The following is a 285,955-nucleotide window of genomic DNA, read 5'->3' on the forward strand; positions in this document are numbered from 1 at the left end:
TTTGATTATAAGAAAAAACAAACACAACAACAAAAACTAGCTCCTCAGTCCTACGTGCTTTTTTACTTTTATTTTTGTAGAGAACTATTTCAGATGATCAACAATGGCATTTCTGATGTAGAGTGTGTTTTTATGTAACAGGTTTTTGACGGATCCGCAGCACCTGCAGGATGCTGTACACATTGCCCACGTGGCAGCCTGCCTCCCAGCTGTGGAAATTCAACTGTGGTCCCTCTCACCATGACCTTACTGCTAATTCCTGTTGTGAGCTCTGCTTCAGTGTCGTGGGGGAGGAGGGGGAGAAAGAAAAAGCAGACCAGTGATCCGGAAATGAAACAGAAGAGGACAGGCACACAGCTTCCCCAGGGCCACATCTTAGACAGCAGCGGCAGGAAGTCTGAGCTTACCCAACCTGAGCCCCTGGCTGCTGCCTCCACTTCCAGAAGGCAGATCACTCCAGAGGTTCAGAAGTTCTGGCATCCCTGGCTTTTAAGGCAACACGGGATGACCAGGAAGTCTGTATTCTCAGCATTGCCATCTTGGGGAAACCTCCGGTCCTTCGCCAGCCCTGCTGAATGCCACCATGTGTCTGGGCTCTGGCATGGCACTGGGCCTTGTTTGTCTCCACATTGACTGTTCTGGGCCTGGAAAATTGAAGGCTCCAGAGAACAGCACAAGACCAGGTGCTAGACACAAGGAGTGTGACATGGGTCCTACTTGTGAGGATGCCCCAGACAGTCAAATAAGTGATTATCACCCCATCTGGGGCTGGGATATGACTTCTTAGTGATGTCACCTTCCCTCTCCCCTGGTACCTCAGGTCTCTTCTCCCTCTCTAAGCCCACCCAGCCTCTGGTCCCATAGACTAAACTAACAGTTTCTCCCTGAGGCTCCAATAGCTCACCAGAGTGTCACAGAGCTGCTCAGTAGACAAAAACATTCCTTGGAAAGGGGATAGGTGTGGGGGCTTGAGGGGAGAGGGGGGGGGGGGGGGAGAGAAATCTTGGGAGGAAGAAGAAAGAAGACCAGAGGAGAAGAGAGGAAGGAAGTCTCGCCATCATTGGTTAGGGGTAAGAGAAGCACATGGCCAGCGTGGATGGAGATTTGGCCCAGATGAAGAACATTAGTAAGTATGTAAGTATTTTGGGATTGTGGATGGGAGGTAGTTGATAGACATTATTAGAAGCAGATGGCATGGGATTGGAGCAGGGATCCCACACTTGCCCCACTCTGGGAGGTAGTTTAGAGGATTGATAATTGCCCTGCTCCAGGTTAACTAAGGCTATTTTGAAACATAACAAGTGCTTGTGTCTTGATTGATTGCTAGTGGGTTAGAATATACTGCTGTAATAATTTAAAAACAACAGTGGAGCCGAGCTTGGTGGTGCACGCCTTTAATCCCAGCACTCGGGAGGCAGAGGCAGGAGGATCGCTGTGAGTTCGAGGCCAGCCTGGTCTACAAAGTGAGTCCAGGACGGCCAAGGCTACACAGAGAGACCCTGTCTCGAGAAAAATAAAACAAGACAACAACAACAACAACAACAACAAAAACAACAGTGGGCCCCATGGCTCTTGCAGCTGGGTGTCTCTGCCTGGCACAGGCACTCAGAAGCATAGTCAGCCATCTTGAATTCTGGAGGGATCCCTCCCCCTCCCCCTCCCCCTCTCCCCCTCTCCCCTCCTCTCCCCCTCTCCCTCTCTCTCCTCTCTTGCTCCCTCCCTCTCTCTCTCTCCCTATCCCTCCCTTCCCCTCTCCCTCTCCCCTTCCCCCCTCTCCTTGTCCCTCTCTCTCCCTCCTTCCCTCCCTCCCTCTCCCTCTTTCTCCCTCCCTCTCCTCCCTCTCCCCCCTCTTCTCTTCCCTTCCCTTCCCTTCCCTCCACCCCAGCGTTTGCTCTCCCTCTCACCCCTCCCATGCTGCTTCCAATAAACCTGCATTTATATACTATAGCTCCGGTCGTTACAGTTCAGTCCGATGTTTAATCACCTTGCTTTCCACTCTCACAATGATGATGCACACACCTTCTCTAGTGGGCTTCTGTGTCCTTTGACCCCTCTCAGTGTCTTCCAGTTAAACCTCACCTAGGTTCTTCCTGTTAGGAGCTTCCCACTTCCTTCTCTGCTCCCCTACCCAGCCAGTGCCTGCCACATCCTTCCTAAAGACCAGCCATTCTACCCACTCATTAAAAGTGTGACATTTGCCCCCTCCAGCCCCGGAACCAGAGGTGAACTCATTGGTATCACCTAGTGTTGTGAACGGCTGGTTAATATGAACACTGACTCTGGGCACAGAATCTGTAGAGAACATCTCCTACAGCCCCCTGCCCTCCCCAAGACCACTGCTCTCTGGATTCAGATACTCTTGGGTTTACATTTTGACTCCAAGACACCCTAACAGTGTGACATTGTAAAGCCACCTCTCCAGACCTTGCTTTCATGGTCTATAAGACAGGCTTATTAACTAGCATCTGCCTCATACGGTTGGCATTTAAATGCAGTGATATAAATCTGATAGAATTGTTCTCTATAGTACAAGGCTCAAATTAAGCTGTCAGTAACCACCCAGTGCTTTTGTTCCTGTTTGTACTGTTATCATTATCATTATTTGGACCAGCATCTCCTGCCTCGGCCTGTTTAAAGCCTCCTACCTGGACACTTGTGGAGGGTGAGGACCAGGGATGGGGAGTGAAAGGCCACAGCAGCCACAGCAATGTGGAACCAGCTGCTCTAGGAACATCGGACCCATGAGAGCAGGTGATGCAGAAGAAGACACCAAGGCCCAGCACCCGCATACTCATCTGGGGACGCTGCCTAATGAGATCACTGCTCCCCACACAAACCGCCCCAGTGGGCTAGGCTGAAGGGCTCTTAATTCAATTTCTAGATTTTAACATGCCAAAACATGAAGGGTTTTTGTGGGGGGTGGGGGGTGAGGGATGGGGGAGGGACAAGGAGCAACTTTGTGATCAATTTAACCAGCATTTGTCTGGGCTCCTCTGTGTCTAGCTGTGTGCAGACAGCCTGTCACCATCTAGTGAGTGCTGCGATCCAATCTCAGGCTTTTCCTATGCATGGAGGATAGATAGGCTCTCTAAAAATAAAACTTGTACCTGTGTGTGTGTGTGTGTGTGAGAGAGAGAGAGAGGCGGGGGGGGGGGGGGGGAGGGGAGGCTGGGTGGGGGCAGGAGAATTCCATATTACTCAGTGGCCCTAACAATAAATACTTTCAACTCAAAGTACCGAATTTGAGCCACAGGGAACAGGGAAAACAAGGAGCCAGAAGACAGACAGCCCTTGCCCACATGCTAATAAGAGCACAGCCGTCCACGCCCATATCTGCTCTCTGAGTGGGAATGTCATCTGGTCTGTGTGCACAGGCAGCAGTGAAGAAGGCCCCAGCACACAGCTCCCCTCAGCTCCTGCACTCCTTAGGTTTCCTTTGGTTTCTTCGTGAAATCAGAACAGGGCCAGGGGAGCCGCTGATGGCAAACTGCCATTTTATAAAGTATGAAATGAAGGTTTAGGGGGGTGAAGTAATAAATCACAGTCTATACTGCACTTATTAGGAATCTCTTCATCTCTCTGCCATAACGGTGCAGCTTTTAAAAAAGATGCACATGGGCTGGAGCGCTGGCTCAGCGGTTATTTGTGCTTACTGCTCTTGCAGAGGACCCAGTTTGATTCCTAGCACACACACTGGGCTACTCACAACTGCCTGTGATCCCAGCTCCACCGGGTCTGACACCTTTGGCCTCCACAGGGACCTGCACACACATATATACATATCCACATGCACACACACATATCCACATAACTGAAAATAAATATTTTTTTAAAAAGAAGATATTTAAGTCTTATGAGTGTGTATGATGTGTCTTTATGTTTAATTGGAAAAGTTGCCCCCTCCCCCACTTTTTTCCTCCCTTTGATGGACCCTGGGACATCTGAGAATCTATTGAAAATAATTCCCTAGAGGTGAGACCGTGGTGGCAGGGACATCATTTTGCATATAATTATAAATGCTCATCTACGTAGTTTCTATTAGTTTTGGGAGAAGTACAGCTTTCAGTGTTAGCTGTGAGGTAAGAATGGTTCTGAGCGGGTTCCCAGGCTCAGTGCAGACCCCAAGCCTTTTCTCAAGAGCGGGCTGTCTGTAGCACACATGGAAAACAGCAGCAAAGCACTGCCTTTCAGTATTTGAATCAAAGCATAGAAATCGAATGTTTTTCAAATGCACTGGCAGATTAAAATTTAAAAGTATTTATTTATCAACCCAATATCCGTGGCCAGCTGATAGCTGTGTCTAGAGCTCCAACATGTTCTAGTAAATGCCCCCCCCCACACTGAAAACACCCAAAAGACACTGCTCAAGAATTGTCAGCCTCTCCTCTCTGCAGTTTTAGGGGACTTTTCATGCCTGGTACTATCTTCAAGCAATATGTATTCTTACAAGTTCAAGAAGACATAGAAAACATTGAGCCAATCAGACGTAATTACATTTGTAGTGTCCCATGGTATCTCTTCCCAGCTAAAGGAAAGGCCGTCTATTAACGGTAGTGGCTATGCTATTACGGTGAGACAATACAGCAGACATTACAATAACATGATTATCCCCAAACTTGCCTGTTCACTTAAAAGCCCATAAATGCGTCTTTTAACTCCGAAGTCCTAGGTTTCTGCTGGAAAATTGAGTCTCTGTCTGTCCAGCTCCCCTTCCTGGTGACCTCTGCACGCTCTGCAGGCTGGCCCTGCCTAGTCCACCTCAGGAGGTGGGGTGCCAAAGTTGGATGGTAATTTGAGCTAGCTTCTACCACAAATAGCAACAGGTCTGCCATGAGTGACAGTCCAAATATAGACCTGCCACAGCAGCCTTGCCACTTCTTACCACTCAAGTGTCACCAGGAGAGGTCACATGATGTGCTCCAAAGTATTTCACTTGCTGTGTGTGTTTCGGGGGTGCCTGAGACCCAGGACCCATTTGGCTAGCCACATGCAGGCCAGCTGTCAATGGCCACGTCAGATTGGAGATGCCCAATTATCTTGGGCTATGTGCCTTCCACCTGGGTTTTCTCAAAGTGTTTTGTGCAAACAGCTCTCAAGCAATCAAAGGCAACTTGTTTTCTCTCCCGTCATCCTTTGCAGTGTGGGAACTGTTGCCTTCTCTCTGAATGAAAATCCAGTGGACCTTGGATTTCTGTTCCTTCTTAGTTTGACATGCAGTGTTAGGTCTCTCAAAGTCAGCAGCTGAAGTCCAGTTCTACAGATTTATTCAAGGCCAAAGCTGGTTTGTGGCGCATCAGTGTCTTCTCTCTTCTGTAGCATGGTCCTCTTTAGCAGGATGCCTACCTCAAGAGAGAAAGCAAGGTAGGCCTCTTCTCCCCACGCTCTGAGAGCAGTGGGCTGGATATGAGAGTGATGCTGCCTGTTTGAGTGGCTGTCACAACCGGTGCTGAGACTGGGCTGTGGGGCACGTAACATTCTCAGATCTGAGTATTTAATGTCTAGAGAAACCCACTGTGAAGACCTCTTTCCTGATGTTTCCACAGCCAGGCAGCCTGCCCTTCTCTCCCCAAAAGTCTGTTTGTTGCCTGGTGTCCCACCATCAATGCAGCACTGTAAATGACTTCTCCTCCTTTGTGTAGGTGGCTGTTTTGTTTTGTTTTGTTTTTCAAGACAGGGTTTCCTCTGTGTAGCCTTGGCTGTTCTGGACTTGCTTTGTAGACCAGGCTGGCCTTGAACTCACAGAGATCTTCCAGCCTCTGCCTCACCAAGTGCTGGGATTAAAGGTGTGAGGCACCCTGCCTGGCCATAGGTGCCTTTTTGGAATAGGAACTCCTTTCTCCCTCCCCCCCGCTTTCCTGTTGGCTCCATCTTTGCTCCTGGCAAACTCTAAGGTGCAAGTGACCCCAGTGCATCTCCCTACTCCGACCAAAACAGCTCATCTTCTCATCTTGAGAGCAAAAGCAGCAAACACAGCTAGCTCTTTTAAGGGTCCTTCTAAGGACCCATCACTGGGCATGGGGTAGAGGGGGTACAGAGTGGAAGGACCATGGGGTAGAAGGGTCATTGGGTGAAGGGGCACATGGTAGAGGCATATGGGGGGCCATGGGGTGGGATGGAAGTAGGGTGGAAGAGCCATGGGGTGTAAGGGGCATGGCCTACCCTCTTCAACCTGACAACTTCCTCCAGAGAATGTGTGCCACTAGCTTCTATCCCATATAGAATCTTGTTGTTTTTTGTTTTTTGTTTTTTTTTAAATATTCAGATCTTAAATTTGTCCCCAATCATTTGAAAGGCCAAGAATTGTGTATTAGGTTCTAAACAATTTCCTTTGGGTAATATTAGGTGATGAGGAAGGGCAGTATGCAGGCAAAAGATACTTGAATTGTGAAAGAGGACATTAAGCTAATTGTTTTTCTAATTCTGCCACATTTTTCTTTGCGTGTGGTGTGTACGCATAAGTATGTAATTGGTAGCGAAAGGCTAAAGTGCTAAGTGGAGCTCCATGCCTCCAAGCATGTCCATTCTGACATTATAGATGTTTGCTGATGTGTTCAGAGTTTGGGACTAGGGAAAATGATTTCCTTTGAAAGTCTGTATGTGATTATCTGACTTGGGGATTTTGCATTTACTGTTTGGGTTATTCTATAATGCCATCACTTCATTGTATCCAAAAATATTAGAAACAAAATTTTAAAAAATTATCTGGACTCAATGGCCCATGGCACTTGTAATCCGGGCGCTTGGGAGACTGAGGCAGGAGGGGCGTGCTGGAGTTCAAGGCCAGCCAGAGCTATATAGAAAGACCCCCATCTCAAACAAATAAAACAAAACAAAAAGTTAAAAGAAAGAACACGTTGAGGAGGATGCACAAGAGGCTCGCCACTTTATACTGCTGTGGGTTGGGTTTGGGTGGGGCCGGGGGCTGGCCTAAGGCCTGAAGTATACTTAGCATATGTTATACCACTGAGCCACCTTTAGCCCCACATGGTATTGTTTAGACAGTGAGAAATTAGAAATGAATCTATTCAATCAATATGTGATCCATTAGATAACTGTGACACAGTCAACTCAATGTTTGCAAATATTAAAAACAATGATGTAGATGTTTTTTTGTTTTGGGAGACTGACCCCAGGGTCCATGCTAAGCATCTCAGCTTCATGCCTACATTTCTTTAATGTGGCTATGTCCATGATATATTTATAAATGGCAAGATATAAAATACCATCCCATGTCTTCCTACATGTGCACATGTGCACACATACATACATACATACATTGTATTAATGTCAAGGTTCTTTAGAGGAAGTAAACCAATAGGGTGTTTGTGCAATGGAGAGATTTAGTTTGAGGAATTGGCTCTTGTGAGTATGGAGGCTTCTGTAGACAGCAAACTAAAGGCCTAGGAGGGCTGATGGTGTGGTGAAGGCCACAGATCAGAAACAAGGAGGACAAAGATTTCAGTTTGTATAGGCATGTTATTTTTTAAACACTATTTCATTGGGATTCTTTTACCTCTACCTCCCTTTTAACCCTTATCCCTTCCAACACCAGTTAAGAGAGAAAGAAAGTTACTGGGGAGTGGGGGCGCAGTTCTCTTTAGCTACTCCCTGCTGGTTAGGGTCTTTGGGTTCCCTGGGGCAAGTCCAACCTTCCTATTAGTCAGGATCTCTCCAAGTTCTCATCAAACAACAACAGCGACCAGGAGCATCAGGGAGGAGCATCAGGGAGGAGCATCAGGGAGGAGCATCAGGGAGGAGCATCAGCCCTCTTCCTCAGAGCCCCCCTTGGCCCCCTTCCTCCCCCATCCCCCCACCTCCACTCCCACCCCACTGGCTTTGGCATTCATACCTTCTCAGAGTCCTCAGACAAAACTATCTGCAGCTGACAAAGATCATGCCCCTCTCCCAGCCTGAGCGAGACAAATAGTCTGCTGCTGTGCACAACCTAAAGCCGTCACACATCCTACACCTGGGATTAAAACAAAAACACGTTATCATAACTGAGTTTTTAAAGAAACCAAAACTCCCACTACAAGTTTGAAGTTGATGGAAACTCAAAACTTGGCAAAAAGGCTCCCAGCATAAAAGCTCTCTATAGAGCCCAAATGGACAAAGACTTCACCCCCATGAATAAATTTCACTTTAAAAAGAAATATGCATAACCAAGCAGTCTTGATCAAGGTATGGTTTAGTTGGCCCTGATCTCCAGGTCCTTCCTAACAGCTTGTGTTAACTCAGGGAGTTAATTACTCGTGCTCAAGGGTGCGGCTTCTTTGTCACACATAATTACCTCACTTGGGGTGTGTCTGACCCATTCCTCAAGGCTCTCTTATATTACAGGCTCATATTATGACAGTGCTTATGGATCTGTCTGCTGTTCTTGGAATCTAAGATGACTGCAGGTTTAGGTTTAGGGCAAAGTATCTTTTTGTTGTTGTTGTTTGTCTTGCTTGTTTGCTGTTTTTGTTCAGGAGGCAGGGTGTCTCTGTGTAGCCTTGGCTGTCCTGGACTCTCTTTGTAGACCAGGCTGGCCTCGAACTCACAGAGATCTACCTGCCTCTGCCTCCCCATGTGCTGGGATTACAGACATGCGCCACTATGTCCAGCTAGGACAAAGGCATCTTTAGGGGTCTTGTAGGTCCATGTGAGGATATGCTTTTTAGCAAAAGAACTTTCTCTTTTTAATTTTTATTTTTAATATTATGTTATGTGTATTGATGTGAGGATGTCAGATCCTCTGGAATTGAGGTTACAGACAATTGTGAGCTGCCATGTGAATGCTGGGAATTGAACACAGGTCCTCTGGAAGAGGAGCCAGTTCTCCTTAACCGCTGGGCCATTTCTCTAGCCCTACAAAAGCATTTTCTAAAGTTATAAAACCCCGTCAGGTATTGCTTAGCCCTAATATGTATATGTATTATAGATGAGTTCCCTTTCTAGATTTTAATTTCCTTGTTGTCAAGATGAAACCAGAATAGGTTATATTTAAGCATGTTGAGTTGCCAGCAAGATGTTTGGAAAACAAAAATATTTAAGTGTTCACCACCCCCCCCCCACTCAGTATACCGACAACACAGCAGACACTCAGTAAAAGCTTGATAAATTGTCAAAAATGTCTGCGACCCGGTTCTTGACACCTGGAGGCCCTCAGTAAATAACTACTGAACGCGAACAAAGGTTTGATCTTACCAGCATGTTTGTGGCAGGAGCCACATACTGAATTGATCCCGCTGAGGGAATAATTCTCCTTTTAGTGTAGGGAACTAAGACAGAGGCTGGAGAGACGAATCAGCGGTCAAGAGCAATTCCTGCCTGTGGAGAGGACCTTGAATTGGAGTTCCAGTTCCTACACTGGGCGGCTCACAGTTCTAGGGGATATGACGCCCTCTTCTGACACCTGTACTAAGGTGCAATGTCGCCCTGCCTATATGGACGTACGATTATAAATAAAATCTTTGCCGTGCGTGGTGGTATACGCCTTTAATGCCAGCACTCCGGAGACAGAGGCAAGGTGAGCTCTGTGAGTTCAAGGCCTGCCTGGTTTACTTAGTGGTTTCATGGTTAACTTGGGCTGAAACGGGAGACCCTTAATTAACCAATCCGGGACAGCCTCCCGCAGACAGCCAATCAGAGCGAGGGGGCGGGAGCTGCTGCGCCGCTGACTGACAGCAGTGACTCGCGGAAAATGTCGCGGCCGGGCCGGGCCTAAGGGTTGTGGGGAGGCCATGGACGGCGAGCAGCCGGACAGCCTGGAGGGCTGGGTGCCGCTGCGCGAGGACCTCTTCCGGGAGCCCGAACGACATCAGCTGCGCTTCCTGGTGGCCTGGAACGCCCGGGTGGGCCAGTTCGCCGTCACCTGTCACGACCGCACGGCGCAGCGGCGGCGCGGGCTACGGGAGGGCGGCGGCGGCGGTGCGGGGTGCAGCTGGGCCGGGCTGCTGTCGGCCGCCGGCTTCCGCGGCGCGCACCGGCAGCTGGCGGCGCTATGGCCGGCCCTGGAGCGCTGCTTCCCGCCGCTGCCGCCCGAGCTGGACGCGGCGGGCGGCGCGGGCTGGGGCCTGGGGCGCGGTTTGTGGGCGCTCGTGTGGCCGGCGCCCGCGGACCCCGGCGACGCGGCGATGCAGGAGCTGTGCCGACAGCTAGAGCGCTACCTGGGCCTGGCGGCGGACGGCTGCGGCGGCGCCACCGTGCGGGACGTGCTCTTCCCGGCCCCGGGCGACACCGCGGACTGCGAGGGCCTGCGCGAGTTCCGCGAGAGGACGCTGCGCGAGCGCCTGGACGGGGCGGCCGCACGGCTGCGCCAGGTACGCGGCGCCGGGCCGAGCCGAGGGCGGGTCCCCGGGACGCTCCGGGCGCTGGTCGAGCAGCGTAGCGCACCTGCGCCTCACGTGGGATGAAGTGGGGGCCCGAGAAATTGAAACTGAGTAGTTTTTTGTGTGTTTGCTTTCTGAGGCAGGGTCTCAGTTACCCGAGGCTGGCCTGAACTCCCTGTCCCTTAGCTTCTCCCTCCCAAGTGTTGTCATTATCGGGGAGCGTTCCCGCGCCACGCCCTGTCCTCATGTTTTTGAAACAGGGTCTCCTGCTGTGGTTCAGGCTGGCTTTGAACTCACGATAGTCCTCTGACCCAGCCTCTCCAGTCCTGGGATTACAGGCGGGAGCCACCATTCTGGTTTACCTAGAAGTTTACTTGCAGTTCTGAGCCAGGCTCCGCCCTTCAACTTTCCCCCAATTTTGGCCGAGCAAGATGGTGTAATGGGAAAGCCCAGAAATAGTGAAAGTAAAACTAAAAACAACGCATACCCGTAGGAAATAAAAACATAAGCTAAATGAAAGCAATCCTTCCTTTGGGGAAGATGAGGGATGGCTAAAAATGTTTTAGAGGATGAACAGCTTTTAAAAGATAGTTCTTTTTCTTCAAGCAATAAAGATCAAATGGAAAGCTCTGCAGGAAGGGAGGCTTTTTAAACCAGTTTTGGCAACAATAGGAGGTAATTTGCGACATACCAATTCATTATTTGTGTGGTAAACTTAAGAGATCCTAAAGGGAGGGGGTCTTGTTTTACCGTCCTGAAGCCAAGTTTCAGAGCTGGACTTTCCTGTTTGTGAGCCACTGTTGTAGTTAGTTTTCTGCTGCTTTGATAAACACCTTGACCAAAAGCAGGTGGGGCCTTTTTCCGAGACAGGGTTTCTCTGTGTAGCCTTGGCTGTCCCAGACTTGCTTTGTAGACCAGGCTGTTCTCGAACTCACAGCGATCCTCCTGCCTCTGCCTCCCAAGTGCTGGGATTTTATTTTATTTTTATTTTTGGTTTTTCGAGACGGTTTCTCTGTGTAGCCTTGACTGTCCTAGAGTTGCTTTTGTAGACCAGGCTGGCCTCGAACTCACAGAGATCCGCCTGCCCCTGCCTCCCAAGTGCTGGGATTAAAGGCGTGGGCTACTGTCATCTGGCTCAGTTGTTTTTCTTAGCCCCAGGACCACCTGACTCGCATGTGGAAACGACCTACATTTGCTAGGTCCTCTTCTACTAATTCAGCAACCCTGAAACACCCACATGCCAATCTGATGGAGACAGTTGCTCTATTGAGGTTCCCTTTCCCTGGTGTGTCTCTTTCCCAGGAAGTTAACTAGGAAGTCACTAAGCAGTGGTGTTGCTGTGTTTCTTTTGAGGAAGGGGAGGTATAAGAATTCAGCCACATAGCAAAACCTTGATTGTTGCTATAAAATGAGTTTTTTTTCTTTTTCTTTTCTTTTTTCTTTCTTTCTTTCTTTTTCTTTTTTCTTTTTCTTTTTTTTTTTAGAATGAGTCTTTTAAAGCTAAAATGGCTTTATAGAAGGATTCTATTAGTGGGGTCTTGTTTGTTTTCAGACAGGGTCTCACATAGTAGCCCAAGCTGTCCTGGAACTCACTGTGTAGTCCAGGCTGCTCTCAGAGTGTGGTGACCCTTCCTGCTTCAGCCTCTGGAGTGCTGGGATCATAGGCGTTTGCCACCACGCCTGGCTCAGTTGGGATCGCCTTATTCTGTGTAGTTCACACACCTGCTTCTCGTGGTGTTAACCTTACTTCATAATAGGAGGAAACTACAGGAGATTTTTCAGGCCAGCCAGCTCTTGATCCTTAACCTCATCATTTTATATCAGACTTGGCTATTTATTTAAATCTGTACTAGAGATGGGACCTTGAACCTTGCACGTGTTAGGCAAGCACTCTACTGCCGAGCCACCTCCCTGGCTTGTTACTTTCAGGTGGCATCTTGCTAAGCTGCCCAGGCTGGCCTTGAACTATCTGCAGCCCAGGCAGTCTTAGTCCCAGCCCACCACTCCTCTCATCCTAAAGTCCAGCCTTGAAAGCCTTGTAGTGTTTCTCTGATGTGCCTGCTGTGTCTCAGAAGCTTTTCTGCTCTGGGATTGAACCAGTTTCTGCCTCCTAAAGTAGTTGTAACGAAGGCCTGTAGGCCTAAGACACTTTCTGCCTTATCTTCCCAAAGTAGCCCAATCACAGGTGGGTTCCACCAGACCCAGCTCAAGATTGGTTCCTGATACTTTGTTTCTTATATTCTTTTTTTTTTTTTTTTAAAGTTATTATTTATACAGTATTCTGCCTGCATGTGAGCCAGTAGGGCAGAAGAGGGCACCAGATCTCATTATAGATGGTTGAGAACCACTATGTGGTTGCTGGGAATTGAAGAGGACTTTTGGAAGAGCTGTACTCTTAAGCTCTGAGCCATCCCTCCAGCCTCATTTTTTTATGTTCTTAACCATCCTCCCCCAATTTCTTTCCTTTTTTGTTTTTTTTGTTGTTGTTGTTTGTTTGTTTGTTTTGTTTTTTTGAGACACAGTTTCTCTGTGTAGCCATGGCTGTCCTGGACTCGCTTTGTAGACCAGGCTGGCCTCAAACTCATAGAGATCCACCTGCCTCTGTCTCCCCGAGTGCTGGGATTACAGCCATGCTCCATCCCGCCCAGCTATTGAGTTTCTTTTATTTATTTACTTTTATATGATTTTATAAATGTCCAGATTTAAGCTTTATTTACATTTTGCTCTCTAGGTTCTTCAAGATCATGGAAAAGCCACCACCATGGTAGCATTAATGGAAGTTTATCAAGAGGAAGATGAAGCCTATCAGGAATTAGTTACCAAGGCAACCATGTTCTTCCAATATTTACTGCAGCCATTTAGAGATATGAGAGAAGTTGCGACCTCATGTAAGCTTGATATTTTGGTATGTTTCCTGATATTTTTATTTCACTGCCCATCCTGTATTGTTATTTTAGTCACATAAAAGGTTCAGAAGGTCAGTCTGTATTTTCACTTTGAGTTCATCTTTATATTTAGATGATAAATAAAAATTATATATCTGTGTGTGTGTGTGTGTGTGTGTGTGTGTGTGTATGTATACTTAGAGACAGGGTCTTATGTAGCCTAGGCTTGCCTCAAATTTATAGTATAGCTGAGGCTAGCCTTGAAATCTTGATCCCTCTGCCTCCACCTTCTAAGTGCTGGATTATAGGCAGTGTTGTTTAGTGGTAGAGCTTGTGCCCAGCGTAGTCCAGGCCATGGACTTTATTTCAGCACTGATAAAACCACAGACAACAACAAAATCAGGCCTGGTGGCACAGACCTAGAAGTATAGCCATGCAGGAGTAGGCTCAAGGCCTGCCTGGGCAACAGAGAGCCAAGCCAGCCTGGGAAACTCAGTAAAACCCAATTTAAAAAAAAAAAAAGTAAGGAGAAGGGGCTGGAGAGATGGCTTAGTGCTTGAGAGCAGTGACTGCTCTTCTAGAGGACCCAAGTTCAATTCTCAGCACCCACATAGCAGCCCACACTGTCTGTAACTCCTCCAGGGCCTTCTGATACCCTCACATAGACTTATATGCAGGGAAAACACCAGTGCACATAAGTAATAAATAAATAAGTGAGGAAGGATGTGGAGCTGTGGGTCAGTGATAGGCTGCTTGCTGAGCATGTCCAAGCCTCCTCCTCCTCCAAAGAAGGGACATAATGGACTAAAAGTGAAGATAATGCTTTGTTTGTTTTCTCAGTGTCTTAAGAACGCTGTGGCTTTGGAAGCACTGGCACTGTTCCTGATGATAGACTGTTTTTGATGTCATGCATACTCCCTTTAGATGATTTTTTTTTACCTGTAAGAACACACGTAGATGTCTTAGAACTGGGAGGCAAGTTTAAATAGCAGAGCTGTGGATTGTAATCCTGTAATTTAAACATTAATAGTTGTTGCTCTGATTCCAGTGGTTCTCAGCCTTCCTAAATCTGTGAACCTTTAATACAGTTCTGTTTGCTATAGTGACCCTCCAACCATAAATTATTTTTGTTGCTACTTCATAACTGTAATTTTGATAGTTATATACTGTAAATATCTGTGTTTTCTGATGGTCTTAGGTGACCTCTGTGAAAGGGTCATTTTACCTTCCAAGGGGTCAAAGCCCTCAGCCTGAGAAGCAGTGCATTAGGGTGACCCTGTGTAGAAGAAGCATCCGGCATCAGGAGACATCAGAGAGATTTTTTGCTCTCTCCCTGCACTGGGCTGTCTTTCCACAATGTACTGTGCGTGCTTCTTTACTCCATGGATGGGGTTGTTCTCATCACTGTTGTGGAGGCGTATTTAGTCTTTACCTGTGTGCATTGTGTGTGTGTCTACGTGTGTGTGTTGTGTGTATGATCATTCAGGTATGACTCAGACCATACATCAGAAGTGTATAGTTCAGTTGTTTTAAATACATTCAGTTGTGTAACAATTACCAACTCTCTGATATTAGAACACTTTTTTCTTTAACATTTATTTAGCATAGCACCACATGTTGAGGTTAGAGGACAAACGTGTGGAAATAGATTTTTCTCCTTCCACCGTGTGGGTTCCAGGGATTGAACTCCAGTCGTCAGGCATGGAAAACCTGGTGTTTAACAGTTTGCTAGTATTTAGCTGGCTGTCCTGATGTGCCTTTATGTGGGAAAGACCAGAGAGACTTCGCCTTTTCATCTATTCTATAAGGGTATCCATACTAACACGAGGGGCGCATCCTCACGGCTAACACGAGGGCGCATCCTCACATCTAACATGAGGGCGCATCCTCACGGCTAACACGAGGGGGCATCCTCACGGCTAACACGAGGGCGCATCCTCACATCTAACACGAGGGCGCAACCTCACGGCTAACACGAGGGGGCATCCTCACGGCTAACACGAGGGCGCATCCTCACGGCTAACACGAGGGCGCATCCTCACGGCTAACACGAGGGCGCATCCTCACGGCTAACACGAGGGGGCGTCCTCACGGCTAACACGAGGGCGCGTCCTCACGGCTAACACGAGGGCGCATCCTCACGGCTAACACGAGGGCGCGTCCTCACGGCTAACACGAGGGCGCGTCCTCACGGCTAACACGAGGGTGCATCCTCACGGCTAACACGAGGGTGCATCCTCACGGCTAACACGAGGGGGCATCCTCACGGCTAACACGAGGACGCATCCTCACGGCTAACATGAGGGTGCATCCTCACGGCTAACACGAGGGTGCATCCTCACGGCTAACACGAGGGGCGCGTCCTCACGGCTAACACGAGGACGCATCCTCACGGCTAACACGAAGGGGCATCCTCACGGCTAACACGAGGACGCATCCTCATGCCTTCATACCTTCACATTGGGGACTTAGGCTTCAATATATAAATTTCTGGGCCCATGAGCATTGAGTTCTGAACACACAGCTGTGAATATCCTTTAGGCGACCATATTACATGCATTTAAGTATTAAGTATTCAAGGTTCCTGAAAGAAACTACAGCAGAAGCAGCCCTTGAGTGCTGAACAACGGACATCTCATCTGCACAACTGTGCATTGTCACCTAACAGCACCCTGGAAACGGCCTAGTGATGCAGTCAGTTTTCTCTCTACCCAGGGAACACCCTCGTTCCCAGTGGTGCCCAGCCCCAAGCCCATTGATGTAAGGTCATGAACTGACTAAGCAGTAGTAAAAAGAGCAGTTACAGTAGTCCATACAGCCACTTCAGAATTTCCTAATGCCACTTCATGACTCTTTTGTAGAAGTCCCTGGATGAGGATGAGCTGGGTCCTAAAAGGGTGGTTGCCCTGCAGAAGGACGCCGATGAATGGACCAAACGGGCCGAAGAAGCAGTGGTCTCTATCCAAGACATCACTGTGAATTACTTTAAGGAAACAGTAACGACACTAACAGGTGAAACTAAGGACTGCTGTACTAGGATATAAGTGACTTTCCTTCTGCTTGTAGAACATCTGCACGCCTCCTAGTGTCAGGTAGCATATTTGCTGGGTGCTGGGAATTCAGTGACAGGATGAGCATGGCCCATTTCTAGCCTGGCGAGCAGAGGGAAGTCTGTGTTATGTTTGTTCAACACACAGAAAATGGCAGGTGCAAAAAGCAATACTGAAGAAGAAAAACAAGGCCTGAAAGCAATTGGGTGTGACTGGGGTGTCATGAAGGGCCCCTGAGAGACACGCTTACTCCATACCTGAATAGTGCCTGGAGTGGAGAAAGCATTTACAAAGGCTCTGTGCTTTAAGAGGGCTTAGCAAATAGGAGAGCTTAAAGCAAGCCCGTGGGCTGGGTCCTGGAGAGCAGGAGAGCTTTTTATGAGTAGGAATGCTGGCCAGCCAGGCAGGGGTCACAGAGGTGAGGCCTGTGCACTGTCCATGCTGGCCCCAAATAGAAATCTCACATCTGTCAATCTACTTGTTGAGGCTATCCTATGGCTATATGATATGATATAACTATAAATATAAATACACACATGCACACATAAATCCTGACCTTTGATATCTTTAAGAATGAATGGTAGAAGTCCCAGTTGTCCTAGATTACCCTCTATTGCTGTGATAAATGCTATAATCAAAAACAACTTGGAGAGGAAAGGGTTTATTTCATCTTAAACTTCCAGGTAACAGTTTTTCACTGAGGGAAGCCAAGGCAGGATCCTGGAGGCAGGAACTGAATCCGAGAGTACTGGTAGGAGGAGTACCGCTAGGGGGGAGTACCGCTAGGGGGGAGTACCGCTAGGGGGGAGTACCGCTAGGGGGGAGTACTGTTTACTGACTTGCTTTTCACTGCTTGTTCTCCTTTCTTCCTCCCTTCTCCTTCCCTTCTCCTTCCCTTCTCCTTCCTTTCTCCTTCCCTTCTCCTTCCCTTCTCCTTCCTTTCTCCTTCCCTTCTCCTTCCCTCCCTTCCCTTCCCTTCCCCTCCTCCTCCCCTCCCCCTTTCCTTTTATTGAAAATAGATTTTCTTCTCACATAATATATCCTGATTATGGTTTCCTCTCCCTCTACTCCTTCCAGTTCCTCCCCACTTCGTCTGCTTTCTGTCTCTCATTAGAAAACAAATGGGCTTCTAAGGGATAGTAATGAAATAAAACATAATAAGACAAAACAAAAATTAACACATCGGAATTGCACAAAACAACAAACAGAAGGAAAAGAGCCTAAAGAGAAGACACAAGAAACAGAGACCCACAGTTCACACACTCAAGAATCCCATAAAAATACTAAAATGGAAGAATATATATATATATATACACGCAAAGGACCTGCAGGCCTGTGCATGCTGCCTCCGCCTGTGAGTTCATTGATCATGTTGATTTAGAGGGCTTTGTTCTCCTGGTGTCCTCCATCCCTTCTGGCTCTTACCCTGTCTCCTCTTCCACAGCATTCTCTGAGTCCTGAGGGGAGGGATTTGATGGAGACACCTATTTAGTAATGTAAATACTAAATAATTGGATTTTTATTTCCTCCTCTCCCTCAGCTGCTGGAATAATGACTCATGAGACTCAAGATAATTATTTACAAATACCTAGGCTGTATAGTTAGGCTCTTCTCTGACAAGCTCATAACTTAAAATAACCCATTATACTAATCTGCATTTTGCTACATGGCCTGTTTCCTGAGCTTAGGCCCCATGCAGCCATCTTCCTTACATCTTGCCCTCCGAATCTCCTGTTCCTGGCTCTACGCCAGAGTCCTTTCTGCCTGCTGGATGTCCCTGTTACAGTAATTTTTTAAAACTGTGTGTTTCTCAGTTTTTCTCCTAACCAGGCTATCACACAACTAATTGAGACTCTTTTATATTTACTAATAAGAGTCACTACACAATATTTGTTTTTTAAATTACATTTATTCTTTAAAATTTATTCACACTGGGCTTTGTGGCACATGCCTGTAATCCCAGCACTTGGGGAGACAGAGGCAGGTGGATCTCTGTGAGTTCAAGACCATCTGGTCTACAAAGCGAGTCCAGGACAGCCAAGGCTACACAGAAACCCTGTCTCAAAAAAAGAAAAATTACTCACTTTACATTTCTATTGCAGTCCCCTCCTTCATACCCTCCTGGTCCCTTTCTCCCTCCCTCCTCCTCCCTATCCCTCCCTTTTTTCTCCCCTTCTCCCTCCCCTAGTCCTCAGAAAGGGGGAACTCTCCTCCCCTACCAACTGACAACAACCTATCAGGTCTCATCAGGACTGCCCCATCCTCTTCCTGTGGGCTGGAAAGACTGCCCCACCAGGGGGAAGTGATCAAAGAGCAGGCAACAGAGTCCATGGCTGAGACAGCCCCTGCTCCCCTTACTAGGGTACCCACAAGGAGATTGAGATGCCCATAGGCTACATCTTAGCTGGGGGCCTAGGTCCTCTCCATGCGTGGTCCTCGGTTGGTGCTTTAGTTTCCACAGGCTCTCCTGGGCCCAGAATTTGTTGTCTCTGTTGATCTCCTTGTGGAGCTCCTGTCCTCTCCAGGTTCTATCCCCTCACTCTTCTGTAAGACTCCCTGCACTCTGCCCAAAGTTTGGCTGTGAGTCTCAGCATCATCTTTGATTTCCTGCTGGGTAAAGTCTTTCAGAGGACATCTATGGTAGGAATATCCTGTTCCCTCTCTTCAGCCGTTTCCCTGTATCTATTCTGTTTATCCCTCTGAGTGAGAAGTAAGCATCCTCCCTAGGGTCTTCCTTGTTACTAAGCCTCTTTAGTTCTGTGGGTTGTAGTTGGTTATCCTGGATTATGTGGTTAATTTCTGCTTATAAGTGAATATATACCATGTGTGTCCTTCTGGGTCTGGGTTACCTCTCTTGGGGTGATCTTTTCCAGATCCATCCATTTGCCTGCAAATTTCATGATGTCTTTCTTTGTTTGCTTGTTTTTAATAGCTGAATAGTAGTCTATTGTGTAAATGTACCACAATTTCTTTATCCATTTCGGTTGAGGGACATCTGGGTTGTTTTCAGTTTTTGGCTATTACGAGTGATGCCACTATGAACATAGTTGAGCAAATGCCCTTATTGTGTGGTGGAGTATCTTTTGGGTATATGCCTAGGAGTGATCTAGCTAGGTCTTGAGGTAGAACTGTTCCCAATTTTCTGAGAAAGCACCAGATTAGCACTAAATTGCAGACATTTCATACAAGCAACTTAATGGCACACCTGAAAGCCCTAGGGGGAAAATCCCCAAGAGGAGTAGATGGCTGGAAATAATCAAACTTAGGCGTGAAATCAATAACTTAGAAACAAAGAGAACAAACAATGAACAAACCAAGAGCTAGCTGCTTTTTTTTTTGTTTTGAGAAAATTAACAAATAGACAAACCCTTAGCCAAACTAACTAAAAGGCATAGATACTATCCAAGTCAACAAAATCAGAAATGAAAAGGGGACTGTATTATTTAGTGGAGAGTCGGGTATGACTTTCACATGAACTCTGGTGTCTCACATTTGACCATGTCCCCTGGAGGGGGAGACCTGGTGGCACTCAGAGGAAGGACAGCAGGTTACCAAGAAGAGACTTGATACCCTATGAGCATATACAGGGGGAGGAAATCCCCCTCAGGAACAGTCATAGGGGAGGGGAATAAGGGGAAAATGGGAGGGAGGGAAGAATGGGAGGATACAAGGGATGGGATAAACATTGAGATGTAACAAGAATAAATTAATTAAAAGTTAAAAAAAAAAGGGGGGGGGACTGTAACAACAGACACTGAAGAAACCCAAAGAATCATTATTTGGAGATTTTATTTATATCACCATGTAACGTGATGTATGTAATATTTTAGGAAGCTCCCACTGTATTATATATGTAAATATTTTATATGTATAAATTAGGAAGCTCCTACTGTGTTAGGATTACACAGTACCCCTCAGCTGGCCCTTCCTTTTAGCTGCATTGCCCTTATTCCCTTCCTCATCCCCTTCTCCCTCCCCACTTGATCCAGTCCAGCTCCCCTTCCCACCCATAACTATATATTCTATTTCCTTTTCTTAATGAGATCTATTTGCCTCTCCAATTTCCTTACTTTATAACTAACCTCTGGTACTATAGATTGTAGCTTGGTTATCAATGATTTAACAGCTAATGCCCACATATAAGCATTTACATACCATATTTGCCTTTCTGGTTTGGGGTACCTCATTCAGGATGACTTTTTCCTAGTTCTATCCATTTGCCTACAAATTTCATGATGCCATTTTTTAAAACAGTCAAATAATACTCCAGTGTGTAAATGTACCACATCTTCTTCATCCATTCCCCTGTTGAGAGACATCTAAGTTATTTCCAGTTTCTGGCTGTTGTGAATAGAGAGCAGCAGTGAACATGGCTGAGCAAGTGTCTCTGTGCTAGGATGAAGCATCCTTTGGGTATATGCCAAAGAGTGGGATAGCTGGGTCTTGAGCAAGATGCTTATTTCTATGGTGGTGAGACAAGTGTACAATTCCACCAGCAATGCATGAGCGTCCCCTCACTCTACATCCTCACCAGCATCCTCAGGTGTGAGATGAAATCTCAAAGTAGTTTTCATTTGCATTTCTCTGATGGGTAAGGATGTAAAACATTTTTTTTAAGTTTTTTTTTTTCTTTTAAGTTTTTCTCAGACATTTTTGAGATTCCTGTATTGAGAATTCTCTGTTCATTTCTCTACAGACCCTGGGAATTTGGGGGTGGGTAGGAGATGTTTAATTACTGCTTCTATTTCATTAGTGGCTATAGGTCTGTTTAAATTACTTGTCTAATCTAGATTTTACTTTGATAAGTAGTATGTATTGATAAAATTAATGATTTCTTTAAAATTTTCTAGTTTGGTGGAGTAGTTTTTAAAATTATGTCCTTAAAATTCTCTGAATTTTCTCAGTGTATGTTATGCCCCTCTTTCATTTCTAATTTTGTTAATTTGAATATTCTCTCTCTACCTTTTAATTAATTTAGATAAGGGTGTGTCAATCTTAGGAGTTTTCTCAAAGAACCAACTCTTTGTTTCATTGATTCTTTGTTAAATTTTTTATTTATTTTATTTTTTAGTTTTAATTGTTAACTTCACATTCTGATTGTAGCCTCCTCCCTTGTCCCCTCCCAGACCCCCTCCCCCTGTCATCCCCCTTACCCTCCCCCCATCATCCCCCTTACCCGTCCCCTCATCATCCCCTCTTACCCCTCCCCATCCCCTAGTCCTTAGAAAGGAAGAACCCTCCTCCCCTAACGTCTGACCTCAGCCTATCAAGTTTCATCTGGACTGCTTATATCCTCTTTCTCTGTGGCCTGTTAAGGCCTCCCCACCAGGGAGACGTGATCAACAAGTGAGCATCAGAGTCCATGTCAGAGGTAGTCCCTACTCCCCATACTATGAGACCCGTAAGGAGACTGTGCTGCCTGTTTACTACAACTGAGCAGAGGGTCTAGGTTCTTCCCCTGCATGGTTTTTGGTTGGTGCATAGTCTCTGCAGCACCCATTCTCCCCCCAGCTGGATTTGTTGGCTCCATTGGCCTCCTTGTGGAGCTCCTGTCCCCCAACTCTTTCACAGGACTCCCTGCGCTCCACCCTGATGTTTGGCTGTGAGTCTCAGCATCTGCTTTGATCCCCCATTGGATGGTGTCTTTCAGAGGATCTCTATGGTAGGCTCCCGTCCTGTTTCCTCTCTTCAACCACTTCGGTGTCTATTCTATGTGCCCTTCTGAATGAGAATTATGCATCCTCCCTAGGGTCCCTCCTGTTATTTAGCTTCTTTATATCTGTATTGTAGTGTGGTTATCCTGTGTTATGTGGCAAATATCCGCTTATAAGTGAGTATATGCCCTTTGTAGGGTTTGTTGTTATTGTTTCTATTTTATTGATTTCAACTCAGAGTTTATTCCCTTTTGGATGTGATTTCTTCTTTTTGTTCTAGAGCTTTCGGGTGTGCTGCTAAGTTATTAGTATGAGATCTCTCCAAGTTTTTTATGTTGGCATCTGGTGCTATGAACTTGCCTTTTAGAGCCACTTTCATTGTGTTCCATAAGTTTGAATATGTTGTCTGTTCATTTTCATTCAGTTTTTTTGTTTTTGTTTGTTTTTTTAGACAGGGTTTCTCTGTGGAGCCTTGGTTGTCTGGAGTTGGTTTGTTGACCAGGCTGGCCTCAAACTCACAGAGATCCACCTGTCTCTGCCTCTGAGTGCTGGGGAGGCAGAGAATTGCGATGTTGTTGGGCAGTGGTGGCACACACCTTTAATCCCAGACCTTGGGAGGCAGAAGCCAGGGGGATCTCTGAGTTTGAGGCCAGCCTTGTCTACAGAGCAAGTTCCACGGCAGCCAGGATCACACACAGAAACCCTGTCTCAAAACACACACACACACACACACACACACACAATTGCAGTGACCTCTTGGTGGATTTTCCTGTAGAGTATACAGTGTCCTTCCTTATCCCTTCTGATTAGTTTTGGCTTGATGTCTATTTTGTCAGATATTAAAGTGGCTACATGAGCTTGTTGTGTAGGTCCATCTTCCCGTACTTTTATGCTGAGGTGAGGTTTATCCTTGATGTTAAGGTATGTTCCTTGGGTGTAGCAAAAGGATGGGTCCTGTTTTCACAGCCAGTCTATTAGTTGGTGTCTTTTTACCGGGTGATTGAAACTACTAATGTTGAGAGGTATCAATGAGTGGTGTTTGTTGGTTCCTGTTATTTCGTTGTTGTTAGGGGTGTGCATGTGTACTTCCTCTCTTTAGATTTGCAGGTCTGGGATTATTTATTCTTTGTTTTCTTGGTGTTATGAATCTCTTTAGGTAGGAGTTGTCCTTCTAGCCTCTCCCGTGGGGCCATAGACATTGCTTACATTTGGGTTTATCGTGAAATGTCTTATTTTTTCCATCTATTATGATGGAAAGTTTTGCTGGGCGTAGTAGTCTGGGCTGGTGTCTGTGCTCTCTTAAGAGTCTGTAGACATTTGCATAGGTCCTTTTGGCTTCTAAGAGTCCATTGAGAAGTCAGGTGTTATTCTAATAGGTCTGCCTTTGTTACTTGGTCTTTGCTGTTCAGTAATTTTAGTGTTGTGATTATTATGTGCTAAGTGGACTTTATTTTTCTAGTTTGGTCTACTTGGTATTCTTGTGTGCTTCTTGGATCTTGATGGGCATCTGCTTCTTTAGGTAGGAATGTTTTCTTCTATGATTTTGTTGAAAACATATTCTGTGGCTTTGACTGGCATTTCTTCCCCTTTCTCTATTCCTGTTCTTAGATTTGGTCTTTTCATAGTGTTCTAGATTTCCTGAATGTTTTGTGCCAGAATTTTGTCTTTTAACTTTTTTTTTTTTTTTTTTTTGACTGAGGTGTCTATTTTTTCTAGCTTGTCTTCAGTGCCTGAGATCCTTTCTTCCATTTCTTGTATTCTGCTGGGGAGTCTTGCCTCTGAGGTGCCTCTTGGAGTTTCTAAATCTTTCATTTCCAGATTTCCCTCAGCTTTGGATTTCTTTATTGATTCTATTCCTACTTTCAGGTTTTGGTCTGTTTTATTAATTTTCTTTCTTCCACTGTTTGTTTTTTCATAGGTTTCTTTAAGGGGTTTCTCCTTAAGGACCTGTATCTTAGTCATAAAGGCTATTAAGGCCTTTGTCTTGTGCTGTGTTGCAGCGCTTTGGGCCTGTGGTGGCAGGGTTGCTGGGCTCCAGTTAGACATACTGCCCTGGTTGTTATTCTTTTATGCTGCTGTCTAGGCATCGGGTCTTGGGATGAGTGTAATTCTAGGAGCTGATGTGTTGTCTTGTCTTTGTTGGGTGAGTGTTTGGTCCCTTGGTTTCCTTTGCGCTCTCTGGTTCTTAGGAAAGCTTGGTGTCTATGTGTTGCCTGGTAGGAAATTCTTCTGAGATCCTGATAGGTGTGGCCACTGGGGATTCCATGTGTTTCTAAGTATTGGGAGCTGACACTTAGGAATAGGGATGGAAAAGGAGGGGGATGCTGAGGAGTTACTGATCAGAAGAAAACCTAGTACCTCTAGGATCCACGTAGTCCCCTGGAAATTGGGGCAGAGATGAGGGGAGGCCACAGCCGGTGTTCTGTTACAGAGCTGGAGATGAGACTGGGGGATTGCAATTGGAGGAGCTGAGGAAAAGGTGAAAATCTGCAGTTAGCCTACTTGCTTCCCTGGCTAGAGTGACCTGTTGGTCCCCAGGGAATGCTTGTTGGAGTTGGGGACTAGGATAAAGAAAGGGTCTGAGGAGGGGAGTTTGGAGAGGAAGGTCTGTATGAATTCCTGGAGGAGGGCATTGGGGGCATGGGAGTCTTCAAGTGGTCTGCTGCAGAGCTAGGGATAAGATTAGGGTATTGGGGCTGGAGAGATGCCTCAGAGGTTCAGAGCAGTGCCTGCTCATTCTGAGGTCCTGAGTTCAATTCCCAGCATGGTGGCTCACAACCATCTACAATGAGATCTGGTGCCCTTCTGGCCTGCAGGTGTACATGCAGGCAGAATACTGTATATATAATAATAAATAAACAAATCTTAAAAAAAAAAAAAAAGATTAGGGCATTGGTTTTGGAGGAGCTAAGGGAGAGATGAAGATCTTCAGTTAGCTTACCTGTTTCCCTGGCCTCTGGCCTGCAGGTTGTCAGGGAGTATCTGCTGGAGCTGGAGGGCTACTTCCCTGGCTGGAGTCAACAGCTTGCTTTCTTATACAATAGGGGACCACATGCCCAAGGGTTGCACCACCCACAGTAGGCTAGGCCTTCTTACGGCAGTCAACAGTCAAGAAAATGCCCCACAGACCTGCCCACAGGACAGTCTGATGGAGGCAACTGTACAATCGAGGCTCCTCTTCCCAGATGACTCTGGTTTGCATCAAGTTGATGAAAACTAACTGGTGCAGCAATATATTAGGATCTGAAATTAGATTGGAAATAGAGGAATGCCCTTAATGTGGGTCAGACTGCTTAACAGAGCCTGTCTAGCTATAGAAATAGTCTCCACCAAGATTTAAAGGCAGGTGTCTCAGTGAGGTGGATTGTGAGCTGTTATTGTCCTGCTTATAAACTAAATACCTGAAATTTTCTATCAACGATCATGTGCTACATTTTGTGATAAGTCTAGTAATAAGAGACAACAAAGAAACAACCCAGGGTCCACTAATGAGTTGCACTTTTGTTTTATTTTATTAATTATAAACTCAGGAATGCAGAAACAAATGGAGCAGGATCGGAAGAGATTTGGCCAGGCAACTTGGGCCACAGCCATGCCCAGGCTAGAGAGTCTCAAGCTCGCGTTAGCTCAGGAGACTTTGCAGCTTATGCGAGCAAAAGAGCTGTGTCTAAACCACAGGCGAGCTGAAGTCCAGGGAAAGGTAAGGCAAAACACAGCTTCCCTCTGATGCCACGCTTTCCTTTAGACTGCCCTTGTGTCCTAGGCCTTGGTAATGAGCTCTCTTTATTTTCACAACACACTTCCAGTAGCTGTGCTGTTAGTGAGGGTGGGCCATGGAGCTTTCCTTCCTGGCTCTCAAGATGTTTCTGAAATAGTCCAGGATTGGCTTTGTAGCACTGAGTTAGGATTGAAGTAGGAGACTCGCTTTAAAAATCAATCCAGCAGTATGTTCGGTATTGTCATGTACATACGCAAATCTATGTGTGCCTGGAATGTGACAGTGTCCTGGAGCTAGCACTTCTTTATTCAGAAGCTAAGTATGTTCTCCACCACTGAGCCTCAGCCCAGCATAACTTAGCATGCTCTCCATCGTATCTTAATCTAAGTGGCTCTTCTTCGTAGGAGCATAGTCAGTCTCTGTCTTAGTTCCAGCTGCTTGTGAAAAGATACCATACTTGGAGTGACTGCAGATGACATTTAGCTATCTCACAGCTCTGGACATTAGACGTCCAATATCTAGGTGCCCTCTGATTCAGTGTCTCTGGCTAGGGCTCTCTTCCTGCAGTGTGCTCTGCTGTGTCCATGGGAGGAAGCACCACCGAGAGCCTTCCCCACCACAAGGCTGCTCCTCCACCTCAGCAGACCTAACCCAGCACTGCCACTCTGGGGTTTGGAGGGCCAATTTCAAATTTGTGGTAACACTTTCCATCCACGACATAGTCTCGTTGCTGTTACGTTTCCAGACTATGGCGTGCTGCCATGTTTTAAGGGTAAGGTGGAGTATGTGAAGCGAATGCTGAATGGGTTCCAATTCGTCTCGGAGCTGAGTTTCTGCCTGTCTCCATTCTTACAGCTAGCACCATGGGGGAGAAGACGCCTGCCAGGATGCCCTGCAGTTCACGTTCACTGTGCTAATTAAATCTATTTCTTTCTCCATACAAACCAGATGGAAGGTCTTCCAGACCAAGGAAAGAATTTAGACATTGTGGATGAGCTAGAAATACAGTATTACGAGATTCAGCTGGAGTTATATGATATTAAGCTTGAGATACTGAGAAGTGAAGAGACGATTCTTGTCACACAGTTGGACTCTGTTAAGAGACTTATAAAAGGTAACATTTATGTTTATGTTAGAGAGAGATGTTGAATCAAATGTTTGAAGAAATGTAGACTAATTACCAATTTCTTCTTATAAATGGCCCATTGTGTCTATTGCATAATTTTATTTTCCCTTCAGTATTTTTAAAAAAATATTTATTTATTTGTATATAGTGCTCTGTTCACTCACATGTATGTCTTCATGACAGAAGAGGGCATCAGACAGGGCACTAGATCTCATTACAGATGGTTATGAGCCACCATATGGTTGCTGGGAATTGAGCTCAGGACCTTTGGAAGAGCAGACAGTGCTCTTAACTGCTGAGCCATCTCTCCAGCCCCTCCCATCAGTATTTTTATTATTCAACAGTATATTCAAACATGAGAAACAAAGAAAGCAAGCCTTTTGCCCATTATGTATAGGCACTTAGTAAAAGCAATTTGCTGATAACTTTGTAGGGCTTTTAAAATACACTACATATGTAAAACTGAATATAAAAAGATCAATATTTTAAATTTATATTTATTTATTTATTTATTTTGGTTTTTCGAGACAGGGTTTCTCTGTGTAGCCTTGGCTGTTGTAGACTCACTTTGTAGACCAGGATGGCTTCGAACTCACAGCGATCCACCTGCTTCTGCCTCCCAAGTGCTGGGATTAAAGGCATGTGCCACCACGCCCGGCAAGATCAATATTTTTAAAAAACCAAAACCAGATACTCTATCAAGTTACTTCATTTTTACCTAATACACAATAAACTCATAAGTAATAATAATAAATGGCCAAAGAATTTTAATGGCTGCATAGTATTCCATTTTACAGGCATACTGCAATTTCCGATTTCTTCCAGTCTTGAACATCAGTTCAGCAGAAAACTTTGCTTTGCATGTGTCCTTGTGTGCAGCACAGATTCCTGATAATTTATGGAATAAAACTTCTAAAGATGCAATGGTTGGATTAAGGGCAATGCTTTTATAACAGATAATATGTATCTGCCAAAATGGCACTACAACAGTCATGAAATACATTTTTCTCTTTTCACTATTATTTCTAAGTCCTGAATTACATAACAGCCCCCTAGAGAGGATACACAAAGGACACCCCATCAGTAGAAGGTGAGAAAGTATCTTACCGTATTTACATTCTTCTCTTTGAAGCTTCTGGATACTTGGTAGATAAATGACATCTTAAAGGTTTTGCTTATTTAATTACTATTGATGCTGAAAACAGTTTTATATACTTAATGACCATTTTTCTTTGAAATTTTTACTTTCTCTTTTTCCTTTTTTTCTTTCTTTCTTTTGTTTTTGTTTTTTTGTTTGTTTTTTTGAGACAGGGTTTCTCTGTGTAGCCTTGGCTGTCCTGGACTCGCTTCGTAGACCAGGCTGGCCTCAAACTCACAGAGATCTGCCTGCCTCTGCCTCCCGAGTGCTGGGATTAAAAGCGTGCACCTCCACACCTGGCTCTATTTTTATCTTATTTTTATACATACATATCATTGTGTTTTGCTCATATTTGCCACCCTCATCACCCTTGCTTGTCCTTACCTGCCCCATGACCCCTTCCTCTCTCAGTAACTCTTTCACTGTCATGTCTACACACACACACACACACACACACACACACACACACACACACACACACACACACACACACACACACACACACGTTACTGATTCTTTTTGGTTTTGTTTGTTTATTTTTGGAAACAAAGTCTCATGTTATTGGCCCAGCCTAGACTAAAATTGCTGTGTAGTCAATGATGCCTTAAATTCCTGATCTTTCTGCCCTCACTTCCCAAATGTTGGGATTACAGGTGTGCACTACCACAGCCTGCTATGTTGTTGTATTTGGATTCTGCACCGAGAAAGATCATGTCATATATATCTTCCATTTTAGAGTATTTTTCACATTAAGGATTTTATTCAGTTGTTAGTCATACTATGGTAAAAATCAAACTTTTCTTCCCAAATTGGTCTCCATCACTGATTTTAAACAATTGCCTCCTGCTGCTTTGAAGGCTTAGAGGCAGCACCAGTGGTGTGGCCTGAGTGTCCTCTTGCACTCTGTGAGGCCCCCCGCCCCCCAGTGTGGCTCCTTACTGCTCCCTACCTGTGAAACACATGTCAGCACCTTCCTGGTTAGCCTGCTTCTCCGTGTTCTCTGATTTTCTCACTTCTTTATTCTTCCAGATGAACTTTAGAATCACTTTGGCAACTTTTAAACAAAAACTCACTGGAATTTTGATTGAGATTGTGCTTAAAGTTAGAGCTTACTTGGGGAGAATTGTCGTCTTGCAATTTTGAGCCCTCCCTCCCAGATCATGGTAGGTCTCTCCATACCCTGACTCTGTTCCCGAGCCCCTCAAGTTTAACAGTTCCCACACAGGGCCTCAGCATTGTTTAATCCTGGTGTCCAAAACTTTGCAGCTCTTTTCACCTGTGAACGTTTTATACATTTAGGGGGAACTCTTATTTTTAAAAAGTTAATCTGGAAGGATGTTTTCCTTTGAGACTCAGGTTTGGGGAGGAGATATAGAAGACTTTATTCTGTGTGCTTTTGCAGGGTTTGGATTGTTACAAGCATGTGTTTTTAAAAATCAGTATGTAATCAAGAGTAAAGACTGGGGAGACAGTTGTGCTGCACTGGGAGCATCTTGGCAGGAGATGTAAAGAACCCTCAACGTTCATTTCATTTAGTAAGGAGGAAGTGAATGCGCGCGCACACGCGCGCGCGCGCGCGCACACACACACACACACACACACACACACACACACACACACACACACGCTTATCAGGAAATCGGAACATTGGGACATTCTGAGAATGCTTGAGCTAGTGAATACTATGTGGCCATTAAAATGCTATTTCTAGCACAAGGAACGTGTTCTGGGAGAACTGTCACTGTGTGCAGCTGTGTAAGAAGTATGTGTTTTCCCTACATGATGTAATTATAGCTGGTCTCTCTTTCCATTTAAAGACATTTTAAAAATTATTTCTCATAGTAAAATATGCCTAAGAAAATCATTAATCTTTATAGAGAAACAGGATGAAGTGGTGTACTATGACCCATGCGAAAGCCCCGAGGAGCTGAAGGGTCTTGCTCAAGACCTGGAGCTGCCCCTTGGTGAGAACGGACAGCTGAGAGCACTCAGACAGCAGTGCCAGCAGCTGGAGGCTCAGCGGGGCCGCATCTGCAGCAGGAGGGCCCGCCTCAGAAACAGAAAGGTACCATGCGTGCGCTGCCTTCCTCTATCTAGGCTTTCATTTATAAGAAAAGGTTAAAAGGTTTTTACACACATAGTGATTAATGTTCTATATGTTTATGATTTCTATGGCTAGAGATAAATATATTTAAAGTACTAAAAAATTATTTGTTTCTTTTGAGATTTAAGTGTTTACTGTAATTCATTCAGTAATTATGCATTGAATGCCTGTTATATATAACATACTACTGTATTATATACTATATATAACATAGTGCTATATTATAATACTATATTAATATTATATAGAGCCGGGCGTGGTGGCGCACGCCTTTAATCCCAGCACTCGGGAGGCAGAGGCAGGCGGATCGCTGTGAGTTCGAGGCCAGCCTGGTCTACAAAGTGAGCCCAGAACAGCCAAGGCTACACAGAGAGACCCTGTCTTGAAAAACCAAAAAAAAAAAAAAAAAAAAAAAAAGAAAGAAATCTATATAGTACTATATTATATGTAGTACTTTTGTTATCAAAATAAGAGTTGGGGCCATGAGATGCTCATCACATAACAGCGCGTGTGGCACAAGCCTGATAACTTTGCTTCAGGAAAGCACCAGCCCCTGAAGTTGTCCTCTGACCTCCGTATGCCCACGCATACTTATTAGATAAAAATAAACAAAATGGGAGCTGGGTGTGGTGCTGGTGGTTCAGACCTGTAATCCCAGCCACTTGAGAGGCTGGGGCACGTTGAAGGGCAGCCTGGAGAACTTTCCCAGACCTGCTTCTACTTTAAAAATTTAAGAATTTAAGAAATGGCTGAAGGTATAGTTGAACAGTAGAAACTTGACTGGTATCTATAGGGTTCTTAGTTCAGTCCCCCAGTGACAGACAGACAGACAGACACACACACACACATACACTATGTACAGCCAGAGCACAGTATATATAATAAATAAATAAATATTTTTAAAAAAGAGTTAAAAACCAGACTAGGGAGAAACTAGCAATCACCTGTACAGCATAACATTTTAGTCTAGGGAGCTGGAGAGATGGCTCAGCTGTTAAGAGCACTGTCTGTTCTTCCAGAGGTCCTGAGTTCAATTCCCAGCAACCACATGGTGGCTTATAACCATCTGTAATGTGATCTAATGCCCTCTTCTGGCATCCTGGTGTACATGCAAATAGAGCACCATATACAATGAATAAATAACATCTTTAAAAAAACATTTTAGTCTAAATTATGGATTATGGTAATGTGAGTCATGATGCAGTGTTCCTCTTACTTCAGACCTTATGTTTAGTGAAACAAAACAGATTTGTTTCCTTTTTATTGCAAAATTTTTATACAATATATATTGATCATGTTTTTCTTCTCCCCCAGCTTCTCCTGTATTCTCCCCACCTCCCTCCCCACCTCGCTACCCACCTCCCTCCCCACCAAAGTTTGTTCTTTTCTATCTCTTAAAAATCAAAACAAAAAAAAAAAAAAAAAAATGAAAATAAACAAGCAAAAGACCAATAAAGCAAAAATAAAATAAAATAAAAAGCAAAACCAAAGTAGAATGAAACACATTTGCTTTTGAATTCTAAAAACAGTATTATTACATAAAAACACAGAGAGGTAATTATCACAGTGGAAGAGAAAGTCCCTATGTTTTAAGAAGGCTTAATAGTTCCTTATGGGACTTTTCTTCCCACTTGCCTCACCTGTTTAGCCACCTGCCTGGCACCATCAGTCACTCACCAACATGCCTTCCCTCCACTAAAACAAACCAGAACAAAACAACCCAGTTGTCAAGTCTCTAGACCGGTGGTTCTCGACCTTCCTAATGCTATGCTATGACCCTTTAATACAGTTCCTCATGTCACGGCTACACCCAGCCATGAAGTTATTTTCATTGTTCGATCATAACTATAATTTTGCCACTGTTAGGAATGTAAATATCTGACATGCAGGGTATCTGATGTCCCTGTGAAAAGGTTGCTTGACCCCAAGGGGTTGAGACAGGTTGCTGACCTGCAGCCTGAGAACCACGGTCCTAGACTGAGTTGGAGCATTAACGTCACTCTCAGGTGGTTTCTTCTGCTCAGCCCAGCAGCTCTTCGCTGGGAGGACAGGGCAGGAGCTGAGGGCAGCTTTCAGATGCTACCTTGGGTTGAAATTGCAGCTTGGACACTTGTGACCCTACAAGGGCGAGCTGCCAGCTTTTCCAAGATTTATTTTAATTTATGTTTGTGTATGTGTGTTTACATACATGTGTATAAGTACACATAGATGCAGGTGCCTGCGGAGGCCAGATAAGGGATCATATCCCTAGAGTTGGAGTCGTAGGCCACTGTGAGCTGCCGAGTGTGGGGGCTGGGATGAACTCTGCTCTTCTGCAGGAGCAGCGAGCACTCACAGCTACTCAGCCATCTGCAGCCCTGCAAGTTCTCTTAAGCTAAGGTTTTCATCTGTCAGGAAGATATCCAGGATTGATACAACTCTCATGCTTACCATAGGAAGAACATGTCACTGTGGCTCAGGTTGAAAACAGCCAGGAACATTAGTATTCTCACCGCATTTCTCCTGTATGTGAAGGGTTAGAGTGGGTGGTGACGCATAGGAGAAAGAAGTGCAGTTTTTAACGTAACTTTCCAAGTCTTTCTAGGGGGGCTATGTTCTCACAGATGTGTTTGGAGATACAAATTGTATTTCTAACATGAGGACTTGGGTTTAAGCAATTGCATTAGATCGTGGGGCCTGTAAAGCAATCTGTGTTGAGCATGCCCACCTGAGTTCGAGCCCCAGGGCCCACAGGATAGAAGGAGAAAACTGACTCCAGCAAGCTTTCCTCTCACCTCCACCTGTGTGCTGTGCTGTGTGCATGCTCCCTTCCCCGCAAAACAAAAACCAAACCAAACAAAATAGATTGAGGAGACATTTTTATCTCTCAAAGCCCTCTGCTGGGAACAGATGAAATTGGAGGGCAGCCCTTGTCACATGACTGTGGAAGAGGACCTACCATTGACCCTCATTGGAAACTAAACACCTTACTTAGTCAAAATGCATTGCTTTCAACTCTACTCCAGCCCTTGTTCGATGGTCTCACTAAAACCATGTGTGTGACTTGTGTTTTCCCGCTAGGATCACTGCCAAGAAAGTCATCAGCTCAGACTGCGACAAGCCAGACAAAGCGTGAGCCATTTTCTCCAGCATCACGGCATTCAGATAGTGAGTACCTGAGAACAAATCACAGCCGCTGCGTGACAGTAGAAACCACACACTGGCACAGATGAGGGTGGGCCTCTCCTTGTGAATACATACATGACTGGAATTATGGGCATGTTACAAGGATGTGTTTGTTTACATATAGAAAAGAGACAAAATAGAAGAAGAAGAACAAAAGAAAAAAGAATGGATAAACCATGAACGCCAAAAAACACTTGCTCGACTAAGAGCATATAAGGAGGTAAGTTCTAGAAATAATCACTCACAGCCCTTCTCTGGGGAGATAAATGAGTCTCACCTACCCTAGAAAAGAGTGTGACATATAATGAACAGATGACATAGAGTGTAGAAATGCTGTTATTGATAAAGAACAAAAATGAGGAGCATCCTACTGTCAAATCCACAATTATAAAGCACTGCTGGCGTTTGTTTTGGTTGAGGCAGGCTCCTAAGATGTAGCCTAGTGTAGTTACTGTTCTGTTGCTGTGAAGAGACACCACAGCCAAGGTTACTAATAAAACAGCATTTACTGGGGTTTAGCCTACAGTTTCGGGGTTAGTCCATTGCCATTGTGTGAGAGCATGGCAGCAGGAGACAGTGTAGCACTGAGCAGTAACTGAGAGCTCACACGGCCCAGAGGCAGCGGGCAAAGAGTGAGAAACTGGGCTGGACTTGGACTTTTTGAAACTTCAAAGCCCACACTAGTGACACACTTCCTCCAGTAGGACCACACCTAATCCTTCCAAAACAGTGCCTTAGCTGGGGACCAAGCATTCAAAGCCTAGATGCCCACGGTAGCCTAGAACTCAGTCCTCTTGCATCCGCCCTGCTGCTGTATCAGTGTGTGCCCGGTTACAGCATGCTACTGCTGCCATCACAGCGTATTTGGGCTCCTGCTCTCCTTTCTGTGTGGCTCTTAGCTGCCTTTGGGGTTAGCTGGCTTCTCTTTATTTTTATTTTGTGTGTGTGTGTGTAAGCCTGTGGAGCTCAGAGGACAGCCTCAGGTGTCTTTTTTTGGGAGCTGTCCATCATGTTTTTTGAGACAAGGTCTCATTGGCCTGGACCTCAGCAAGTGGCCCGGGAGCTGCATGGCTCCACAGGCCCTGCCACCACACTTAGCTTTTGTGTGGGTTCTGGAGATTGAAGACAGGCTCTCCTCTTTGCATAAGTGCTTTACCTGAGCCATCTACCTGGCTCCTTTTTCCCTGTAATCTCTACAGTGGGAAGCACTGCATGTAGCCACAACCAGAGTGCCCTCTGCTGGAATGAAGGTTCCTATCTTCCTCTCTAAAACATGATGAGTATTTTCATCTGTATGCTTCCTTCTTCATTTTCATTTTACTACAGAGAAAGCATAGCCAGTTGGTCAAAGGAGTAGGCTCCGAGTCTTGGCAGGTTTAGGCCAGTTTTCCCCAAAGGCCAATATAAATGTGAGGGCTTTGTTTGTTTGTTTGTTTGTTTGGTTTTTGTTTTGAAAAAGATAGGGTTTCACTCTGGCCCAGGGTCGTCCCAAGCTCAAAGCAGCACTCCTGCTGCTACTTGGGCAGTGCTCCTTGGACTCATGAAAGCAGGCTCAGTAACCGGGGCTAGCTGGGGTCGTGTTGGTGGCCAGGAGGTGCTCATGGGTCAGGATGCCCCCTGGTCCAGGCAGTGTTGGTTTATAGGTTTGCCTGTGGAGTTGCACCATTTTGACGGTCTGCATTGTGGCCAATCTCTCACTGTTTTTATCCTCAGAAGTGTTCAGCTCCTCGGTCTGCACTAAAAACAACCTGCTCAGAATCAATGGTGCCAAAGCTGTCAGGTGGATGCTCTCAGAAGAGGTCCTCAACCGCTGGTCACAAGACAGCTCACCCTGTCTCCAGCAAAACTGGAAGTGTTACTCCCTTACTTGAAGCTAATATGAACCCCCCCGAGCATCAAGACTCCTGTGGCAGTGTCCCCAGCCAGGTTTTTGTTCCAGTTGGTGACCAGATACTCTCCAGATCCAGCGAAGATCTGTCACTACCACCGCAGCCAGCACCCCCACCTCCCCCTCCTCCTCCACCACCACTCCCTCTCCCTGCTCTGTCCTCTTTTCAAGTGACCACACATGAGAATTTAAGACTCAGGACTTCGGCCACAGAGGACCAGCCACTCCCTCTAGTGTGTGACGAGTCTGCTGAAAGAGCGTGTCATTTCCTGCAGGGTTTCCAACACCCAGGTAATCCTCTGTAGTTCTGCCCTCCCTCCCTGTGGGCTCTTGCGCTGGGGAAGAAGTCTCATTAGTTTTAACTCAAAGTCTTTTCCAGAATTCTCTAGTCTGAGAATATGCCACCATTTGTTGCCTTGTTAGTGCTCTTACTGTAATTAGTGTAGGTGCGACCGAGTGTGACAAGTGCCGACTCAGCCTGAGACACAGCTCTGCGTCTGCTGACCATGCGCTGTGCCTCAGAGCCTGTTGGTGAGCAGCCTGCTGCGGCATGCCCAAGCTCCAGCATGGATGTGAGCAGTGTTTCTCAATACGCTTTAAGTGGTGCTGTCACATGTCTGAGTCACCGCAGAACTGAAGTGCTGATTTTAATTGAGAATACTGGAAAAGTGGCCACCTTTTGTCTTCATACTGAATACACTCAAGTATTTGTTTAGTGAGGGTCACAGTTCTCCTGCATAAATTCTAATTATGGGGGTGAAACTGGCCTAAAGCTGCCAAGACTCAGAGCCTAGTGCTTTGGGGAGGATCATTTTAGCTAAACCCTAGGAAAATGCTGAGCTCTGGCTGAGGCTGCCACCTCGTACCACAGTTACGAGGACAGGAACGAGTGTGAAGCTATGGACAGTTAGTGCTGATTTGGGCTAACTGAACATTCTGCCTGTTCTGAGTTTGGGGTGTCATTGTGTCCAGAACAAGGTGAGGAGGAACATTCCTGCGTGCTCAGTGGCAACGGCCTTTCTGTAGGTTTTTTGCAACACTGTGAATGCAGAGTGGCCTCCAATCTGCCGAGATTAGGGTGTGGATACAGGCAGACCTTGGATCGGGGAGTATTCTCAGCTTAGGTCAGATGCTCTGTTCAACTCACACACTACTGTATAGCGCTGGAGAGTGAAAGTCTGAATTAGAACCCTTGACTGTAGAAGTTGCCTAATCCGTTCTCGTAGAGGACTGTAATTGGGCGAGAGTGTGAGCCCAGAACAGAATAGGCCTTGTCAGCCATAGCCCAGCTCTTCTGTCCCTAACTGGAAATGACTGTTCATGCTGGGGCCCACCTGACAGATGTTTAAGTTAGTGCCAGTACTCATGCCCCTGTGTCTGGCGGTGAGGAAAGGTTTTAACTCCTTGGGGTCTCAGGGAGCCAGGGTTTTGAAAAAACAGCTTCTCTCCAGTGTCGTGGGACTCTGAGCTAATTTGTATTCTGACAGTAGTCACACCCTCATAGAGCCCATAGCCGCCTCAGGTAAGCTGGGTGGAATTAAACACACTGACAGGAAATGCGCCAGAGCCTCCCCTCAGCCTACTGAGCAGCTCCCAAGTGTACCACTTCAAGCCCCTCTGTGTGTGGAAACCTACTTCCTGTTGTCACAGAGTGAGTCAACACTGACTAATCGCCAAGACTGGAGTAGAGGAACGCAGGGCACATGCTCAGGGTATTTGTAGGGAAAGGAAATGGAGGAGATATAGTTTAGAGGGCGCTAAGTCTCACCCTATGGGCCAGATTGTTCCTCTCAGGCACCCTTAACTCTTAAGGTGTCTAAATCAATTTCAACAGGAGATGGGTATGGCGGTGGCTTGAAGAAGTGGGTGGTAAATATGTGAAAACACAGCTGTCAAACTGTCCTGATTGGTACAGCATAGTGCTGCCGAGAGCTGCTGAGTGCACTGCCAGTGGCTCACTGCACATGCATGCTTGTTAAATCATGGCACAGACGGGTGGTTTCTGGAAGCCTGGATCTTTGTCATACTTGCTGTCTGCTCAGTTTCAGGCTCTATGAATGAAGTGTTGGCTTCTCTACGGCAGGGCAGGGCCTCTCTCCGCAAAGTAGACCTGCCCACCTTGCCCCTGCCCCCCACCTCTGTCAATGAACAAGTCCTGGCTGCCATCAGGCAGGGGGTGCGGCTGAAGAAGGTCCACCCAGGCCCAGGTGTGGATCCCAGCGAGAAGCGCAGCAGCGACCTGGAGAGGAGCATCAGGGCAGCCCTGGAGAGAATCAAGAGAGTGTCTGCTGACTCAGAGGAGGACAACGATGAGCACAGCCCTGGCGAGTGGGACCGCTAGGGTCTTCAGGCGACAAAGGCAGGCACATCCATGAGCCCTAGGTCAGCAAGGCTTCCCTGAGAGCCTGCTTGATGCTGTGGCCTTAAACTAGGAGGACGGTGGAGGCTTGTCACACAGCACTCACAGGTGGGTAGGCTGGAAGCAGGAACAGTGCTGTATCCACTCCAGAGTCACTGTCTGACCTAGGAGGGACAGCCCTGTGGTGTCCATTAGACAGTATGCTTCCATGTGTATAGACACTGGTTCCTCAGACTTTAAGGCTTAAATGTGAACATGATTTTAGCAATAATCAGAATAAATTGCATATATCCCAGAATTACTTTAAATATTTAAATAAATTTTATTTTGTGTATTGAGCACTATAGAAACTCCTATTAAATGTTATTTATAACACATCTGTGTTATGAGATCATGTTCTCTGACCTACTGTGAAAGCAAAGCTCTTCCTACCTGGATGCACTGGAAATTTCCCAAAATTTCAGCTCAGCATTCAATTGAGCAAGTGCTAAGGGCACTAACAGCACTGCTCACCTCAGGAGACGGTCTCCTTTGAGAACCTCTTCACTCATGTCAGGACTGGGGAGAGACCAGTACAGTCACTGCTCAGACTGCCCAGGTGTCCTTTAACCTCGTTACCCCAACTCTCAATCTTGGATTTCTACCAAACTAAATGAACCCACATTTTTTGTTTCTGGAGACGTTCAGTTTTTTCATCTGGCCAGTACCAACCTGGCATGGCTAGGAGGGCTCTGACCCCTTCAGCAGCTGTACCTAGGCCTCTGTGGCTACTGCTAGGCTGCCCACAGGTCTGCCATGCACCACGAAGCCCCAGAACTCACACTGGCTCTGCGCCTGCTCCCTCACAGGCTTAATGGTGACTGTGGTGGCCTGCTGAGCACAAGATGGCTTTGCCTCAGGCCTCCTTTCTCACCACAGGCCGAAATCTGTTCCTCTGGAATGAACTTGGTATTTGAAAAACTGGCAGAAAGACAACTTTGTAGGGCTTGCTTATCTGTTGGTTTGTTGTTTTCACTTTCTATTCCAATTCCAGAGCCGTATGGTGCTACGAAGCTACATCAGGCTTGGGTAGCACTCTGCTTTTGCCAAGGGTTTTGAGGAGCCTTCAAAAAAGTGACTTTTTAAAAAATGAGCTCTCCCAAAGTTGCAGATTCAGTTGTGTCATTGGTATTACAAAACTTAAGAACTTTATCTCATTTCCTCCTTACGTGCCCTTCTTTCATCTGAGCCCTAGGGTGAACCCATACTCTGACTCTTGGGATTCAGGACCATAGAGGGAGCCATGCACCCTCTGTAGTCTGACTCTGAACCTCCCGGTGCGCCCTCCAAAACTCTGCCAAACAACTTGCGCCCCTTGAAGTTTCTGCACAAGGTGAGGGCCAGCCCTGCAACTGGATACACCAATTCTCAGAGGACTGGCCGCTGTCCTCTGGGCAGCTCCCTTCCCTACTGCAGGTTTTAACCCAGAGTCCCCACACTGCTTGCCTCTGTCCCCCAAAGTCTTGCTCTGAAGCTTAAGTGACTAGAATTGCACACATACACACGCCCCATTTCTTCACTCGGGCAAACCCAGACATGCTATTCTGTCCAAACTCCATAGCCATCTCTCAGACTGTCTCTGCCCTGTCCCCTCCTGAGCCTTGTTCTGGACATGAGTGTCACTCTCTTGTCTACAGCACCTCAGGGTAAGCCCATGGCTGAGGACGTAGCTTAGTTGGTAGAGTGCTTGCCTAATACGCATGAAGCCCCGAATTCAATTCCGAGCATGGCATACAGCAGCTTAGTGGTGCACACCTGTAATTTTAGCACTTGGGAAAGGTCTGGAGTTCAACACCATCCCTGGCTACATTGTTAAGCCCTAGACAAGCCTAAGATACACAAAAGACCCAGGCTCAAAGATACTAAGTAAGTGAACAGTCTAGTGGGCCAGTGTTTCATGCCCAGCTGGTTGGACTGGGGATATGGGATCTGGTTCTGGCGTGGCCATACGCACTGGCAACATCTTCTGAATCCTGCTAGAGCAGATTGAGCTGTACCAATCGGAATGGATTGGTTCATTTGAATATTCATTTGCATCTGAAATCAAACAATTAGTGGCAGGAGCTAGAATGAAAAGGTTTTGATTAATCGACACATATCCCGCCAAACCATGCAGAATGGATTTGTTCTTTAAGCCTTAGATAACTTTGCATGACTGTCCAGGTTTCTGTTGCTGCCCTAACGAGCCACTCCAAATGCAGTGGCTTAAAACTACATGCTGTTTAGAATTACGACCTTGTGTAGCCCAGGCTGGCCTTGAGCTCACTATATAGCTGAGCTCACTATATAGCCCTCTAACCTTTGAGCTCCTACTGCTGCCTCCCATGTTCCGGGATTACAGATAGACTGGCACATGCCCTCATGCCTTAGTAGACACATTCTTGGCTCTGTGACAGGTCAGAAGTCCGACATGGCTCTTACAGGCTAAAATCAAGGTGTCAATAGAACTGTGCTTTCTGAAGGTTCCAAGGAAGAAGCTGTTCTGTCTCATTGCTGTGTTGCTGGAGTGTGTTCTTGAGCTTGTGGCTGCTTCCTGTCTCCAAAGCAGTGGTGTGTAGCATCCTGACCCTCCTATCACATCTCTGACAGCTGCTTGGAAGGAGATTCCACCTATAAGGACTCATGACAGGATCCACCCAGACAGTGCAAGCAACCTCCCATCTGAAGGTCCCTTTTGCCTTCTCTAAGAGTCACGGGCTCCTCTCTGGGGGCTGTTGTTCTAAGGAAGTCCACAGAGGCTGACGCCTAAAGAGCAGCTGCTCTGTGATCGCCCTTAGCAACACATCGATGGCAAAGGATGGCTCAGGGAGTAAGAGCTTGTTCCTGCAGACTGCATAGATCTGGTTCCCAGCACAGCTGTAAGTCTAGCTCCAGGGGATCTCACACGCTTTTCTGGCTTCCATGGGCCTCTGTATGCACATGATGCACAGAATTCACACACAGGCCCACAGGCAAACATACACATTAAGTATTCATCAGGCCAGGAGATGGCTCAATGGGTAAAGACACCATCTGAGTTCAGTCCTTGGAACCGCATGTGAGAGATCAAACAGAAGAATGTACCTTGCAGGTTAGGGGCTCTGTTTGCAGCTAAGACAGTTAAGAATAAGTTCTTGTTTGTCCTGTGCTGGTCAAGGTTTCTGTTTGTAGTTAAAAGGATAAGTGCCTGTGATAAGTCCTTGCAAGCTAAGGTTTCTATGTGAGATGGCTCAGAGGTGAATAGCTCTGGCTGCTCTTCTAAATGTCCTGAGTTCAATTCCCAGCACCCACATGTGGCTCACCACCATCTATAATGAGATCTGGTGCCCTCTGGTGTGCAGGCAGAATACTATATGAATAATAAATAAATAAATCTCTTAAAAAATATAACTTAATTCCTGTTTCTTAAATCCGGTATAAACCACATGTTTTCAACTTACACTAAACTTGCGACCCAATCCATTTGATGACTCTCCTTAATGTTGTTCCTCTCCTTTCATCCTACCTAACTGTGTAACAGCCAACTCTGGCCCCTGTGAACACTTTCTCTCACATACAAAAAGGGCATCAAGACACCAGCAGGGACTGCTTTCTCAAATTCTGATTTAGGTGAGACAGCCAGCTGGGAAGTCCCAAAATACATACCAAAATACAGCTTGCTTTAGTTGGACAACCATGGATTTGGTCTTTTTTCCTCACACATCTTGGGTTTAACACATGGCAGAAGGGAAGAACCAACTGCGGCAAGTTGTCCTCTGACCTCCACATGGGCTCCATGACGTGTGGTCCATCCCACAAAAAGATAAAAACAGAGAGAATTAATAATAAAAAACACGACCACCACCCACAAAAGTGAGATGACTGAAGTTAAGGCCAGGCTGGGATATTCAAAACTGTCAAAACAAAATCCTGTTATGTGCAGTAAGAATTAGAGTGGATTTTATGGGACTGTTAGCCTGGGCCTAAGAGGAGGAGAGGATTGGAACAGAACATTCCAGGATTCAGGAACAACCTGAATAAAGGACAGAGAAAATGCAACAGCCAGGCCTTTCCAGCATGAGCTTATGGTATGGAAGAGCCTTGAGAGCTAGGACTGGAAGCGGATCTACTTCAGGGTTTTGAGAGAAATCTTGGGCAGCTTTGTGTAAGAGCATCCAGGAAATGGAGGCGATCCTGGAGTGAGAGGACCAGGAGGAAGGCAGGGATGGTGTGGTCATGGCAGCAGTGAGAGAGGGGATGGCAAAGTGTTAAGTAGAGGACTGCACCTCACTGTGTAAGCTGTGTAAGGGATGCAGAGGATGCTAGCGGGGCCAGCCTTGGAGTGAAGGTAGTCAGTATATACAAGTGAGGTGGGGCACCTACCTCAATGTGCCAGGTGTAAGCAGCCATTGAAAATTGCCTGGGGAGATCTCCAGGTTGCTTGAGGAGGAAGAACCAAAGGGCAGTGAGCTAGGACAGAGCATCGGAGCCCCCAATAAAAATGAACCAGGAGAAAGCTAGAGAAAGAGTCAAAGAGGCCCTACAAGAACTGGGAAGGAAACCAGTGTCCATCAGCCGACTGTGAAGGCCTGCTGCTGTCTCTCCGCAGACATGGAGTTCTTCCCACGCCCCTCCCTGCAAACAACCCAGGGAAGACCTAAGCGCCCCCCCCCCCCCGCAAACCATGGAAGACTCACCTCAGGAGAAACACAGACCCAGCGAGCGTTGCATGAGCCCGGTGTAACAGGGCTTAAAATAGAAATTAAGTGAAGGCAGAACGGGTCGTATTTCTTCTATTCCTGAGCTGAGGGCTGGGATTCACACCTCCCACACATTTGGGGAAAGGTGGTTCTGTTCCTGGCACAGACTCTGCTGTGTGCAAGCCTGTTGAAATGCTTCTGGAAAGGTCTGCTCTAGCAGGATATGGCTCTGAGGCTGGCTTTTTCTCCTGTATCCAGGCAACCAGTGCCCATTCTCACTGCCTCACTCAGAAAGCTAGTCCCTGTGCATATGGGGGAGAAGGGCCATGGTGTGGCCCATACTGGCAGATGTGAGGTAGCCGTCCATCCCCTAAGCGCCCCTATGGACAAAGCTGGCCTCAAGCAGGAAGTGAAAATGTTTGCACGTTCAAAGGAACCTTCGTTGTGTTCTAAAGCTGGGGAGCCTTCCCCAACACTGGCCCCTTGGTCTGATCAGCTAGGACCTTAGCCTGCTGGAGGTCATCACACATTTCCAACACACTTCTCAAGGCACTAAGGCCTCCAAAATGTTTCTGTCAGCTTAAAAACACACACAGAGATTTTACTGAGCCGTGTATTTCTACAATAAACAGCTCTATTACAACAAAGCCAGATAAAACCAAGGGATACAAGTCCTTAAGAAAACAATTTTTCCCTTAAATATAAAAGGGTCATTTGTCTATGGCAAACTGAAACACACAAGCAGAAACTGTTAGGTACATAAGAGAAAAGGACAGACAGACAGTGGTAGTGGGAACAAGTCTTTCTTCAGTCTTTAACAAATCAAGAAAATAAAATTGGAAAAGTACATAATAGTATATTTAGTAAGGTCAAATCAATACACATAGATCAAATATTGTTGGTTTCAAAGAATATACCTTCTCCAACTTCCTGGGGATCTTATTAAAACTTAAAATTTATTAGTTTTCAACAAAATGTTAATGAACTCCAAAATGCACAAATTGTACAGGCCACACCCTCTTTGACAACAAAGTAATAAAGCAGAGGTCTATAAGAAATGTTAAAAGCAACAGCAACACATATCAAATGATCTGGAAATCTAAAAGTATAATTTAAAATAAATCCTCAAAGGTAAATGCAATCTGAAATGATAAATTATTTATAACAATCATATCATACATAAACATTTGTGGGATACAGATGTATTCAGAGGAAGGGACACAGGCCTACAATAGGAGTTACTGTGCCTTTCACTGAGCAAGAAATCAAGATGGCCTTTAACTTGAAAAAGTGAAGAAAAAAAAAAAAAAAAAAAAAAAAAAAAAAAACCCAACCAACACTCATAAAATGATAAGACTGGAAATTTACATATAAATTCCAAAGCTGGTCCTTTAAAAAGATAAATAGAAATTGACTAATTATTGAAAACACTAACCAGAATAAAAACAGAAACCACACACACAACATTAAGGCAAAAATAACCTAACCCCACGTTAACAGGCCCCAGGAATCCTACAGACAACCATAATTTGGGAAAACTTAACGTGTCAAAGAATCCTGAAGAATAAGAAACTTTGAAGAGACCAATGAGCATGGAAAAAGTTTTAAAATTATCAAAGGATTATTTCTTTAAAAGGCACTGGACTTGGACAGTTCTATACATGTTATAAAAACTTCAAAGATCAAGGAGTTCTGAATATTATTTGAACTATATATTCCAGGGCATAGAAAAAGATATACAAAGTGGCCCGATATATTTTAAAGGAAGTTCACATAAAAAACACCTGACAAAGACAGCAGGACAAAAACCCCTACAATTACGCATCTTATTAATAAGATATGAAATTCCAAAATAAAAGGAACCGATAAAATCAAGAAGAGCATTTTTCTCGTTGTAAAGCTCTTAATTTTACTATACAAGTAATAGGCAACTTTTGTAGAAAAACCTGAAAGCACAAATAAGACAAAGTAAAAATGTACCAAAGACCAACCAATCATGAGTAACCACTGTTAACCTGGACAGGAGATGTGTATTAAAAGAGTAACATACCGTGACAATATCAGGGTTTTGGGGAAACAAGGGAGGGCTGAATTGGTATTAGCAAACCCACTACACGGTGGTCATGATAGAGAAAAATCATTTGAACAGCTTGACAGAGGTTGAAACTTCATTCCTAAAATCTCAGTACCCCGTACTTGTAAAACTGCCAGCAAACTACAAACACGGGCATGACCTCAATACACAACACAGGGTCACATACATACTTCTGTAAAGACACTAAAAACGTCCCCACCAAGGGGAAGAAGGTGGGTGGAGAAGTGTGTCCAAGGCCAGCACAATCAGAGACAAATCTGTCACTGTCGTAGGGGCGCTGGTCCATGTGGGAGGGCAGGAAAGTGAAAAAACTTGGACATAATATTATCACCAATCAAAACCAACACCTACAAGGAAGGCAAATGAAATTCGGGACAAAAGCAAGAGAGTAAAAAGAATCAGTGACTGTCTGAATACAAATGAACTGAACTCGTTTGCCGACACACACTCTTCTCTGCAGATAAAAATGAGGTAGATCGATCGATGCTTCCTGATGGCCAAGATCTTCTGCCAAGAAAAGAATGCAAGTAGCAGAGGGCTGTACCAAACTGTCACATGACAAAACATGTGAGTGTGTGTGTGTGTGCACGTGTGTGCGCGCGTGTGTGTATGTGTTTGTGTGTATTACATAACTGTTGAGTATCTTAGATCAGAGGGACTTTAATTTTAGGAGACTTTGATTTTCTACAGTTTTTTTCATGTCTAAATTTACATAACTTTTATTTGGTCTCCTCAATTAGAAAACCAAAGGGAAGGATTTTCATTAACGAAGTAGTGCTATACCTACACAACAGTAAGCTGTTGGAAAAAGATTTCATTTATAACAGTAGCCACAGTGAAAACCGTTACCTTTATAAGAAAAAAATAGACCGAGGGACAGAAAACCGAACATTACAAATTTACTGAAAGAGGTTATAAAGATGTTACTTCTCCTACAATATAGAAACAGTATATAATCTAATTTCCAATTATTCCAAAATTTATAAAATGGTCCCTGAATTTCTTTTGGAAATATTAGTATATAAAATAGATTAGGAAATTTTAAAAAATCATTAGTGGGGATTTTAAACCTAAAGTTAGGGTTACCAAACTGTACAGTCCCAACACAAGAATATATAGGCAGGTAACTAAGTTTAGCATCCTTACAGCCAAAGCAAGTGTTGGTGCAATTTAGAAATACACTAGGAATAGAACAGAAAGGCAGTTTTTGTTTTGTTGTTTTAGTTTGTCTTGGAGACAGGGGCTCACTGTATAGCCCTGGCTGACCTGGGCTTTACTGTGTAGATCTCGGTGGCCTTAAACTCACAGACAGCTCCTGCCTGGTTCTTAAACTTGCTATGGAGCTCACCCGCCTGCCTCTACCTCCCAACTGTTGGGATTACAAGAATGCGCCACCATGCCTGGCTTAGATCCGAGACTCAACAGCTGAATAAGAGACAATGAATGTACAAGAATGATATACTAATGGATAGAATATGCTGGAATTAGAATCTGGAAAGCCTTCACCATCACGTCAGCAAAGGACTAACTATAAAAGAAAAGACAGATTTGACTAAAAACCTTTCTTTTTAATGTGCAAGCCTTTTCTTTTGCTTTCTTTTCTTTTCTTTTTTTCCAAGATATATAGAGTTTCTTTGTCTAACAGCCCTGGCTGTCCTGGACTCGCTTTTGTAGACCAAGCTGACTTGAATTCACAGAGATCCACCTGCCTCTGCTTTCTGAGTGTCTTTTTCTAAAAGCCATAATACACCTTTAACTTTTGTTGATTTTTTTTTTTTTTTAATGAAATCAATGTGGTATGTGGTGGAGCAAGCCTGTAATCTCAGCACTTGGAAGGCTGAGGCAGAAGGAGTGACACAAATTTAAGGCTAGTGTGGTCTATCCACATAAGAGGGTTGCAGGCTAGCCACAGTAAAGGAAAGGGGCTGGGTGCTGGAGAGAGGGCTCAGTGGTTAAGAGCACTGGCTGCTCTTTCAGGTGACCATGGGTTTGACTCCCAGCACCCACATGGCTGCTCACAACCACTAAAGACCTTGTAAGAAAGCAGGCCAGAAGCCAGGTGGTGGTACATACCTTTAATCTCAGCACTTGGGTGGGGCAGAGGCAGGCAGATCGCATTTGCTAATGAGAATCATATTTTAATTAAAAAAAAATGTAAGTTTGTTAGCTCCTGCCTCCATGTTAGTGACAATGCCACTGCGGCAGCAGGGTCGTTGGACACAATGCTGGTGGAGGCGTAGCTGGAGGGCAATATTCTGAAAGGCAATTTGAAGTGATATGTTTAGTATACTAAAAATGTGCATGCCCTTTTTCCTACTAGTTGAGATAGGGCTATGCTATGCTGTAGTAAAGCATCAGCCCTGAAATGCCCATGGTAAACTCCGTGAGGCCTGTCTCTATTCACGCCGCATGTCCGTGCAGATGGCGGGTAGGGTAGGGTGAAAGGAGCTGCCCCATACAGCCACTCAAGGACCCAGGCTGAGAGAAGCTATCAGAGATGCTGGAGTCAAGCGTGGGGCACTCTACAGTTCTGGCTCCGCCCGCTCATGTCTCATTGACCAGAATTACTCCCAGTGCCCTGAACAACCCACCACAAGGGGCCTAGTGAGTTGGAGTCTCTCACATGTCTGAAAGGGAAAGGAAAACGGGGTTTGGAGATCAGAAAAGCCGAAATTGGAAATGTATTCTAAGCAAATATTCTGAACAGTTTACAAAGATGTCAGAACAGTGTACAGAGATGCCTTGCCCTGATGACAAGAGTAGAAAACAGAAAGCAGCGCCACTATCCCAGGTCTGACCTATACAAGCTGTTAAAAAAGCAGTGGTCACATACTGACCGATAGAGAACTCCATTTGCCATACAGTGTTCAAAGGGGACAAGAGAGCGGTCACAAGAGTGTGCATGAAAGGAGGAGATTTCACGGGAAAGGAACAAAAACAGCTGTGTGGGGAAGGCCAAGGACCACGTGTGTTAACAGTGGTTACAATCAGACGGTGGAACAACAGGTGTTTTGTTTTGTTTTGTTTTGTTTTTTTTGTTCCTTTTATCTTTAGATTCTTTTTTTTTAAAAGTATCTATTACTTATATCCAAAAAAAGCATTTAAAAAGAAAAAAAAATGGTACTCATGAAGTAATTTGCTTATCCAATCCATACTTAGCATTATGTTCTTATGAAGACGTAAGAAACGTCCTCCTGCTGTCATACCGTGAGACATCACACAACGAACTGAGGAGTCAGGCGTTCCTATCAAAGGTGGTACAGGAGGTTGGTGACAGAAACGTGTCCCCAACACCTGAGAAGCATCAGTTTTGCCAATCTCCTGACAGAGTGGGCAAGCATGGACTCTGCTGTGGTCCACCTGGGTTTCTGCGGAGGTCCCTGGTGGCCCACAGGCCGCTCTGCGGCCAGTGTCATACTGTCAAAGAGAGTCGGGCGCAGTACAACTTCATACAACACTGAAGCCCCACAGAGTCTTGGGAGCAGATTCCAGAACATTCAGCATCAACCGCAGGAACATTCAGACTCCTCCTGGTTATGGTGTTGTGGTTGAACTCTTCCCAAACACTCCTGCGGCTTTCCCTGACGTGTCCTCCCCCAACACGCACAAGCACACACCCACACCCACACGCACACAAACACGAACATTTCACACAGCTCAAAACTCCTGCCAAAGTCGCCTTCTTTGCCAGGTTTGTTTTTAAAGAGGGATTTATAGTCTTCAGAAAGGTGTAGGGGAAAGACGTGTAAATAACTCACACTTCTATTTCGGACTCCGCTTCCATCCGTCACACCCACTTGTCCCCAGAACATAGTCTATTTCTTTGGGAGAGGCCATGTCCTCAGAAGTCACAGTCTATGTAAGTCATGGCTATCATTCAAGACAGATGTGGACGTTGATTTGAAAGCTTCTGGTTTGTGCTGCAAGTGCTTAAAAATCCAGTGATGTTCCCATGAATCAAAGGGTTGTAACTTCTATGACCCACCTTCAGTTATTAGCGAAGAGCTGAGGCTGGCGCTCCCTGAAGGGCAGCTTCCCTTGAGCTCATGTCAGGCTGCCCTGTTTCCAAGCACGCACTTTGCTACATGTGTGGTCCAGGTTGGGTCTCATCCAGAGTTGCCCCTGGGGTCTTGCCAATAGAAAGAGAGGTCCTGAACAATGGGCTTGGCTTTCGGGCTGCACGTGAACAGTAGCACATGCCACAGTTTAAAAGGCAGGGCATGCACCTGCTCATCACACTGCTGAAGGCTGGGGCTGTGAAACCTGCAGGCTGCAGAGCATGTGGATCCATGTGGACAGCCCGCCATGCATGCGAACGGCTCTAAGCACTGGGTGAGTCTGCACCCCCCCAGCTGTGTGTGGCTCTTCTAGACCGGGCCATCTCTGGGCCAGAACACTGTTTCTTCTGTCTCTGCCATCAAAGGCCTTCCCTCTCTTTAAAAAGATGGCCGAGCCTCCATTAAAGCCACCAGTAAAGAGCTTAAAGGCCTCTCTGAGCACAGAGATGACTGAGGAGAACCCTATAAAGCAGAACCAATCAGCAATGGACCTTGCCTTTTATGCTGCGCACAAGCATGGTTCTGCCTCAGCCCTCTGTCGGCTCTTCTTGCTATGGGCACACACTGAAATGCTATAGCAGCAACATGTTTTTAACAGGGCGTAAGAGTATCTATTTCTTTTTGCCATCTAAGGGACAGCAAGAGGAGAACAATATGGCTCAAGGTCCAGGAGACCCACGAGTCTATGCTGCTGGTTATAGCCAGGTTGGGTCGCCCTGCGCATGCCACTCTGCCTCCGCTGCCTTTGATACTCAGCCAAGTTCTCTCATCCAATTAAAGTCTAAAGTGACACCTCCTGGGGAGATGTAACTGAAGGAGGTGATGGGAGGTCTAGCGCAGGGCTCCCTTTTTCTCTCCTAATCCGCCCCCCTAATGCTTTGACATTCCCTAGGCATGAGAAAAACATCTCCTCTCCCCTACCACCCCCAAGTTAGAAACGCACCAGGGTGGTGGCTAAAGGCTTCTGAGTTTCACTTGGCCTCTTTCGGGACCTGTGTGGATGGCTGCAGAAAGCGAGCTAATAAGCAAGGTGCAGACTGCTAGTCTTGGAGATGCTAAGGCCAGGTGACCTCATGTGACACCGGGTTCTGCGGGCAGCACGCTGTGGCCAGAGCTGCTGGTAGGGTCCACCTACCCGCACAGGGTCTGAGGTCCTGACAAGAGTCTTAAGACTGGGCTGGCCGTCGTGATAAAGAAAGTAGCACTGTGAGTGGGCACTGAACAATTTCAGCGAGTCGTTTTGCTCTGTACAGTCTACCTTTTGCAGGGCCAGAGGCTGCAGACAAGGATAGCCTCGTGTTGACTGGCCGGTCAGGCTATTCCTGGGCCGCAATTGTTCTTTAAAAAGAAGCAAATGAAGAAATGCGAGGTCTTCAGAGGAAGCAGATCAAAGGGGAGTTCAGTTATAAGGTTCACGCTTTCACCGTGGAGCCTAAATCACCCTCCAGGGGGCGTCCCTTGGCTCTGAGGCTGCAGGGCTGTGGGGGAGGGGGCACCCCTTGGCTCTGAGGCTGCAGGGCTGTGGGGGAGGGGGCGTCACGAGGCTCTGAGGCTGCAGGGCTGTGGGGAAGGGGAGTCCCTGGGCTCTTAGGCTACAAGGTAGTGGTGGTTTGGGACTGCTTGAGTCCAACACCTAAAAATGTCTATTTTCCCCATCTACAGGTTACAAGAAGCTTGTCAAAGTCTTCAGTGGCTAACCAGCCCTCTATGGTAATGATTTTAGTCCATGGTGCTAGATCACACTCTAGCCAGCCAGCAGTGCTCCTTTCTATACAATGTTACCTGGAGAGAGAGGCCATCTGAAGACTGAGCTAGGGAGACCCCAGTATCCACTGCTCTTGTGAGCCATGTGCCCAGGCTGCTGATAGACAAAAGGGCCAGGATGGCCTAAGAAAGAGTCCCCAGTACCCCACGCTGGCTCACAGCCAACCCAGCCTCTGTTCTCTTGCTTGGCGCACCAGTAGGAGCTGCTGATGGCGGAGAACTATGCAGAGCTGTAGGGAATGCAGGGCCAGCAGTGCCTGGGCCGAGACACACCAGAGGGGCCACTCTGGTTACACAAGACACCTCAACTCGACGGGTCCCCCTAACATAGCTCAGCGTTCCGGGTCTCCACCCTCCTTCCCTTTCTTGTCCTAGTTGACTTTCTTGCTCAGCGTCTCCTCAGCTAATGCAAGGAAAGATGAGGCCTTGGAAGTCACCGTCGGGCCTGTGACTTGAACATGCCAGCCCCACCCAGCCCCTTCCTCGGGCTGTTTTCTCATTCACACAAGGTGAAGAGGAAGAATTTCTAAGCCCACGTGGACACAGATCTAGAGGGTTTCTAGAGGGGTAAGGAATACCAAAGTTTTCCTTGCCTCGGGCATTTAGAAGTGTTGGGGGTCTGGACTTAACACATTTTATCTCTACGTGCAGTCACTTTTAAGGAAAGATGCCTATGGCCCTGAATGCCCAGTGCCTCCACTAAGAAGGAGTGGAGAACTTTATAGCTGCAGACCCTCCCTTCAGGAACTAAGAAAGGAAAGGCAGACCCGGGCAGAGCTTCTGTCACTACTGCCAAGAGATACCGCCTGAGGGGCTCTCACCCTCATGGCATGTAGGATAGCTCAACTGTTCAAACCCATCGTAGGAGCCCAGCCTAGCTTCTGAGCCCAGGGTAGCTCTTATTCCATGAGCCCCCAGTATCCAAAAAGCCTCAGACTACAGGCCCTCTGCCTGAAAGAGAAGATGGCCCTGAAGGCCACACCCTCAGGGCATCCTGGCTGGGCTGCCTGCAGTGGGGCCTCTGAGCAGTCCTGGATGCACCCACTGCCACAGTCTGCGCCTCAGAGCCAACTCTGGGTGTGACTGCGGTAAACTGCATCCATTGCTCATCATCACTGCAGCACAACAAAGATGATGCAACAAAGGTCTGGACTCTGCTGAGGGGTTTGACTAAAACACTAAATTCTGTTTGTATATTTAATTGAATAAATGTTTATTAAACACCTATTATGCGCCCAGACTGTGCTAGATACCCTCCCTGCATACTGTTCCCACAGCATAAGCATCTGTTCTGAAGTTAAAAACAAAAAAAAAACCCCCAAACAAATAAACAAACAAACAAGGAACATAACAAATCAGGGGAGGATGGGATATGGTGGGTACAAGCAATCCCGTCAGTAAGCACACCCCAAAACACCTGCATTTTCTTCCCTCTGGATAAGTCTCCTCTACATGATTTGGTTTCTTTCAAGTCGGATGCCTGACCTACGGCCCCGGGGCCACACACAGCCGAGGGTACCGTAAATGTGCTCCAATACCAAATAGTAAATTTACTTTAAAAACATTGCTAAAGTTTTTGACGATTATTTCTTTTTGGGTAAGCCAATTGTGCAATCTTTGAGTGTGAACCGTGTGGACGATGATGTCATGTCACAAGGTCAAAAGGTTAGATACATCTGCTGACTCGACAAAATGCATGCTTGGAAAAGACGTGTGCTCCTTCCGTGTGCCAGTGGTCTAGAGTCTACTAGAGTCACACACTCTGAATGCTACTCAGTAGAAGGGCGCCCAATGGCCTGCTGTAAAGGACATCGCTACTTGGATTAGAAAATGCTCCCTATCCCCCCCCACCCCAGTTCATAGGGTTACAACAGCCCTTAAAGAAGGATATAAACACCCCTGCGCCGGCTGCGTAAACGGCTAAGGTAGACCAAGTTCTGGATTCCTGAGTCAGAAGCTTTCAGCTGTCCACAACCTCACAGGGCCAGAGAAGGGAGAGATTTCCTGTTCTGGAGGAGTGAGGGGACGGCGCACCTGGTCTGGAGACAGATGCACCTGCATTCACAGAAGCAATGCGAATGGAGGCTGCCCTACGTGTCTACTTCATCTCTCTCTCACACACACACACACTTGCAGCTCACAACCTAGGCTCCGCCCACTTTATCTCTCGCTCTCTCCCTCTCTCTCTCTCACACACACTTGCAGCTTACAACCTAGGCTCCTCCCACTTCATATCTCTCTCTCTCTCTCTCTCTCTCACACACACACACACACACACACACACACACACACACACACACACACACACACACACACACACACACACTCTTGCGGTTCACGACACTGGCCCCGCCTGGCCCTAGTTATCTGAGCCTAACTTGGAGAGTCCTCGGCGGAAGTCATGGAGGTCGTCGATCTTTCCGTCCAGCACCTCAAGGAAGCTCTTCAGCTCGCCCTTCAGGTGGCGCTGCCGGAATTTACTCTCCTCAATGTCTGTCTTTAGAGACCGCACTTTGTCTTCCAAGTTCTGATTGTCTCTTTCTGCGGCCTGACAAGACAAAAGGAAGAAAGGTCTAGAAGGCCATCACTGAAAACAGATGAACCCTGACCAGACATTTGCCACTGAGGTCAGAAAGGAGAACACCTTGTGGTCGCATTCCTCTCCTGAACACCCCAAGCGGCAACCAGAAATGCAGAAAGCGGAGGTTCCAACAGATGCTCTGAAACCCCAGATGCAGCCCTAGCAGAGACCTTTCATTTATACCCTCAAAGCCAGAGCAAAAGGGACAGTGAACACACTTGCTTCCTTGGCTTCTAGCTAACCTCTCTCTCGTCCTTCATGAGGGAAGCCTCAACGCCATATAAGAGCTTTATTCTCGAAAGTATGTCTAAAAACTGGCACCAATACAGTTCTAAGGTCGTATAATTCAATAAAGCGCTCCTTGTGTTGGCCAAGGGGACTGAAGTGAGGAGAACACTAGGGAAGAAGAAAATTCCTCATTTTCTAGATGTCAGTGAGGAAGGCCTGTCTAAAGTCAGCAACCGAAGCCGGGAGCTGGGAAGAGCCCAAGGTGGACTTGTCCTTAACCTTCCCTCCCCCACCCCACCCCCAGGCCACCCATGAGCCCCTTTCTTACTGGCTGTGGTTCTGCAAGGGGTTTTCTGTAGGTGATAGTTGTCACCTACACTCTGGTTGTGCACAAGGTCCTTTGTCTAAGTGGGACACCCCAAACCCAACACTGTTGAAGCATCCCCCAGGGGTGCTCACAAAAGGCCATTGCTAACATTCCATAGGCAGAACCCCCCTCCCCATTCCCCTCTCCCGTGACCAGCCTAGGTGTAAACATGAGAGGCAGAGGAGAAGTGAGGGGCATGCCAATCACCTTAGTATATCCCCAAACACGCGCTCTTACCTCCAACTTCTCAGAGACATATTCACACTCGGACATGAGCTGAGGTATGATTTCACTTTGCTTTCGGAGATCTTTCAACTCCTGGGGGAGACAGACATTTTATTTTATTTTATTATTTTTGTTGTTGTTGTTGTTTGGGACAGGGTTTCTCTGTGTAGCCTTGGCTGTCCAGGCTGGCCTCAAACTCACAGCGATCTGCCTGCCTTTGCCTGGGATTAAAGGTGTGTACCACCATGCCTGCCATGAGACAGACCTTTAAAAAAAAAAAGACACCACACACACACACACACAATCAGATTAAAAACATACTCTTGAAAATTGCTGCCTTGCACGTGCACCCGTGGGTGCTGCTCTCGGAACCTGCGTTGCTCACATGACACTAAGGGTGCAGTATATCAGACGAATCATCTCATGAAATCTGAGGCCCAGGGAGGTTTCACTGACTTGCCCATGGCCTAGTGTCCTGGGCTTAACTTTCTCCTGCCCAGAACGTAAACGTTGGTGATGAGGGCAGAACTCCTCTACGGCTGGCAGCTGACCTGTCAGACTGTCCAGGGCTTTTGGGAAGTCTCCTCTGTTTTTTTTTTTTTCCCCCAGATAGCATCTTACATATCCCAGGCTGGCCTCAATGAAGATGACCTTTGAACTTTTTTTTTTTGGTTTTTTTCGAGACAGGGTTTCTCTATGTAGCCTTGGCTGTCCTGGACTCGCTTTGTAGACCAGGCTGGCCTCGAACTCACAGCGTTCCGCCTGCCTCTGCCTCCCAAGTGCTGGGATTAAAGGTGTGCGCCACCACGCCCGGCTGACCTTTGAACTTCTTATCCTCCCGCCTCTACAGCCGAGCTCTGAGATTACAGGTGTGTGCCACCACGGTGAGTTTACATGGAACTGGGGACCAAACCCCAGCGCTTCATGAATGCTGGCCAAGCACTCCACCCACTGGGCTACATCCACCCTCCCTCAATTCACTCTAGGGTGTCATCAACACAGTGCTGCAAGGGGCACTGTGAGCTTTGGCTCCGGAGAAGCCAAACCGTGTGATGCAGAGTCCTGATTCTGTCCTGGAGTCCAGGCGGTTGCCAGGGCCACAGGTCGCGTGTCATATCTTTGAACAGAGGTCACCACACAAGGCCAGGAGGACCCATGGCCCTGCTCAGAAGTCTTTACTCACCGTCTCCTTTTCTCGGAGTTCTGACTCCAGATCCTCGATCCTCCTCTTGAGCTGCGTGTTGCTCTCTTTTTCCCTGTTTATCTCACTGCACTGCTCTTCCAGCTCCTCGATCTTAAGGAACACGGCCGTTAATGTTTTCTTTTCAAATAAGCCATAAACTGCCCCACTACTATATAACTCCCACAGATAGGCACCACGAGACTCCCATGTGCTGTTTGCCCCTGCTTGCCTGACCTTCCTTCCTTAATCCCAGCAGGGTCAGTAAGTCATGAAGGCTTCCCAGCCTACATGCCGGGCTTCTGGATTCCTTGTGTGGCCACGTGGGAGTAGGGTCTATCACAGGCCAGATGTCCCCTGAGTTGATCCGCTTTCCCCAAGAATGGCTTTTACATCGTTTTAATCACGTCCTGACTTATTTATTTTCATCTGAAGGGTTTAAGATGGCTGAAGTAGACATTTCAGCTGCGCTACTGGGCAGGAGCTACCACGTGCAAATCAAAGACAACAATGCGCAATCACCGAGTACCAAGATGACCACCACCCACAGACGCACACAGAGGGGGCCTGGCTGGGGAACAGTGTGAGTGGGGCACCATCTTGGAGGCTGACTGGCAGTGCATCCTTTGCTGGGTCTGAACCCACGACAGGGCTAACCAGGCAGAGTGAGAGTGCAGAGACCTCGCATACTGACGCTGTCTTCAGTTGCTCAGCATTTCTTGGAAGCCAAATGTGTGTGCAGCGTGGATGGCGTGAGTGGAGCCAATATGCTGTCCAGAAGCAGACACAGCGCACCGGCACACTCAGACAACGCCTGTCTTTGACATGAGGCCTCGGGTCCTAAACCATCCACAGGACGACAGGACTATCCCAGCTCTACCTCCGGCCTGGAACTGGAGCACACAGAGCTCCTCCTGCGGAGGTCCAGCCCTCCTGGGGAGCCTGCTCTGGTGATGCTCCGCTACCATGCTCAGACCAGAGGGAAGAATTCTGCTCTTTGTTTGAAAAGCAGCAGTCGATCCCTGCAGCAGGACTAGCCAGGGCTCAGATAGGAACGCGAAGTCAGCAACTGGCCCAGTGCCCTGACTGTCCCCACAATCATCACAGGATGGAAAATAAAAATAACACGGGGCAGCTCTGTGGGCAATTAGCACCTGAGGTGGTGAGGTGGGGCTCCGCTACAGAGGCTCTGCCCAGGCCAGGCAGGGCAAGTGATACAGAGCGGTCAAGGGACAGGTCCCCTGAGATCCTGCACTCACGGGGAGTGTTCTCCAAAGCCCCATGTGCTCAGACGTAGGGTTGATGGGCTCAGGCATAATATAGTCTAAACAGAAACCTGGGAACCTCTACCGGGGCGTCTCTGAGCACCCCACAGTACCATATCAATGCCGCAGACAACGGATGAGAGTAGGGCTGGTTACAGGTAAACTGAGTAAAACCTAACGCCCTGAATCATCAGAGTAGGGCAAGAGAGCGCACGGCACAGTGTTGGCAGCCACCTTTCTCCTTTCTAAACACTATTTCTCTTTTTGCGTCCAAGTTTACATTTTTAGAAGTATCGATTTGAATGGGAGCAGGGTTTCTGTGGAAACAGATGCCTCAGCAGTCCCTGGATCAATCTTTTCACTTATCCTTGGGTTCCGTCTCCTCCATTGGAGAGCCCAAGCCACAGAGGTGCCATGGGGACCCCACCTATGGCAGAAGGCCGGCCGGGGAGGAGAACAGAGGACCCTTGAGAGGGGGTTTCTGGTATACTTATCTATTCCTTCCCTACAGAACCTCAAAGTCAGTAAGATGGAAGTCCTAAAGAAAGCAGGAAGATGGACCATTCAAGGAAGAAATGAAGATGGCTTTGTGCCACCTGTGGAAGGAGGACAATGGCCTTCGGGGGCCCATCTCCTGCTGCCCGCTCCAGCTGGCCGGGCCCTCTGCCCACCTTGCCGCGGAGCCGGTCATTCTCATCGCGGCAGATGGAGAACTGCCTCTTCCACTGCTCGACGCTGGCCGCCGACTCCTGCAGAGCCGTGGTCAGCCGGGCGTTGCTCTCCCGCAGCGTCTGCAGCTCGACCTCCCACTTCTTCACATTGGCAGCGCTGTAGGGGTGGCAGGTGATGGCAGAGGTTAGGGGTGCTGTCTGCCACACTGCACCCCCCTCTGCTGGGCAGTAGGAACTCTGCCATTCCTCGGCCCACCCCAAAGGGAGGCTCAAACTCTGCCAGTCAGCTCACTCACGTCCGGTCTGTTTGCACCAACTGCCAAGAGGGACTGCAGTCTCTTTCTAGTGTGAACATGTCTGTCACCTTACTAGTTATTTTCTTCAAGAGTTGCCCTGGAGGAGGGGCAGGGATGGATAGCTCCTTTCCTAAGGGCGCCGGCTGCCTCCTGTCTCACCTTTGGTCTCTGTACTCAGTGAGGAAGACCTTCCAAACAAACAGGAAGCAGGTTCTCTTGGTCATCACTCCCTTTTGTCCCCCTTTTCTTAGAGTCAGACAGTAGCAGCACTGAACGTGATCTTAACTGTGAAACACAGCTGGACGGGACAAACCCATGGAAAATTCTCCTGACAGGTGGACTGATGGTTCGGTCTATAAAGGGCTTGTCACATGAGGACCTGAGTTTGATTTATAGCACCAATGTGAAAGTCCAGGGGCAACGATGCATGCCTGTAATCCCCATGCTGGGAGGCAGAGGCAGGTGGATCTCTGTACAGAGTGAGTTACAGGACAGCTAGGGATACAGGGAGACCCTATCTAATAAAAAACAAAACAAAACAAAACAAACAAAACAACGAAAATGGGGCAGAAAGATGGTTCACTGGATGAGAGTGGTTCTTGTGAAAGCAAAAGGGAGTTCAAATCCCCAGTATCCATGGAAAAGATGGGTGTGGCCACATGCACCTGTAACCCCATCTTTGAGGGGGAAGAGACAGACAGAGCACAGAAACTGGATGGAGAGCCAGCCCGGCCAAATGGTGAGCAAGAAACCTTGGCTCAAAAACATAAAGTGAGAAGTGATAAAGACATGAACATCTTCCTCTGGCTTCTGTATGTACATGGAGTTGCATGCAACCCCACACATGTACACATATACTACACAGGCAGACACACGCAGCAAGTCGGTCTCTGTCTCTCGAAGGTAGAGTCCTGAGGAACAACATGCAGAGTGGACTTTTGGCCTTCACATACACACGCGCACGCACACACGCACGCACACACACACACACACACCGCATACACAAACACACGCATACCACATACACACAAAGACACACACCACACACGCACACACATATTCATTCAAGTTCACTCACACTTGCACACACAGGAACATGCACACTCATACACAAAGAAAATTCCTACCCAGCTGAGGGGTGTCCTTTCACTAAAGACAAAGGAAGACATCTAAATACATACAACTATATCTGAACAATATGCTATCTTCCCACCCCACGAATCTATGATGTGATCGGAAAATGCGTGCTTGCAGTTTTAAATGCTTCATACGGAATGAGAAACCCGGTAAAATGTTTTTATCTGATGAATTTTAGAGGTGACGACTGAGGATTAAGGTGATTTAGGGAAGAGGGCTTCATGGCTGTTCCTCTGCCTCACTTTTCACTGAATCTGGATTTGAAAACATTTATTTTTAGGATTGAAATATTTTCATCGGGGTATCCCACTGTGACTTAAGCAGCCAAAAATAGCCCTCACAGTCACCTGGCAAGCAAAGAGACTGGTCAGTTTTTTTCTCTTTGAAGCATCTAAAAAAGACTCAGCATCCAGGCACAGGAGGTGGGGTCTCAAAGCCTGGGATTTCTAGGTCAGATCTTGGGAATTAAGTTCCATACAGCAGGCAGGCCGCTGAGCTGGGGCAGTGAATGGCTGCGCTTTGCGGGGCTCCAGGCTGAAGCCGTGGATCTGTATCCCAAAGAGACTGTATCCACAGAGATAAAGTGCAAACAGGGCAGTGCTGGGACACGGAGAGGATTGCTTTTAGTCATGTGACCTTGGGCAGGAGTCACTTCCCTAACTAGGCCTAGTTTCCTCACTAGTCCAATGGGGGAATTTAGATTGGATGGGCTGAAGGTGACACGGCTCCTATATGGCCAAAGCCCTCAGCCAGGGAACCCGGGGAATTCTGACAGAGCCGAGGGCCAGCCCTGAAGGCCCAGAAACACATAGGATAGCTGGTGTTGTCATTTAAAATGTGAGTCTTCTTGATATCAGGGTGGGGCCATGTTAACATACAGAACCTTAGAAGAGACTAAATCTTGCAGACCACCCTGGCTCTTTAGCACGTCTCAACTGAAGGCTGTGTGTGTGTGTGTGTGTGTGTGTGTGTGTGTATGAAGGATCCCTGATTCTGATCCAATCATCACATACCGTATTCATTAGATGCCACATTGCATGCGACAAATATGTAGAACTATGTGTGCACTATAAATATTTTTAAAGATTTGTGTGTGTGTGTGTGTGTGTGTGTGTGTGTGCTGGGTCCGCTGCAGCTGGAATTATAGGCAGGTATGAGCCGCCCACTGTGGGTTTGGCAATGACACAAATGTCCTCTGCTAGAGCAGCAAGGGCTCTTTTTTTTATTTTTAATTTTTTATTTTTGCAGCAAGGACTCTTAACTGGTGAGCCATCTCTCTAGTCTCCATAATTTTTCCCCCTCAAAAATAATTTAAAGGCAAAAAATAATATATTTATGTGTTAAGTTATTCACTTGCGACCCTCAAAAATCACGTTGGAGTAACACATGCTTATGATCCCAGCACTTGTGAAGCAGAAGCAGGAACAGCGAGCTCAGACTATCCCCAGGCGCAGAACGAGCTTACCGAAAGGCATTTTAACACAGATCTGAACCACAGTGCCTAAGAGGCACGGGACACACCTGAGAGCACAGCTGTGGGCTTCTCAAAGAGACAGCTGCCATTTCTGTGGCTTTTATATACTCGGATGTTTAAGACTCTTGTAAATGACAAGTGTTCCTCTTCAAAACCAAAACACAGCTAGAGACACAGCACAGACTCTCACACACATAGTCGCACACGACTGTATCCTCCATACACGCTTCCTCACACTCACACACTCACACACGCTGACTGCCACTGCCTGGCCTGACAGACAGGTGGTGGAGCCAGTGGTAAGCGGTGCTGCTCTGAGCAGGACAGTCTTCGCTTTGGGTTGCTGAAAGCCTGCCCAGCGGGAAAGGATTCCAGGAAAGGCGGAGGACAGAGCAGAGAGGGTGTGGGGTTTGAAGCGGCCTCACCTCTGCGTCAAAGCGATCTTCAGCTTGTCATTCTCGGACTTGAGGTGTGTGTCGGCTGGACTCGCATGTGAGGCCTTTTCGTCGTCCGTCCCGTTGACGCTGGATGCCTGAGTGGAAGATGGGGTGTCACACCCAGATTCCTGGCCAAAGTGAATTATCTCCACATGTTACTGCTTGTCCTTACATTGGCAGCAAATTAGGCATAATAAGAAAATATGTGTTTATGAGTCTGGACAAACCCACTCATTTAACCAGAGTGCAGTGTAGCGCAGTCAGCAGAATGGCTGACCAAGATAATCAATCACGCAGCCCAAGGGCCCTGAACCTCCACATAGAGTTCATAAAGTATGATTTGCTGACAAGATAATACCCGGGCCACCACTCACAGCTCTGCCATTCATCCTTTATATTCCTATTTTCTATGTTCAATTCCTGCCAAGCTTGGATACCACAGGACAGAAGTTACTATTGACAAAGGGACGGTTACAACAACAGAGACTGAGAGGCAGAGAATTCTTGAGGGCACAGAAAGTGCCAGAGACAGTGTCAACAGACAGGTCCGGGGGGCTGTGCGGAGTTAGAAAACGCAGGAACCAGATATGGCGTTTGCTAGCTTCAATACTGCTTAGCATTGTTATGAAAACCCTGGAGTGGTTTCTGTAAAAAGCCCAGTCACAAGGAGGAGAAACCTCATCCGGTCTTGAATAAGACTTTAGACCTTAGTTAGCCTCCAACAGGCATATAGGCAGTTTGAAGAGAATAATGTATAAATCTGACTAACTTAAATTTCTGCATTACAAAACAGAAGTCAGAAACGAAATTAAAATGCGAACAGAAGCCTGGGGAAAATACATGCAGCAGATATTAAAACCTTTTCCATGATTATAGTCTCGAGTCGATTTTTAAAACTAAAATAAGGATTTTATTTATATGTGGGGTGTGTGTGTGTGTGTGTGTGTGTGTGTGTGTGTGTGTGTGTACGCATGTGCACATGGACACGGACGCGTGCACGCACACACGCACACACACATGCACACACAAGCGTGTATGTGGAGATCAGAGAACAACTTTCAGGAGTCTAGTCTCTTCTTCCACTGCAGGCTCCCTGGACTGGACGTAAGTCACTGAGGTGATCAGGCTCACATGGAAGTTCTCTTACCCGCTGAGCCATCTCCTGGCTCAGGAGGCCTCACTTTTTTTTTGTTAGATCCCGAAATAGGTTTTGGATGGATTCAGATACCTTGTATTTCCTTTAAAGCATGGGCGCGGAAGTGGGGGCCACACTAAAACAACTAGTCACTGAGGCCCTTATACAGTACACACCTAAGATTTTCACATCTGTTAAAAAGTACGAGCCAGGTGTGGCGCTCGCCTTTAATCCCAGCACTCGGGAGGCAGAGGCAGGCAGATAACTGTGAACTTGAGGCCAGCCTGGTCTACAAAGCTAGTCCAGGACAGCCAAGGCTACACCGAGAAACCCTGTCTTGAAAAAAAAAAGTACAAAAAAAAACCAATAGCTGTGGTTGTCTAAACACGCTTTGCATACATGACCAAGCTTGTCAATATTCTAGCAAGGAAGAATCGGTTTTCTTTAAGGATGTGGCCTCACTCTGGTGGGCAGTCTTACATCCCAGAGTACAAGGGAAGCAAAAATTGGACTTGGTGTGTGGTTTTTGTCTTTTTGAAAAAAAGAAAGAACAAACTTTGAGAGGGGAGGTGGGGATGGATATGGGAGAAATTAAGGGGTGGATGTGATCAAAATATATTGTATGAAATTCTGAAAGAATAATAAAACTATTGTTTTTTAAAACCCTTAGAAATCAAAATATGAATACTTTAATTCTTTTAGAAAGGAAAGAAAGACTATTGATAATTACAAAAGAAGAACTGCATATAACCAATAAGCATAAAAATATTTAATATCACTAGAAGTGGAAAAGCCCAATGGAGATACACTTTCACCTGTGAAATTGACAAGTTTTCTTAGTGAGGTGTGGGAAGAAAAGGCCTTCCTCACTGCAGTGGGAGCTAGAATCGAGCATTGCTGTCAGCTAACAGCACGGAGCGCCTCAGTGCTTTAGAGGCCCACACCTCGACCCATGCAGAGAAGCGATCAAACGCTCCAGGGTCAGCAGGGACGCTCGTAACCATGGCACGTATGTGAGTGGGAAAAAACGGAAAAACCAGAGCTGTCCCAAATTATAAGAGGTCAAGGATGAGTCATGACAAAACTGGACATTAAAACAGTTCTGAAAGGGAATACTGGGAGCCAGGGGAAATGCTCATGACTTGCAGAGCCATTTATTAGAAGGCTAAAAAGACCAATAAAAAAATGTGCTGGAAAGGAGTAATAAACGCCACTGACCAGCTCCAGTGGTGATGCAGCACATGGTTTTGTGCTTGCTTTCCAGTGCTGGGGCTTGAACCCAGGGCTTGTGCTCATTAGGCAAAGAGTCTACCACTGAGCTACAGCCCGAGCCTAAGGGCAGGTGGGCTTCATTTCTTTCTTGACAGTAGGCTATGCTGTATTTCTTTCTTTTTAAAAATATTTATTTATTATTATGTAAACAGTGTTCTGCCTGCATGTACACCTGCAGGCCAGAAGAGGGCACTAGATTTCATTTGAGATGGCTGTGAGCCACCATGTGGTTGCTGGGAATTGAACTCAGGACCTATAGACAGTCAGTGATCTTAACCCCCAAGCTATCTCTCTAGCCCTGTATTTCTTTGATTAACACACACACACACACACACACACACACACACACACACACACACACACACACACACAGTAGTAATTCAGCTGTTTAAAATTTTAACTGCCTGGAAAACTTGGTCCGAGTGTTCATTCATTGAAAAGATTCAGCTGATTGCTCAGAAACGAAACATACAATCAAATATCAGCAAGGATAAATAAAAACTAGGGTTAAGAGACAAAACTCATTTCTACCCAATATCTATGAGGTACATTTATCCAACAAGATAATCTTTGGGGGTGGGGGAGGTGGCACTGCTTGTTTCATTTTTAAGACAGGGTTTCTCTGTGCATCCTTGGGTGTCCTGGATTTGCTCTGTAGACCAGGCTTTCTAAATAGATCACAGAGATCTGCCAGCCTCTGCCTCCCTGAGTGCTGAGATTATAGGTCCTGCCAAGAAGAATATATTATAACAAAACCTCTCTGATAAATGCAGATATTTAAGTATAAAGATACACTATAAAATGTGGTATTCAGAAAGTGCATTAGAAGTTTCTATACCAGGCATCATTTCTGTAAGTGGACCCTTTAAAAGTGCCCATGGGAGCCGGGCGTGGTGGCGCACGCCTTTAATCCCAGCACTCGGGAGGCAGAGGCAGGCGGATCGCTGTGAGTTCGAGGCCAGCCTGGTCTACAAAGTGAGTCCAGGATGGCCAAGGCTACACAGAGAAACTCTGTCTCGAAAAAACCAAAAAATAAATAAATAAATAAAAATAATAAATAAAAATGCCCATGGGGTGTGTGGGCCGGAGAGATGGATCAAGGATGGGAGTGCATATTTTAGCCAGGCAGTAGTGGCACACGCCTTTAATCCTGGCATACAGGAGAGAGCAGGCAGATCTCCGAATTGGAGGCCAGCCTGGTCTACAGAGCAAGTTCCAGGACAGCCAAGGCCACACAGAGAAGCCCTGTCCTAAAGACAAACAAAAAGAAAGAATAAAAACAACAAAAGGAGTACATAGTACTCTTGCAGAAGAGCAGGGTTCAATTTTCAGCATGCATATCAGGTGACATAACAGCCTACAACTCCAGCGCCAATGAGTCTGATGCTACTGGCCTCCTCTGGCACCACCCCCCAACACATGACACACAGACACACAGACACACATGATTAAATGTAAAAGCACCCTGAACATGTGACATAGACATATATACACACACACATGATTACATATAAAAGCACACCTAAACATGTGACATACAGACAGACACACACATACACACACACGATTAAGCATAAAACAGATTTAAAAAAAGAGAGAGACAGAGAAATGTCTGTAGTTTCTACCCACATTTCCTTTTAAAGAACTCAGTGCTTACTCAGTAATTACTATACTAAATCAAACTGTCATCTTGGATCATCGAGCACTATTTAGAAAGGTTCAGGGACATCCCCAGCCACCTGAAGCCTAGCACACACTCAATACATAACTCCTCCCGCAGTGTCTTTTCTGTGACGAGCCCAAAATGGATGTGTAACTCCAGACAGACCTTGGTTCTGCCTGTGCCAACCGTTCCAGCCACCAGTCTGCCGGCAGACGCAGGGCCTTGGGGCTCTCTGCTCCACCTCTGGCCCGTGATGCTGAGGGCTCTCACTCCTGACCTTCTCTTTCCCTTGCTTTCTAGGCATTGACCGCTATGCTTGGCTCACGGTCAAGTCCAGAGTGTTGAACGTGACTATTTCAGACGCCTTGTCCTCCTGGTTCTCTCCTTGGAGCTGTCCTCTTTCTGACTTGCACCACAGCTCCCAAGGCCAAGCTGTCCTTCCCCCCAGCAGCCTTGTGCTACACGGCAGGCCGCTGTCCTCAGAGCCTGCACATCTTCCTCATGTCAACTCCTCATCAATAGTCAGTCAGGTAACAACTCTGACAGCAACTGGCCACCGAGTTAATGAGACAGATGATAAATAATCAAGAATTCCGCATCTCATAGGAGCTCCAGGCTTCTCTCTGTACCTAATACACAGGTGTACAAGGCACCATCACTCTCCCAGTCCTGCCCCTGGAGTCTCTTTCCCTACCATACGATGATAGGTATGCCAGGCAAGCTGGAATTTTTTTATTTTTTAATCTCAAGTTAAAAGTGAGCTCTTTACAGCCATTATTGTCATGCTTTTAAACAGACAGACTACGTAAATCCTGGCACAAAGCCGGATCTCATCAGACGCAGGGGAGTACCATCTCCCACCTGCCTTTCACAAAGACAGAGAGAGGCTTGGAGCTCTCTGGTATCAAGCACTTTCCCTAAGGAGCAGGAGGTGCCTGCATTCACTGAAAAGCATCCTGCTGTGGACTTTGCGCTGCCTTACCACTGACATTTAAACACGGCCTGTCCTCAAGCTTGCTAGAGCTCAAGACAGCACAACACTGTCCTTGACCTAGCACTGTAGGCTTTGCGCACTGACCAAGCCCCGCCCCCTTTGCAATGCTGGGAACAAACCCTGGTCTTGAGTAAGCACTCTACCGTCAAGCTGCGTCCTGACCTTTAAACACAGTGACTGCAGAAGCTCTTCACGAGCTGCAAACAGGCAGCTCTGAGTGTATCAACAGTTTCCTGTCAAAAATACAGTACTGCACCTGAGACATTCCAAGGGCTCCTGGAAACATGTCACTTTCATCTCACTGACAGCAGGCTAATAGTTGAAATCCGCCTTCAGAATGTCCTGCTGCTAAAATTACCTATTTCTTGCCAGGAGTGACAAGGAATAAGGAGTCTCAATTACTGACACGCTCACATTTATTTCAGGGACAAATTACTTACTCGGGAATGATTACTGGAGGTCTCGGTTTTCTCCTGGGACTTGTCGTCTCTGGCGAGCCTGGCGGCCTCTTTTACCTCCAGGAACTTCTCTGCAAACTAACCATGCAGAACAGTTATTAGGGGCTTACTTTAATCTTACTCGTGGCCATTATCCAGCACCCACCTTTATTACTCTGCATCCATTTTAAGTGTATAAATTCTGTACAAACGGCAGAAAGTTTTCATCCGGTCATTGAAAGGAAACAGATAAGACACTTCTCTGTCCAATAAACATCATTGGCCACAGTCAGACTGGAACCAGCTTCAAAGTCCCTGATGCTACCTGGGGGCCAGTAACTAGGAGGAAGCCCAGGGGTAAAGTCCTCTGGCGGACAACATGAGAAACACAGCCCCTCCACACAAGTCCCACGGGGAAGTCCACAAGTGCCATCAAGGGGATTCAGGAACTTGTAAGTTAATGCCACGAACCAGGAAAACAAGGCTGGATGTGGTGATGCACACCTGTAGCCCCAGAACTTGGGAGGCTTTGGGGAGAGAATTGAAAGTTCAAAGCCAGCTCATGCCACATAAAGAGGTGGAGGACAGCCTGCTGCATAAACAATGAGATCCTGTCTTGCTGTGGCAGCAGCAGCAGCAGCAGCAGCAACAGTAACAACAACAAGAAAAAACAAACAAACAAAACCCAAACAAACAAAAACAACAACAAACCCCTAGAAACCTAAATTGTTAGGGGGAAATTTTAGGTTCAAAACAGTAAATTGCCTATGATCAGATCTTCAATTGTCATGTAATCTGCTTTTAGATGTTTCAGCAAGAAAGACAAATACGTTAACATGGTGATTAATCTTCACTGTCAGCTGGTCAATTTGTAGCCACCTTTGTATGTATGTGGGGGTGTCTCCCAAGAGGCTTAACTGAGGAAGGAAGACACACCCTGAACGTAGATCCTATGGCCTGGGATCTGGGGATACATAGAGGTGGGGTCGTGGTGGTGGTGAGAACCCACATGCACCTCTCTGCTTCCTGTCTGCAGATGCAATGGGACCAGCCAGCCGCTTCCAGTCTTCCCTAACCGACAGACTGTACCGTGAGAGCATGCGCCGCCGAAAGAAACCCTTCTTTAGGTGGCAATTAAAACTGAAATCTAGCTGATATGCAGAGTTTATTAGTCTATGCATATCCACCCGCAACTCCAGCTCCACTGGACCCAACAAAGACGCTCTTCTGCAGCCTCTGTGCACTGCACTCAAGCGCACAAACCACGTAGAGAATCTTAGAAAAAGATGCTGAAGCCACAGGGCGATCGACGGTGTCCGCACTGGCAGGCAAGGGAACTAAGCTTCCTTAGCAGTGTGCTAAGACCACAGGACGAATGAACTACAGATAACGCTGGTATTACAGATCTAGAAAGAAAGGGTAAAACAGCGACACTGAGGAACAGGAAAAGCCAGCAGACTGCCAGACCCCGAGGATTCTGGGTTTTGCTGAGTGTTCCTTTATGGCTGAGCACAGGCTCTCTCCTCTGAGCCCGCTTCAGGAACGCTGGCAAGCCCAGAGCCCCTGTGTGAGCAGAAAGAGCGTCCAGCCAGCGTCGCCCCCCCTGGCCCCCCCCCCCTTAACTCAGGCCCACTAAGCAAACTTCAGACTTGACCACTATAAAGCGCTCAGAGGAAAATCATTATCTGCTGTTTAAGCACTCGGGTCTCACTGGGAATGGATGGCTTAATACTACGCCCCCTTTAGGGAGAGGCCGTGTCTCTCCTTCTAGAAAACTGCCCCACCGTGCCCCAGGCAGAGAACGGGCACAGCTGTGTTAGGAGCTCATGTCTACTGAGAAAGTAAAAATCGCGTCAAAGACTCGATCCCTCTCCACAAAGGAACTCTTAAGTTTGAGCAGGATTTTGTTTACATTCAGACAGACACAAACTCAAAAGAAAATTTCAGCGGGTGGGGGGTGGGGGAGTTGTATACCAAAAAGGCTTTAAAGTAACAAAATAGGAGACTGGGGCAGAGAGATGGCTTAGCTGTTGAGAGCACTTATTGATTTTGCAGCGGGGCAGACTTTGGCTCCCAGCACCCACATGGCAGTTCACAACTTCCAGTCCCAAGGGTTTCTGACGCCCTCTTCTGGCCTCCTCAGGCACTGCATGCATATGGCACTCCTACATAATGTGCAGGCAAAACACTCATATGCATAAAATAATAAAAACACATATTTGTAGGCAGGAGAAGTCCTATCAGACTCTCATTTAAAATGTATTATAGGCTGAGCATGGTGGCTCATGCCACAACCTCAGCACTGAGGCAAGAGGATCACTCAGAGTTCAAAGCCACCTAGCCTTGCCTGCACAATGAATTCTAAGCCTGGACTATAATGGAAGACCCTAGCTCAAAAAAACAAAAGCAAATCCCCAAAGCAACAACGTCAAAAAACCCTAAGCAAACACATCTGTGGGCCACGAGTCGATACAGGAGAGAGGGGACGGAGCCGTGAAGACTGGACAAAAGTGAGCTTGTGGCTGAAGAGAGCAGTAGCTTAGTGAGGAAGCTGACTCAGCTATGGTGAGTGGGAGACAAGTGTGCTCAGCTCCCGATGAATTAAACGGCAGTTATGAAAAAGATCAACCTTAAAAAAAAAAAAGAAAGAAAGAAAGAAAGAAAAGGAAAAACCTGAGTGCAAACAGAATCGAACATTTATCAAACTGGTGCATGAGGGGTAGGACAGTAATTTTGTAAACTTGGAAGACATGAAAGAAAATCACAGAAGTGACAGGTTTGACTGTATAACAATGCAGAACTCTTGAATATAGAAAGAAAATAATAATAATAATAATAATAATAATAATAATAATAATAATAATAATAATAATAATAAACCCAAACCAAACCCAAAAAATCCCTACTAACTCAGAAAGGAAACAACAGCCAGGGGAAATGTCCTCGGCCAGGACGGGACAACATAAAAAAGGAGCATTACTTTTTGACAGATTTCATACAACATGAAAAGAAAAGTACAAAAATGCCAAAGGAAAAAAAATGGAGAAATTCCTGAGTAAAAATAAAGCGAATAAGCAATCTGTAAGGGGGATTGTTCAGCCTAGCTGGAAATCTGAGGCAAAATAATGAGGAGCCATTCTTTGCCTGTAAAATTAGCACACGCTAAATGCAACCCTCAGGCCGGTGCTGGCCAGAGCTTTCTGCTTTGGTGCGTGTTTTGGTACGGCCCCACTGAGAAGCAATTTGGAAGTACATATTGTGACTGACAAAAATATTCATACCTGCCGACGCAGTGGTATCGCTTCTGGGAAACCGCAGAGAAAATAATTGAGAATATGAAAAAAAGGGGCCTTCAATATAATGATCATAATCCTAGCATTATCTGCAATAATGAAAGACTGGAATCAGCCCAAGGCCCTGTGAGGATGGAGGGAGACGGCTTCCTTTCATAGCTCCCAACTATTGGGAGAGCAGAGGCAGGCATGGAAGACCTCAAAAGTTATCATCTGTGGAGCTCGCCTCTGGGTCTAAAGCTTTCTAATATTTTTCCCCTGTTATATTAAAAAGCACATAGGCTCGTGAGTTTAGAAAAATATTGTTTTAATTTTTTTTTTTTTTTTGTATTATTGTGTCTGCGGAGGCTGGAGAGTAGTCTGTGGAGTCAGCTCTCTCTTTGCACTTTCATGTCAGCAGCCCCAGCAAAGGATGTTTTCAAAGCCTGTGGCCTCATCACCTAGAGGTGAGCAGTAACCGTATAAGCCTCCGAGAGACTTCTTTGTGCACATAAGCATTCATCAATCTTCCTTAAAAAGGAAATGATACCGTATAATCTCATTTCATAACCACTTTTGAAATTAATGATGTGGCATTAATTCTTCTAAGCATTTATACGATCTTCTCCTACATTATTTTAACTGCTGCATGATATTAGCCTGAAGGACACAAAGGGCTATTTAATCAATTTCCTTTTTCCCCCCTTTTTTAAGATACAGGGTCTCATTATGTAGCCTTGGCTGGCCTGGAACTCACAGAGATCTGTCTGTCTCTGCCTCCTGAGTGCTGGGACTGAAGACATGCATCACCACACCCAGTTAACTAGTTTTCTTCTGTTGGAGTTTTAGTTTATCTGTTTATTTCTTTCTCTGATCCTGCAAGAAAATCCTGTATCTTGCCACCAATATTCCCTTACAGTTCCCTATAGTAAAACTCGTGGATCAAGGGGTATTTAAAACAGAGTTTTTTGAAATATATTGCCAAGTACATTTTTAAAAAAATTATGAAGTCAATTTTTGAAGTTTCTAAAGTTGCAATAATTTTAATAAAAATTTGTCATCACTTACGAAAAACTAGACTGCTGACCTCGTATATGGCTATTTTGGGTTGGGGTTGCTCTTGGAGACCTGAACCCTATTGCTTCTCTAAAAAAGAAATGACATTTTCGGGGCTGGAGAGATGCCTCAGAGGTTAAGAGCACTGACTGCTCCTCTGGAGGTCCTGAGTTCAATTCCCAGCAACCACACGGTGGCTCACAACCATCTATAATGTGATACCCTATTCTGGCCAGCAGATGTACATTCAGACAGAGCACTGTATACATAATAATAAATAAATAAATCTTTTTTTAAAATGACATTTTCTTTCCTATTAGCTTAAAAGAACCTCATAGCTGCCTGGAACAGTGACGAGGGATGAGAGCTGGTCTAGGTTGATCATGGCAACCGACTTTATCATTTAGTTGTTTAGTCTTGGAGTGATGGGCTGGGCACCACCCTCTGCTCCCTCCCATGAATGCAGGCGTGATAAGCACAGCTTGAGAAGGCAGACCAGGAAAAGGAAAAGCCAACACAGCAAAAGGCACCGAGCTCTTACAGCCGACAGTGTGGAGCTGCGCATCTCGGCCCCCGTTCTGCTGCTGTGAGGGAGCACCATGACCAAGGCAAGTCCTGTGAAAAAAGCATTGGGTCGAGCCCTCTTTTACAGTATGTCCTGAACCTGGTCAGTTTTGGACACTCCCACCGCTGTCCCGGTCTAAGCCACTGTTATCTCCAACCTGGGTTTGCACAATAGCTTCCTAACTTTTCGCACTTCCAGTCTTGACTACCCCACGATCTCTTCTCAATACTGCAGCCATAGCTAGGCATAGTGTTGGACACCTATAATCCTAGCACTCAGAAGGCAGAGGCAAGAGGATGACAAGTTTGAGCCCAGCCTGAGCTACATAGTGAGAACACACACACACACACACACACACACACACACACACACAGACAGTCTTAGTCATTGTTTATATTGCTGTGAAGAGGCACCATGACCAGGGCAACTCTTATAAAACCAAGCACTTAACTGGGGACTTGGTTAGTTTGGGAGGGTTAGTTCACTGTCAGCATGGTGGGGACCATGGTGGGATGTATGGTGCTGGAGTCGTAGCTGAGACCTAGATCCTACGGACGCTGAGCCTGCTGTGGGCTTAGGACACCTCAAAACCCACTCCCACTGACACCCTTCCTCCAGCAAGGCCACACCCCCTAATCTTTCTAACCCTTCTCAAATAGAGCCACCCTCTGAGGATTAAGCATTCAAATACATGAGCCTATGGGGCCTTTCTTATTCAAGTCAGCACACAGTGGCAGCAACAGCCTGCCTCTGGACTTTGCATAATAAGAATAATCCCATACGTTCAAGCGCTGTGGTTCTATTTCCTGTTACTTGGCAGCCAAAAGCACTCTAACTAAAACACATCAAAAGGAGGACTAACAGCCCCAAGTAGAAGAAGGTTGGCCCTTAAATCAGATGACCAAGAGGAGACAGAATTCTGGGTAATACTCTTACTATACCGAATAAATAAAGGAACTGGAAAAGGACATGTGGGTTATGGATTAATTTTTGTTATTTATTATTTATTTATTTATTTATTTATTTATTGTGTGTGTGTACACATACACCATGGCAAGCATGTGGCGGTCATTAGGCATGGAGGCAGACGCTTTTACCAACTGAGCCGCCAGCTCACTGGGCCCCTGCCCTAGTCTCATTTTTGTTGCTAAGGTTATATTCTGACAAAAAGCAGCTTATGGGAGAAAAGATTTATTTTAGCTCACATTTTCACGTTACAGTCTATCTCTGTGGGGAAGTCACAGCATCAGGGGCGTGAGGTAGCTGGTTCTATCCACAGTCACGAGCAGAAATGAATGCACACTCGCTCACTTGTTCGTGCTTGTTTCCTGACTCTCACACAGTATAGGAGTCGCCACCTAGGGAATGGTGCTGCCCACGGTGGACTGGGTCTTCCCACATCAATTATAATTAAGACGATCCCTTACTGACATACCCACGGGCCAACCCCATGTAGACAATTCCTCATTTCACCCTTCTCAGGTGATTCTACATTGTGTCACGTTGACAATTAAGGTAAGCACCACACCCCAGATTAAATTATTGAAGCTGAAAGCAAATGCCATATATGCATGGGGGTTGAGATGCATCTGCTGTGGAGCAGAGAAGATTCTATTCCGGGCCATTCCCCCTAATGAAGGAGCGTGTTTCCTCTGTCTGCAGCAGAGGAGAAGGTAGAAGACTCAGAACAGTGGGAATGTGATGCCAGAAAGACTTAACTTTAGTGACCGTCTCACTCTTCTACCTGGTTCTAGCGCCTCTATTCTTTCCAGAACCTCATCTTAGCAGAGCATGCCTGCTCCCAAAGTCCATTCCTCAGTAGGCTGAGGCACTGTGTCTTCTCCAGTGGGTGGACACATGGATCCCCATTCGGTTCCAGGAATATATAACTTGTATTATTTTTGGAAAGCCTGTCTAAAACGCAGAACGTTTCTGTGCGATATGTCCTGGGCTGTGGTTGTGGAGGGGTCTTCCCAATGAAGCTGCTAAGAGCAAGATGTCTATTGTCTTCCTGTGGTAGGGGAGGGCAGTTGGAGAGAGAAACACGTATAGAGTGTTCTTAAGTGAAGGCGTTCACACTGGTGTTTCATTCTCCAGCCCACAATGTCTGGTTACCAATCCTGTAGGCCTGTGGGTGGCTGCACTGAGAAATCAGGGATACTCACAGCTGCCCCTCAGCACACACGCCTTAGGAGCCTTCAGATCCAGGTTCCCTCTGTGCTAGCTAATTGCTCCCTGTCGAGGCTGCTAGCATCAATTCATGGCAATTTATCAGTGTATGCCTACTTGCCCCCTTCAAAGAGAAAGGAAAAGCTGATCTGAGATACACTGGAGAAAGGACCTAGTCGAGAGCTGGTTTCAGAAACCTCTGTGATGATGCAGGTCACAGTTGCAGGGCAGAGATGCTAGTGTGGTCCAGGACTCAGAAGGATGTGACACGCCTCCAAAATAATAGGACATTTTGAGAAACTGGAAGTAGCACAGATCAAGGTCTTTTCAATTCTCCAAGGCAGGAAGAACTGAACTTTCATAGTTTGTTCCAGTTTTTGTTTGCAGTTTTCCTTTGATTCTTTTCCACAGACAGCCTGCTTTGTGTGTTCTCACTAACCCCATTTCTCTACAGAATGAAAGGATTGTAACCAGGAAGCTATGAGTGGTTCTCTCAGGCCAGGAACATCTACCTTGGAGATGGGCCAAGACACGACCCATGCTTGCCCAGCACTCCGAGCGCAGCACCATTTATGCAATATGAAGAAGGTGTGGAGGGCACCGCTGGGTAAGATGGGGGCTCTTCAGCATCCCCTCTCCTGACCCAACAGCTATTGGGATTGGAAACCACACAAATGTCTGCTCCATTTCACACAGGGGTCCTGGCCTCATTCTCAGTCACCACAGCACTTCATGCTAGTGCTCTGTGTCACCACAGCACTGCATGCTAGTCCTCTGTCACCATCACACTGCATGCTAGTTCTCTGTGACAATAGCACTGCATGTTAGTCCTCTGTCACCATCACACTGTATGCTAGTCCTCTGTGTCATCACAGCACTGCATGCTAGTCCTCTGTGTCATCACAGCACTGCATGTTACTCCTCTGTCACCATCACACTGCATGCTAGTCCTCTGTGACAACAGCACTGCATGTTAGTGCTCTGTGTCATCAAAGAACTGCATGCTAGTCCTCTCTGTCACCACAGCACTACATGCTAGTCCTCTCTGTCACCACAGCACTGCATGCTAGTCCTCTGTGTCACCACAGCACTGCATGCTAGTCCTCTGTGTCATCACAGCACTGCATGCTAGTCCTCTGTGTCACCACAGCACTGCATGCTAGTCCTCTGTGTCATCACAGCACTGCATGCTAGTCCTCTGTGTCACCACAGCACTGCATGCTAGTCCTCTGTGTCACCACAGCACTGCATGCTAGTCCTCTGTGTCACCACAGCACTGCATGCTAGTCCTCTGTGTCACCACAGCACTGCATGCTAGTCCTCTGTGTCACCACAGCACTGCATGCTAGTCCTCTGTGTCATCACAGCACTGCATGCTAGTCCTCTGTGTCACCATAGCACTGCATGCTAGTCCTCTGTGTCACCACAGCACTGCATGCTAGTCCTCTGTGTCATCACAGCACTGCATGCTAGTCCTCTGTGTCATCACAGCACTGCATGCTAGTCCTCTGTGTCACACGCAATGCTGCTAGTCCTCTGTGTCACCACAGCACTGCATGCTAGTCCTCTGTGTCACCACAGCACTGCATGCTAGTCCTCTGTGTCACCACAGCACTGCATGCTAGTCCTCTGTGTTCACTCACAGACCTGCATGCTAGTCCTCTGTGTCATCAAGCACTGCATGCTAGTCCTCTGTGTCATCACAGCACTGCATGCTAGTCCTCTGTGTCACCATAGCACTGCATGCTAGTCCTCTGTGTCACCACAGCACTGCATGCTAGTCCTCTGTGTCATCACAGCACTGCATGCTAGTCCTCTGTGTCATCACAGCACTGCATGCTAGTCCTCTGTGTCATCACGGCACTGCATGCTAGTCTTCTGTGTCATCATAGCACTGCATGCTAGTCCTCTGTTTCACCACAGCACTACATGCTAGTCCTCTCTGTCACCACAGTACTGCATGCTAGTCCTCTGTCATCACAGCACTGCATGCTAGTCCTCTGTCATCACAGAGTCACCACAGCACTGCATGCTAGTCCTCTGTCACCACAGCACTGCATGCTAGTCCTCTGTCATCACAGCACTGCATGCTAGTCTTCTGTCATCACAGCACTGCATGATATTCCTCTGTCACCACATCACTACATGCCAGTCCTCTGTCATCACACCACTGCATGCTAGTCCTCTGTGTCACCAGAGCACTACATGCTAGTCCTCTGTGTCACCACAGCACTGCATGCTAGTCCTCTGTGTCAGCATAGCACTGCATGCTAGTCCTTTGTCACCACAGCAGTACATGCTAGTCCTCTGTGTCATCACAGCACTGCACACTAGTCCTTTCTTTCACCACAGCACTGCATGCTAGTCCTCTGTGTCATCACAGCACTGCATGCTAGTCCTCTGTGTCATCATGGCACTGCATGCTAGTCTTCTGTGTCATCATAGCACTGCATGCCAGTCCTCTGTGTCATCACAGCACTGCATGCTATTCCTCTGTCATCACAATACTGCATGCTAGTCCTCTCTGTCACCACAGCACTGCATGCTAGTCCTGTGTCATCACAGTACTGCATGCTAGTCCTCTGTGTCACCAGAGCACTGCATGCTAGTCCTCTCTGTCACCACAGCACTGCATGCTAGTCCTCTGTGTCATCACAGCACTGCATGCTAGTCCTCTGTGTCATCACAGCACTGCATGCTAGTCCTCTGTGTCATCACAGCACTGCATGCTAGTCCTCTGTGTCACCACAGCACTGCATGCTAGTCCTTTGTTCATCACAGCACTGCATTCCAGTCCTCTGTGTCACCACAGCACTGCATGCTAGTCCTTTCTGTCACCACAGCACTGCAGTCTAGTTCTCTGTGTCACCACAGCACTGCATGCTAGTCCCCTGTCACCACAGCACTGCATGCTATTCCTCTCTGTCACCACAGTACTGCATGCTAGTCCTCTGTTACCACAGCACTGCATGGTAGTTCTCTGTGTCACCACAGCACTGCATGGTAGTCCTCTGTGTCATCACAGCACTGCATGCTAGTCCTCTGTCACCACAGCACTGCATGCTAGTCCTCTGTGTCACCACAGCACTGCATGCTAGTCCTCTGTCACCACAGCACTGCATGCTAGTCCTCTCTGTCACCACAGCACTGCATGCTAGTCCTCTGTTTCATCACAGCACTACATGCTAGTCCTCTGTGTCACCACAGCACTGCCTGCTAGTCCTGTGTCATCACAGTACTGCATGCTAGTCCTCTGTGTCACCATAGCCCTGCATGCTAGTCCTCTGTTCATCACAACACTGCATTCTAGCCCTTGTGTCACCACAGCACTGCATGCTAGTCCTTTCTGTCACCACAGCACTGCAGTCTAGTTCTCTGTGTCACCACAGCACTGCATGCTATTCCTCTGTCACCACAGCACTGCATGCTATTCCTCTCTGTCACCACAGCACTGCATGCTATTCCTCTGTCACCACAGCACTGCATGGTAGTTCTCTGTGTCACCACAGCACTGCATGCTAGTCCTCTCTGTCATCACAGCACTGCATGGTAGTCCTCTGTGTCATCACAGCACTGCATGCTAGTCGTCTGTCATCACAGCACTGCATGCTAGTCCTCTGTGTCATCACAGCACTGCATGCTAGTCCTCTGTGTCACCACAGCACTGCATGCTAGTCCTCTGTGTCACCATAGCACTGCATGTTAGTCCTCTGTGGTATCACAGCACTGCATGCTAGTCCTCTATTTCATCACAGCACTACACGCTAGCCCTCTGTCACCATAGCACTGCATGCAAGTCCTCTGTGTCACCACAGCACTGCATTCTAGTCCTCTGTCACCACAGCACTGCATGCTAGTCCTCTCTGTCACCACAGCACTGCATGCTAGTCCTCTGTTATCACAGCACTGCATGCTAGTCCTCTGTGTCACCACAGCACTGCATGCTAGTCCTCTGTGTCACCACAGCACTGCATGCTAGTCCTCTGTGTCACCACAGCACTGCATGCTAGTCCTCTGTGTCATCACAGCACTGCATGCTAGTTCTCTGTGTTGTCATAGCACTGTACCTGTCCCCTTCCCCATTTCTGAAGCGGGTGTTGTCATCATCTACACACTGTCTTCCCAGGGTCTTGGTCTCCCTCATCCATCTAACAGAGTTCTGCCAATTTTTTAAAAAATTCTTAAAAATTCTTCATCTCTTCTTCAAATCTTCATCAGCTCTACCCTCAACTGAATCTGACTTGCTTCCATGGGAGAAACAACAACAACAACAACAACAACAACAACAACAACAACAACAACAACAAAAATCAACTTCTGAAATGCAAATCTGATGACTTTACTTTTGGGTTAAAAATCATCCTAACATCGCAAAGTAAAAATCAGAAGTCCCAGCCCTACAAGACCATCTGAACACTGGCTTCCAGCAGTCACACCAAATCCAGGAGGCCTTGGTGTCTTGTAGGAAGCTTCTCTCCACAGCACACAGCATGGTGCCAGCGCTGGAGGAGCTGTGATGCCACTGGAAGGACAGCAGGACCCCTGGAGTCACGGCTTGGAACACCCTACTGAGCCAAGTATACAAGAAAAGCGGCCTGGACTCAGATCTACAGTGGATCCCAGAAAACTGTCAAGGCCAGGGGTACATGGGAAGGGAAGAAACAGAATTGGGAACTAGCCGTATTACTGGGCTCAAGTTAACCAGACCCCAAAATAGTCATATTCCACATGAATGCTCCCCGGAAATCCCCACTCTTCAGACGGCAAGTCTTCTTGAGCCACGCAGCACGAAGGGCTGTGTGTGTGCCAGGCTGAAGCTCCATGGGATCAAAAGACCTATGGGTAAACTGGCCTTGGTACTGGGGAAAAAGTGCCTCGTGGTCTATGCAAGTCACATTCTTGCTCTCCACAGTCACCCTGACCTCTGACCCCACAAAGTATCCAGCTATTAATGGTACAGCGAACAACCACTGAGGAGCAGAGTTAACGGCTAGCTACTTAAGAGGAGCTGGTCACACTGGGCCCTTTCTCCAGAGATGCTCTAGCACTTGAACAGAGACTGTACTGTCTGAGACGGCCATATGCCTGCCAGCCCCACCACTCACACCTGGTGCCTCTCAACTTTCCTAATGCTTCAACCCCTAAATACAACTCTTCGTGTTAGGATGACCCTCCCCAACCACAAAATTATCTTTGTTGCTACTTAATAACTGTACTTTTGCTATGGTTATGAACTGATTTTTTTGTTTTTTAGAGATAGCACTTCTCTGTGTAGCATTGGCTGTCCTGGATTCCCTTTGTAGATCCGGCTGGCCTTGAACTCACAGCAATCCACCTGCCTCTGCCTTCCTGAGTGCTGGGATTAAAGGTGTGTGCCACTACACCTGGCCCATAATGTAATGTAACTATCTAATATGTAGATGGCCTTAGGTGACCCTGTGAAAGGGCCAGTTGTCCCCAAAGGGACCTTGATCCACAGGTTGAGTCTAGTTCCTTCTCTACACCATGCTGCTGCAGACCCAGGAAGGCTGTGGAGCCAGCAGCCTCTCTGAAGATGCCAACACTAGAGTCTGATGGCCAGAGGATTGTCAGGTGCCCCGAATGCTGTATCAAGCAGCACAGCAGACCCAGGCTGAGCTCTCCTAGGGTACCCCACCTTCCAGAGTCACAGCCCACAAGTCCAGCATAGGGACGGGGTGGAGGAGAGGCCCATCATGATAGCCAATGGCCTGGTAACTCAGGTACTCTTCCCTGCTGGGAACAAAACCTTCCAAAAACCAACTTAATGGAGGAAGGGTTTATAACTTAAGAAGGGCTCATCACCGTTGGGAAGGCACGGTGTAGGGCGGGGGTCAAAGGTGGCCGCACTGACAGTGGACAGGAAGTGAGGCCAAGCTACAAAAGCTCAAGGCTGGCTCCTCCAGGGAGGCCCCACATCTGAAGATTCCACAACCTCCCCAAACAGCATCAGCAGGACCAAAGACATGAGCCAGCAGGGACATTTCATATTCCAACTACACCTGACCCCAACCCGCCCTCACAACGGATGCTCAGAGAGTGCCCCAGGCCAGCCGAGCTTCTCAGGGCGTCTAATGAAACAGCATTTGTTGGACATGAACTTCCTCTCATCCACAGACTACTCAGCTTGTGAGGAGTCTGCTGTTTAAGGCAGGGCTTCCCCTCACCCGCAGGGCCACAGCTCCACACACAGCACAACAGTGCGGAAGGAAAGGGGCATCCCGTTCCACCACGAGAAGGAGCACATACCTTCGTGAGGTGCTGCTCAGTGGAGAAGCCCAGACCAAACACCGTGTTGGCTCTGCTGTCAGCCCACTGCCCGAACTTCTGTGAAGTTTTGGTGAAAGTCATATTCGGGGTGATGGTACTGTTTATGATCACCTGCAGGGGACAAGCCGGAGGGAGAGTGTTAACTCCGAGCAGAACCTTCCAAATGTCTCCTCCTGGCAAAGCCAGTGGCTACAGGGCACTTCCTCTGTCCTGCGGTCCTTGTTCGGGCACTGTTCTTACAGCGCAGACACACAATCACAAGACAAGAAAGGGCAATTCCAGACCCTTGGCAACAGAGGAGCCTAAAACAGGGTCTTTCATATCACCAATAGAAAAACAATGCTCCCAAGAAAAGAATAGTTTCCTAAACTGATGTTTTATTGCCCCAAAATACCAAGCATCAAAGCGCCCTTAAAGGCCATGTGTACCTTTCCAGGGGGACAAACTCCTCACCTCCCCCTACTTTTGAGATCCATGGCACTTTAATATCCAGCCAAAACCAGTAAATACTTCCACCAGCGGAAGGGCTTCCCAAGGGGAAGGAGAAGACATATTTTGATCTGGAGAGTAGAGAGAGGGTTAATTGATAGACTAGTCACACTGGTACTGGGAGACTGTAAGGATGGCACAGTAGCCTGGTGCTGGCTGATACCACCCATGCCTCAGAGGGAAAAAGTGGAGAGGCCATAAGCCCCGGGAGGAAGGATCATGTGCAACATGTGTTTTCTAATTTTGTATTTCTGGTTAGCAGAATTGCTGCCACAAAATAAATATCCCAAGTGAAAGAATGCACCATGTGCCAGATGGCCCTTGGGTCAGTAACATTCACACCCCAAAGGGTCCCTTGAATATTAGTAGAGAGAGGCTGACCAGAATGCAGCACATATCTCCCAGACTTGCCCCTAAAAGGTTATCCCAGAGGTAGTCACAGTGCAATAATAAGAGGGACACACTACTTCTTTCTTTCTTTCTTTTTTTTAAGATTTGTTTATTATTATGTATACAGTATTCTGCCTGCATGTACACTTGCAGGCCAGAAGAGGGCACCAGATCTCATTATAGATGGTTGTGAGCTACCATGTGATGTGGGTGCTGGGAATTGAATTCAAGACCTTTGGGAAAGCAGTCAGTGCCCTTAACCTCTGAGCCATCTCTCCAACTCCATATATATGGACACACACCAAACAATTTCTAATTTTTTCATAAGGTATTTTATCTAATCTTATCTTTAAAGAAGGGGAAACTGAGGCCCAACAAGGTCAAGTGACTTGTTCAAGGTCATAAACTAGCAAGAGGTTAAAAGGTTGTGTGTCGAACAGGGTCAAGAGAGTGATAAGTACGTGGTGAGCGATGCCTTCTGGGAACTGTGAGGAGGCTCCAGGAGAGAGAGGCAGAGGGCCTTGTACCTCAGGTGCATTTGTCCTCTGGACTGTCCCTGCACATGATTTCATGCCTCCTGTGTTAAACCCTTGACATTCCACAAGGATAAGTATGTCTTATAAATTGAAGGTAATTCATAAGACATGTTTATTCTTGATGAATGTCAGAACACAGCCATAGAGCCCAGTCTGGTCAGTGTCCCCTGACTCTGGCCTTCTGCCTCGCCTTCGTGCTTTACCAGATACAGTCTGTAGTAAGCACCAGACGACTGTGTTTAAGTTGGTCTGTCCTGAGAAAAGTTCTGGGGAAGGGATGCTCTGTCAACACTTAGTACTTGCTTATTGGCTGGCACTTCATTTACGTTTCTCTGAATTCAAACAGCCTTTGTTGGCTCATTCTTCCTTTGTTACATTTGTACATAGAAGTGCACTAGAACCGAAGCAAGGCTGCCTATAGCGTAGACTGCAGTCCGCCCATTCTTTCAGGTCCACAGACCCCAGGCCCAGCAGACAAGATCTGCACAGGTCAATGAAAGTGGACTAGTGACCTCAGGTAATTAATTTTATTCCTTCTCAAGTCTCTGATGAGGTTGGAGAACAGATAGTTTAGTTTTACAATTCAGCTTAGTTGTTTAGGCGGTAAGTCATTTTTAGGTTTACATAGATCTTTTAAGTTGATAGAGATGAGATGTGCTAGACATTGACTTACATTCAGAATTTTAGACTCACCAAGATAGGAAAGATGTTTTCATGATTGCCAAATACAAACAGCCAAAACACTGTGAATGTATCATTAATATAATTAATATAATTTTGTGGTTTTTCTTGCTATAGTTTGTTTTATATGTGTGTAATAATATAAATGTGTACATAAAAATATTTTTAAAAAGAACGTGGACCAGTGCTGGGTGTGGTGGCACACGCCTTTAATCCCAGCACTCGGGAGGCAGAGGCACGCTGATCGCTGTGAGTTCAAGGCCAGCCTAGTCTACAAAGCGAGTCCAGGACAGCCAAGGCTACACAGAGAAACCCTGTCTTGAAAAACAAAACAAAAAACAAACAAACAAAAAGTGGACCAGTGTGTATGGCAAATGTATTGCTTACAGAGCAATGGTTAATGTGCTTAATGTGCATGCATTGCTTACAAAGCAGTGGTTAATTGATTTCAAGAGCAAAGACCTAGCCATCCTGCTTGGGGGAGGGGTCACTTCAGCTTCCTTGACCTATGAGCTCCCCAACTTTGGAAAATCCTCAGGCATTCTTTCCACAGATAGCCCCTGTGTCATCTCTCCTGTTTGCTTCTCTTTCCTCAACATCACGTACACATACGCTAGAGCTTTTGAGTGTGTCTAACACGGTTTACGCTCATCAGTTTCCATCAACCTTCTCATGCTTGGTTCCCTCCGGTTGAATCTGGGCATTTTAAAAAGATTTATTTTTTATTTTTATTTATGTATATGTGTTGGGGAGAGTGTGAGTGTAGGTGCCTATGGAGGTTAAAGGTGTCAGGTGCACTGAGGCTGGGGATATAGGTGGTCGTGAGCCACCCAACACAGGTGCTGGAATTGGAATCAAGTCCTGAGGAAGAACACTATGTGTTTTTTGTTTTTTTGTTTTTTTTCAGTACATGTTCTTAAGCACTGAGCCATTCTCCAGTCCCCAGTCTGGGAGTTGTTTTTTGTTTTTTTGGTTTTTTGAGATGGATTTTCTCTGTGTAGCCTTGACTGCCCTGGACTTGCTTTGTAGATCAGGCTGGCCAGGAACTCACAGTGATTTGCCTGCCTCTGCCTCCCGAGTGCTGGGATTAAATGCCGGCGCGCAGCTTAGTCTTGGAGTTTTCAATTCATCTGCTTTCTAAGTTGACTGATCTTTGTGACTGACACAATCCATATGCTGTTCAATCTATCCACTCAGTGCACTGTGTGTATGCGGGGCGTGGGAGAGCAAAGACAGAGTTGTTTTGCTATGTGGCCCAGACCAGCCTTGAACACATGAGCTTCCTTCTTTAGCCTTCCCAGTCTGGGGCTCACCACCATTCCTGTCTCCACTGAGTTATTTCTTTTTAGAGTCTAGCATATTTGATATTTTAAAAATATACTGTAGGACCAGGAATGGTGGAACATACCCTTAAGTCCAGCAATTAGGAGGCAGAGGCAGACAGACCTCTGTGGGTTTGAGGCCAGCCTGGTTTAGAGAGAGTGCCAGGATAGTTAGGGTCTACTTAGTGAGACCTTGCCTCATGATTGATTGGTTGATCAATCAACCAGTCAATATTTGAAATCATGAAGATGGTCTTCCCTTTGCCTGTTTTGTTCATTTCCCCTCTATTTTTTTTTTTAATATATTGATTGTACTTACTGTAAAATCCTTGATGCAAATGCTAACATCTGGACCATCTCTGAATCTTTCATTATCTGGATTTTCCCCTCCTCACTCCAGGCATATGGTCTTGCCTTCTGCAGGCTGAGCCATTTTTTTGTTTTTGTTTTTTGTTTTGTTTTGTTTTTTAAATCTCATGCTGAAAAATGTAAAGATTCCATAGAATGTGGCCATCTGTCAGAGGACGCTCCCCTTCTTCTCAGGGCTGCCCTGGGCCAGGCTGGGGTTCAGCTCCTGTGAGAGACTAATCTACCTTGGTTCCCTCCTGGACTTGGGGGAGGCCCTTTAAGGAGGCCAACAGAGATATGGGCTGGTCTTCATGTCCCCACCCTCAAGGACTGTGGAGACTCAGGACTGCCCTTGAGAAGAATTCAGCTACTTTTATAACTCGTCACATCCACATGTCTTCGCTCCTTAGCTGACCTTGTACACTGGCTTCAGATCTGTAAGTGGCTGAGCGTGAACGTAAGCTCTTCATGCCTCTGCCTCTACTTACCACACTCTGGGACCACAGACATGTGCCACCACCCAACTAGCAAGGCCACGTGTTTGTGGTTCCTCGTCTCCCCTCACGCCATTTAAGCAATGAGGTCATCAAGATCTCCACTGGTTTCTCCACCGGTAGCTGCCTTTCTGCAGGTCCCACTCAGCTCTGTGTTCAGCCTTGAGCTGCCCCTACTCAGTAAATACCCAAGTGACAGAAAGCATAGGAGCCCAGTGTCCATCCCTAACTCTCTCTGGGGCTTTCATGCTTTTGTGTATTGTAGACTCTTGGCAGGGGTGTGGTTTCTATACACTGTAAATTAAGAAAATGTTGGGTTGGGGAGGAGAGAGTCGGCCATGTTGGAACTGTCCCATATTGAGTTTCATCTCTTTGGCCACCACTAAGTGCTCTGCTGATGCCCCTCCCCCAGCAGTATCTCTGCCAAGAGCCAAGCCCCAGCCTTCAGCCTGTAGGCAGAATTGGCAAGTATTTACAGCAGAGAGCCTGCCCATCTGGCCTCTGAGTAGTCCCTTCTCTCTGGAAGTTTGGTCTCTTTGGCCCTTATCATTTGATATCTCTTTGATGGCCCCTAAATCATATTTATGGGACCACGGATGCAGCTCAACAGGGCTTGCTTCACACGGGCAAGGTCCCAGGTTCAAGCCCTAAAGTTGCCCTCAAAGTCATAAATTACCTACTTGTAACCAGAGAGAACACTGACCCACTAGAAGCTATATACTGCGCTTAGAAGCAAAGTGCAGAATCAGCACAAATTCAGACACACATTTCACTATGTGCTTGGACAATATTCTGCAATGTTTATGGGAAATGTGCAGTCTCTCGTAAGGTTGCTGCTCATGTCAAATTAAGCAAAAAAGGTCTCAGGCATGCCAGGCTAGCTTGTTGGAATGGGATTGTGTTCAGCTGTTCTCCAAGCCCTGTATTCACTCAAAGCAGGGATTCCAGACCACTCACCGCCTGCTCATCTCTTTCCTCCTCCGTGTGGCAAGAGATGGTAAGTCGAGCAAGCAAGGAGCCGTCAAGACCACAGTGCATAACCCACAGACTCATCCTGCCTCCTTCCCTTCTGTCTCCCAAGGAAAGGGTCCAGCCACTCAGCCAGAACTAAGCTTGCCCTGCTGAGAAGGTCAAAGTCTGGTGTTTCTGTATAGCCAACTGAGCCCGGTCTATTACAATGGACTCCCTTTCTCAGTGGGGCTCTCTCTTCACTTGATCTCGGGAACCCCAGATTTTGTAAGGAGTGTCACATAGCCCTCAGGGAAGATTACAGGCTGGACACTTTCCTAATAGAACCATTACCTCCACCGTGACCATCTGAGACTAGATTTATTCTAGGGAAGAATCGCCACTGGACACCTAGGGCTTGACTGCCAGTGAAGGAAATGACAGTGGGACTGCCGTGGTAGCTGCTGGAACCTGGTCCGTTGCGGCTAGCTCAGTGGTGACAGCTCGGTGCTGACTGCTGATGACGCACTGGCCCTGGGTCTCACCAGACCCACTCGCTGGCTGGTTTTGAACATCTTATCTGCTTCCTCTGCTATGCTTAGCTTGGCAGCTAGACAAAGAACTGTGACACTTTGGTATCAGCACGGGCTTGTGGAACTCCCAAGTCTCCACTGCTGATACCAGCAATTTCATTCTAAAAGAGCCAAACTGTAACACCCGGTGGAAGACTCATTTTCCAGCTGCCCCCAGTAAGACAGGGAGCCTCGCCTAGCACACAGGCCTCACCCTAAAGCTATTTAGCCATTCCTGAGAGAAATGGGACCTTTGATTTGAGGTCCATTTGTTCTTGTCCAGAAGCAAGCAGCACCTGGAACGACCCACTGGAGCCCAGGCCACCTGCTGGACGCAGACCGACATTGCCCCAGTCTCCTGGGCCCTGTGCTTTGTTTCCAGCCTCAGGCCATTCCTCTCACCCATATAGTTGTGCTGTGTACTCCCCACCACGGGTAACAAAAACATTTGTTTGTCCTTGGGACACTGAGATGCTGACCTTGCAGCGCCCTCCGCATTCCTCACGGAAAGGTCTACTTTGTAGTTACCACTCCCTGTCATCAGCATCAAAGTGCAGGGCCCCTATCTACAACTGGACGTCAGCCAGGAGGGAGAAAAGTGAAAGCCACATTTGCCATGCTGCCCTTGTAATTCCTCACGCTGGCTCCCTGCAGGCTCCACACACATTGACTGGTTCCTAACAGCTCAGCAGCAGTTCTGTGACTTCCTAGATCCAGAAGGAAGGAAGAAAAGGGAGGAGAGAAAAAGAAATGGTGGCAAAGAAGGCTGCTGTTCAGCACCTCAGCATTCTTTTACCCTAACTACCCAAGGGAGTTACTGTATTTTTTTTTTCTTTTTTCTGGCGTATAAGACGATTGGGCATATAAGACGACCCCTAACTTTTCCAGTACAAATACAGAGTTTGGAATATATTCCCCATATAACACTACCCCTCCTCCAATGCACACCCTGTGCAGCAGACTCAGGCATGCGTCTATTTTCAGGCAGGGCACGGACAGCCAGGCGTTAAAAAGTTAAAACATCACAGCCAGATCTATGTAAGCAAGACAGCTGCTCATTGTCCTCACAAGAACAGCAAGAACACCTACAGTGAGCATGCTGTCAAAATATCCCAGCCCTGGAATCTTCTTCCCTCTCCAGTCTAACATGGGAACGGCCCCTATGCTATACCTGGCTTGCCCACTGAGACTAAGTCCTTCAGACAAGCTGGGCAGCAGCTAGTAAGGCCTGCTCCTCCCATGTCTGCCCCTCTCAGGCTCTGTCCGTCCCTCCCAACTAACTGTGTTTGCTCCAGGAAGGACTGTGTTTCTCCCAGAGACTCTAACTTAGACTTGGCTCACACTCTGCTCGGGCATGAAGGAAGGAAAGAAAGTGAACACATATTAAAAAGAGCTTTTTAAAAACAATGTTTCTAGTTTTTGAAAAAGTGCCTTGCTGTAGCCCAGGCTGGCTTTGATTTCAAGACCCTCCTGACTTAGCTCTCCCCAAGTGTTAGATTGTGGACATGCACCTGCAAACCCAGCTGGGAAGACCTTTTAATCTGCTGTGGTTCTGCAATGGGGAAGTGCCCTGTGCAGTTAAGTGGGCAGGAGGAACAGCATGAGGTTCAGGATAAAGAGATGATTAAGGGACTGAGGGAAGCTTAGTTCTGGGCAAGTGAATGGCCCACTCCTGGGAGGACTACAGAGCATGAGGTAGGGCAGGTTGATGGGCAGCACTTACCAGCTCAAGTTTTACTAGAAAAGTGGAAATGGCCTTATATACTGGTTACCACTATTGTAATGATTGCCACGTTCAAGATAAGGCAGATACCACCAAGGGTTTGGGCAGGAGTATGGCGCAATGGGAGCTACCACAGATCAGCAGAACTATTAAAAAAAAAAAAAAAAAAGTAATGTGGGCCGGGCAGTGGTGGCCCATGCCTTCAAACCCAGCACTCTTGGAAGGCAGAGACAGGCAGATCTCTGTGAGTTCAAGGCCAGCCTTGTCTACAAAGCAAGTTCCAAGACAGCCAGGGCTACACAGAGAAATCCTGTCTCAAAACAAACAAACAAAAAAAATATGGTTTCTCAACATTTAATAATTGCCCTTCTGAGCATGTGCCTATGAGATGTCATTGGATAGAGCATGGGAAACATTGTTTGGCAGTGACAGTGTTGAAAAGCAGTGCCTGACACCAGCAGAGCATGTAAGAAGGTGTAGCACACTCATAATAAAATACCCTCTGGCAGGAAAATTAACCAAGGTGGGGGCATTGGCATAGATGAGTCACAAAACATAGTATTAATATTTTTTTTAATAAAAAAAGAATATCATGAAAGAACATGTATGTTCTATTTTAAAAATAGTCTATTTTAAAAATAGTCAAAACTAGATAAAATAACATACGATTTGAGGCAGGGATCAACATATTATGACCCTCGGGCCAAGTCCAGCAGACAGCCTGCGTTGTTTTTTATCAAGCTTTGCTGCACTACAGCTGACGATTACATACAGTCTATAGGTCTATGACCATTTTCTTGACACAAAGGGAAAAACAGAAAAGCTGCAAGAGAATAAAAAATAAATTACCCCCTGGCTTGTTGAGAAGAAGCTTGCCAATCTCTGGCTTAGGGATTCTCAATCTCTCTCTCTCTGTCTCTCTCTCTCTCTCTGTCTCTCTCTCTGTCTCTCTCTCTCTCTCTGTCTCTCTCTCTTTGTCTCTCTCTCACACACACACACATACACACACACACACGCACACACATGCACACATACAAATGAATGGGAAAACTTCCAAGGAATGCCTGCTACAGTTCACACACACACGCACACGCACACATGCACACATGTACACACGTACACATACAAATGAATGGGAAAACTTCCAAGGAATGCCTGCTACAGTTCACACACACACACACACACACACACACACACACACACACACACACACGCACACACGCACACACGCACACATGTACACATACAAATGAATGGGAAAACTTCCAAGGAATGCCTGCTACAGTTTCAGGAGAAGAGAATCTTAGTGGATGGCTGGAAGGCCATGTAATTAGGGAGAGGCCCACACACACTCCTGGAATATGGGATACGACCACGGTGTGAAAGTGATTCATATTCATTAGAAATCGTGCTTCATGTTTTCATTTATTTCTTTTTTGCAGTGCTGTGTCTGAAACGCAGGGCATTGGCCTTGCAGTTGAGAGCTATAATACGGCCTTGAAACTTCCATCTTTCCCCAGCCGGGGTTACCCAATGCAGTCCTCTGCTAGACACAGCAGCAGTGTGCCACAGTAAGCCTTGTGGTCACCAGGGTGAGCGCCAGCACTGTGCAGCACCTTGTGTGGCTGAGCTGGGCTGGTCAGTGCGTTAATGAGCTCATTGAGCCATGGATTAGGGCCTTTGTACTAACGGACCTACTTCGACTGAGTAGGAGACACACGAGGGTTCAGTTTAGTAATACATTAAAAAATAACTGTTAGCCGGGTGTGGTGGTGCACACCTTTAATCCCAGCACTCAGGAGGCAGAGGCAGGCGGATCACTGTGACTTTGAAGCCAGCCTGGTCTACAAAGCTAATCCAGGACAGCCAAGGCTACACACAGAGAGACCCTGTCTTGAAAAAACAAAAGAAACCTGTTACACAGCCTCTCACAGAGTTGTTCTGGAGGCTCATCTTCAAGGTGAGAAGAGGCTATACCCTGAGACACTAGCAAGTCTCACTGGGGAAAGTGGAGGGGGCTGGACTTAAGAGTTTAACCTTAAGAGAAGACGTGGGTTGTTGTAGGGTTTTTGGTTTATGATATGTAAACATGTTTTTGTTTTAATCCCAGGTGTGGGATACGGGGGCTACACCAGTTTGTCCACAGCTGATAACAGCCTCGTGAGAGGGCATGTGATCTTTGTCAGCTGGGAAGTACCTTGCATAGGGGGGTGGTCCTTGCCAGTGGGGTTGAAGCAGACTGCGGGGCAAACAAGGAAGGGGTCACAGAAGCGGGGGGGGGGGGCTTCCAGAGGAAGGGAACAAGGAACTCGGGGAAGGAGACCACCACCAGGAAGCGAGCGAGGAAGAATGTGTGACAAGCACAGAGGCCGAGGTAGAGGCCTGGAGGAAGAATGAAGGGAGAGAGTGAGAGGACAAAGGGGTCATGCTGACAGAGCAGGGGAAGAAGAGACTGCGGGAGAAAGCAGAGCCCAGTGGGGAGAGGGTCTGCTTTGTAAAGCACCAGGCACAGATGTTAATGTGGACTGCCAACTCTTCCACACACAATCCCTGAATTCGCTCTGTAACGTCCACAGGAAAAGGTGTCCTGATAAAATCTAGTCCCTGTGGTCACCGGATGCACAAAACACGGTGACATTGCCTTGGGAGAAGGCCAGCGGGAAAGGACATTACCAAGGCTCAGGAGGCTGGAGCCTGGAGGCAGAACTTAGCAGTTTTCCACAAGAAGCTTTGAGGTCCAGCAGCCAGAAGATGGGCTGCCTGCTCCCAGGGCAGGTTAGCAAGATGCTCCCTCCCCAGCCCGTGTCTTCTCTGTGCCTCAGAAATGGAAGAAAAGAATCTGAGATTCATTGAAAACCTGCTGTGTGGAAGGAACATTCCAGAAACTCAATCTCTTAACAGAGGGGCTCTATATTTTTTTCAAAAGAGGAAATGACAATGGTGGATGGAAAATGTGGACTTGTGTTCTTTATATTTTTAAAATATTCCATTTATTTGTGGGGGGAAGGGGAAGGAGAGAGAAAGAGAGGAAGAGGGAGAGAGAGAGAGAATATGACACACACACACACACACACACACACACACACACACACACACACACACAGGAGTTGGTTCTTGCCTTCCAGGGACCCAGACTCAGACTCTGAATATTGGCAGCAAGCACCTTACCTGCTGAGCCACTTTACTGGCTCCTGGTTATGTTTCTGAAAGCAGCTTTGCACTCCTAGGAATACCCTAAGTGTTCCAAGGCTTCAGCTCCTTCTATCCTTTGAACCACCATGATCAGGCAGAACTCTAAGCACAGTGAGCACCGCTATATATTTGTAGAACAGTTGACCTCTCATGTCTCTGCTAAGGTAGGTTTTCTGTGATCCTATAAATAACCAAGAGCCAAGGGCAAGAGAGTCATCCAGAGCACCTGGGAGAAGCACCTGCTTCATGCAAGCCCCACCCACAGGCACAGGCAGCTTCCCATAAGGATGACAGTGATGAACTTGGTCCACAAAGAGTGCCAAAAGCATAGCAGAACCAAGGCTGCGATGGCTCAATTAGCAGATGCTCTGGAAACGGAGCTTCTTTATAACGGAGCTGGCCATTCTGTGCAAAGCTCCCCGCAAATCATGCGGCGGTGGCTGTTGTTATAGCCAACAGCTCACAGCAGCACTCTAAGAAGCTAGGAGTTGGGGCTAAACTTCCCCAGTCCCCATGCGTCCATCACCTGTGGACATCCTGGCTCACCCTTGGCACTGGCCCTGCCCCTGCCCACTCTCCTTCTGTGCACACAGTCTATCTGCTGCAACCCTGGAGAGGGGGCAGCCAGGCCTGACCTCATCAGAGCTTACTCCCACATCGTCACTTACTCTCCATCATGTCATGGTGCTACCCACTCTGGCTTGGCTCTGAGACAAGAAAACAAGCCAGGCGAACCTCTGCCCAACTCTGTATGTAAAGAGCTAGGTATCAGGGCAGTCCTGTTCACAGACAGGGGACCCACATCACCTCCTAAGGGCTTGGATAATGCGGAGGTGCCGGACAGCAGGGTTCTCTTCGGGCCTTTAGGCTGCAGGTGGAAGGGATATGCCATACTGTCTCTGAACAAAGGAAATATGTTCATGTTTCAAAAATAAAATAAAATAAAATAAAGAGCAGATTTCTCCAAGCAGCCTGTTTGCTGCCGGGTAGGTGAGGCCCTCTGTGCCCTTTTCCTCTAGGAGGACAAGACAGGGACGAGGTCCTTGCAGTGCCTGGCATGGGATGACAGCAGCTGAGCTCTGGCTCCAGCACCTCCCTCTGGGAGAGCCCGTGCTCTTCCAGCAGCTGAATTTACACAGCTGCTGCATCTGCTGTGGCCTTAGCTCAAAAAACGGCCTTTGAGTCTCTTCCATCTCAGCAACTTGTGACTGAAGCACACCTACTTTATCCCAGAGGGACAAGACAAGTTTGTTTTTCCAGAAAGCAGCACCCTGTGCTTTGGAGACACGGTCAGCCTCCAGATGCCAAGTGGAAGCCTGACGACGTAGGTTTGATGTGACCAGGCCAAGGAGAAGCAGCACGAAGGCCTGCCTCAGGTGATGAGGGGATAGCCATGAGCTGAGGCATGGGTCCCAGGTCAGATCAAAATTTACACCCAAAGGACTTAAAGAAAAAAAAAAGTGTCATTCTCATGTGGACAGCAAATACACCGGCCTGTTCTCCCCATACCTCGCCAACACTTCAGCCTTTTAACCCCTGCCGCTGCCCCAGTGTCAGCAGGAGGCAGTTATAGATGACTGATTTCTTCACCCCTTATCTGTGTATTATCAACAAAAGGCTGGAAAGGTGTGCTCCAGACAAACAGTCCAGGTTCTTCCAGTGTTCCTCGGTCTCTACCTTCTACAGGGCACGGCTGCCACAACCCGGCCGCTACCCTGAACTTTCCAAGGAGGAGCTTTTTCTCCCCTTCACCATATAATCTGGACATTTTGTTGCTCTTGTTTTGTTTGTTTTCTTCCTTCTCTCTCTCTTCCCCTCTGGCATGGCAGCCAAGAGCTGCTTCCGATGAACCTACATTTACATAATTTAACTTACCTAATTTCTTTTAATTACAGGAAAAGGGAGGAATGTTAGCATACCTGCCCCCCAGTCTGCCTAGCAACCTATGATGTCATCACCTGCCTGCTGCTAGGTCGGCCAGCTGCCCAGGATATAAAAAGGGCAAACTTACCGGTCTCCTTCTCTTCCTCTTCTGCTCTCTTCCTTTCTCTTTCTCTTCCACTCTTATCCCTCTCTTCCTCTTCCTCTCTCTTGTTCTCTCTGTATGTCTCTCTTACTCTCTCTGTCCCTCTCTCCCTTTCGGGTGCCCCTCCCTTTTCCATATAATATCTGTTGCCTGGCATCTCGGTTTTTTTTTTTTCCCCCTTTGGCATCTCGTTTTAATCATCACAGTGGAGACTACAGTGACTGACGGAGAGGTGACAAGGTAGCCATACTTGCCTGGTGCATGGGTGCAGCCACACTTGAGTGGTCAGCCCATAGGAAGGCATCTGGGGCTTGGTTGTAAGGCTTGAAGGATGTAAGACCTAAGTAAATATGACCCACAACAGACATTCAGAAACAAGGAGAAACAAGCCACACTGACTGTGCAGAGATGTTGATGGGAGAACACAGACTCTGCAGAACCCAGGAGTGGAGGCCTCATTCACCACAGGTGTCTAGCGATCAGCTCAGCACACTACACTTATTGTAGCCATAGGAAGGAAGGAAGGCAAGGAATCTGGAATATTCAGATGGGGCAGGAGTTGGGGTTTGAGACATCAAGACTTCAGTATCGGGCAAAGAAGGGCCACCTGGGTGGCAATAGCCACTGTGGTCTGAAGTCCTCTCTCCATGCCCCACTAACTATGATACTGGAAACATAAGGTCTACTAGAGTTGTTTCCTGTCCATCTTGCTTGCTGCTGTCAAGGCGGGTCCAGCAGGACTGTGGCCATGTTGGATCATCTGGTACTGCTGACACAAGAGATCTTCCCCTGGCCCCAGCCCCTAGCTACAAGGGATAATAGCTCAACGAGTAAGTCTAACTCAACCCCACATTCCCTGGCCTTCTGCTCCCTTAGCCAAACAAGGCTCTGCCATGGTTCTCAGTGCAGCAGGGTTAAAGCTGGAACTCTATGTGGACTTCAAGAACACGAGGTGGCCAGGGACAGAGCGTGAGGGAAGCTCTGGCCTAGCCTCTGAATGTTGGTGGCGCATCACAGTCCACATTTCCAATTCTTACTTCCTAAGTGCCTCTTTAACTCAATGGACACCCAACACTAGGCCGGCGTTACCTCTACAACACAACTCTCACGTTGTGCACCCATCACGTTGGGCACTCACCTTCCTGCCACCATCTGACTCCTGAGAGCCATCGCAGCTGGCGTGGGCTCCGCCACACTGCCACAGCTTGCAAGAACTGCAGAGGCATAATGACACAGTGGCTGACAGTTTGACAAATTACTAAAAGCCTAGCTAACAACCAACACACTTGCTGGGAGGACGCTGTTTTATCTATAGTTAAGTCCAATAAGTCCTTGGTTAACTCAACTGACAAAAGCGCAAACCCATGTAAGGATGGCGGATGTACTGACGGAACCTACAGATGAAAGAGAACAGGTCAGCTCAACTCTCCATCCCTGTCAGAACTTCCATGGACAGAGACCAAGCAGTCCCCAGCTCCAGAGCGCGAAGTGGTCATTACAACTGCAGCCCAACTGTGCCTCCCAGAAGTTAAAATAAAATGGGCCTTTAAAATCAAGGCATCCCTCAGGTAGATCTTCATTACAAATGAGCCGCCTACTACGTGCCAGGTGTCACGCTTCCTGGCTACTGGGCACCCCTTAGATGATAGACGTTACCTTCAAACACACTGAATTTCAGGTGACACTATAAGAAAATACCCAGCACAGTGGACACAGACTAGAGAGTGAGAAACTATAATACAAAAGGTTTTTTTTTTTTTAATGATGTGTTTATTATGTATACAGTGTGCATTAGATCACATTATAGATGGTTGTGAGCCACATGTGGGTTGTGGGAGTTGAACTCAGGATCTCTGGAAGAGCAATCAGTGCTCTAACCTCTGAGCCATCTCTCCAGCTTGCAAAAGGCTTTTTGTTTTGTTTTGTTTTAATTATTTTTTATTTTTACTTTTTAAAAGACCTGGCAGTACTTTTACTGGCATCCATTCGTTCTCCTTCCACAAATAATGTAGAAAAAATACAGAGAGGGACAGCAGGACAACACCCTGCTCTAAAGCAAGAAAAGAGAAGAAATACTCCCAAATTACTTAATAAAATTAATTCTCAAGTCTAATAATACCAGATCTAGAGATAATACCCATTGATTGCAAGGATGCAATAAACTAGCATCCTCACTCAGGCTGCAAGAAAGCACCCTCGGAAAGCACTCTGCCTGCATGCATCCAGACCATAAAGTGTTAATAATATGACTCATAATATTACCTGTAGGGATCTACCCCAAGGAAATAGTCAAAGGAAAGCAATAGGTATATAACAAACAACAGAGGCTATTGGCTACATGGGGAATGCTTAATATCTACAGCAGCAAGAAACTGAAGCCAGTCGTAAAGAAATTAAGATCACTATAGGCCCTTAATGTAATCACTGCATGGGCATTACAATGCTAATTATGAAGACAGTGAGGTAACAGGGAAATCTGTTTTGCACTCACTTGCCATGATTTTAGGTGGAAAAGAAAGAGCAAGACATGTGATTATGCAGACATTATGGCAAGCTCTGTGATAAGAAGGCAGGGTCTGGGATTCAGCTTTTCCCCTCATCTTTCAAATGTACCATATTGCTTTGGAATAAAAATAAGCGAGGATGTCAAAATCGTCTGGCAGGCCAGTACCTTGGCTCCATCAACACTGATGATTCGATAGCTGTTCCTGGTGACATCGTAGAAGTAGGAAACGGTGACGGCTTGCTTGCTGGCAGGCACCCAGTTCTTCTTGGTGCTGGGGTCAATCTGGAAGACGTGCGCTCGAGTGGTGAAGATGGGCTGCTCTCTGCAACAGGACAGATGTGTGTGTGTGAATTCATGGAACTTGACCTAATGTATAATTTATGATTTCTAGGCCACCCACTGTCTCATGTGATTTTAAATAGCTTATTGGCAAAGATACATATGCATGAGAACAATTAAAATGAGGAGGGGGAGGAGGAGCAGGAGGAAGGGGAGGACGAGGAGCAGAAGGAAGAGGAGGAGGAGGAGCAGGAATAGGAGGAACAGGAGGAGGAGCAGGAGGAGGAGGAAGAGGAGGAAGAAGAGGAAGAAGAAGAGAAAGAAGGAGGAAGAGGGGGAGGAAGAGAAAGAAGGAAGAGGAAGAGGAAGAGCAGGAGGAAGATGAGGAGGAGGAGCAGGAGGAGGAGGGTGACCCTGTGAGTAGTTCCTGCAACCCACACTCCATTTATCGGCAACTACCTGGAGGCTTCTGAGCAACTGGCCTAATGAGCAATTTGCTTAAAACGAAGCTCTTCGTTGAGAGTTTTTACATTGCTGTCAAGTATCCTATTTTTTTTTTTTTTTTCTTTTCTGACACTCAGTCGGCATTTGTGGGGGTGAAGAACTCTTTGAAACTAATTCATTTTAGAAAATAAATAAATAAATAAAAATTAGTGTTTGGAGATTCTGCATCGATTTTAGGATTTTGTAACCCATTCGTAACTCATACTTCCTTTATTTTAAGTGTTTCTCAGATTTGAGGAGCCGTTTTGAACGGCAGGAGTATTTTACAGCCTTGGACGAATCACCAGTTTGCCGCCTTCAAGACCCGTGAGGACTCTACAACTCGACGGGCCACATTTTGTGTAGACCTTCGTCCTAGCTTTATGCTTTATGGACCCCCTTCCCTTCTGGAGACACCCTGAGCTGCTGGCTTTTTCATCCCACGTGCCTGTGAACTGACTGATAAAAAAATTAGCCAAACTAACACATCATCTACGCTTCTTTCTGTTTAGTAAGGAATTGATGAGGCCTTGACAATAGGCCCTGATGACTAAGCCAGATTTTAAAGCTGCACAGTCATGCTTCAAGGCGACAGCTGACTAACCAAGTAACAAAACGGGAGACACAGACTCATCACAAAAATCTGCTTCTTGAAGAAAAGCTTTGTGGGCAAACTCTCAGAAATTCTTTTAAGTGTTCAAAATAAGACAAAGACAGGGAGAGGGCCACCAGTATGCAAAAATAAAGTCATGAAACGCTACAGATTACTAAGCATCGATCAGAGACGCCAATTTAAATCTGAAGGTTTGATTTGGATTTAGCCGAATTAAATTTCAAAATCCCAACAACGTGGAAAGGGACTGATAAAGATCAGGACACCCGAGGAGGACACAGAAAAGTCTCAAGGGGCGCTGGGCAGTCATCTCTGAGCCGCACCGCTCCCCACAACAGACCCTGCAGAAGACTCAGGGAGAAGGAGACGCTATTCTAGGAAAGCAATTTATTTATTTCTTGAGCCTCACACAAGGTCTGTTGGGTAATACCATGGAAATCAGAGCGGGGTTGGAGGAATGCAGAAACTTCTGGAAGAATATGCTAAGAATATAATGCCAATATAGCTGCTGCTGGGGCTGGCATGACAGAAGAACAGCCAGAGGCTAGCGTTTCTGCTCCTCTCAGGGCCCAGCGAACGGGAAGAGTAACAGCCGCACAGAGTGTGGGCTCCTCGGGCATTTCCTTCAATAATTTTCACTCACTTGCTTCAACCCACCCCCATCCCCCCCCTTCCAGCAGCTAGCTGACAGCTGTAGAGAGAAAAGCAAGATTCTTGCTGTAACGTTTCACAGCTGTTGTCAAGAGGCCAAGCTGTGCGGAGCACGTATTCGTGAACAGGATGCGGGGAAGTCTGACGTCTGGACAGCCCAGCTGTGCCACTCACAAGCCAGCACTGTAGTTTTCTAATCACCCAAATACACTATGAAGAAAAACCGCTCTCTCGTGCGATGGCCCGCGCATGCTGGAGGAAGGAGGGATGTGAGCGGCCGTCACCACAGAGAATTTGGGGGGGTTGATTGTACTGAGTCTCTCTCACAACACTGAACAGTAGCTGTGGGAACATAGGTCAGGGCTGGAGCCCAGGCCTTTGGCCCTCTGCTCCTGCTCCCTCAGTGAGGAAGAGAGGCTGGGCCTGAGCATGAACATGCAGAACATGGACACTAGTTTCCTACATCTTCATGATGGCCATTAGCCATGACTACTCAAACGACTAGCTCCCAAGCCTGCCTCAGCCCCTGGCACCTGACTCTAGTGAAAGGACCTGGGGCCTCTCTGATAACAAGAGCTCTAGGTGACTGGGGGAAAACAACAGAGGGCATGGTCCCCACAGCCAATGGCTCATCTAGAATGACACGGCTGTTAGTGACTCGGTTGGTTTTTTCCTGAGAGGTCTCCTACAGCTTGGGGAGTCAACAGGTGGACCAAGAACTGATTCTCTGGATGCAAAGGTCAGGAGAGGGGCTTGAAAGGAGCGCAGAAGTGTTCCTGTTAGAGGAGGAGGCTGAGGAGGCAGTGCTCTGACCAGGGAGCAGGGGAGAAAAGGTAGGCAGCCCGGCTGTGCTCCAGCAATGACTTTCTATATGTACTCTGTGTCCTTAAAGCTTGCAGGAGTGAGTTAGTGAGGCAATCCTTCAAGGTGAAGAGAGAGGCTGGGAGGAAGACTGGAAGGCAAGGTAAGATGGTGGAGCTTTGTGACGTATGATATAGCCGGCTGTCTGCCTTGCGGGACTTGGGTCAGGCGAGCACTCAAAACCAGGGCCCCCATCTCCTAATTTGCTTTCTCAGCTCTGGGATCTGAAAGCCTTGAGTTGCCTTCAGAATCTCTACCATAAATGCATGGAGGTGGGGGGGGGTGCAGTGGGTTCATCTGGACACGCCATTCGTCACCAGAAGCAGGCTTTCTACAAGGAGAGCCCTACGAGGGGCACTGTTGGGATTCCTACCACACCCATCCATCGGAAAGTGGTCACTATACCAAAACGCTCTAGCCCTGAGGTCCCAGCAAACATGAGTGGTGATGGGGGAGGGGGGCAGTAGGGGAGTACGGATGGGGCCACGGATGGATGGACAGGACCCGGACCTGCATGCCAGTCTGATAGCAGTTCTGCGCCCAGCAAGCCACCCATGGGACTGGGATTTCCACATGAATAACCCAAACTCAGAGTACTGGGGAGTTTCAAGCTCCTCTTCTGATATTCAAAAAGTCTAATGTTATTTCAAGGAGGGAAAGGAAAAAAAAAAAAAAAGACCAGGATGAAAAGAACAGCCAGGCGGTGACATTTACCAACTGCTTAGCATTCTGCATGTGGGATTTCTCATTTAAGATCATCCTAATCCTGTGGGAAAGTGCTGTACAGGTGAGGGAGACAGGCCCAGACCAGCCAGCAGACCTGCCTGCCACACAGTAAGTGGCATTGCTGAAAACTTGAACTCTGTCTTAACCATGCCCCATAAGAATAGGTAAAACAGTAGCTGTGGGCATATTGTCGTAGACTATGGCTTCTTGGGTGGTTCCCAATGTAATCCCCTCCCTTTGCATGCAGGTGAGACTTGTTTGCCCTTGTTTGTTTGTTTGGGGCCCCGGGTTTCTTTTTTAGGCAGTTAGTCCCCATGGACTGTCATCCTCTTACCTTGACGTCCTGTGGGATTGTGGCTATGCACTACCTAGTCCGACTCTGGCTTTCTCTTAGTCAACAGAACACAGCAAAGGTCATAGGTTGTCACTTGTGTGATTAAGCTATACACAACTGTGACTCGTCTTCCACAGACTTTCCCTTTCTGGATTTCAGGAATATTAAGAGCCCCACACTGTAAGGCACTAAGGGGACTCTAGCCAACAACCGGAGAAGAACGGAGGCCCTTGGTACAATACCCCATGGGAGCCAGCATTCCACCAACAACCATGTGAGTTCTAAACCAGATCCTTGGGCAATCAAGCCTTCCAATGAGACTTCCACAGCACTGCACCCACAGACATTCAAACTTCTGCCAGACAGAAACATGGTTAAGCAGCTAAATTTGTATTTTATTACAGTGAAATAGATAACTCATGCCCTGTCCGTCACAGAAAGCTTACAGCGCACCAAACAGATGCCAATATCCTCAGTTGACCCTCCTAACAGCTGTGTGTGGACAGCGCCCTCCACACGGCGAGCTCAGCATGGCAAGATGACGCTGAGCAACCAAGAGAGCGGAACCGGAGCACTTTAAATTCAGAGAGACAGACCTCCACTTTGGAAAGCTAATTTTGCTTCACCCGAGAAGGTAAAATAGGACAGCGCTGTCAGGTCCCGCATGTGTGCAAATCAGAATAAGGAGACTCAACAGAATCAGAACCTCCCAACCGAGGAGGGCACAGGTCCCGCGCAGCAGGGACCAGCGGCGGAGTGTGGATCAGAGAGCAGAAACCACCTTCAGATCCAATTTCATTCCCCTTTCGTCGGTGTTCAGCGGTGCTCAGGGAGTACATTTGAAATACACTCCCATTCCTTCTCCACGACTTTAAATAGAAAGCAGATGTTTCCGGGTGGCAAAATGCCTCTTCAGGCAGACAATATAACCTACTGTTCCCTTGCATAGTCTTTTAAAAGCTGAATAAACACCAATTGCTGCTCATTGAGCATATTTTGGAACCTGACAGTAATTGTCCCCAAGAATAATTAGACGCTCTGTGCAAGACACGTACTTTTGGAACATGAAAACTGCTCGGCAGAGCCACCACTTCGGCTTTGAACGGTTTCTGGCTCTGCGTGAAGTAATGCTGCAAAGAACTGGCATGCCCACTTTTTTTTTCTTTTTCTTTTTGCAAAAAAGAAAGAAAAATGAGGTTTTTAACTTGTCATAATCTTTCACTTGCTCAGTGCCAGGCTGTTATCTGACATAAATCTATAAAGCCTCACGGCTCTTATTTCCCTACCTCTATTTGATTTGAATTGCAAAAATAAGTGATTCAGAAATTATTTCTGCAGCTACTTCAACATTTCAAAGTCTCCTAGCCTTCCCCTAGGTAGTCTTGCCTCTTGAGCTCCTTCAAATAAGCATCCCTGTAGTACCCAGAGGACAGTCTCCCCAGCCTAGATGGCCAGTCCCTCACAGGGCCAGCTCCGAGCTTTGGGAATACTCACCAGCTTCAGGCCCCGACTCTCCTCTGCCATATCACCAAACTGACTTCTACTCTGTGTGTGTGTGTGTGTGTGTGTGTGTGTGTACAGGTATACACATGCATATATGTGTGCATGTTGCTTCAGAAGTCAGGATAACCTCAGTGGCCATTCCTCCGGTACCTCCCACCTTATATTTGACACAAGAGTCGCTCACCTTCACCACATAGGCTAGGCTAGGTAGCCAGCCATCCCTAGGGCTCTGCCTACCTCTGCTCGCCTCCCATCTCATCATTGCTGGGGTTACAGAAGCATGCCCCCAAGCCTGGCTTTCCACATTGGTTCAGGGAATGTAAACTCAGGTCCTCAATCTTGTGTGGCAAGCACGCCGTCTCCCCAGTCCTTCTGCTCTCTTCCTTTAGGACATCCATTGCCTGGGAGTACTGCAGACCGAGGCAAGCACTCTATAACTAAACAAGCCCCAGCTCTTCTAGCAGTTCTGAAGCTATACTTTCTTATGTCTGGACCAACCCCCACGGCCATTTCTGGACTTAAAATCTTCTTTCTGGCCAGAAGAGCCAAGTCTATCCACAGCAACTCTGATGCATAATCCATTTTTACTTTGTTTGTTTTGTTTGCATAGTGCCTAAGGCCTTGTAAATGCCAGTCAATGCTGCATTACCATGTTACTCTCCTCACTCTCTCAGGATACAAGCAAGACCAGAAGCATTGCTTACCTGGCCCCTGGCCAACATTCCAGATGGCTGACAGACCCCACACCAGTGAGGCCGAACACCCAGAGCCCAGACAGAGAGCTACAAGGGGTGGGGGATGCAGACAGACATTCTCACGTAGTCTCTCAAGCAGAAAATCTAATTCACAAGCACACTGGAGTTCTACTGTCATATAAAATCCAAATAGTAAGGTTACCACGGTTTGCAGAAGTGACTGCGTACATGAATCGTAAACTCAGTGAGGTGGTCAGGTATAAAATCAATTATTAAAAAAACAAACCAAAGCCGGGTGTGGTGGCGCACATCTTTAATCCCAGCACTCGGGAGGCAGAGCAGGTGGATCACTGTGAGTTCGAGGCCAGACTGGTCTACAAAGCGAGTCCAGGACAGCCAAAGCTACACAGAGAAACCCTGTCTCGAAAACCTAAAAAAAACAAAACAAACAAACAAACAAACAAAAAAAAACAAACCAATGTACAAAAAATAACCAGACAGAAATTATGATGAATTTTTTAAAAGTCCATTCACAATATCAACCAAAAGAATACAGTATCTAGGAATCTATTTAAGAAGTATGCAAAATCTGGGGGCTGGAGAGATGGCTCAGCGGTTAAGAGCACTCACTGGCTGCTCTTCCAGAGGACCCCAGTTCAATTTCCAGCACCCACATGGTAGCTCACAACTGTTTGTAACTCCAGTTCCAAGCTCACAACTGTTTGTAACTCCAGTTCCAAGGGATCTGACACTCCCATACATATATATATGCCTACATATATATATATATATATATATATATATATATATACACACATACATACATATATATATGCCTATAAAATAAAATAAATACAAAGAAGTATGCAAAAATCTATATTAAAAATAAAACTCCCCCAAAATAAAAATAATAAAAATTAAAGATATATAGAAATATTACAAACTCCATTCCTTCATAAGAAAATCAATACAAAGATTTTAATTGCCTCTAAAATAATATGTAAGTAATATAATGAAAATATCAGGATTATTTTTTGAACTAGACAAGGTCATCTGTATAGAAAACTCATTGTGTGAACAAAGTTCAAAAGACAAAAAATGAAGAAAAATAGGAGATACTGTATCAGCTAAATACCTGTATCAGATACTGAAATGTATTGTTATGAAGTTGACAGCAAACAAAAAGGGAAATGTTAGCAACTAAGCAGACACATGCACGGAAGAGAACAAAACCTATATACAAGCCTAAGGAACCGAGTATATGATACAGGCAGGCAGTTCTGCCCACTTTCAGGGACAAGGGATTATTCCACACATCCTGTTCCAAGAATGCACAGCTACTGGGGGTACTTGACCCGGCCAGGCCTGAACCTAAAGCCCACCTCCCCGCCCCGACTGACCCCCTTCATGTGGACCGCCGCTGCCTCACTGTGTTAAATTATTTCCACACACCACCAGATGCTTAATTACTGCACCTGGTAAGTCAGAACCTGCAGAGCAAAAGCATTGGCCATAAATCCTCCTCATCCAGTGGCGGGGGACTTTCCCTGTATGTCCCATTTACACCAGAGAGTAGAGGAGACGAGTGCCCCGATGAACGATGACGGGCTTGATTAACGATGCTGCTTATTCCTTGGAGTGTCTGGTAGTTTTTAAAGAGCATTCGGCACACACTCTCCTGTTGTGGTGTGGGTCTAATTAAGTTCCGCCGGCCATGGGTTGCCCTAGGGAGGACATCTGGTCCCCACCCATGTAGGAAGGGTCGGACATCTGATCCCCGTAGGAAGGGTCGGACATCTGGTCCCCGCCCATGTAGGAAGGGTCGAGCTGGATAGTTAGCACTAGAGAATGAAACAGGAAAGCCAGTGCTTCGTGGGTGGAAGTGAGGCTTCTGTGAGGAGGCAAGGTAATAACGAGCTTACGCAGAGGGCGGGGCTTGATCCTGGACGGAGACGGGAGAGGAAACAGAACTCATTACAAGGCTGCAATGCAAATACCTGCACGTGCGCCCCTCCCCTCCCCTCCTGCCACACACATCTCCCTCACTCCTAGCCAGAGGTCAGGACAACATTCACTGGGACCCCTGGGAAGCTGCGGGAAGGGACATTAGGAGACGAAGCCCAGGACAGGATATGGCCAGCCGTGGATTCTGAACGCCATGCCAAGGAAATCAGTCTTTATCTCAGGGCCAGCATCTGTCGACTGGGCTCCGTGGACAGTTTTTTATTTATCATGGCAATTTTCTCTTCCAAATGCATTCCAAAAAAAAACAATATATATATATATATATGAAAAATGTTATATCCTTTTAGTTAGTTGTTCTCATAATTGTGCAATTACAATTTTAAGAAGTGGCATTCTCAACCCAATACTGCTAGAAACTAGCATGGGCGCTACATGATACACACATATCTGTCACATACGCTGTGTGCCATGCACTTATAGACAACCTTAGGCACACATGGGCCATTCTAGTCATCATATGCTGTCTATAGAAAGCATCTTGGGATTTCAGTATAGACTCATTGTTTTATTCTGTAGAAAGCATACTGAATATCTAAACCATTGTATTATGGTTTGACTGAGCTGATGGAGTGCTTGCCTAGCATCCATGAAGTCCTGGGTTCAATCCAGTACTGAGTAAGACAGTACGACCGGCACACGCCTGTAATCACAAGGCTTAGGAGTCATTCTTTGACGACATAGTGAATGTGAGGCCAATGTGGGCTACATGAGACCCTATCTTAAAAAAAAAAAAAAAAGTATCACGGCGAGCAAAACAAGTTTTGAACTTTAAAAAAAAAAAAAAAAAAAAAACTAGAATTCTCCAGTTCACATACCGTGGACTGCACAGCCAAGCACTGGAAACCATCCAAGTGATCATTTCTGGAAAAGCACGTGGTGAGCTGCCAGACTCACTGCGATTAATGATCTCTGGGACAGTCTAATTCGAGCAAGTGAAAAACCCTGCTGAAGGAACAGTCTGTGTTCTTCCTTTTGCTACAACACATCTGTGCATACAGATTTTCACACTAGACTACAATGTGACACAATATAGCTGACTTTACGCTACGCACGGCTGTGACTTGGTAACACATTAACTAAGGAGGATTTCTTTAAAGACTAGGAAAACAGCTGGGTGGTGGTGGCGCACACCTTTAATCCCAGCACTCGGGAGGCAGAGGCAGGCGATTTGCTATGAGTTCAAGGCCAGCCTGGTCTACAAAGCGAGTCCAGGACAGCCAGGGCTACACAGAGAAACCCTGTCTCAGGAAAAAAGAAAAAAACAAAAACAAGACTAGGAAAACAAATGTTCTCAGTTTTAAATGTTGAGGGATCCTATAGTCACCTATAATAAAAAGTAAGTTAGATGTTTGACTAAGTACTCTCTCTTGGGAAACTAGAATTTTCTCTGATGTGTTATCCTGACACTGTTAAAAAGCATTTACAAATACGTGCAACCAATCAGTAGCAATGGCTCCATTTACTGCCCCTTACCCACTACACCTAGGAGTGTGCCAAAATCTTCCCATCTGCTGCTTTCCCATTAATATACCAAAATGGGTCAGTGTGGCAGCACATTCCTGTATTCCCAGCACTGGGAAAGCAGAGGCAGGAGGATTGCCTTAAGTTTGAGACCAGTCTTGTCTACATGGCAAGTTTTAAGCTAGCAGGAACTATATAGTAAGATTCTGCCTCAAAAGGATGTTTAATAAGCGGGTGTAAGCCGGGCGTGGTGGCGCACGCCTTTAATCCCAGCACTCGGGAGGCAGAGGCAGGCGGATCGCTGTGAGTTCGAGGCCAGCCTGGTCTATGAAGTGAGTCCAGGATGGCCAAGGCTACACAGAGAAACTCTGTCTCGAAACACCCCCCCCCAAAAATAAGCGGGTGTGGTGGCACACAACTTTAATTCCAGTACTCAGAAGGCAGATGCAGGTGGATCTCTGTGAGTTCGACGCCAGCCTGGGCTACAGAGTGAGTTTCAGGAAAGCCAGGGCTACACAGAGAAACAAACAAACTAAAAGATGTTAATAAATAAATTTAAATTAAAAAATGAAAATTGGTGTGTTATTTCATGGTAACTGAGAAATACTGAGCTTAGAGCAAAGACGTGGCAGAGTCAGAAATGTAATGCAGAGGGATGCCTGGCACCTGCACTGAGAACAAACGGAGGAAGGAAGAGACTGAAAGCCACTCCCAGGGCACTGTACAACGCCCCCAGAATGGCGAAGTGGGTGCCTGGTCACAAGCTATGAGAACGGCCCACCAGGAACAGGCCACTGAAGCTTGAGAAGTGGCACCTGGAGATGTCTGGTTTCCATCACAGCAGGTAAACAACTGCATCCTAACTAATAAAGAGACCATCAGAGCTTCATTCTGTCACAAGCGTGAGGATATAGTAAGCCATGGCCCCTTTAGCTCGGCACAGAGACACACAACTCCCCAGAGCAGAAACCCTGCGCCAATGCAGCCTAAGAATCTGGACCATAGCTGGAGAATTGCTGAGTCTCACCGTGGACAAGTCTGACAGTTGAAAACTGTGGGAACCCAGTCACAGATTTGCTGTGGCCAACAGTGATGTTTTGGGGTGTTGATTGGGATTTGACTGGATTTGAAATCCCCATAGGAGAAATGCCTCTTGGGCATGCCTGGGAGAGTACCCTTGTAGAGGAAGGCCCACACCGAGTGCTGGTGACACCACTCCAAAGACTAGGGACACAGGCTAAACACAATAGGAAAAGGGGGAAGAAGCTAAGCACAGTCCCAACTCCTTGCTTCCTGACTGTGGACGCAATGTGGCCAGCCACCTCATGCTCCTGTCGCTTGCCACTTCCCACCATGGTGGTCTGTACCCTTTGCCAAACTGTAAACACAAAGAAAGCCCTCCTTCCTTTAGACACGTTTGTTATGCCAATGAGAAAAGGGCGGATACAGGAGACCTCTACTTGTTTAAACGTTGACTTCCAGGAGCCCCACCAAGTTCTGGCAATGAAGATGCAAGAAAAAAACAAAGTATGCTTCTAGCAAGTGGAGAGACAGGTAGCCTTTAAAGACACCAGCAGAGTGCTCTGCTCTTACAAGGCTCACCTCAGAGGAAACTAGTGTGCTATGGGCATTATCAGAACCTAAGTGACCTGGGAGACAGGAAATCCCCGACTCCAGCCCTCAGCCATCTAGTCCCCCGTGAGCAGTCGGATGCTGGACCTCCAAAGGACTAAGAGCCCACTGTGAGACTGCTAGAGCCCTCGCCATCCACCAGCACCGTACCATCACCCTGCTGAAGGCCGACTCACGGCAGGGCCTCTCAGCGTGTGTGTCGTGTCTACCCTTCAACAAAAAATTATGTGGAAAGACTATTGTGACAATCGGATCAGGATTTTCAAAACTGTGATTAATAAGTTAAAAGATTTCATGGGAAAAGTTGACAACCTATAAAAAGAGATAGCTAATGTGAGCAGAGAGATGGAAATTCTAAATAAGGATCAGGCAGGAATACTGAAGATACAAACAAACAAACTAAAAGCTACTGTGGCCAGCAGTGGTTCAGTGGGTAAAGACTTATTGTATTAGTGTAATGACCTAAATTTGATCCCCAGAATCTGAGTAAAAGTGGGAGTAGAAAGGTAATGCCACAAAGTTGTATTTCGACCTTTGTATATATGTGGTAGAAAGTGGGTGCCCACAGACATGTACCATACACAAATATTAATAAAGATGGTAGTGGTGGTGCTGACGATGATGGTGGTGTTGGTGTTGCCAATGATAGTGATAGTGATGATGGTGGTGGTGATGATGATGATGGTGGTGGTGATGGTGATGATGATGGTGGTGGTGATGGTGGTGGTGGTGATGATGATGGTGATGGTGGTGGTGATGATGATGATGGTGGTGGTGGTGGTGATGGTGGTGGTGGTGGTGGTGGTGATGATGATGGTGGTGGTGATGATGATGATGGTGGTGGTGGTGGTGATGGTGGTGGTGGTGGTGGTGATGGTGGTGGTGGTGGTGGTGATGATGGTGGTGGTGGTGATGGTGGTGGTGGTGGTGGTGGTGATGATGATGATGGTGGTGGTGGTGGTGATGGTGGTGGTAGTGGTGGTGGTGATGATGATGATGGTGGTGGTGGTGGTGATGATGATGATGACAACGATGACAACAGTGACAATCAACCATTGTAATAAAACTAAATAATGTGTTTGGTGGACTCACAAACAAACTGCTTGGAGGCTGAGGATAGTATGTCCAAGCGTAAGAATATGACAATAAAAGTTTCAAAGCTGAAAAGCAAAATGGAGGGGGTAGCCCACAAATCCAGGAACTGAGGGGAAACTATGAGAGGTATAACACACACACTAGAACTACTAGAAGAAAGAAACAAAGTCCATTTAAAGCAACGATGACAGAAAATGTCATCCAAGTTACTGTCAGACACCAAACTGCACATCCTGGATGCCAGAGAACACTAAATTAAATAGTAAAGAAAACCATAAGTTCTAGTTTTGTCTTCCGATGCTATGAAAAAACACTGATCTTAATCACCAATCACTGAAGGAAGCCAGAACACGAGCTCAAGGCAGGAACGAGAACAGAGACTAAGGCAGAAACCAGGGGAGGCACTGCTTGCTGCTCATCCCTACGGCTTGCTCAGCTGTCTTTCTTATACAACCAAGGACCACCTGCCCAGAGTGGCCCTGCCCAGTGAGTTGGGCTGCCCACATCAATCATCAACCAATAAAAAGCTCCCACAGGCCTGCCCACAGTCAATCTGATGGAAGTAACTCCTCAACCGAGGCTCCCTCTTCTCAGGGGAAGCTACTTCCTGTTAAGTTGACCAAAACAAAAAATAAATAATAATAATAATAATAATAATAATAATAATAATAATAATAATAATAATAATGATAATAATAATAATAAAAGGACCAGCACATCATACCAATATTTACCACATTAAAACTTCAGAATAAAATAAAAACTTTAAAGAGAAGTTAGGCCAGGGAGGAACAACCTATTTTACCCATAAAGGAGTAAATATAAAAATGGCTTCACTTCAAAAACTACTCAAGCAAGACAAGGGTGGGGTGCAGTATTTGATGTGTTGAGGGAGAAACAAACAACCAGTCTGAAATTCTGTACTCGGTGAAATTATCCTTTGAGAATGAAGGACAGACAGAGAGTCTCAGATGAAGATTGACGGAGCTTGTTGACAGCCAGGCTGCCTTGCAAAATGCGTTGAAGAAAGCTTGAAAGAAGGAACAGGATGTGTGTCAGAGACTTAGATGTACAAATAGAGACAGGCTTAGTCAGTGAAAGGTAAAATCAAACCGTCCCTTACTCTTGGCTGACGTGAGCAGGTAGCAGGACGCTCAGGCAGGAAGCTATATAACGCACCCAGCTATGCATGCACATGCGATACTTTTATATGTAAGTATGAAAATGAGAGGCAGGGGCGGCACAGGTTGAGGGGAGGAACGAGGACTGTGCTGTTGCTGTAAGACACCGTGGTATTTAAGTGGAAATGGCCCCCATAGGTCCACAGGGAGTGGCAGGAGTATTGGGAGGTGTGGTCTTGTTGTATGGAGTGTGTGTGACTGGCGAGGTGGGGGGGTTGCGGGGGTGGGCACTTTGAGGTTTCAGAAGCTCAAGTCAGGCTGCCTGTCAGTCCAGATGTAGAACTCTCAGCTCCCTCTTTATCACCAGGTCTGCCTGCATGCCGCCATGCTTCTCACCATGATGATAATGGACTAAACCCCTGAGCTGTAAGCCAGCCCCACATAGGTGTTGTCCTTTGTAAGAGTTGCTGTGGTTCTGTTGTCTCTTAGCAGCAATGAGACCCTAACTAAGACAGGCACTTCTGTCTCTGAAGCAGGGTGCTGCTACTGAAAAGTGGGTTTGGGCTGAGAATGCAGCTTGGTGGTAAAGCCCTCAGAACCACAAGACATAAAAGGCAAGAAAAGTGTAGACCTGAAAAATGTACGTGGGGGGGGGGAGTGGGGGGAGTGGGGAGGTAGGGGGTTGGGGGGAGGGGGAGGGAGGCATAGAGAACAAAACGCAGCCCAAAGAAGAAATAAAAAGTTAGCGTATTGCAAAATGGGGCTTGGAACTTAACAGAGAATTCTCAACAGAGGAATATCAAATGGCCGAGAAACACTTAAAGAAATGCTCGTCCTCGTTAGTCATCAGAGAAATGCAAATCAAAACGACACTGAGATTCCATCTTACACCCATCAGAATGGCTAAGATCAAAAACTCAAGTGACACCACATGTTGGCGAGGATGTGGAGAAAGAGGAACACTCCTTCATTGCTGGTGGGAATGCAAACTAGTACAACCACTTTGGAAAGCTATCTGGCGCTTTCTCAGAAAAATGGGAATAGGGCTTCCTCAAGACCCAACCATCCCACTCCTTGGAATATACCCAGAAAATGCCCTACCACACAACAGGGACATATGCTCAACCATGTTCATAGCTGCTTTATACATAATAGCCAGAACATGGAAACAGCCTAAGTGTCCCTCAGTAGAAGAATGGACTAAGAAACTGTGGTACATTTACACTATGGAATACTACTCAGCTATTAAAAACAAGGAATTCCCGAAATTTGTGGACAAATGGATTGATCTAGAAATTATCATAATGAGTGAGTTCACCCAGAAGCAAAAAGAGACAAACGGTATATACTCACTTATATCAAAACACTAGTCCAAGGGATACGTACCATGAAAATCTTTACTTCCCAAGAAAGTGGGTCAGAGGAGAGGACATCCTACTGAGACTTTAGGTGAGAGTAGCAGGGAAGAATGGGGAAATAGTAAGACCCACAGGGTCCTGGAAACCTACAAGAAGAACTTTATGACAGGCAGATATGGGTCCTGGGGTCCTCCTCAAACTAAGGTACCAGCCAAGGAGAATATAGACAGTAAGCTTCGAACCCCTACCAAGACCTAGCCGACGAACAGGATATTCTCCACCGTTGAGTGGAGAGTGAGATCTGACTCTCACATGAACTCTGGTGCCCCTTTTCTGACCACGTCCCCTGGATGGGGAGACCTGGTGGCACTCAGAGGAAGGATAGCAAGTTACCAAGAAGAGACTTGATATTCTAAGAGGCATATATAGGGGAGGAGGTCTCCCTCAATCACAGACATAGGGGAGGGGAGAAGGGGAGAAGTGGGAGGGAGGGAAGAATGGGAGGAAACAGGGGAAGGGCTAACAATCGAGATGTAATATGAATAAATTAAAAAAAAATAAAGCCACCTATGGATATAGACAAAGCTAAAAAAAAAAAAAAAAGTTAACGTATCTGGCAGACATCAATCCAATTATATCACCAATCACCTTAAATGTCAATGTTTTAAATTTCTCAGTTGAAAGTCAGACTAGATTAAAAAGCAGACCCGACCATATGTTATCGATAAGAACTCCACTTTAAGTATAAAGGCAGAGACAGATTTAAAAGGGAAAATACAACATGCCCATAACTCATCAATAGATAGAAAAGGCAGCTAGACTAAGTTCATATGGAGCAAATTTAGAAGCAAGAAAAGTTATCAAGGCTAAAGGGGGGGCACTCTTGAGGGGTACTCAAAAGAAGACAGGGGATGCCTGGTAGGCACGCACTTCACAGTGCCGTAAAAACACACGAGAGAAAACTAACAGAACTTAGAGCAAAAGCAAACCCACTAGTGTTGGAGACTTCAACAAGGCCCCGGACAGATGGACAGATCCAGAGGCAAAGGCTTCAGTAAGGACACAGCTGGAAGGGATTGACAGCCATCGCTTGCTTCAAGGAAAAACGAGATTACACATAGTTCAGCTCAGAAGGTAGTCACCAAAACAGACTACATTCTGGGACACAAAACATACTTTAACAATGTGAAAGAATTAAAGTCACATCATGTCTGTTCTTAGAGTGGAGTTAAAGTAGAGGACTAATTGTATAAACTGACGATATGACTGCTCCTCAGTATGGTTAAGGGGAAGATTCTTGTATATATGACAGAGAGAACAGCCAGAGACACCTGGAAGAGTCCATTAGCAGAGAGAAAAAGAAGTAGACTGAACATGGCCAGCAGACTGGACATGACTAGCGCTATCTGTGAGAGAGGGGAGAATAGCAGGGAATAGAGAAAAGAAAGAGAAGCAGGAGGAAGGGAGAGAGTGAGTGAGTGAGGGAGGGAGGGAGGGAGGGAGGGAGGGAGGGAGGGAGACACAGAGACAGAGAATGTTGAAAATAGCAAGGTTATAAGGAGAATGAGTACCTGGAGGGAGAGAAGCCCATGAGCTGGAGGGAGTTGAGGGTAGGGGAGGAGGTAAGCAGGGCTAGGATGCTAGCATGGACTTTGAAATGTGTAACAAGTGCTTTGATGCTGAGGGAGCCTGGAGGCCAGCACGTGCTTTGGTGTACTCCTTTCAGTAGAGAGGAAGCAAGTTCCCAAGTTCCCAAGGGATGTTGGCTTTTATCTAACCCCCAGAACTCCTCCTATAGTCTAAGTTGAGCAGATTATTAGATACCTGGACTGCCTCTTGGAGTCTGGGGAGTTGGCATCTCTTTGGACCTGACATTAATAATAAAGTAGATGGGCTAGTTTGCTTATCTGTTAAAACACTGACCAAAACCAACCTGGAGAAGGGAAGGGTTTATTCTGCTTAAACTTCCATACCACAGCCCATCATCAGTGAGGGAAGTCAGAGCAGGAACTGAGGCAGGAGTGTGGAGGCAGGAACCGAGGCAGGAGCATGGAGGGAGGAACAGAGGAAGAGGCAATGAAACCATGCTGCCTACTGGCTTGCTCTCCACACCTTACTCTTCATGCTTTCTGATATAACCACAGACCAAGCCCAGGGGTGGCACCATCAGCCATTAATCAAGAAATTGTCTCACAGACACGCCCACAGGCCAATGTGATGGAGGCAGTTTCTCAACTGAGAGTCCTCTTCCCAGGTCTACATGTGTGTCGAGTTGACTAAAGCTATCCAGCACAATGGTGTTGTAGCTTGCTTGGGAGACTGCTTATCTGGCATGCAGGAGACCATGGGTTCCCTGCCCCAACATGGAGACAGAGAAATGAAACGGGCAGAGCAAATCAATAACAAAAAGAGCTGGAAATGACAGAATCTTTGAGCTATCCAATAGCACACTTTCAAATAGTACATGAGCCAAAGAAGAAACAACATGATACTTTAGAAAGATGTAGCTACATGAAAATAAAAATATGACTCATCAGAGTGTGTGGGGTGAAACAAAAGCAAGAGAGGGAAACTTTACAGAATCAGAAGATCTTGGCTGGTGAGATGGGTCAGTCGGTAAAGTGCCTGACCTGTGAGCATGAGGACCAGGAGGATGCCCGACAGCCTTGTGGAAAAGCCGGGTATGTCAGCATAAATCTATGAATGATGCGCTGCGGGGACAGAGGCAGGTGGAGAGTCAGCGGAAGTTCACTGGCCAGCTGGTCAAGGCAGCTGCCGAGCTCCAGGTTCACGGAGAGACTCTGTCTCAAAAACTCAGGTGGAGAATGAAGAAGGTGCTTAGCACTGACCTCTGGCCAGCACTGACCACATGTACCTGCACATACATACATACACACACACACACACACACACACACACACACACACACACTCACACGTGCATGCGTGTGCGCACACACACAGTGAATTTTTCATTCATAACCAGCCTATAATCTAAGCACTTCAAGGTCAAGGCCAGCCTAGAATCTGTGAAGAAATCCTGTCATAAAGAATAAAAGAAAAAAAGAAAGAAATAAAAAAGGCAAGAAAGACCCAAACTATTGTCTAAGCATCCATCTTAGAAAACTAGGAAAGGAAATTAAATACAGAGTAAACATAAGAAAATAAATAATGTCAATTAGTTCAGAAATCAGTGACAAAGGAAACAGGAAGTCAATGGGGGACGTCACAAAGGCTCATTCTTGGAAAGGGATCAGCATTACCAGTAACTGCGGTCCAGGACAACTAAAGAAAACAGAGAAAATTACTAATATTAGAAATGAAAAAGAACACCAGCACACACGCAATGGTATTAAGAAGACAGAGAAAAGAAAAAGTATGAGCTCATTGCCACTGACTTAGATAATAGATGACAATGTACCAAGAGGCAGGCGCTATGGTCTACTGATGTGACGTAATCAGTGAGTGGTAACAGGAGCTCCAGGGTTAGGGGGAGCCACTGGGGAACCCTGCCCGGGAGTTATGGATGAAATCAACCAGAGCTTTCAAATCTCTTTCAGGAACAGGAGCAGGGACAGTATGATTGATACCCCTCAGAGTACGAATGAAAAATTCACTAATAAAATACTATCAAATACAATTCAACAATGTATAAAAAGAATTATGCATCACAACCAAGAGAAATACCCCCTAGGGTATGGAACCAAGCATGCAATCCATCACATCAATAGGGTAGTGAAGGGAGATCACATTACCATATCAGTAAGAAGAAGTGTTTCACAAAGTCCAATGCTCATTCACGTAAAAGAAAAATATTCTATCAGTCAACTATGATGGCGGGGGTTGGGGGGACTTTCTCAGCCTTGTAACGGATAGTTACAGAAAACTTGGCAACTGACATAACAATTACTGGTGAAAAACTCAACATTTCTCTCTCTCTCTCTCTCTCTCTCTCTCTCTCTCTCTCTCTCCTCTCTCTCTCTCTCTCTCTCTCTCTCTCTCCCTCTCCCCCCCCCCCCGTCTCTCTCTCCCTCCCCCCGTCTCTCTCTCTCTCTCTCTCTCTCTCTCTGCTGAAAGCCCCATCTAATGCAATAAGATGAGAAAAGGAAATAAAAGCATGTAAGGAGGGAAGGAACAGATGAAAGTTCGTTTGCTCACCTGTCAGATCATAGTCTTGTAGAAAACCCAAAAGGACAGACTTCTAGACCGAGTGAGTGCCGAGAGCACACAGGTCTAAACTGAAGGAGGGAGTGGAAGATCCTCAGCGCTCTGGTAATTAATGGTGGGGAATAGGCGAAGACACAGTGGGCTGGTTCTACTGTGGAAACAGGGCCAGAACCAGCTTTGTTCTAAAGACAGATCCAGTGTCTGGATCTCACAGTGGACAGTGTCATGTTAGCGCTTACGTGGAAGAAGTGATCATACGATGAGGAAGGATGCTGGGCAGCGCTGCAGGAGACAGGCTTGCCTCTTACAACACATCTCCTCCATGCGCACCAATCCTTTGACAGCCGTGCCTCCAATGGCCAGGTCAGGTCACCTCTCACTATGTCCCACCTCCTAGAAGGTTCTACCACTTAAAAAAAAAAAAGATTTACTTATCTATTTTATGTACATGAGTGCTGTTTTTTCATGCACACCAGAAGAGGGAATCAGATTCCATTGCAGGTGGTTGTGAGCCACCATGTCGTTGCTGGGAATTGAACCCAGGACCTCTGGAAGAGCAGCCAGTGCTCTTGACCGCTGAGCCATCTCTCCAGCCCTCTACCACTTCTTACGTCACAATGTGAACCATATCCAAGATATAGCAGAGATAGACCATGTAATACATATGGACAAGAAGAGTCAACATTGCCAGGATATCAGTTCCTCACAGCTTTATCAATAGATCTAATGCAATCCAATCAAGATGCCAGCAAGTTGTTTTGTAGATATTGAGAAAGTGAATGGATACTGAGGCAGAGAGAGGCAAAAGACTCTTGGTGGTTTTTTGTTTTGTTTTGTTTTGAGACAGGGTTTCTCTGTGTAGCCTTGGCTGTCCTGGACTCACTTTGTACACCAGGCTGGCCTTGAACTCACAGCAATCCACCTGCCTCTGCCTCCCAAGTGTTGGTATTAAAGGAGTGTGCCACCATGCCTGGCTTGACTCTTGGTGTCTTTAAGAACCACCAGAGACAGGGGGTGCAGGTCAGCAGTGGGGTGCTTGCCTAGCATTCAGGAGACTATGAGTTCAATGCTCACCCTATCCCAGAAGTAAAGTAAAGAGGGGGGAGGGGGAGGGAAGGAGAGAAAGAGAGACTGACTTAATACACAGAATAATCAAGTGTGAAATTTGGGTCAGGGGAGTAAAAGACAGGTCAATAGAATAGAATACTGAATCCCAGAAATAATCCCACATAAAATATCAACAGATTTTTGCTAAGGATCAAAAAGCATCAAGATGCACAAAGTTAATCTTTCCAACAAATGGTGCTGGAACAACTGTACATTCAGATATGGAAAATAATCCAGACACAGATCTTACACCAGTCAGAAAAATGAACTAAAAGTGATCACAGACTGAAATGTAAAATGCATAACTATAAAATCCCCAGATTAAGATAACAGAAGATGCAGAGAGATAATATAGGTGTGATGACGATTGGCTGAAGCGCAGCACCAGAGCCACAGTCTGTGAAAGAAATAGCTGATGATCTGGGTTTCATTAACATTTAAAACTTTTAGCCAGACATGGTAGTACATGTCTGTAATTTTAACACATGGCAGGCTGGGCAGGAGTATCATAAGCTCAAAGCCTGTACTACAGAAAGACCTTTAAAAATTTAAAACTTTTGCTGCATGAAAGACTGTGGTTAACAAAAACAATTGAAAAAAACAATGAGAAAATACTTCCAAAAGGCACATGTGAGAAAGGATTGTCATTAAAAAAAAAAAAAAAAAAATATATATATATATATATATATATATATATATAAATGAGTGAGCGAGCGAGCTGGGCATGGTGGTGCACGCCCTTAATCCCAGTACTCGGGAGGCAGAGGCAGGTGGATTGCTATGAGTTCAAGGCCAGCCTGGTCTACAAAGCAACTCCAGGACAGCCAAGGCTAACAGAGAGAGACCCTGTCTTAAAAACAAAACAAACAAACAAACAAAAAATATATATACATACATATACATACACACACAGCGATGCTTAAGCCTCAACAGTAAGAATCCAGAAACCCAACTAAAAGGAATGGGGCCGTGGTGCAACCTTCTTTCGAGTTATCGACGTAGAAGGGAGAAGAAGAAGAAAGTTGCTTGAGCTCAGAAGTTCCAGGACAGACTAGACATCACAGTGTATTGGCACAATGCTCTTGTCGACTGTGTACAGTTTACCCTTGTTCATTCAAATGCTAATTTCTTTACCTCACTATTTGATTTCAATCCAGACATTGCACTGTGATGTTTATTCTAAGTATCTCCTGTCTCAAGTTTGTATAAACATGTCACCATTTGTTCTCTGTGTTGCCAATAAAAGCCAACCAGCCACTGCTGAGCAATACAGAGAATAGGGTAGAACATCCTGGTCCAGTGAGGGGAGGAGAAAGAAGAGGAAGAACAAGAGGGATGCACATGGAAAGTATTGGGAAACACCAGGAGGAATGAGCCGGACCTAGGATATGAATAAAAAGCAAATATAACGAGGGAAATCTGAATGGGAGGAAATGACACTAGTTTGGAGGTTTAGGATGGAGTAATTATTGTGCAGCATTGTGCTCTAGGATAACTAAATAGATCCTAGTCTCTCCGTGTGGCTATTTGGGTATAAACTTGGTTAAAGAGTAACTTGATTTATTAGAAGAATAAATCAATATTAAATATTAATAATCATTCAACAACAGTGTGACCCTCCCCAAACACACACGCACATCTTTTGTAAGTGGTCAGACACAGAACACCTAACAACTGATGATGCTCAGGACATTTCAGTGAAACGGACATAGAGTTGATATTGCTCAGACCTTTCTGTTCTGTATAACAAAATACCATAGACTGGACTATTTAAAAAACATAAAAGTGTGCTCACTGCAGCAGCACATAATTAGCCTGGACCCATGCAAGGATGGCATGCAAATCTATGACATATTCCATGTATTTAAATGGCAAAAACAAAAACCAACAACCCAGAAAATTATTCTTGACAGGTTTAAAGGTCAGAGAAGCCAAGAACCAAGGCAGTGGCAGGTTTATTGTCTGATGAGGGTACAATATCTGATGCCACAGTGTAATGAACACCCATGGAAGAAGAGAACAGGGGCACCCCCCCACACACACAAGCCCTACATAAGGGTTCCTAATCCCACTCAGGACAACACAGCCTTCATGACCCAACCATCTCCCAAAACTAAACTCCTCCCCCAACACCACTGCATTAGGGTGAAATTTCAACAAGACATAAATATTCAAATCACAGCAGCCAGTAAACAAGCCAACAAGAGGACAGTCAACATCATAGTCATCAGAGAAATGCAAATGAAAATAACAATATGCTATGGCATACTTGTTAGGGTAGCCCAAATCCCAAACACTAATTACACCAAATGCTAGCAAGGATGTGGATCACCAGAACCAGTGCTGGTGAAAACGCAGCTAACCCGAAAAACAGCTTTGCTGAACACTCTGTTAGCATATGATTCGGTAACCGTACTTCTCGGTACCTACCCAAATGAGTGGAAAACCACCCACACGAAAACCTGAATGTGGATATTTATTGCAGTTTCATTTGTCAAGACATGGGCCGGGTGTGGTGGCACACGCCTGTAATCCCAGCACTCAGGACGCAGAGGCAGGTGGATCTCTGTGAGTTCGAGGCCAGCCTGGTCTACAAAGTGAGCCCAGGACAGCCAAGGCTACACAGAGAAACCTTGTCTTGGACAAGATAGATAGATAGATAGATAGATAGATAGATAGATAGATAGATAGATAGACAGACAGACAGACAGACAGACAGACAGACAGACAGACAGACAGACAGATAGGTAAAAGACACGGAAGCAACTAAAATAGCCTTCCCGGGTGAGTGGACGAACTGTAGGTATAACCAGAATGAAAGTAACTGAAGGGCAAACCATGAAAAGCTATAGACTGTGGGATTCTAACTGTTCAACAGTCTATAAAATGCAAACCTGTAGAGACCCTACAGAGACCTTCTAAAAAGATCAGTGACTGCCTGTGCAGGGGGAGGAGTCGGGGATGATGAGGCGGGGAACAGGGGGCCTTTGGGTAGTGAACCGACTCCACATGATTCTGCAATCAGAGTGAACACCTGCCGTTACTCACCTATTCAAACCCACAGAATGCTCCAGGAGGGAGGCTGGATGGGCACGGCAGACACACGGTCACAGTGGTGTGCAGTGTGGCTTCAGTGGTTGTAGCAAATGCGCACACTGTGGCACAGGAAGCCGGCAGTGTGTGTGCTGGTTAGTTTCTTATCGCCGTGACCAAAATAATCTGCCAAAAGCAACTGAGGGAAGGAAAGGTCTATTCTGGCTGACGGAGCGAGGACACAGTCCATTGTGGCAGGGGCGACGTGGCTACTGCCAACACTGAGGGTGCGAATTCCCTCCTCAGTTAGACTCTCAGGACATACCTGAACACAGACACCCAGAGGCTCATCTTCAAAGTTACTCTAAATCCCCTAAATCCCTTCAAGCTGACAACGGAGATTAACTGTCACACGATATGGGCGGTGATGTGAGAACTTTTTCTCTCTCTCTCAGTTTTGCTGAGAAAATAAACGCCAGTGCTTAGATGATGACCACTCCGCAGAAGCCCATCTGTTAAAGCTTTGTTCGTACCCAGGTGGTGCTTTTGGGAGATGGACGCTTAGAAGATGGAGCCTAGGGAGTCTTTAGCCCACTCCACAGGATGGAATTTATGTCCTGGTATCAATACTTGTAGCTGGATAGGACATGGCCCCGAGGGAAAAATCTAATACTATAGTTCTGTTAAATGGACCTAGTAATAAACTGTCTCCTAAGTTTGTGTCCGCAGACTAGAACATCTGCCATCCCTCATCAGAGAAGTTGCCTTCTGTCACAGATATGGGTCAGCACAGAAACCCATAACAACTCAACACGCAGAGAATAATACTGTGGAATGCTCAGCTCCTGGTGTGACATCTATACCATGCCACCCGCCCCCTCCCCAACAAACACACAAGGCTCAGGAAGCATAACAGAGAAGGCATAGAAAGAATGAAAGAGCCAGAGAGTAGGTGTCTGCAGTAAAACAGTATTTGCTGCATAGGTTGGTGCATGCGGTTGCGCACAGGAATTCACAGTGGCTGAGGTTACTTACGTGCACAAGACTGTCATGTTTATGAAATTATACAAGAATAGAAAATTAAAATTAAACTTAAAAATAAAACTGGATTAAACATGACAGTGTGTAATGCCTTTTTGGTATGCAGGGCAACCTGCTAAAGGAATATTATAAAATGTTAATTAAAGCCAGAAAATGTTCCTGCAGAGAATCCCTTTTTACCTTAGACAGTTGAGCCCGCCCAAAGAACCTGTAATGGTCTCTTGTCCCTATTGTCACCAGAAGTTAAACAGCGAAGTCTTCAAAAGGAATTAACAGTGCGCTTTCATAATTTAATTTTCCCCCCTAAGTTTAAAAATGTAGAATTCTGGCACTTTTTTCTTTGACTGGAAAATTAGGATGAGTTTTAACGAGCTGTTTTTAGGAGCTCTTTGTACCTGTTAGGGTCCTGCGTGGCAGCCACAAAGCAGAGTCTAGTCCCAGCTCTAGAAGACAACTCTTGTGGGGAGTGGCTACCACCCTGGGGGTGGGGGGGTGGGGGGGGGGGGGCGGGGAGGGACATGCTATTTTTATTTTCTGAGGAATCACACTTGTTTTAAATTAGAATGTATGGTGTGAGGAGGCTGGCAACCTGCCAAGTCAATTACAAAAGGTGTAAAACACAAAAGCAGAGGTGCAGGCGTGCCTCGAGAACACTTAAGATGTTTCCATTTCTGCTACCACTTGGTCTCTCCGGCAAATGCTTATTTTATGCGTGTGTGCTCAAATAAAGCTTTATTCATGAAATAAATGGCACATTTGGTAGATTTAAAAATATAGGGTGTCTGCCCACATTTGCATTTTAGATAAATAATGAATATTTTAAAAACTTTTTATCGAGCTATAACTTGGATGGTATTAACTCCACCCTTTCGGCTTCCGGGGACTGTGCAGCATGGCACCCGTCTTCACCAGCAGTCCTTCTGTGACAACACTGACCTGCTTTCTGACTATGAAACTGCCTACTGTGGACATTTCAAATAAACAGTGTGAAGCATGCTGCATTGGAAAAGTGTCATGTGCTGTTAGAGCTCACTGAGGAGCTGGCTCTGAACGTGTGGTCCTCTCCCCCAGCCTCTGCTTTTCAGACCTACCCATATTTGTCTCAAAGTGTCCTCCAAGGCTCCTTGTCTGGGGACAGGCTGCCAAATTCCCAATTCAGTGACAATGCAGGTGAGGGTAGGACGAGAGAACAGCAAAACAGTCCCAGAGTGAGAAACACCGTGTCCTTGAAAACAGTTGGAAGGCACAGCATTTCCAACGGATTTTACTGTTTATCCAGTGGTACGAAAATGTCCACAGTGAGAAAGAGCTTGGCCAGGTAATGTATTCGTCCATGGAGAAAAAAACTCATTTGGGGTCTTCAGCTGACTGCCTCGACTTCCCCAACTGGTTTCTGCTGGGTGACTTAAAGCTCTCGATTTGGTGATGTTGTCTCCACCAGCTGTGTTTTGTTCCCTTACTCCACACACAAGGAGCTACTGCCTCACTTGGGACTCCCTCAGGAACTCCAGCTGTCTGCCTCTGTGCGGTGTCCCCGGGGCATTTCTCCTGGATGCTCTGAGCGCCCGGTTAGATGATTTTTTATCTTATCATCTTTCTGCCTCTTGGTATTTACCATTTTACTCTGGATTGCTACATACTTAATAAAATCACTCTCTCAAAACCAAAGTACGGCTATTGTAGATCATTCTCTGAATTATATAGAACAAATGAAACTATATATCACATGGTTCTTTCTGTTTTCTTTTCCTCCATTGAGCATATTTTCAAAGCTCATCAACAATATAGCATTTATTAGTACTTTGTTTTTAAATTTTTTTTTTTTAAATTATAAGGGGTGTGTTTTGGTGTGTGTGTGTGTATGTGTGTGTGTGTGTGTGTGTGTGTGTGTGTGTGTGTGTGTGTGTGTGTGTGTCCGTGTCCAGGTACTCATAGATGTCAGAGGCACTGGATTTGTCTGGAGCTGACGTTACACATGGTTGTGAGCCCCTGGACATGGGAGCTGGGAACGGGACTGCTCTGAACTCTACAGAGCAATATGCACTCATTTGTTTGTTTGTTTCAAGACAAGGTTTCTCTGTGTAGTCCTGGCTGTCCTAGACTCGCTTTGTAGACCATGCTGGCCTCAAACCCACAGAGACCTGCCTGCCTCTGCCTCCCTGAGCGCTGGGATTACAATGTGTGCCACCGTGTCCGTCCGGCTGCAATAGGCACTGTTGACTGCTGAGCCCTCTCGCCAGCCCAAGCACTTCATTCTTTCTATGGTTGAGTAATATTCCATTGTGTGGGTATATAATGTTTTGCTTATCACTCTTTCAGTTGATAGATACTTGGGCTGATAGAAGATGCTATGAATATTCACGTACAAGATTTATAGAGATAAATGCTTTCTTGGTTGTTGGTTATGTATCTAGGAGTGGAAGCTGTGGGCGATTTAGTAACTCGATGCTTAGCTTTCTGAGGCGCCAAAGTAGCTGCACCATTTTGTCTTCCCACCAGCAACGTATTGGGTTCCAATTTGTCCACCTTCTCACCAACGCTTGTTACTGTCTGGCTTTTAGATTCAGCCCTCCTGCTGTGCGGGGTTGAGAAAAGGGTACTTAGCACACCTCTGAGGGAAGTCACGTTGAAGACAACCTGTGGCCCAGCCAGGCAGTTAGGGTGTTACTCTGTCCTGCATCCTCACCGCCACTCCTGGGCAGCTCCGGCACTAGGAGTGAACTCGCCTCACACTGCACTGCTCACTGCAGGGTCTCTTATTAACACAAGCCAAAAAAAAAAAAAAAAAAAAAAAAAAATCAACACCTTGGAAGATACTGAAAACTTAGAGAACTGGGGATGGAGAGGAAAGAAGGTGTCAGAAATTAGTGTAATAAATTATTTATATGCAGTGCAACCTTGGGAGACATGCCTGCAGATGGCACACAGGCCCGATTTCAAAGACCAGGTCTGCATGCCCCATATGTGAGGGGATGACTATAAGAGCCCAGAGTGTCAAGGACAACCTCATCTGAGTTACTTTTAAGAAGGCCTAAGCTATGTGGAAAAGCAAGCTTTGGATTGTTCAGGAACTTCCCCAGTGCAGATGGGACCCCTCGTGTGGCTTTTTTTTTTTTTCGTGTGGCTTTTTATGTTGTCCGTAGCAAAAGCCTTCTCCAGCCCTGAGCTCCTCCCCACCTTGCTTCTCTCACTTTTATCCCATCCTTTTTTTTAAAAATTAATTTATTCATATTACATCTCGATTGTTAGCCCTTCCCGTTTCCTCCCATTCCTCCCTCCCTCCCACTTCTCCCCTTCTCCCCTCCCCTATGTCTGTGATTGAGGGAGACCTCCTCCCCCTATGTATGCTCTTAGAATATCGAGTCTCTTCTTGGTAACTTGCTATCCTTCCTCTGAGTGCCGCCAGGCCTCCCCATCCAGGGGACGTGGTCAGAAAAGGGGCACCAGAGTTCATGTGAGAGTCAGATCTCACTCTCCACTCAACGGTGGAGAATATCCTGTTCGTCGGCTAGGTCTTGGTAGGGGTTCGAAGTTTACTGCCTATATTCTCCTTGGCTGGTGCCTTAGTTTGAGGACCCCAGGACCCATATCTGCCTGTCATAAAGTTCTTCTTGTAGGTTTCCAGGACCCTGTGGATCTTACTATTTCCCCATTCTTCCATGCTACTCTCGCCTAAAGTCTCAATAGGATGTCCTCTCCTCTGACCCACTTTCTTGGGAAGTAAAGATTTTCATGGTACGTATCCCTTGGACTAGTGTTTTGATATAAGTGAGTATATACCGTTTGTCTCTTTTTGCTTCTGGGTGAACTCACTCATTATGATAATTTCTAGATCAATCCATTTGTCCACAAATTTCGGGAATTCCTTGTTTTTAATAGCTGAGTAGTATTCCATAGTGTAAATGTACCACAGTTTCTTAGTCCATTCTTCTACTGAGGGACACTTAGGCTGTTTCCATGTTCTGGCTATTATGTATAAAGCAGCTATGAACATGGTTGAGCATATGTCCCTGTTGTGTGGTAGGGCATTTTCTATCCCATCCTCCTTAAAGCAGCAGAGAGCCAGTGCTCAGGAAGGGACTGACTGACAGGTGGGCCTCCCACACAGTCATGGCCCTGCACTCCACACAGGGCAGAGCCTCTCTACCTGTCTGACTGTAAACTCCCGCTGGTGTTATCTCTTCTCAGGCAGTTTGTCCAAAACCTGTGCCTAAGACCGTGGAAAACAGTTTGATAAGGGTATAGAAATGCCACATGGCCTTGCGGTTCCACTTCTAATCCAGACGCAGAGAATGTGGAGTGGAGACACAAAAAGGCAATTTGCATACCCAAGTTCACAGTGGCACTAAGCACAATGGCTGAGGGACAGAAAGGACCCAGATGGCCACCAGGAGATAGAATAAACAAAAACATGGTGTACATGTTCCTTAAAAATAAATACCTGATACAGCCCACAAACATAGGAAAGCCTTCAAAAGACGATTAAGTGAAGCAAACCAGCCATAAAAGAATAAATATTGTGAGTCCACTTATTATATGAGTCAAATTTCAAGATTCACAGAGACAGAAAGAATACTGAGTGATTACTAGGTTGGGTCTGGTGGGGTAATTGCTTAATAGGTACAAAATGTCTCCGTGGGATGAAGAAGTTCTCAAATGGAGACTGCTGACAGCCAAGCTGTGAAGGGATTTTAATGCCACTGACATGGACTGGAAATGACTAAACAGTAACTTTACACGGCACATATTTAGTAGAACAAAGTGATGGTTGGTCGCTGACTCCTGGTAAGGTTGGGCCTGGGATGCATCCTGAAGGGGAAGGCAGAAGGCGGGGGGAGTGACCTTGAACAGCTCATTTCCACCAGAGGAAGACTAGTTGGTCAGCAGTGGAAACTAGGTAGGCAAGAACATGGAGCTATGTAAGTGCATTCTGGGAAGTCATGGAAGCTCAGGTTTTGAGAGGGAACAGGGAAGAGGACTTATGGGAGCCAGGAGGGATGAGGACTGGAGAGCTCCCAAGAAACAAAACTGGCTACAGGCATTTGACAGAAAGTCAAATCTGCTCGGGCTCTCAGAAAGTGGCTCAGTGTGGAGAGCCTGCCTGGCACACACAAGGCATTGAGTTCCATTCCCCCAAACTGAAAAAAATTACACCTCAGGGGGGAAAAATGTGAGCTAAGATAATAAGGTCCTTTTTTAGCATCAAATTGTAGAAGTTGAGAAGAAAAAAAAAATTACCAGACACTCTGGAGCTGGTGCCTGGAGTGGCACAGTGGCGTGCATATATACTCAGCTCTTTGAGCTGTACCCTCAAAACACTAAAGTGGTCCCATGTTGGGTACATTTTACCATAATTTAAAAAAAAAAAAAAGATTGGAAAACCCCGCTGTATGCCCGTCTCTTCACTACTATCGACCAAGTGCTATGTGACAGGAGTCTGTTGACTGTCACATGTCAAAAGCCTTAAGGCAGCATGCTCTTTAACCCAGCAACCTTATCTCTAAGAATCTGTTTAACACCAATAAAAAAAAAAGGATACTGCAGAGATCTCCTGTAAAGTGCGTACCACCGAAAAAGCTGCTTATTAAAACCACCATGGAGGCTGGAGAGCTGGCTCAGCAGTTAAGAGTGCATACTCATCTCACAGGAGGCCAGGGTTCAGTTCCCAGCACACACATTAGCTCACAACTGCCTGCAGCTCCAGCTCCACGGACATACAGACACCCCAACACATGAGTGCACACAATTAAAAATAATAAAAGTAAATCTCTAAGAACAAAAATAAGTAAAAAATAAACCCAAAATAACCAACACCGAGGGCAATGGCTAAAGTACATGTTCATGAAAAAAAAAAGTTCTTGTTCTAAAATGATGATGGATCCTAATGAGTATTTCCCCACATGGAAACACATGCTTTTCACCTTCACCCACTCTGGGGCTTCTTTAGTTTCATTTTGTTTTTAGTTTTTGTTTTTAAATCAAAGTCTCATATAACACAGGCTGGTCTTGAACTTAACATGTAACAGAGGTTGCTCTTGAACTCTGACCCTCCTGCCTCCACCTCCTAAGTGCTGAGGTTACAGGCTTATGCCACCGACTCCCGCCCATTATGCCTTATTCTCTACTTCACAGTTGCAGAATGAGAAAGCCACCAACTTCTGCTGAGTCTAAGACTAGCTGCACCCTTCGCGCTCTCTCTCTCTCTCTTTCTCTCTCTCTCTCTCTCTCTCTCTCTCTCTCTCTCTCTCTCTCTCTCTCTCTCTGTGTGTGTGTGTGTGTGTGTAGTTTGCAGATAGGGGACAAGTGTGAATGCACATGCATATGTGTGCCTTCTTGTACAGGCCCTAAGTTGATGTTGGATATCTTATTTGATGGCTCTTGTTTTGTTTTATATTTTGTATGTGACAAGGTTTCTCAGCTGAACTCAGAGATCACCAGCTAGTCAAGCTAGGCATCTTGCCCTGGGGAATCCCTCATCTGCCTCAAAACGTAGGGATTATAGGCACCTGGAACCCTGGGGATCTGAACTCTGGTCCTCATACTTGCTTGGCAAGGGCTTTGCCCACTGAGCCATCTCCCCTGTCCTCTGGACCTCCCCCTACCAAACACAGCTCATCAGACTTTGAAGAATTTGAATGTTACCTCATCACTTGACATCCATTGCCTTAAAAACAACAACAACAACAACCACACACGCAGAGACACACACACACACACACCCCAAACCAGAACTCACAGGTTCCAGAACTCCAACAACCACAGGTCAACACTAGAACTCAGATTAAAGTGAAAAGGGCAGGTTACAAAATAGCATTACTCTATGGCAAGCACCATAAATATGCTTACTAATATATAAACAAGTATTTAGGCTACAACTGTAAAGGAAATGAGAGACAGTAATAGCCTTTGCTTAAGAATCCAGGCCACCTAACAACTGTCCATGTGAGCACCTGTAGACATGGGAAGGCACACCAATGCTGACCACAGAACTGGGATTTTCCTTGAAAAGAATCACAAGTCAGCATGTTGAATGCATGCAAGGTCCAGACAAGGAGCTCTGAAGGGTAAAACTGCGTCCAGGTAAGAGCGGTGCATCTCTTGCTTCCCAAGTAAAGGTCAAGCACAGGACCACCTGGACCACAGAGGACAGGAGTGAGTCAGACAACCAGAGCAGCCGAGGGGAACACCTCAAAGAACTGTAGATGGCAGGAGCAGAGCAAGGACACGGCACCTGAGGAGCTGAGTCCCCAAGCATCCAGGTGCTGCACTCAGTAGGTCCACATCACACACCACCCTGGAAAGAGCCAGGGACCTGTGTTTAGTTCTCACAGGCTGTAGTTTCCGGTTTCCAGTGAATGTACTGGTTTCCAACCTACTGACTAAGAAGTATCCACTTATCACCTACCCTATTCCCTGGGGATCCCATTACTGAAAGAGTTTGGTCTTTCGGGCAACAATTATGAAAGAGAATTTGTTTTCACATTTATTGGTCCAAGTTACATGTGGCTGCCAAATAGCGTGCTAATCTCCAGGAACCCACCAATGTGGCCTCAGGAATGCAGGTGTGCTGGTTTCCAGCTCAAGCCGCCTGAAAGCAGGACAGCTGCCCTTTGTCTGCTGGGAAGAATGGTGTCGTCCTGTGGGCACCTGTCCCCTCTCCCAGGCTCCTGGGTGTGGCCTCCCGAGGCAGCCAACCTTTCTTTCACACATAAACGCACAGCTCATGACACTGAAGGCAGATCTGCTCACAGGGACAGCAACAAGTTCTAGAATATACTCAAAGAAGTGATGTGCTGAGAATGCAGTGTTCTAGGAGAAGGTTGAAACACTACGGGATGTCTTCTAGGAAGAAGGCCTACTCAGTAAAAACAAGCCATTCTAAAGCAAGTTTATTGTGATGCAAAGACAGCATGCTACCCCACCAGCCTTTTATTTGCTATAGCCCTAAGCACACAGTATGTCCAAAATATCCACTGAGCTAATAATATAGCCAGGCACAATAGTGCATTTCTGCAACCTCAGAAGCTTTCGGGCCTGAGACAGGAGGATTGCCATGAGTTCAAGACCCAAAGGCAAACAAACGTAATCACTTGGCTTTAACATAACTGGAAGCTACGCTGCATGTTTCCAGGAAGGCAAGACTCTGTTCTACTACTTTCCATATTGTCAAGGCTAGAAGTAAAACCAGTCCTATCTTGAACAAGCAATGGTGGCCTCAGACCACACATTCTTTCATGTTTCAGGGACAGCTACTGAGGTGGGACAGAAAGTGGGCAGGTGTAAAAGGATCCCAGGCAGATCCTAAGGATCATGGGAAGCCACAGTATACCACAGTGCGCAGACTCCCCTCCAGCTGGGACCTAGAGTCCCTCTTCTACCTAAGCATCAGAACCTATCTTGGCAGACAAGTCTCGGTGGTGTGCACCTGTTTCCCAGATTCTGGTCTGTGGAATTTCTTCACCATTCCACAGCTTTAAGCATCATCTTTACATGGTAATACCTGCATACATATCTCCAGCTCACACGCCTCTCCTGAACCCCAAGTATGTACCTCATCTCCTGGCATGGTGACTCACACCATGTGATTTGTCCCCATAGAAGCATCCTAGGAGTTTTCTATCAAGCAAGCGACAGAAATGCTCCCTCTGTGACTGTCCTCTCCATCAGCCCAGGCTCTCAGGTTCCCTCTTAGTAGTTTCTTTCCATAGGTTATGGCTGAACAGTGCACAGCTTGGGGTGTAAGCTCAATTTTCTTAACAACTATATTTTATTATGAACTTATTAAACAAGACTGCCTCCCTTACAGCCCGACTAACCCAAACTGTAGGAAAGGGACATTAAAGAACACAATAATGGAACCTTAAGGATATCAGTTCCGAGGAACGATTCTCCTGGCATAGTCAGCAGGACCTCAGCAAACCAGCAATCCCACCAAAGTTGCTGCTGGAACCTGAAGCCTCAGCTGGAGTCCAAAGCCTTGAAGCTTTCCTTGGAGTTATTCTCTCCTAGAAGCGTCTCTCGAAGTGCAGGGATGAACAGCCAAAACAATCCCAGGTCCTCTCTCCCAAGTCTCATGTATGTATGTATGTATGTATGTATGTATGTATGTATGTATGTATACGTACACGTACACACACACACACACACACACACACACACACACACACACACACACCCTCAGAATATCTACTGGGATGTTTTCAGCTGGCAACATCCAAGCTCCCCCATGAAGTGGTTCGACTTCTAAGCAGAAAAACATCCTGCTCTCTCACAAGTCTGTTCCCCTCCCATGCTTGGGATCAACACAAAAACATATTTATCTCTCCTACATCTCCTCCTTTCTATCAAATATAATAGGCTATATACAATAAAAATAATTATGAGAATTATTCAGTAAAAGTCACATCTACAAGGACCAGTCCACTTGTATTTGACAGTACTGGAGAAATTATTCCACTATCTACTCCTATCCTACTGAGTCTTATCCTAGTGTGAAGAGTTTTTCAAAAATAGTAACACTGTGGTTATCTGGTCTTCAACCCCACCAGAGACCCCAGAAGGAAGGAAGTGCAGGCAAGCAACTTCCAAAAGTATAGACAGAACAGAGAGAGCTGACTGCCTGGATAGTCACAGGTTCCTCTCCATCGTCAGGGCATCCAGTCTTCAGCCCACTGGCCCAAGGCCATCTGACAGACTGCTCTGAAGCAGCAATCCTGAAGGACTGGCCCACCTGGTCTCTGCAAGGCTGGGCAGCCAATTTCTCAGTATCAGGCTTGATCATTGTGGACGGTCAGTCTGTCATCAGCAGTAGAGATAAGAACAGTTCCTCAGTCCAGTGGCTATCTGTCACTATCGCTACTTGATGCCCTCATAATTAGACTGCAGGTGCTGCCAGGAGTGGATGTGTCTCTCTGTCATAAAAGCCCTTTATTACTAAATGTCATAGTCTGTGCATCTCTGAAGTGTTTGAAGACCATCTATCTAATTATCCTATGCATCATCTATCTATTCCTTTTAAAAACATATACAAGAAACTAAATAAAGCTTAATATATAATTAAGTAATTTAGTATCTAGTAAGATTTATAAGTGACCAACTACCAATTCCTATCCCCGACCGTCCTAAACAAGTTATAACAATTAGCTTTCATAAGACTAGAACTGTGCATCACCTTTTCAAATGAGTTGTACATGTATAATACATTAAGTAAACGTTGAACAAAATCTTAAGTTTCAAGCAACATACAATATACAGTTTTAAATTTCTATTAAAATACAATATACAATACATAAAGCAAAAGCTGAATAAAATAGTCTTAAATTTCCATCAATCTACAATACCAATGCAAAATATTTGAATATCAATGTAAAATATTTGAGGCTAGTAGATTCAATAATCTACTTTTTATTCCTTAAATCTATATCCTCCCTTATATCCTTCCCTTATTCCCCACTTTTTCTCTAATGCTAGATAGGATAGAAAGATAAGAGAGAAAGGATAGAAGAAAGACCTAAATGAAACTTTTATTAACTTATAACTAACCCCTCTAGGCAAAAATGAACATTGATAACCCACCAAAAACAGACATTTCACCTGTTGGGAATGAGGGCGTCATTCTCTCAAAATTACTTTTTGGTGTTTAAGGGGAAAAACATCTTTTGGGTACCCTTAGAAAAATAAGATAGTGGCCAAATGCTGGAAAAGCTAGCTGTATCTGTTTTTGTCTATTTAGGATCAATCCTTTCGGCTAGCCCTTTTTAATTGATATGCATGCAGTTTCTTGAGGGAACAGTAGTTGAAGCAGTCTTTGATGCTGAATTATCCGGGCTACCTGCTTTGTCTTCATAATTATCTGTTTGTTTGTTGGTTTTTTTTTTTTTTTCTGAAAATACGCAAACTTTTATAAGTATTAGGATAAGTGCTTTTCTGTGTGTGTGTGTGTGTGTGTGTGTGTGTGTGTGTGTGTGTGTGTATGGAATATGCAAGGTGCACAAATTATCTAAAGATAAACATCTGTCCATTCAACCCAAAAACATGGTTATGTCTCCTACATCGGGGGTACCAAGCAGAGTATGCTAGTAAAAGATGTGCACACCTTTTATGCCAGGCAACTGCCTGGAAAGTAACATATATCTGGAAGGGGTCCTGAGAAAACAGTTAAGTGGCTTTTTCCAGTTTGTAGAAAGATGCCATACGGGCTGGAAGTGGTCTGTTGGAAAGGGACTGTCCTAACCCTAAAGGGGTGTGGCGGGGCTGTGTGCCGTGGACTGTCTTGTCTACTTGCCTAGGTACTCTACAAATATTGTCCATGTGCCTACGGCACTAGAAGATGGGGAAACACTGAACAGACTACAATAGTCTCTCTGTTTCTAGTTCTTCTCTGTTGGCAGATAAGCAAGCTTCAGTCTCTCCCCCTTGCACCTCTAAGTCAGCACGCATGCTCCACCCAATATCCTCCTTGGCAGCGTCACTATAGGCTCCTCGTCAATACAGGACCAGGGACCGGCTGGTCTGCTGGCCAGATGCCCAGCACAAATGGCTCTGCCCACTGAAGAACCAGTCATTAGATACACCAATCAGCCACCTCCTTTCAGACTTCAGCTGGCATGCGTGCAGTTGGGGCCCCTCCCACCACATATAATTGTCCACTGTGAACACAATCCAGCTCTCCTGCTGCAGTTCCAACTCACGTTACTAGCAAACTGAGCTCAAAAATCCTGCATTATCTACAAAAGGTCAACCAGACATTAACTGTTAAGCCCAAGAAGGGTCAAGTCAGTCAACAAACACAACTGAGCACTATGGAACCCTTATAAAAGAGAACATCATTAGACTGGACAAACACTGCTCCCTTTAGAGCAGGGGTTCTCAGCCTTCTGAACGCTGCGACCCTTTAACACAGTTCCTCATGTTGTGTGACAACCCCCCAAACCAGAAAATTATTTTTGTTGCTACCGCGTAACCAAAATTTTGCTACTGCTAGGAACTGTAATGTGTATATACAACTGTGATGGAGGCATGACCCATGGGCTGAGAACTGCTGCTCTAGCGGGCGACTCTGCCCCATTCCTTCCAACTCCTGGAACGAGCTCGTTGGCTCCTGGTCTTTTCTTCCATCTTTACTACCTTCCACAAAGTTATCTCCAAATTTTCCTCTGCAAAGGGTCTCCCATCCCTGACATCTTCGGTTTGTTGGTAGGGGGAAATTCTCCCTTATCCACGACTGTATTGAGCTGGGTAATTCAGGATAATCTCCCATCGCAGAGCCCTTTGTGTACTCACCTCTGCAAAGACTTTTACCACCAATGTGGTAGATGTCCAGGTTAGGACTGCTGTCTCTGGGGAATACTCTTCAGCCTGCCACAATAAGTATAAAAAACTTTGGGCTGAGGATGTAGCTCAGTTGGTAGGGGGTTGGCTTAGGACATGCCATATGCAAGAGGATATGTGTTCGATGCCCCGCGTCGCATAAGATCCTCTGTGGTGGTGGTGCACGCCTTTAATCCCAGCACTTGGGAGGCAGAGGCAGGCAGATTGCTGTGAGTTCGAGGCCAGCCTAGTCTACCAAAGTGAGTCCAGGACAGTCAAGGCTACACAGAGAAACTCTGTCTCGAAAAACCAAAAATATTTTTTAAAAAAATCTATGATTTCAATACTGCAAAGACAGAGGCTGTTCAAGGTCAGGACCGGAAGAACGGCTCAACAGTGAAGTGTTTGCTCCACAAAGCAGAGATCTCGAGTCCCGGTCTCTGGAACCAGTAAGCCAGAGACATGGTAGCACACATCTGAAATGCCAGCACTCCTCCAACCCAGGGAAGCTCAAAGGCCAGTGAGCCTGGCAACAATGGCAAAATGGCAAGAGCCACCATCTCTCACAAGCTGGAAGGTAAAGACCAACACCCGAGGTCGTCCTCTGACCTCCATATTCAAGCTCCGGCATACACATCGCTGCACTCACACAAAGATTCAGATAATAACGAAAACTAATCATAGTAATTTCTTCAATGGGTTCGACTCTTACTTTCAGGAAGCATTTATAGCAGGCTTTGTGGAACTCTTCACACGCCCATCTTCTCTAGGTGAGGTTTGCGGTATTGGCGCCTCCTCTCCCTGATTCCCCAGTGATGATCATTCTGTGAGATGGATCAAGGCTTTATTCTAGAATGCTCCCCTCCCCACTTCCAGCCTTGGCTGATTCAGTGATGCCTCCTTGTCAATGTCCCCTCTGATAAGCACAGTGCTCCTAAGGCCTCCAAAGGTAGGCCCGGCTACAGTCCTACTCCCCAGTCCCACCCTATCTGACGGGTGGGCTCAGTTGAGAGAACACCTGGGGATCTGCAGGCTGGACTGGCTTCTTCTTGCTTTATCTGACATTGCCTTTTCTTCCCTTGCCCTTTGCCATCCAGAAATCTGTTACAATCTCTCAATTGTTGTTAATTCCCTCTTATTCACTTGGCTACCCTAGGATTATATTTTCCTAATCTCTTTATTATCATTTTAATGGGTTCTGGATGGAGAAGCTTTAAATATGCCCAAGATGAATCTCCCATCTTGAACTCTAAGCTAATCTTTAATATTTCAGTTATAGCTTGCATATGGTTAAAAGGTAACAATCTATTCTAAGTCTGCTGGCTCCTGTCAGTGCTGATCATGGAGACTGGCAGGTTCAGATGTGCATCCAGTTTGCCAACTGGCCCTGCCTCCAACACAGAGCCCTCCCATGGATGAGCACCACTGCCTGCCACAGATCAGTCAGCACATGTGGCCAACCACATGAGGGCTTCCTCTTTCCAGGATTTGTTTTCAAGCAAATTAGTTCTTCCTTCTAATGCCAGAGACAGCCATTTGCCACTGCACGACTCAGGAACACCTCCTGCAGGTCCCATCGTCCTCAGAGAACCTCTTTACTCAAAAGCAAAGAAGCAAAGATTGCACGATGCAGCCCTGCTTTACAAAGGCTTGAGTATAAAAATAAACATGGGTGTTTGAAGGAACACAAAAATAGTTTGTGCCCTCAGCTCTACAGAGCCCAATGGCACTAGGTATGTGCTGGCTCGGAGGACACCCAGAGAGGCCAAATCCAACACAAAGCCTTCATGGACCTCAAAAATGCGAGAAACCAGGGAAGAGGGCCTTTGTTGTGTGCTTGGCTCCTTTGTGTTATCCAGGGCCATCCATGCCCAATTCCCTCCAGCCACAGGCGTCCACCCTGTCGCTCTATTCATCAACCAGTCGTAAAGGCAGTCCCTGACCCGAAACTGTAGTCATCACCCACATCCGTTTCCACCTGCCTTTGAGGTTGCCTCCTCTTCAATCTCTATATCAGGCAACAGGATAAACACAGTGGAAGCACCTAGCAGGCTATACCTGTCTTTCCATGAGCTATGCCCTCCCCGGGAATGCCTTTCTTATCCCCCACCCCCACTCCCACTCAACCCAGCCCACTCCCCCTAGTGAAAGCCCTACCATCCTCCAAGACTACTACAAATGAGTCACTTCTTCCACCAGAACCACCAGTCTGAGTTCCCTCATTGAAGCCTAGTTTCTTCTGTGCCCCTGGTACAGTGTTCAGCCTCATCTGAGAGTAGCTCCAGGTGTAATCCTTCAATAATCCTTCAGTAATCCTATAAATCCCCTTGGGCAGGGATCAGATCTTCTTTTCTTCGGACCCTGGAGTACCTCAGGAGAGGAAGTATGGGGCTAGAGAGATGGCCCATCAGATAAGAGTGTTTATTGCTCTTGCAGAGGACCCAAGTTCTCAGCATCCACCCAAAGCAGCTCACAACCACCTGTAACCCTAGCTTCAGAGAGATCCAATACCCCTGGCCTCCATGGGTACCTGCACTCACGTGCATATACCTACACACAGCAGAACCGCTGGCTATGCGAGCACATAAGCACTCACATGGGCATGCTGGAGTGCCCCGACCCTCTATGTTCCAAGCATCTGGAGCCCTAGCTTAAGCTTTCCCACTGGAAACCCTAGGTCCTGCATGGGTGGCCTTTCCCACTGTGCCCTACCTCGCTTGAAAGAAAGGCAAAAAGCAGTTTACTGAGTAAGCCCACAGGGTACCACTGCATCTTATGCTGTTTCACAGCTAGATTCAAGATGGCCCAGGCACCCAAAGCTTGTGTCAACAGAGAGGCGAGAGGGAAAGAGAGGGGAAGGGGGAGAATGAGCGGAGATGACTACAAATACCTACCAAGGCTCTGTTCTCATCTCTGGAATATCTAAAGGACCCTAAAGTAAAGAGTCACATGGCTTCCTGTCACCTTGTGGATGCACTGACTGCTGAGTAGATGATGGGTCACGACCTCCATACTGACTCTTCTAGAATGCCTTTTCTCTTTTGGAAAAGCCTGGGGCTCTACTGCCCAGCAGGAAGGTCCAGACAGCTGAAGCTTGCATGTCCTGGCTGCAGTCCTGCTCAGAACAGCCTGTTCTTGTCCCCTTGAACTAAGGGCATGTCACCCAGCTCCTCCACGGGCAGATGGTCTGCTTGTGCCAACACGTTCCACTTCACTTTACCTTCTCAGAGCACACTTGAAACGTCGATTCTCAGATGCGCCTGTTCCCAAGCACAGTTTATCTTGGGTTTCGGGGTAGTTCTATTCTTCTCATAAGGAATTTGTTTTCTAGTAGAAAAGGCTTTCCCGTGGGCCTAGAGCAATGGTGAGATCCATCCTACCAAGGTCTCAGCAGTGTTTGGGCAGTGGCAGCTTCTGGAGATTGCAATGGCTACCAGTCACTTCTTAAATGGTAGGCATCATGCTGGCCACTGGAATGCACTTGGCCTCTCCTAATCTTCCTGACTGGTACTGTTGTTTGGTTTGCAGAAGAAATCAGTTGAGGGAAAAGATTAACTTCTTCAAGTCAAGCAGTGGTGGCGTACACCTTTAATCCCAGTACTCAAGAGGCAGAGGCAGGTGGATCTCTGAATTGAAGATAGCCTGGTCTATAGAGTTGTTTTAAAAAAAGGGGGGGGGGGGCGGGCATGGTGGCACATGCCTTTAATCCCAGCACTCGGGAGGCAGAGGCAGATGGATTGCTGTGAGTTCGAGGCCAGCTTGGTCTACAAAGTGAGTCTAGGACAGCCAAAGGCTACAAAGAGAGACCTTATCTAGAAAAACCAAAAAAAAAAAAAAAAAAAAAAGGAATTTGCTCAAGTTTACATACACTCATTACATAACGGTCCCTGCGCCACCTGTTCCCTGTGGTGCTTCAGGCTTCCTCTATACCTGTTCCCCTGTGTGTAGCTCACTGTGGCCGCACCCCTGTCCTACCTACTCTCCTTCCAGACCCCTCTGGAGATGTTCATCTGGTTTCTGAGGAACCAGGTTGGTCCTTGCGCATCTTTCCAGGTGAAAGGGAACGATCCCAAGTCCTGAGTCATCTGGGACTGTCGTGCAGAAGCTACAACGCTGCCAACTCCCCTGTTACTCCCCCTGCTGCTTGGTGGTCTGGGCGCCTGGACCACCATTTCTCTCCCTCACCATCCTTCTCTTGACTCTTGGTGATTTCTGTGCACACGTAGATGACCCTTCCAACGGGCCTTTTAGACTTGAACTTCCTCCTGTCTCCCCAGCCTCTCTTATCTCCCTGTCTTAACCTGTCATGACCAATAACTCCAACCCATCTACGATCTTCACTTCCTTGATCCCTCTCTCTGAAGCCAGTGCATCGGCTCCTAGTCCACTCCATGGCTATAACAACGCACAACGAGGCCGGGAGGCTTATAAAGAAGGAAATGCAGTTCTCACGGTTCTGTAAACTGGGAAGTTCAAGGTGGAGGTGCCCACAGATTTGGTGTCTACAGAGGATTTACTTTCTGGCTAACAGATGGCACCTTCTAGTTGTGTTCCCTTATGGCGAAGCAAGGCAGTTCTTTTCAGGGCACCCATTGCATCCCTGAGAGTCCCGTGTTTCCCAAATGCTCCACCTCCTAACACCATCACACTGGTGATGGGGTTTGAAGACAAGAGCTTTGCAGAGATACAGCAGGTGACTCAGAACTCAGCATACACGGCCGTCCTGCCAGCTCCGCCATACTCCTGGTCACTTGTACCTGCCTCTTGTTCCTGCCCACATTTACATCATAGGAGTTGCTCTTCAATGCTCTCCCTTACTGTGTGCTTCATTAGCATGCCTGTCCCATGAAGGCAAGAGTTCTGATATATGGACAACACAGAGAACAAAGCCCAGTGAAGGGGTTAATTACAATCAAGTAGTTACTTCGTAATACTCTCCAGCGTCTCCCTGCTGTCCTGCAAGGCAGGGGTTCTCAGCCTGTGGGTCACAACCTCCTTGGGGCTGGCATATCAGATAGCCTGCACATCAGATAGTTACATTACAGTTCATAGCAGTAGCAAAATTACAGTTATGAAGTAGCAACAAAATAATTTCATGGTTGGGGTGCCACCACAAGATGAGGAACTGAATTAAAGGGTCACAGCACTGGGAAGGCTGAGAACCATCGTGAGGTCGACAAAGGCAGGGCAAGCCTATCTCCGCCAACACTAAAGGTGCGCAGTAAGCATCAACTAACTAAATGGGTAGCTGGAGTGTCTAAGAAGGGCACTGCTGCACCCAATCTGCTGGTGTTGCCAGGCCAACCTCCTGCTGGGTGGCTCAAGGGCAGCTGCTCTCACTGGCCACCACTTGAATACAGGCAACATAAATAAAGCCATTGACTCAGATAAGACCAAGTACACACTACCAGAAGCCTCTGGATCATCAAAGGTGTGAGCACAGACCTGCCTCAGCCATGCAAATATTGGATCCCAAGAATGCAGGGGAAACTAATTCTACCAAGGCTACCCAAAACTTCCCTTCTAAACACAGCGGGGAAGGCCTCGACTGTGAATTCTCCCAGCAACACGCACTCAGTGAGATCCCGTCGAGCCACCAGGTAACGTGAGTTCAGTGTTCTGAGTTCCTCACCAGCTGCACTCATGAGGCACTGGGTTAATTTACCCTTTGGTGGATAAAGGGCTCTCTCTGGGAGAAAGAGCCTATGGAGAACTAAATGATGTCTGCAAGCTGTGCAAAGAGAAGCTAATGTGACCTCCAAACCCCCAACTTCTAAGAAAGGTTATGGACCAACTCCTGAAACCCATGCGGCCACAGGTTCCTTCCAGCTCAACAGCGGAGGTGAGGACGGACAGGACGGACAGCTTTCGTGCATCTCAGGCATGAATAACGAAGGAAACCACCAAATGTGGAGTGGAAACACACAGGAGGGATTCTGAGTCATAGCCCAGAGCAAGCAAGCAAGTAGTGTGGGCTCTACAGGGCTCACGACCACGCTCGGTGTCAGGGCCGAGATCAATTCAATCGATGCGCAGATCCAGCCCAGTGCGCTTACTTATTTGACATTTGGATTTCCTCCTGCATCACCTGAACTAACGCCTTAATGAGCGTGGCTGTAAGAAGTCCAGGACGGAAGTCCAGTCATCTTGAGAATTGCTATTGAAATCTGGAGTAAGGACCAGGGAAAAGCTGGGAGACAGAGGGATGATGGGAGAGAGCTGGGCTGTCAGAGATGCCGGATAGATGACGTCTGCAGCCCACTGACTCACACCACAGAAGCTCTGCACGGTCAACCTCTGCCCTCTTTTTTAAGCTCTGGGGCCACAGCTCCTTGGAGGCACATGTCTGCCTTTAGACCTCTAGCTGTACTCTTGAAATAAGGTTTTTGGTTTTTTGGTTTTTTTTTTCCCCTCATGGAAATATGGACAACATGTAAAACCTGCGCCTTGGCTGTGTGACTTGAATCACATGGCTTAGTGCTGCTGAGCTCCAATTTCTTTACCTTTGAACCGTGGGAGCTCAGGTGATGTAACGCATAGGAGTGACCAAGGAAGAGCATTCCTTGTCCTGATAGGACTCATTCTTCCCCAGAGGGCAAGCGAGGCCCCCCAGAGTGACCGGGTGGCCAACCCTATGTTTAAATACCATGTTGCCCTGTGGCCTCTGAGACAAAGCCTGTGGATGGGCTAATCCTAAATGCCACCACTGCTGTGGAAGGAAGGACTGTCAGGAAGAAAAGAAAGAGAAGGGACCTTCTCCTCCCCTCAGAGCTTCTCCAGAAATTTCCAGCAAGTCCATGGGGAAGCCAGTGCCTGCATTAGAGTGGCAGAGAAGACAGAGACCTTGTATGAGGCCACAGTCATCTCACATGGCAGTAGAGATGCAGATAAGACCAGCTAAGAGGTCACGGCTCTGATACAGGTGATGCTGCTCAGGGAAAGCTCTCGTTGTAACACACGCCACCTCCCCCTCTTCTGTGATACTTCCACAGTCGGACCAATTTTGCCAAATGCTTAGCAGGCAGCATTTGAAGCTGATCGATTTTTTTTTTTTTTTTTTTTTTTTTTTTTTTGCAACCTCCTTTGGTCCCACAGCTGGCTTTACCCATAAGAGAGAGGCTCCTGGAGACCACAGAGTGACTAGCCTGGGTCGATACTACCATGCTCAGTGTTCTCCATTTAATTATTTAAGGCCATGAGGCATTGTTTTCTTCGTGGGGCAAAGCTTTCAGAGCATTTAAAATTCATGGGAGAAGCCAAGGAGTAGCTTTTTTTAGCTCCCTCCCTTGAAGCAAATGATATGTCTTTCAGTCAGGCCTCAACTCCAGTTTTCCAGAATATTCTACCCTTGATAAAGCACTCCTGCTGAAAGAAAAAGAAAAGAGAAAAGAAAAAAAAAAAAAAAAAGAAAGAAAGAAAGAAAAGAAAACCAAGCTAGGAGCAGGTAGCAGATCAGGCCTGTGATCCCAGCACTTGAAGCTGAGACAGAAAGATTATGGCAAGTTCAAGGCCAGCCTGAGACACACAGCAAAACCACAAGTCAAAAACAAACAAACAACAAAATAGAACAAAACAAAAACCTAATAAAAAGCAAATGAGGGTGGGTGGAGGAAGACCGAAGTGAAAAAGCTTAAGAAGGAAGCTCAACGAAGCCAATGTAATAATCGGTTTGATCCCAGGGGAGCCACCTTTAAATTTAGCAAAACAGATTCTGTTTGTGCTGTAGCTGTCACTGGGAACGCACACGGAGTGCAGGATGTTAGGGGTGGGGTGCGTGAAGAGGCGAAAGCCTGCTTACTCTCCGCTTTGTGATCCTAACTCCAGATCACAGAAAGAGCCTGGTGGGTGGGTGGCTGAGATGTCAAGGAGCTAGTCACACCTAAAGGTGCTGTCTAAAACATTTTCCACTGCAGAGCAGACGCTGAGGACCACGGGCTAAGGCGGGATTTAACAAGCTGTCTCAAGGAAGGCAACATGGGCAGATGTTCATAGCCTCGGTGCCGTAGCTGCACACCTGAGAGTCTACAGAGCTCTGGCTGCCAAGGGAGCTCAGCCCTGTGCCCCCTGAGGACCAGAAAGAGCTGGCCACACTCAAACTTGCTTATTCCTTCCCACAGGAAGCTGTAGACAAAGCATTTGCCAGCTTCAGGGGCTAGCTGCTTCTGCCTTCTGCCCATGCACACCCATGGCAGCAGGTGCTCTCAGGCTCCGTAGATGACCTGCATCCCACCAGCAGGGGAAACACAGAGCAAGGCCCTAGCTCCTCAGCAGCTATAGCAATAGCTCTCTCCTACCCCTCTCCTCACCTCTGGATCCAAGATTTCCTTTCTTTAGATCATTATACACCCAAGTTCTTTAATTAAGCAGTGTCAATCCCTTTTGAGTCAAGGACCCCAGAAGGGCACATATATATCTATAACTCTTTGTTGGGGAAGGGGCCCAGTACTCCTCTTTTTATCACACACACCCCTCACTTCGCTCCGCCCCCCCCCCACACACACACAAGGTGCAGGAACCACCATAGAAGAGGGATTGTAAGAGCCAGAGCTCGACACCAGAAGACTCCTGCTTTCATGAACTCATAGCAGCTGTGGGCAGCTGCACATGATCACGTCAGTCAGTATTCTAGCATGGAGTGGGGAGGGGTTCATAAGCTTAACTGAAGAGCTGACTGACAGGTGACAGCGGCTGTGAAAGGAAGCATCAGCTTTCTTCGAGGGTGTGGCCCTGGTAGTCTGACTAAGCTCCAGTGGATGGCCCCACACCCAAGAGCATATGGGCAGCACAAATTGGACTTGATGAGTGATTTAGTAACAACAATGACAAAAGGCATGAAGCCGGGGTGGGAGGGGCAGTGGAGGTGGAGCTGGGGTGGGAGGAGAGGTGGAGGGTGGGGTGGGAGGAGAGGTGGAGCTGAGGTGGGAGGAGAGGTGGAGCTGAGGTGGGAGGAGAGGTGGAGCTGGGGTGGGAGGAGAGGTGGAGGTGGGGCTGGGGTGGGAGGAGAGGTGGAGGTGGAGCTGAGGTGGGAGGAGAGGTGGAGGTGGGGCTGGGGTGGGAGGAGAGAGAAATGGGGAGGCTTGAATATGACTAAAATATATTATTGTATGAACGTTTCAACGAATGAATAAAAATATTTTAAAACATTAAAGAGTCTTTCTCATGTAAAATACGTATTTAAAGACAAGAAAGCAGAGGGAAATGTTTTTGGATAGAGTGGGGAACAAGAGGAATGGGGGGCAAGAGAGGGCGAAAGGGGATGAACACGAGCAAAGTAGCTCACACGCATGTGAAAATGTCGCAATGAAGCCCATAATGTGGTGCAAATAATATACACTAGCAATTAAAAGATTGCTCACACATAGTTATCCAAGTAGGCAAGGGAAAAACCATAACAGAAGGAATCAGAATCATAAGGGGGAAATCCTGTGGTGGAACTCTGTCCTCCAGCCACAGCACAGCTGGCACCACCTTTAAGTCAGACTGCTTCAACTATCCAACAAAATCTTGTCAAGAAGAGCCCACCAGGCTGCCCCTTCCAGAGGACATACCAAAGGGTCTGTAAGTGCTAAAGTTGGAGGTGCTCTCTTCAGAGATGGGGCCGCCAGTAAGGTTGTCCTGGAGATAAGCCCAACCCATACTCCTGGAGGTAACCCCTACTCTTGCTCCTGGAGGTGACCTCCACCAATGCTCCTGGAGGTGACTATGCTCCTGGAGGTGACCCCTACCTGTGCCTCTGGAGGTGACCCCCACCTGTGCCTCTGGAGGTGACCCCCCACCTTGCCTCTGGAGGTGACCCCCACCTGTGTCTCTGGAGGTGACCCCCACCCATACCCCTGGAGGTGAGCCCCACCCATGCCCCTGGAGGTGACCCATATTAAATTCACTGGCTCACCAAGCTAGGCTTGGGTGGAATTGTTTCTTTCTTCAGTCCATCACTGATGATCTGAGATAAACAGACATTTGTTCATTTCAAGAAAAGTCCCACAACAGAACCCTTCTCCCTAAGCATCCGTGTAGAACCTATGCCCAGACCCTCTCATTCTGCTCCTCTTCAAAGACTCCTGGCACCGTCTGCATTTGAATGACCTTGGGCACCCATCCAGAACCAAAATGTAGCCTTGCTTTCTGCCTCCTCCCTCACAGGTCCTTCATACTTTAGCCAAAGCCTTCAGGGTTTTACTCAACACCTCCTGGAGCTAATTCAGGGAGAACTTGCCCTCTTTGGAAATCCCCAGGTCTCTCTCAAACTCACAAAAGCTCTCTCACATCCACACACCACCTCAGGGAGAACGCACCAGTGTCGATGGTCACCCATCCATCACCCAAGAGCCCCTGCTCAGAGAATTTCCAAGTCTGGGTGTGTCTCCCTTCCTTTATTCGCCAAAGCCCTCGTGGGCTCTTTGAAAACATTGGAGTTCAGTCAGGACCAGCTGTCCTTGCTCAAATAGCCCCCTCCCCTTCACCCCTTAACTGAAACCAGCTGACTCTGAGGACAAGCCAAAACCACAAGCTGTTCTGTCCCTCTCACACCAGCATGCAGAGGACAGAGAGAGGTGGTTGGTGTCCTTGCAGCTCGCCCCAAGCGCTGGGAGGCCAGGCCATCATCGCAAGCACCTGCTTCCTATGCACCTGCCTCTACGTCACCGTCCTTGATCAAGAGCTGCAGTTTCTCCCACCAGTCCTGTGTCATGTCACCATGCCACAGAAGACCCAAGTATGCTGTTCTAGCCTCCTTGGCCTCTTCCATACCAGTGCCTTCTTCCACTTGCTCCTTCAGTGATCCTTGCCCACAGCTGGACCCATTCATCTTGGAATACCAACTTGTCCACTCCCCATCTTTTCATGGCCCATTCCCCCGGCCAACCATTCGAACATCGCCAGCCACAGAGCTCGCCAATCGAGACTCAACCCCGTCTCCATCAGCCATGGCCTAGCCTCACATTCTTTACTGGCCACCCCACACCCACCCATGGGCCATCGCTGTTACAATCCTAGGAGAAACCCTGCCTCCCAATCTGCAAGCGCCCTGACCTACAATGTTAGGCAGCCCACACCCGAGCCACTGGGCAAACTGGGTGGGTGAGTTTCACTTTAAATTCATGGTCTCTGACCTCAAACTGTCATTCTCCAGTGGCTCACTGGCTTGTGTTTCTTTGGTAGGCTTGCTGTCCACTCCCAGACTAAAACAAAAAAAACCAAAAAAAAAAAAAAAAAACCGTCTCATCATCATCATCTGCTCCCGATTCTCACGCCAGCCTGTCCTCCACCCCTGCCCTCAGCTGCTGACCCAGCCTCCCCGTCAGGATTCCTGCATCTTCCCACCACACCCAAGCCTCACAGTGGCCTCCTTTTTAAGAGAAAGATGTCTCCCCTGCCTTCTCCCCTTCCCTGTTGCTCTGAACCAAGCTCGTCATCTCAAGGATGAGGCTCCTCTGTTGCGCGTGCCTTCTCTTGTAGCAGCCATTCCGTTCAGCACCTATGCTCGCTGGAGCTCCCCCCATAGGGAAAACCTCCTACCTCTCCCTTCAGCCCCAAGCTACTATTTGATTTTTTTTTTTTTTTCTTCCTTAAGGTCAACGTCAAAACTGAGGTCCACCTATCTCCATACAAGTCTCCTTCCCTGCTTCCCATGTGCCTTAGGTCAGAGCTCTGCTTCTTGGGATGTTTTCCCACTAGCTGCTACTCTAAGTTTCCTCTTCCCAGCCAACCATGCCTCCATCTTCTTTGCTAGCTCCTTCTTCTATCTGGCTGCCTGATAAAGGCTGGGTGCTTCAGGCCCATCCTTGTCCTCTTCTTCAGTGACACTGCCCAGGGCTTTTCCTTCAGCTTCTCTGCTGAGCCCCAGTCATGTGATCAACCGCCCCCTTCCCAGTTATTCTGGTGCTCCCCAAGGGAACCTGTTGGTACTGAACATGGTTTCCTTGCCTTCCAGGATCCTTCACCTCTACGAGCGGCATATGCTAAAGTCCTTTACTTCCTCTCTCTTCCCATGGAACTCCTAACAGATCCATATGGAAACCATCCATATGTGACCTTCTAGCCTCAGCGTCCACTCTGACCTACAGAGTCACCTTGCTTCAACTTTCCAACTTGTTTTCCAGAGTGCCACTGCCATCTTGGATTTTGTTGAAGGCCTTCAATATTACTCAGGTTTTTACACATACACACACGGGGCGAGGGGACAGAGGGAGACAGACAGACAGAGACTGATCAATAGAGGACAGTCTATAGGAGTCCGCTCTCTCCTTCACGTGGGTTTTCAGGGACTGAATTTAAGCTATGAGGGCTCAAGGACAAGCACCTTTACCTAGCGAGCCAACCTGTCGTGTTCAGACTCCTGCCACACCTGATGTGGACCTGGCTTACTTCTTTTCCCAGGCCCAGCCTGGGCTCCCTCCCTCCCTGAGATCCTGCCATAGTGGTCAGTTTTTCAAGCCTAGGGGACAGTTGTCTCCACTCTTGTCTCCTGTCTGTGCACTGACTTCTCCTCCTGCCCGGGGCACTGCTCCCTGCTTGACAGGCAATGGCCGCTTCAGGGGTGCATCGCCCACGCACACATTCTGAAATTGGTCTCGGCCTTTATGTCCTTCCCCCTGACGAACAGCTTGCAGAGATTTTACTAGTGGGCTCATTTATAGGATTTAGGGTCTTTGGGGGGGGGCAGTTGTAGGGGCTTGTTCATAGGAGTAGGCAGAGTCTGTCCCACTCGCTAAGATGCAAATTCCAGAGGACAGGGGCCATATCTGTTTTACCCACCACTGATTCCATGTTGAAATAGTATATTGGACACAGTGGATTAAAATACATTAAAATTTTACCTTCACCTGTCTCTCCTTTTTTTTTTTTTTAATGTGATGTAGAAAATATATAATTAGCAATGCAGCTGTAATGTTTCTATTGGGCGGTGCTGGCTTGGTTAGCAGGGTGGTATCATGCCAGATAATGGTACTGGTGACATAATTTCAAATGATAATGATGTCTTATACGATAAACAACACAGAAGGGCACCAAGTGTTGCAGGGTACAGAGAGGACAGGTAGGTTGGGCTAGGTGAGACATACTGGAAATGACAAACTAACGAGGCTATACTCAGGAGTCATCGCCGCATTACCAGATGCCTCCCAAGGAGCTTATGTCGAGTATGCACACATGTGCAGACTTGAAGGCCATCATCAGGGCGACAGAGGACGCCCCAACATGGTCATACAGGCCAGCGTGAACGGATTGCCATCTAGACGGTCCTGTCTGCTCATGACTCGGTCCCCCAGTGTCTACATTCTCCTTCCCATGCTCAGAGAACTGGGGCTGCTGGAAGACACAAGGGTTTCTTTCCCCGGCCATCTCAGCTAGGGGCTTCCGGGTGGGCTGAGGGACGGCGATGTGGGGCGGGGGGGACCACCGGTCCATTTGTTCACGAGGCACGTGCTAAGTCACACAGTGCAGGGAGAGGGCAGACACAGCATAGCCACCCCCATACTGCTTCTGCTCCCAGCAAGCCCTTCAAGTCTGTACTGTAATGTTCACTCTCTCCAGGAGATTATCCGCTCCCATGGAGCAAGGAAAGCCACTTCTCAGAGAGGTTAATAAACTTACAGATCTCATTACTCGAAGAGGTCATGCTGGTGAGAATTTTAATGCATTTTTTTAAAAAAGAAAATGTCTGGAAGAATATTAACAGCAGAACAATGCTACTGTGAGATGCGAGGGCAGACAGGTGACCCATGGGTTGGAGCTGGTGCTCCTTCCTCACATGGGGTCCCCAACCTATGGATGGCAAGACACTTAGAATCTGACCAGGGTGGCTGCCATCACGAACCATGGGACCTATGGCTGCCTGCCTCGGCTCCTACACCTACACCCCTGAGCATGTTGGCAAGTTGCCTAGCTGTGGCCGCCTCTAAAATACTCTTCTTGATTCTTCAAGAGACCCCTGAAGGCTAGTGGTAAATCTGTAACTGCTTCAGCTAACTCCCGGCCCCAGTCCACTGCAGCAGCTGACCAGTTCACCCCCTTTCTTCTTGCTCTAGGCCCCAGCTCCTAGGTGATCCCCAGCTCACAGTGAAAGGGCACAATCAACAGATCCAGCCCCTCCTGCCAGCGTAATGATGCTTTTGGGGATGGAGGTACAGCACATGGTGGAGCCCTTGCCCCAATGTGTGTAGCCCCAGATCCCATGTCCAGCAAAACACACAAGTGGATAAAAAGTTCCGCAGTGCACACCTGCTCTGAGCTCTTCCTGGGTCTCCTATGGCGGCTTTACTATCCCTACATTGTGTTCCCATGCGCCTCCAACCTCACCGCCTCTTTCTCTAACATTTCCAATATTCCCACTTTGCTTTGCTCTCGGCCCCTTAGCGCTGTCCACTTACAAAACAAAAACCACCCTTCCTTTGACCCTGCCTCATCCTCACCTTCACCTCCAATCGTTTTTGTTGGTTGGTTGGTTGGTTTTTGTTTTTGTTTGTTTGTTTGTTTCAAGACAGAGTTTCTCTGTGTAGCCTTTGCTATCCTGGACTTGCTTTGTAGACCAGGTTGGCTTTGAACTCACAAGAGACCCGCCTGCCTCTGCCTGGGATTACAGATGTGAGCCACCCAGCCTGGCTCCAATCACTTTCTACTCCCTCTCAATGCTCACTCCTTGAGTTTCTCCTGTGAGTGGATCTGTGTTTCCCCACTTAGCTGAATCTGCTCTCCAATTCATCAGTACCCTGACACTCCCGCTGCCACAGTATTCAGCAGTAGACCCCTTCTGGGTCTCATCCTCCTCCTCTGAGCATCAGGAGGTCACTGGCCTTGTTGAGGATAACCAAGATAAAGCCTATTACCCACAGCTTCTAGAGTCTCCTCCGCTTCCATCTGGTCTCCTTACCTCTCACTCCCTTCTTCCCTTCAAGCGTGGTTCTTTCTTTTTTCTTTTTTGAGACAGGGTTTCTTTGTGTAGCCTTGGCTGTCCTGGACTCTTTGTGGACCAGGCTGGCCTTGAACTCACAGAGATCTGCCTGCCTCTGTGTCCCAGAGCGCTGAGATTACAGGCGTGCGCCACCACACCTGGCTCAAGGGTGGTTCTATGTCTATCTTTCCTTTTAACTCGCTGTCTCCCTGGGCTGGCTGATCAATCCGCCTCAGATGAGTCTGTTTACAAGTCCACCCCAATTGCTGAGTTTGTACTTCTAGAGGGCAACAGTGCACAGATGACACACACCTGACGCTAAACTCCCAGCCGTTCCTCCAAGAGAGCTACCTCTCCTCTTCCACTCCCAGACGGAGCCAGGGTCACCACTATCAGCCCCAGACTGTGGAGACAGCCACCCTGTGGAAAACTCAGCCTGTTTTTCTCACTTCAGCAGCTCCATTATGAGGGCATGGCCTCCAGCAACTACACCTGAAGAACATGAATTTTATTCTCTACCAGGCTCAAGCCACTTCCTGCCTAAGAGCCTGAACACGCTACTGAATCCCTCGGACCCAGTTTCAACTCTGAAAGTGAGGACGCCCTCAAGAATGAAGGGAGATGTGAGAGCGCACACACCACGGTCTCATCGAGCGAGCTCACGTGTGCCCCAATGACACAAGTACACAAGAAAGCCCCTCGTCATCCCAGTGAGCCTCTCACATGCACGCTTGCTGCGCAGTCCTAGAGGAGGCTTTGGACTCATCCCAAGGCTCACATGATGTCATCTGTGCCGGATCTGCTCTCTTTTCTCTTTGTCTCCATCACTTCTTGCCTAGACTGCGGCTGTTTGCTGTAGTTCCCAACCTTTCACAGGGGTCACCTCAGACCGTTGGAAAACACAGATATTTTCTTGACGATTCATAGCAGCAACAAAATTACAGCTACAAAGTAGCAATGGAAGTGAGTTTATGGATGGGGTCAATATGAGGAATTGCATTAAAGGGCGGCAGCCTGAGGACCACTGCTGTAAGGTCTCTTTCTTTCTAATCTCTTAACTCTCCGTGCCACCCTTCATCACTAGCTTTAGAATAAGTTCCCTAAAATAATAACCATTCTTCCCTTCAAAATGGGCACAGACTGAAGTCCTGTGATAGCATTCCTCTCCCTTCCGCCCTTTTATCTCCAACCCAGTGTCCCCACCACCCAGGTTAGGCCTCACCTGACAGCAGATCAGTTGATCCTGACCGGCTCAACCACTGAACAGGTGAAATACAGTGAGTCTGAGAATCTAGTGTAACTCAGTGGAATGTGATGAGAGGGAGGGAGGGAGGGATGGAAGGAAGGAGGGAGGGAGGGATGGAAGGAAGGAGGGAGGGAGGGATGGAAGGAGGGAGAGAGGGAGGAGCTTCTTACGGAGATGAAAGGGCCCATCTAAGCTCACACAGCCCAGAGGGCTGGGGTTTGTTCTGCCCACCCTTACCCTCTCTAGCTCCACTGACAAGACACCCCTGCAGGAGGACAAACTGACCAGCGGGTGAAACAGTCAGACCTATGGAGGAGGCACAGACCACTTCTTCACACCATCTGAGCTAACAGGCCTCGGTGCCACCTTCACCAGCAGCTTCTTGTCCTGCCCCTTGGAACACCCTGGAACAGGCAGCATCCCTTTCCCCACGAGGGAACCCTTCTCCGTTACCCTTCGCTCCCAGGGCAATAGAAGCCAAAGCAACTCTCTTTTCTCCACTTATCTGAACAACTGCAATTAAACACTTTCCCAATTAAAGATCCCAGAAGGGCTCCGAAGCGCAGGCTGTGGGGTCTGCAGTGTTCCTCACTAATTAGGTCCCTATAGACTGCCCCACCCCGTGACCCAGACAGGATGCCTCAGAGCTACCAAGGGCCTGGCTGGGCTCTCCTACTCTCACAGAGGACCCAGACTCAGGCTTCCCCACCAAGAACAAACAGCAGAGCCTGCCTAAGCCCACACCCCAGCACAAACAGAAGCCTTCAGCAGCCCTCCTTTGGCCCGGAAGCACCCAGGTACCAGCAGGCTCTTGAGGCAGAGTCCATATTCTCCGATTTCTCCAAGGGATAAGAAGACGACTATCAAGTTTGTGAATAAAAGTGTTGTTGAAAAAAAAAATCTTTTTCGCCTTTGACAAATGTCTAAATGTATTCCCCACAAGTGTATTTTTATTCTAACAAGCTAATTTGAAATATAATTTAAATAATTTCTACCAGAATGATACCATATGACTAACAGCACCTCGGCGGCAGAAGATCTGGAGACATCATACCGCTTTCAAAGAGGCTCCCATCCTGCCTCTTCCCACACAGAACACACCCTGCAAGGAGACTGGTGTGCGATGCCAGCTCTCACCTCCAAACTTAAAAATATGCCTGAGGCCGCCCGCACACCCAATACCTAGAAGATGTAGGAACACAGCAAAGCGGTGTTCAAGAGGCTAGGGCCTCAGAAACAACACCCCGGGCTTTCTGCCCCAGGCTCTCGTCATGGTTGCCTTTGCTCAGCTCATCAAGGGAAACGCACCTCAAGCCCTGTGAGGTCCAGGCTTGTACACCAGGGAGTCCGGTGTTCTGAGAGCCCCTTTCTCCGCTGTAAATGCGCCGTGCGGACGCTTTTTTGCTTCACATTTGACAAAGCTGAAGGAAGACCTTTTCTTACCAAACGAAAAGTTTCTGTGCCTGCCCCACCAGCCAAAGAGAAACTGTCGGCTGGCAGCTCTAAATGTTTCCCGCGGAACAGACAGTGTTGAATTTACCTGTGGGGTTACCTTTAGGTGCGCATGTGTGTTCTGCGGCACTGGGGATAGTACCCAGCGCCCTGTGCATGCCGGGAAAGTATGCTATCGCTGAACTAACACCCCAGCCCTGGTGCTTGTTTTTTATGTTAAGAAATTTTGTCTTATATAGTGTCCCTCCTGCACACCAATCCTTTCCTCAGGGGGATTTTCTTTGAAGAGGAGGAGGATAATGGTCCTTTGAAGCACAAAGAGGATTTCTAAATGGGACACGGGTGCTTTTGCTCATAAAGAACTATCCCTTCTGAGTCTTCAAGCAGAATTACTCTGCCCAGCACAGTGCCTAGGAAGAGCAGTGGGCCTCAGTCCATCCCTCTCCCACCCCATACGCCCCTTAGCAACGATGGCGCCTCCTTAATGTTCTCACCACGATTCACTACGGGGCAGTAAAACTCACCCAAAATTATACAGCCCCCCCCCCAAATCACCCAACGCTAATTGTGGTCTTGGTCTCTTCTGCTATTTTTCCCCCTTGGGCAATTCATTTAAAGCCAACAACCAACCGCCTTAAGGAACTGTCAAAAAGTCTTTAAAAAAAAAAAAAACTCTGCCTTCTACTTAACAGGTTTACAAAAAATGTACCAAATTTGGCAAAAACAACAACTTAGATTAGGTGCAGATTTAAATGATGATGTATTTTTATAATTATTGGCAGGAGAAGTTGTCCACTCAAGGTACTTTTTTTTTTTTTTTTTTTTTTGGGTTGTAAAAATTATGTTACAAAACAGATACATAGGATGATTTCATCTTGTTAAAAATATATTTCCCTTTGTAGACATGCATCTAGACACACAGTCACACACACATGGAAAAGAGTCTGCAAAGATAGATAAGCAACTGCTGGTGATGGTTAGCCTAAGACGTGGGATGTAAAGTCGCTTCCACTTCCTTCCTTCCACTCTTATTCTCTAGTACGAACATGCTATGCTTTTATAATTAGAAAGAAAAAAAAAAAAGCTATTTTCATTTTGTTTAAAAACAAAATCAAGAACCGAACAGTACACAAGAAAGGGCAGAGGCAACACAAGCAGGGGGCCACGGCTGCGTCAGAAGGCTGTGGAGGTGGTCAAGTGCTGGCTGCAGAAGCAACGGGATGCGAGTTCAGATCCCAAGACCCACATCAAAGTTGGGTGCGGTGGCATCTCTACAATGTGGAAGTGGACACAGGTGGATCCCAGGGGTCCCCTGACCAGACGGTCTAACTGAAATGGTGAGAGACCCTGTCTCAAAACACCAAAGAGACAGAGACAGACACAGACACACACCCAATGCCAACCTTTTGCCTCTCCCCACACTGGTCAGCGTGTGTGTGTGTGTGTGTGCGTGTGTGTGCGTGTGTGTGTGTGTGTGTGTGTGTGTGTCCACCAAGAAACTTAAACACGATGAGCGAGCTCTGGTGAGTGTGTTAAGGGTGACCACACACTGGACCCTAAGTCTCCCAGAGGCATTACGGAGAAGAGACGCGATAGTGTCCACAAACCACGAGTCCTTTAAGAAAAGCAAACAACGTGCTCTGCTCCGAGTCCCACTTCAGGGGACTGTGCACAAGCTACAAACGGGACCTCGACTCAGGCCTAGTAACTCTCAAGGTTCAGACCGACTAGAAGCTTCCAGGATCAATGATGATATTTCCCAAGACAGAAGTGACCCCAGACACTTGGTCCAGCACCAGCTACTCGCTGACCTCTGACCTCTTTCCCACTGCTCTTCCTCCTGCTCTGCTCTTGCCAATTACCCTCTTCGCTGCTCACTAACGTGCTGGGCATGCTCCTGTCTCAGGGCCTTTGCACATGCTGCTGACTCCACCGAGAATCTGCTTCTCCCAAACCCCTCGGTTGCGCCTGCTTCTCTCCCTGTACACCTGTAGGCCTCCTCAGTGAGGCCTACTCACGGGCTACCTAAAATCGACTGTGCTTTAGTGTCTTTGAGTCCAGTTCCTTACTTTTTAGAGTGTCTATAAGCTGAATTTTATAAGCAAAGTGAAAACAACCTAGAGAATATTTATCCATACTTGTTTACTTTTTCAGCTGGTATCTCTGCATTTGGCATCGAGTCCCTTGCAAACTCTGTGACTTTTCCCAACACAGACACTGGGGGAGAGTGCTACTTAAATGAGCTAGAGTGACCCTACGTACCAGCAGTCCTTGGGATGTCTCCAGTGAGACATCTTCCCTAGACTCCCCAAATTCATGGACATTGCCACCATCACCTTGTGTGACACCTTCAGATGACAATATTTTGTTTACACTCATAACTCTTAAACACAAAGTGAATACCGGCATATAAGGCTTACGTCCCCTTTTAAGTACACACACCCCACAGAGGCAGGAATTAACTAGTGGGTCTGTTCATCTCTGAGTCCCCAGCAGCATTAGACAACTGTCTCACAGATTTGAATTAACTTTAAGCAAAGTTAAACAACAGCAGCAAAACTGGGCCCAGAGAAGACAAGCTCATTTTAAAATATTTTTCAATTTGATTTTAATGTGATGGGTGTTTTATCTGCATTTTTATCTATGCACCATAGATACACAGACCCATGGCCTGGTGCCCTTGGAGGCTGGAAGAGGCTGTCAGATCACTCTGGGACTGATGGTTGTGAGCCATCCCGTCGGTACCAGGAATTAAACCTGAATCCTCCGGAAGAGCAGTCAGTGCTAACCACTGACCCACCTCTCCAGTCCCGGAAAGACTCAAAACCCAAAGCAAAGCCCTGTAGTTTGTAAAAGAACACAGTGTGGTCCCGAGGTGGGAAAAGAGCATCAGAAGAAAGTTAAGCAGTAGAGATCCCTGAAAGGCAGCCAGCCGCCTCAGGTAACTGTGGCACTCGTCCACTGCAACACAAGCAAGTGCACAGTAATACAGTACATCTTATTTGTAAACACTGGCAAAATCAGCTTAAGTGACAACAGCTGACAAGCTGCCTTTTCTGTTGGCCTTCTATAGATAAGATGGTAATTTACAGCTCCAATCCTCGGATGAAGCACACAGGCTGAAAAGTAGCCTAGTCACAATGAAAACCCAATGCCTCACTTTAGCATGAAAACAAAAACCACATCAAAACATGATCCCTTTCTCTCCTGGCCCTTGTGCCTCCCACTTAAGAAAATCATTCAGAAGGTACTCCAAAAAAAACATCGCACCTTTCTGGCATCCAAGCAAGGCTCCCACCATGCAAACAGTAACTTGATCATAGAACATTTACGGCAAGTCTATGATGTCAGCCGCCGTATCACCTGTTGTGACGCAGTGGTGAAAAGGGAGTCCGGTCTTTGTGGACCGAATGGAGCAGGATGGAATATAAATGAGGTCAAAGGAAGCCCAGGTGATGACTGCTGTGCTATGGCCAGGTACTGTAGGCGACACAGGCGGGGCTGTGTGAGAGTTACAGGAGCCAGTGCGCTGGCTCTGGTGGCTGGAAAGGCTGATCCTGCTGTCAACCCATGAATGAAGGGGAGAGGGTGTCTGCGAAGCCAAGGTACAAGGATTTCAGGCATCCAAAGGCCCCAAGAACACGGTTTAGCACAATCCCAGCACTGCAGAGAGTCCTACCGGACAGTGCTGGGCTAGACTGTGTGTGCTCTTGCATTGGTGCTGAGAAGTTAAGAAAGTGGTCCTCAGGAGAGGTGGGAGGAGATGGATGGGAGGGGCCTTCTGGAAAGGATGTCAAGACTCTTCAGAATGCAGTAGGTGGCACTGCAGAGTGACTGGTGACACTAGCGATAAGGGAGAGTCGCCATGCCTTTGTCTGCTGAAGGGTGTTTAGACAGGAGAGTGACAAGATCTGATTTGCAATCTTAAAAGTCCCTCAGCTCCCCAGGGGGAAAAATAGATTGGCAGCAACCCAGAGTAAAAGCTGGGGTGGGGGTAAGGGGACAGGGGCTGGGGGGGCGGGGGAAGGTTTGAAAAGTTTATCCATCCAAGAAGGAGGCAATGGGGCCCAGGAGCAGAGTCAGCACTGTGTTACAGGAGAGTGAGCACTTGAGATGTATCTGAGTGAGAAAAAGAACTCACAGGGCCAACGGCATGGGGCGAACCAAGGATGACCTTTGGCTAATTATCAGAAAGATGTTGAGGCTACTGATTGGGATGGGATGACAGAGGGAGGGCAGAAAGTCAGGGCAGCAGCAAGAGCTCCAGGGATGGCTGAATTAGAAGCGCAGACCTCTCTCAGAAACGAAAATGGAGGGCTGCCAGCAGATAGGCAGTAATACCTAAGGCCATGCGGGCAATGGGGTGAGCTGAGGAATTGGAGAAGATGACCTGGGAAGAAAGGATTGACTGACAGAGAAGGGGGAACCAGGACCAGGTCCTAAGCATATCCACCATTCAGAGTCAGACAAAGGAGCAACTAGTAGGAAGGCTGAACCTCAGAACCATCAGGTGAAAAGAAAGACAGAAGGTTGAGGTATCAGGGGAGCTGAGGCAGGGGTAGGGAGCTGCTTTAAGGAGGAAGGGCAACCTGTGAGGAACACTGGCAAGGGTGAGAGAAGATAAGGGCAGACATCTAGCAGTTTCTATGCTGAAGTCAAGGCAGAAGCCGGACTAGAGTGTGGAAGTCAAAGAAGTGATAGGGGGAAAAAAAAGGCGACAATGGGTTTGCCCTGTCTTTGAGATACCCTCAGAAGGACAAGGAAGTGGCACAGAAGCAGGGCAGGTTCACAGGATGGGGAGAGGGAGCTCTTTAAAACAGAAAAGGCCAGCCGGGCGTGGTGGCCCACGCCTTTAGTCCCAGCACTCGGGAGGCAGAGGCAGGCGGATCGCTGTGAGTTGGAGGCCAGCCTGGTCTACAAAGTGAGTCTAGAACAGCCAGGGCTACACAGAGAAACCCTGTCTCGAAAAACCAAACCAAACAAACAAACAAACAGAAAAGGCCAAACTGTGCTGCCCAATACAGCAGCCGGCAGCCACATGTCTCTACTTAAGTCAAGTGCCCAGTAGCCCCGAGTGGCTGATGGCTGCTGTAACTGACCATAAAACAGATAGAGGACACTCCCAGCACTGCAGGAGTTCCATCAGACAGTGCTGCTCAAGGGACATTAAGAAACAGAGAGTGGTCCTCCGAGAAGGTGGAAGGGGACGGGGCAGTCTACATCGGTAGAGAGCTGTGGGCCATCAAGAAAGACTGGCCATTCAGCCAACAGGCAGGAAGGAGGGTGGCAGCTGCATTCCTGCTGTAGGAAGGACAGGAAGATGGAGAGGTCCCTTTGCTTTACAGCTGCTACTTTGTCCAAGAAAAGGGGGACAAGGAGTATACAAGGAAAGGGTGAGGGACGTCTGAGAGGAGTCAGTTCAACACAGCTGCCTCAGGGAACGAGAGCACAAACACCGAAGACAGCACATACTGACCGCAAAACACTTCACAGGAGTGAAAGGGCAGTGAACACCTAAGGCGGGGGCGGGGGACGCAGCCTCAGCCAGGGAGCACACGCAGGCAGTCGGTTTTTAGTTCCTTACATCTCTGTCCTGTCTGTACTCTAGAGTCTGATGATGCTCAGACAAGGGCTGCAGCCAGGTCTGCTGTAAGCTGCTCTTACTGGGGCTCAGAAAGGATGACAGGAGTATGTATATACACATATATACATGTATATATATAACCTACATTAGAAAATATACTTTAAAACAGCACTGAGGGGTAAGAGCTACAAACCAGCTTCTGGCTACAAGAAGTGAGTAATGCACATTTATTGAGTGCTGTTAAAATTACATGAAAGACATGCTCTGTGTTTAAACAAAATGCCCAAGCTACTCCTCCCTTCTTTTCCACAAACAAAACAAAGCAAAAAATTTGTTTTCTGGTAGTTTCTTTAAGCTTTTGTGAGTAAACGTTTTCATTTCCACAGACCTATTTTAACCAACAGAGTTTCCATGTTTGTTTCTGATAGGCAAGTGGGCTCCCCTCCTCCCCCCTTTGTGTCAGCTGAGGGGGGAGGGGCAGAGGAAGAGTTGAAATTATGAGGTCCTTTCATCTTCCATCTTGAGACCTGCATTTACTAACTCCTTCCCAAAGATTTTGTTTTTAAGTATGAAACCTAAGAGCCTCAAGGACTCCCACTGCTCAAGGATCGCCTCTTTCCTGTCTGCTGGTGGCTGAAAAACGTTACCAAAAAAAAAAATCTGCCTGGGGGAGGATGGCTCTGTCTATCACACCTGGGACCCCTAGCTGCCCAACTTGTTACGTCTCTTAGATAGGCATCAATATTCCTAAGCGAACTTCTGCTGGGCCCCTCTGCGCCCCATGTCCCTGTTGTCCACAGCGGTCTACCTTCCTTCCCCCAAGCTCTCCCTTGCTTGCCTCTACTCTCTCCAAGATTCTACCGGACACATTAAGAAAGCCACTCCAGAGACTTGCCTGGAGCTAAGTACAGTAAAGCCACTGACCCATAGGGACCGGTCAGGCCACCAGGGCAATCTTGTCTCTTTCCACTGCACCCGTGCCTTCCCACGCTAACTCGTCCCCAGAGGGAAGCAAGCTCTCTAGACCTATACAGCAGAGGCCCCTGGGTCCCTCGAAGGGCTGTTTGAAGGACGCTGGGCTCAGCAGCAGAGGACATAGATTCAAGACCTCTGGTTCACTTAGCCACCCTCATCGCCCCTTTCCACGCGGTGGCCTAGCCTCTGCCCATGAGCAACCACGCACTAGGTGCTCCCCCTTTTACAAATGTTATCAGCTGTGCAAGCTGGGAGAAGTCACCAAACTACACCTGCCTCAGTTTCTTCATGCAAGCACAATCACCATTCCCTGCATAGAGAAGGAACACCGTGAGTGTGCGCTCACATGGGTGAGCAGATGTAAGGAGTTAATGTGTTATTAGCACGGTGGCTCCTGACTCACAGCGCCTACTGCTCAGAGAGACGCCGCCGAAGAGAAATCAATCCTGCTTTTTAAATTACTTTATATACTCAGAAGCATTACTCACTTCAACTGAGTGCTCCAACTTCCCCTCCCAAGCATCTGGAGCCTCACCTAGGTTCCTAACAGATTCCCACCACCCTCAGCCATCTCAACGCTGCCTGTAAGTCCACTATTCCTACGCTGAAGGGTTATTATTGGGTGTGTTTCCTTTCCAGGAAAACTTCGATTTCCACGTCGTTGGCTGTGAATGCAGCCGTGAAGAATGGCAAACTGCTTTTCCCACTCACAAACCCAAGGCCCTGGAGTTGCCCGCGCCAGGGGCAAGGAGACCGCGGAATGGCCGAAGCGCCTAGACCAGCCCTGGTGCAGGTCCCCGCCAGGTGTCTCCGCGCGCGGCTAGCTGAGAGGGGAAGGGCCGTGGGTTCCCCGGGGCAAAGTCCGCATCCAGGCAGGGGCTCCCCAAGCTCCCGTCGCTGCACGCGACCGGCGGCCCGAAGCCCCTCGCGGGCGCTCAGAGGGCTCACTCACCCCATCTCCGGCGCTTCTCCTGCGGCCGCTCCGACGGGGCCCCTGGCGTTCGCTCTCCGCCCGCTCGGCAGCTGCTCCCCGCGCGGCACATGCGGCGGCCCGAGTGCGCCCGGCTCAGCCCCGGCGCCGCTCCATTCTGCCGGCTGCGCGGCTGCTCTGCTGGTGTCGGGGCTGCCGCCAGGCGCGGGCGGGCGGGAGGGCGGGGGCTGGGCGGCCGAGGGCTGGGCGGCCGAGGGCTGGGCGGCCGCGCTCGGGCGGAGCCGCCGGTCCCTCCCGCCCGCTCCTTACGTAACCTCGTGGCCCCCGGGCCGCCGCCGCCGCCGCCGCCGCCGCCGCCCGCCTGGAGCCGGGGGCGCGGCAGCGTATGCAGCGTCCCCCGCGCGGCCGCGCAGTCGCTGCTTCTTCCCGCAGCCCCCTCCTCTCCTGAGTTCGACCCCCGCACCCGTGCTCCCTGCCAGGCTTGGCACTGCGCCTCGGGCGGGATGTCCTGCCTGCTGGACTTGAAGTCGCAGCTGGCAGGGACTTTTTGGGCCACCTTTAGTTTGAGGATGAGGGAACCCAAGCCCTCAAGAGAGGAGAAATGTGACCAAGGTCATATACCCAATTTAGAGCTCAGGTCCCCAGAGTCTGAGATAGACAGGACCAGTACTTGCTTTCCCTCCCCCTTTACAGCCCACCTTTGTCTTCCTGCCAACCTCTCTGGCTGGGTGGCCTTAGGGTAGCAACCCGGTTAAAATACTGGAGGCTAACATGGCAGAGAGGACCCTTTAGCCCAAAGCAGGTGCCCTGACCTCTTCCCTGGGTAAAGAGAGTCGCACACCCTGAGCATAGCGGGTTGGCAAAATGTAAGAGGCTTTGTTACGCTTGGCTAAAGGCAGTACCTTCATCCCCCATCCACACAGGTCCTGATTCCTTACCAAAGGTCAGCACTGGCGTCAACCTAACCATCACCCCACTGCGGGCCTTCCACAGAGTTGTCTTCTGATGAGCCTACATTGCACACATAAGCCTAGCATCTCTGGACAGGGACAAGCAACTGGAATAAGGCCACCACCCTGGTCAGGCCCTCATTCCCCTTTGGGTAACTGTTAACCTGCTGGCCAGCTTCTTCACCTCACGGAAGCAGCAGCCCCACTTCTAAACTGCAGTCAGTAATTTCTTAGGTACAAGTTAATCAGTGGCTTCTCTCCGGCCGTCCCTGGGATGAGCCTGCCCAGTCCACTAGCATCTCCAGCCTTTTCTCCTCTCACTTTGCCCTTACTCGCTGCACTCCAGTCAGCTGGCCCGTTCGTCCAGCCTTCCCATGTACTGTTCTCTCTGTCTGAGAAGATTTTCTCCTCTTAATTCCTGCTTGTGCTTCAGCTCTCAGTTAAATCGTCACTTCCTTTAGAGGCTTTACCTAAGGCTGCGCGTGGCATTGTGCACGTGCATTTTTCTTCCTTGCTCTTATTGTTAGTATATCCGGTGTAAGATTATTGGCTTACTATTCCAGACACACCTGCAAACTCTTAGAAAGACATGGCTATTTGCCCATCGTTGCAACAGCACTACCTACAATGGGAATTCAAGGTCTCCCACAAATATTTGTTGAATGAATAAGCAAATAGACCAAGCCCTATCTACACAAAATTGGTCAGGGTCTGTGCACCCAGGTGACTCTGTTTAGGGCCCCGGCTAATGAGCAGGCAGCCCTAGAGGACACTCGTCTAATGCAAGCTAAATTCCAAAGACCAGAACTGTGACAAGGTGCTGAAGGGGAGGGTGTCACTAGTATAGGGCCCAAGAAAGAAGCCAGCAGAGGGGAAGAATGAAAAACAGGAGCTAGCTCCCATGTAGGGTATGGAAGTCAAGGATCTCTGAGTGAAGGAGCCAAGTAGTGCCTCAAGCCCCAGCTGGGAGTTCCCGTGCTCTCCACTGACGGAGAGGGCACACCCACGTCACCTTGGCGAGATGCAATGAGGCTGAACAGGTGCGGTGGTGAATCGCACCGCAGCCCATGGGAGACGACAGGACCGTCTTGGAGGTCAAATGCCCTGAGGTTCAACTGGCTGGCCTCTGGGTAGAAGGCTATGAGGGGAGAAAAGGTGGGATAGACTCGGGGTTTGGAAAGGGGTGTGCTTTCTTTACCTTCTCCAAGCTACTCCAGGAGCTGGGGCATGGGGAAAGTGGCCTCTCCTCCTCCCCTCCTCTCCTCCTCTCCTCTGGAGCATTCTCGCTGCTGGCGTGTTCTTTGGAATAGTCCTCCCTGCACTCTTTCATCATTTTGCATTTCCCTATTAGAGGCCTTCCACGGAAGCCAGTGCAGGCAGAATCTACTGTGGAGCACCCCTATTCCGCCCCCAATATGAGCTCAGTTGCCCTGGTTGACAATGGAGATGATGGGTGAGACCTACTATTTGGAGAAGGCTGAAGTGACTAGAGAGACCCTGTGCTGGCTGTGGCTGAGGCCAAAGAGAGCCTGCATAGGCCTATTAACTAGGTATAAGAGGAGTCGCTGATGGGGGCAAAGGTGCAGATGTGAGAAGGAGGAAAAAGCGGGAGAGGATGTGATCAGGGCCGAGGAGAGCGGATAGTCCCAGAGAAGGGAAGAGGGGCTGCCTCAGCAGGCAGGAAAGGCTAAGGGAACGCTGGCCTGGAGGGCATCTGAGGGAGCAAGGACACCTAGTGAGTTTGCAGGAGAGAACAGATAGGAGGAGAGAAGTCAAATTAGAAAGAGAGGAGGTACAGGCAAAGGCTAGGCAGAGCCAAGGGAGCCCTGCAGAAGGGGAGGGGAAGGATTGTAGGAGCCAGAGGAGTCAGGAACAGCCAGGAGAGCACGGCTCACAGAATCAGCTAAGCAGGCGTCACGGGAGCTCACAGAGGCTGAAGCAGCAACCAGAACCCGTATGGGCTCTCTGCATACATGTTATGATTGTGTCGTTTGCTGTTCTTGTGCGACTCCTATCACTGGGAGTAGGGATATCTCTGACTCATTTACTTACTCTTTGGACCCCTTTTTTCCTATTGGTTGCCTCATGAAGCCTTGATGTGAGGGTTTGTGCCTAGTCCTATTCTAACCTGTTATGGTATGTTCCGTTGATATAGCTGGGAGGCCTGCTCTTTTTTTTTTTTTTTTTCCTTAAGAGAACCAGAGGAGAAGTAGATGAGGGGAGTGAAGGGAAGTGGAGCAGGAACTAGGAGGAATGGAGAGAGAGGGAAATGTAATGTGTGAGAGAAGAAGAAGAAAAAAAGAAAGAAACGGGAGGTTGGAATAAAAATGAGTGTTAGGGTAGAGCCATGGTTGGACATAAGGCGGGCGAGTGATACTTTCGAAGGCTGGAGCCCACACTTTGGCCACCACAAGCTCAAGGACTCAGAATGCTTGTCATTCTATGCAGATAGCAGAGGCTTCCAGATCTGATCGCTTAGGCACAAATGTTGGACCGTTAGAGTCTGCATTCTAACTGGACCACATCAGATTACATTGGGGAGCTCATCGGTAAGCTCTAGCCAAGCCAATAATGAAATGAAGGGATGGGGTTGTAGCTCAGTGGTCCAGTGCTTGCCTAGCATTAAGCCCTGAGCTCCACCATGAGTGTCGCAACTAAAGGAAACAGAGCAGCTCCCTTGTGGCCCCTAATTCACCAAAGCCCCCTGAATACTCTGTCTAGCACTCCACAGCTCTCTGGCTTCTTGCCCTCAAAAGCTATCTCCTAGAGAGATGGCTGAAGGGAGGCAGGAAGAAGACAAGCTGAGCCCTGAGATGTCTTTGAAGTTATTGTTATTACGATTTAGTGTGTGTGCACAATCTGGGTGAGTCAGATATACATGATACATGCTATGGTGCACATGTAGAGATCAGAGGGCAACATTAGGGGGTCCTCCCCTTCCGCTGTGAGCTCTGGGTATTGAACTTTAGCCACTGAGCCATCTTGCCAGCTTCACCCACAGCATCTTGTCATTCCCCCAAATAAGAAGACACCCCTAAACTACAGCATGTAGCTGAACACTCCCATCTGTAACCCCAGCACTAAGGAGGCTGAGGCAGGAGAATCACTGCAAGTCCAAGGTTAGCCTGGACTATGCCATGAGACGGTCTCTCTAAACAAACAAACCTACACCATGTCAAAGGGTACAAGGATCCACTGAAAGAGCTCCCAATGACCAGAGTGACAACTGGAGAGATAGATAGACTTGTATACAATTATAGCATCCAATACAGATATGCAGTTCAGAGGCAGAGACAGGAAGATCCAGGGCTAAATAGTGAGACTTTAACTCCACACACACACACCCCAAAAGGATATAAAACAAGTTAATAGTGAGATATATAAAATACGTATGTGTAGGGTGGTTTAATTTATACAAACCATCATCATTATCCCCAAACCCCTGCTGCACTTGAGGACAGGCAGGCCTTAGTGACTTGATTCCAAGGAACAGAGTCCATAAAACGAAAGCTCCTGGCAGCTGCTGTCTTAGCCACAAGACTGACCAAGGTTATCCTCATCAGTGATACCTTGAGAAGGCTATATACTTCTGAGAGAGTGTGACAAGGAAGGGCTTCACTTCCGTCATATCTCCCTCCAAAGTCATAACACCAGGCTACTCATGAGAAATGCTACAGGCAGAGTAGGTACCTGACCAACCCTCATGGCTGTCACAGCCATCAAACACAAGGAAAGATGGAAGAATTTCCAAGACCAGAGGAGACTAAGGAACATAGCAACCACCAACGTGGTGCCTAGATTGGATCCTGAAACCGGAGAAACACTGATTAAATCTTGGGCTGACCAGATGGCTCACTGTGTAAAGTTGCTTGCCAAACAGGCCTGGCAACTAATGTTCAATCCCCAGAAACACGTAAACAGAAGAGAACCTCCTCCACAGATGTGCCCTGGCCTCCACATATGCACCACGGCATGCAAGCCCGCCTTGCCCCACAAATCATAACTAAAAGTTTTTGAGATTAAAAAATATTTTGACAAAATCTAGAGTTTGGTAATAATGTGCCCATGTTGGTCCCTTATAATAAACATTCCATGGTAATATAAGATGTTGAAAAGGGAAACTAGACCAGCCACAGCACATTACACATTTTAATCCCTGCACTCAGGAGACAGGCAATCAGATCTGAGTTCAAGGCCAGCCTGATCTACATGGTGAGTTCCAGAATAGCCAGAGCTACATAGTTAAAAACAAAAACAAATAAAAGAGGGTGGTTGGGAGAAAGGATCATGGGAAAGCTCTCTACTATGGAGGGAGGGTTGTTTTGTTTGTTTGTTTGTTTTTGTGACAGCATCTCACTATGCAGACCTGGCTGAACAGGAGCTCACTCTTTACACCAGGCTGGCCTCTAACTCATAGAGATCTGCCTGCCTCAGCAGTGCTGAGGTGAAAGGTGTATGCAACCACATCTGGCTTTCTGTATTATTTTTGAAACTTTCCCCAAAGTCTAAAAGTATCTGAAATAAACATTTATTTTAAAAAATAAATAGTCAGGAATGAGAAGAAAGTTCTGCAGGTAAGGGGATTTTCTGCCACTCCTGAGGGCTAGAGTTCAATCCCTAGAACAGGGTGGAAGAGAACTGACTGATAAATTGTCCTCTGACACATTCTCTCTCTCTCTCTCTCTCTCTCTCTCTCTCTCTCTCTCTCTCATACACACACACACACACACACACATACACACACACACACACACCTATCAATAGTAACTGTGAAAAGAAAGGAATATTCTCGAGACTCTCCTGAGCTCTCAGTCCTACAAATACAATAGCCAGCTGCGGTACCAGAAAAATGAGCGTGCAGAACATATTATTTTATCAAGGCAAGACCTGAGGATTTAAAAATGTTTGCATGGCCAACTTCTACATCAGGCCATTGAAATCAACAAATTTCAATTTTTTTTTAACTGAAACCAAATAAAAAAATATTTTTTATCTGCAATTGGATATATCCACTCTCTGTGGCTGTATCTACATCAAATGGAAACAAGTTAGAATGCACCCGCAGTGCATGCGGACAGTCTTCATTCTGGGCCATCGCTAAAGCAGTCCCACTCACAGCCTGCTAAACTGATGTTGAAACCTGTAATATACACTAATATATGTGCATATATGATATATAACAAATATGTATATATTTTAATGTGCTATATACATATATAATTTCTTTCAATAACAAGATTAAGCTGGCGTGCATAGACATAATGTTATCATTAGTGAGCTGGGTCTCTGCTGTGACTGACACAGAGACTGGACATTGTTTCTAACCACAAGACAGTCCAATTCTCTCAATTACGCTTGAAACAAATATCTTATTAAAGTCATGAATTAATGGGTAACAATTATTATAAAAGCTATTAGACCATTTGTGTAAAGATAGAAAAACAATTATCCCTTCTACAAATATTGATCATTTACTATGTCCCTGGTCCTGTGAATCAGGGTATTAGGGATAAAGTGCTGAGGAAGAAAAGCCAAGTCCTTCTGTCACAGAACAGAAGACTGGATGGAATACACTAGCCAAATGACCACAGAGATACAAAGTTGTGCCTGGTCTAGGTCAGGGGGGAATGGCCTCTTTAAAGAGGCACTTAGGAAGTCAATCAGGAAGAGGTCCCAGGCAGAGAAGCTGCAAAGGCTCCAGGGTGGCAGAGGCAGGTGAAAAATATAAAGGCCATTGGCCAGTGTGGCTGGAATGAGGAAAGTCTAGCAAAGCAGGAGATGGCGAGAGAGGTGTGCGGGACCCAAGGGAGGTGTGCGGGAGAGGAAGCTGTGCAGGCCCTGGGGCTAGGCTGAGGATGTGTGATTCATCCAAACTCAGTGAGAAGCCACTGATGGGCGGGAAATGCCATGATCTGGTTTTTGCTTTTAAAAGGTCATTCTGTCTCCTGGGAGAAGGACAAGAAGGGAACAAGCTATTGGGAGAGGGAGCGTCAGAGTTTTTCAGATACGGGGTTTCCGGTTGGGTGTCCATGCTCTCTAGTCATGAGAGTCCAGTGTATGGACACCACTAGATGGTCATCCCTTCCCTTGTGAGTACAGGTACCACTAAATTGGACTCTGCGAGTTTTTTAAAAAAGCAAACAGGATATGAAATTTGGAGGGAGAGTGGGGGAGGGGAGGTGGATGCAACCAAAACACATTGTATACATGTATGAAATTCTCTAAGAGTAAATAAAACATATTAAAAAGGTAATTTTAGCTAAGGCTTGGTTTAAGGAAAAGAGAAAAGAAAAGAGTGAGAGCACAGAGATCGTTTAAAGAGTCTAGGTGAGAGAAGCAAGGAAGAATGGGGAAATAGAAGGATCCAGAGGGTCCTAGAACGTACAAGAAGAATATTATGATGGGTGGATCTGGGCCCAGGGGTCCTGCTCAAACTATGGTGCCAGCCAAGGACAATATGTACAATAAATTTAAAACCCCTACCCAGATCTAGCCAATGGACAGGACATTCATTCTCCACAGTTGAGTGGAGAGTGGGGTATGACTTTCACATGAACTCTGGTGCCTCATATTTGACCATGTCCCCTTGATGGGGAGGCCTGGTAGCACTCAGAAGAAGGATAGCAGGCTACCAAGAAGAGACTTAATAGCCTATGAGCATATACAGGGGGAGGAGGTTCCCCTCAGTCACAGTCATAGGAGAGGGGAGTAGGAGGAAAGCAGGAGGAAGGAAGAAATGGGAGGATACAATGGATGGGATAACAGCTGAGATGTAATATGAATAAATTAATAAAATATTTTTAAAGAAGAGGCTGCAGGCTCCAGCCCCTATCTAAGGGTAAATAAAGATGGACCACAGACTAGAGGCCTGCTGCAAAGGGAAACTCACCAGGACCTAGTGATGTGTCCACTGTGTATAAAGTTGATAAAATAATCCAGGTCACAGTGTCTCTATAATTAGGGTGCACATGGACAGGGCAGCAAGGGTCACAGCAGAGGGACTGCAAGGGCAGGACCGCATCACACCTGGCACAGCACTGAGTCTGGCTCAGCCATTGTCTATGTCTGTGGCCTTGGACGAGGCCTTCCCTCTCTCAGACTCATTTCTCTCATTGCTGAAGTGGGGCTCTGTCGCTGACACTAGGAAGGGTGGAGAGATAACTATAGAGTGCCTAGGCCAGTCTCTGTGACAGCACATAATCAATACAGGATTGGCGTTATTGTAGTGCTGCCTTTGGTGGCAGAACTAGGTGAAGTTTCTGTTTTCTTGGTGTGATTGATTTAATATTGTCATAACAATCCACATTTTAACTGGAAGCTGATTCTTGTGTGTAATCCCAACCTCTGGGAAGTAGAGGCAAGAGGATCAGGAATCAAGGTCATCCTGAGCTACATTGTGAGTCTGAGCATGCAGAACTATATGAGACCCTGTCTAAGAAAATAAAATTGGGATGGAGAGATGGCTCAGCAATTAAGAGAACTGACTGCTTTTCCTGAGTCCTGGGTTCAATTCCCAGCAACCACATGGTGGCTCACAACCATCTACAATGTAGTCTGATGCCCTCTTCTGGCCTGCAGGTGTACACGCAGATAGAGCATTCATATAAATAAAATAAATAAATAAATCTTTTTTTATTAAATTGCCTGGAGTCGGTTAGAGGGTCCTGGAGGCCATGCCCTTAGTAAAGCAGCCCACGTCCTTCCTGCCCCTTGCTTCTGCTCGCCTGTGTGGAGAACCTTCCGTGGTGGTCAGAGAGGAGTGTGGGCCCTGCCTCTTTGAGGTGATACTAGATCAACTCAGACTGCCAACCTCCAACCCTGCCGTTTCCAAACTACCTGAGTAACTTCCCTTAAAAAAGCGAGCTAGCCAGACATGGTGGCACGTGCCCATGCACTCGGGGGGCAGAGACAGGTGGATCGCTGTGAGTTTGAGGCCAGCCTGGTCTACAAAGCAAGTCCAGGACAGCCAAGGCTACACAGAGAAACCCTGTCTCGAAAAACCAAAACCAAAAGAAAAAAAAAAGAAAAGGAAAGAAAAAGAAAAGGAAGAAAGAAAAGAAAAGAAAAGTGAGCTATACGCCTGGTACTATAAGCCTTCTTAGCACTGGGGAGGCAGAGGCAGATGGATCTCTGTGAGTTCAAGGCCAGCCTGGTCTACAGAGTGAGTTCCAGGACAGCCAGGGCTACAAAGAAAAAACGCTGTTTTGAAAAGCAAGCAAGGGACTGGAGAGATGGCTCAGTGGTTAAGAGCGCCGCCTGCTCTTCCAAAGGTCCTGAGTTCAATTCCCAGCAACCACATGGTGGCTCATAACCATCTGTAATGTGATATGGCGCCCTCTCCTGGCTTGCAGGAGTACACGCAGACAGAGCAGTGTATACATGATAATAAATAAATAAATCTTTAAAAAAAAAAAAAAGAAAAGCAAACAAACAACAAAAAGGAAAAGAAAAGTGACCCCAAGCCCCAGGCCCTTGACAGCACTTGTCCATTTATCTAACCTTGCTGAGCACCTATTCTGAGCAGGCCTGGGGCCTCAGACAACTTAGCCAGCAGAAGAGAACAAATAAAGTCCACAATCCGCTCCTCTGCCTGAACAAGGCTGCAGACGAGGAATAGATGGTCTTAGAGGACATTTGGGAGAGAAAGCCAACACACAGGGAGAGATATGGGGGCATTACAGCATATTACACAAATGTACATTGGTGACAGAGATGCCCACATGGCTGGCTCAGCGGTGCATGGTGGGGAGTGGCTGGGTGGGGGGCCGGGGTGGGACTCAAACTTGATTCTATCCACCGTAGAGAGCAACTAGTGTAAGTCTGATGTAGGGAGCCAGCATTCTCAGATCCGTGTCTTGGATCCTCTTGGCATTAGTGGAGAGACTGATGATCTAGAAGGGCAGAGACTAAAAGCAAGAAGATCTTGTTAGAAAGCCCCACAAGATGCCGGCTTTAGTCACACCCAGGCAAGGCGGTAAGGGGTCTGCCCCAGCTTGACGTTCAGGTATGAGCAGGGGAAGAGGACTGCCAGGGGAAGGGCCGGTCCTCTCACAGCCCCACAACCTTGAGTTCCCTCGCTGGCTGACTCCCAGCAGAATCCAACCCTCTGGGGCGAAAATAGCAATGGCTGTGGCTTCCTAGCCAGCTGCAAGTGCCTGCAGGGGCACAGGAGCGTCCAGGTTGTGCTGCCCACGTGCCTGAGCTGTCCCATTCGTCTTTCTTGTCACCTTTTTCTGTTCCTTTCACCAGCTAATCTCCTCTACTAGGCTGTGGTCCTCCCTGGACTAGGTTTGTTTGGTTTTCTCTATTTGGGCCCATACTCAGACAAGTTCTCCTTGGACTGCCTGTCTCATGTTCGAGTCTAGCAAGAAATGCAGGCCAAGCCAAAATGTTAGAATTTGGTCTCACTGTGACTGACAGGCCTGCTTTGGGGACAGGCCCACCCCTGACCTTCCACTGTGGTTAGGGGAAGGGATTGTTTAACAAGCCGGCCTGGGGTGAGGTGTGGAGGCAGCTTCTCTCAAACTTGTATTTTTACTTTAGTTACAGACAGTTGTGAGCTGCCATGTGGGTGCTGGGAATTGAACCCGGGGTCCTTTGGAAGAACAGCCAGTGCTCTTAACCTCTGAGCTATCTCTCCAGCCCCGAGGCAGCTTCTCAAGACAGCCATTGTCTGAGACTGAGACTAAAGCAAAAATCTCGAAGAAAACAGAGTAATGGATTTGGGGTGGTGGCAAACACATAGCCAATGCCAGCATAAGTGTATAGTTACATTTGTTTCCCGGTTCCAGTTACAGAATAGACAGATGAGTTCCTGGATGAAAGACAGGACAGAGTCAAGCTATTCCTGAGCTTGTAAGGGGCAATCTGGAGGGTGGACACAGTGCTGAGGCTCTCAGGCAGAGTGGAAATAGATCCTTCAAACAGGTTATTCTCAATCTTGGTTAAACATTAAAATCACCTGGAAAGCCTTGACAAGGCACTCACGCCAGGGCCCCGCCTCCATAGAGCATTGCTGGTCTGAGAGGTGTCCAGATACTAGTAATCCTTTAAACTTCCCAGTGAATTTCTCTAAGCCCACTGGTTTCCAAAGAGAAGCAGACTATAGCCCCAGAACTCAAGGCATTTGGAAGTTGGTGGGAACAAAAAGGAACACCCCCTAGCTCATTGGCTGGGCCACCCGGAGAGTTAGGGCTCTGCAAAAGAAACACAAAATCCAAGGGCCCTGCGAAACCAAACAAATGTGATACCTCTTGTGGGCCCAGGACAGGGAATTAAAAAAAAAAAAAAAATTCTAAATTCAGTCTGTTTTCTCCAGGACACACTGGTGCTGTGTGGATTGTTTGTATTTAGTTGGTAGCAACAGGACAGACAGGCACCTGTTTGTAAATCAGAAGTAGCTGGGATGGGTCGGGTTCAAACAGGCCAGGCCTAAGTTATGGGAGCAGCTTTGGTGTCCATCAACAGATGAAGAAACAAAATGAGACACACATCCGGGTATGTGGGGTGGGGGTGGGGTGGAGGTTAGTCAGCCATGAATGAGATCACGACACTGCAGGAAAATGGATGGAACTGGCAATCATTATGTTGAGCAGAATAAATCAGAGCAATACAAATACTACGTGTCTTCTCATGTGTGGAGGTTAAACTATATAGCGTGCATACATACGTCCTAGCATACATATTAGAATAGGAAAGTAGAAATGGGACTACGTCAGAGAGGAAGAGGTCTTGAGGGAGAAAGGAGAGGGAACATACGTAAGAGCAATGTGACATGGGTGGCATGAAAGCAAAGTGGGGACTGGCAATAGTGAGAGAGAATGGTGGGGAGAAATGGGGAGACAGACAAGAACAAAGTATGTACTTTAGGAAACCCGTCACTTTGTATGCTAACCATGCTGGTTGGTTTTTGACAACTTGACTCAAGCTAGAATCACCTGGGAGGGGATCTTAATTGAGGAATTGGCATCATCAGATTGGCCTGTGGGCATGTCTGTAGTACATCTTTTTTAGGTTAATGATTGCTGTGGGAGGGAGGGCCCAGCCCACTGTAGGTGGTACCACTCCTGGGCAGATGGTCCTGGGTTGTGTAAGCAAGCAAGCAAGCAGAACAAGCCATGGAGAACAAGCCAATAAGCAACATTCCTCGGTGGTCTCTGCGTCAGTTCCTGCCTCCAGCTTCCAGCTTTGAGTTGCTTCACTGATTTCCCTCAATGAAGGACTGTCACTTGTAAGATGAAGATTGGTTTGGGTCAGTATTTTATCAGAGCACTACCAACAAATTGTAGGCCATTAACTAAAAATAATCATAATAATTAAAACGCACACACACACACAAGGCTGAACTCCAGAGCTACATCTAAGGCTGAGCCAACAAGATGAGAGCTGCACCGTCCAGAAGACCCTGGAGTCAGGTGAGGCACAGAATTATTTGACTGGAGATGCTAGGGTGGTTCAGCCTGGGGACATGTATATAGAATCCAGGAGGGAAAGAGGCGCTAGCAAGTCAGAGAATCAACATAGTGAGGGAAATATTAGACATGCCGGGACGCAGGAATCTGAGCAACAAACAAGAGGAGGCATCCTTGGACTAGCTCAGGGATAGGGTGCTTTCCTAGCATCCCCCAGGCCCTGGGAAAGAGAAAAGGGAGATGCCAGCAGACAGTTAGGTATCATCTGTAAACTGCTTAGAAGAGAGACTTGGGAGCCATGGACAAGTCTGAAGGCAGGAGAGTGTGTTAAGTGAACACAAGCAGTGGGGAGGAAGGCGGGGGTGGAATTACCAGACAGGGAAGTCTGGGGATGAAAGGGTGGTCTTGGGACCAATGGTGCCATCCTATTCTAGATATAGATAAGTCTCCCATCAGCCCAACTTCTCATCATCAAATGTCAACTATTAAAATATGAGAAGATCCTTTGTCAGTAAAGTGAAAACATACAAAACAAACAAATAACACCAGACAAACCCCAAATATTACAAAACAAGACACATGTAGGCTTACCATCCATTTCAATGTAGCCAATATTTACTGAACGCCTACTAAGTGCCAGATTGACCACAGATGGTTTGGTTGGCATGGTTAGTTTATCAGGCAGGCACACAGCCCCACTCCCACACTCTTTCCAGCCCCAGCTGGGAGACCTTGGTGGTTCTGGTTCCTAGAACCTGCCTCTAATACACCAGTTCCAAGCAAAGTCTCCTGGCAAATCTTGGGCCTCACAGTAGGTAACATCTTTTCTGGAAACCACTTGCTTCACGTTGCTGCTCAGTGGTGAGCTTCCTGGCTGCCACACAAAGCCCTTGCCTATGCTGCCCCCCCCAAACCCTTGCCTATGCTGGGCGCCTCCCCCCCGAAGTCCTTGGCTTCTGTTGCGAAGCCCACCTGTGGTTCTTTCTACCTCTTGTGCAAGGCAGAGACTCATGGTCTGGCCATTGGCTGGGGAAGAAAGATAGCAAGGAGACGGCCATTCTAGTCACTTCTCGGATGGCTGAGTCTGTTGCTGGCCTTACCCACTGCCATGTCAGGGATGACACAACAGAACATCACTTTGAATCAAGACAGTACTGTTCTAGTCACCCCCCACCCACAGAGCCTTCTACCCTTTTCACCATTTTCTCTGTCGTTCCATGTCCCATCATGCACTGGACAAATCCATCCCACCCCTAGGTTGGTCTGTATCATGAGGGTTGTCCCATTGCATATTTTTGTTCTGTTCTGTACGATTTCTTGCTCTCTCTGCACAGGACAGCTCTTCTATTTGTATGCTTCTTTAATCTACCGACTCTTAGCCTCCTTCCAAGCCGCCATAAAGCTGGTGTCTGCCCTGCCTTACTGAGAGCTCCCCTTAAGTTATGTGTTCATTGCATTTACTGGCTTACCATTTTGTGTTCTTCTGAACAAATTGATTTTTTTTTCCAATTGGAGCAAAACGTATAAAATTGACCAGTTTAACCAGTTAAGCGATGCTGAGTATATTCAAAGTATTATATAACCTTCAAGACTGTCCAACTTCAGGACTTTTTCAGTATTCCCAAATCAAAATAAGTGTTTTTTTAATACTCAGAAAGTAGGGTCTTATTAACCTAGTTTTTCTTATTAGTTCTGTTATTTTTTAAAGGCTGTTTTCTGTTGACATAACAAAGTACCCAAAACCTGGAACTTTATTTTTTAAAAAAGATGTATTTAGCTTAGATGTTGATTGGCTGGGCATGGTGGCTTATGTCTTTAATCCCAGTACTCAAGAAGCAAAGGCAGGAAGATCGCTATGAATTCAAGGCCAGACTGGCCTACACAATGAGACACTATCTCAAAAACAAAACAAAACAAAAAACCCAAAAAACTGAAGTCAAACAACAAAAAGGTCTAAGAGCATGGTACAGACACCTTGGCAAAGATTCTTGGGGCTGCTCAGACCACAAGGCTGCAGCTACAAGCCTATCTGCAAAGCAGCTCTGTGGAGAAGCAGAAAAGGAGCTGTAAAGTCAAAGTCGTAAGAAGCCAAGAGAATGGAGCGCTCTCCCTCTCTCTCTTTCCCCCTCTCTCTCCCCCCTCTTTCCTCCTCCCCTCCCTCCTGTATCCCTTATTTCCTCTTCCTGTCTTTCCCTCCCTCTCTTTTTTCTCTTAGTGCTTGCACACATTACATGATGGTCACGTGGCTTCTCTTCCTAACAATATGTCTCAGAAGAACTAACTCCCTGAGGTAACGCCCTGTGACCAAATTACCTTCTCCTAGGGTCTTCTCTTGTAGGACCCACCCACCACATCTCAACATTGCCTTACTCCCCAGGTATCTAGAACGTGACCTGTGCGGCATGAAGTCAAACTTTATCGAAACCGCAGCAGTGCCCCATAAGTAATTTTGGCGGAAGCTGAGCTCATGGGACACCTCTGTAGGCCTGGCTATTTAAACAGCGGAGGCAGAAGGATTGCCGATATCACAGGTCCCAAAGAAACCTGGGAAACACAGCAAAAGTAAACACACAAACGAGCCCCTGTGTAGTCAGAGTTGAGGAGCAGTTTAATATAAAAGATGCCAAGTGGAACTAATATCAGCTCTTCAAGCTCCTCTTCTAAAATTTCCTACTAAAACAACAAAGAAGAGTCGGCTGTACAAAGAAGGAAGAAAAGATTTCCGAACTTATTCAAGCTGGATCTAAATCGGACTAAGCCCTGACCTTGGCCACGGGGTCTAAGAGCCTCCCAAGCCCTAAGAGGGTGAAGGCGAGGCCCTGACTGCCAAAGGGCCCCCAACGACTAGAGCTGTGTTTCTCCAACTCGCCTCATCTCCTCATTCAGCACTCCTGGGGCAGAGTATGAGAACCTGCGTATTTCCCAACTGCCTGGAGTGATTCTTAATAAAAAATGAAGGGTGGTGTTGTGTTAGCAAGGAGGGGCCGAGCGTGCTTCCTAGGGCCGCAGGGCAAAGGCTCTTTAGCCAGACTCACTACAGGTTCCTGGGAGCTGCCAGGACCACTGTGCTGCAGGTACAAACCCTTGCGGGTCCTTGGAGCCTCCGACTTCGATGTGGCTTTGGGTGCTCCTCCCACGTAACACCTGGGTTCCATTGCCTCTTACTGCCACCTCTGCTGCCAAGGCCTCGGATGATCCCATGTTCTGGCAGCCCATCCCAGTCTGGATTCCCCGCAGTGGAGGAATGGCAGTGAGGCATAGTCCTGATTTAGAACAAAAGAGCCACGTATTCTTCAGCCAGGTATTAATTAGAGAACGGCCCCAGGCGGCTGGTGACATCATATTCCACCTTTGGATCCAGTTGGATCATTTCATGGAAATCTATCTGCTGAATCTGATGTAGTGTTTACAGGAGGAGACACTGGACACCAGCGATAGTTGCTGACGCTCAAATTCCACCGTGTAACCCCCTGATACAAGTCAGCGGTGTGGAGCTAGGAGGCTCATTTGGTCAGATTCTCCCAGTGTTTCCTGCACCCACCTGCAGCACAGATACAAGATAACCACTGATGCCCACAGCTACCTTGGTGTGCAGCAGTCAGAAGGAAAATCAGACCGATGAAAGCTACTTGCCCAGGGAGCCTGCTTCCTCCTTTAGTTGGGGGAAAGACTGTGTCTTTACAACAAATTGTGGAACGGGGCCATAGCTGTTATACAGAGAAACCCTGTCTCAGAAATAGAAGAAGAAGGAGGAGGAGGAGGTGGTGATGGTGGTGATGGTGGTGGTGAAGTCATCCACTAAAGGGCATGCTGGGCTACACTGAGGACCAGGGCATCGCCTGCAACGTTAACAGTGACTCCCACTCTTCCACCTTTGATGCTGTGGCTGGCATTGCTCTCAATGACAACTTTGTAAAGCTTGTTTTCTAGAATGATAATGAATACAGCAACAGGATTGTGGACTTTATGGCCTACATAGCCTCCAAGGAGTAAGAAGCCCTGGACCACCCACTCCAACAAAGTCATGAGAACAAGAGGGGGGCCCTTAGCTGCTGAGGAGTCCCTGTCCCAACTCAGCCCCCAGCACTGAGCACTTCCCTCACAGTCTCCATCGCAGACCCCCAGAATAACAGGAGAGGCCTAGGGAGCCCCAGTCTCTTGAATGCAGTCAATAGAGTTCACTGTACCTATACACACACAAAGACACCAACCCACTTTCCCCAGAGCAGACCACTGAGTTCATCCTTAGCCATTGTGGGAGTTTGAGTAAGTCGATCTCTACTCTGAAGATGTCCGCAGAGTGGGGCAAGTGCCCTAACATTTTCTTTCTACTTAAACCTTTTCTGAAGTGTTCCCCAGGAGTCCCTTGGCCTGCAGTGGCCCCCATTGATGAATGATAGTGGATGCCCATCATGAAATGTCAGGGAGACCATTGAGATTCAAAAGGGAAGTTACATCTCATGGGGCTCTGCACACTTTGCACATCGTCTAGAATAGTGCCCAGACAGTCGAGGAGCAATGGGCGTCCCTTAGACACCACAGGTGACAAACAGTGTTGTCTGAGAGAAACTGTGGGATCCAACTCTCTCTCTCTCCCTCCCTCCCTCTCCCTTCCTCCCCTCCCCCGTGTGTGTGTATGTATTTATAACACATTTAATGACCCACATAAATATCTATTTCTATTTTCCCCCCAATATCAGATACAGAGCCCATAAACTGCTGCATGCTAGCCACTCTACTTCTGAGCTTTATAAGTATGAATTTCTATCTAACTTGTTCTAAGGGTGACTTTTTTTTTTTCCTCCATGATACTTTAGTGAACACTCTCCTCCACCATGGGCCTGTTTTCTTGGCCTGCGCCAGATGCTGTGTCCCCAGATGCTGTGTCCCCAGATGCTGTGTCCCCAGATGCTGTGTCCCCAGATGCTGTGTCCCCAGATGCTGTGTCCCCAGATGTCTGAGCAAAGTGACACACTCTTCGCTTTATCCTCGCTCTTCTGTTTACTCCCAAAGTCAAGTTCACTGTGCCCACCACAGAATCTACCGCTTATCTACTGACAGATCAAGCCGGAACCAGGATAGACTCACCTCCTGTCAGGAGACAGTGCTGCTGTGGCTTCACAATAACTCAGCATGAGCCTTTATCTAATCTTCCCACAGCCTTTTACAGCCAGGCATCTTCAGGCATGGAACAGATAGATAAAATGTCTGCAGTTAATAAGTATGAGACCCCAGATAAAAATCCAGACATCTTGCACAATTTAGCCATTGCCCTCTACACTTAACCCCCGAAGGACATGTTCCTGCGAGGCGAGGCAACAGAGGACAAGTGAACTGGCAACTGCTTGTTTCTTTGGAGCCAGTGTCCTTTCCCTCAGCACTCCCTGAAGTGTCTTCTCTGGGAAACTATGTAAGGCTTTATTGCTAATACATTCACTTAACTTAGGAAATGCCATACATTATATCCATTTTGAATTAAAAATTACATCAACATGTTAAGAGTTTGCTGCAAACAAGCAGTGAAGAGCCTATGTGACACTTTGAGGCCAGTGTTTCCCACATCTATCAAGCGTGAGACCTTTCACTGGTACCCATACAGACTCCACACTGTTCCACAAGTTGTTTTGTTTTGTTTTGTTTTTGAGGCAAGGTTTCTCTGTGTAGCCTTGGCTGTCCTATACTCGCTTTGTAGACCAGGCTGGCTTCGAACTCACAGAGATCCCACCTGCCTTCCGAGTGCTGGGATCAAAGGCGTGCGCCACCACCGCCACCTTCTTGATGTCATCATACTTGACGGGTTTTTCCAAGAGCATGTCAGATCCATGATGGACACATTGAGGTAGGAACACAGAAGGCCATGCCAGGGAGCTTCCCAATCAGCTCTGGGATGACCTTGCCCACAGCCTGGGCAGCACCAAGTGGATGCAGGGATCATGTTCTGGGCAGCCCCATGGCCATCATGCCACAGCTTTCCAGAGGGGTCATCCACAGTGTTCTAGGTAGCAGTGATGGCATGAACTGTGGTTGTGAGCCCTTCCACAATGCCAAAGTTGTCATGGATGACCTTGGCCAGGGTGGGTAAACAGTTGGTAGTGCAGGAAGCATTGCTGAGGATCTTGAGTGATTTGTCATACTTCTCCTGGTTCACACCCATTACTAGCATGGGGGCATCAGCAGAAGGGGCAGAGATGATGACCCTTTTGGCCCCACCCTTCAAGTGGGCCCCAGCGCTTTCCCTGGTGATGAAGGCACCATAGACACCACAGCATACGCATCAGCCCGTTTGACATTAGCAGGATCTCGCTCCTGAAAGATGGTAATAGTCTTCCCATTGATTGCAAGCTTCTCGTTCTCAGCCTTGACTAAGCAGTTGAACTTGCTGTGGGTAGAGTCATGCTGGAACATGTAGACCATATAGTTGAGGTCAATGAAGGGGTCACTGATGGCAACAATCTCCACTTTGCCAGATGAGCAGGCATCCCTGGTAACCAGGTGCCCAATATGGCCAAATCCATTCACTCCAACCTTACCCATTGTGTCTAAGGGCCGAGGCTGGCACTGCGCAAGAAGATGCAGCTGTGTCTGGGACAGGGAGAAGCAGAGAGCCATGGTTTGGTTTCTTTACAAATCATGAAGCAGAAAGTCTAGAAATGTCTGTGAGGTAGTCTGGAAATTTTTAGTGCTGTGCCTTGATGATCTTAAGGAGTAACTCAACTTTTAGGAGTGACAATGTATTGACAATATGTGCAAAATGACCCTGTTTTCAGAATTACTGAGCATCTACAGTTTGTTTCGAGGCCATCCAACAGGTGCAGGAGGAAGTGGACTAGGGTAGAAGTGAAGTTAGAGGGGCTATAAGGGGCTAATTGTCGAAGCTTCCGGTGAACATGGCATGGATTATTGTTCCGGTTCTACAGGTGATAAATGAAATACATGGAGTTTTCCATTAAAAACTGGAAAAACAGAGAACTCAAACTGAGTGGAAGTCATCTAACATAAACCTGTAAATATAATGTGTGTTTTAGTCTTTCATCCATTCATTTATACTATGAGCACATATGCATAATCATTGTAACATTGATATAACAACATAATTTTTTTTTGTTTTGGTTTTTGAGACAGGGTTTCTCTGTGTAGCCTTGGCTGTCCTGGACTTGCTTTGTAGACCAGGCTGGCCTCGAACTCACAGTGATCCACTTGCCTCTGCCTCCCGAGTCCTGGGATTAAAAGTGTATTCCCCCACACCCACCTATATAATATAAATTTAAAAATATTATTTGAACATTTATTTTTTTGTGTATGTGGGGGGGGCATGCCATGATGTATATGTGGAGGTCAGAGGACACCTTGAGGGAGTTGGTTCTGGGCATCAATTCAAGTCATCGTGGTTGGCACCAAGTGCTTGCACCTCCTATGTACGCCCAGATTCTGTATTCTAAAGCATGCAGCCTCGTGGCCAGGATTTTACACTGTTCTGCAGTTGCTTAGCTTTTCATTTATATCTTGGAGATGGTTCTATAAAAACCAATGAACTTTTCTTTTTTAAATAGGTCTATTTCATCTTATTGATGTGTATCTTTCTGTGAATTATATGGCACATGGGTACAGGTGCCCTCAGGGGCCAGAAAAGGGCTTTGGATTCCCAGGATCTGGATTAGAGGCCATTATGGGTCACCCAACATGGGTGTTAGGAACAAGACTCCGCAAGAGCAGCGAGTGTTCTTAACCTCTGAGGCATCTCTCTGGCCCCTGAGCTTTACCTTTGTATAGCTACACGGTATTTTATTATTTCACCCTGTGCTCTACAGTACTCTGGGTCTACAGAAGTGAACACGATAAGGAAGGTCCCTTTCCCCAGCAGAGGCTGGAAAGGGCTTTCTTTTGAGAGGAGGATAATGAATGAGACGTTTAGCTTCAGAGTTAATCATAATCTCAGACACCCCTGTAGCCGGACCATGTGGAAGGGAAAGTGGTGTCTAAAATGCGGGGCTTCATCTGGGTGTAACTGTTGTGGGGTGTGTGCTGGGCACATGGAAGACACGAGCTTCAATCTCCAGCACTGGGGCTCAGAAACTGAATCCGGCTAAGCGCGGCGGGCAAGGGAAAAACCCACAAGCTGCTTCGCTTCCTCTCTACCTCGTGACCCACAGCGTCACTTGTTTCTCCTCTTATTTTCTTCCAGATTATAGAAGTCTTTCTTACCGCAGGAAAAAAAAATCCATAAATGGTTGTGAGCATTTTCAGGAACTGCTTAAAGTGTCCTGGACGCTGTGGCTGACTACAGGGTCTCCCCACCCTGCCCATGACAAGGAAACATCTTAGCGCATAGGGTGAAGGAGGCAGGTAAGGCATGGCACCTGACGTGCGTATTTGAAAATTAGCCGTATGAGATTGTAGCCACAGTGATGAACAAGCTTAGACAGAGTACAGGAAGAGGAAGAATGGTGGCCAACAGCTAAGGCTTCTGGGATTCCAGCAAGCACTGGAGAGCAAACGCCGAAATCAAAAGCCCTGTGTAGATCAATTAGAGGAAGGATACAGCAGGACTTCTGTTGCTGTTAATGGATTGTTTTGGTTTTTTTCCAAGACAGAGTTTCTCTGTGTAGCCTTGGTTGTCTTGCACTCGCTTTGTAAACCAGGCTGGTCTCCAACTCCGAGAGCTCCTCCTGCCTCTGCCTCCCTGAGTGCTGGGATTACAGGCGTGCGCCACTGCGCCTGGTTTAACGGATTGTTTTGGTTTGAGGCAGGGTCACACTGTGCATCTCAGGTTAGCCTGAAACTCCCTATGTAGCTTAGATTGACCTCAAAATCACAGCTCTCTTCCTGCTCCGGCCTCCCAGATGGTAGGGTTACAGAAAGGAGCCCCCACACCTGGCTAGAATTAGAATCTCCGGCTCCTCTAAACCCGCAGAGGATCCTGTCAAGCCTGTGAAACAGATGTTCGTCGAGCTGAACTTGGAGCTGAAAACAGTGAAAGAGACTTCCCAGTGGGATCGACGTGCTGGACCCCCCCACGACCTCCAGAATGTAGGTGCGGGCTGAAGCTGCAGGTAGAGGTATGGTTTCGTAGGTGACACTGTGGGATGAGAAGAGGCAGGGCAGCATCAAGCACCCTGAATTCCTCTTCAACCTCTGACCAGGACTTCTTCCTGCCTAACGGATGGCAGGGTGGCGGTTCCATGTGGGTTTGGGGAAATTTAGGATATCCAGTTCAGCAAATGATTCGAGAGGGTCCAGGAGAGGCCTGTGGTTTTGGAGCCTGAGAAACGAGCGGTTCCTTATCAGCCAAGGGCCTCATCGCTAGGGCTCTGACAAACAGACAGGACATTTCCTTTACAAACAATGTAATTTTCACTGAAAATGGACCTAATAGCATGTCTCATACTACCCCAAGGCTAAATCGGAGGCTGCTGACTCACATGTCTTTTTTTGTCTTCAGTTCCGATCGTTGTTTCCCATACAACTCGGAGAATGACAGCACTGTTGTTCTTTCTCCTGGAGAATCTATTTCAGGGACAGGCAGTGGACAGTCTGTAGTTGTGTGTGCTATTATTACCCAAGGCGCAGTGCAACCCTTTATAGCTTTCATTTCAAAGGCAAAGAGAACAAATGAACTAGAGTGACATCTTGCCAGGTGACTTCTCCAAACTGAGTAATGCCCTTTCTAAAGAAAATGGCAGTGAGAGAAAAGGAACCCAAACAACAGTCCTTATTGCCAGGTTTGTGAAGCATCTTTGCATGCAGTGGTGGATTACAGCACCCCAGCTCCTTTCCAGTCTAGAGTGATTGACATACAAAGTCCTGACTCTGGCAATACTAGATTCTACTTGGCAAATATTTATTGAGCACCAACTATTTTCCAAAGTCTGTTGGAAATTTAGTCTATGGGCTCCAGTATCACCCAGATACCCAGATTTGGGCGGGTTGGGGGGGAGCTTCACCCTGGATCACTGGTGAGAAGTAGGTCACGCAAAAAGAATGTATGTCTCTCATTTTAAATTAATAAACTGACGTCTGGTTTACTACGAGTATTAAGTTTGGTTAACAAAAGGCGGTTCTTGACCGTGAGCACCACTGGGCTTCTGGAAATTTTCATCTTACACCTGGGTGCTGGGCCGTGCCCACCTGTGGGTAACTTAAGTTCTTTGATGGGAGTGGATCATTAAACAAAAAAACAAACAAACAAACAAAAAGCCCACATCTCCCCCTGTAGTCCTAAGCTCCCAAGGGTACTAAGATGGTTTTGTTTCACACACATCAGTAACTCCCGTCCCCCCCCCCTCAAGAATTCTGAAGCATGAGGGAGAGAAAGAGAGACAGACAAAGAGAAAAGGACAGACGCTAATGAGGAAGTATAGTCAGGAGGGCAGTACTTTCTGACACTGTTTCCTCCCCCCCTCCCCAGGTGTTGGATTTATAAATTTATTCATGCATATATATGAAAAATAATAGAAGAATAATAGGACATAAACTTGGAAGGGGGTTAGAGGAAAACATAGGAGAGTGTGGAGGGAGGAAAGGAAGGGGAGGAAAAGATGCACTTAAAGAAAAAGTAAGTTAAAACCAGCAACAAAAGAAACGTTTAGAAAATAAACTTTGTGCATCTACCATCTTCTATTTCCCTGCAGCATATAGGAGATTTATATAACAAAATAGATCTTTCTTGATTTAAAAAAGTCTAAACAAGCCGGGCGTGGTGGTGCACGCCTTTAATCCCAGCACTCGGGAGGCAGAGGCAGGTGGATCCCTGTGAGTTTGAGGCCAGCCTGGTCTACAAAGGGAGTCCAGGACAGCCAGGGCTACACAGAGAAACCCTGTCTCAAAAACAAGCAAACAAACAAACAAGAAGTCCAAACAAGGGGCTGGAGAGATGGTTCAGTGGTTAAGAGCAGTGTTTTCCAAAGGACCCAGGTTCAAATCCTAGCATCCACATGAAAGCTGACAACTGTCTATAATTCCAGTTCCATGGGATCTGACACCCTTACACAGACATACATAGAAGCAGAATATCAGTATAAATAGTCATCATCATCATCTTTTTTAAAAGTCCTAACAAGATGAGTAGTGGCGGCACACGCCTTTAACCCCAGCACTTGGGATGTGGAGACAGACAACCCAGTCTGGTGTGCAGAGTGAGTTCCAGGACAGCCAGGGCTACACAGAGAAACCCAAGAGAGATCCAAACAGTACATGTGCATTTGTACAATTGTTGCCTCCTAGATTGTCTTTTCTCACTTCAGTATGTGATCCATGTTGTTCAAAACTAGAAAATATAATTAAAGGCAGGGTACCATTTATGATTGCATGGGAGTGCCGTTCTTGTTACCATAGGTTTTGTTTATGTTTGGGGTGGTGGATGAGGAGCATCTATATAGTCTATAGTCATTAACATAGGTCCAATTGCTGTCATTCACTCAGCCGCATCCTTCTGTGAGCAAAAACAAAGCAAAATACAGAGCTGACATCACTTTCAAATAAAGTTTGCGGGTCACAGCACTGAGGTAGGCTGCTGTGGAAGTTTTGATTTATATGTAAACATGTTTCTGTTTTAATCCCAGGTGTGGGGGATATGGGGACTGCTCCAGTTTGTCCACAGCTGATAGTTGCTTCTTGAAATGGCACTTGATGTTGGCCAGCTGTGAAGTGCCTCATGAGGGGGCGTGGTCTTTGCCTGTGGGACTAAAAGCCAGGCTCAAAGAGAAAGTGGGGGCTCCAAGAAAGAACAAGGCTGCTGGTGCTCACTGCTCCTGCTGTTCCTGGGTGCTGTGTGCAGAGAAGTTGGAGACACCCTAAAACTAGGATTGGACTTGCCTTAAGAAACCCAACCACCCTAAATAGCGGAAGCAGCTAAGGAAAACTACAACCTATCTCCCCATTAACCTTTTCTCTCTACTATCTGGTGTTGAGGTGTTGTAGGAGATTGGGGTGGAGTATGGAAAAAGAGATTAAGGAACCCAAACTAAAAATAGTTGTTTAAAAGTACACCAACAGTAGGCAGATAGGAGTATAGTCTGGTTGGCCAGCCAGCTTCAGTCTGCCGCTGCTCTGTAGATTCAATTATTAGACTGTGAAATAATTTTAAAATACCAATAGATTTCAGAGAATTCCTGGAAACAAGCAAGGACAGCGCTTGCTACCAGTCTCTGACTCTGTCAAATCAGGCCGCTTGCTGTGGAAGAAGGTAATGGATATGGGAACTGCCCATTTCTGCCACAGCCAATATTGATATTATGACTGTCATCTTTCCAAAGTATTCACTGGGAACTGGGCGGACTTAAAGTTAGGAGTCCGCACCCTGGCTTTCAGTATGGACTCCAAAGGCCATCATCCTGGGGCTCCCCGCCCCCCAGGCTAAAGCTCATGGTTTGGCTCTCCGGTCAACAGCTTTCTTCCTTTCTGGCCCTTTCTCTTCCTTTTGTTTCTTTCCCCCCTCTCCAAGGTGTTAACTACAGACCAGAGAATTCACTGTGCATGGGCTAATGAGGCGTAGTGAGCTTATGGACTTGTGTGGTGTGTTTTAGAACATTTCTGTCACTCTTCAAATGGTCCCCATATTCATTTGTAGTTGATCCTCCTCCTGCATCCTACCCCCTGTCAATCATGGGTCTGCTTTCAGTCTCTCTTGGTTTCTTCTGTGAACAAAATCTGGGTGTTAGCTAGTTTCCTTCCTGTTGCTGTGACAAACGGGATGACCAAAAGCAACTTAAGGGAAGAAGCATTCATTTCATCTTACACTTCCAGATCACTGTCCATCGCTGAGGGAAGTGAGGGCAGGAACCTGGCCCCCAGACCGTGGAGGGATGCTGCTTTCTGGCTCATGCCTAGCTAGCTTTTATATACGTCCTAGGACTGCTTGCCCAAGAATGGTGCCACCCACAGTGATGTAGGCCCTCACACATCAATTAATAATCAAGAGAACCCTTCCCATACATTCCCACAACATTCCTCACTCATGGCTTCTCCTCTCAGGTGCCAGGCTGTATGAGGGCTAAGTATCATTCGGATACTATGCAAGAACTCCTCTAGCCCTACCTCGGGGTGTTGTGGTCCCTAGCTATGAATGTAAGAAGGTGCATTCCTCGGTTCTCAGCGTTTCATGTATGCATACCTTAGGAAGGTGTGGGCAGGCCCCTCACAGAAAGCACTAACTGGACCTAAGGCAAGAAATCCTTAGGCCACCAGTCAAGGTACAGGGACATGGCGGCTACCTCCAGACCTACAGAACTGCTACAGAACAATTCAGGGCCTCGGGTAGAGGTGTTCAGCCCAGGTGAGGTGGCTTCCTGAGGCCAGTTTAAATGGCAGTATGAATTATGCTGGGGCACAGAAAGGTGAACACAGTTCTATGTGCTTTGAACCCAGTAGACATCTCACCCTGAGTGGGTGGCCATGACACATCAGTCTTTGGGTACACAGCCACAGGTAGGAAAGAGGCAGACAATGGGAGTCTCCTCCTCCTCGTCTCACTTGCTTTTCTTTTGCTTCAGGGATAACAAAAGCAACCATGAGCATGTCACTTGGACTCCAGACAGATACCAAGTTCTGGCTCAAATAGTCTAAAATGAAAGCAAACGTGACATTGCTTCACCCAGTGCCATAGCACATCTGCATTCTAATCTCTTACCACAGAACAATCTGAACCAACCTGCTATGCAGCTCCTGGTTCCCAGAGCTGCAGCTCCAGTGTGCTCCGTAGGGCCCTTCTATGTAAGACACAAGCTTAAGAGAGATGGACAAACTCAAACCCCATTTTTCCTGTTGGCTTAGATGACCCCAAGGAAAATGACCCATCAATATTTGTTAATTTTTATAATTTGGACCACAGGAAATAATAATCTCATTTAAGAACTAGGCAAACTATGCCTCAGAAAAATACGTTTTTCCAGTCACTCAGGTTGTCTGCTTGAAGTCAATGTCCCTTTCACCTAGAAGCACTAGGGTCTCCGCAAAGCACGAGCTCTGCACCAGCCTGACAGGGTGGGGTGGGGGGGGGGGGGGGGGGGGGGGGGGGTGGGGGAAATCCATGCTTGGCAATGTCAAATCGAACAGCATGAAATCTGAGAGGTGCAGATGAGCCTGGATCACAGCTCATACTCCAAATATGGAATATGACAGGATCACACAGGGGCTCTTGAGGGGACACGGGAGAAGGAATAGCTGGGAGCTCTGTGGAGGGGTCTGTGGAGAAACAGAGCAGCAGCCGCGTCCCTCTCTAACCCGTTCTGCTGGCAGAAGAGTGGCCAGTCTCCATCCCACTCCATTGCATTTCTCTTACTTCTTTTCTCATCTGGAATGAAAAGCTGCTATGTTCATGGATCTGGCAGGACTTACCCTTTCCTGGGCCCTGTTACCCTGCCGTGGGCTAGTTTATAACAATGCAGACGTGCAGATGTTACATCGTGTCTACCTTACGGTTGGTCCACTTACTCTTAAGGTTTGTGGTACACATTTTTTTCTTTCTGTTCATGCCCTCAAGACACTAGGCCTAAAAATAAAGTGAGTATCAATAAATGTTTGTAGAATTAAACCTAGGTGAGGTCGCAATCTTAAGATTATTTAGATTAGCTGGAGAGATGGCTCAGAGGTTAATGGCACTGACTGCTCCTCCAGAGGTCCTGAGTTCAATTCCCAGCAACCACATGGTGGCTCACAACCATTTATAATGTGTCCTGATGCCTACTTCTGGCCTGCAGATATGTGTGCAGGCAGAGTACTGTACACATAATAAATGAATAATAAAATCTTTTTAAAACCTATGAGAATATTTAGATTAGAGGCTTTTTCCTAGAGTTCCATCAGAATAGAAAGAAAGCTATAAATGAATGACATGACTGTGTTTAGTTTACAAGAATGAGCAAATTAGAATGAAACAAGAAGGAGGGGAAGGCCTATTTCTCCTCTCTCTGCACAGAAATGGACCTACAGCTCATTTCTTGCCAGTGGGGTTTAGTCACAGGATGGCTGTTAAACAACTGCCTACGAAGGGCTCACGGCCCCTGTGTTTTCAGAGGAAGCATATGGAATTCACCATCGGGTGCAGGGGTGCCTGTGACGCTGACACCCGGCTTTGCTTATGTCCCCATGCCATCGGGTGCAGGGGGTACCTGTGACGCTGACACCCGGCTTTGCTTATGTCCCCATGCCATCGGGTGCAGGGGGGTGCCTGTGACGCTGACTGGCTTTGCTTATGTCCCCGTGCCTGTTGGATGCCTCACCTTCATTCTGACTCACTTTCTTAAATGTTTACTTTGATGTCTGCCGGCCACTTGAATTGGTGCATCAACTGTTCAGACCATCTGCTAAGGGAGAACTTTCAGATTATGTCACAGTTTTTGGAATCACAAATAATACAGTTTGAGATTTGGAAGGGCCCTAAGCCTTCCATTCATATGCTCACAAATGGTGCTCTGCACCCCTGTGTGGCAGCTTCTGAACCGGGTGCTGGGGTGTCAGGATGACCATCACATGTGGCCCTGGGCTCCTGGCAATTATGTTCTTGCGGGGAAGATGGATTTTAAAATGTCATTGACAACTGGAAATGCAGCTGGATACTGCTAGCAGTGCAGCCAGAATCTTGACTTGTAACACAGGAAAGAATTTCAGGACAAGTCAGAGTGGAACAAAACTGGTAAATTAATTGATTAAACAGAAGAGCAAGTCACGCTTGAAGAGACCCGAGTGTGAGTGTTAGGAGAGGAAGTCCCTACATGCCTCAGCTGAGGTCATGCCTGTGACTTCTGAGGCTTAGTCCCACCACATCTACATATTAAGAGACACATGTGGTGGTACTCATTTTGTATTCACAGAATTCTGTCCTTAAAGGGGAATCTTACATACTGTTATGGCCTTTACCTAGAGAGGGGGGTACAGTGGTTAAAAACAGCAATCACATCCTAGGTGACTGGAGGTCTGGACTTAAGACATGGTTCTTTGGCCCTTTTAACAACTCCATTGACACAACAAGAAACTTTGCTCAACCATGTTCATAGCAGCCTTATTCATAATAGCCAGATCATGGAAACAGGCTAAATGTCCCTCAGTAGAAGAATGGATATAAAGAAATTGTGGTACATTTACACTATGGAATACTACTCAGCTATTAAAAACAAGGAATTCCTGAAATTTGTGGACAAATGGATTGAGCTAGAAATGATCATAATGAGTGAGTTAACCCAGAAGCAGAAAGAGTCAAATGGTATATACTCACTTATATCTGCATACTAGCCCAAGGAGCATGTCCCATGAAAGTCTTCACTTAACAGGAAACTGGGACAGAGGGGAGGACATCTTATTGGGACTCTAAATGAGAGAAGCATGGGAGAATAGCAAAGTGCAAGGATCCAGAGGGTCCTAGAAACCTACAAGTAGAACATTATGATAGGCAGATTTGGGCCCAGGGGTCCTGCTCAAGGACAATACAGGCGGTAAACTTTAAACCCCTACCCAGATCTAGCCAATGGACAGGACATTCTCCGCAGTTGAGTGGAGAGTGGGGTATGACTTTCACACGTACTCTGTTGCCTCATATTTGACCATGTCCGCTGGAGGGGGAGACCTGGTGTCACTCAGAGGAAGAATAGCAGGCTACCAAGAAGAGACTTGATACCCTATGAGCATATAAAGAGGGAGGTAGTCCCCCTCAGTCACAGTCATAGGGGAGAGGAATAAGGGGAAAATGGGAGGGAGGGAAGAATGGGAGGTTACAAGGGATGGGATAACCATTGAGATGTAACGAGAATAAATTAATTAAAAAATAAATATAAAAAAAAAAAAACCAACCCCTTTGGTGGTATTTCCCAGAGAGTGTGGTACTTTAATGGGTAGTCTGGTTAGTGATGTTGAAATTCTGGGATGTCAACCAGGCATGGTGGCACGCACTTTTAATCCCAACACTTGGAAGGCAGAGGTAGGTGGATTGCTGTGCGTTCGAGGCCAGCCTGGTCTACAAAGTAAGTCCAGGACAGCCAAAGCTATACAGAGAGACCTTGTCTTGAAAAAAAAAAAACCAAAAAAAAAAAAAAACCAAACAATTTTTTTCTGGAATGTCAGCCAACAGGGTCTAGAGGTCAGAACCAGAAAGGTGAGGAAACTTTTTTTTCATGCTCCCTCCAACTCTAACTAGCCACTGCCTACCTCTTACCTCAAAACCAGATTCAAATAAAATAAAACGGACACAGAAAGGATACGCTTTAGACACGTTGCTAAGGGTGCTGAAGATATAGGCTCAACTCAACGAGTTTATAGTTTTAGGTGGATGTGAACGAATCACAGGTAATTGTGGCAAAGTTATAACTATATATGTGAAAGACACAAAGGGGGAAATAATCTGCTCTGCTTGGAGATAGGACAGGGGCCGGGGTTGTAGACGATGTCCCAGAACCGACGAGTGTAAAGTCTACAGAAGTGTGAGGAACAGCACTGGCCCCAGGAGGAACAGCACGTGTGAAGCACAGCGTGCACTCGGCCAGGAGCCTCGCACAGCTCTACATGGATGCGCATCTGTTCTTCAAGGAGAGTGGTAGGAGATGAGAGTGAAGGAGCAGGACAGAGACAGACTTTATTTACAGTGCTTAGGGCTGAAACCTGACCCCTGGGCCATGTACACACTAGGCCAGGGTTCTACCACTGAGTGGTATCCTAGCACTAGCTACATCTTGATAGGTTATGCGTTATACTTTAAGGAGTTTGAACTGTATCCTAGAAGCAATTAATTGCCTGTCAAAGGGGCTAGGGGTGTAGATAGTGGTGTACTCGTCTAGCAGGTGTGAAGGCCTAGGTGAGGGAAGAAGTCACTAAAAATATAGATTGAGGCATAGATGTAATTAATTCTTTCTTCTAGAAGAACCCTACTCTGAACTGGCAGGTGGGTAGACATCAAGTCTGCATATCTTACAATAATAAAGTAAGAACGTTGGTGCAGTGCAGAGGGGTCCTGGAGGGAAGCAAGGATGGATACACGGATCAGTTAGATGCTATCACATTCTGTATGGGACATAATGGGGACAAGAATTAAGAGTGACATGAAGAAAAGAAGAGGAATGGACCAACAGAACAGATGCCCAGGGGCCAAGGTCCACAGCAGTTGAGGAAGCGGGTGTGTAGTGAGAAAAAGGGAAGAATCAGGAGCTCACAGGGCCTCTGGCATTGGTGACTGGAAGGAGGAATTCCTTATGAACTGGAATAGAAGCAGATAAGCAGGTTCCAGAAGACTGATGGATGCTCACTTAGACATATCCTCCAGATGCCTGCTGGAGATCCAGATGGAAATTTCTGGTACACAGGAGTATGTATGAGTCTGGAGTGCAGATGTGATGGATGACTGGAGATATCCAACATTGAGTCATCAGCACAGAGATGGAAGCTGTCCCACTTGGGGACAGAGCACATGGAGACACCAGCATTTAAGGATGTCTTGTGGCTGTTTCCTTGAGGCTGAATGTGGTCACGGCCATCTTGGTTCAGAGCAGCTGTGATCACTCACACGAGACCTTTACAAGACCAGGCCCACTGCCATGACATCATAGAAGTTAGGGGTGAGGCATATATTCCAAGAATATATAAGCCGGTGACAATTTCTTGGAGAGAAGGAACACTCTTTAGTTGTGTGGCTACACGTAAGTTTCCCATATTCTTGTATGTAACCACTCACACATGCTCTCTTGTAAGTAACCCCAGAAAATCCATTGGCTCCCCAGCTAGATGGGTGGAATTGTTTCTCTGCCATTGTTTGACTTTTCTACCTGAAGTGAGTAGAAGTAGATTCCCCCACCCCCACCCCAGTAAAGTCACTAAACAAAGGACAGGCAGAGGAATAGACTCTTCCAAGAACATAGAGACATGTGCTGTGTGCAAATAATTAGTTATGATCTATTATGACAGCATGATAATTATGATGATATTATGATAGTAAACTTTTCTCATTGCTGTAGAAAAATACTTGGGCAAAGGCAACTTTAAGAAGGACCGGTTTATGTGGGTTCACAGTTTGGTAGCACTGTCCATGCCAGCAGGGAAAGGCCTGACAATACAAGTAAAGTAGTGAATGTGGATGCTCAGTTTCCCTCTCTTATTATCCAGTCTAGGAGCCCAGCTGTAGAATGGGGCTCCCAACAACTGTCAAAGCTCCTTGGAAACACCCTCACAGGCATATCCAGAGGTGGGTCTCAGAGACGATTCCAAACCCTTTTGAGTTGACAATTAGGATTAATCATCACAACACTTTTTTTTTTCTTCTCAAGACAGGGTTTCATGAGGCCATGCTGGCTTCATTCTCACCCGGTAGATGAGGATGGTTTCGGACTTAGGATCCTTCAGTCTCCACTCCTTAAGTGCAGACTACAGGCTTGTACTACCATGCCTGGTTTCATGTGGTAGTGGGTATTGAACCCAAGACCTCACAGACCTCACATGCAAGCACTTACGCCAACTGAATTACATCCCCATCATCTTTTTAAAAAAGAGACAGACAGACAGACACAAAGAAACTTTTCTGATCTGTATGCAACCAAAGGGTTTTCCCACCCAGGGAAAGTCAATTTTTAGGACTAAAGGTTCAGCCAGAAGCCTATTTTTGATATGTGCAATAACGGTATCTGTCTTCTGCCTCTTGGTCTCCCTGGTCCTGAGTGGGGCACTAGCACTGGCACATACCATAAACTTTGTTTTCTCTGGTCTTGCTGTGGCCATATCAGATAGCATAGGAAAGAGCAATAGGCCACATCACAATGCAGAACAGTAAGAACAGAGCAGAGCAGAGGGGAATCACAAAAAAATAGAATAAGAGAATGGTTCAAGGAAGAAGGAGACAAAAGCACCAAGCGATAGTCAGGTAAGGAGGAAACTGGAGACAGACAGTCTCGGATTCAGCCCTGGTGAACTTTGCCAGAGTGGTCAGTGGAGTGTGCCTAAGGACAGAGGCCTGGCTAGTGACTCAGACCGTGGGGAAGTGTGTGCTGCAGGGCTGAAGCTCTGCTGTAGAAGGCTCCCTTCAGGGAGGTAGTTAAAGGAGAGATCAGGATCGAGAGCCTGGTTTCAGTTTTGATACAGAAGAAACCTGAGCAAGTCTGAGGTGGGAGCCAACAAGGGGAAGAGTAGAAGACAGAAGAGGGGCAGCTTGCAGAGGGGCGCTGACCAAAAGCCAGAGCTGCAGCAAGAGCCCAGGAGACAAGACATGAGGTAAAACTTGAAGGTATGGGCCCGATGAGCCATGGGGAATGAATGCTTCAAAACAAGAGGCGGATGAGAAGACTGAGGCCCAGAGGTTGACCCGGTGATCAGCAGGGAAGGGTTGTAACTCAAGCCTGGCGACTTCTTGCCAGGTGGTCTCACTTGGCTCTGTACACGCATGCTCCCACCCACAATCCCCGCACTGCAAATGCCCCTGGTAAGATGAGGATTTTTGTGCTTTCTTTTTGAAAGGTTAAGAGGCAAGGCTGGCTTCACATAAGGACAAGCCACCTGTCACCAAAACAGCAAGCTTACCAAGACCCCAGAGTTAAGACCTAAGGAGGGGCTGGAGAGATGGCTCAGTGGTTAAGAGCACTGGCCAATCCTACGGTGACATGGTCTCAATTATGATTTCTTCTCAGATGGCTTGTGTCAAGTTGACATAAAAACTAGACAACACAATACCCCTACATAAACAAAATAAAAAAATTTAAAAGACCCAGGGGGACTTGACTTTTCTTAAAAGAAGACAAGCCCGGTACGCTGGCGCATGCCTGTAATCCCAGCACTTGGGGAGGCAGAGGCAGGTGGATCTCTGTGAATTCGGCTTGGCCTACAAAGTGAGACAAGGACAGACAAGGTTGTTACACAGAGAAACTCTGTCTCTAAAAAACCAAAACAAAGGACGAGGAGAGAAACAGCAACCTATGCCCTTATCACCCTGACTTGAACATACCATTTGTGAGTTCTCAGAAAATGTTTCTAAAATTCAAACTATGATTACAACTTCATTGAAAAGATTGTTGAAAATTACCCAGAGGACAAAAATATAGTGTGGGGGAAGGAGTGGTTGAGAGAGAGTTCTGGATAAGCCTCATGAACTCTGTATATTCTCTAGGTTCCCTCTAAGTACCACACACATTTAATGAGGATGTGGATAGACCAAGACACTTGAGCATATGACAAGAACTAGCCAGCAGCACACGCAAGAACAGCAGACACACAAAGAAGGATGCTAGAGACCAGTGCCATGGCTAACCAAACAGCAGCTGCAAATGCACATGGATCTATCAGCCAAGAAAGCCTTGACTTTGTCATCAAGTGTACAAAGCCAGGACTTGCTTATACCTACTGATGATAGAACAGGGCGCTGATACAGCCTTGTGCATCAGCAGACAGAAACTGACAAGATTGTGAACATGCCCCTAGAGACAGGGCTGTTGGTGCTACCACTGTCAAACCCTTGGGATGATCAGTGGGAAATTCCTGCATGTTCATCAGCCTGGCTTCGCAGGCTGCCACTGGCTCCAGCCTTTATCCGTGTACACACTTGGTACTCCAATGACGGCCCCTGGAGATCTGAATAGTGGTGATGCCTATAGGCTGGACTAGCAGTGACTTCACATGGGATGATAGCACCAGAACAGCCAATGACTGGCACATTGTTGGACAGGAAAGTCTCTGATTCTAGTGACATTCTCCCTGGTTTACAGAAAGCTGGCATTTCACTGTGTAAGAGACAGGTGGTCTTATACACCATGGTGCTCTTGCACACCTCCACCATGACATTCCTAGAGGGACACATTACATCTGTGGCATCTGCTTGGGGCCCTTGGTGAAGTATTTTGAATATTAATCCAGAAGTTGTATGAATTTAAGGAAGCCCAGAGGGTAAAAACATGTTGCCAAGTCTGACTATCAAAGTTTGATTTCTAGGATCCACATGGTAGAGGAACAGAACCAGTTCCTGCAAGTTGTCCTTGCACTCCATGACATAGGTATGTGCACACCTACAAACAAAATATAGGTTTTTTTTTTTTTTAAGGAAAGAAAGAAGAGAAAGAGGCTTACAGGCCACTGACTGTGTCTTCCTTAGGCTTCATAGCAGTGTGTTGGAGAGTGCCACACAGGGTTTGAAGACAATGTTACTCTTTTGATTAATCTGTCTGTCTGTCTGTCTGTCTGTCTGTCTGCCTGCCTGTCTATTGGCAGGGTCTCTCTACAAATCCTGGGCTGTCCTGGAACTTGCTATATAGCCCAGGCTGGCTTTGAACTCACAAAGATCCACCTGCCTCTGCCTCTTGAATGTTGGTATTAAAGGTGTGCTCCACCATCCCACACCTGACAACATCGCTCTTACAAGGACACCTGGTGAGAAAAAGGTAGCAAGTACCCTTTTCTATTTGGAGAAACTGATGCCTTATGAGTCCTGCCTGTCTAATAAGGAAACAAGTGTACTCAGTCTTCATTTCATTAGGGACCTGCCAATAGGACCACAGTTCTGCCTGTGAGATATACCTTCAGGAGAATTATTTTCAAAGCAATCACGGTGAAGAAAGAAGCAGTTTGTGGGTTTGCTTTTTGTCAGGGGGGCTACATGAGCCAAGTTCCTGTCTTCCAGGGTGCTATTCTAAGTGGACTATGTGGCAATGGAGGTTCTGCTGGTGTGGTCCTGAGGGGCTACTTGGGGTTTGGTTGCTATTTTGAAGGGGGAGAGAATAGCTGTCTCTAGAGAATATCAGAAGCTTCGTGGACTGTAAGATGTCAACACATGATGGAATTATAACAAGAGCACAGAGGATCTTAAGATACACAATCACTAGGCATAGATGTTACAGACGGTGTGGGAACAGAGTTCAACACTGCTGCTCAGGGAGCCTTGGCATCCCTTCTCAAGGATAGCCGGGCTTCCTGATCAAATGCTGCCCGCTACAGAAGCGAGTTTCAGGTTAACTCGGAATGAAACAAATGGCTTGTTTATTGATGAGGACAAGACAGATGCACCTGGAGACCACTGAGTCCAGGAGAGAGAGGGTCACACAGCTGTATCAGTAACTCTGGAGTGCCCGGCGTCACATCGGTGAAAGGGTTAATGTGTAACTAAGTTTGAGGGAAGAGAGAAGAATGTGTTGACCTACTCGTTCCTTATCACAGGATTTTTTTTCATAAATGAAATTATAGGGTGATTTATGATAGTACTGAGCAGGCTTACACTTGAGGAAGAAATGTAACAAAGGTAGAAACATGAGTAAAATTATTTTAAAAGCCAAAGTAATTTTGCCAAGCATGGGTCATTAGGAGAAGTTAAGATGTATATTTTTATCCTGAGCATGGGTTGTATTAGTCATCTTAATAGTCTTGTTTGTGGTATCTTCCAGAAAGGAATACCATGTCTGTATTCAGCTTCTGAGTAGGGCAGTCTCCAATCAGCAAGAGATAAAGGCAGATTGCAGTGGGCAAAGGGGAGTTCTTTTCCTTTCCTGTGTCTGTTAACCTTTTCCTATCTATCCTGTCTCACAGGGAATAGCAAGTTGTTTAATGTGGCTTAAGATTTTTCAGCTAGGGAATCAAAGTGAACACAAGGCTCTTAAAGTACTGTAGACCTGACCTATGCCCCTTCACTTGCTGTACCCTTATTATAGAACCATTATATAACCTCTTAGCCTCTAGCATTATCTTTAAAGTGGTTATTGTATGCTTTTGCCTTGTTGCACCTGCAGGAGCAAAATAGGTCACCAGCAGCTCTCCTTGAGCTCTGTGTGAAACCTGACCAGGGTTCTCATTCTGGCAGTGCCTACTCAAGCTACTAGCTGAGCCAGAAGGTGACCGCAATACGTGCCACTAACGTCTCCATCAGTATGTGAGGTATATAGGTTCGTAGAGCTGGACTAAGGGATTTTCCTTAAATGAATTATCCAAAACATTCACCCAATAAAGGAAACTATGTACGCATAGTAAAAAGAATCAAGACATTCAAACAATAAGTTTCATTGTCTAAGGTCACTTATGGGCTCTGAAAATTGTGCTATTTCATGTTACTATCACTCAGGACCTGAACAAGTCTGTTTTGCATCCAGATCATGGAGTCAAGATAAGGCTTAAAGCTATAGTAATTGTGTTGTCTTGGTTACTTTCCTATTGCTGTGATAAAACACCACAACCAAAAGCAACTGGGGAAGAAAGGATGAATTTATCTTACAATTCTCAGGCGACACTCCACCACTGAGAGAAGTCACAGCAGGAAGGCAACCCGAAGGCGGCAGCTGAAGCAGAGACCATGAACGAGTCATGCTTCCTGGCTCACTCTCCTTAGCTTGCTGAGCATACTTTCTTGTACAACTCAGGACCACCTCCCTTGGTGGGCGGTACCAACCACACTGGGATGGATCCTCTCATATCAATCATGAATCAAGAAAATGCCCCACAGAGTTGCCCACAAGTGAAAATTATGAAGGCATTTTCATACTGAAGATTCCCACTTCTTAGGTATGTCTACCTATGCATCAAAGTGACAAAACCCAACCAGGTGGGAAAGAAAATGCTGCTACGGAAAAGATTACGCTAGTTCCTCAAAAGATTAATCAATAACATTTCTCTAAATAGAAAAAGATTTCCAAAAGGTATTAGGTGACTTTCTCTCACCAGATATCCTTCTAAGAGTGACACTGTCTTCAAACTCTGTGTGGTACTCTCTGATACAGTGCTCTGAGACCCAGGAAAGACAGGGTGGCATGGAAACCCAAGAACTTTGTTCTTTTTTTTCCGGTTTTGTTTTGTTTTGAGACAGGATCTCTCTGCATAGTCCTGGATTTCCTGGAATTCACTCTGTAGACCAGGCAGGCCTCCGACTCAGAAAACCACCTACTTCTGCCTCTTGAGTACAGGATTAAAGGCATGCACAGCCACTGTCCAGCTTCTTCCCTGTTTTTTTTTTAAAAACCTTGCTTATTTGTTTATAGATTAACCGTTTGATCCAGAAACTACCATAAGCATTGACTCAAATAGTTATAGGAGTAAAAAAGCAGAGACAACTCGCACTAAGTAAAACATAGCATAAGCATACAATGAACTATTACTTAACCTTAAAAAGGAAAGGTATGCTGACATATGCTACAATGTGAATGAGCCTTAAAGAAATTGGGTTGAATTGAACTAACAGTAAAAAAAAAAAAAGAAAGAAAAAGAAAAAAAGAAACTAAAGTATGAGTCCTCTTAATAGAGATGCCTAGAATAACCAGAATTAGAAAACAGAATTGTGGTTGTAAAAGGTTAGGGAGAAAGGAAAATGGGAAGCTATTACTCCATTGATACAAAGTTTCAATTTAGGAAAAAAAGTTCTAAAGATGACTAGTGGTGATGGTTGTACAATGTGAAATATTTAATGTCACTGAACTGGGCACATAAAAATGATTAAGGAGTTCATTCTTACATATTTTACTGCAAGGCTGCACACACGAACTCATAGTAATTATGTGATAGCCTGCCCAAGACCTTTACAAGATCAAGCAAGTTAACATTTTGGCATGGAGTTCACAACCCCCACACACAACTGAAGAGCTATGGATAGTTGATGCCTTCTAGAGAAAGGAGACTAAATTTCCTTTAAGTGTGTCTCTTTGTAGACTGGTCACACTCCAGTGGATGGTCACTTAACTAGGAGTATCTTGGTGGCACAAATTAGAGTCAATGAACATGAAGTTGGGGGCTAGGGTGATGGTGGATCTGGGAGGAGTTCAGGGGGAGAGCTGAGGTGGGGTAAATGATTACAATACAGTCCATGAAAACTTCAAATTCATAAAAATACTAAAACAGAACAAAACAAAAGCAGGTCTTTTAAAGTTAAACAGAGTGTCTATAACCACTTCAAATTACCTGACACAACATTTTTATAGGATTTTCTATTTTATAATTTCATTTTAAAAAAAAAAACCTAAAAACAAAACATGTGGTAATTTAAATCCCATGGGCCAAGGAAATGGCTACTTGTTACTGTCAGGAGGCAAGGCAATGTAAGGGAAATGTGACAGGCCATTCTAGAATTTTCTGCCTAGCATGCCTTAAAAAAGGAATGAAAATGAACCTGGTTTCCACCCACACAAAAATGATGACAGTCCTGATAAATTGGAGGGAAGAAAACTAAGGAACCCTTGCTGTGTATTACAATTGTTCGTTAGCATCAGGCTGACTTGGCAGAGAGGTGAAGGGGTTTCTGGTTTTCTTGTAGAGGACCCTAGGGAGAAGTAGCAAGAGCTCCTAAATTCAAACATTGTGTTTGCAAGAAAATCGGTACTTCAGCTGGATGAGCTGTACCTCAGGGTAAATGAAGCTGCCATTTTCCATGTGGACTTCAGAGAGAATCTACTTTGAAGTTAACTGGTAATTTCATGCCACTTTGTTAGAATCATCAACCTGCTTGGATAATTACATCTGATGATAAAAGAAACTCCATAGTATGCACCATTTGCTTGGAATTTATAGACCCTTTTAGTATATTAGAAAGTCCTTGTTATAAGAATGCTTGCTTTCAGAGGTGGATTGCAAAGTCAAGCAATCTTTTAAATGATTTATTAAAAATTTATAGTTCTGTAAACAATCTACAATAAGGGCAACTTTCAGGAAGCTGTGCTGAGAAAGGAAATTTAGATTCCTGAAAAAGATGCATATTTTGAATTAGAGGGAAATGCTGCCAAGAGCCTTTGAAGCTGAGTGTTGTGGTGTCCAAAGTGATGTATTTACAGAGCAGGGTGAGGCTACAATGCTCCTGCTGGCGATGGGGACGGTAGAGCTGCTACATTTAGTCTGCACCTCAGTCTGACCATCAGAACACCAATGACAGCACAGAGATGCTAACAACAATTTCAATCTCCATGAAGCCAAAATCCATGCATTCCCCAACCCTAATGTGTTAAGTACACAACACACTGCTGAAAGAGTCATCTCTTAATTACTGGAGCTCAGTAAAAGTCCACTGAGGTGAGGCAACAAGTCCAGAAGAGATATTTCAACTATGCTGATAAGAACCCCCCCCCCACACACAAAGGAACTAAAAGATTGCATATCAACAAAGCCATGATCTATAACAGTGCTTTAGATGAATTCAGAAACACAGAGCTTAATTCATATACAGTTGAAAGAGCCTATGCTAGTGAAAATAATAACTCTGAAAGAAAGCATCTACTATCAGAGCAAGAATTCTAAGTCTATTAATGCAACAACCAGAGAGCTCCGGGTTGTTTCTTGTCAAAGAATGTATCTCTAAATCTGAAGCTCGGGAGACAATCTCAACTCTGACGCTGGCAGAATGCTTACCCTTTCTTTGGTCTATGGCAATAACTTACCTAGGTTTCTTGTTACTTGGCTAGTTTGTTTCTGGTTTTTTTTTTGAGACAGGGTGGTATGTAGTCCAGGCTGGCCTCAAATTCATTATGTAGCAGAGGATGGCTGGAACCCCTGACCCACCTGCCTCTCCTCTCCAACCTCTGGGATTATAGGCAATGTATCACCGTGTCTGGCTAAAACTATATTTAATGTTATTTTTTTATGGGCCAGAAAGTATATTATATTATACCTTCAAATTATAGATGGTGTTTCATCTATTGATGGCATGCCACCAACTATAATCATGCCAAAAGCTGCAACAAATATGGATGGTTTAAACCTGATAGTAAATAAGTGCTGAGACTGCCTAGAGCTGGCAGGCTAGTAAAACTTACAGCAGCATTAAGTGGTGAATAGATGTTGACAAAGCACATACTTGTCTAGCCTGCAATATGAGCCAAAGAGACTTTTAGAACTTTTAAGCAGAGTCTTAAAAATTCTTTAACCAGAAACATTTGGTAACATCCTCTGCCATAAATATGAGACTCTGAAAAGATCTAGTGATTTTTATAGTACACATGTTGTCAGACATACAAGCTTCAGGGTTTTTTAAAGAGACACTGAAGACATCAAAGGCGACAAAAGTCACCTTTTGTAACTGGAAGCAGTTCTATTCTGCCTGCCGGGTTTAAACTCAGTCCTTCAGTTGAGTGTCTCTATAAGACTTTTCCTGTTGGGAACAAATTGAGTCTTCCAGTCACTAATACATAATTTCAAGAAAATGTAGAGTTCACCGTACGAAACACTAAATTGTTATTATAGAACTACACTGTCCGACTGTGAGTCTCTGTATCCGCTCTCATCAGCTGCTGGAGGAAGCCTCTCTGATGATGGGAGTATGATACAATATCATTAGGAATGATTTTACTTGTGTTTGGTTCTACTCTTGGTCGCAGGGGCCATGTGGCTTCTGGTTCATGGCCATTCAGCCAGTGTCAGTCATGGGCTCCCTCTCATAGTTTGGACCTCAAGTTGGACCAGTCAATGGTTGGCCAATCCCATAGGCTCTGAGCCACTATTGCCCCAACACATCTTACAGGTTGGACAGGTTGTGGGTAGGTTTTGTGGCTAGGCTGATATCCCAGTACCACCACCAGAAGCCTTGCCTGGTTACAGAAGATGGCCAGTTCAGTCTCTGTATCTTCCACTACTAGGAGTCCTTGCTAGGGTTACCTCATAGGTTCCAGGAAGTTTCCACTGCACTAGGTTTCCACATTGCCCTCTAAATGTCCCCCTACTCCTGTCATCTCTCCGTTCATCCCTTTCCAATCTGTTTCCACCCCCAACACCCCCATCCATTCACAAAATCTGTTTCCCCTTCCCAGGAAGATCTGTGTGTCCCCCTTAGAATCCTTCTTGTTACTTTGCCTCTGGGTCTGTGGACTGTAGCATGGTTGTCCTTTACTTAACAGCTAACATCCACTTATATGTGAGTACATACCATGTTTGTATTCTGGGTCTGGGTTGCTTCACTCGTGGTAATTTTTTTCTAGTTCTACCCATTTGCCTGCAAATTTCATGATATCCTTTTTGTTTTTAATATCTGTGTAAAACTCCCCCATGTAAAGGTACCACATTTTCTTAATCCGTTCTTCAGTTGAGGGACAATTAGGTTGTTTCCGGTTTCTGGCTATTATGAATAAGGCCATTATGAACATAGTTGAGTAAATGTCATTGTGGTAGGATAGAGTGTCCTTTGGGTATATGCCCAGGAGTAGTATGGCTGGGTCTTGGGGTGCACTGATTTCCAGTTTTCTGGGAAACTGTCATATTCATTTCCATAGTGGTTGTACAAGTTTGCACTCCCACCAAAAATGGAGGAGGGTTCCTCTTGCTCCTCTCCAGCAGGAGCTGTCAGGTGTTATGGATTTTAGAAATTCTGACAAGTGATGAAATCTCAAATCCAACACAGCTTCTTGATCCAATGAAATTCACCATATAGTATAAAAGGAGTTTTTAGTCACTTAAGAAAAGTTAGCCAGGTGGGGTGGCACATTCCTTTAACCCCAGCACTCAGGGGGGCAGAGGCAAGCAGATTGCTGTGACCAGCCTGGTCTACAAAGTGAGTCCAGGACAACCAAGGTTATATAGAGAAACCCTGTCTTAAAAAAAGAAAGAAAGAAAGAAAAAGAAAAAAGTTACATTGTCAATGTGTTCTATTCAAAACTGGTGGGGTTTTTTGTCTTCTTAATATATATATTTCATAAACCTCAATATTTATACTTTGGAATGAATGAATTTGTTCACTTATAGCAGTAGCATTATATATACACACACATATATACATATATATATATAATAAAATTGTATAACTTAAATTTTTTGCAAATCAGAATTTCCTATATGCTACTATACTGGTTGGTTTTTGTCAACTCCCACATAAACTTCGACACATCTGGGAAGAGGGAACCCTGAGAAAAATGCTTCCATAAGATAAGCCTGTAGGCAAGCCAGTAGGTCATTTTTCTTGATTTATTATTGATGTGGAAGGACCCAACCGACTGTGAGAGGTGCATTCCTGGGCAGATAGTACCCATGGCATAAAAAGCAAGCCATGAAGAGCAAGCCAGTAAACGGCATTTCTCCATGGCCGTAGCTTCAGTTCCCCCAGCTCCCAGCCCTGGACAATGGAGTGGAACTATCAGCTGAAACACTTTTCTCCCAAGTTGCTTTTGGTCATGGTCTTTCTTACAGCAAGAGAAATCCAAATTAAGACAGAAATCATAATTATTCTAGTTTGCATTATTTTCAAATTATTTATTACTTTAGAAAATTAAATACAGAAGCTAACTGGTTAGATCCTGTTACATGAATTTGAGGCACATATTCAGAGATATGTATTTATTGTACGTTTCTAGGGTGAAACCGACTTTTAAAATGTTTAAGACTGTTGATTTATAGTGTTATATTAAAATGACCAAGACTACAATTAGATTGCTCCTAATGGGAAATGTAATGTAGAAAGAAAAACTAGAAAATGACTCTAGAATTTCTGCATATTGCACAGGCTTAAGAACATTTCCGAGGTAGATGAAATGTAGCTGAAACTATCTCGGAGAGTCTGTCACCTTTACAGCCTCTGCTTTAGTGGTAAGACTTCGCTTCTGTGCGCTGTGTGGAGTATTTGGAATGCCTTCCCATAGCCGTTAGGAATCTGAGCACCTTCTGTGGGTGCCATCTGGTGGGCGTGGCCGCTTAGCATGTGTTATGAGGCTGACACGGGAACAGCACACACTTACCTTCTTTGCTCTTCAAAGACGTCTAAGCAACAAATAATGTAAAAGGGAAATAAAAATGGAATTAAAAACCCACTCTAGTCTTGCCCGGCAGAGATAAGACTGCTCCCACATCATCACAAACTCTCAGGTTTTCTTTATTTTTAAACTTTATTAATGTTACTAAAAAATAGCAAGAAACAACAATTTGAAGATATATCTGTGTTCCTTCATTTATACTGCTGCAAAAGAAAAGAAACTAGAAAAGTCTCATGTCTGTTTATCAAATATAAATATAAACAAGGAAAAACAATTTTACGACAAAAATAGATAAACAGTTACAACAGGTTAAAAAACTGTTTTGTTTTGAGGGTCTTGCTCTGTAGCCAAGGTTGGCCTTTAATTCACTTTAGCCAAAGCTGTCCTAGAATTTGTGGCAATCCTCCTGCCTCAGCACCTCCCCCTCAATACTGGGATTACAAGCATATGCCACAACATCCTGATTAGTAGAATGTTTAGCCACATTCTTCCTGACAGGCATCAACTACTCATATTCTCCCTAGGACATATTCCTATTGCTGCTCTCTACAAAATGACAGGGTTGACCTGACATTGCCTCTCTTGACGCCGAAGGAAAGCTGGTTGTAATGTAACATCCCCGTTACTTCATATCTTTTCCAAGCAATACTCACCTGCAGACCTAACAAACTAAAGTTTTACTTTAAGTATTTAATGACAGGACTAGAGAGATAACTTCTGCTCTTACAGAAGACTACAGTTTGGTTCCCAGAACTTTTGTCAGATGGCTCTCTGCCACCATCATCTCCAGCTGCAGAGGAATCAACACTCTCTTCTGGCCTCCATGGGCACCCACATGCACGGATGCGTACACACAGACACACACAGAGATACATGTAAATCATAAATAAAACATACTTAATGACATTGTCATATGTCCTGTGTTAAACCTGTTGGAGTATGAAAATTATTATTTTAAATTATTAAAAGATTATTGAGCTTGAATATACAAGTTTCAGACTTAGCATATCTTTTATTACAAATACTACATTGAAAAGCTAGATATCTTATTTCTTAATCTTCCTGACTATCTTAGTTATTTTTCTATGCTGTGACAAAACACCATGTCCAAGGCAACTTATAGAAGAAAGTGTTTACTCAGGCCTATGGTATGAGAGGATCAGAGTCTCTGATGGTGGAGGAAGGGTATAACAGCATGGCATCTGAGAGCTCATGTCTTGAACTGGAAATAGCAGGCAGGGAGAACTCACTGGCACTGTGCCCAGTGGCACACACTGCCTCCAACAAGGCCACACCTCCTGATCCTTCCCAAATAGTCCACCAACTAGAGACCAAATGTTTTAATATAGGAGCCTATGAGGGCCGTTCTCATTCAAACCATTACATTAAGTTCTGATAGAATTTTAATAACCATTAAATCAATACCCCCAAAACTAATGAAAGCTATTTTCTGGTGGATAGTTTTAATTAACTTTCCCTAGAGTAATAATGAAAGCTGATATAGCACATACATACATTATTGACTTGAGGGTGGAAGGATAGAAGGGTGGTTTGCCTGCATAGCTACAATTTAAAACAGTATTTCAATTTCCTATTTCATTTATCTTATGTGTAGACATGCGTTGGGAACAAGATGGTGTATAAATAATAATCTGGGATACTTACCTTTTAGAAGGGAGCATAAATATTCATAGAGCAATGGGTTTTATAGTCTGAAGGCTGTTCAGTAGTGTGACTTTTAAATTAATCTGTATTGTCAAAGTAAATCAGAGAAGGCTGCAGGCTAGGTGCTGTCTAAAGCATTTCTATGTCAAATGGTTAGTATTAAAGTCCCAGGATGAGGGGTCCCAGAGGTACCCTGCAGACACACCTAAAGAAGAGAAAATGTCAGCCCTACTCCACAGACACTTGCTCAGCCATGCTCACTGCTGCTCTATTCATAATTGATAAGAAATGGAAACAGCCTATGTGTCCTTCAACTGACAAATGGGTAATGGAAATATGGCACTTATACACCATGGACTACTATTCATCTGGAAAGAAAAACAAAATCATGAAATACTCAGCTAAATAGGTGGAATCAGAAAAGGTCATTTGAGTGAGGTCACCCAGACCCAGGAAGACAAGCATCACTGCTCTCTCTCAGCTGAGGTTCCCAACTTCAAGTATCAGATATGAGCACATAATCTGGAGTAAGTTCAGAAGCCAGGAAAGTCAAAGGAGACCATTGCAGCTATGGGGCAATAGGAAGGTAATAGCAGAGGACAAGTGATCGGAAGTGGGAAATGGGGAAGTGGATGTGGGTAATTAGGGAGGGGAGAGGAAACATTGAAGGAGGAAATAGGATAATAACGAGGATGTCTGACAAAATACAGGAATTATACTACTACGTAGCTACCTAAAAATACTTATATTACATGAAAATCTATGCATACATATATAGTTCAACAAAAAATTTCCATCTGGAATGACAATGACAAGAGCTATATACTATCAAATGAAAATCCAACACCAGGCAATGAAGAGCCCTCTTTTGAGTTGCTAGGGTTTTTCAAGAGACTCTCAAGACATTATAAGCTACCGCTGCTGCCCTTCATGCCCTCCAACCCCCGAGGTGAAAGGTAAGTCTCCATTGCTGAAGACACCGTGCACTTTGGACACAGGACACAGAGGACCTGGGCTGGATCTGAGGGAGGAGCCAATAGTTCCCCCAGCTATGACACCGATGAACCACAGCAGTGACCAGCGTGGCACAGCAACCCTAAGGGTGTGATAGGGTGGCACACACCTTGATGAGCAGCTGTCGCACTAAACTTAAGGCTGGCTCAACAAGAGGGAAATTATGTTTGTCCTGGAAGCCTAGCCAAGTATCTAGGGCCAGTGATTTCACAGATCTTGGAGGAAAACCTACAACCATCACTGTACAAAACCAGCATAATCCCAAACTCCATTCGAAATATTTGTAATTCTCACAGAGAGGTACGGTTTTCACTCTTCATCAATGCGATTTCTGTAGGTTCAGTTTTCTTAACCAATATATTTTATTACAAACTTATTAACCAAGCATACGTCCCTTATAATCTGACTAACCGAAACAATAGGAAAAGAGGATTAAAGAATAACAAAACCGTAAGGATATCAGTTCCGAGGAATGATTCTCTTGGCATTGCCAGCAGGATTTCTTCTGCTGGAACCTGGAGTAACCAGAACCCGGAACCTCAGCAAGAGCCCGGAGCCCCAAAGCCTTCCCTCGAGCGGTTCTCTCTAGGTGTGTCTTGAAGTGCAGCGATGAACAGCCAAAACTATCCCAAGTCACCAAAGGCCCTGCCTCCAGTTTTGGGCTCATTTATATGTCTCCTCCTAGAGTCTGTTCACAGGATCTTTTCAGCTGGAAACAATCAAGCTCCTGCATGAGGTGGTTTGTCTTCTAATGGATTAACATCACCTGTTCTCTCACAAGATCCCACTTGGGATCATGACAAAAAAACAGGTTTATCCCTCCTTCAGATTTCTCTTTGCAACAGATAGAGACCAATACAGTAACCCACAACCAATCAAACTGCAGAGTTGTGGAGCCTAGCCCCCAAGGGATATATCTACACCACAGTTGCCGAACCTCAGGCTCAGGGAACATTGCGGAGGAGCAGACAAAGATTTTAAGATTGTGTATCTCAGAAATGTCAACATGGCTGCCTAAACATGCCCCAAACCAAGATGCCACCAATAGACATGCTAGCATAGAAGGGGGAAAAGAGCTACAGACAGCTAAGGAAGACTGAGAGCAGGAGAAATAGTTTTGTTTTGTTTTTTTCCGAGGAAGAGCACACCAAATTGGTTTTCCAATACCAATTGGTCAGCCCTGAAAATATATACATAAAAGCAACCTCACACAGACTGAACAGGCTGTATTTAAATATTCAGGAATACATAAATAGTCACAGACTCAGCTGTAACAGCAGTGAAAGAAAGAGACCGTGAATTTGAAAGACAGCAAGGGGGACACACGGGGGGGGGGGCCACGGGGAAGACAGCAAGGGGGACACACGGGGGGGCCATGGGGAAGACAGCAAGGGGGACACACGGGGGAGCACGGGGAAGACAGCAAGGGGGACACACGGGGGGAGCACAGGGACAACAGCAAGGGGGACACACGGGGGGGCCACGGGGAAGACAGCAAGGGGGACACACGGGGGGGCACGGGGAAGACAGCGAGGGGGACACACGGGGGAGCATGAGGAAGACAGCGAGGGGGACACACGGGGGGGGGCCACGGGGAAGACAGCAAGAGGGACACAAGGGGGGAGCACGGGGAAGACAGCAAGGGGGACACATGGGGGGCCACGGGGAAGACAGCAAGGGGGACACACGGGGGGAACACGGGGAAGACAGCGAGGGGGACACACGGGGGGAGCACGGGGAAGACAGCGAGGGGGACACACGGGGGAGCACGGGGAAGACAGCAAGGGGGACACATGGGGGGAGCACGGGGAAGACAGCAAGGGGGACACACGGGGGGGGAGCACAGGGAGTTCAATGGAGGAATGGGAGGGGTGAAGGATGTAATTATAATCTCAAAAATTAAAATAATGATTTTTTTTTTTTAAAGAAGAAAGGTTACCAGGATGTAGGCTCAATTTTCTTAACCAATATATTTTATTAACAACTTAGTGACCAAGCATATATAACCCGACTAACCAAAACAATAGGAAATGAGGATTAATGGACACAATAACAAAACCTTAAGGATATCAGTTCCGAGGAACGATTCTCCGGGTGTGAGGCGCAGGATTTCTTCTGCTGGAACCTGGAGTAACCAGAACGCAGAACCTCAGCAGGAGCCGGAGCCCCGAAGCCTTCCCTCGAGCGGTTCTCTCTAGGAGCATCTTGAAGTGCAGCAATGAAGAGCCAAATCTATCCCAAGTCTCCAAAAAGCCCCCCCTTTTCCAGTTCCGGCTCATTTATATATCTCCTCCCAGAGTCTGTTCACGGGATCTTTTCAGCTGGCAACAATTAAGCTCCTGGCTGAGGTGGTTGCTCTTCTAGTGAATTAACCTCACCTGTTCTCTCACGAGACCGTTCCGATCCCACACTTGGAATCCTAAAAACCAGGTTTATCTCTCCTTCACCAGGACATGTTTTACTTTTAATTTTAGAAGTGAGATTTGTAGACGAGGAACTGGGGCTTTTCCTTTACCAGGATAGTTAGTTGGCCATTAGTGGCTATGTCTGAAGTAGCTACACCACTTATCGTACCAGCCCTGTGGAAAAGGGTTTGCCTTTGCACGTTAAACTTGGAATCAGACTGAAAGTGTGAAAATGTTGCCACACTGAGGAGAATACCAGGTAGACACTGGCTATTGGCGGGACTTTGCTCTCCTGCCTGCAAAAGGAAGGCGCAGGGCTATTGATTATGAGCTGCTTCTTTACCTAATTAGGTATCATGGCTTGGCACAAAGGTGTTCGTGGCTCTGCAATTTTTATACTTGAGATTTATGAAGTTGAAGAAGAAAGCAGAGCTTGAGGATGACACCAGATTTATTGATGTCAGTTCTCTTGTCATCAGTGGACAATGGACCACATAAGCGATGAGGGGCTAGGATGCTGTGGGTTTAGGATGCAAGCACTTTGAGAGGAAGAGAAAAGAGGCCTTAAAAGTGGAGCACATCTGGTAGGTCATTCAAGTAGTACTGAAAGTACGTAAATGTGGTGGATCTTTTTTGATTCTACAGAGGCTTCTGGCTGTGCTTTCAGTAACAGAGAATATTTGTCTAGAATGTGGAATGCAATTTTTCTTATTGCTTTCTTTACCTTTTAGAGGAATGGGTATTTTTAGGGGGAATATTTATAATATGCTTTACACTGACTGTTCTTTCAGAGGAACTGAGGGTGGCTATCAGCACCCACAAGGCTGCACACAACCACCTCTGATTCAAATTCTTGGTGATCCAATTCCCTCTTCTGGCCTCAGTTTCCCACACATGCATGGTCCACATATGCAGGCTCACACACAGACACATAAATAATCTAAAAAAAAAAGATTTAACATGCCTCTAAAAAAATGTCTTACTCTACAGCCTAAGGCTGTCCTGAAAAACTTGCTTCATAGCGTAGGCCAGAACAGGCTGGCCTCAAACTTGGGGCAATCCTCCAAATGCTGAGATTATATGCAGGAGCCACTATGCCTGGCTAAACTCTGCTTTTAATGAGATATTATAAATGGGCTGCCCTCTCATTTATATATATATATATATATGTGTGTGTGTGTGTGTGTGTGTGTGTAACTCATTTATTTATTACTTCTATGTCAACATCATAAATAATATGACAACACCACAGATGAGAAATAACTTAAAGCTTTTGTTTTTTATTTAATATTCATGAGTGTGCTTTTGTTAATTTGTGTGTACGCAGGTGCCCAAGGAGACCAGCGAGCACTGAATTTCCTGAACTGGTGGTTGCGAGCCACTTGACAGGTGCTGGGAAGTGAACCCAGACCCTCTGCAAGAGCAGTAAACATTCCTAACTGCTGAGCCATCCTTCCAGCCCAGAGTATGTGCTAGTAAATGTTTGCAGGCACTTACTGTTCACATTTAAATTTTATCTTTTTATTTTATAATGCTAGGCTTCTAAAGGATTCAGAGAGCTATTTATATTTCATAATATTTATAAGAAATATTCTGCCTCAAGGCTAGCAGTTTACTGAATTCTATTGAGGATGTGTATACATACACATGAGATACTTGTGTAAACGTTTCACCATTCCTGTAATAATATAACGTCAGTTGATGTTGTATTACAAAAATGTTAACAGGCAGCGTTACACATCTTGCTGTAACTGTGCCTTACAAGAGATAATAGCCTTGATTTGATGAAATACTGTATTCAGAAATTAGTAATTAGACACAGTAATTAGAAAGGGATTAATACTAAAATAAACAGTGAGCACTGGGAGAAAGCTGACTTGGCCTCAAGTCCTGTTTCTGCTCAGTCCTTAGGCAGAGGCTTTGAGCAGTGACGGTTCCCAAACCTCCCTGAGTATGAGAATGGCCCTGGGGTCCAGTCTCTGAACCTCGCAGCGCACAGGCTTTGGTCTGTACATGATGTTTATTATTTTAGGAACTCAGAAAAAAGTTACAGGAGTTGAACGTTACCTTTGCTAATCGCTTCTCTACGAGACCAAGCGTTTATTTAACACTCCTCATTTGTAAGAAGGAACCTAACGGATTTACTTTTGAAATTTATTTTTCCCCAGACTTATTTATAGTGCGTATATCTTCATGTGTGAGAGACAGAGACCGCCTGCCACAGGCACATACGGAAATCAGAGGACAACTTGCGGGAGCCAGTTTTTTACTTCGACTACCTGGGTCCTAGGGATGGAGCTCATGTTATCTCAGTGGCCAGCGCTGTTAGCCCCTGGGCCACTTCACTGGGCCCTGGGGCATTGATTTTCCTTCCTTCCTTCCCTTCCTGACAGGGTCTCTTGTAGGCCAGCCTGGTCTTACACTTCCAGTGTAGTCGAAACTACCTTGCCCTCCCCATCCACTTCCTAAGGACTGGGATTTCAGGAGTTTACTACAACATCTGGCTGACTGTTTAAACCAAGAGCTTTCGTTTTATTGACAGTATGATAATTCCTTTTGGTGTCTAACTTTTACAGTTCTAAGTGTCTCCCCCGCCCCCACCCCCATTGTATGTAAGCTTTCAGAACTCTGCACTAAATGCTGTGGAAATGGGGGGCGGTGTGTTGGTTTCCCCAGTGACTTTGCCTTTAACTGCTAATCAGCACAAGAAATTGATTAGGACAAGACTCTACTTATAAACACATAGTTCTTTTATATAAGAACCACACACCTCATTGTTACTTTTTAAATTAACTATTAAAGTAGGGATTTTTTTTTTTTTTTAAAGGTAGTGTCTCAAATACCTGAGGATGGCCTTGAACTCATCATCCTACCTCCACCTCCCTAGGGCTGGGACTAAACACGAGCATCACCACATCTAACTGTGTGCTCTTAAGCTACCTTTACGCTTCAGTTAAATGAAACTGAATTTCCTCTTCAGTGCCAATTTCCCAGGCTCAAAGAAGTGGAATCGTTTCCTGCTCGTGTTTTTCCCCACCACCCACTCAGTAATGATACTCAAGACACCAATCTTACTACTTGACAGAAGACTTTCACTCACCCGCCACACCAATACTGTCCTGTTGTTGTCACATGAAAGTTTTTAAGCCACGGCCTGGATAGTTTAGAACACAGTCTCACCGTTCATTCCACAAGTGTGGACTAAGTGTTTACTTTATTAGAAGCACAATGTTACATAAGACGTACAAGCAAACTAAAGGTGTGTATAAGTGGAGCCCAAAGGTGGAAAGTAGCGCTAACACATAAAGTTCAGAAGGCATGGTGGAACCCACCGGAAGTAAAACTTATTTCCGGATGGCAGTGCCACTCTGTAAAGCCTTAGAGAATGGATATAACTACAGTGTCAACATCTGGAGGCGGCGTGCGTGTATGCGCGCGTGCGTGTGTGTTATGCGTAGGAGAGTGGTATTACAAGCACAAAGGCCACTAGGAAGCTATAAAGCTGTAATGAGTAAATTCATGAAGTACTGCATTTGGTCGGCTTTACCACGAGCAAGAGAATGAAACGGAAACATGAGAAAATAGGATTTTGAATCCAAATTAGGACTTTTTTTTTTTTTTTTTGGCTTCAGGCAGCAAGGCAGCATCCCAGCTGGTGCTTGAACATGAATATGTCTCTAGCAGCTGTGTGAAGATAAGCTAGTGGGGGTAGTGACTTAGGAAGAAGGGCATCAACATGAAAAAATGCTGCATTTACGCTGTTCAGGGAGTGGTGAGAACTTCCGGGGGGGGGCGGAGCAAAGGGTATGGGAGTGGGTGCAGGTTGGAACTATTGCAGGGCCAAGCAACGGACTTGACAGGTGACGTCTGACTGAGTCGTGGAAAGAAAAGGTATCCAATTTAGACACTGAACTTTGCAAGTTGATTGCATTCTCAAGAAGAGTGCACTCACTGTCTGGGAAGCAATTTGAGAAACAGGTCAAGTTCCACACTTGCAAACACCCGAGAAGAAACAACCAAGGCTTTGGGAGGGAGTGGAATACGGACAGTGAAGTGGATACATTTCTGCAAAAACAAAGAGGAACCTTACTGCGGAGGCTTGCTCAGGACCCTGTTGTCATCGCTCAAGCAGTGCAGGCGCCTCTGCCCCCCACCTCGCCGTCCCACCTCCCCCGCTTCAGGGTCTCCACAGCCGCCTTCCCTCCTGCTCCTACTCTCAGACTTTCCGTACCAGTGCACCAGGGACCGCCAGTTAGAGGGATTTTAATAGACCGCGACGTCTTTTACCCTTCGCTTAGCAGACAGGCTGGCAGCGAAAACACAGACCCGCCCACCTTCGCCTCTCCGCTCAACCCTGGCTTGGTAGCTTCCCTGCGGCCGCGCCAAGGTTCGAATGCAAGGGGCGGGACCGGGGTGGGTGGGGTAGGGTTGGTGATGGAAATCCCGACGAGTTCTAGATATCGCGAGACTTGACAGGTTTGCCTTCGGCTTTTGCGCTCCGGAAGCGGAAGTCGAGCAGTTGGAGGATTTCGGTGCGTTTGGTTACCTAGGAGAGCCGTGTGGGCTGCTGCTGTGTGGACACCTGAGGTCCCTCCTGTACGACCTGCGGAAGGGTGAGCACAGCCCTTGGCGGATGACTCTCTCATCGGGGCGGCGGAGGGAAAGGGGAGGCTGGAGCCGGGAGGCGGTGTAGGCCCCGCGATCTGCGTGCTGTTGGAGGCCTGAAGTCGCTGCTGCTCCTCGGAGCCTCCCTCCCCTCAGGTCGGGTTTTTATTAAGACTCTTCTGGTAGGATCCTCTTTGTCAAAGCCCCTGTAAGGCGGGTATCAGCTGTGCCGAGGTCGGGCTGGGACGCGCACTTTTCAATCAGTTAGTCTCGGCTGTTCTTTGGGCTCACCTCTAGAGAGCAGCCGTTTTTAAAGAAAGGGCTTCCTTTTCTTTTAGCCTTTACCAGGGTTGGAGGACCCTAACCGGAGTTCTTTGTGGTTTTGTTTGTGGTGAAGAAAACTATTGGGGTTCAGGTACAGTGAAAAGTATAGCCTTCCATTCAACAGCGTCCACAACAACAAAGCATGTACGCCGTGACGTTATTGATGCTTAAACTAGCTTGTTGGATTTGAAGACCCAGACGTTGCGTCTCCTCTTTGGACTGTTAGGGCTGAGATTCCTTTTTTCTTTGCTTTGCTTGGTTTGTTTTTGTTCTTGTTTTTTGGGACAGGGTTTCTCTATGATATCTTTGCTTGTCCTGGACTTGCTTTGTAGACCAGGCTGGCCTCGAACTCACAGAGATTCGCCTGCCTCTGCCTCCCGAGTGCTGGGATTAAAGGTGTGTGTTACAACCGCCCGGCAGGGCTGAGATTCTTAGAGTCCTTTTAGTCCTGTCCCCTCAAACCGAGGTGTGTATGGACGCACTCTTTCTGCCCACATCTTTTTTTAAAAAATGAATTGGCTGCCTGTGTGGTTTGTGTGTGCTAGTGCCCAAAGAGGCCAGAAGAGGGCGTCAGATCCCCTGATCGGTGGTCCTGTGGAAGAGTAGTGAGTGCTTTTGACTACTGAGCTACCTCTCCAGCCCCTCCCCATCTATGAGGTTTCCTTTAAGGCCTTCAAACTGTATTTTTTTAATATCTTAAAATTATTTATTCTCTTATTATTTATATTTTTCCCCTTTGATCCCTCCAGGCCCTCCCATGTAGGTACCTTGCACTCTTTCAAATTCATGGCCGTGTGTGTGTGTGTGTGTGTGTGTGTGTGTGTGTGTGTGTGTGTGTGTGTCCGTCCGTCCGTCCATGCGCATGTGCTTTGGGGGTGATGATGCTATTAAAAAAAACAAAAACGAGGACTTTGTTTTCAAGACATGCTTTCTCTGGGTAGCCCTGGCTGTCCTGGAACTCTGTAGACCAGGCTGGCCTTGAACTCAGAGATCTGCCTTTCTCCACCCCGGAATACTGTGATTAAAGGTGTGACCCACCACCGCCTGGCAAAAGACAGGATCTTGCTTTGTAGCCCAAGCTGGCCTCAAACTCAAAATCCTTCTGTTTCAGCCTCCTGAGCTGAGATTACAGCTTCTGACTCAGCTACTCAGGGCTCCTAAAAATGCTAATTTCTCATCTTATAGGCAGTCCTCAGTCACTTGCGATTCTGCTTTCTCTTCTGTTGTAGTGGTCACCCGATGTCTGAATCCAGTTCTCTTTTTGTTCCTTTACGCCACTGTCTGATGTGCCAATGTCAGCCCCTCTCTGTCCTCTTATCTTGTACGGTAATCTTTTCTGGTTGGCGTCTGGGTGCTTTTTCTTACTCTTTTGTTATCTTTGAGTGCTCTTCTCCAGGGTTCTTCCACGTTCTCCCTAAAGAGTCTCATCCTCTGTAACAGTATTAACTACCAAAGCACTACTCAAGTCTTCCTCCCTCATCTTCATCTCTGTCAGTTACCTGAACTGAGTCTTGGATGTGTGGGCCACAGCTCACTTTAAATTCAGTGTGCCCTTACTCACCTCTCTTCTGGTTCCCGTGGCACTGTAATGTAATGAAGCCCAAGCATTAGCCCTTATTTCTCTTTCCATACCTCTAGTTGGTGACTATTTCTTCTTGGAATTCTCTTAAGATTATTTTCTTAGTCCCTACCTCACATTAACCTTTCAGCGTGTTACCTACAGTTCCACAGCAATCTGCCTTTAGCTTAGTTTCGCTAGTCTGTACCCAGTTACAACAGGAGTCCTTCTAAATAGTCAATTGGATCTCGTTTATGGGTTCTCACTGTGTGGCCCTTGCTGGCCTGGCATTAGCTGTAGACCAGCTTGGCCTGCAGTTCCTGTCTCTGCTTTCTATTTACAGGTGTGCATTACCGCACTCACAGGAGATTGGCTCTTACCTTCTTAGGCCACCCACACTTCCCAGTGCCTACCAGAAAGAAGACACAACAGTATTTGCATTGGATACAACATTTTCACAGCGTGTCCCTTGATTGCCTCTCTAGTTTTATTTCTTGATGTCTTCTGCTTCTCCCTTTATGTTTACATCATAAACACATATGTTTACATATTGTGTGTGTGTGGAGGGGTACATGTGGAAGCCAGATGTCCCTTCAGGGTTAGTGTTCAGGAGCTGTCTACCTTGCTTTTTGAACTGGGTCTTTTGCTGGAACCTAGGGCTTGCCATTTTTTAGCTCGGCTGGCTGGCCACCAAGCCCCAGGGATCTGCCTGTCTCTACGTCCCCAGCACTGGGATTGCAAGCCTATGCCATTACGCCTGGCTTTTTAAATAGGCACTGGAAAGCAAGCTCAGGTCCACATTCTTGTAGGACAAGCATGTACACTTTTGGTTTTTCATCAGCTGTAAATTGGTGTTAATTAAAAAAAAAATTCTTACAGATCTTAAAAATTGTACAGAATTTCAAGATGAGTGATACTTCTGAAGTAATTGCAAATTTTGAAGAGATGTTCGCAAACAGATTCACAGAAGATGACAAAGAGTACCAGGAATACTTGCAGCGCCCTCCCGAATCCCCTCCCATTGTCGAGGAATGGAATAGCAGAGCTGGTGGTAATCAAAGAAATAGAGGCAGCTGGTATGTGTTATTTCTGATCTGGGGTTTCAGTGTGGGGTGTCTACAGCCCTGGAGCAGAATAAGCCCCAGAAGCCCTTGCTTCTTCTGTATGTCTTGTTTAAGCCGGGCACAATGGTGCAAACCATACATACGGTGCTTGGGAGGCAATAGGATTATGAGTTCTACGCCAGTCTGGGCTAGAGTTTTGTAGTTGATTTCATAAAGAAATTGTTTTGATTACTTTAGAAATTTTATAAAACAAAATGGAAAATTAAATGTAATTTAAAACAGGAAGTAAGTGACACTAATTTTATGCATTCTAATAGTATCAGTTTGATCACAATTGGGTTTGTTACCTGCTTCTGTCTGTAGAAGGTGTCCAGTGTGATGCTGCAAGGATGACTTAAATCTAGGAAAATCTGGCTGGTGCTGTGCTGTGCCCCAGAGAAGGGCGTTCCACTCTCCATTACTGTGTATTGCATCATGAACTCAAATGCACTGGGATTGGTTGCTTGTGTTTTTACTTTTTTAAAGGGAAGTTTAATATTTTTGTTTTCTTTTGGTAGGCTGCAAGATAACAGACAGTTTAGAGGTAGGGATAACAGACGAGGATGGCCGAGTGACAGTCGATCAAATCAGTGGCGTGGACGGTCATGGGGTAACAACTACCCACAGCAGAGGCCGGAGCCTTACTATCAACAACAGTACGGACAGTACCGTCAGAACCAGCGGCCTCCGTATGGTCACTACTGACGACAGCGTGCTAAACATTTGTGTCATCTTTTGCTCATAGCTTTTCATTCTATTTTAAGGAATGGGTTGTTAATTGTTTAGAACTTAAGACTTGAAAAAAATTGATCTTACTAGGGATGTGATGATTGAATGGAATAAATGTGCCAACTGTGGAGTATACTGTTTGGCTTGATATTACATACTGTTTTGTTTTATAATTTAATAGTGTTTGAGTTTGCTGTGTTTTCCTTATTTGGCCTCTAGGGGTTCTGTGTATATTACAGAAATAAAAGTTTTTAACTAGAGAGTGCTGGCTTTTGCTTTATGACTAACATGCTCTGATATGCCCACCTCTGAAGTGTTACAGATGCTAGGGCAGTCAGTCTGTGAAAACACACCTGCAGTTACTTACGGTGTATTGCACATAGTAGCAGCAGTTAGAAGATAAAACAGTCACAGGTGTCTCTTCTGAGTGTGTCATGGGATCTGTGGCTTATAGTGCAAGTCAGCTGCCGAACTGAGTGGGTCTCTGTTGGAAGGACTGGTGTCCAGTGCAGCCTCCTGAAGTGGAGCTGGGTGGGGTTGTAGCCCTTGGTGTTCTGTAAACTTACAGCAGGGAAGGACGGGTGTGCTCTACAGATGATCACAGTACGCATGTAAATACTGCTGAGTTTTTACTCTTTGGTATTTAATGTGTGTTGATTTCACAAGGTTATTTTCATTTTCAAACGCTTACCTTTGATGCTTCCTCTTGTAGCCATTGAGGCTGTCACTTGTTTCAGAACAATCATTCTTGAAATACTTTAGTGATGATTATAATAGATTTATTCAAATAAAAATTTTTAGAAGACTTATTCAGTATATATGTACAGTTGTGAAATAATAAATTGCATAAAATGTATGCAACTTTACCCTTAAGTTTGACAGCCTATTTATTATGACCTAATTGGTTTTCTATTATGGTTTCCTTTATATATTGAATAAGAGATAACTTCCTGAGTTTGCCTTTTAGCTGCTTGAGCCGGACTAACCCAGGTTCTCTGCGATCTGAATGTACCTAGCCTGAGTTAAAAAGGTTCCAATGTATCAGATAGTCACAGTGAGGTAATGAGATTTTAACACAAAGTAAGGCGTTTCCATGTACCCTTGTCATTACAGCAGCAGCAGAGGCCAGGGTTGCTATGTAAAGATAAGTCCTGGTGTTACAGAAACTGAACTTGAGTCAAGAATCACCCGGCCGCACTGTAGGATCTTTGAAAGTAGAAGGGCTAGCAGAAACGCCTGGCCACTGTTAGAGCCTAGGTTAGCAGAAGGAGGCAGCCTCGGAGACAACTGAGCCAGGCAAATATAAGTTCATTTTACAGTTTTCTAACAGTATTTAAACATTTTAGCACCTGCTATATGTAAATATGTTCCTGGCTTTAAAAAAAAAAAAGTGAAATCCTTTTATCATGAATGATTTCCTTGCATATGAGTAACCTATGTGGTAGGTGGTTTTGGTCTTTCATCCCCTATGGACTTAAAATAAGGAAGAATAAAAGGCGTAATTTCTGCTTCATAAGACAGGAAATAACATGAACATTTAAAGGATAATTTAAGGGTGAGCCAAAAAAAAAAAGTTGAATGAAATTAATTTCAAACTATTGTACTAGCACACAGCACTTAGGCATAAGAGCCCTGATTTCCAGGCCCTTCTTTAAAGGTACATGACCTTGAGAGAAATCACTTCAGTTTTGGATTAATAACTCACCTGCCACCCATGCAGAATTATCAATGACAAAGGAGGAGCCTGAGAACAGAAACCGAAGCAGCACAACCATGTGTTGGGAGGGAATACTTGGTAAAGTGTGACGCAGAATAGTACAAGGTGGGCAGCAGTGGTGAGCGCACACCTCACGGCCCAGGCCTCTGGAGCATTGGCCAAGAGGTCGGGAGCTCTAGGCCACTGGACTGGGCTGCAGAGAGTTGTCTCTAACATACCAGGAGAGGAAAGGCAACAATGACGGAGATCCATAACCATTTCTTTGTGTGTATTCATATTAAATTGCAAAAACCAAAATATATTTAGGAAATAAACACGTCAAGTTTGGAAGAAGTTTTATATAAAAAGCTGATCTAAAATTAGTGGCGCATACTTTGGAAACTATGCTCACTTTAACTTGGGTTGGTTATTGAACACATCAGATTAAATCCTTTTGAGAACAGCTTGCTGGGGACTGAAGAGTTTCCTGGCATGTGTTTTGCAGTTCTGGAAGGATCTGGGGTGGCTAGCATATAAATAACCCTGTGCCATTGTGCTGAGAGCAGGTTTTGGGTTCTTGGAGCCATTTAGGAAAAGCATCTGGAAAGATTTGTGGCATTCTTCAGATGTTTAACAGAGACGGACGCAATTTCCCTTTTGTGCTTTATTTACCTCAAGGAAAACACAGGCCCTTACGGTAGGATAAAGAGTAAAGAAATGTCAGTTTTCTTTTCTATCCTTAAGAGTGGGTTGTTTTTGTTTTTTTTTTGTTGTTGTTGTTATTTACCCCTAGGCTCAAGCAGCCCTCATATCTTAGACCCCCAAGTAGCCAGAGACTGCAGGTGTATGCCACCCTGCCCAATGAAAATGTCAGTTTTAAGAGTGCTAATGTAGAAAGAAATGACCTTTCATTCTGAAGGTTACTGACAGCACTAATTTTGAATTCTAATAAAAGTACTTGTAGCTTTTGCCTTAGTTACTGCTGGGAAGACACACAATGACCACGGCAACTCTTTGTTGTTGTTTTCGAGGCAGGGTTTCTCTGTGTAGCCTTGGCTGTCATGGACTTGCGTTGTAGACCAGGCTGGCCTCCAACTCACAGTGATCCACCTGCCTCTGCCTCGCCAAGTGCTGATATTACAGGCGAGCACCAGTGGGCCTGGCTGTCCACAGCAACTTCTATAAAGGAAAACATTCAGTTGGGGATGGCTCACGGTTCAGAGGTTTAGTCCATTATCGACATAGTGGGAAACATGGCGCTGGAGAAGGAGCTGAGAGCTCCACATCTGGATCCACATGCAGCAGGAAGAGACGGAGACACCCTTCCTCCAACAAGGAGTAGTGTCACACCTACTCCAAGGCCACGCCTCCTAAGAGTGCCATTCCCTCTGGGCTTGTGGGGGCCACTTTCTTTCTTTCTTTCTTTTCTTCTTTCTTTCTTTCTTTGTTCTTTTTTTTTTTTCAAGACAGGGTTTCTCTGTGTAGCCTTGGCTGTCCTGGACTTGCTTTGTAGACCAGGCTGGCCTTGAATTCACAGGGGGCCATTTTCTTTCAAACCACCACAGTTCATAACATTTTTATACCTTAATTTTTTTTTTTTTTTTTTACTTTTTATTCCACTTGTCTTTGAAATTTTGTGTTCATTGGTATTCAGTATACGTGAGGAGATTTACAGGGATGACAGGTACTTGAGGCTCATGGGCTTCTGTCGTGTTTGACCCCTTTGCGTTCAGGCTTCTGGTAAGGCAGGAAATTATGGAAGGAGCATGCAGCAGAGGCCTGCTCATCTTATGGCGTGGCCGTGAAAGGGGACCAGGGAAGGGGATGGGGCTGGTTAGCGCAGCGACTTCCCTCTAGACCCTCCCTCTTAAGCTCCCAATGACACCACAGGCCAGGACAAAGCTTTTCACACATGGGCCTTGGAATCCAAACAACGATTTGGTTGTTGTGGAAATATATACCCTGAGCTATTGATTCTTTGTTGTTGATACTGGGCTAGGACCCAGGGCTGCGTGTGTGCATGCTAGGCTGCTCTACCGTTGAAGTCTCAGCCCTGTCTTGTCTCTTTATTTTGAGGGTTTCGCCGAGTTCCCCAGGCTGACCTTGAACTCTGTCCTACTTACTGACTTTCAACTAGCACTACTGTCTATAGTAAAAGAAAATTAATATTGGCAATATTTAGATTAATACTTAAGGATTAAAATATAGCTATATGTCATTTTGTGATAGCTAATAAAAATTTCCCTTCTGCTATATTATTAAAGAACAAATTAAAAACTAGACCCAATTAGTAGATTATTTCCTCCTTTTTAGGAATGTGGTGCTGCTTTTGAGGAAATTAATGTGAGACTGTCCCTGGAAGTGTGGCTGTGGGCCAGGGTGGCTACATAGAGCCCCTCAGCAGAGCTGTACTGTGTGAGGTGTGCAGGGATGAGGAGAGAGAAGCTGTTTAGCTGCTTGAACAGTGCAGAGGTCTTGGCAGCAGAGAAATACACTTCCTCTGAGGAATTTGCTCTCCTTGCTGTCAGTTTGGAAAAGTGGGGTGAGTGCTGGGTTGTGCCTGTCGGATTCACATTTTTACAGGCTAGGGACGATGGAGGAGCAGATTAACAAAGATAGCTTCCAACAGACCTACCAACAGGATCTGGCTGCTCCTTGTGGGATTAGGTAACAGCATGCACAGAAACTGGACGGAATCTGCTGGGTGTTGCATACCTCACCTCACCTCACCACTAACAGGCAGGGGCAAGAGGATCTGAATTCAAGGTCTGTATAGTGACGTTCAGGACAGCCAAAACCACACAGAAAGATGCTGTCTCAAAAAACAAGGGGTGTGTGTGTGTGTGTGTGTGTGTGTGTGTGTGTGTGTGTGTGTAATCTTACCATGTGACAACACGGATAGAACTGCTAGGGGTTACTGTGTTCAGTGATAAAAGCCAGACACACATCTCACAAGCAGAAACTAAAATTATATTGGCCACATAAAAGTATGGAGTAGCACAGAGGTCACTAGAGACTAGGAAGGGGCCGGGGAGGGGAATAGAGAGGGTTGGTAATAGATTCCAAAATTAAAATCAGTGGTGGGAGGTAGTTGTAATATTCATGAATAGAATCATTGTAAGACTCTTCATACTTTACAAAGTAATGAGATGGCTCAGAGGTCCTGACACATAGAGAAGGTAATGTGTGAGATGACATAAATGCTAATTACCCAGACTTGGTACACTGTACACATGAATTAAATTACACTGTATTCTGTAAAAAGTACAAATGCCATATCAGTTACAAAGTAACCAAATGTACAGCACTGGATTAGGCACATAATGGAGCCTGGACAATACCGGTTCACGCCTCCTGACCTCGAAGAAGGCCTTCTGGGTTGGGTTAAGAGGTTCAGGGCAGTTTCTGTGAGTTGGCGTGTGCATCTGTCCTGTTGTTTCTGCGTGATGCGGATTCCTTGCACATCCACCACCTCTGGCTCTTACAATCTTCCCGTCTCCTCTGCCACATGGACCCCTGAGCCTCACGGGGAGGGGCTTGATGAAGACATCCCATTTAGGGCTGAGTGTTCCAAGTCTCTCACTCTGCACATCGTCCAGTTTTGGGTCCCTTCATTAATGACTGCCTACTGCAAAAAGACGCTTCTGTGATGAGGGTTGAATGATGCTCTGCTCTGTGGGTACAGCATGCAAAGGAGCTGCACAGGTTCAACTCAGACAAAAGCCGAGCGCTAAGAAGAGGAAGCGGACACAGAGTCCCACCCCTAACCAAGAAGCTATATACAAAATTGATAACTGTGGAAAGGAAAATCAGTTTCTTCCAGTTGATTCTCACCACACTCTAGGGCAGGCCTTGTGCCCAGGGTTAGTTGTCTAACACAAAACAGACTCCATTTTTTAAATGCACTTTTTGATTGTTTGTTTGGTTGTTTTTTCATTTTTGGTCTTGTTGATTTTTCCCTTTTTAAGTTTTGATTTTCTTTTTGTTTTTCCTGTGGGACTTGTTTGTTTTAATAGAGAATATGAAAGTTGGGTGGGTAGGGAGGTGGGATCTTGGAAGCATTGGGGAGGGGAAAGGATGTAATCAAAATGTGTTGTATAAGCTTTTTTTGTAAATGAAAATGTAAAATTTAGTTCAGCTCCCAGGGCTGGGGATGTACCTTTGGAAGAATGTCTGCCTAGCACGCACAAAGTCCTGAGTTAATGAACAGCTCCACGTAGGAAGTGGAAGGTCAGGATAACAGCCTCAGCCTCAGCCTCATGGTGTGTCTGAGGCCATGCTGACTGCATAAGGACGTCTCAGAAAGTGAAACTCAGCACACAAATATCCCGTGGTGTCTTCATGGCTGACAAACCAATTCCGTTGGTGTTTCATTCTGTCCCCAAGGGCACAGAGAACCCTATGTATTAATTACCACTTAAATCTTCTCTGGGTTTCAGTGTCTTCTCCTGAGACCAGTTCTGGAGAGGCTGCAGCTATGATCTCATGGTTTTTTTCCACTGCCAGTGCCTTTGACTCCCCACAGTCTCCAGCCTCTTTGTCTGAATGAGATAAACAAAGGTGCTGTCATCACCAGAGCTTTGTTGTTTTGCGTTCTTTTTCTTCTATTTTCTTATGTATATTCCATGTATATACAGAATAAATATGAAAAGTGAGTGAGGTAATATAAAAACTAGTAGACTTCCCCCAAATTACTGCATATTCTTTTATTCATTTTACCATGTCCACACAGATTTACAGAAATTATATATTTTTCTTTCCTACCAAAGTGAGGATATGTATGTATGTACGTATGTATGTATGTATGTGTGTATGTATGTATGTATGTACGTATGTATGTATGTATGTATGTGTGTATGTATGTATGTATGTATGTATGTGTGTATGTATGTATGTATGTATGTATGTACGTATGTATGTGTGTATGTATGTATGTATGTGTGTATGTATGTGTGTGTGTGTGTATAACACATAAAACTCTTCATGCAAAACATCACTCTAGGTCAATAACAGATCCAAAGCTAATGATTTAGTTATAATAATATAGTATGGATTTACCATTGATTAAATGCATATTCTCCAGTGAGATGCTTGGGGACTCTCTCTTCATTTTTCACATGCTAACAGCGCTACATTGCTTTTGTACATGCATCCTTTCGTGCTTTTGTTTCGTGTCCTGTGGAAAGTACTCTTAAAACACAGCCCACAAAATGAACTAACCAGGGCTCATTGGGGCGCACAGAGCTTGAAGCAGCAGGCACAGAGCCTGCACGGTCTGCACTGGCTCTTCTCCATCACGCTGTGGTTGTTCAGCTTGGGAGTTTTTTTTGTGGGACTCCTAACAGTGGGAGTGGGGGTATCTCTGACTCTTTGGCCTACTCTAGGGAGGGAGTTTCCTCCCACTTTTCCTCTTATTGCCTAGCCAAGAAGCAAGCAGATGAATGGACATGCTCAGATCACTATTATTAAAATTAATAATTATAATTATTAAATTAATCATTAAAATGAAAAGTACTCTGGCTCCCACTACCTTTTCCTCCTACTGAGTTGCCTCATCCAGCCTTGATATGAAGGTTTGTGCTTAGCCTTATTCCATCTTGTTATGCTGTGTTCAGTTGTATCCCTGGGAGGCCTGCCCTTCTCTGAGGGGAAACAGAGGAGCAGTGGGGGTGGGGGTGAAACTGGGAGGGGTGAGGGAGCGGGGAGGCTGTGGTTGGGATGTATTGTATGAGAATAAATAAAAGAAAAAAAAAAAAGAAAGGAACTTTGTCAGGTTAAAAGATATTACTTAAGGCGCTGGAGAGATGGCTCAGTGGTTAAGAGCACTTGTTCTTACAGAGGATTCAGGTTCAATTCCCAGCTCCCACACAACAGCTCACAACCATCACACTCAGGAATGCATATGGTACAGAGATGCACATGCAAGCAAAACAAAACAAAAACAAGCCCAAAGATATACAAAACCCCCAAAACCTCAAACACATAAAATAGATAGATCTGAATGAAAAATGAAAAAAAAAAAGATACCACCAAAAATACTAGGATTTCACATGCTTATCAGCAGCATGCAGGTTATAATGGTTTACATTGTCCTTGAGGTGGAAGGATCCATTCTAAATGTGGGTAGCACCGGGCCATGGACTGGGGCCCTGGACTGCATATAGAGGAGGAAGTGAGCTGAGCACGGCCATTCCTCACCCTGCCTCCTGACGACACTGCAGCATGACACCTGTCTCAAGCTCCTGCTGCCTGCCCCGCCCCCCATCATGACGCACTGTCCCCTCAAACTGAATCCAAATGAGCCTCTTAAGGCTGCTTTTGTCAGATGTCTTGTCACAAAAGTGGCCAATATGCAAGAAAGCGTTCTTCCCTACAACTCCAAAAAATTTACAGTTATTTAACATTGACGTTGGTGGTATGTGGGTGGGGGCATATGTGTCTGTGCGTGGGCATACACGTGTGGCACGTGCTGCCTTAGGACAACTTTCGGGAGTCAGTTCTCTCACAATGGGTCTGGGTTCTGGGAACCAAACTCAGGTGTCAAGGCTTGCACAGCAAGTGTCTGAACTCACTAAACCAGCGGGTCTCCCTGTGTGGGTCGTGATCTCTTCCGGGGTTGTGTGTCAGTTATCCTGCATGTCAAATATTTATATCATGATTTGTAACATTAATTCATAACAAAATTATTTATGAAGTAGCAACAAAATTTTATGGTTGGTGTCACCACCACATGAAGAACTGTGTTAAAGGGTTGCAGCACTGGGAAGGTTGAGAACCACTGTTCTAAATCATCTCTCCAGTCCAACTTCAACGTTTTGTCTTCTCAGTCTTTGTAATCGCAGCTTTTACTAGACCGTCTCACTGTTGGTTGTCACTGGCCTATTATCTGGGACACTGCACCTTTCTGTAAACTCCTCTTTTACTTCTCAAGCTTTTTCTTATGTCTTTAAACATCTGTGCCATTTAGAATCCATTTGGATACTAAATATACAGGTGTTGCTTTTCCTTAGACGTCCACAGCTGTGGTCTTCCTTTGCCCAGGCTTCTCTGACTTGCACTCATGTTTTTAGTCTCTTTGTTATTTTGTTTCCAGCATGGTGTTTAGATCTTTGGTGTTTGCTTGTTTTTTAAAGATGTATTACTTTAAAGTGTGTGTGTGTGTGTGTGTGTGTGTGTGTGTGTGAGAGAGAGAGAGAGAGAGAGAGAGCGAGAGAGAGAGAGAATATGTGTGTATGAATGTGGGTGCCTCCAGTCCAGAGATGTTGGACTTTCCCTGGAGCTGCAATTACGGGTGGACGTAAACCATCAATGTGGGTGCTGAGAACTGAACCCAGAAAGAAGAGTGCTGGAAGAGCAGCACCGGATCTTACCTGCCAGCCAGCCCTCCAGCCCGTCCTTTGTAAACTCAGCTAGACCTGCTCCATATGTTGTCGCCACTTCCCGACGTGAGCAGGCATCAAATATGTGGCAAGCAGCTACTATGCAGGCAGCACGGCTTTAGGACAAAACTAGGGGCTTGCCGTTCTGCTAACAACTTGCTTTCTATTCTTCACTGCGTCTCCCAGCTCTGGGTGTCTGTGAGGTGATCTAAGGCTTTGACATAACTTGGGAGCCCCCGAGATAGCAGGGAACATCAAAGTCAGGTGACTTCCATGTAGAAATGACTAAGGAGTCTTAACTTTGGCCTCCAAGCTTGGGGACTCCCTGGCTGGGATCCCAGGCTCTCTAAGATGCCTTCCAGTGATGCCATTTCTAGGTTTCTCAAAGGGACAGAATGTTCTCATTACAAGATCTCATAGATAGCCTATTGGCGGGCATGTTCTTCTTCAGATAAGCTGGCTTGCTAGGACCTGGCCAGTTGTCCTGCCCAATGCCATTTTCAGAAAATCTGACTAGGTGGGATTTCTGAAAGCTGCAGAGTACAGGGAAGGGCTCAGACTCCTGTCTCCCATGGCACTCACAAACCATGGGATTGCTGAGTACCCAGCTGACCTTCAGTCGACACTGTCCTGAGAGAAACTACACAGTGTAAGAGGGCCTAAGCTTAAAGAGCAGCTCAGCAAAGACAAGAAGGATCCAAGTGTGTGAGAATGACAGTGCAGACAGGACTTCCTGGAACAACTAAATTGATTATCGTCATCAGATTATTTGTCGATTTCTGCTGTAGAGCCATGGTGCCACCTCTTGGACATAAACTGAAAATTTGGGTTAAAAAATTATTTAAAAAATATATACATATATTTTTATAACACCAACATGCATATATATGCACACACACATATATATATACACATACACACACACATATATGTGCATGTATGACTGTATGTGCACGTCAGATTCCCTGGAACTGGAGTTATAAGCAGTTGTGAGCCATCACATGGATGGTAGGAACTGAAACTGGATCCTATGGAAGAGCAGTCAGTGTTCTTAACTACTGAGCCATCTTCCCAACCTCGAGTTCTTAGTTTCTAATCACATATATTAAAATTATCTGTATTTGGGGGTCATGGTAGGCTCTAAATATTTATATTCTGACTTATAGTTAAGGAACTATTTAACCATATCCTTGAAAACTTGAGACAGAATGCTGTCTGTAGTCCACAGCCTAGAAAACTGCCTTCTAAACTTCAGGTCTTTAGCTTTTGGAGCCTTAAACACTACAAAGGTCCCACTTGGGTTTTCTGGTGTTCTCTCTCTCTCTCTCTCTCTCTCTCTCTCTCTCTCTCTCTCCCCCCTCCTTCCCTCTCTCTCCATCCTCTAGCCAAACGAAGGATGTGGAGTTGCTCCCAGGAACCAAAGTCCAAAATCTGTCCCTGCCTCCTTCCCCAAGCTCTGTTCATGTGTGGTGTGAGAACTCAAGTTATCCCACGGTCTCTGCAGGAGAGACTGTCTCTTATGTGGAGGTGGGAGGTGACAGGTGCAGGGCTCCAGCATCAGCCTGACACCGCCCTCAGTTATCTCAAGCCTAGCTGTGCCAAAGCCAGGATCCCCAGGATGGCACAGGACAAGAAAAGCCCTGTAACAGGCTATTGTGTAGATGGTTGGTATTTGTTACTCAGAATTAGTGGACCAGCTAGAATCATATTACCTGAGGAGGACGGAAGGGGGTTGGCCATTGTACTCTTGTACTTGGCTTCAGTATCCTTGAGGCACAATCAGAGTCCAGCTAAAGAGAGCTGCCTAACCAGCCTTCTGTGGTAGGTCAAGGTTCCTGCCAGTGAGGACAAGATGCTGTTGAGTGCTGAAGATGGAAAAGAACTCTCTATCTAGGATACAGCCCCTGGACCAGTTCCTCAGCGGTGTCACTATAATGTATTTTTTGTTTACTCATTCATTGTTTAACCCAGGCCTGACTGGAACGCACTCCACAGCCTGGGTTGGCCTTGAACTTGCGAGTCTCCTTCCTCAGCCTCCCTGAAGTGGGATTAGAGGCCCGTGCCACCTATACGTTTCCTGTGAGGCATCTTCTTTGTTAGGAAATACTGTTATGTTTCCTTTAAAAATATTGGCTCCTTGTTAAAATTTGGCCACTTAAAGTCAAATAGAGCTGATGGGTGGTAGACGTCTGTAGTCCTGGCACTCAGGGGCCTGAGGTAGGTGAACTTGAAGCTAGCGGTTTGAGATTAGTCTGGGCAACATAGAGAGGCTCCATCTCAGAAAACCAAAACAGACAATCAAACATTGCAGTGGAAACTTCTGGTTCCTGACCAGCCTCCATTCTTGGTACTTTTTGATTCTGTTACCCATTTCTACTAGTTCGCTTCAGAGTACAAGCCTCGCTCCAGCTGAGATGGGCCTTAATTGGCCTGAGTAGGACAAATCTCTGCCATAATCATTGGTTCCAGCTGCTGATTTATGGGTTGGCATTTCTTGCCAACAGGGTGGTTTGGAAACTTTATGTGATCTGATTTGGCCTGAGGTAAATGGGGCCTGAACTTGTGGAAAACAAATGCTAGAGCCTTCTCTGCAACAAAGGGTGCCATGTAGATGTGAACCCCGGAGCCAGGGCCTTCTGCCTCAGTGAAGAGGGCTGCAGATAAGGCTGGCAGCACTGCAGAAAGCAAGTGGGTCCTTTGTGATGTCACTGACCTGCTCGTCAAACCCATAAGGACGCCTCTGGATTTTTAAGCATATTAACACAGTCCCTTACATGTGGATGGAATGTGTGTCTGTTCCATGAGAAAGCATCCTGTAGTGAGCCATGCAAGGTCTCAGGTGACATGTCTTACGGCACCCAGTGGAACTGCGGGAAGTTCTCTAGCCCAAACCATACAAAGCAAGTACTTAGCGGTGTGGCAGTAGAGTGTCTCACAAGACAGGGCAGCTGGGTTTCAGCCAAAGCTGCCTCGAAGGAGCCCTGGCTTTGGGCAGCCCCCAGCCGTCCTTGCCGTCAGCTCCTGAGGAGTAATTTCTACTTCTTTTACATCGAGCGTTCTTACAATTGGCGTTTCCTGTACATTTTGTGCTTTTAATGACATTGTCATTGGGACATTTTTCTCGTGTACTGGCTGGGAGTCACACACATTATATACCTGCTGGGTAATTATGTTATTTACTCAATTACTGGACCTTGGCTGGCTGGGTGCATAGTTCATGTCTACGTGTAACCCAGACCCTGGGAGCCCAGGGCGGTAGGAGCTGCAAGGTTGCACACTAAGTCCTACATAGTGAGACCCTGGATCACCAAACAGAGCAGCAATCTAAAGTAGTGTAACTCAGGTCAAATATATGAAGTGTATTCGCTATCTTCAGCTGCATATTCACATACACGCCACCTATGCAGATCTAGGTAATTAGACTCATGTGTCCCAGGCTGACCTGGAAGTCTATTCCGTAGAGGGTCACCTCCAGAGTGTTGGGGTTACAAGTGTGTATTACCACAAGCAGTTTAGGCAATGCTGGGACTGGAACCCAAGGCTTCATGGGAAGCAGGAAGCACCACCAGCTGAGCCCAGCTCCAGCTCAGGCATGTGATTTCTGATGGTCTTTACAAACAACGGAAAGAACTTCTGGGTCTTTATCACTGTCTTCTTTTTTAAAAAATATTTAAATTATGTGTCTGTCTGCCTGTCTGTCTCTCTGCATGTGTGTGCATACATGGGTATGGGTGTCCTCAGACCAGAGGCCCTGGGTCCCTTGGAACTGGAGTTACAGGCAGCTGTGGGCATTCCACGTTGGGTTGTTGGGAACTGACCTCACGTCCTCTCAAAGAGCAGTAAGCAGCCTTAACTGCCAGCCATCCCTCCAGCCACTTCTTTGTTTTCTTAAGATCTTTGGAGATTCCTAAGAACTTCTTCTTTTTTTTTTTTTTTTCCTAAGAACTTCTAGATTTGAAATTTTACAAGGTTTCAAAAATAACTGACATTAAATTATAAGTCTTCATGATTCACTTGTCCACAAAAAGTTCCATGTAATTTTAAAAAGATATATGAAAACACCTTTGCATTAAAAAAAAAAAATACGTAAAATAGAAAGTAAGACTATAAAGCGACACGAAAGGTTTCTCACTTGTAAACTGAGTTAGAAGCTGCCAGAATTCCAGGAACACTGTGGGGATGACAAGGCTAAAGACACTTCAGTAGGAGTCCAGGGGGCTGGCTTCTTTTTGTCACTAGGAGTACAGGGGCTGGCTTCTTGTTGTCACTAGTACAGGGAGCTGGCTTCTTGTTGTCATCTTGCATGCTGTGTTCCACTGGTCTCCCAATGTCTGCAGATCAGAAGCGCCATCATGGATAGCAAGAGATGAGGCCAGTCCTCCTGACTCTTCTTCCCGGCGGTGTCATTGTAGTGCCATGAAATTAGAGTGATGTATCTCAGGCAGTCTGCACTCAAGGGTTTTAAGTCTGTTTATTTAGTGCATGTATGTGTGTGCCTGGAACGTACATACACAAACCACAAGTCTGCAAGAGGTCAGAAAAGAACGTCAGGTCACCCTGGAACTGGAGTTTCCGTGTGAGCCCTCCAACGTGAGGGCTGGGAGCTGAGCCCAAGTCCCTTAGAAGAGCAGCAAGTGCTCTTAAGCACTGAGCTCATCTCTCGAGTTCCCACCGTCTGATTTTCATGTATGTTTGGGCACTTATGTATGTTTTCCTATGCGGCCACCTCTTTACTGTTATGAAAACCCATCAAGGATGTTAAGTGTCATTTCTCGCCTTTACTTTTTCTCAGCTTCCATTTTCAGTTTCTGTAAGACCTCTTCTGGAGTCGTAGAGGCCAAGAGCTTCACCACCTTTTCCCGAGATTTACCACCCTGAGCCAGAAAGAAAGAGAGACACTCAGCATCCTAAGGCTGGCGGGAGCAGCAGACCTCCCCGCCCCCAGCAAAGCATGTGCGGTGCTGTGGGTGGCCGTTCCCGACAGCCCAGGCACGCTCTCCCCTGCACACGTCTACCGTCTGACACGTTCGTACAACCCTCCAGGGTTTTTGCCTTTCTACTTCTCTCTTTATAACAAAAGTTCTGCATTAGAATGCCAAGGTGAATGTTTATAATTTCTAAGTCTTTTTCTTTTCTCTAAGATAGGGTCAGATTAGCTCAAACTCAATATATAGCTAATGATGAAGCAGAGCTCCTGATCCTTTCTCTTTCTCAAGTGCTGGGATTAGAGGGAGTTCCCATTGTGCCTGGCCAATATTCTAGTTTCAAGTGATTGGTTTAAATTACAAAGGAAAATAATCTTAAAATATCAAATATGGCAATTTGGTATAAAGTTGTTATAACATCTAAACATAATCAAGCTGCTTTTTTTTCCCCTCGAAATTGTTATACATTTCTAAACATTACAAACAAAACCCAACCATGTCTAAGTATTATGATGCACAATAACTTAAAAAACTCATAAAAGCATTTGAAACATGCCTTTTATAAAACATAGATGTTGATCAGGAATTTATCTAGATGGACCGTGTGTGCACACTGAGTGGGCCGTACCTTCCCACTAACGTCAGACCAGAAGCGCTGCAGAGGTCAGGCATGACCTACCACGGGTGGCAGAGGTGCAGGAACTGGCCGGCTCAGGTGGATTTTCAAGTGTAGTTTATGACTTTAAATGACACCCAGATACGAACTGCAGGTTGAGCTCCAAAAACAAAATCTTGGCCTGCTCTCCTGCATACAGAGCCTAATTCAACATGTCCTCAGGGGTGCCCAGGGGCCTGTTTTTAAGACTCAGACTCTGGTGATTCTGAATGAAACCACCGTATTGTCTTCATATTGTCTTCATCCTTCACAGTCGGCATGCCCTAGTGCGCACAACCAATGTGGGGTCAGAAGTGCTTGGTGAGCTTAGTGGATGGAGGTGACAAACAGGAGCCATTTTAGATTATTTTCAGTATAGTGGTGTCTTGAAGAAGTAAGCAAGACTAATGTGACAGTAAGTACAGCTGTGACTTTAAGGAAAGAAACGTTGCAAATGACGTAATGAAGGACTGTAAGTGAAGAGTGCACAGTCTCAATATGGACAGAGAGGATGCAGATGAAGACTATGAAGTCACAGAGTTTTGTATTTAGATGAATATGAGTTTTTAAAAAAGATGGGTCAGTGGCTAAGTGTACTGGCTGTTCTTCCAGAGGCTCCAGGGTCAATTCTCAGCACCCACATGGCAGCTCGGGACCATCTATAACTTCAGTCTTAGGGGATCCAACACCCTCTTCTGGCCTCTGAGGGCACCAGGTATGCACACGGTGTGCATATACATGGAGGTAAAACAGCCATACACATAGAAAATATGAACTCCGATCAGTATATAACCATTTTAAAAAAGAGAGACAAACCTTATCCAGAACCACCTCACTCTTCCTGAGTTCTAAGACCTTGGAAAGATACCGACAGAGCTCCGCGTTTGCCTCCCCCTCAGATGGAGGTGCTGCGATCGCCACACCCACGGCCTCAGTGGTCAGATCTGGAACGAGATGGCATGAGCTTCGTCTTTTTCATTTCGCTTTGCACTTACTTGGGACAGGCTTTCAATCACTAGCTGTCGGTCTGGGTTCAGTCTCTCACGCACTGAATGATTAAACTAATACTTCAAGGAGCGTAGATAAACAATGTGTCCAGCTACAGAACACACACCCGCAGAGGAGAAACCCTGCTTAGGAGACAGCTCTAGAGTCTTAGAGAGCATCTTGAATTCAGGCAACTAGAAACGGCCTTGGAATGGGAAGAGCTCCAGGCAGGGGGTCGGGGAGCCTGCCTCTGCCTCCCGAGGGCTGGGATTTAAGGCGTGCGCCCACCACACCCTGCTAAAACACCACATTTTTAAAGATACAATGGTTTCCATCTGATTGGTATGGAATTCTGCACATTTTCTCTCAAATGCCTTGGTATGAGAATATAGAATTTTTAAACGGAGAAGCCTCTAAATGCAGATATGAAAATGACAGGATAAACTGTCAGCTGACAAGGCAAAGAGAAGATGAAGAACCCTTCATCCACACATGAATCCCACCCAACTCTCAGACGTACCTGTCACAGCATTTTGTTTGGAGCCGGGTTTCGCATGGATGGCTATGGTGACAAAACCTTTAGGATCAGTTGCCACAGGCCCCGCAGGAGGAGTTGGTGTCTCTGGTTCCTTGGTTTGGTTTTTACCCTAAAATGACATGTTACCATTTTACAGGTTACAAAATATTTCATTAATTTTGACCCATAACTAGCCCTCACCTTCACTAAACTAGGCCTACCATCCAGGAACTGGACACTGAGGTGCCTTTCCCACATCCCTCCAGATTCAATCAAGTTTTCAATGCCCCACAGTATTTGTACTTCCTTGGGAGACCTGACTCTGGCCTCCACACCTGCATGCTGCTTTGTCTTGTTAGCTTTATAATTCACTTCCTCCACAGAGACTATTTATTACTTACATATATTTGTCGTAGCCTAAAGCTATGTGTGCGTGCGTCCTGTTTAGATCTCATGCTGGCTACCTTAGGACTTATTCCTATAGTCTGCTTTATAGTTTCTATTCCTCAAGAGACAGCCCTTTTATTAGTCATCCTATAGCCAATGCATTGTAAAGTTCAGAGTGGGGGAGAGAGCAAGGAGCTGGCTGCAAAAAGAACCATAACAAGTGACATTTAAGTGCCATGCTAAGAGCTTTCACTCAACAGGAAGTTAGTTCCAGGGCAGTATGCAGACAGTGGGTATGAAGAGGAAGAGGATTCACACTCCGTCTTCAAGGAACTGGGACCACAGTGAGCGGCAACAACCATAATAAAGCGCATCACTGTGCTAAGTGTACCAACGAAGTACACATACAGAGCACATTACTGCGCGGAGAAAGGCAGCCAGGGCTTGGGCTCTAGAGAAGGTGCCAGCACGTGGGGGAGCCTGTGCTGGGTCATAGGAAGGGGTTGGGAGTTGGCCTAGGACAATGTCAGGACGGTGGAGCCTGTGCTGGGTCACAGAAAGAAGTTGGGAGTTGGCCTAGGAAGATGTCAGGGGAAGGGGTGCTCTTTCCTTGACGGAGGGGTGCTTTTTGCCGCCATAGGAAGGCAGACCGCACAGCCTGCCGGGAAAGGTAACCCTCCGAGTGCGGGCGCCGAGAAGGCCAGCAGGTGCGCCATAGGGGTTGCTCAGCCGTCCTCAGGCGAGCTAATGTGCGGTCCACAAAGTCTCAGACCTGGACTACAATAACAAGCTGTAAGGAAGGTCTCTTGCTCTCCAGGCGCGGCTTCCGTTCCTCGCCGGTGTAGTCCCGTGGCCCACCCTCTCCATACCACGAGTCTTGCCACTGGCCTTGCTCGACGCACTGGCTTTCTTAGGCATAGTAGAACCAAACAGGAATCTAGCTGGGGCCAAAGCGCAGCGACCCACCGCGAGCTGCAGCATCCCAAGCCCGCAGGCGCCGCTGCGGAGAACCGACCGCAGAGTGGCGGAAGTCCTGTGCGCCTGCGCATAGGACAGCGGAAGCGGCTAGCAGTTCTCCTGAGAGCGCCACCTCGCGCCGGGATGTCGCGGGTTTCGTTCCTTTGCAAACTGTTCCTGTGAACCATCTTTGTCACTTGAGGGAAAGATGTCACCTGTCGGTGAGTGGCAAGAGCAGCTAGCCTCAGTGCTAGCATGCCTAACGCGGCACCGTGGCAGTGTAGTGTAAAAGGAGAGGTCCACTGTGGGGTGGAATTCGACCGCTCATGAAATTGTAACAGGCAAATCATGCAAGTGCTAAAGTTAGGGGCTGGCCTTGTCCAGTTAAGCTAGAATGTGTGGACAATATATGCTCAAAGACAGGAAGATCTGCCACCTCCCTGGGAGATGGGTAGTAACCATTTAGAGGATCTCTGGGACCTGAATGGTCAGAGATGACCATCTGAAGACTGAAGATGCCCAAGTCTGGGGCTAATGAACAAACAGGTTTGGTAGTTAGAAGTGAGTGTGTAGAATATATTAAATGTGAAATGATTGGAGACACAGTTAAGGAGCTGCCTGCATGCTTTACCTGTGCAGCTGATAGAGAACAAGAAAGAAAAAGAAAGGGATAAGAGACATCCCAAGTGTACAGAGCTGTTGTGCAGGCCCAGCATAAAGCAAGAAGGGTTAGTGAGGCAACCCACAAATAAACAGATAGTATAGTGCAATCTCAGCTAAGGGAGATTATTTCAAAGGGGAATGGTCAACTTATAATTATCACAAGAGCAGTGGGATGACCAGGTGTTCACTGGTCTAGAAAACAAGTGGGGTTGTTGACCCAGATAGGAGCAGTCTCAGTGGATACAGCAGAAATGTGTGGGTAATATTTGCTACTTTGCTGTGAAGTAACAGACGGCTAACTGCATTTGAAGGCATAGGAATGAGCTAGGAGAGGCTGGCTCAGGAGCAGGAGTTGGAATTGCACCATCTCCCGGTGGTGGGGAGGGGACGGAGGTAAGCACTAAGGAGTCACACAGTTTGGGAAATGGCAGAACTGTCTATTGAAAGTCACTCTAGAGGAAATGAAAATCCCAGTCTCTACTTACATTATTGGATTTTTGATGCTGAACACATGTTCTGCCACTGAGCTTACACCCCAGCCGGTTAGAGGTCTTTTAATGCCTGGCCTCAGCATCTAGGGGGCGGAGTAGTAATTCAGACAATCAGATTGGTTTGTGTGTATGCTTCAAGGCTTGAGGGCCACTAAAGTGGTTAAAGACCAAATGTCTGACTGACTAGGGAAGGGAGTCAGGAGCACTGACAAAGGAGAGGTTTGACTAATGCAGAGAGCTACACCGTTCAGATTCAGGATCAGGTGGCACTGAACATGAGTGCTGAAAACAGCTATTAAAGGCTGGATCCAAAATGGATGTTTCAATATACTCTGCAAGAGACACAAGTTTTGTATGACAAGTAATGTGGTGTGGTCACGAGATGATGGTGGCTGAAGCCTACTACATTGAAAAACTAGGGACACTGAGGCCAGCATTAAGGCTCAGGCAGAAGTGATCCAGTGTTAAACCACACCACACCTATTTCTTTTTAAATAAATTACAAATTGAAAATGAAAATTACACTGTAGTAACTTGTTGGATTTTGAGGGGAAATCATGATACCCTCTCGAACAGTGGTTCTCAAGCTGTGGGCCACGGCCTTTGGCAAACCCCTATCTCTAAAAATATTTACATTATGATCCGTAAGAGTAGCAAAATTAGTTATGGAGGAGCAACGAAAATAACTATGGGTGGGGTCATAACAACACGAGGAACTGTATTAAAGGGCCAAAGCATTAGACGGTTGAGAACCACTGCTCTAGAGAGTTGACAATTGTTTGGGTGTTTTGTTTTGTTTGGTTTTTGAAAGCAGGGTTTGTGTGTTAGCTCTGGCTGCCCTGGAACTCATTCTGTAGACCAGGCTGGCCTCAAACTCAAAGAGATCTGCCTGCCTCTACCTCCCAAGTATTGGGATTAAAAGCGTGTGTCACCATGCCAGGCTGACAGTTGGGCTTAAAAAGGGAGGGGGCGTGTGTTGGTGAATGACTGATGGGGCCTGGCAGGCAGGTGGATAGATGGGTAAAGGGAGGAATGCCTTGTAACGAGCCCGTGTCTTCTCCACGGGTACCCGAGTATAAGGACTTCATCGCCAGCTAGAAAGAGCAAGAGCAGCCTCAGTTCAAGCTGCTCCAATGGGAAAGGACAGGGAAAAGCCATTCTAAATGTTAGACTCCATTTTAAATTAGGTTTTGAAAATCTTACTTCAGTTGAAGAGTTGATTTTAGCTTTGCCAATGGAACTTTTTTTTTTTTTTAAGCATGTAGCAATAAATGCTGGGCTCCCTCTTTTGCCAAGCATCTATTTTGTTCAACTTGGACAGAGTTCACATGTTCTGACTGAGGACAAGAAGAGACAGAGGCCGAAGAAGGCACTAGCAAGGGAAGTGCTGAATATTTTGCATTTCATGTACCATATTCCTCCTTCTGTTCTGTAAGCATTTTTGATTGCAGACACGTTTTTTTCCTTTGAAAGTGTATGTCTTCCTGAAACTTTTGTGGACCTAAAACACAAAGTTTGAAAGTGCAAATATTCCATCTTAAATTGTGTGGTAGACACTAGAATAGTAATGCTTTTAAAGAAATACTTTTACATGTACTGATATTCTATAGTAGGTACACGTTAGTAAAAATTATTTTTCTTTTCTTTTTTTCCTTCTTTTGAGACAGGGTCTCTCTATATAGCTCTGGCTGTCCTGGGACTTGCTCTGTAGACCAGGCTGGCCTCGGATTCAAGAGATTCACCTGTTCCTATCTCCTCAGTGATGGGACTAAAGGTGTGCACCAACACTGGCTGGCTCTTTTGGCAACTTATTTTCCCTGGTCAATAGCATGGGGCATAAAAATAACTTTAAATTGTACCAGTACCACACAGGAACCTTCCTAAGTATTAACTTCTTTGTCTGGGCACCCATTGATGCAGTGACAAGCAAGAACGCATGCAAAGCCCTTAGTGTGCGGGCCAGTGTGCGGGCCAGTGCGCAGGCATCCCTCAGGCAGCAAGGACTGGTGTGTGTACTAGGGATGGAATTCAGGTAGGCGTCTTAGTCAGTGTTTTATTCCTGTGAAGAGACAGTGACTCGTATAAAGCAAAGCATTTAATTGGGGTTTATTTGTAGTTCAGAGTGTAGTCCACTATTGTCACTGCAGGAAACATGATGGTGTGCAGACAAAGGCCACAGCGTCTAATAACAGTGCCTCTCCCTATGAACTTATGGGGGCCATTTTCATTCAAAACAGCACACTGGGTAATTGAGTTATTCCCTGCCCAACTCTGTAAATATTAATTAAAATTAGAAGTATATAAAGCTACACTTTAATTATCTAGAACCTTTGTCCCAAAGTACCATCTCATTCAACCTATAAAGAAAAAGACAAGTGGCGAAAAATAGGTAAACAAAAAGGATAAATTTATTTTAAAAATTACAGGTGACGTCCCAATGTCAGTGAGTGGTTCTGTTTCTTGTACCTTCCATGACTATATTCAGTTACAGCTGCTCAGTACAACACAAGGCATGTAAATGCCCCAAATGTCAAAAAGCACTAACTTTCCTCTGGCATGCAATACTTGTGAAGAAATACCTCTCAAAATGGTCACTATGGAGTCTTCAGTTAAGCAGAATCACACATCCCACAGGTATTCCAGGTAACCGAGGCTTATGCCTCTAAGACTGTGGTACCAGAATAGACAGAAAACACTTCCCTTTCTTCAACGATTTCAAGAGGCCCTGGCCACCAACACAACACCTCCCTGCTCTCTTGAAAATACAAAATACTACTTTTGATGAAAACTTTCATAGCCTATTTAGAAAAGATTCTTAGGTTGATGCTTAAAAAGAATTTTTATTTTTAATAATTTCCCACAACATTCTGATAGGCCCATATGCCTCAAGCTTAATTATACAAGGTTTATTTTTTATAAGATAATCCTTTTCAGGAGGAAAATGTTATCTCACTTGTATCTTAAAAATCTGCTTTGTATAAAAATGTAGAAATGTTACACTACCAGGTATCCTTTGATCCACTCTTACTGTTTATGCTGGTCACGTCAACGAGGTCACAAATACCAAGCAGTTTTACTTCTTGGATAGAACTTTGAGGTGACAAAAAGTTCCCTTCCTTTTCAGCAGGAGTGGCTTTATGATTTCAAATAGCTGCTGGGGCTCTTGGTACTTCACCCCCTTCTTACTGGGCAAGGTTGCTGCTGGGCTCAAGTGGCATCTGTTGGCATCTGTCACATGTCAACCATCTAGGATTACTGACAGCACCCATGACAGTCATAGTGGGATGGGAGTGATAAAGACCCCATCTAGGTCATCCCTTTGCATCTGTTTATATCACATTATTAGGAATTTATACAAACTCCACTTACAGGTTTAAAACAGTACTATGCAATACACTGCTATACTATTACAAAATACCTTTTCTGTAAATGCACTAAAATTTTTCTTGGGTGTTTTTTAGACTTACTTTTAGCATTATTCCAAGTGTTAACAATCAGGTATTTCAAAACCTCAAATATAAAGTCAGTTTTTTTTAATTTTCTGAAATGAGTTATTTGACCTAAAAAGAATTCTGTAGGAATAGTGACCCATCTCATCTAACTTTCAAAATAGTTAAAACAAAAATTGAAAAAAAAAAAAAAACCCCACACACTCACATCTGTTATTTATGACAAGAATCCTTCAATTCCCAAACTAGTGAAAGATGACAAGTCAGCGGACCTACAAAAATCACACAAGACGAAGCAGTAAAGATTGCAGTTTTCACACAACCAGCTTCTCTTTGCTGCAAGGATTACAAGAAAATGGAAAGTCTGCCTTTAAATCATGCAGAGATCTAAATGAACTTTTCTACTTCTTCTGAAAAACTAAAATGTTTCTTATTCTGCAATTATAAATACTAATGACACTCAAACTATTTGTAGCCAGTCATTTATGCTTTTGAGGTTAGACTGAATGGCTGTTAACACTAGATTATGTATAAAATATTATTTCTGGTATCTGTCCATCTTCTATTGAAGTGCCATTATTATTGCCAGGGGAACTGAAAAATAAAAAAACAGTCTTGCTTGCAGCAGGGGTCTCATGTACTACTTTCTTCAGTCCTTTTGTGCCATAGTGAGAATCTGGACCCTAAATGGGAATAAACGGTTCATTTAAGAAGCACTCAGTGTGTTCTGATTTGACTACTGGTCTACTCTATTCATTACAGATTCAGTATACGCTTTCATGCAGTCATTTAATGAAATAGAGAGTTTTTTGCTTAAAAACAAATTTAAAAACAACAATATAGAGTTTAGTCATTAACAACTGTAAAAAGGTTTTAAGGAAACAATTATATTATCTTCTGTGCAAAGTTCAATTTCCTTTAGACAGAGGGCCAGTTCTGGGAAGAACTTTTCTCTCAGAACAGAGTTGTGCTGGACAGCATTTAATGCGGCAGAGCATGTTAGCTCTGGTTTCCTCTTCCATTTTCTAAGGATCTTCCATGCCAGTGACTGTGAAACACAGAGGCCAGGAGCCTCGAGTGCAGAGTGGGCACAGCCAGGGGAGCAGAGTGGCTCTTACCTTGAGTGTTGCGCATGCTGTGTAACACACGTTGGGCAGGATCTCTATCGGTTCTTTAAACATGACCCTGAATGTGTTAGCAGTTCCGTCACAGCTAAACCCAGTATCGTTTTGTCCCAAGGTTTGTTTTTTCTCATATTCAATGATCTGTGATTTTACAAGAGAAGTTACACTTAAGTTAGATTGGAACAGTCTTGTGGGAAAGAATATCAAGTTTTAGAAACTGCAACCCAGGCTGTAAACTTCTCGTGTTCTGATTTCTCTCTACTTATCTCTAATTACCAAAGACACTGGGGATGCTGGAGGGGAAGGGTCTCTCCTCCTTGTTTAGCCCATGTCCTACTCCTAGGCTAGCCTACTCAGCATGTTCACTTTCAGCATTTTCTGAAATTAAAATGCCTGGTCTCTTCTGGTTCCTGCATGCACGCAGTGCACATACATACACTTAGACATGCACAAAATAAAATACATACTTACAAATAAACGAAAAAGCCCTCTAGATGGTTCTAGTGAGATTTAAGAGGTGCTGGGGAAACGCCTGAGTGGGTGAAGTACCTGCTCCATAACCCTGAGGCTCTGATTAAGACCCTAGCACCTACACTGTGACTTCGCGGCCAGCCTGGTCTGCAGATCAGAGTGAGTTCCAGGACAACGAGACTGACTCCAGACTAAGGCAGATGGCACCTGAGGAATGACACCCAAGATTTCCTCTGGCTTCTACACTTATGCATGTACACGAACATGTGCCTCTACATGGATTAACAGATTTAATTCAATACACAAAAACTAATTGAAAATAATTTTCTCCTTTGTTTCTGGCTGTCACAGAACCAGATCTTTGATTTGTTGTAGGCACAGGAAATACAAAGTAGCAACATTTAAAAAGCATGCATTTGATTACAAGGTTCAAAGTTTTTGTTATTAAAGAGAACACAGTAGTAACATTTAGAAGGCACGGTCTTGTTTTATTGATAAAACCTTGAAATGTGCTTTACTTCCTTCCCTCTTACTTTTGTACTTTATGTATAAAATATGTGGAGAGCATTGTATATAGTTCATAAGTAGTTTTCCTTGACAGGGGATGAAGTCTACGAGACAGTATCAGTTTGTTAGGAAGGATAGACCAGAACACGAGGCGTTCAACACTCTTTCAGATTGGACATTAGTGCCCTCTGGGAAAGAACTGTAGTGGAGCAGCCTAAGGCCTGAGGCACACACCTGTAGCCTCAGCACTAGAAAGACATAAGTGGGAGGATGGCAAGTTAGACCAGCCTCAGATGCAAGGCCCTGTCAACAAAACAAAACAGAACAAAACCATGAAGCAGTGTTTATTCAGACACTCCTAAATGAAGAGAGTGCTTGAGGCAGTGTGAGTGATGAGATAGTTTCAAGGTGCGAAAGCGCAAGTAACATGAAAGGGCAAAAGGGATTTTAAGTCAATTACTTTTAAGGGTGTCCAGGACAAAAGATTCCAGGTATGCTAATACTTTTATAAAGGACCAACATTTCCTGAAACTAGATTTTTTACTTTACAATGACCACAAAGATGCAATGGCTTAAAAATACTACTGATGCTTTCTGGTTGTTCTGAAAATGACACCTGGGTTTTTGTCAGAGCAGAATTTACTGAAGTTGCAGTTGTGTCTCAGGATGCTAACAGTGAGGCGAGTACCTGTATATTCACTTGATAATCCGTGGGCCCGTGAATAGATCCATACAAACCAAATCCAACTACAGAGATTCTTCTGTTAACTGTGAACCTGTGAGAAAGAAGCCCATTGCACAATAACATAAGCAGTTCTCTGAGCGGTCCCATTTTGAAGTCTATAGCCTTTTAAAAGTGTTACCTGAATTTTACTTACAAAGAGAAAACTATCAAAAAAGACATTTTGGGAAATGTCAAGTTCTTTTCCCACAAAACCTAACGTGAACTGAAGAACTCAAGTAGGATTTGTTCTGTACAGTCAAAGCATTGTAACCTGAATACCTACGTTATTATAACGGCTGCTTCTATGGTGGACTCATCCAACTCTCTCTCATGAACATGCTAATCATTAAGATCAAAGTCCCAAACTTGGACAATCCATCAGTTCAGTAAATATTTACTGAGGGCCTATCACACTTAGTCACTGTGTGTGGCTGGTCAGGAGACAATGGTGAACAAGGCACAGTTTCTATCTTTGCCAAATGGAAGATAGTGATAAACTAGAAAAGAAGGGAATAAATAATAATTATACACTGTGTTAAGTATGAATGAACTGGATTAACAACTGGTGGTACATAATTGGAGACAGGAGCTAACTCATATCGATGGGTTTGAATAAAGGTTCCATAAAATAATTAGCAAGTCTAGTTTGGTCACAATAGTCAAGAAATATTGATCTATCTTACTTCATTTCATATATGTGTAAAAAAATGGCATTAATACAAAGGCAACTGAAAAGACTGTATAATTATAATCTGTAATGCAAAATAACTTCCAGCTAATATTTTGATTTTTACTTCTACTGGCACACGACTACAGCTTAGTAAATTCTTCCTTATGTGCAGGCCCTAAGCTCCGTTTCATACAATAACTCACTTCTTTAGCAAACTATTTATATTATCCTAAGTTCTTGTAGTCAAAAGGCTTCAGCCAGGCGTGGCTCCTCCCACTCATGGCCCACACTACCCAGGAAGCTGAAGCAGGATAACCTGTGCTCACAAGGTCAAGTGCAGTCTGGACAACACAGTGGCAAGAGACTAGAAGGCAGCCAGGGGTGTTAAACATTCAGGGTCATCTTTTCAAAGATGTATACGCGGCTCAGGCTGCAGCTGCAGCTCAGGGTCACAGTCCTTGCCTAGTGTGTGACGGTTCTAACCCTGGGCACCACAGGGAAGGGGAGTGCTCACATGTTCCTACCCGCATGCTGTGCCACACACCCAATATAGTAAGGTAACAGTAATTTTAAACCACAAAATCGGTATTTCATCCTTTTTAAAATTACATCAGAAAACTACCCAGGTGTGCGGCTGGGTGGCAGAGGACGTGTCTCGGTCCTGAGAAGTCATCAATCCTCAGCACAAAGAAAAACAGCCCGAAGATGAGCTGATAGGTGAGAAATCACTTAAAGCACCTTGTGAATCCAGAGGCGAATCCTGTCAACCTGCTTTTATGAACTACATTAAAAATCACTATCAGACTATGTATTTTTAATTCTTGATCATAAGAAAAGCAAACCTGACTGTGATTCGCTGCAGGTTCTCAGGGCTGACCCTTCCCTCTCTTCTACCCCACTCAGTGCTCACTGGCCTCCTGGTTTCTGACCTTCACGCCGTGTGGCATAGAGTACTTTTCATAGACCGATCATTCTTCTTCACATTTAAGCCGCTCCTCTCTTTTTAGGAGAATTTATTCTCACAAATTAACTTTTTATTTTGTTAGCCACTTCTCTACCCCAAACATGGGACTTATGAAAATAATTTCCTAAGATGCTCAAGTCAATTTATCAAAGTGTGACTCCAGCCAAGGCGCTCCGTGTCTACACAGCGCTGTTTGCTCGCCATTTCGAGTTCACTCCTACTCTGTTACAGTAATGCTTAACATAATAAATAGGTAATTTACTACAATATAGTGAATTATAGACTTCAATGTTATTTACTCAATATAAGTCAAAATCTTTTTTTTTACATTTAAAGTCTTGGGTTTTCTTATTGTGGCAGTCCATATATAAACTGTAGCACATTAGGCATTGAGTATACAGGTAAGTGGCATTAAATACATTAACATCACTGCACAACTGTCACCACTGTTCATTTCTGTAACACTAATCATTTTATTTAACATAATTTTGGTGAGAATAATCTCAAATTTATATTTTTAAGCAGCAACTATTCTTTCATTAGTTCCAAGAGGTTTTTTGGTAAGGTTCTCTTTACCGTAAGGTTTAGAGGCGCAAGGAGCCAGTGATGCTATAACACCTGTGATGTAAAGAACGGACTTCCATAGCCGAGAATCCCACAATTCGTGACAGGAAATTTTCATTTTGACTGTAAGCTGTAATCATATTTATTTACAAACTGCAGGTATTTTAGTGCGACTTGCCTGACTTCCATAGACAGCAAGTACCATATACATACATAAACTCTTACAGGCACTGTTGCCATTGGTGTTTATGTCTATATTCACACACATGCCAGCTTACACCCACAGCTGCATTTGTCATGTGTGAAGACGCACACCTACCTTAGACTTAAACCCTGCGGACGACTCATCCTATACTGTTATCTTCATCTTACTAAAAGGGCACTTGGAGCTCAGTGACTGACCACGCTGCTAACAGCTGCTTGACCCGGACCTCGTCTAAACACCAGCCCAGAGCAGAGTTTCTCCCGCTGCACGGCCCTTCCCTTCAGTCTGCCTGGGGATATGCAGACTCTGGCAGAAAAGTAATGAGTAAGAGTTCCAAGTTCAGATACAGAAGTATGAATACATAGAATGGACTCACTTTTATCAAATATTAGACTATAAGGTATTAATGTGTGCATACTTTGTAGCTGGCACATGTAAGAGTGTACACATATAGAGAGATGTACACTTCAGTTTGCCGGCTAGTGTCCTACCCAAAGTAGGAATTTTACTATCAGTTTCATTATTTCTCCTTAATTTTTTTTTTTCAAGACAGGGTTTCTCTGTGTAGTCTTGGCTGTCCTGGAACTCGCTTTGTAGACCAGGCTGGCCTCGAACTCACAGTGATCTGCCTTGCCTCTGCCTCCTGAGTGCTGGGACTAGAGGCATGCACCACTATGCCTGGCCATTTCTCCTTAAATTGTTATTATCAGCTGAATTTATTTATATTACAGGTAAACTGTACTGTATTTGTATTATAGATAGGCCATTTATCCTCTAAATTAGAACAATATGAGTTTTTAAAGATTTATTTATTTATTATTATGTATACAGTGCTGTCTTCATGCACATCTGCAGGTCAGGAGAGGGCATCAGATCATATTATAGATGGTCATGGGTCACCGTGTGGTTGCTGGGAATTGAACTCAGGACCTCAGGAAAAGCAGTTAGTGCACTTAACCTCTGAGCCATCTCTCCAGCCCAACAACATGAGTTTTAAGTCATTAAAGTATAAAATATTTACTACAGAAAAACTGAGTTTCTTATAGCTATATGCTAATGTACATCCAGAGTTAATGGGAAGGCCTTTTTTATGACTGCATTCAACCACTGCCGAAACTCAGCAAAGTTGGTAGGTATGTCTAGCTGGATTTTCAATTTCTAATTTCTCTTTAATAGTCTGTCATTGTTAGAGAAATGCTTTCTAGACATACCCTATTAATAGTTAAACACCAGGTACAAAGGTAAAATCTGATCAAAGGCATCTCCTCCTACCCACCTCAATAGTTCCACTGTCTGTTGGAACCACTGTTTTCCTGTGGTCTCCTACTGTGTTGAGCTATGTTATGTTAATACATTCACACTGAGCTGCTCCCTCACTCTGCCAACACACTGCATTTCTTCTCACAGCACTGTTCTGTTAAGGCAGAGTGGGCATGTACAATGTCCTCTACAAGGCCAGGCTGATCCAGAACATGTGTGCTGGAGTTTGCTCCCTTTAGTAACTACCCACATGGCGGTCTCCTCTCTCACTGCTCAAGGAAGTGCTGTTCCTTCAGTGTTTGATAAAAACTCACCTGTAAAAACCTTGTGAATGAACAGTTCTCTGATAACTTTTAATTCTTCCCAGGGTAACTGGTCTACTCAGGCTTTCTTCTTCGGTCAATTTTGATAATTTATATTTGCCTATAAAATGATCCATTCCATCAAGATGTTCAATTTATTAGCACAGAGTAAGCCCAGAATTAAAGTAAAAATTTCAGCATATCAGTCGCTTTTTTATTTCTAAATATGAATTTAAAGAACTGCTTCTGCTAGGATTTTTTTGTTGTTGTTGATCTTTTAAGGAAAACAGATTATGAATTGATCAATTTTCTTTTAACTCACTACTTTCTTCATTTGCCTATTTAAGTTCTCTAGGGCTCTTTCTATGTTCATTTTCTACTTACTTGAATCAAATATTTAAATCATTTATTCCTCCTCTTATTTGCTAAAAGCAGTTAATTATTATTTATTTCTTTGTGTGCTGCTTTGGCCTCATCCTGTATTAAGCAAGCTATAAAAAAATGCTGATTAACTACCCCTCACCCTCCTCTTACGAGGATAAAGGCTAACCTCTGACTGCTGTCTGCACCCACGTCCCACACCCACACTCCTACAGATACCTGATCCGATCGCTGGTTCCACTATAACCCCAGCGGCTCTCTACTTGCTGGAATCTATTGATGCAGCATTCCTTCCCTCTGAGGCAGCATCGAGGTCGGTCGATGTATTCTACTCGGGGCTTAGGATTGACAGTAAAATGAAGAAAGAGGTTTACCACTTCACGATCTGACAAAATTCCAGATTGAGCAGGACCTGGAGAAATAGGGAAAAAAACAGCATATAAAATTTTAGTATACATTTGAAGTTTTTGTTTGTTTTGAGACAGGGTTTCTCTGTGTTAGCCTTGGCTGTCCTGGACTTGGCTTTGTAGACCAAGCTGGCCTGGAACTCACAGAGATCTACCTGCCTCTGCCTCCAGAGTGCTGGGATTAAAGGCATGCGCCACCACTGCCCAGCGTACGTTTGAAGTTTTGATCAATCCTTCTGAGGCTAACTTGAAAGAATGTTATTAAGGTAAGTGAAGGCGTAGATGAACTCCACCATAGCAGAAAGGATTTTTCTGTCCACTCTTCTGAGAACCACAGACTTCTATTCACCAAAAGAAACATGCTCTCTGGTGGCATATCACCTCCAAGGACACACTGGTACTTGTGACCTTCCATCTCCCACTTAATACTTGTCTGAGGGTAAAATCTGAACAAAGGGACATTTCAGTACAGACAGACGGGGAATAATACTTTATTTCTGGGGTTTAGAAGGTGAGAGCTATGGTTGGCAAAGCTGTGAAAATAGAAAACCACATACAGTACAATTTTCCAATTCACTGTTCTTATTGGAAAAAAATGCCAAGTACTTTAAATTTACAGAATTAATGCTGCTCCTTCACAAAGAGGCAGGATCCTTTAAAAAGCCAGTAGAACAGAGGAAGAAGAAACCTCAAAATACTAGAAATTTGGATTAGGAAGCCACCTGGTTTTTGTTTATTTGTTTGTTTGTTTGTTTTTGAGACAGAGTTTTGTTGTTGTTGCTGTTGTTTTGGTTTGTTTGGTTTTTGGTTTTTTGGCTGTTTTGAACTCACTTTGTAGACCAAGATGGCCCCAAACTCACAGATCTGCCTGCCTCTGCCTCCTAAGTACTGGGTTACAGGCATGCACCACCACTGCCTGGTGCCTACTGATTTAAAAACACGGAATTAAAAAAATTTTCAGCATGACAACCAGGTGTGGTGGTGCATGCCTGTAATCCCAGAATTTGGGATGCAGAGGCAGCTGAATTTCTGTAAATTCAGGGTCAGCATACTCTACCCAGCAACTTCCACATCACAGCAGCCACACAGCAAGACTCTGATTTAAATAAAGAAAAAAAATTTTAAATCGCATACAAAATAACAAAAGATACTGGTTTGACATACATGATGCAAGCTTTATTACTTATAATCTGTGAATAAGGAAAGAGTATAAAGGAAACCAGCAAGAAAGTACAGGGAGGGGAGGGAAGAGAGGACATAAGAAACAGAACTGAACCTGTATATGATGAACAAGAGATAAAAATGAAAACTCATCATCCTCCAGATGGATTAAAATGGTAAGGTTCAGGGCTAAGGAGTTACCTTAGTCTGCAAAATTGAACCCCCAGCTCCCATGTAAAAAGCCAGGCATGGAAGTATACACTTGTGATCCCAGCACTGGAGAGGCAAAGGCAGGCACAGGACAAGAAAGACTGTCCCCAAAAGAAAACCAATGTGGCCAGTTCTGAAGAAAACAACATCCAAGGTTGGCCTCTGGCCTGGGCATGTTCGTGCATCACACTGCACTACCCACACACTTTTTAAGGTTAAAAATGAATAATTCAAGCCTGTAGCAAGAGAAATTTCCTTAGTTGAAAAAAAGACAGCCCGGGATTAAAGATGGTGGCACACCTGTAATCCCAGCAGCCAGGAGGCAGAGGCAAGCAGATCACTAAGTCTGGGGTCAGCCTGGTTTACAAAGTGAGTGTCTGGGTAGCCAGGGCTACAGAGAGAAACCCTGTCTTGAGAAAAAAAACAACAAAAAAGAAAGTCTTCAGGTCTCGAAAAACATGTAACAACTTAAAGAAGGTAAAGTCACATTCACTAAAATTAGCAGAGGTAAATCAAAGAATTAAGGCCTGTTATGTAAAAGGATGGACCTAGTATGTCAACAACTTACTAGAAAGTAAGGCTAATGTAAAATCCTAAAAGTACGGGGGAAAAGGTATGCATCCTTCAGAAGAGGTAACGAGACTAGGCCAATGAAAATAATGGATGCCAAAAGAAAACAAGATCACAGCAGCCAAACTGAAGTTGTAGGCCCAGAAACAGAACCCTGAAAAAACGACAGCAGGAAAAGATGTTTGCAGAGGAAAAGAGCAGGGGAGGGGCTGAGAGAATCTGAGGTCTAACAGCGGCTAATGAGAATCACTGTTCAGCTTGACTGACAAGATCCCGGAGAGCAGCACAGCAGTCACCAGAAAGAATCAATGTACAGGTTACCTAACTGCCTACTAACTTTTAAGATAACAGCGTCTTACAGGCTTTACAATATATAAGAGGTAGAATACATGAAATGGCACCAAACGCTAAAGAGAGTGTTATTAGTAAAGTCTCTTGTACTGCATGGGAAAGTTTATTTGAAATTTTTAATTTTTAAGATTTAATTCTAAAATCATGTAAGGAAGCATGTGTATATTATCAAGTAACCCACCAAAAGGATAGTAGAAGCTCACAGCTGCCTGTGATGCCAGTTCCAAGGGGATCTCAGACCTCTGGCTCTGTGTGGCACCTGCATCATATGCACATACCTCCTCTCACACACATGCAATTGAAAATAAATCCTTAGAAAATATAAATGCAGAAAAGCTTTTTTAAAAGGTTGTAAAACTACAGCAGTGTCAAAGTTGTAAAATAAACTTTACTAGATTTAAAGTGGGATATAAAATAAAGATAAAGGTATAAATCCAATAAAAGTAATCATAAAATTTAATGTACCTAATGATAGAATCTTAAAATATACAAAGAAAAGATTTATGGAACCAACTAGGGAGGTATTTTCAGCCAAAACCAAAAACTTGAACTTATTTCTCTTAGTAACTGACCAGACAAATAGAGATTGAAAATTTGAACAATATTTTTACAATATTTGTAGATATGGGATTAGTCAAGATGTTAAGCAAGTATAGAACTCATCAGATTTTTCTGTCTCTACATCCACCATAGTATACATGGATATTTAGTAAGACTGGATACGTTGGGACATAAAACAAATCTCGACAAATTTCAAAGGACTAAGATAATACAGAATAGATGCTCTAACTACACCAAAATTAAGAGAGAAAAAAAATAAAGTCCTCAAATATTTGAAAAATTAGACATAGACCTATAATCACAGTTCTAAGAGGAAACTTTTACCATAAAATTATAACTGTTTTTGTTGCTGTGGGTTAAAGCCGATACCAGGTATGTGTTAGGAAAGGACTCAGCTGTAAGAGGAAATAAACCCTTTCCTCCTCCAGTTGCTTTCGGCCATGCATGGTCTTAATCACAGTGATGCAAAGCAAACTATAACTGTAATGATACAAAGCATTAAGAATCAGACCCAATTTTGTCAGTTGTTCTTCAATGTGGACTTTAAACCACTTTGGAAAAATGACAGGATATACTAACGCTAAAATATTCACTCTCCACTTAGTAGTTCTACTATTATATGCCCAACCAAAAAAAAAAAAAAAATATATATATATATATATATATTTTTTTTTTTTTTGGTTTTTGGTTTTTGAGACAGGGTTTCTCTGCATAGTCTTGGCTGTCCTGGCTTGCTTTGTAGACCAGGCTGGCCTTGAACTCACAGCGATCCACCTGCCTCTGCCTCCCGAGTGCTAGGATTAAAGGCGTGCGCCACCACACCCGGCTCCAACAAAAATATTTACATGTATACCAAATGACATGTATATGAATGCTCTCTTTAATTCTTATTATTTTATTCTAATGTATGAGTGCATCAGGCCCTTGGGACTGTGGTTACAGAGTGTTGTAAACTACCATGTGAATGGCAGTCACACACCAAAATTGAAAATCAGGTCTGGCTCATTTTAATCAGATGCAGCAACCATAAAGGCTAAAAAGACTTGTTCCTCTAACCTTGGGCAAGGCACTTAAATCTTTTCTAGTTTACTTCTCTAATCTATAAAATGTAAATGTTATCCTCAACAGCTCTTATGAGAATTAAATACAATTTTACAGAAACATGTTTATTATGTAGCTAGTGCTTAGTAACTTCTTTTTTTTTTTTTTTTTTTGCTCTGGAACTAATTTCAAATTAGTGATGCAGCCTTACCTGCTGCAAATTCTTCAATTGTCATCAGTGGGAACCGGATTAAGGAAAGTGCTTTTCCTAGAACTTTCTGTTTGTTTCCAAATGTCACAGGCAATTGTTGTCTCTGACATTCTGCTTCTGCCCAACGTACAATAGCTCCAAAAAGTCGACTTTCTCGGATACTCAGTGTGTCTCTTTCTAGAACTGCACAGAGTGTATCTACAGAAAAAATACAATAATAAAGAGTGTTATACTTTTTTACAAAGTACTATTTATACTAAATTTTTAAATCTCAGCTTAAAAAAAAAAAACAAAAACACATATACACAAAACCCCCAAACCAACAAAACTACAGACTAGATACTTAGAACTATTAATAAAAACTAAGATTTGCAGGTAGGATGGTGGATTAGCAGCATCCTCTGCAACCTAGTTAAAGACAGTAACCAGGAAAAAAACCAATAAACTCTTCCTAAGAGAAAGAGTGAAGAAAAAAAAGATTAAAAAACTAAGGCAAGACGCCTGCAAAGCATTAGCCAGGAGTGGCAGCCAACTAGCACCCACAGGACCAGCAGCAGCGGCTGGGGATGCTCTTTACTACGGACACAACAGTGCAACAACAGGGAACTGGAAAGTAAAGGAGACCAGGGGCTGGGCACACACGAGTGGAGAGACGGCCCGGCACCACAGGTGGCAGGGACAGAGCCTCACGCTCAGATTCTCCACCAGAGCTCTAAAGTGAACAGCCTGAAGAACCGCCCCACCATGCTTGGGTGAGACACAAACAGAAACCAGCAAGTGTGCTGCTGAATTTGCTGTGGTCTCCTTGTGTAGTAGGGAGAGGCCATACACCACAAAGGTAATTAATCACAGGTGGCTAGGCCTCCCACACCCGCCCCCACCCGCCGCGAGGCCTCACTCACAAGAAACTCCAAGAATGGAGAGAACAACTGACCGGCCTGGTGAGGTAGACATGGAGTCTCTGCAAGGCTCTCTCCGTATCTATTCAACTAAAGGAAATTAAGGGGATTCAAATCGGAAAGGAAGAAGTCAAAGCATTGCTGTTCACCGATGGTATGAAAATACACATAAGTGCCCAAAATTTCTAGCAGGGAACTACTATAGTTGATAAACACCTTCAGCGAAGTGGGCTAACAAAGATTAACTCGTTAACTCAGGGGGGAAAGCTGCCCTCTATATACAAATGACAAGCGGGGCTGAGAAAGAAATCAGGGAACAACACCCTTCACAATAGCCACAAATAATATAAAACACCTTGAGGTAACTAACCAAGCAAGTCAAAGGCCTGTATGATAAAACTTAAGTCTTTGAAGAAAGAAACTGAAGAAGCTATGAGAGGACAGAAGGGTCTTCCATGCTCGTGGGTCAGTAGAGTCTCCATAGGAAAACTTAGCAAACACAGTCTACAGATTCAACTTAATCATCACCGAAATTCTGACACAGCACTTTACAGACCTTGACAGAACAATACTCAACGTCATTGGGAGAACAAACACCCAGGATAGCTAAAACAATTTTTACGCTAAAAGAACTTCTGGAGGATATCACCATCCCTGATCTCAAGCTGTAGTACAAAGCAATAGTAATAAACACCACGCGGTACTGGCATAAAAATAGGCAGATCAGCGGAATCAAATTGAAGACCCAGACATAAATCCACACACCCATGGACACCTGATTTTAGATAAAGAAGCCAGGAATATACAATAGAAAAAAGAAAGCATTTTCAACAAATGTCGCTGGTCTAACTGACGTCAGTATGTAGGAGAATGCAAATAGATCCATGACTATCACTGCACAAGACACAAGTCCAAGTGGATTAAAGACCTTACCATAAAAACCCAGCAAAACTAAACCTGACAGAAGAGACAATGTGGCCAGGTACATGCCTGTAATCCCAGCACTCAGGGAGGCCGAGGTAGGTGGAGCAACGTGAGTTCCAGGCCAGCCAGATCTACAAAGTGAGTCCTAACAGAAACAAGAAGGAAACAAGAGTAGGCATTCATACTTGAAAAGCAATCTAGTCTCATACATGAGCTTAGAAAATAAGTAAGTAAAACACTTTAGAGACCCCAAGTGCGTCACTCGAAAGTAAAATATAATAAGCATTAATAATCATAGAATTCAAAATTTATTCAGGAAACATTGTTTAATAAAGACTGATAAAATAAAATGGGATATTCTAGATGCATGCAAACATTTTTTTCATGGGATCTTATTCTCTAAAGACCATAAGCAAAATTGGTATTACTATAAAACATCTACGTTAAATCTAAAACTCTTAAATTACATTTATGTGTCCATGTATACACACATTTGGAGGCCAGAGGACAGCTTGGAGGAATCAGTTCTTTCCTTTTCCAAGAAGGTCCTAGGCATTTAACTTGGGCTGTTAGGCTTTGCAGCAATATCTTTCTCCACTGAGCCATCTTGCTACCTTACATTTTAAATTTAAATTCAAAGACTGCTATATTTATACACAACAAAAATCAACTAAGTACTAAACATGAGCAAATAAATTATTCAGAAATACATATAAAATTATTTTAAAAAACGACCTTCTGCAGTCACACTAAAAGCCAAATATTTGCTTATCAAGGGTGGGAAAAGTTCTAAGATGTTGTGTTGGAGCCAGAATGCACTTTGGGGTTTGTTGCTACAGCCAAGCCTTATCTGTCCTGCGTCACAAAAAGCTTTATACAAAGTTTGAATTAAATTCTTCCTGCGGTGGAAACAGAAGTAATACAGCCTGATAATGTTCATTTTAAGAACATCATTCTAGGCCATGCAAATGAGAGAGAGCACACTAGCTTATGTGGCAGCAGCAGGTAAGAAATGGTCAGCGCAGGAGTTGTTTTCAAAGTGCTGAGACTGTATGTGGGGCACAAATGAAAAAGAATGATCAAGACTAAGTTCTAGGGTTTAAGCTTGAAGGTCTAAAAATACATGTTTAAAAACTCCTCCTCCTGCTGTGAATGAAAGAAAAGAATACAAAAATTCTAGAGCATCAGACTTCTTGGTGAAGACTAAGACAGTCAGAAAGGAAGCGAGGAATTCTAACATGAGGAGGAAATTTATTTCTCTCTTGATTGTTTTGTATGAGATACCTTTTTTTAAAATCTGCAAATGAAACAAAGAGGGTATATATCAGTTTCAATTCCAAAAAAGAGGGACTGATGACACATATTTCCAGTTCATCATAAAAGATAATTTAACCTATGGGAATTAGGTTTTCTCTCCTGCAAAACAAAGTTCAAATCCTAACCCCTTACTCCATGGTCCTCTTCTACCTGGAACTATCTGCCAGCCCCTGTCTGCCACACCTCCTCCATGTGACTCCACTGTCTCTAACGCCAGCGCTGTCCTTCTCGCTCATCAGGCACTTTGCTTCTTGTGGTGCTGAATGGAAGCAGAGCCTCATGCAGGCCAGGCCGGCCATCTACCATTAAGTCACACCCCAGGCCAAGTGCCATCCATTCCTTAAGGCTCAGGCAGAACCTCGTGTCATAATTTTCCCCAAACAATTCCAATTTAAAGTAAAGTCTCAAAAATAAAATAAAATAAAGTAACATCTCAATTTTTTGTAGTTACCAAGTAATTATCTTCCACAGATCTGATACCTACTTAGAAAAACAAAAGTGACTGTTACATGCTAGCTAATCTAAGGTGCTAAATCCTAATGTTCACATATTTTGTTACTTTTGTTCTTTATCAGTTATTTAGCAAGACAAATCACATTTTACTCTTCTTTTTACTTGTGTCTAGGACCATAGTGCAAGCCCATGAAGACGGCCAGCAATCTTAATTGTTTGGTGCCTGCTGGAGCACACTGAGGTAGTTAGGACCTTCAGGGTACTGTCACTAAGAAGAAAGCACAGCTTATAGACCTTCAATCATTTGACCAACACACTAATTTACACAGGTTTCCAACAAAGCTGACAAGACATTGCTATGCTTAGAACGTAAACATTTTGTTTAGTGGGAACTTACCTATGTCAATATCAGTAAACCCTTCCGCGCTTATTGCATCCATCGTGCTTTTGTCTATCGTGTCTAGACAAAGACTAGCCAGCTGAGGCTCATCGAATAACCGTGCCTATGCATACAAAGAAACAGTAATCTTACTCTGTTTACCTTCAGACTGGGCACATTCAAAGTTCATACTGTGGACAGTTGTAATTGCTAATTATACAAATTCTGACAATGGGAAGCAGAAGGCTAAGGAATACTAATGTTTCGAATTATCAGCAATCTTGTCCTTTTATTTCATATGCAGATTTATCACAGCCTGTGTATAACTTAGTGTGATCCTTCACAAGCTCTCCAGGTTAGGTAAAGCACAGCACCCAGTTCAGTGGTGTCCACCGATCTGTCTAAGATCGTCCAGTCAGACATGATGCGGGCCAGTATGTAACATTGTAGTCTTACCTCACTGGGAACTAGAACAGCAACTATCAATAGTAAAAAATAAATTACAATGTTTTTAACATTTCCTGTTGTGGTGGGTGCTGTCTAAGAACTTCAGAGCACCATAGCTCCAAGCAGCCAACTAATTAACCACACCAGAAATGACACCCATAACCTGACATGACTGACAGGTCTTCATTTAATCTTAAGTAAAATTATCTTCTTAAAGATTTAGCTATTTTTATCTTAGCATATGAGCATTTTGTGTGTATGTATAAATGGGTACTGTGCATGTGCTTGGTGCCTGCATAGACCAAAGAGAGATTTGGATTCCCTGGAACTGGAGTTACAGAAGGATGGGACACCATTTGGGTGCTAGAAATTGAAACTGGTCCTCCATGAGAGCAGCAAATGCTCTTTCACTGCTGAGCCATCTCATTAGCCTCAGTGAAATTAATTTTAAAGGATTCGATAAATGACTTTCTGTGTATGTGTGTGCACATGTGATTAGTACATGTGAGCATATGTGTGTGGGTATATAACTGTTTGTGTGCACACAGAGGCCGGAGGAAGATGTCACTTTTCACTTTAACTTTTTGAAACAGGGTCTCTCTATGAACCTGAAGCTCAACAGCTGAAGTAGGCTGGCTGGCTGTGACCTGTCTCTGCCCATCAAAGCTAGTGTTGCAGATGCACACTGACAGCACAACTTTATGTGACTGTCAGGGATTTGAATGTATCTTCTCTTGATTTTACAATAAGCACTCCACTGAGTCATTTCTCCATCCCAGATTCAATAACTCAGATGCAACTGAACAAATGTTTTCCTTGGATTACACATTGGGCTTGTTTATATGAATTTGCTTTGTCAATTTGCTAATTTTAGCTTTAAATAATAAAAAGTATTAGTATCACATTAACTCTATTTCATGTAACTTGTCCCACAAAATTTGGAATTTAAGCACACACACACATACCTCAATGTACTCTACATCCAGATTACCTATCTGAAGATTACCTACTGTATCTTGTCCTTTCTCTCCCTCCATAAAAGCCTGTGTATACATACACCCATTTGTGGGGTGTTGGGGGAGGTGACCCATAAGTCCAAGTTGCATATACTGTGGGCTTTTAAATTTCCTAAGAATAAAGCCATTCTCACGTAACTTTACTAATTAGTTTTTGCAAATACAAAATACAGTATCTATTAATTTAATGGCTGATTTTAGTTTTGTAACTTTGACCTGGTCCTATTTTTGTAACATTTTTCCTTCTAGTACAGGGTCCAGTCTACAGCCAGAGTTCATTCTTCTAAAAAACGAGTGCATTTTATACAGTGGGAATCTATCAAACAGATTTTTGCTTGTTTCTTTGAAGACAGGCTTTCTCTGTGTAGCCCTGGTTATCCTGGAACTCACTATGTAGACATGACTGGCCTCAAACTCACAAAAAACTGCCTGTTTCTGCCTCCTGAATACTGGGATTAAAGGCATGTGCCACCAGGCCCAGTTCATCAACAAATACTTTAATTGGCCAACCAGACTATTTTTATTTGTTGTTCAAATAAAACAATTATCTTTCAAGCTACGGAAAATAAGCTCTATACACATTTTTGGGGTAGCAACTATTTGTTCATATATTTTTAATAATAAAAGAGTATCTTAAGGATAAACCAAGTTTCTTGGTTTATAAATAACAGAATTTGAAATATAAAAGTTGTTACTGCCAGGAGGTGGTGGCACATGCCTTTAATCCTAGCACTTGGGAGCAAGAGAGTTCCAAAACATACAGAGCTACATAGAGAAACACTGTCTCAAAAAACAAAACAAAAAACCAACCAACCAAACAAACAAAAAATTGTTACTTAGCCTGGCACGGTGGCACATACCTTTAGTCCCATCACTAGGGAGGCAGAGATAGGCGGGTCTCTTGAGTTTGAGGCCAGCCTGGAAAAAAAAAAAACCCTATCTCAAAACCAAAACAAAAAAGTTGTTACTTAATCTGCTCCAATACATTAAAATTCCTTAAATAATACATCAATTTTAATATCAACCTATTTATTAGATTCTTTTATCTGATGTTTTTGTTTGTGTTTGTTATACAGGAAATAGCACATATTTGTTATATGGCTTTGGTTAACTTATTTCACCTCTGCCTCAATTTCTGCCCATACCTAGGATTGAACTCAGAACCTTGCTCTTTCCCTAACTCCCCTCAGGCTTTCAGTTTCATAATGGTACATAAGTGTTCACTCTGAATAGCAACATTTCATGAAAAGCGTGTAGTAAGGATTAGTTAAAGTATACAAACTACTAAGAAAGGTATCCAACTCAACAGCCGCCCTCCAGTCCATTCTGCTATTACTACTAGCCAGCTTGGTCTCTGGAATATGTGGATTTCCGTAACCATGTCCAAGAAGAGTGACATCAACAAAGTCTTTCTTCAAGTACAAATATTTAATAAAGAAGTCTGTTTTAAAGCACCCAATGTTTACCACATGGCAGAATAAACAACCACAAAGATGAGCTCTGGGCCCTCCTGTATCACTTCCTGTGAGGTTTTAGACAGGCAGTTATAAATTCTCATTTATAAAATGAGAACTGATCTAGGAGTCACCAGTAATTATTTCTAGTAGTAAATTCAACAGGAATATATAATTGCTTTGTTTCACAGACTTGCATGTTGCTGCCCAGGCTAATCGCAAACTTCTGGGCTCTAAGTAATGCCTCTGTCAGCTTCCTGAGTGCTGGAACTACAGGCATGAGCCATCGTGTCAGGCAGGATTTTATTTTATCAATTCCTAATTTTAAACACAGTTCACACAAATTATGTGTCTAAAAAGAGAAATAATTTATTTTTATCTAAAGAAGGTGAGATTACAGACACAACAACAAAAATGCTAAATAATACATGTTATGAATGGCTGATGGTCCTTGAGTTATGTTTAGTTTATAAAAACATTACTAGGCCGCACACTTACAATATGGGTACTTTCCTGTACAGATTGGACTTAATGTGGTATAAAGAATATTCATATGACCCTAATACCATAACTGCTCCAGTAATGAGTCAGGGAGCTTCCAGGTGTTGGCACAGAAATAAAAGATTGTCAATCTTAAAACTCCTATGTTTATTTCAGATAAAACAAAAACAAAAACAAAAAACTGAAAATGAAGATGTCCAGGAAATGTCACTGTATCATACTTTCAACCGTAGCAAGAACACTGTGTTTTAATGCCTTCTCAAATCCTAAGCAGCTACCTAACCTGGTATCACATAACCCCACTCACATAGGCTTCAGTTTTGTTACCTATGATTTAGCATATTAATTTAATTTACTTTTCTATTCTAAAATTCTTATAAATACATATTCCCCCCCAAATAATCACAAAAAATAACTAAACAAAAATAGCCACATACTTTTAAATGATCTAGAATTATCCAGGAAATGTTAATATTTACATATAATTATGTTCAGTTTGATATTGTTCTCATTTTGTTTGTTTGTTTCTTTGGTTTTGTTTTTTGAGACAGGGTTTCTCTGTGTAGCCCTGGCTGTCCTGGAACTCACTCTGTAGACCAGGCTGGCCTCGAACTTATAGCAATCCACCTGCCTCTGCCTCCTGAGTGCTGGGATTAAAGGTGAGCACCACCACGACCGGCTTATGTTCAATCTTTAGGCTACTATTTTAGCTATATTTACTTACCTGGGTAAGCAACATAAAGGCATTATCTGCCCTAAGATGTTTGGTGAGGAATTCTACACAATGTGCTTCCAGGGCAGGGACTGCATATTTCTTAGCAGTATAAAGAGTAGTCATAACGGTTTCTGGACCAATTTGAACTTCGTCTGAATACAAAAATCTGAAAAGGATTGGAAATTTTAAATAGATGATCAGTATTGTTTTAGACAGGCAATCTATCACAATTAAAGTTTAATGAGCAAATAAATAAAAGAATAAGCCCTAAAATTTACCCCAGGGTAGGTAAGAAGCATCTGCACAGACATCACATTCTTACTCCTGAGAAGTACACAGCATGTCTGTCTTCAGGAGGGTAAGCAGTGCTCAGGATACACACACACTCGTCCCTGTTGAAGTTATTTTTATAAAACCGTGTTACTTCCCTTAGCGTATTTCTTAAGCCGGCTATCACATAAATAAGTGAAACACTTTTATAGTACAAGGCTTCACACCGCAGTGTGAGCAGTGTGAGCCTGTTCTTAACCCTCTAGGCTGTCTTGTCTCACTCCCAGCAGACATCCCAGCGATACTTGCACTTTGTAGCTTTCCTCGGCTCCTTCCTCCTGATCCTCCTTGGACCTCTACCCAGGGCTGAACCCCCTGCTTCCTCTCCTAACTCCTCCTCCCCTGGCTGGCAGGAAGTGCAGCCTTAGTCTCACCCCTGCTCATCCATTGGCTTTAAGCTGCTTTATAGACGTATCAGGGGGACAGTTGGGGAGCAGAGTTTATACAACATTTAGACAGGTAATTCTGAGAACAAAGCTTGCAACCAGAGACATTGGGGGGGGGCAGAAATCAGCATTTAAACTACACAATAACCTTATGCCTACATATCCTTAAACCAAACCTTGGGCTCCCCACAGCTGCATACAAGAACAGTAGCTCACCAGTGTCTCCCTCCTCATCAAAGGACAGTCACTTAAGTAAATCTACCATTAGCCAAGGTCACATTTTAAAAATTTTTTTAAATGCATTTTATTTCTTGATAGTAGATACTTCTTATTCTTTAAAGCATTTCATAGTCATTTCAGAATCAGCACAATAACCACAGATTAGAGTGCTGGGGCTCTAGAGGGATAAAATAATTTAATAATCCAGTTGCCCTGTAGCCACAGGTTATCAGTGGACTCAACCAAATCTCTACAAACAATACTTGTGGGGAGAGGTGGAGAAACTGTGTGGGTTTGAACTAGTGCTATCATTCACTTGGTATGCAACTTTAAGCAAATTATCATGGTATGACCCTCTGAAGAGATGAAAATAATCGATCTTTTTGTAATGTTGCAGTGAGAATAAACACAAGTTAAAAGCATAAAGCTTTCAGTATAACCCAACAAAACTAACCCTGAGTAAATGTTCGCTGTTTACTGTTATGATCTAATTTTCTTTAAAAAAAAAAGTTTTCCTCTGTATTTTAGCAGCTTTCTCCTGCTCCACTCACCACCATGGCTGGTAGAATATTTCTTTTCCTTTTCTTCTAACCCTACTTTTCTGCCCAGCAATCACATTCAAATTTCTAAAACACTGCTTTGTTCTTGATTATTCCTTTTTCTTCTCTCCACAACTTTATGTCTTAGTTTTATGGACACAAAAACTTTTCTCAAGTTCCCAAGACACTTGACAAAAATTTTAAGTCTTCTTTTCCCTCCAGTTCATGCTTCCTTGAAATGCATGTGTTCTTTTGTCTCTGTCATTCACATTCAGATTTTCTATGTATGTCAAGAGGTCACTATCCCCAGGTTCAGTAATTAGTAGCTGGTCTGTTTCCAAGTAAAAACATCTTGAAAACACAAAGGCTGGGGCATGAGTTCCCAGTATGTGGAAACTGGTGACCAGCACCTTACCTTACAGTGGGAAGCTAGCATTGAGGTCAAGGACCCCTCATGCCATTATGAGAGCTTTACCCAGGTCCCAAAATCATGCCAGCAGTTTTATTTGTTGCCAGGCAGCCTGCTCAAATTAACCAAGGTGCCTTCAGTTGTCATCAGCACTTGGTTGAGGCAGTCTGTAAGGGGGCTTTAAATTAATACCATATCTTAGCACTAGGCTTTCTTTCCATCCTCTTTACTACCAAGTCCTAGCTAGGGTTCTACCAGAACAGCTCCATCTGTGGTCCAGATTCTGGGTTCCAGGTTCACCTACTCTCTTTTTATCCACACAACTGCTAAGTGCATTGTCTGTTTTCTACAGGATGGCCATTCCAAACCCTCTCCTTTTCTTCTCTGCAACAAGCATATTGACTTTAATATTTCTCAATTAATCATTTTAAATGAGAGAGCGATGGGAGACAAGGACACTGAGCTGAATCTATGTTTGGGAGCTCCAACTTAAGCAGGCATGAAGCTTCTATGAAGACATTCCTAGTATTAAAAAAGAACTGTATTTTAGATTATTCTGCACGTGATCCTTCACATTCAAACTGTTTTTATTAAATTCCACTTTGGTAATAACCTTTAGCTTTTATCAAGGAACACAATCATAGTAAAGGCTCATGAGTCTAAAGCCCTGCTTGCAGACACTGTTCATCAGCATAACACCCTCTTTATAAGGATGATTCAACTGAGACAGCCAGCTTCACTATTGCTCTAGGTATTAGAGTATAGATCCCCAAGTAGTTTATTTGATTTTACCTTTAGAAACACCATGAATTGTAACTGGTCACATATATGGTGCACATATGCAGTGGGTGGGTGTGGAGGTCAACTCTGGACCACCATTCATCTCCTCTGAGGGCAGGGTCCCAGTGGTCTGGAGCACATTAATTAGGCCAGAGAGGCCAGGGAGCCCCAAGGTTCCTCCTGAGTTAGCCTCCCCAAGCGCTGGGTCTGCAAGTGCATGCCTGCCACAGCTGGCATTTTGATGTGGGTTCTGGAAACCAAATTCCGGCCCTCATATTTACAAGGCCAGCAATTTAACTTTTAAGTTGTTCCTTCAACCCTGAATTAAAATATTTTTGAAAGGATAGAGTGAGAACAATTTTATATTAGGAAAGAAAAAAAAAAAAAAAAAAAAGGAGTACTAGCTGACGTCTAAGGAACTTTGTGTCCCAATGATCCATTTCATTCAAAGACATTTTCTGAGGGACTGTGTGCATTAGGCACTATGGTAGGTAGCAGACTACAGAAAGGGTAAGTTTACAGTTTGATAAAGAAATCCTTAAAAAGTAATGCCAGAAGAACAGAAGCTTCAATTAGGCACTAAGATACAATAACTAACCACACAGGAAGCCCCACATTACATCATGCCTTTCAATATTAGTGCTGTTACATAGATCTTTGCTGGTTCACATGACTCCCATTCACCACTCATTAGCCGAATGTAGCTGAGCAAAATATGTTGGTTTAGAGCCTACACTTTAAGAATACCTGGGAGCTCTTACTTTTGTCCAAGAAATCAAGCTTGCTGAAATGACCAGCTAGAAAAGGTACATGGAAAGAAAGGAAGGACCTCAGACTATTTGAAAATCATCCCAGAATCTGAGTCAAAGCCTCTATACGACCCCAGCCCTAGATGCTATCTGAAATCCATTCCTGAAACCTTAAAGATATGCCAAGCAATCGGGTGATCCTGCAAACCCACACAGCTCTGAAGATAATGAAATGGCTGTCTAAAACCACCAGGTGTTGGAGTGGTGTCTCTAGGGTGGCATGTAACCAGAACATGCTGGGAGATTAAATGGGCTAGTGTACAAATTTGCCTGGAGGGGAAGGAAACAGTGATTTAATCAAAAAAGTAAAGCCCCAAATTATTACCTGAAGTATAATAATTACTGTCTTTTACGTAGAGGCTGTACAGATGAAAGATGGCTTGGAAGGGAGGCATTTAAAGAAGGAAACTGCCACCAGTAATCAGGTGGGGACACTGTGTGGACTTAGGAAAAGGGGCAGAGTGATCAGACCACAGTGGCCTTTAACACCTCTAAGAATTAACCAGCATCCAACAAACAAAAGTCCCTAATTCATTCAGAGAAAATCCACGGTGACGTGAGTGCTGGAGTGAGAACAGAAAGAGGTCTAAAGACAGTAATTTAGTTAAAGAAGTGCAGGGAGGAGTGTAGTATACTCCAGTATGGTCAAATAATGAGAAATCTGCCGGAGAGAGGAGCACCAAAACTACAACTTAAAATCAAGGCCACAGGTCTCTTCCCCTAGGAATCATGAGTAAGAACACAGTAGTGTTTTGCTTCCCAACTTACACCTTACCACACCATCATGAACTCATTTTCATTTTATGCAATCCTCAGTACCAGTTAACACAGCTGACAAATTTTTCCACTCTCACTTTCCAAATATTTTCTTTGACTTGACTTTCAGAGTAACAGGCTCCTGCTTCCTTTTCTCATTTCACTGGCGCATGCCTATTTTGCTTCAAGCTCTGTAGGCTTAAGGTTATTGTGTAATTCAAATGCTGATTTCTGCACAACCCCACCCTGACCCCCCAATATCTGGTTGCAGCTTGTTCTGAGACGCTCCCTTCTCAATGTTGTGTAAATACTGCCCCAAACTGTCCCCTGGTATGCCAATAAAGCAGGTTACTGCCAATAGCTGGGGGGGGGGGGGTCTGAACTTCCTGCCAGCCAGGGGAGGTGGAGTTGGGAGAGGAAGTAGGGGATTGAGCCACAGGAGAGCAGTATCTCTGGGATGTAGGAGGAAGCCACATTAGCTTAGAGGGTTAAGAACGGAGTAATAGCTGCTCAGTTCTTGTGCTGTGAAGCTTGTTAAAACAATATAGAAGAGTCTCAATTACATGTGTGATAGCTGGGTTAACAAACTGAGAAACAAATACAGTTTCATAAAAATAACTGTAACATTGCTCCCTTTCCCTTCCTATCTCTAGAGCTGCAAGATCCCAGGGTTTCATCCTTGTACTCCACAATCCACTTTTTTCCCAAGTTAATTTTCATTCAGTTAAATCATTTAAATGCCATTCATTCTTAACTTTCTCTGATTCCACCTTCAAAATATAACCAGAATCTGACCACTTACCATATCCACTACCTTCCTGGCAGCTCTCCACCATCTCTCATCTAAGTGGACTACTACAAAACCTCTCACTTTATCACCCTGCTTCCCATTTTACTCCTCTCTCTAATCTATTGACAGCCAGCGTTTTTAAAGTGTAAAGAGGATCGCAGCACTCCACTGAAACCTTCTGTGCGCTCTCTCCTTCCTCCGCCTCTCAGCCTGCCTCACCTACCTGTCACTCTATCTTTTCACTGCTGTTATCATTTACCACTTTCTTCTTATCTGCTCAAAGCACGCGGGTTCACTCTTGCAGTTTCTGGAACAGGAGAAAGTTTAGGCCTAAAACGTGCCCCTCCCGTCCTCGGAAAGCTTTTCTCTTGTGGCCTGATTATTTTTCCTCAAAACACTGTCAGTCTTGCTATCATGTCCTAGTTCCCTCTTATGTAATTATTCACTCTGTGAGAGCAAGGACTTCACTTGTTCACTGCTGACTCCTACACTGAGAAATAAGCTGCACAGGGAGACACAGTGTTTGTCAAATGAACAAGAACACCATTTATACGTGAGAGAACTTTAAGTGAACAGTTTATTGGAAAGTTTAAAACCTAAGTCCATAAACCTCTAAGTAATGTTAATTAAGGCTGTAAAAACAAGAAAAATATGCATCAGCTACCTTACTCGTCCAGTTTAGCAAGCTTTACCAGACTTGTCATACAATATTAAATGTGATACCAATGTTTCAAAGCTAGTCAATGCCTAAGTAAAAATTAGTCTAGACATTCATTTCGGAACAGAAAAATGACAAGAACTTGAATATCATGAAAATATATAATTTACTAAAAACAAAAAAAATGAAAAAGCATTTCAATGGCTTTAAAATTAACTTAATTTTTTATTAAAACTGATTAGCACATTCAAGGAAAATATGAATTAAAACTTAAGTATGAAAAGAGCCTCCTCCATAATTTTATTCTAGCACTATCAATTAAAGAGTTCCAAATGCTTTAGCTCGATAGTTCTCAAAGTTGCCAGTGTAAATATCAGTTAGGAATAGTATTAAAAATGCCTTAAGGTTTCACCTACAAATATGATACCAAAAGGAGAAATCTACAAACTTAACATCCAAGTGGATCATGGTGCAGGTGGCCAAAGAATCCTTCTGTTGTTGTTGTTTTGGTTTTTTTTCTCCTGCATGTGTGTGGAGGCAGGTACAGAGCAGCACACATACGGAGGTCAGAGGACACCTTGCAGGAGAAGCTCACTCTTCCATCCCCTGGTCACAGGTATCTACCTCAGGTCTTCAGGCTTGCCAGCAGGAGCATTTACCCACTGCGCCACCTCTCTGGCCTATTATTTTAGGCCAGACTTCTAAACTGCACACTTTAAGCAAGCTATATCCAGTCCCCCCAGTCAACTGCAAAATCCAAATGACCCAAATACTAGCCATTAGGCTGCACACCTGTCCCCATAAATTCGAGTGAATTAAACGCTAGAAATCCTGAGAACAAAAAGAGAAAAAGATACTATTATCAGTTTTCCAGTTCAACCATCTTGCTTGGCAAATTCGTGTTTCCTTCTCCATCTCCAGGTATATAATGTTTGTTCCATTGCTTTTCAGTAGTTACTATGTGGCACAGAATTTAAATGCTAACATAAACATCACAATGATTGCATTATAGTCCATCAAGAGGCCCTATTATTGCCCATTTTTCCCTTTCCACATTATTGTGACAAATGCTACTGTAGTTTTTCAATAATTTAATGTTTTGTGTAGAAATCTAAGGTGTACAACTATTTTTCAAAGGCTTTTAATGAACATCTTTTTGTCAGAAAGTGTTCCTATAGTCATCTCTTAAAATTTTTTGGCAGGCCAGCACTCAGGGGGCTGAAGGTAGGCTGAAGTCGAAGCTGGCTTGGCAAATATATCAAGCCTGCATAATTAGGCCCAGCCCAGAAAATAAAAACCTAAACTCAAAACAAAACAAAAGATCTGGTTGGGCTGATGAGAATGAGAAAGCACTTCTGTTTTACTTTGCATTTCCTTATTTAATAATGAGGTTAAACATTCTTTAGTTGTATATTCTCTTTTCTTATCATTCCTTATCCATTTATTAACGGGGACTCAACATGATTTCTCGTGTGAACTTTCTATTTCACTGTCTGCATCTTCTCGATGAAGCAGTGAGCCTTTGTGGACTCTTGTGATCCACTGACCTGTCTGTTTACGTCAGAATTACTCAAGACTCTGCTATCTTAAAAACAACGCATCACTCAGGCAGCCAAAATCGTCTTCGTATAATGAAACGCATATGGTCCTCTGGGAGCTGGATCGGTTACCTTGGACGACTCGCTTTTCCGGGCCTCAGTCCCATTTGTAAAATTAGGGTAAACAACACGGTATGCCTCCCTAACAGAACTGCTGTGATTAAAAAACTAGTAACGCCAAAATGCTACTCCCCTCCATTAGAGAAAACTACTCAGCGATCAGTCTCCTACCCTCAAACCACCTGAAAGCAAACTCCTTACCACCAGTAGCGGGCTTTAGGATACAGCAAATGTCACCTTGTCTGCAGAAACAGGAAACGGGCCAGCCAGTTAGCTGCTATGGCTATTACTTTCCCGAGTCTTGACAACAAATCGTGAAGAACCTGAAAACACCTGGCCTCCAAGACCTTCAGCTACCGCGCCCTTCAAACCAAACCGAATCTGGCAAGTGTGCAATTCAGGGCGGCCCGCCCCGTCCTCTACACTCTGCCCACTGAAGGCCAGGCGACAATTCCGGTACTGGAATAGGACAGCGCCCCTCAACGGCAAAGCGCACGCCGCTGGGATGGCGACGCCGGATTTCACTGTCACGACTGGCCGGCCTTCCCGAGCATCCCCGGCCGGGGTTGGAACCGGGGGAGGCGGCCGACTCGCCTGGCCCAAGGTCACCGGGGGTCGGCGCAGGCCGGGCCGGGTGCCGCCTCCCTCCAGGCCGCCGGCCACCGGCTCCGCGTGCCCGCCGCTCACCTCAGCAACGCCAGGAAGGCGGCGGGCTCCACGTCCGGCAGCTCGATCTCCGCCGACGTCGTGGCCATGCCACCGTTGAACATGGCGTCGAAGACCGCGCTGCCGGCCGCCAGGACGAAGCGGTGGGCGGGGATGCGCTGCGGGCCCCCGGCGGCAGCGGCGCCGCGGCCCTTGCCGAGCACGAAACGCACATCGCTCAGCAGCTCCGAGTTGAAGAGGAAGGCGAAGCGCTCCTTCAGCGACGCCTTGGTGGCCTGCCAGTTGTACAGCGGCTCGCGCTGCAGGGGCAGCGGCGGCCCGAGAGCGGACGGCGAGGGAGCGGGCAGCGGAGGCGGCGGCGGCGGCGGAGGCGGCGGCGGCGGGGCCGGAGGACCTAGCTCCGCCTCGGCTCCGGCCACCGGCTCCCCTGCGACGGTTGACCCGAGCGAGGCCATCCTCCTGCAGCGCGGCTCTGCTCAGCGTGCGAGCACACGGCGCGCCGCCGCCATCGTCGAGCCGCCCGGAGGCCGGCGCCGCCCCCCCACCCCCCCGCCTTCCGGGAAAGGCGCTTCCGGCCGCGCGCCTCGGGCCTCGGCAACGCCGCCCTGCGGGAGCGCGGAGGCGCGCGGCCGCGGGAGGGTTTGCGGGGGAGGCGCGCGGCCGCGGAGTGTGCTCTCAGGCCTCCGCCCGCCGCTCCAGCCCACAGGCGACCCTCTTTTCAGCTGGGTTCGCCTTGCCTCTTCCTCTCTGCTGCGACGCGAGGACGTGGCCCCAGCCCTCTTCTTGGTGGAGAAGCTGGTAGTTGGGGGACCTCGAGGGCATGGCAAGGGAAGTACGTGGAGGGGTGACGCCCTAATGTACTAAAGATGGGATGGCGGCTCCACCCTCGGAAACCCCAAGCAGAGCTGAGAGGCTCGGACCCCCACTGATCTCTCCCCAGATCTGCAGGTCCCTTACCCCTTGGGTTGTCCAGGTTACACTATACCCTGCAGTAAGTGCTCCTCCTCCATTTCCATCTCTGTGGTTGAAGCCTTTCCTGCTCAACTCTCTCGTAGGCCTTGTTTTCAGTTCCTGTGCAGAACAAACCACCACCCACCACCTTGTAAACCCAAAGAAGCGAGCAGAGATTAGCTCATGCCTGTCATCCCAGTAAAATGGGAGGCCGAGGTGTGAGCAAGTGGACTCCCTGCGTGCGCTGCAAACGGAGACCCTCTCCTCTCCCCTCAAAAACAAGTGGGAAAAGCACTGCCAGCTCCGTCAGTCTTCTTTCAGGCAATGTTTCCGTGTGGTTGTCATTATGCGGGAGCCTTTCTTGAACCCTGCAGTAATAAGCAGATCCTGAGATAAGTCAGTTGTTAGAGGCAGAAGATAAAAGACTTAGGAAACGATTCTTTACTAGGTGAGACTAATTGGGATGAAACTTCCGCTTTCTAGATGTCCAGTAATCTAAGAGTCCTAAACTTGGATTTTTGTAGTGGGGTTGGAAAACAAATTGAAGCCGATTCTTTGAAAACAAGCAAGATACCAGAACAACTTTTTTTTTTTTTAAGTTTCCATATTTTAATCTTCATTTTTGAGGGGACTTAAAAATAATCTGAAAAGATCTATTTTTAATTTTGAAATGTGTATAACTCAACGATCTATTACTTTTTTAAAAATACAGTTGCAGAATAAAGGGCTGGGCAGTAATTGCGCTCGCCTCAAGTGGCAGAGGCAGCAGGATCTCTGTGAGTTCGAGGCCAGCCTGGTATGCAGAGTGAGCTCCAAGACAGCCAAGACTACACAGAGATACCCTTGTCTGGAAAAACCAACCAACCAATTAAACAAACAAACAAACAAAAAGCAGTTGTACTTGCCACGCCTGATGACCTGAGTTTAATCCCCAGGACCTACAAGGTGGAAGGACAGAGCTGACTCCTGCAAGTTATCCTCCGGCCTCCAGATGTGTGCCATGACATGTTGCCCACCCACTCCATAATAATGAAATGTAATTTTTAAAACATAGCTGCGTGTGTAATACATACCTTTGCTCCTATGAGACAGGGTCTTACTTAGCTCTGTGCATTCCAGGCCAGCTAGTGAGACCCTGTTGGAAAAAAAAAATAACTAAAAATGGAGACAGACTGGTTGGCCTTTGACTTCCACAAGGATGCTGTGGTACTCCAGCATGTGTGTACATTCCTGCAGACACAGAAAAATAATTTTTATAAAACTACTAAGAGGGCAGGGCACAGTGGTCCATGCCTTTAATGCCAGAACTAGGTAGGCAGAGGCAGGCAGGCAGCTCTCTTGTGAGTTCCAGGCCAACCTGATTACAAAGCAAGTCCCATCCAGCCAGGGGTACAGAGTGAGACTCTGTCTTATAAAACCAACCAGCCAACCAACAAACAAAAAACCCACAAAGAAAACCAGCACCTGTCAGATCCAAAGTCCTACTTCCCCCCCAAATGGCTGTGCTGGTGACATTTTGCTGAACAGAAGAAGGACTTTGAGTAAACAGATGATTATTGGGTAAACAAGCCTATTTCTACTTACTAGAAAGGCAGATCTCTTAATGCAGTTGCTCTTCCCCAAGAATCTCCCTTAATCAAGCAGGAACCTACTGGGCAGTGGTGAGGACACACAGGCACATCTTTAATCCTAGCACTCGGGAGGCAGAGGCAGGCAGATCTCTGGGTTCAAGGCCAGCCTGGTCTACAGAATGAGTTCCAGGACAGCCAGGGCTACACAGAGAACCCTTGTACCGGGGGTGGGGTGGGGGTGGGGAATCCTCCAGGAAGCTTTCTTAGCCTTTCCCCAAAGGTAAACTACCTTAGGCAAGGGCACCCAGATCCCAGTCAATCCAGACAACGTATGTCAGCTCAGATTCCTTATCCTGAAGACTCACAGAAAATCTACTTGCTTTTCTACCTTTTGTTCTTCTGTCTGCCCTACACCCACCCTGGTAATTTCTTTGAGCCATTCCTTCTATCTCCATTCCTTCTATCTATCTCCATTCCTTCTATCTCCATCTCCATTCCTTCTATCTCCATCTCCATTCCTTCTATCTCCATCTCCATTCCTTCTATCTCCATTCCTTCTATCTCCATTACTGGGTTTGTTTTGTTTTTTTGTTTTTGTTTTGTTTGTGGTGTTTGTTTTTTCAAGACAGTTCCTCTGTGTAGCCTTGGCTGTCCTGGACTTGCCTTCTAGACCATACTGGCCTTGAACTCACAGCGATCCGCCTGCCTCTGCCTCCCAAGTGCTGGGAGTAAAGGAGTGCGCCACCACACCCGGCATCCATTACTCTTTTTTAATTGTATTGTGAAAGAAAGTTTTAAAACAATATGTTCTTGTTACAGAAATAAGCAGGCTTATAGGTTTAGCAATAATGTTATGGGTAGCACACCAGGGATGACCACTCAGATACACTTTATACCCAATTAAAAGTCTTGATTCCAGCTGACTAGGACCACACCCAGGTATTTGTCAACCGAGGTGTGGCCCCCCAAGTTTCCAGAACACGGGTGTTTTGAAGTTTTGAAGGCAAAAGCCACTTACTGGCATCTCACTGGGGCAGTTGGGTGCTTGGAAGCTTCAGGCAAGCAACCATTTTACACAAGGTAAGATAATCAGCTGGAGGGCGTTCTGCATGGCAGGTGAACAGAAGCTGTATTACCAGGACATCCTGACCCTTGTTTCCTTGGTGATTTTCCATGGGATTCTTTATGTAGCCATTCACTGCTAGCTCATTCCCCCACCTACAGCCATCAAATATGAAAAATATATAAAAGAACTGTGTGAGGGCACTGCTGAAGGGACAATTATTCTGATACTTAATAAAGCACCAAGGAAGGCTTTGTTAAGACTAGTACCATAGAACATCATAACAGAAAAGAAAATCAGATTCAGCTGTGAATTCAGCAAAGCTAGCTAGGGATTTGAGGCCAAAAACAATGACAAAGAGTCAACAGATGGGAACTTTTAAAAGGACACATGAAGGCTGGGAGGATTCTTGCTAGGACTGGGTTGGGCAGACCAAAGACAGGACAGGGCCTTAATTGAAGCCTAGTTGAAGAGAGGGCTCTGAAGAACCTGCGTAAAGTGTAATCAAGAAGAAATCCGCATTATGGAGTGATGGATACAGAGATCTTGAGACTTGAGGGAACAGAATCTTGCAGAGAAATGAACATCAAGTCAGCTTTTGCTCTTGAGGGCATTTTTTGTTTGTTTATTTCCCAAGCAGGGAGAATTAAGGAAACACCTGAAGGTGCAAACGTTGCTGACAGAGATCTCAAAACAAGGCAGAGCATTCCAAGGAAAGAAAACTACCAGTCGTGGTGAATATGGTGCAAAACTCCCCAACAACAACAACAGACCCTGACAAATCATATTTATCAACATATCAAAAGTACTGTGCTGGGGCTGGAGAGATGGGCAGCAGCTGAGGGCTCTTCCTGCTCTTGTAGGGGACCAGAGTTTGATTCTTAGTGCCTATGTTAGGTGACTCACAACCTGTAACTCCGAGCATCTGGCCTCTTTGGATACCCATGCATGTGGCGTTCATACACACACAAGAATTAAAACTTCAGTGTTATGAAGAGGAATTTGTTTTAGGAAGGCAAAGTTTATAAAGCCATTAGTGTAATACACCACCATATAAATAAAGTATGTCATTTTTGAGACATACTCATGAAGTCCACACTGGACCTAAACTTGCTGTGTAGTGGAGGGTGACCTTGAACTTCTGATCTTCCTACCTGCATCACTACACCCTCACCCTGTTTTTCGTGTATTTGAGGATTGAACCTAGGGCCTTATGCATGCTAGACAGATACTCTACCAACTGACTTGCATCATTTTATATAATTTATATTATATAAATTTTATATAATTTATATTATAAAATATGTTTAAATACATTAAAATTTTATGTTATAAAGTAATATTACATAATATTTTATTTATTATAGAAACATTAAACTAGAAACAGAAAAGGCACCCTTATCCTGACAAAGGGCATAAAGAAAATTTTTAGTTAACCTCATATTTAAAAAAAGAATTTTCCCCCTAAGATATGGAGTAAGACAAGGATATCTACTTTTACTACATTGTTCTAAACGTATACAACAATGTATACAACATTGTTCTAGAGATTTGTCCAGGCCAGTTAGTAAAGAGGAAACTATGTTTGCAGATGAGATAATCTTACATGTAGAAAAATCCAAAGGACTAGGCAGGCATGGTGGTGCATGCTTTAATTAAACAGTCTGGGTAGGATGATTGTCAGTTCTAGGCCAGCATGAGCTCCATAGCACAGCCAGCTCCAGGCTACATACCTAGACCTCTCAACACAACAAAGAAAGGCGAGAAGGAGGGAGGGAATACGGATGCTCTCATGCAAAATACATGCACACACGTATTAAAAATTCTTAGAGATAAGATACTTCTGTACGCTAGCAATGAATATTCCCACATGAATTTATGGACATGATTTAGCTTTGTCAAGATAATGAATGGCTCAGTCAGTGAAGTGCCTGCCTGGAAAGCCTGAGGACCTGAGTTCTATCGTCAGCACCCAGGTAACACTCATCAAGAGAAGCCTGGTTAAATTATGGTTCACTCATATAGTCATTTAAAAAATGAGTATTGTAGGAGTCATGGAGGTCTTTGTGCTTACAGATAAGCACTAGGGAATCCGGAATGTTAAATACACAGGGTTGTTCCTTTAAAGGAAGAAACGCCTAACCTGTTATTGACAAGAAGGCTGGGGCAGAGGTGATTATCGTCTGGTGACCTTGGCACTATCTATGTGGTCCAAGACCACACTGGATCCTCCCACAGACCCCTTATTCCTAAGCTTGTTTTTCTAGGTCAATTTTTAGAATCCATTTTCAGGGGAGGTGTCACATGTACTTTAAAAAGTACTATCTTTATTTAGCTTACTTTGTTTCCCTGTGAAAGGGTCATTCGACAAGCCCCCACCCTCCCACCCCACCCCCACTAAGGGGCCATGACACACAGATTGAGAACAGCTGTCCTACAGCATCTCCTAGCAGGGGTCTGGGAAACACAGGAGGATGTCCTATTAAACCTAGCTAAGCGCACCCCCACTTCATTTCTTTTTATGCTCTGACTCAGGGGAATGGTCATGGAAGATTTTCTTTTTTATAAGCAGCAGTCAACCAACTTAGGTGAAATATCTTATTCTTCAACATTTACAAAAACATAGGCTTGTGTGGAGATGCTGCTGGGTCCTCGTGCCAGTGAACTTCCCTGAGCTTTAGCTTTATGAGCTTGGAGGAGGCTGTGTAATGGTTAACAGAAGTGAGGTGTGGAAAGCATGCAGAAGGGGCTGGGGATACATAAGTAATTATATTTCCCCCTATACATTTGAAATAGTCTTTTTAAAAGTGTGATGAAAACCTGGGTATGTTGATAAATGGATTGTAATCTCTGCTCAGGTGGCCAAGACGTGTAGAGTTTGAGGCCAGCCCGTGATCTATAGCGAGTTCAAAGCCAGTCTGAGCCTTATAGAGGGATCTTGCGTCAACAACAACAACAACACCACCCCATAATACTATAAAGAGAAAGCAAGGAGGAGCAATGCCGAGACTATAGAGACTATAAAGGAGCCAGAGTAGATTCAAGTGGAAATGATTGCCTTTAAAGTAGGAAATGCCTTCCTAAACAGGACATCAAAATCAACATCCATAAAGTTTTAAAAGTGCAGGCTTGTTAGATTAAAGCTGTTGAAGTCTATCTACCTAGAAATAGTGCATAAAAAATTAAAAGTAGAAAAAACCCAGAGGAATATTGAGTTTACATGATTTATGACAAAGGCATAGTGTTATATAAAGAGCCTTTATAAATCAATAAGACACTTACCCATCTCCCTCTTTTGTTCTGGAACTCAAGCCCAGGGCTTTGTACTATTAGGGAAGTACTCTACCAGTGAGCTATACCCTCAGCTCAATCTCCCTTTTAATGCTAAAAAATGACTGCCCTGCAGTAATTCAGAAGTATCTGCCCATAGATGAAAGCCAATGAAATTCTGTCTATTGTAATCTATCTATCTTGAAGATATAGAGCTGGGTGTAAATTTTTAAAACAACAAAGATATCAAAGTATTACGGTTTTTTAAATGGAAATAACCTAGACACTTGACTATTGTTCTCTGTTGCTGTGATAAAATAAAGGTATCTTGGGGAGGAGAGGGTTTATTTCATCTTACAGAGACCGTGGAGAAACACTACTTACTAGCTAGCTTTCTCTGGCGAGGGTTCAGCCAGCTGTCTTACACAAGCCAGTATAACTTCTCTGGGTGGCACTGCCCATCCTGGGAGGGATCTTCCTGTACCAACCAGTAATAGAGAAAGTGTTCCACAGACACGCCCACAAGACAATCCGAGCTAGTCAATTCCTCAGTTCCTCCCAAGTGACTGGGTTTGTCAAGACAGCAGCTGAAGCTAACTAGGACAACTACAGGACAGTCAGCCGTATGATGGAATTATCTGCTGGAAGGGGGTTTATTGATGTGAAAAAAAAATGTCCTTAACTCATAATACTAATAATAACCCATAATACTGGCTATGTGGCAAGGTACACATCACACAGTTTTGTCCTCCGGGTTCAGAGTGTGACATTTTGTTTGAAATGCCTAAAACTTTATAAAAATATTCTCATATATATATATGAGATTATAGATGATTTTCTTCACTTGATAATTGAGGTAAATGAAAGAAGTTGGGTTTTTTGTTTTTTAATAAGGAAAAGTACTGAGAAGAGACTACATAAAAATCTGGAATGAGCTCCCAGGTAAACCCCAGCAGGACACCAGGCATGACTGTCATATGATACCATTATTTCCTTGAGCCTCTGAAATGCTATTGGGTACTATGATGAATCTGAAGTGAAGTCATGTAACTCACGAAGAGAGGATCAGGGGTGAGAGCTCAAACGTGACTAGGTCATTACTTGTCCCAGAAGGCTTCTAACTTGTCAAGAGATGGAAGCCCGTGGAGGCCTGCTCAACTCAAAATCAACACCCCCCCCCCCCCAATATTTCTTTAAATACAGTAGCAACAGCAAGTTGCTATGTCCTAAACTAAATGCAGCTTCCTTCCAGAGCCCTTCTTTCTTTGCTTGCCAGTGCTTTCTGGAACCCAGCCTAGGGAAGGTAACATATGCCACCATGTTTATAATTAGAACAAAGTGAGGACTCAGAAGAGAAAGACCTACTGACAGAAAGGCATTTAGGAAAACTCTAGAAAAGGCAGCCGGCAGGGAGGAGGGGGAGGAGGAAAGGATCTATTTTGGAAAATGATTTAATGCCAAAGAAGATAAGATATTTGGAAAGCATAAAAGGCAGTGATTAGGTCCTTGCAATGAAGTGGCAGTGGCCCTTTGAAAGGATGAGCACTGAGGGTATAAATAGAAGCTAAAGTGAAGAAGCCAAAGACGGAACCACGTGTACCACAGAAACCGATAAGCGTGTGAAATCACATCCTCTGCACTTAATGTCTGTGACCCCAGGCGGAATTCCAAACAAGGAAAAAGCCAAAGAGAAAAGAGTCCAAATCTGCCCTCCCTGCAGCTCCTAAGCCAGCCCCAGCCTCCCACAGCTTTCACTGGAACTCAGAGATCCACCTGCCTCTGCCTCCTGAGCGCTGGGATTAAAGGCCTGTGCCACCTCTGCCTGGCTTCCTACTTCAGAAGGAAAAAGTGGAAAATTGGCCTCCTCATCAAGGTAATTTGGAGGAAGTTCAATGGTCAGGGAGGGTATGTGGTGCCCATTCACTCCTCAGCCTCTTCTAGCATTTAATTACAGTTAAGAGCAACTAGACTTTCACAGACCTGCTGGGGGAAGGGGAGGGAGGGGGGCAGGCAAAGTGACCTCCTTGCCTGGACCTTCTAGCCAGGCCTGGTAGTGTGTCAGTGGAGCTCATTGGGTCAACAAAAGCCAAACTGAGGCTGAGCCAGCTGGAGAGCAGCCCTCAGGCTCCAACCAAGAGAAGCCAAAGTAGGCTGTAGGTTAAAATGACTGCTAAGGTCAGCTGTGGACACTAGAATGCCAAGGCCAGGGCCTGTATGTCAGCCATCACCAGCCCGCACATACCACAGGTCCAGGCTAATGCCACGCTAGCTGAATATCCCAACAGTATCCTGAGGCCATGTGGGTCCTTCCCCAGAATATCCCATACAGCAGCTAGCATCCAGATGGGGTGGGAGGAAGAGAGAGGCTCACTTCACTGAGGAGGTGAACTTGTAGGGAACTTGGAAAAACTCTACTGAAACAAGCTAAACACATTTCCCCATCTCACCTAGTAGGTGGGACCTGGATCTATTTGCATAAATAAGGAAATTCCATCCCTCCTTTCTTCTAAGTCTTGTGTGGGTACATTTACCACACTCTTTTGGTTTTCCCTTGGTTTTGTCAACTTTCATGGTTACCATGAGAATAGTTTACTTTGCACAGTTTTCTAGACTTCTGATTAGAATTTAGGGAGGAAACTCTAACCATTACTGCCCCCACCCTTCCCTTTATTTATCAGTAGAACATTTTACTATTCTTTTTTTTTTTTTTTTTTTTTTTTTCACGTCATTTGTCATCCAATTCTCTATCCTAGCCAACAGCCATGTCTTTAAGAGTCATGTATCGGGTCTGAGTGGAGGGCGGAGAAGACGTTCCCTGTCTTCATGCTTCTAGAACAGTCACTCGCAGCATGTCGGAAGTGTTGAGTCTCGGGACAAGAAGGCAGTCGTTTTCCACTCAGCATAGTATGTTGAGATGCACATCTCAAGCCTCTGACCCTTAGTGGTCGTAAAACAGTATCTCATCTGTGGTTTTGGTTTGTATTTTCATGATTATTAATGGCTTTGTTATCACTTCCCTAGTTTAATTCCCTGTGCTTATCACTCATTCTACAATTGGGTTGTTTTTTGTTTCTGAGTTGTAGGCATTCATTATATGCCCTGGATACTGGAGCTTTATTAAATATATGGTTCACAAATATGGCTTCCATCCCAGCGGATGTTTTCTTACTTTCTTGGTAGTGTCACTAGAACTTTAAATTTTTAAATTTTTGATTAGATCCACTGTCCTGGTTTTCCTATTATCATTTTTTAAAAGATCTTTTAAGTTTTGTTTTATGGGTATGTGTTTGCCTTCATGTATGTGTACCTGTGTCTTCAGAGGCAAGCATGAGGGCCTCAGTTCAGTCCCCAGTGGCCATGTAAAGAGCTGGACGTGAGGGGGCATGACTTTAATCCCAGCAGTGAGGTTTGGTGGCCAGCGGCCTGTCTACTGGGCAAGTTCCAGATCAGTTAGAGACACTGTAGAGGTTTGAATAAGAGTGGTCCCCATAGGCACATGGATTTGAGAGCCTGGTCACCAGGAAGTGGCACTATTAACAAGTGAGTCCTTGTTGGAGCAGGTGTGTGGCCTGATTGGAGGAAGTGTGCCACTGGGGGGTATGTCACGTTGAGGTTTCAAATGCACAAGGCAGGTCCAGTATTCCTCTCTCTTCCTGCTACCTGCTGATCTGGATGTGGAATTCTCAGCTCCGTCTCTGGCACCATGTCTGCCTGTGTGCTGCCGTGTTGATAATGAACTATAAGCAAGCCCAGTTAAACGTTTTCCTTTACAAGAGTTGCTGTGGTCACGGTGTCCCTTCACGGCAGCAGAACACTGATTAAGACAGACATTGCTTTTGTTTAAAAACAAACCAACCAACCCACAGATGGCACCTGAGGAACCAAGTTTTCTTCTGACCTCCACGTACAAGTGCATTCATTACATGTTCATGTGCATCTGCACACACATGAATGTGCACACGCATACATACATACACAACAAAACTTGTACCTCCTTCACTAATTCACTTATTCCTAAGTATTCTTTTTTGGTGTTATTACAAATGGATTTTAAAAAAAGTATATTTGAATAGTCCATTGATCATATAAAAATACAACAGCTTTCTGGGTGTTGATCTTACAACTGCCACACTGCCAAATTCAGCAATTAACTCGAGTGGCTTTTGTGCATGTGTTCTTTGACACTTTCTATATATAGGATCAGATAACCTGTGAATTAAAACCATTTATTTTCTACTTTCCATTTTATATGCTTTTTTTTTTTTTTTCCTATTCTTTTTTCCCCAAAGCTTTGCCTGGGAGTCCTAGAGCAGCAGTCTTGGCTAGGGGAGGTGAGAAGCAACATAGCACCGTGCTCCTGGTCCTGAGAGCTGCTTTGGAGGTTTTGGAAGGGAAGCAAGGTACTTACAAAGCCTTGGCCATGGAGTTCTTCCCTGGAGGGAAGGCCATCCTCACAGTGCATAGCATTAAGAGGGACATGCATGGGATAGTGAGAGAGAGAGAGAGAGAGAGAGAACACTCTGCCCAGGCAGCCAGATCAGCTGAATCAAACCTGGTGGTCAGTGGTACCAAAGCCTTCATAGTCAGACTACCCTCCCTTCTCAGGGTTCCATCTTCAGGGCAATGTCTTCAATCTTTCCCCATTGAATAGAACTCTAACTATGGGTTGTTTGCAACTGCCCTTTACCATGTTAAGGGTAATAACCTTTTCTTTTCTAGTTAATTCAGGATTTTTTTTTTCTTGTCATGAAAAACATTGTATTTCCTAAGATCCTGAAACCAAAGAATGTTAAGATACTTGAGGCCAGTCTGAGAGCTGCTGATAGAGAGCAAGGACAGAGGAAAGGATTTTGAAGTCAATTCCCGCGGTTTTAGGTTATGAGTGGGCCACAGTCTGCCACATGACAGGTGACAGTTTACTTCGCCTTTCCGTTCCCCATGTTCCTTTCTACAAAATTCTAGGAATTACCCAAAAAGGAATCAGTTTAAATGCTGACTGCTGATTACTTTTCTTTTCAGCATTTATTTTATTTTGTTTAAAAGATTCTTGCTATCTAGCTATCTATCTTAGGCTAGCTTTGAACCCTTGACCCTTCTGTCTTAACTTCCTCAGCATGGGCCACACAAGGCTTCGGCTCTCACTGGTAATTTCTGTGCTACACATCTCCTAACATCTACTCTGCGTGAACTCAATAACTGGACTTCACTTTTCTTTAATTCATGGTGCCTCAGTTTCTCAAATGTCCATTTTTGCCTTTTCTGTTGTCATTGCTACTTTTTTTTTTTTTTTTAATTTGTTGTTGTTGTTTTTCAACTTCCTGTGTAGCCCTAGGTGTCCTGGACTCGGTTTGTAGACCAGGCTGGCCTGGAACTGCCTATCTCTGTCTCCTGCATGCTGGGATTACAGGCGTGCGCCTCTGGGCCCAGCTTACCTTTCCACTTTTAATCTAATTTCATCATCCAGTTCAGTTGCACTGTCACTGTTAGATATCTTAGACTATGTTGATGGAGTCAAATATAAGGCAGATAACTAAAATTAGTCCAATTTACATCATGCCTTCACGATTTTTGTGATAATAAAAATAACCTTAGGGCTTAGGGCACGGAGGGGCTGGGCTTCTCTGCCCCATGTGTTCTGAGCACAGTTGCTGTGATTCTGCTTTGGGGATTTATATATGGCCTTCCACGAAAAACATGTCCTGGCCAGAAATGAAATACAAAGCAGCAGGTTGGGTTTCAGAGTCCACTTCTCCAGCATCTGCTGCCTCTTGGGTTACAGAGAATTAAATATAGATGCTGATTATGTGAACACATAGCTCACTTAGCTCTGCCCATCTCTACTTATTTCCTAGCCCTCAAAAAGTAGATAATCCCAGCATAAGCAGTTGCAGAGATCCCCTTCTTTTTCAGGACTAATTTCCCTCTTTGCACCTGCATTCATCCCACTATCCAGAACTACTCAGAGCATTCTGTCGGCACGTTCCTATTCCACGGCTCAGTAATCTACGTTATCAGTCATTGCCCATCACGGAAAGTTTCCTCAACCCTGCCTCGGCCTCCATCGCCTCTTTCTTCTTCATGCCAAAGCATATTTGTCTCCTCACGCTCCTCAAGCCAGTGTTGTCTGGTCCTGGACCATGCTAACCACTTGGCACGTAGCTCTCAGGCTGGTGGTCGCTCAAGGCCGCCGAGTTGTTTTCTGTGAGGTGACTTGACCTCCTTGGGCATGATGGTTAGCGCTCACGCTCTGAGACTGCCTTTGCCAGGGCTTCGTAGCACAAGTTTTATAGTTTTTCACAGCGTCTCCAAGCTTCTCGGAGGAAAGTCCACTGAGTCGTTGTTGAGCGCTGACACGTTTCCATCTTTGACTCACTTCCCACCCTAGAACAAGTTTCTTTACAGCTCAGCTACACCTACGATCCTGATACTGCTGGAGACTCTATGTCTCTCTTTCAAGCCCTGGCCATTCTTTGCAAAGTTCTTGCTTAGGATATCCGCATTTCCACCGGACACACCCTACCAGTGTCTCACACACATCAAACCAAGCTTACCACATTTCTTCCCCTTAAACTTCCTCATAAAGTTAGTTGCTGCTACTTTGAAACACTTCAGAGCCAAGGGCCCTGTCTTCCTTAGGGTTTCTATTGCTGTAATAAAACACCATGAGAGAAATGGCTTGAGAGATGGCTCAGGAGTTAAGAGCACTGACTGCTCTAATTAAATCAGGCTGATTAAAATTAAATTTAATCAAGATGGCTTAGTGAATTAAAAAAAAAAAAAAAAAAAAAAAAAAAGGCCGCATGACCAAAACAACAAGGAGTGGAAAGGGTTTATTTTATCTTATAACTCTCAGGTCACAATCTGTCACTGAGGCAAGCCCGGGCAGGAACCTGAAGACAGGAACTGGAGCAGAAGTCAGGAGGACTGACTTTGACCTGAGTTTGACCCCCAGAGCCCTTATGTTGAAAGGAGAGGGCCAACTCTGAAGTTGTCCCCTGACTGATGCCTTCATGCTGGAACAAATGTACCCACATGTGCATGTCCTATACACACATACAATAAATAAATGTAAACCAACCTGAAAAGTTCAGCCAAATTCTAGTTGTGAGGTGGGGAGAAACTCAGGCTATAGGCTTTTGCCCATGGTGTCAATAGGCATTTACCGCAGAAAGCAACAGGACTGTATAGCACGGTAGCCCTAGTATTTACAGATGGAGCCACTTGGCTTCATTCCTGTCTCATGAAATGGCACCTCAGTACGATCAGCCACACACTGTAGTAGAAAGCCTCCAGTCTCTGGTGCTGTGCTGTTTGTTCTGTTCAGTCTGGATGAACATGGGCAAGAGCTTAAATCTTGCCAATCTTCTATTTCTTCACAGGTCTAATGGACATGAAAACATTGTTATTTATCTACTTGGGATAACAAAAGGATTAATTATTCAGACTCACAGCTCCCATTGATCTTACACAATACTGGCTTTACTACTAATTAAAAAGATACAGATGGCGGTGAGTCTAGGGCCAGCATAGAGCCACCTGGGACCAGCAGTGAAGGGCTGGCCTCTCCCACAGTAGGATATGCAGTAGCCCATCAGGGACATAACAGATAAGCGGTGTATACAGGACACTGCTTACACCAAGGAGTTAGGAAACACCTTTATTTCATAGTTCAGTAATTAAAGATCTGTCAGTAATGTTTTTCACTGTGCTAGTTCCCTTAAATGCATACATCCCAGCTACCACAGGACACTTACACCAGCCGTAGCCTGCTGAGTGTGTTGCATGGATAATCCCTTAAAAAAAAAAAATCTTTCTTTTTTTCTTTTGTTCTGTTTGGGTGCAGTGAACTTTATTGAAGGTATCAGGAGAGTAGGGCTCCCTGGGCTCCTCCTGTTATTCTGGGGGTCTGGGATGGAAACTGTGAGGGAAGATGCTCAATGTCAGGGCTGAGTTGGATCAAGGACTCCTTAGCAGGTAAGGGCCTCTCTCTTGCTCTCATGTCCTTGCTGGGGTGGATGGTCTAGGGCTTCTTTCTTACTCCTTTCTTTCTTTCTACACACTTCCCTCTATCCTGTGATGTTCCAAAGGACAGAAGACCACTACCTGTCAAATCATTTCTTCTTTTTTTTAAAGGTTTTAGGTTTTTTGTTTTTCGAGACAGGGTTTCTCTGTGTAGCCTTGGCTGTTGTAGACTCCCTTTGTAGACCAGGCTGGTCTCAAACTCACAGTGATCCCCCTGCCTTTGCTTCCTGGAGTGCTGGGATTAGAGGCATGTGCCACCATGCCTAGTTTATTTCTTCACTTTTAGATTTTAGAACCTGGTTTCATTTAGTGGGACGCCATGTTCCCTGCCATAATGATGGACTAATCCTCTGAAACTATAAACAAGCCCCAATTAAATGTGTTTTTGTTTTTGTTTTTCTTTTTAGACAGAGTATCTATGTAGCCCTGGCTGTCCTGGAACTCACTGTAAAGATCAGGCTGGCCTCACATTCAGAGATCTACCTGCCTCCCAAGTGCTGGGATTAAAGGTTTGCACCACCACTAATTGGCTAATGCTCTCTTTTATAAGAGTTGCCTTGGTCATGGTGTCTCTTCACAGCAGTAGAAAATGGACTAAAATACCTCTGAATGCAGCATTTTGACATCTGAGAAAATAACAGAAACAGAAAAACTGTCCTTTTTTTTCTGTTCCCTTGATGAATATCACAAAACTTTCATTCTAGAGGTGCTCTCTCTAGACCTTGAAGAAAGGAATCTCCTTGTCTTCGAAGACACAGAGATGCCAAGTAGAGCCTGAACAAACTGGTCTGGTGACGTTCCCACCTGTGATTGCTACCTTTGTTCACTCTTACTTTCCCATGAATATATACTTTTCATCAAATAGCATGTAAAAGACACGGGCCTCTGTGGTTCTTCAAACCTCATTTCTGGGCATTTTGGTGTCAGAAAAGTTGTAAATCCAACTTATAAGTCTTTTTTCTTGATACTTTGTCTTTTGTTTTAGGTGCCTCAGCCATGAGCCTAACAACAGGAAGGAAGCTTTTGTGTGCCTCAAACTCCCCCTTGCTGTGGGACTCACACTCTCATTACTCTCTCTCTCATGTGTTTTCTCCAACACATTATTGTGTGATTGTGATCAATTGGCACGTCTAACTCCTTGTAAACTGTGAATGAGCTGGTACTTTACCCACCGTGCCTCGGACAGGAAGTATCCAGTCACTGCAGAAATGTCCATTGGAGGCATTACATCTGATAACTAGGGTAAGGGGTTCACTTTGCTCTCCAGCACCAAGAGGTACAATTAGTTCATCTCTGTGCTGTATTTTCTTTCCTACTTCTCCTTTCTACTTCCTGACTATAGGTCAGAGTTGACAACACTAGGATCAAGGAAGTGGTGAACTCCTGAAGGAAGTGTGAGGGTGACAGACAGTCAATACTGCCAGCACCCAGGTTCCTATTGTCCTGCTATTGGCCTACAGTAGGGCGTGTGAGACAGTGTTCACCACTGGCATGCTGACGGAGAAGACGGACTTACAGGGAGAGAACGCTTGCTTTATCTTAAAACTTCACAGGTTTATAAAACAAAAACAAAAACAAACCAAACCAAAACAAAAAACTTCACAGGTTTCTGTCCTTGCTCACTCAGCTCAGTCGCTTCTGGGTCTGAGGCAGAACATCTGGGGCACATGGTGGAGGAAGATCGTTCCCCACGCTCCTCACCCCCCAACCCAACCCCCATGGTGAACTAGGGACTGTGAGGGAAACCAGAAGGCCCTCCCACCCCGGACAAAATACACTGTAAAGGTGCACCTAGGTGACTACTTTCTCCAGCCAGCCCCCACCCCAGCCTTTTCCATAGAACCTAGGATTAGCTGATTGGTAAGTGAACCCCACGATCCAGTCACCTCCCAACAGGTCCTCTGGTTGGGGACTAAGCTTTGAACACATGAGCCACCAGATGGAGGCAGAAGTGACATGATAGTTTGTGAAAAGTAGCAAGAGTCCTCGCTTCTCCAAAATGTTTGCTAACAGGCTGGTCAGTTATAGAAACAGTGTCTGCTGGGTTAGTCCACAGCCTGCCTCCACCATGGCTCCTTCGCTTACAAGCCATCTATTTGGAAGCATTTGCCACGCCTGTGTCTTTGTTACTTTGCTCTTTGTTAATTAATTTCTCAGATAAATTCTTACTTTGTAAGTAGGCCATTCTCTGCCATCACTGTAATCATCTCTGAAATCCAGGAGATGCTGTGAGGCTGTTAGTGTGAGCAGAGCTAGAAGACATGTGTGTGAAAAGCTACATCATTTGCACTGTGTCGGTCTAAGAAGGTTCTCTGAGGATCCTCTTAAACCCTAGCTAGCTTCTTTCCTTTATTTTTTTTCTTTATTCTTTTGTTTGCTGTCCTGGACTCGCTTTGTAGGCCACATTGGCCTCGAACTCACAGCGATCCAACTGCCTCTGCCTCCCTAGTGCTGGGATTAAAGCACTCTCTCCATGACTCCGCCCACTTTCTCCTGGACTCCGCCCACGCACTTCCGGGACACACCCACGCTCTCCTAGGCCCCGCCCACTCTCTCCAGGACTCCGCCTACTCTCACCATGGCCCAGCTAGCTTCTTTGAATCCTTTGGGATTTCAGTTTCATATGTTGTCTTCTTCCTTGGACCTTGTTTTATTTCTACAGAACAGTACTTTTGAGTAATTTTCCTATTTAAGTGGTATGGGTAGTAAATATCCTGGGTTCTAATATATCTGAAATTTTATCTGCTCTTTAGCAGTTTGCAAATGATTGGTGTTTTTGCAGGGTTTATTATTCTAGGACCAATACGTCCTTACTTGCTAATTCTCTGTTTTCTAGGACTTAATGCCATTCATGTTGGGTGACAGTTCTTTTTGTTCTCTTGAAAGAAATACCAAATATTTAGTGATTTTCTTTTTATAACAGGAGTTATAAAACACTGCTTTTTCGTGTTCAAATTTTAATCTAATTCAATAAATCTTTATTGGTGTTTATTGGGTACCTGGCACTGTTTGTTAGTGAGGCAACAGTTCTGCTTTCCTGGAGCTGGCAGCATAGTATGGGAGATAGGTCCTAGCTAACATGTATAATGCATAAGAAAAGTATACAGCATGCGAGTGATGGATAGGGCTGTGGAGAAAAGAAGCAAAGCAGGCCAGGTAGACGGCCATGCTGGGAGGGGGAGTTTATTTATTTTCCTATTCTACTCCGTGGGATTTTTCAGTTTTTTTAAAAAATATTTTATTTAATTTTTAATTTATGCGCATTGGTGTGAGGGTGTCAGATCTTAGAGTTACAGACAGCTGTGAGCTGCCATGTGGGTGCTGGGAATTGAACCCTGGGTCCTTTGGAAGAGCAGGCATTGCTTTAACCACTGAGCCATCTCTCCAACCCTGGATTTTTCAGTTTTAAGGACTCATGAACGTAAATGTTTAATTTTGCAGGGTGGCGCACATCTATAATCTCAGACTGGGCAGGCAATGCAGGAGGATCTCTGCTTGGTCCTTAATAGCACAGTGGGTGGGTCTCCAGTTCCTCCCCCGTCTTTGATACTTCTGGTCCTTTGTTGTTCTTAGCGTACAGTCTGAGATTCTTGAACCAGCCGCTTTGCCTTTGTTCTCTGCTCCTTTCCCAGGAGCACCTCTCCTCACTCCTGTGACAGACAGCACCGCAGAGCCCTCTAGTCAGTAACTAGTGATTATAGAGAGCCTGCGTTCTTAAGTTGCCTGCTTCCTGCAAGGTCAGCTTGCTTGTTCGTTCTTTTTGGACCTTTCTTCTGTAATGCTGGTTTTCCTGATGTATTTAGAAATCCTTGGGTTTTGCTTGTTTTTATGAATATGGGACTATGGTGGTCAACATGCACACTTTAGTGAGCGTCTTTGCAGATGTGTAGGTTGCTCATCAGGCCTACCTTAGCTGACAGATCATGGGTGGGTTCCGTGTAAGCAGGCGCGAGCTAAAAGAATGTAGAGACTGTTTCCCAGTGTCTGGATGAAAAAGAAGTATCAGGCTTAAGGATGCCCATAGAATATCAAGTGGGCCTTGTGCTAAGGGGGAGGATGCTTTAGCACTTCAAGCTGCGGGGGAGGGGGATTCTGCTTCAACTGGGGGTCCTACACCCTCCTCTAAACACTCCCTTGACAGATTACCTGTAATTTCCTTCAGGGAGTATGGATCCTGATTAGAAATAGGAAGCCATGACTTCAGCCCATCACCTAGTCTTGTAGGAAAGAGGACAGGTATGCCCAGCCCAGCTCCTGAGGGACCACCTGGGACACCTCTTACTCTGCATTTGTTGACTCTGACCTTGGACCTACTCTTCATCTCCCACAGGAAGCATTTGATATCTCATGTTTAGGTTCCTCTGGTCTTTGCAGTTAACAACTGCTGCCCACTTGCCGCCAGCCAGGCCCTGGTCCTCCCTGTTTGCTTCTTCACATGGCTGCTGGGCCTTTCCTCATCACATCGTTGCTGGGCCCATAGAGAGTGGATTCCAGAAGCAAAAACCACTAAAGGTACCTCAGTTTACCTGTGCCAGTGTCTCATTGGAAGGTGTAGGGCACACTGCCAAGCCTGATGTCAAGTGGCAGGGGAGGCGTGACTCACTGCTCTCCAGTCCTTGTAAGACTTGTCATAGCCGTCTGCCTATCCTTCAGACTCTGTGGCCTATCAATCATATCTTTTTTCTTTTTATGTAGAATATCATTTCTAAGCCCGTCTCCAGTCAGTTCTGTCTTATGCAAACTTTAGTAAAGTCTTCTTGTCATGCCTTAGGAGCAGTCTGAAGAGTACAAAAACTTTGGGTTTTGATATAGGGCCTTATTTCAACTTACCTTTTTCATTCAGAATGTCAAATTATCTATTTTTCATACTTAGCTAAAGAGCATAGAACACCTTTTTCTTGCTTGGCAGCTGCCATAGCTTCAATCTCCCTATCAATCACCTCTTTTGTATTAAACTTTCCTTCATTCTCCTCCTTTCCCTTTCATTCTTGGAGACAGGGTTTCCTATGCTAGGTTGGTCTCTAATTCACTATGTAACCGAGTCTCACTCTGAATTCTGACGCTTTTGTCTTTATTTTCTAAGTCATGGGATAACAGAAATATGTCACCAGGCTATAGAGAGATGCCTCACCAAGTTTGGCCTTAAAACTTTCATTGGGAGTGTGTGCTCATGTTGGGGTCAGAAGTTACCTTGGGCACCATTTTTCAGGTACCACCCTCCCTTCTTGTTATTTTGAGATAGAGTCTCTTACTGGCCTGGGCCTTGCAGATTAGGCTACATTGGTTGGTATGGTTGTTTGGATAAGGATGGCCTCGTATGCTCATGCATTTGAAGGCTTGGTCATCAGGGTGTGGCATTACTTGAGAGGTCAGATGAGGAGGTGTGGACCTGTTGGAGGAGCTGTGGACCTTTTGGAGGAGCTGTGGACCTGTTGGAGGAGCTGTGGACCCATTGGAGGAGGTGTGTCATTGGGGGTAGGAGGAAGTTTCAGAAGCCCAAGCCAGGCGCAGTGTCTTTCTCTTCCTGCTGCCTATAGACCAAAATGTGGAACTCTCAGCTACCTTTCCAGAACCGTGTCTGCCTGTGTGCCGCCTGCTTCCCGCCATGACATTAATGGACTAAACCTCTGAAGCTGTAAGCCAGCCCCAGTTAAATACTTTCTTTTATAAGAGTTGCTGTGGTCATGGTGTTGCCTCACAGCACCAGAACAGTGACTAAGACAGCTGGTTAGCGAGCTTCGGGAATCTGCCTGTCCCTCTGCATTGGAATCACAAGTGCACACCACCTCACTAGACTACCACCCAATATGGGGATTCAACTCACTTATCCCGTATGGCAAGCCCGTATGGCAAACACTTTGCAAAGAGAAATTTACCAGCCTGCTCTGTTGGGAAGGTGAAATTATCTCAAACAGGACAGTGCCATGGTCAGGTGGTGGCATCTGCCCTGTACTTAAATGAGAAGCGATGGTATGGGGTGCTGGAAAAGGATCTTCTGTACATCACTTTCCCGACATTATAAAATCTCCCCCTGAGCCAAGATTAGGCACTCAGGGAGTTCTTACCCTCATGAGATTGCTTTGACCACTCAAGGGTATGGAGTGACACGTGGCAAACCGCCAGTCACCTGCATGAAGACGTACCAAACACCAGCTGTCCAGAACATGATTCTATATTTACTGTAGGAATGTTCCCTTAAGAAGATTGAGCGAAGAGTTTTTCTGAGCAATGGCTCTGTTCTTTATCTTAGGAGCACTGCAAATGTCATAACTGGTTGTGTTGCTTTCTTTCTTTCTTTTTCTTTCTTTGCTCTGGTTGCTAGGAAACCCAGGGCAAAACTCTACTGGCTACTGCACAGGACCTTTGGAAGCCTTTCACACACTCTCTCCTTTCATCTTATTCTCTGGCTGCTCTTTGCTTGTCCCCTTTTATATCTGGCACCCCCACTGGCTTTCTCCTCTGCAGTCAGAACTGAGCGTGTTCTGTGCTTGTCATTCTTAGGGCCTGGACTTGCAGCAACCTCACCCCCTTCAAGATCCTTCTTAACAAATTGAGCCCACTCACAATAACTGTAGAGTTAAGCAGTCCCAGGCACCCAGAAAACCTTCCAGCAGTGAGGTTTGAGGAAGGAAGTGCTAGGTTATTTCCTCCTGGCTTCTGCCATCAGACGGCGTCCTCATTATCTATGCTGTGAGTCATATGGCCCTTGCTTTGATCTCTTATGCTGTTTGTTTTGCCAAGTGGATCCCACAGAGCACTCTGAATGCCTCGTGCACACTCATCTAGAGCAAGTAAGCTTCTGTGAGAACACTTACTCAGCTTTCCTCTTGTGGTGATGCTTGCGCTCAAACCCGGGAGTTGGCATATGCTAGACACATGTCCTATCACTGAGTCGCACCCCAGCTATGCAAACTCAAGGACACATGAAACACAAGAGACAGAGAAGGCAAGCCCTGGGGTGAGGGGGCTAAAAAGGGAAAGGTTGGCTGACTTCTACGTAGTTTCTAGAATATTCATCTGTGAGACCTCATCCCTAGCTGATAAATGCCATTTCTTAGTTCCTATGTGACCAAGCTCTCCAGTCTTGCTTTCATTTCTCCTCACTGATAGAAAAAGGTGTACTGAGGGACCCTTCAGTTTAATTCCTCACTAGCCAGCTAATTAACTGATACTACAGAAATGGCAATAGATTTCTATTTCTGTTTTATCTTAAGGACACTTGGGATCAATCTGGTACTCAGTTATAGCTGTAATTTTTGCATTTACAGTTTATAGGTTTGATATTTCTCCTTTTTTTTTTTTTTTTGTTTGATACTTCTTAAAAGGCAAATTAAAAAATACCTTTCTATAAGACAAGAAACAACTATTGCCTGCATGCTTTGGAGGCCGGAAGAGGGCATCCGGTCCCCTGGAACTAGAGTTACAGCCACCACATGGGTGCTGGAAATTAGAGCTGATGCCTAAGAAAGAGCAGCTAGTTTTCCTAAATTCTGAGTCATCTCTCTAGACTCCCAAACGTCCTTTTTACAAGCAGAATTTGTCCCTCCCTCAAACTTAAATTACTAAACTGCACTGAGTGAGACGCTGGTCTCTAAAGCAATGTCTCATGTAGGCAAACTTGGGGTGCGCATACCGCATATCCACATTTCCCTAAGGCACCATTTCCAGCGTTCTGCTGATGGCTGGCTGTGGCATCCGAGACCAAATCGAAAGGAGACACGGGAATCCAGCATTCCTCCGCCTTTGTCTTTGCGCAAGTCAGCTCACTTCTTTGGGTTCTCAGCTTCCTTCCGCAATGGCTCTACATCCTTTAGAGGCCTGCTGTGAGGACAACAGGAGACAAAGATGGGGATTACTGCTTAATCTACAGGGTACCTGTTGCAGATGGCATTATGTTTGCTCGTCTGTGACTACTCACAAGCCCAGGGGACGTCCTGTGAACCCAGCAACCACTGGCCATTTCTGTTTCCAGCTCTAGACATAGCACTGAAAACAGAGTCCGCTATGCCTGTCACAAACATCAAAGCGTGGTCAGCTCTCAGCCCTGGATGTCGTGGGTTGATTGTGCTGCCAGGGTAGGTGTCACTGTACTGCTCTGCTGGTGGCAGTGCTCACAGACCCCTCTCAGATACCTCCTGTCTGCCTTTCTCTTTGACTCTTCTTCTCCTATGTTGAACACAGTGTCTTGGTTTCCAGCCCCACCTCGAGGCAGATGCCACCCAAACTTGTATCTACAGCCTTTGCCTCCTTTGCTGGAGCCGACTAAGACTCCCAGTTGCCTTTGGGATGGTTGGAACACTGTGGGTACTGAAAACCCAACATACTCAGACAAAGTTCTTATATAGTCTCCTCCCACTTTGTCCAGTTCTTTTTGGCTTCTTTCGCATCTGTTTCCTCTTCCCTCTCACGGCCATTGGCTTTGGTCTGGTCCTATCATCTCTTGCCAGGATAATTGTGCAAACTTCCTGGTTGGTCTTCTTGCCTCCCTTTTTTCTGGTAGGCAGCTGTGCACACCACAGGCGGATGATCCTCTCATCAGGTCAGCCCTTCCTCACCCTTACAAGTGGCTTCCTGCACTTGAGGTTCTCTGAGAGGGACCCTGATCACCTCCCATCTTCAGCCTCTTCTCCTCCCTGCCCCCACTCAGCATTTCCACTCAGAGCAGATGATGCGCAGTTCATGAGTGGCATACTCTGTGGCATGTTCTTGTACCTTTTAAAAAATTAGTTGATACAGAATCTCCTATGTCTCGGGCTGGCCTTGGACTTTCTAGGTAGCTGAGGACTTTGAACTCCTGAATCCCTCTGCCTCCAGCTCCCAGTGCTGGTTTATAAAGTGCTGGATGGTGGAGCCTTGGGATTTATGCAAGCCAGGCAAGCACTTTATCAATGACATCCCCAGCCTCCGTTAGATTATTTTCATAAATATATTTTTGAATTTAAAATAAACCAAGTATGGATGAGAAAGACGAGGTTAGTAGAAATGAGGTCTGGCAAGTGTCTAGGTTGACAGGAAAGATCCAGGGCAGCCAGAGGGGCTCCGGATAAATAGTGAGGACTGAAGCAGCTGCCTACGGGAGGAGGAGGGTTGGGCTGGCCTGGGGAGCTGGCCTAGGGGACGGCCTGGAGGACAGGAGGCGCCCTGGGGAATGGAGGTGGTGGGAAAGGTAAGGAGCAATCGTGGGGAAAAGGTGCTGTCCAGGTTTCTGCTGAGACTTCCGGGAGAAGCCTTGGAGCTGCTGCAGCCTGGGCAGCCGCTTTACCCCATGTACCTGTTGTTGGCTGAGTTTACAAGTAAACGCAGGACGGGAATAGGAG

The 285,955-nt window shown here is 45.7% G+C and overlaps 5 protein-coding genes across 5 annotated transcripts; 2 read left to right on the forward strand and 3 right to left on the reverse strand.

Annotated features, from left to right (window-relative positions):
* The first annotated feature begins 9,662 nt into the window (after positions 1-9,662).
* On the forward strand, positions 9,663-37,465 carry Whamm (WASP homolog associated with actin, golgi membranes and microtubules). Its single transcript, XM_051148834.1, has 10 exons — positions 9,663-10,304; positions 13,045-13,218; positions 16,060-16,210; positions 25,433-25,602; positions 26,569-26,734; positions 29,762-29,949; positions 33,049-33,135; positions 33,278-33,373; positions 34,867-35,332; positions 37,090-37,465. The coding sequence occupies exons 1-10, from the start codon at positions 9,726-9,728 to the stop codon at positions 37,380-37,382; spliced, it is 2,370 nt and encodes a 789-aa protein (XP_051004791.1). The 5' UTR covers positions 9,663-9,725; the 3' UTR covers positions 37,383-37,465.
* A 14,890-nt stretch (positions 37,466-52,355) lies between these two features.
* Homer2 (homer scaffold protein 2) lies at positions 52,356-155,709 on the reverse strand. Its single transcript, XM_051148835.1, has 9 exons — positions 155,546-155,709; positions 94,119-94,275; positions 78,706-78,837; positions 65,380-65,475; positions 59,864-59,970; positions 56,532-56,688; positions 54,599-54,709; positions 53,428-53,508; positions 52,356-52,562 (listed from the first exon to the last, which is right to left on the reverse strand). Exons 1-9 carry the CDS (start codon positions 155,548-155,550, stop codon positions 52,374-52,376), a joined length of 1,035 nt encoding a protein of 344 aa, XP_051004792.1. The 5' UTR covers positions 155,551-155,709; the 3' UTR covers positions 52,356-52,373.
* Positions 155,710-210,479: 54,770 nt separating this feature from the next.
* On the forward strand, positions 210,480-211,842 carry Ramac (RNA guanine-7 methyltransferase activating subunit). The gene is made up of 2 exons (XM_051149451.1): positions 210,480-211,110; positions 211,656-211,842. The coding sequence occupies exons 1-2, from the start codon at positions 210,941-210,943 to the stop codon at positions 211,840-211,842; spliced, it is 357 nt and encodes a 118-aa protein (XP_051005408.1). The 5' UTR covers positions 210,480-210,940.
* Positions 211,843-225,634: 13,792 nt separating this feature from the next.
* On the reverse strand, positions 225,635-229,393 carry C7H15orf40 (chromosome 7 C15orf40 homolog). Its single transcript, XM_051149309.1, is given in 6 exon segments — positions 225,635-225,815; positions 227,338-227,465; positions 228,029-228,155; positions 228,833-228,927; positions 229,143-229,362; positions 229,364-229,393. Coding segments are annotated over 6 exon segments (696 nt in total). The 3' UTR covers positions 225,635-225,719.
* A 4,975-nt stretch (positions 229,394-234,368) lies between these two features.
* On the reverse strand, positions 234,369-262,293 carry Btbd1 (BTB domain containing 1). The gene is made up of 8 exons (XM_051148836.1): positions 261,783-262,293; positions 253,771-253,927; positions 249,647-249,752; positions 245,657-245,854; positions 241,364-241,556; positions 236,763-236,850; positions 235,091-235,237; positions 234,369-234,655 (listed from the first exon to the last, which is right to left on the reverse strand). Exons 1-8 carry the CDS (start codon positions 262,214-262,216, stop codon positions 234,497-234,499), a joined length of 1,482 nt encoding a protein of 493 aa, XP_051004793.1. The 5' UTR covers positions 262,217-262,293; the 3' UTR covers positions 234,369-234,496.
* Positions 262,294-285,955: the final 23,662 nt, after the last annotated feature.

This window comes from Acomys russatus, chromosome 7, assembly GCF_903995435.1.
Source record: "Acomys russatus chromosome 7, mAcoRus1.1, whole genome shotgun sequence".
Lineage (NCBI taxonomy): Eukaryota > Metazoa > Chordata > Mammalia > Rodentia > Muridae > Acomys > Acomys russatus.

What these genes read in the sequence shown, in the direction of transcription:
- Homer2 (XM_051148835.1), bottom strand. An exon ending in TCAGTGTTGATGGAGCCAAG is followed by an intron (nt 78,838 to 94,118) that starts GTACTGGCCTGC and finishes TGTCCCCTGCAG; the next exon opens with GTGATCATAAACAGTACCAT. An exon ending in ATGACCGGCTCCGCGGCAAG is followed by an intron (nt 54,710 to 56,531) that starts GTGGGCAGAGGG and finishes GTGTTCCTTAAG; the next exon opens with ATCGAGGAGCTGGAAGAGCA.
- Ramac (XM_051149451.1), top strand. Translation starts at nt 210,941, where the DNA reads ATGAGTGATACTTCTGAAGTAATTGCAAATTTTGAAGAGATGTTCGCA. An exon ending in CAAAGAAATAGAGGCAGCTG is followed by an intron (nt 211,111 to 211,655) that starts GTATGTGTTATT and finishes TTCTTTTGGTAG; the next exon opens with GCTGCAAGATAACAGACAGT.
- Btbd1 (XM_051148836.1), bottom strand. Translation starts at nt 262,216, where the DNA reads ATGGCCTCGCTCGGGTCAACCGTCGCAGGGGAGCCGGTGGCCGGAGCC. An exon ending in GTTTACTGATATTGACATAG is followed by an intron (nt 245,855 to 249,646) that starts GTAAGTTCCCAC and finishes TTTTTTCTGTAG; the next exon opens with ATACACTCTGTGCAGTTCTA. An exon ending in AATTGAAGAATTTGCAGCAG is followed by an intron (nt 241,557 to 245,656) that starts GTAAGGCTGCAT and finishes CTATTTCTCCAG; the next exon opens with GTCCTGCTCAATCTGGAATT.
- Whamm (XM_051148834.1), top strand. Translation starts at nt 9,726, where the DNA reads ATGGACGGCGAGCAGCCGGACAGCCTGGAGGGCTGGGTGCCGCTGCGC. An exon ending in CGGCCGCACGGCTGCGCCAG is followed by an intron (nt 10,305 to 13,044) that starts GTACGCGGCGCC and finishes TTTGCTCTCTAG; the next exon opens with GTTCTTCAAGATCATGGAAA. An exon ending in AACAGTAACGACACTAACAG is followed by an intron (nt 16,211 to 25,432) that starts GTGAAACTAAGG and finishes TTATAAACTCAG; the next exon opens with GAATGCAGAAACAAATGGAG.